General features: G+C 42.9%; 1 protein-coding gene, 1 long non-coding RNA gene and 1 pseudogene across 2 annotated transcripts; 2 read left to right on the forward strand and 1 right to left on the reverse strand.

Annotated features, from left to right (window-relative positions):
* Positions 1-27,431: 27,431 nt before the first annotated feature.
* On the forward strand, positions 27,432-192,271 carry LOC104577507 (tyrosine-protein kinase Fer-like). The gene is made up of 19 exons (XM_088526692.1): positions 27,432-27,546; positions 44,788-45,046; positions 48,276-48,449; positions 50,378-50,477; positions 81,642-81,825; positions 84,171-84,308; positions 85,043-85,162; positions 87,069-87,191; positions 95,445-95,634; positions 100,332-100,424; positions 128,072-128,275; positions 131,090-131,212; positions 163,400-163,456; positions 166,697-166,812; positions 168,353-168,447; positions 173,903-174,026; positions 186,924-187,078; positions 190,320-190,442; positions 191,776-192,271. The coding sequence occupies exons 2-19, from the start codon at positions 44,840-44,842 to the stop codon at positions 191,916-191,918; spliced, it is 2,469 nt and encodes an 822-aa protein (XP_088382818.1). The 5' UTR covers positions 27,432-27,546; positions 44,788-44,839; the 3' UTR covers positions 191,919-192,271.
* Positions 76,349-76,632, forward strand: LOC148594360 (uncharacterized). The gene is made up of 2 exons (XR_015913508.1): positions 76,349-76,473; positions 76,567-76,632. It is a non-coding gene; the product is annotated as an uncharacterized LOC148594360 (long non-coding RNA).
* Positions 184,404-185,689, reverse strand: LOC148594361 (endoplasmic reticulum lectin 1 pseudogene; annotated as a pseudogene).
* Positions 192,272-288,358: the final 96,087 nt, after the last annotated feature.

Below are 288,358 nucleotides of genomic sequence, written 5' to 3' on the forward strand. Positions count from 1 at the left end.
TATATTTCTTTTTTCATGATCATCTCAGAGAAAAAAAATCTATATAAGGGATTTCATCCCGCTTATCCACTTATCCTGCCTCCTGCAAAACAACGTGTTACAAAATTGTATTATATCTTAAAGTTCCATTCTTTGGCCTCTTTTTCTCGATCTTCCAGAGTGTATATAATGATTACAATACTCCACAAGTTGTTTCCAAGTTAGGGGTCTCACCCTACCTTTTCCCAATGTTTTAGAATATATCCCAGAGGAGATCTTTTTAAGATCCCTCCTTTCAGGGAAAATGAAATTATGCTGAAATGAAATTATGCTGACGCATTGTGGGTCTACCCTCCCCCCTTCCTTTTTTATAGCAATTACCGAATACAAAGTTCAGATGAGAACACCTGATACGGGAATACCTGATGCCATTCTGAATTTCAAGATGCCACAATCAACCAATCACTGAATACAAAATCCAGATGAGAATACCCGAAACCATTCCGAGTTTCAACACCACAGTTATTCAGCAGTATTGGTCTTAAGCCTTTTGCTGCAGCTACCTTGAAGCCCTGCCTTGAGGAGCTTTTGCTTTGTCTAACGGCAGGCACCCTTCGGGTGGGGCCCTGTTTTGGCCCCATTACCCAATTTCAGATGGTTTATTGAAGATACGGTGGTACTTATCTTCGTCTTCAACCAATGTTTGCTGTTTTGTCCGTACTCTCTCATGATGCACCAGCAATAGCAGCAAAAATTATGTCCTTGAGTACATTCTTGTCTGGGGCTTCTCGTAACAATACTATTCATGAACTTGAGTAATTGTTTTGAAGGCAGTCGGACTTATAGTCAGCAGACTGTTCGTGAAACCAGTGCAGCCAGAGTCGGGCCTATAGCTACCACAGTATTTGGTACCCCTATTAAGAGATGAGTCCAGTCGCCCCTAGTCCCTCCAGCTTCTGAGGATCGGCTGGAATGCTAGGGGATTCAGCTCTTGCCAAATTTGCCCCCCCCCCTTCAAACTGCAACAACTATATATATATAGTATATACACTGGTGTGTAGTATATATACTGGACTGCAAGAATTTAGAACAAGTCATACTGGCGCAAGTGCAGCAGAGGGCTACAGGATGGAGCACATGATGTACAAGGAGATGCTGAGAGAACTAGGTTTGTTCAACCTTAAGAAGAGAAGGCTAAGGGGAATTCTTATTGCTGTTTTTACCTACCTGATGGGAGCACATAGAGAAGACAGTCAGACTCTTCTTGGAGGTGCACAGTGATAACATGAGAGCAACAAACACAAGCTTCAACATAGGAAGTTCTTATTAGACATAAGGAAACCCTTTTCATCATGGTTGTGGTCAAATATTGCAACACAGTTAGAGAACATTCTTGTAGATGTTCAAAACTCTGCTTCAAGGCCCTGAACAACCCATTCTAACTTGGCCCTATTTTAAGCAGGAAATCAAATATTTAGTCATTTTGGTCACTGAGACAATTTTATTTACAAATAATATTGAAGGCTTGAAGTATATCTTCATCGGAAGCAATCTGGGATAGAGTGATGGTGATGTCACTTGTTGACAGGTGCCATTAGAATAGACATGCATAATATTGATGCTGTAACTTCTAAGGGCAAAATCTGAGGGGGAGAAGATGACCATAAGACCAGCAAACACAGAGCATGAAGAGTTTACATTTGAGCTATTGAGAGCTAACAGCATGCTAGGAACTTGAGAGTAGAACCAAAGGACTTAGTCCTCCTAAAATCAAGGAAACTGTGTCTCATACATTTCAGAAAAAGATTCTGAGTCAGTACAGGAAAGGGTATGAAATCCTACATAAAATCTGGAGTTTCCTCATTAAAATCAACATTTAATGCTTCATTAAAGAAGCTAATAACTGATTAGTCCAGGTTAGTGGAAAAAAGCACTCTTTTTGATAATTAATCAGCAATAGTTCTGGCAACAGTACAGCTACAAACATGATGAAAATCAAGAGACATTTCTAAAGACATGTTGCTATCTGCTTAAGATTTTATCTGTTGTTGATGCTTATGAGAAGAAGTAGTATAATTCTTTCTCTGTAGAAGCATCTTGGTTGCTCAGGTCATGTCTTAACCGTCTTGCCTGAGCTATGTGGTAGGTATGCTGTGACTGGCCTTGCAACTTGAAAATCCTGCTTTTGCCTTGCTGATCTGACTACTTGTCTTGATTTGACCTGCCTCATCACTAAAGACTTGTCTGGCAATCACTGGACTGGCTGACCCTGGTTACCATAACCAGTCTTGCTTGTCTCTTCTTGTTTTTTCATTGTGGGACTGTGCCCCTTGTCTGTGAAATTGTCCCTGCCTGCCTTGCTGTCACCCTTGGCTCCCCACTCTCCTCCTTTTGCAAAGCAGCATACTTTTGTTGCTCACTGAAAAACTACCAGGTAAGGCCAAAAGAAAGATCTCTATGTATCCAGCAGATTTCACACTAGAGTCTAATTTCATCTCCCAACTAGAAGCACTGTCCTGGAGCTACCTAGAAGATCTGATTGCTCACTGCCCTGCCCTTTAGATGGGTGTTTATACTAGTAAAGGCTGCATTCCACTGTCGCTTTCAGTAGCTGTAGAGATTTACTCAAGACCCAGGGCATCAAAGAACAAGACCCTAAGGAAATGGCTTTCCAACCTTCTGTAGAATTACTGCAGTAACAAGCATCATCTGATCTTTCCAGTCTAAAGCCTTCACACTATGAACAAAGCTTGCTTTCCTTTCATTGGATAATGTCACCTCATCTTCAGATATTTTCTAGAGAAAAGCAAACTGGAAAATGCACACTTAAAAAAAAATCCATATACTGCTGGCAAATCAGTTTTCCTATTGTGACTAAAAGGTGAGCAAGAGAGGGCCAGATACTGGCAGAGAGGGAAACTCAAGTTTCATAAGGAGTTAAACAGGATAGATTTAATAAAGGACTTATACTTCAAGCTGCATGGGGAGCCCTGGGATTTAAGGGCCCCTTACATTTACCAGAACTACTTCCTTATCTCAGCTGTGCTAACCTTGAGAAACTAGTGTCTGGGAAGCAGCTAGACATTGTTGGCAAAATGTAATATGCATGTCTGGCCCCAATGGGAATTTGGTCAGTGTGTAAAGAGCACATGCTGGGCCTGCTACCATATACTTGCCAGTCACTGACTCCTCATCAAATCTTCTGCAGGTGTTCTCATGACACCTATGAAGTAAAAGGGTAGCAAAATAGTGATATTCATAGAATCATTTGCTGAATTTGAAAGGGACCTCAGGACATCATCTAGTCCAACCTCAAAGTAGGAACCACGTTGAATTGAGACCAGATGCTCAGGGATTTGTCCAGTCAGGTCTTGAACATCTTCAAAGATGAAAATTCCACATCCTCATAGTGATTTTTTTTCCCTTCTATGCAGTCAGAGCCTTCCAATTCCCTCAGCCTCTCCTCATAGGGTGTTTGCTCCAGGCCTTTGACCATCTTGGTGGCCCTCACTGAACTTATTCCAGTTTATCAACATCCTTGTTGTACTAGGGGGGAGCAAAACTGGATGCAGTATTCTAGAGGAGGTCTAACAAGTGCTGAGAGGAATAAGTACTTCTCTCAATCTACTGGCTATGCTCCTGTTAATACAGCCCAGGATGCTACTGGCTGTAGAGGGATGGCTAGAGAGCCGCGTACATGGCTGCCCAGCAGGCCTGCTCAATTCCAGCCTTCAGGTTTCAGTGAAAGAACAAAGGGAGTGCTAACTAGGAGATAAGAAAGTAGACCAAGGTCAGAGGGAATAAAAGAGCTGTTGAACTAAAAGGATGAGCTAAACAAGTAAGGGGGGCTGTAAGGGTCTTAGTTAGATCATTGTCTACCAATTAGGAGCCTGTGTAATTACATCACTAATTGTTAAGAATCATATAAATGTACTGCATGAAAAGCTAATAAACGAAGTCAGTTCCAGCTTCTATGAAGTTGATGTCTGGCATTCCTGACCCGCTCCAAGCTGCAACAAGTGGCGCCCGAACAGGGACTGGTACAGGGACCTGGCACAACGGTGCGGGATTCCGGAGGACGACGTACGGGTGCAGCCGAGTGATCCGACCAAGAAGGGGACCGGAGCGGGTAAGCCGGCCGTGATTGCGCACACGGGAAGACGGCGTGGGGTAACGGTTAGAAGCAGAATTCCCAGTGCACGTGTACATGGAGCGAGAAGCTGCTGAACAACTGCTGCTGGACTTATTAGCAAAAAGGGAAGCAGCAGTGAGCACGAAGAAGCTGTATGAGTTGATTAAGTGGGCAAGGGAGAAAGGACATTTAAAGGAGCCACAATTTGTTTTTAGTATAACAGAGTGGTGTGAGATAGGGAACTCATTATGGGAAGCCACTCTGGAGGGCAACAAAGCTGCCAAAGAACTGGGTCAAACTTGGCGCGAGGTGGCGAATCAGCTCAAGTGTATGCAGGCTGAAAAGAAAATGGTAGCAGCCGCGACGCAGATGCTGCAAGGGGAGGAATCAACTCCTGAGGGATCGGCAGTGCAGAAGGGCCCCCTTGGACGAGGCGCCACTGCAGTCCCAAAGAGCACCGCCAAGGAGTTGATCGATAGCGTTCTCGGAGGTGGGTCGTCGCAACTTCAGCGTCCCTTGGAGTCATCACCTCCACCACCGGAACCTGCGCCAGCCGAATCGACCGCGACTCCCGAATCGCCACAGCAGCCATCGGCGCCATCACTCCCGGCAGGGGCAGCTGGAAATAGACCACAGGAGCAACCACCAGAGCGAAGCCGGGACCGACCCTCTGATAAGCTGTTCCGAGAAGCCTCTAGAGCGCTGGTTCAAGCCCAGGCAGATGGGCGAGCAACAGATGGGGGGTGGTCGGGGGCTTCCGGGGGGCTTTCGGGTCCGCGGGTTTCCTCTTTGCGTTGGTCTGGGGTTATCAGGGATGCAATTCTGGAGGGTCAATGGGAGCCGGCTATGAGGGTAGCGTGCCCGGTAACCTTTGAGCCGGATGGTCAAGGGGGGGCAGCGGGTAAATGGGATCCGTTTGACTGGAAAATTCTGAGTCAATTGAGGGATACGGTCGTGCGTTGGGGGATCAAAGGCGAGCCCTCCAGACAAATGCTATCCTACATTTTTAACAGCGATATGCTTCTTCCTAGTGACTGTCAACAAATCGCAAAATTAATCTTGACACCAGGTCAGTTACTGTTATGGGAAAGACAGTGGGCAGCTCACGCGGCACGGGAATGCGCTGTGCCGCGGGGGCAGGATGATCCGTTGTTTAATTTACGGCCCGAAACGGTCATCGGACAGGGAAACTTCGCGGATGTGGGGGTGCAGATGCAGTATCCTCCTATTCTTTTGAGGCTCGTGACACAGACCGCCTTATCAGCGTTTATGTCCTTACCAGAGGAAAAGAAGGGGCCGTCTTTTGTAAATGTTAAACAGGGTGTAAACGAGCCTTTTGGTGAGTTTGTGGATCGTCTGCTTAAGGCCTTAGAGGAAATGGACGCGTTAGATGAAAGAACTAGGAGGCTTATGGCACAGTCCTTAGCAGTCGAGAATGCTAATAAGCGAACTAGGGATGTGCTGGTGACATTGCCTCAGGGAGTGTCCCTTGAGGAAATGCTTGAAGAGATTGTTCGTCGGGGTGTGGGAAACCCAGGAGCATTCTTAGGGGCTCGGGTAGAGCAGGCACTGCTTGACTCAGCCGCTCAGCAGGCGCAGGCGACTCGAGTGTTAGCGGCGGCACTGCAACCCCTTGTGGGAAAGGGACAGAAGAAACGGCCGAGTGATGATGGCCCTAAGTGCTTTCGGTGTGGTCGTCGGGGACATATTCGGAAGAATTGTGATGAAGGGCGTGTTTGGTGCCCCCGATGTCAGAGAGACACTCATTCCCAAAAGGCGTGCCGATCAGCCCCTGGTACTGTTTGTTCGGGAAACGGGAATGTGAGCGCGAACCCTGCCCGCGCGAGGAGAACAATGGTGCAGGGGGGGAGCTCTGGCTGCCTGCCACAAGGGGAAGCCTGGGCATTGACCTGGCAGCCGCAGTAAGCATCTGTCTACAAGATGCCTCCCCCGTGCGAATCCCATCCCAGTTTAAGGGCTTACCTTGGTCAGGGAAAAGAAGTGGGGGGTTGATATTGGGACGATCTTCGGCGGGAATGTCTGGTATTTTTGTAATACCTGGGATTATTGATTCGGATTCGGAAGGAGTAATCAACCTGGTGTTATACACATTGACCCCACCAGTAACTATTGCTAAAGGTAGTAAATTGGCTCAATTAGTTCCTTTGCAGAATTTGTTAGGGGCTATTAATCCCCGGGCGGCTTCATTGCCGTCACGGAAGCAAAAAGGCTTTGGATCTACAGGAGGACAAGCCCTCTTAACTCTAAACATGAAACATCGGCCGTTAGTAAAGGTGCAAGTGAGTTTCCGGGGCCAAAACGTGTGCTGTCAAGGGTTAATGGACACTGGTGCAGATTGCACCATCATCTCAAGCGAGTGTTGGCCACGGCATTGGCCAAAAAGGATAGCAGCAGCGTGCATTGGAGGTGTAGGCGGGGTTCAACAAACAGAGGAAAGTGTTTACCCTGTACAGCTTACAATAGACCATCAAGTGGTCAGCACTCACGTGTCTATCCTGCCGTTGCCTGCTCCTATTCAAATGTTGATTGGCAGGGAGTGCATGGCCCAGCTAGGAGTGGTTCTCTCAACTGCGTCAGGACAGGGTTTTCCTTAGCGGCTACTGTCGAGCAGCCCATTGCTATCACCTGGATAACAGAAGACCCTATCTGGGTGGAGCAGTGGCCGCTAACGAAGGAGAGGCTGCAAATAGCGGAAGAGTTAGTAGAGGAACAGTTAAAGGCGGGTCATTTGGTGCCCTCCACTAGCCCATGGAATACACCGATCTTTGTTATCCCTAAGAAGTCAGGGAAGTGGAGGTTACTTCATGATCTTCGTGCAGTTAATCAACAGATGCAGGCAATGGGGGCTCTACAGCCCGGCCTGCCTTCTCCTTCTATGATCCCGGAAAATTGGTACTTGTTGATAATTGACTTAAAAGATTGTTTCTATACCATCCCGCTGCAAGCCCAGGACTCCGTCCGTTTTGCATTTACGCTACCCTCCATAAATAGGGCAGCACCTGCTAGGCGCTATCAGTGGGTAGTGTTACCCCAGGGAATGAAGAACAGTCCAATAATGTGCCAACTGTTTGTGGCTGCGGCCCTTCAGCCATTGCATACACAGTGGCCACACACATTGATCTATCATTATATGGATGATATCCTTTTTGCGCGAGCAGAACCTATTACGGTAAAGGAGGAGGAAGTAATTTCGAAGGCCCTTCGGGAGCGAGGGTTGCAAATCGCACCTGAAAAGGTACAACGTACTCAGCCTTGGAAGTACTTGGGCTGGCTTATATCGGAGGCTACCATTAGGCCACAGAAGGCAGAATTGAAGGTGAGCCTGCGCACGTTGTCTGATGTGCAAACCCTTATGGGGGATTTGCAATGGGTACGGTCTGTCCTAGGTATCACCAATGATGAGATTGCACCGTTAGTGCCCTTACTAAAAGGTACCGACCCAGCGACGCCAATCAACCTGACAGAGCAGCAACAACAGTGCCTTCAGAATCTCTCCCAGGTCTTGTCTCAGCGGTTAGCCCGCCGCCGGAGGTTGGACCTCGGTATAACCTTACTACTGTTAAAGGGGCCGACTAGTTACGCTGCTGTAATTAGTCAGCTCACAAAAGAAAAAGGGAGAGAGACGCAGGTATCGGTGCTAGAATGGGTATTCCCTGCAGTGCGCCCAAAAACAGCCCTTGCGACACCCTTTGAGATTCTGGGATCTCTAATTCGGAAAGGTAGGGATCGGGTTGTAGCGATCGCAGGTGAAGAGCCAAACATGATAGGTCTACCGATACAAAAGGAAGATTTAGAGTGGGCAATTAGGCACTCGACAGCTCTGCAGCTGGCGTTGTTGGATTTTTCAGGGGACATAATATCGCGCCCAGTGTCGGGGAAAATCGGTCATTTGTTAAACAATTATGATTGGGTCGAACGCCCTAGGCGATCCAAGCGACCATTGGCAAATGCGGTGACAGCTTTCACAGATGCAGGTAAAAAGTCGCGCTTGGCCGCAATTACCTGGCGGAATGGAGATCGGTGGGAGTCTCAGACTTTATCCGCGGAGAAGAAGGATTCCCTTCAAACCTTGGAATTGAAAGCAGTAGTTTGGGCCTTCACCAAGTGGGTGTCAGTACCCTTGAATGTGGTCACTGACTCCTTATACGTAGCAGGAGTGGTAGACCGAATAGAAGATGCCTTGATTAAGGCCATGGAAGATCAGCGATTGGGAAAGTTGTTTTTTCAACTAAGGAAGGCGATTATGATGAGGTCCGAGTCCTACTGCGTGATACATATCCGTAGCCATACATGGGAATTAGGCCTAGGGGAAGGGAACGCCCGAGCAGATAAGTTGGTGAGTGTAGCCCCTCGGATGGGACCATTCAGTCGGTTCGAGGCAGCAAGAGTGGGTCATGGAATGTTGCATGCTAATGCTAAGGGTTTGGCAAGACAGTTCGGGATATCCTTGGAAGATGCACGGGGAATTGTGCAGGCGTGCCCACAGTGTAGTCACCATGGTCCAGGATTGGGTATCGGGGTTAATCCGAGAGGATTGAGGGCCTTAGAGCTGTGGCAAATGGATGTCACGCATGTGTCGAGCTTTGGAAGACTGACATACGTCCATGTTTGTGTCGATACCTTTTCTAAAGTCATATGGGCAACGGCACAGCCTGGGGAAAAGGCCATACATGTAAAAAAACACTTGTTAGCATGCTTTGCAGTCTTGGGGGTACCTGAAAAGATTAAGACTGACAATGGCCCCGCGTATGTTAGTCAGACACTCCATCATTTCTGTGATACCTGGGGGGTGGAGCACAGTACGGGTATCCCACACTCCCCTACGGGACAAGCAGTCGTAGAACGAGCCCATCGAACCTTGAAAGAGTATCTGGGAAAGTTTGAGGACATTTCTGACCCAAAAGAGCGCCTTTCAGTTGTTCTCTTTGTGCTAAATCATCTGTGCATTTTTGGTGCAGAGGAAGTGCCACCTATTGTCAAGCACACGCAGTGTGTTCCTCCCGTGGAGACCAGAATGTGGGTACAGTTCCGAAACCCGAAAACTGGAATCTGGGAAGGTCCTGCTGAAGTGCTGTTCCTCGGCAGGGGTTACATGTGTGTTTCTACCCTTTCAGGTCCCCTGTGGGTGCCCAGCAGGTGGACGAAGGTAGCAGAGGGGCCAACGCCACCCACGCAAGATGAAGACATTTCTGGTGCTGATTCTCGTGGGCTTTAATGTCTGTGAGTGGGAGGCTTCGGTACTCCACCCACGGCTGTTCGACCCTCGGCAAAATATCTGGGTAACATTGGCCAGAGAGCTAAATACTACACAATTTTGTGCTAGCTTAGCGACACCCAGCACACCCTTTGTGACCTGTTTGGTAGGGGTCCCACTTAACGATAGCGAAGCAGTGGTTTTTGCGGCTCACTATGATGATAGTTGTAAGAACGCAAGTAGCAGCTGGTGTGACTATAAGAACATGTCTGTCGTGATGTCGCAGTTCGACCAGTGGGTTAACGGTCAGCTGGATATGGATAACCCCCCACAGGAGTTTGAGCTACTAGATCCTCTTAATGCTACTGCTTGCATTTTTTTAAACACTAGCACCACGGCAGTACCACTGCCTTATCCACTCCGCTTATCCAATAACACCACCCCTGTAAACCCGATTGGAAACAGGTTAAGTTGGGAAAACTGGTGCGCCGGGTCAGTCCCTGAGGTTAAAGGTAATGCTCTGCCTCGTAAACTTCCTCCCGGATATTTCCTTATATGTGGAAATCGAGCCTGGGCTGGCATTCCAGCCCAGCATATGGGAGGACCTTGCACAATCGGTCGCCTTAGTATGATATGGCCCCATGGGCCTCCTGGGAGCCGGAAAATAGCAGTTAGGCGACGAAGAAGTACAAAGGTTGCTATAAGCAGTGATTGCATTGATGATGTTGATTTATGGAATGATTGGGAGGTGATAGTGGCGTCTTTCTTCGGTCCTGGGGTGTCAGCCGCCCGAGCCCACCGGAATATTGAACATCTTGCATGCTGGGCAGTCAAGCAGGCAAACGCAACCAGTATGGTGCTTAGCGAATTGTCAGATGATTTAACCCAGGTACAACACGCTGTATTACAAAACCGTGCCGCTATTGATTTCCTGCTTCTTGCTCACGGACATGGGTGTCAGGACTTTGACGGCATGTGCTGTATGGACTTGAAGGATCATTCAGCGGCGATACATCAACAGCTCCACAACCTGACCAAGCATACAGAGAAAGTAACAAAGGCTGTGGGATTCTTCGGTCTAGATGGACTAACGGACTGGTTAGGAATTGGGGGATGGATAAAATCGTTGATGAAATCGTTGTTAATGTTGTTACTATGGGGACTGTTGTTTGTAATTGGCTTAATGATTGCTTGTACCTGTTTGCGCGCTTTAATGTCACGGTTATTAACTGCTTTTTCACGCAATCTGAATCTGACGCCTCAAGGCTGGCTTGCTTCCCGGGGTCACCTAATCTAAAGAAAAGGGGGGATTTGATTTCTCTTTTAAAGTGGGGGTTGAAGAATTGTAATGCTTTAGACGAGGATAGCAACCGCTAGTAGGGCTAGTATTTCTATTTGCTATGTTCCTCTTTATCATGTGTTTCATCCTATGTATATTGATGCTGACATGAGGTATGGTTGAAGGCTGGAAACTTGTACGATCCGTAGAATCATAAAACTGTTGTACAAAACAGAACCTAAGACCTTGAGAAAGAAGATGTTTGCCTGCCCGGGTTGAGAGATAAGGAGTGCGGAGGCAGCTGCCCAGCCAGGCTCAGAGCCGACCTCCTCCAAAAGCAGCTGAAGGCGGCTGCTCAACCGGGCTTGTAGCCAACTTAACTGCAAACATCCTCTAAATTAGTTTGAAGGTCAAACACCCGAGAGGGAGGAGATGAGAAAGGCAAGACCCTCAGACTGACGGTTGCGTCCACTTACTGGTATGCGCACCTGCACGACCAGGAGGGAAGGTTATGTGACTGAAGGTGGAGTTTGTCCACCCGCCCCGGTCTGCCTGCTGGCACGTACTGGCCCTACGTGACAGGATGCACCGGGCTTAAACAGATAAAGCAGAGCGTAAAGCGGGGGGGCGGTGAGACTCCTAACACTGAGACCCACGTTGTCTCTGCGGGGACGCCTGCCGAGTTGGGAGTCTGTCAGCAACCCTCTAATCTGCTAACTCAAGAGAATACTCAGTCTCAGTATCCTGCCGACGAGTGTTACCTCAAGAGTAATTATCTATGCTTGGTTTCTGAAATCGGATGGGTGACAGAGAAAATGGGAGAGGCCTTAGCTGGAAGCAACCTCACATACATCAGATGTAGCAGGCAAACAGCTGGTACCCTAGCGGTGGGAAGTGTGAGCCTGCAGAACATCATGAGAGGAAGAAGTGTCCTGTACTACTAAGCAGGCCTTGCTGGTACAAAAGAAAAAGGGGGAATTGTAGAGGGATGGCTAGAGAGCCGCGTACATGGCTGCCCAGCAGGCCTGCTCAATTCCAGCCTTCAGGTTTCAGTGAAAGAACAAAGGGAGTGCTAACTAGGAGATAAGAAAGTAGACCAAGGTCAGAGGGAATAAAAGAGCTGTTGAACTAAAAGGATGAGCTAAACAAGTAAGGGGGGCTGTAAGGGTCTGAGTTAGATCATTGTCTACCAATTAGGAGCCTGTGTAATTACATCACTAATTGTTAAGAATCATATAAATGTACTGCATGAAAAGCTAATAAACGAAGTCAGTTCCAGCTTCTATGAAGTTGATGTCTGGCATTCCTGACCCGCTCCAAGCTGCAACAACTGGCCTTTTTTGCTGCCAGGGTACACTGCTGGCTCATGTTCAGCTTGTTGTCTGCCAAGACCCTCCAGGCCCTTCTCGGCAGAGTTTCTCTCCAGAAAGTCTGAACTCAGTCTGTATTGTTGCCAGGGGTTCTTGCTTCCTAGGTGCAGGACTTGGCATTTGTCCTTGTTGAATTTTATAAGGTTCCTATTGGCCTATTCCTCCAGCCTGTCCAGGTCTCTCTGTATGGCAGTCATTTCTTAAAGCATATCAGTGGCACTCCCAAGGTTAGTGTTATCTTCAAATTTCATCAAGTGGATTCTGTCTCCTCCTCTGGGTTATTGATAAAGAAATTAAACAGGACAGGTCCAAGGATAGACCCCCTGAGAAACTCCACTTTTAACTGGCTTCCAGGTAGATGAGAAACCATTAATCACTACCCTTTGAGACCAATGATGCAGCCAGTTTTTCACCCATCAAGTAGTCTATCCATCCAGATTATAACATACCATATTGGATACAAAGATGCTGTGCGACACTGTGCTGAAAGCCTTGCTAAAGTCAAGGTAGACAACATCCATCATACCATCATATTGGCCAAGCATGAGTGCCCCTTGTTAAATCCATGCTGGCTATTCTCAGTCACCTTCTCCTCCTTCATGTGCCCAGAAATGTGGTCCAAGAGGTCAAGTTCCATGATTTCCCCAGGGACTGAAGTGAGGCTGACTGGCATGTAGTTCCCCTGATTGTTCCAGATCCTCTGGATCCTCTTTCTAGCTCTTTTTGAAGCTGGGTGCAACATCTTGCACAGGGGTGCAAGGAGCAGGGGGGGAGGAGTGGAAACCAACAGGCCTTAATGGAAGCAAAAGAGGATCCAACTTGATGTAAGGAGAAACTTTTTCACCATGAGGACATTCGAGTAGTGGGACAGGGGTCCAGAGAGGCTGTGCAGCCTTCTTCCTTGAAGGTTTTTAAGATCAGACTGGACAAAGCTCTAAGCAACCTGGTCTGATCTCAGAGCTGATCCTGCTTTGAGCAGGGGATTGGGCTAGAGACCTCCTGAAGTCCTTTCCAACTTGAATTATCCTGTGCTCCTTAAGCACAGGGGGATTAAACTTTAAGGGAATTAAACTTTAAAATATGGTTGTGTTTGAGGCAGAATTCAGCCATCAGAAGTGCAGAATATCCAATTAACAGGTAACAAAGAAGAATCTACGGACTTGGCCCAGAGAATGTTACCTGACAAAGTAAACAGGCTTGATCCTTGGCCTATTAGCTAGCAGATACATTTTCTAAGCCTTGCTCCCCTTTCTCAGCAGCTTCAAGTTTGAATAACCAACTTGCTTTGCACTGAAAGATGCAGAGTGAAGCTGCCTAGTGTCAGGGATTACAGCTGGTCTGTGGAATCCATGGCTCCCTTAGCAGAGAACATTAACCTTGAAAAGATTAGAGTGTATCTATGAGACAGAGTTCACATGGAGACAGCAGAAAGTTATTAACAAGTTTAAGGAGGTTTTGGCCATGGAGCAGAAACTGGCCAAGCTAAGAATCGTCCAATCATAACTCTGTTACTAGCTACTGTCCTTTGTAGTCCTCACCAATAAGCAGCAGCTACGACGAGGAGAGCTCCGTATAAATAATGTACTTGGAAAACAATAAAGCGTAGTTTGCGTTGCATCTACCCCAGTTGTTTGTGTTTTTGGCCGCCACGACTGAAACAACTGGTGACCCCGATGTGATAATAAGAAGTGGACCGCCTGGCAACTGGCGGTGGTGGCGGATCCCGGCGAAACTTGAGAGCAGCAGGGAAGCTGCCTGGTCCGGACCTGTGATTTGACTCCTTGTGAAGGTGAGCCGCGGGAATGGGATTGACACCTCTCGAAGGTGCGAACGGGACTGACACCTCTTGAAGGTGCGCCGCGGAGAGCAGAAATATAGAGATATGGGGCAAAATCCGACAAAGCAGGAAACCCTAGTCTTATCTATTTGGAAAGCTTTGCTTGTTCACAGAGGTATCACAGTTACTGACTATGCGTTACACTGAATGCTGTTTTGGTGCCGGGGGCACCGTCCCCCTCCTGTAGAGGCTGACACAGAGCAAATGGATGCTTTACAGTGCTCTACTGGTGCCCCCAGGCCATCAGACCGTAAAGATGATCTGAGTCATAAGTATCCCTCGCCCATTGAGCAGGCAAAGGTGTGGTGACAGTGGAGTCTCCTAATGAGCTCTCACCCCCTCTCTATAAAGCATCCGCGCAGCAGCTGGCTGAGTGGGAGGCTTTGAATAAATCTGCGTTCTCTGCTCCTCCTGAGGAGGAGGAGGAGGAGAAGGAAGATGATGAAGAGATTCCCAGTAAAGACCTTTACCACCATCCCTGACGTTACAGCCTGAGAAAGAGGTGGGGGAGGATGTGCCCCCGTTGCCAGAAGATCCAGACTGGGACTTGCAGGGTGCTGCCGGTTATACCGCATATCCTGGATAAATCCAGGAGGGGTAAGGATATCCAGCCTGGGGATTTGATCTGTCTTTTAAAGTGGGAGTTGGAGAACTGTAATGCTTTAAGTGAGGACAGAATCCGTTATTAGGGGTATTATTTCTATTTACTATGTTTGTCTGTATTATGTGTTGTACCCTTTGTATAATAATGCTGACATGAGGTATGGTTGAAACTGCTATGAAAATGTTATCTGTTCGGGTCCTTCGCTACAATAGATTGACCTCTACAGATCACAGGGTGGCATGTATAGGCGGTGGAAATTTGTATGATCTGTAGAGTCATAAAACTATTGTGCGAAATAGAATCCAGATCTTGAGAAAGAAGATATTTGCCCGCCTGGGCTGAGCGATAAGGAGCACGGAGGCAGCTGCTCAGCCAGGTTCACAGCCGACCTCCTCCAAAAGCAGTTGAAGGCGACTGCTCGACCGGGCTTGTAGCCAACTTAACTGCAAACATCCTCTAAACTAGTTTGAAGGTCACACACTGGAGAGGGAGGAAGATGAGAAAGGCAGGACCCTCAGACTGACAGCTAGGACCACTTACTGGTATGCGCACCTGTGCACCCAGGAGGGAAGGTTATGTGACTGAAGGTGGAGTTTGTCCGCCCCCTGGTCTGCCTGCTGGCACGTACTGGCCCTACGTGGCAGGATGCACCGGTCATAAAAAGACAGTGCGGAGAGAGCGGTGGGGCGAGGCTCCTAACATCGAGGCCTACATTGTCTCCGCGGGGACGCCCACCAAGTTGGGAGCCTGTCAGCAACCCTCTAATCCGCCAACTCAAGAGAATGTTCAGTCTCAGTATCCTGCCGGCAAGTATTACCTCAAGAGTAACTATCCGTACTTTGCTTCTTTAATGTGCTTTCTCCTAAATAGAGGCTCGCCATAGCCACCTTGTTTTGTGTGATTATTGCCAAATCCCAAGCCCATTTGCAACCTAATTGGCGACGAGGATGGGATTTGGCATTTGAAACAGTGGAACTCACTAGTGGAGTGCACAGCTGCGTGAGGTCGTGCCACTGGATAGAAACTGTGTTTGTGCTGTTTGTGTGTGTGGTCTTTAGATCTTTATTGTGTAAAGATATATCAGCAGAGAGGGCTGAATAAGCACAACAGGAAAGTGCAGAATTTGAAAGCGGGAAATCCAGGAATAACTCAGACTGTGGCGCCCCCACACCTACCCCTTCTGCCCACCCCCCTCCACTCCCCACCAGTGGAGGACTGGGAGCCGTACTCTGACTCGTATCCTTGTAAAGAGACTAGGGAAATACTTCAGCATGGGAAACAAGAATGAAGCGACGGCCAAGCTCCAGTGCGACTGGCACAGAAGGACCAGCAACGGTCCTTACAAATTGTAAAAGCCTCATTTGCTACTGGAGCGGAGGCCTCCTTAATATATGGAAGTCCTAAGCAATTTTTGGGGAGGAAACCAAATTGAAGCTGTGCAAACATAAATAGAAATGAAAATAGAGAATCTCCCAAAATGATTGTATTCAGTTATGATTATTCCTGTCGCTGAACATATAATTGGAATTGATATTTTAAAGGGACCAACTTTGAACCTTTCTGATGGTTTGTACCAATTTGGAACAAAGAACTATATTAGTACCCAGACAATTTTAGTCAGAAAAGTCAAAATGCCCCCTGTGCAGATTCATGCTGCAACTAAATTGATGGCCATGATGCAATACAAGATTCTGGGGGGCATGAAGACATTTTGCAGACAATTAAAGACCTAGTGGATGCAGGAGTTTTAAACCCACTACCACAGCTTGGAATAACCCTGTCTGGCCTGTCAAAAAGAGTGACAAGTCATGGAGAATGACTGTGGATTTCAGAGAATGATGTCTACTCCCTATCCCCCAGTAACCATTCTCAAAGGTACCTGTGTCACTCAACTTGTGCCTTTTTCGAGTTGTGTTCCTCACACAGAACTTAAGGAACGACGAGAAGGAGGCTTTGGCTCTACGGGTCCACCTCAAGTTTTCTGGTCGCAACCTGTATCAGTGCAGAGGCCACAAATGACGTGTACAGTCTCCAACAAAGGCTATTCACCATCAACATTGAAGATTACGGGTTCGTTGGACACTGGGGTTGATGTGACTATTATCTCTCAACATTCCCGGCCCTCTTCTTGACCCATTACGAACACTGGGATGGGTGTATGTAGGGAAATACTGTGCTGAGAGTCTGCACCACCCGCGCCTTGCTGATAATGTACAGGGGAGTGTTAGCGAATTGTCCTTGGCCGGCGGGGAATGAGGAGCTAACTGCTTCAGGTAAACAACTTGGCAGAACTGAGAAGAGCCTATGCAGTCGGGACCTAGCAACCCTCCTAGCAACCAGTCATAACTAGCCTGGAAATCCCTCAGATGCTTGTAGGTATAAATATACGCGTACTTCGGCTAATAAACGGAGCAAGACCTAACCTCATATTGAGTGTGTGTCTTGTATCTCGGCCTGGATTCTACTAGCCCGCGCGGGTCCCAACAGGTGTAGTAGGGCTGGGGGGATCCACTCAGGGGGACATCTCTTGTACCTGTGCTGATCACCAATCCTGACGGGCAAGCAGCAACGATCAAAACATACATAACCTCTGCATCCCTGAACTTGTGGGGAAGAAATTGTTTAGCACTATGAGGGGTTAGGATTACGACGGATTTTTGACGAGGGCCACTGCGTTGCAGGATGTTCGTCGACCCACACTTGCTTTAGCCTGGTTAACTGATAGGCCTGTGTGAGTGGATCAGTGGCCCCTAGCAGAGGAAAAGTTGCAAGCCCTGCAAGAATTGGTGTCAGAACAGCTTGTGACTGGGCACATTGAACCCTCTCACAGTCCTTGGAATACCGCTGTATTTGTGATTAAGAAGAAATCTGGCAAATGGCGACTTTTACATGACCTACGACAGGTAAATGCTGCCATGGCCACCATGGGAGCGTTACAGCCCGGCCTTCCTGCACCCTCAATGATCCCTATGGACTGGGATATTGTGGTAATAGACCTGAAGGACTGTTTCTTTACCATTCCATTAGCACCCCAGGATAGGGAAAAATTTGCTTTTACTGTATTACCTATAAACCATTCTGAACCAGCTAAAAGATATCAATGGAAGGTGTTACCTCAAGGTATGAAAAATTGGCCAACAATTTGCCAATGGTTTGTTGCTCAAGCTTTATCTCCTGTTCGGGAGCGATTCCCAGACTGTTATTGTTACCATTACATGGATGACATTTTGCTTGCAGCCCAGAAAAGGGAGCAGCTGAAAGATCTAGAAAAGGTAGCTAGACAATCCTTACAGCATTTGGCTTGGTCATAGCACCAAAGAAGGTGCAGAGGACTGAGCCCTGGAAATATTTAGGACTTACAGTCACTGCCCTGCGAGTGACGCCCCAACCCATCAAACTTAGTGTTAACGTTCAAACGCTTACTGATGTCCAAAAATTGATGGGGTCGTTGAATTGGATCAGACCTTGACAAGACTTGACTTTCCTTTACTGACCAGTGCCTGCTGTTTTTGGTACTTTTGGACTTATGGTCACAATACAACAGAGAACTGAACCCTACTTTATAGTACATATTTGCAGTCATACTACATTGCCTTTTTTTTTTTTTTTTTCTTTTTCGCTGAGGACAATGCTAGGGCTGATGCCCTTGTGTCTGCTGTGGCCTTGGGTCCACTCCCTAACAAAGACCAGCAGGCTTTATTATCTCATCGCTTTTTTTTCACCAGGGCAGCTTGGCGCTGAGTCGACAATTTAGCTTGACGCAATCCGCGGCACGATCTATAGTTGCTGCCTGCCCTGATTGTCAAGGACAGCAGACACCTGTTTTCTATGGAGTTAACCTGAGAGGCCTACAAGCGTTACAATTGTGGCAAACAGATGTCACCCATATCTCTGAATTTGGGCGGCTTCAGTTTGTCCATGTTTCTGTAGATAGATTTTCCCACGCTGCTTGTGCTACAGCCCAAGCAGGGGAGAAATCTTTACACGTAATTCACCATTTTCAGCGTGCCTTTGCAACTCTCGGTATTCCTCAAACAGTGAAAACTGACAATGGTCCTGCCTATGTTTCCAAAAAGGTGCAGAGTTTTCTAAATCAATGGGGTGTTCACCACATGACTGGGATTCCCCATTCCCCTACAGGCCAAGCCATCGTTGAACGCTTGCATGGCACTCTCAAGCGCCTCGTGCAAAAACAAAAAGGAGGAATGCAGGGGGAGTCCCCACAGGCAAGATTAGATAAAGCTGTATATGTGCTTAACTTACTTTCCTTCCCTAACAAGTCTATCATCCATTTTTTCGCATTTTTCCTCTTTGACTACAACAGAAAAGGTACCACAGCGACTATTGGTGCAAGTTCGTGATTTGGTTACTGGCCAGTGGTCTGGGCCACATGAGCTCATAACTTGGGGAAGGGGATATGCTTGTGTCTCCACAGAGAGTGGACCACAATGGGTTCCAGCATGGTGCGTGTGACCTGCGTTGCAGTCACTGCCCTCCTCATCCTCGGAAGTTATGGAAGAGGGGATTGGCCTCCAGCCCTTCCCCGAGGAACTGGCAGCAATGTCTGGATAACCCTAGCCAACACCATCAATCAAAGCACCATATGCCTGGCTACCAGCGATCCTTGAAATCCCTTTTCTATGTGTCTGGTGGGAGTTCCAGCGGAGAAAACTGATTGGTGGTGGGTATCTGCGCGAGCCGAATGCAAGGGCTTCAACTGCTGCATAATATGCTGGCAATGGATCAATGAGACCAGAGATCCAAACTGGGAGGGTAAAGACTACAGTTGGTTTAACTGACGGAGTATGCAAGTTGAAAGTGGATGATGGATGGGAGTGGTTAAATAAGTTGTTTGGCAACTGGGGTCTGTCTGGGTGGTTACTATCTCTAGTGAAAACAGGTTTGCTGATTTTGGCAATTATTGTAATTGTGTTATCAATGGTACCTTGTTTGATCGGTCTGCTGCAAAGGGCCCTGCAGCGAACTGTTAGTGCCATTTTTGTAGCACAAATACAAAAAGGGGGAATTGTCAGGGATTACAGCTGGTCTGTGGAATCCATGGCTCCCTTAGCAGAGAACGTTAACCTTGAAAAGATTAAAGTGTATCTATGAGACGGAGTTCACATGGAGACAGCAGAAAGTTATTAACAAGTTTAAGGAGGTTTTGGCCATGGAGCAGAAACTGGCCAAGCTAAGAATCGTCCAATCATAACTCCGTTACTAGCTACTGTCCTTTGTAGCCCTCACCAATAAGCAGCAGCCATGATGAGGAAAGCTCGGTATAAATAATGTACTTGGAAAACAATAAAGCGTAGTTTGCGTTGCATCTACCCCAGTTGTTTGTGTTTTTGGCCGCCACGACTGCAACACCCTGTCTTCTCTTCCTTGCCCTGCCTTGCCTTGTCCTATCCTGCCCTAGCTTGCCCTGCCCTTCCAAGCTTGTCCTTATCCTCCCTTTTCCTACCAAGCCCTGCCTTACCCTGCCCTGTCCTTCCCCGCTTTGCCTTGCCCTGTCCAGACCAGCCTTTGTCTGCCCTTCCTTGCTCTGCAATGCCTTGCTGCACCCAGCCCTGTCTTGCTGTATCCTGCCCTGTCTTGCCCTACCTTGCCTTGCATTGCTCTGCCCTGACCTGCCTTGCCACACCTGCCTCGTCCTGCCCTGACTTGACTTCCCCTGCATTGCCTTGCCATGCCATGCCTTGCCCTACACTTCCCTTGTCTTGCCCTACCCTTACTTGCCTTGCCTTGCCTTGCCCTGTCCTGTCCTGCCTTGCCTATCCCTGCCCTGCCCTGGCCCTCCCTATGGTTGCCCTGTCCTCATCTTGCCCAGCTTTGCCTTAACCTGCCTTTCCCTGACCTGACTTGCCTTACCCTCCATGCCTTGCCCTTCCTTCCCCATAACTTCCTTGCTGGTGTCTGCCCTGCCCTGCCTTTCCTTGCCTTGCCCTGCTTTGCCCTTCCCTAACTTGCCTGTCCTGCCTTATCCAGCCCTGCCCTGCATAGCTCTTGTCCTACCTTGTCCTGCCCTGCCCTGCCTGGACCTGCCCTGCCTGGGACTGCCTTCCCTTCTCTTCCTTGCCTTGCCCTGCCTTGTCTTGTCTTGCTTGCCCTGCTTTGCCCAGCTCTACCCTACTTTGCCCAGCTCTACCCTACTTTGCCCAGCCCTGCCTTTCCCTGCCCTGCTTTCCCCTGTCTTCTCATGCCTTGCCTTGCCTTAACCTGCCTTTCCCTGCCCTGTCTTGCCTTCCTCTTGCTATGAGAGGCGTCAGACAAGAATGCACTCAAGGAAATAATTTTCACAGCTGCTACTGGTACATCATGAAGGAGTACAGACAAAACAACAAACACCAGTTGAAACAAAGATAAGGATCACCATCTTATGGTTGGACTCAATGATCTTGAAGGTCTTTTCCAACCATAATGATTCTATGATATCTTCAAGGAACGAGATGAAATTGGGCAATGAGCCCAAATAGAGCTCCCCAAGCCAAAATGGGACCATATGTGAAAGTGAGCTACCAGATTTCATCAAAAGAACCCCGAAAGATGACCACCAGGGGTCCCAAAAGACCACCAGGGACCACTGAAAGGACAGAGGGTGCATAGAATCATAGAATCATAGAATCATAGAATGTTTAAGGTTGGAAGGGACCTCTAGAGGTCATGTAGTCCAATCCCCCTGCACACGCAGGGTCACCTAGAGCACGTGGCACAGGACTGCATCCAAGCGGGTTTTAAAGATCTCCAGAGAAGGAGACTCCACAACCTGTCTGGGCAGCCTGTGCCAGCGCTCTGTCACCCTCACTGTTAAAATTCTTTTCCTTGAGTTCCTCTGGAACTTTTGGTGCTACAGTTTGTGGCCATTACCTCTAGTTCTGTCAGTGGCCACCACTGAAAAGAGACCAACACCATCCTCTGCACTGCCTCCCTTGAGGTACTTATAGACACTGATTAGATCCCCTCTCAGCCTTCTCTTCTCCAGGCTGAACAGGCCCAGCTCTCTCAGCCTCTCCTTATACAGCAGATGTTCCAGGCCCCTGATCATCCTTGTAGCCCTGCGCTGGACTCTCTCCAGCAGCTCCACATCCGTCTTGTATTGTGGGGCCCAGAACTGGACACAATACTCCAGATGCGGCCTCACCAGGGCTGAGTAGAGGGGCAGGATCATCTCCCTCGACCTGCTGGAGACGCTCTTCTTAATGCACCCCAGGATCCCATTGGCCTTCTTGGCCACAAGAGCACACTGCTGCCTCATGGTCAACTTGTCGTCCACCATGACACCCAGGTCTTTCTCTGCAGAGCTGCTCTCCAGAAGATCAGTCCCCAGCCTGTACTGGTGTCTGGGGTTATTCCTCCCCAGGTGCAGAACCTTGCACTTGGCCTTGTTGAATTTCATGAGGTTTTTCACTGCCCAGTTGTCCAGTGTGTCCAGGTCCCTCTGGATGGCAGCGCAGCCCTCTGGGGTATCGGCTACTCCTCCCAGTTTCGTATCATCAGCAAACTTGCTGAGGGAGCACTCTGTGCCTTCATCCAGGTCATTGATGAATAAATTAAACAGGACTGGACCGAGGACTGACCCCTGGGGGACCCCACTAGCTACAGGCCTCCAACTAGATTCGGCACCACTGATCACCACCCTCTGAGCTCTGCCGTCCAGCCAATTCCTAATCCACCTCACTGTCCACTCATCTATCCCACACTTCTGGAGCTTGCCCAGGAGGATGTTGTGAGGGACGGTGTCAAAAGCCTTGGTGAAGCCAAGACAGACGACATCCACCGCTCTCCCCTCGTCTATTCAGCTGGTCATTCCATCATAGAAGGCTATCAGATTAGTCAAGCAAGATTTCCCTTTGGTGAATCCATGCTGACTACTCTTGAGCACCTTCTTGTCCTCCATGTGCCTGGAGACAACAGCCAGTATGAGCCGTTCCATCACTTTTCCGGGGAAGGAGGTGAGGCTGACTGACCTGTAGTTGCCTGGGTCCTCCTTCTTGCCTTTTTTGAAGACTGGCGTGACATTGGCCTTCTTCCAGTCCTCCAGCACCTCCCACGTTCTCGAGGATCTTTCAAAGATGATGGAGAGCGGCTTAGCTATGACCTCTGCCAGCTCCCGCAGCACTCTGGGGTGCATCCCATCAGGGCCCATGGATTTGTGGGTATCGAGTTTACTTAGGTGCTATCTGACCCAATCTTCCTCTACCCAGGGTGAGTCTTCCTCTCCACCAGCTTCTTCTCTTGTCTCTAGGGCCTGGGGCTCTAGAGGGCTGCCCTTGGTAAACACCGAAGCAAAGAAGGCATTCAGCATCTCTGCTTTTTCTGTGTTATTTGTAATCAGGGTGCCCATCTCGTCCTCCAGCGGACCCACGTTTTCCCTGATCTTCCTTTTGCTGATAATATATTTGAATAACTTTTTCTTGTTATTTTTAACGTCGCTTGCCAGATTGCGTTCCAACCGCGCCTTAGCTTTCCTTGTCACATCTCTGCATTCCCTGACTACATTCCTGTATTTCTCCCAGGGGGCCTGTCCTTTTTTCCACATTCTGTATACTGTCGCCTTCTGCTTGAGCATTGCCACAAGCTCCCTGCTCATCCACACAGGTCTCCTGCCCCCTCTGCCTGACTTCTTACACACAGGGATGCACTGTTGCTGGGCGTGGAGGAAGTGCCGCTTGAAAACTAACCAGCTCTCTTGGGCCTCCCTACCTTCTAGAGCTCTAGCCCATGGGATTCTTCTGAGGAGGTCTCTGAAGAGTCTAAAGTTGGCCCTCCTGAAGTCCATTGTTGCAAGGCTACTTACAGCCCTGCCACCTCCTCGTTGGATCCTGAACTCCACCAACTCATGGTCACTGCAGCCGAGGCTACCCCCCACCTTAACATCTCCTGCAAGTCCCTCTCAATTTGATAGCACGAGGTCCAGTAGCCCACCTCTCCTCGTCAGCTCCTCCACAACCTGCCTCAAAAAGTTATCGTCGACACTCTGCAGGAACCTCCAGGACTGTTTGTGCCTGGCTGTGTTGTCCTCCCAGTTGATGTCGGGGTAGTTGAAGTCCCCCATGAGAACAAGGGCCTGTGACTGTGAGGCAATATCCAGCTGACTATAGAAGGCCTCATCAACCTCCTCGTCCTGGTCAGGTGGCCTGTAGCAGACACTCACCACAGTGTCTCCCACATTAGCCTGCCCTTTAACCCTTACCCACAAGCTCTCAACTTGCTCATCCTCCACTCCCAGGTTGAGCTCCATGCATTCCAGTTGCTCTCTCACATAAAGAGCAACTCCACTACCTCGCCTTCCCAGCCTGTCCTTCCTAAAGAGCACATAGCCTTCCATGGCAGCGCTCCAGTCGTGTGAGCTATCACACCACGTCTCTGTGATTCCAATGAGATCATGTCGCTGGGACCACACACAGATCTCCAGTTCATCCTGCTTATTCCCCATGCTTCGCGCATTGGTGTACAGGCATTTCAGAGAAGTAACCGAGCCTGCAGGTTTCCCAGGAGGGGTGAAAGAGGACCCTCCGTGATCATTTCCTATCCTCACTTCTCCACTAGCATACTCCCGCTGGAGGCCATCTGACCTGGGCTGCATGGTACTGTTCACTGTGTCTGTGTGACACTCCCCTTCCCCCTTCTTGTCTAGTTTAAAGCCCTCCTAACCAGGTTGGCCAGCCTTTTGGCAGAGATGTGTGCCCCTCTTGCTGAGATGGATCCCATCATTCCCCAGTAGCTGGTCGTCATAAGAAAAGAGTCTCATGGTCATAGAAGCCAAAACCCTGTTGCCAAGCCCAGCGGCGCAGCCAGTTGTTAATCTGCCATATCCGCCTTCTCCTCCTTGAATCCATTCCTCTCGTTGACAGGATAGAGGAGAACACTACCTGGGCTCCCATACCTTTGATGGCCATCCCTAGGGCTCTGAAGTCTCGCTTGATATCCCTCAGTTTCCCCATGGCATCATTTGTGCCCACATGCAACTGTACGAGCGGGTAATAGTCAGACTCCTGAACAAGCCTTGGGAGCCTTTCTGTAACATCCTTTATTTGGGCCCCTGGCAGGCAACAGACCTCTCTGGATGAGGGGCCCGGTCTACATATTGGTGCCTCCGTGCCCCGTAGCGTGGAGTCACCCACGACGATCACCCGCCGCTTCTTCCGGGTGCTCCTTTTCTCCTTAGGGGGAGCAGCCTTGCAGCATAGACCAGACTGCCTCTCTGTAGACAGCCCCCTAGATGGACCTTGGTTCAAGGCCTCCTCTATCTGATCCCCACGTTCCAGGGCCTCATACCTGTAGGATGTGGTCACAGGTGGAGGTGTGGTGGGCCGTGGAAGGGATCTTCTGCCACCTCGAGTGGGGACCTGTTTCCAAAGGCATGCGTGTGAGGGTGGGGCATATTGTAATTAGTTCCAGGAAATAGAATGATTATATGTGATAATTCCAGGAAATTTAATGCATATGTATGTAACAAGGTGATATAAGCTTTGACTAACACAACTTACTGTATGTACAATATGTGGAGCGACCCCCTGTGTATTTAGCACTGCAATAAAGAGAATGCCTGCTTCTTAATGTTACATTGGCGTTAAGAGGTTTGTTCTCAATTTCAGTGACATCTTGCCTTGCCCTGCCCTGCCTTGCCTTGCCCTGCCTTGCCTTACCCTGCCCTGCCTTACCCTGCCTTTCTCTGCCCTGTCCAGCCCAGCCCTCTCATGCCTTGCCCTGACCTGCCTTATCTTGCCCTGACATTCCTTCCCTGACTTGCCTTGCCCTTCCCTGCCCTACCTTGCCTTGCTTTGCACTACCTTGATTGTGCTGCCTTGCTATGCCTATCCTTGCCCAGCACTGGCTTGCCCTAACTTTCCCTGTCCTGCCTTTCTGTCCCTGCCCTGACTTGCCTTGTTCTGCCTTGTCCTAGCTGACCTGGTCTTGCTGAGTGCTGCATTGCTGTACCCTGCCTTGCTTGTGCTGCCTTGCCCTGCCCTGTCCTGCCTTACTCTGCCCTGCCTTGTCTTGTGTTGTCTTGCTTTTCCCTTGTCTTGCCCTGCCTTGCAGTCCCTGACTTGCCCTACCTCCCCTTGCCCTGCCCTGCTTTGCCCTGTGCCACATTGCCCTGCCTTACACTGCCCTACATTCCCCTGCTCTGCATTCCCTTGCCTTCTGCTGTTCTGCTTTTGTCTTGCCCTGCCTTTCCATGCCCTGCCTTGCCCTGCCCTGCTCTAGCTTGCCCAGCCTTACCTTCCCCTGGCTTGATCTTGCCCTGCCCTGCCTTTCCAAGGCTTGCCGTGCCTTGCCCTGCCTTACCCTGCCCTTCCCTTCCTTGCCTTGCCCTGCCTTGACTTGCCCTCCATGCCCTGCCTGCCCTTGCCTTGACTTGACCTCCCTACCCTACCCTTGCCCTCCCTTGCTTGCTCTGAACTCCCTTGTCTTGCCCTGACTTGCCTTCCACTCCCTTGCCTTGGCCTCCCTTGCCTTGCCTGGACATGCCCTCCCTTGCCTTGTCTTGCCCTCCAATACTTTGTCCTGACTTGACTTGCCATGCTTTGCTCTCCCTTGCCATGCCCTCCTTGCTCTGCCTTGCATGTCCCTGCCTTGCCCTCCCTAGCCTTGCTTTCCCTTCCCCTGTCTTGCCTTCTCTAGCCTTGCATTCCCTTCCTCTTCCTTTTCTTGCCTTGTCCTGCCTTGCCATGCCTTAGTCTCTTGCCTTGCCCTCACTTGCCTAGCATTCATTGCCTTCCCTTGCCTTGCCTTCCCTTGCCCTCCCTTGCCTTATCCTCTCTTGCCTGGCCTGGCCTTCCTTGGCCCTCCCATGCCTTGCCTTGGCTTACCCTGCCCTCCCTTGCCCTGCCTTGGCTTGCCCTGCCCTCCCTTGCCCTCCCTTTTGTTCCGGATGGGCTCGGGATTCGGCAATAATCACGCCAGAACGAGGTGACTACATCAAGCATTTATTCAGGTGAAAGCACATAAAAGAAGCAAAGTATGGATAACTACTCACAAGGTGATACCTGCCGGCAGGATACTGGACCCGAACATCCTCTCGAGAGGAGAGACATCAGAGAGAGAGAGTTGCTGACCGGCTCTCGCGGAGACAGCATAGGCCTCAGAGTTAGGAGTTTCTCCTTCCCCCGCTCTCTCCGCACTGTCCTCTCTATGCCCGGTGCATCCTGGCACATAGGGTCACTACGACCTAGGAGGCAGGCTGGGGAGTGGACAAACTCCGCCTTTAGTTGCGCAACTGTCCCCCCTGGGTGTGCAGGCGCGCATACCAGTCGGGGGTCCCAGCCCTCAATTTGAGGGTTCTGCCTTCCTCCTCTTCTTCCTCATTTCCGGGTGTTTGACCTCCAAAGCTAGTTTGAAGGATGACTGTGGTTAAGTTGGCTACAAGCCCAGCCAAGCGGCCAGCTTCAACTGGTTTTCAGAGGGGGCTGCCTGTGAACCGGGCTGAGCAGCCACATCCCTGCTCCTTATCGCTCAGCCCAGGCAGGCAAACATCTTCTTTCTCAAGGTCTGGCCTCTGCTTCCCACAGGAGATTTTTATGACTCTACAGATCATAGAAATTTCCATCTCCAATACACCTTTCCTTTCCTAGCCCTCCCTTGCCTTGCCTTGATCTCCCATGCCTTGCCCTGCCCTTCATTGTCTTGCCCCTCCTTGCCGTGCCCTCCCATGCCTTGTCTTGCCCTACCTCGCCTACCCCTCCCTTGCCTTTTCTCACTTGCCCTCTGTTGCCTTGTTCTCCCATGCCTTGCCTTGCCTTGCCTTGCCCTGCCCTTCATTGCCTTGCCCCTTCTTGCTGTCCCTTTCCTCCCTTGCCTTGCTTTGACCTCCCTTGGGTTGCCCTACCCTCCCTGGCTTTCTATTGCTCTCCTTTGCCCTCCCTGGCCTTGCCCTGCCCCAACTCTCCTCCGCCTCGCCTCGCCTCGCTTTTGCCATTCGCGTCTCTGAGCTGTGGGGCGGTGCTGTTGTAGACGTTACAGGCTTCTCGTTCACTGGCTGCTAGACGCACACCGTCCGCAGGGGAGAATGAGCACACGGATTGGCTGGCAGGGAAAAGGGCCGTCAGCGCCGATTCGGTGGTGCGGCGCACGTGACGCTGGTGCGTCTGTGACGCTTGCCACGGCCGAGGGGTTTGGTTTGTCTGGTAGGTGTCGTGCGTGGTGCTTTCGGTGGGGTGGTTGTCACTCTACCTGTGGCTGGGCTAGGGTGGAGCTGGCGCCGCTCACGTTCCCCTGCTGAGGGAGCGGCAGTAGCTGATTGCCCTCGCGGCGGTGCAGGGAGCGATCGCGTCTCGGAGCTCGCCTCGCAACGGTGGCTCCGCCCCTCCGGGGGAGGCACTGTGGGCCGGAGCGGATCCCCCCCCCCAGGGACTCAAGTGGGGTCCGTGGCTTCGTGTTAGGTCAGAATGGGTCTCGGGCCGGGATATCTGGGCTTGGCGACCTCTCTGGGGGGTTGAGGTAGGCCTGTTCTCGCTGTGCCTGGCATTCTCTGTGTTGTTGGGCCTGATCGCTGCGGGCAATTGTGGGAGGGCCCCCTTCAACACTTGTGCCTAAAATAAATGGGAAGCAAGTCCCCGTTTTTACCGTGGTCGTGCTGTAATGTAGAGACATTGTTAACTTAGCATGTATTGGATCTGGAGGCTGTATAGATAAGGACTTTGTGATGTTACTCTACTGGCTTTCTTTCTTTCTGTCTTTCTTTCTGTCTTTCCTGGTTGTGGTTGCATATGTATTTAGTATTTGAGGGCAAAAGATATACAGATGTGTTGAAGATCCTTTTCCATATTGGATTATATTTATCTTTATTATTGTGCATACTGAATCATATATAATAGAAGTGTATTATCCAGAAAAGGTAACCGATATACTTTGCTCCATGTATGCACTAGCTTTAGGAACACTCAAGAAGGTGAAAAGTTCATACCTCTGAGCAGCTTATAATCAAAGCAAACTGCAATTAATAGATACCATAGGTTGATTTGCCATAATAATTTTTTTAGTAAAACAAATATATGTTGTATATTTTTCCTCTCGTGAATTCCTTCTTAACATATTTTAGGAGTTTTTCAGTATTATTATGCATTTGGAGTAGGCATTTGTGGGATGTTAACCCCCAAAGAGTTGAGCTTTGGGAATATTTCTTTGAAGCAAAGGATCAAGTCTTATATGTACACACTTCACTGAGCAAAAGCTGTGCTAATTATCAGCAAGCTTCTTCCCTGCTTTTCTACAGCTATAACTTCTTGTCACAGCTGAATCATTTAAAAGAGGGTGGTTCTTCAGTTGATACTTGAATTCTCAATATATAAAATGATCATAAAAAGCACTTTAATGAGACACTTCAAAGTGAAGAAGGGATGGGAGGATTTGAAAGTAGGATGATATAAAGGAAGATTAGAATAGGTAAGAGAAGGAAAATCAGAATTAGAATATTAGAATAGATAGATAAAAGAGGAAAAAGGTAACATTTGCTTCACTGGAATAAGAAGCTTTAATATGGATAGCAAGAGTAAGATGATGAGCTGCAATTAATATAGGATTTACAGTTTCTGTACTTTAAAATGCTCTAAATTCAGTTTAGTACTTTATAGGTTACAGATGAGAGGTGTTTTGCTAACATGAAGTAAACTTATCCCAGGCTGTTAAGCCTACCCCAGGCATAGTGGTCCCTCTCTTCCTGTCCATGTTGCCTTGTCCACTTGCTGCCACTCCAGGATGTTCTGGGAGCTGGGAACCAGCTCAGGGAAAGAAAGTATATTGCCTTGTTAGCCTCAAGGCAGAGAAAGCTGGCAGTCAGCCCCAGAATTGCTATGTACAAGGAGATGGGCTAGCTGCATGAGGTCATCAGTTCCTAGGGAGGAGTATTTTTCAGTGTGTGGGAAGTGAGTCTAGGGAAAGGAAAGGGGATTCTTTGGCTTGGGAGAGGGGGAGGAAGAGCAGCAAGAGAATACAGGGGAACTTAATCCCAGCAGAAAGTAAACTGCATATGTGCTTTTATCTTGAGATAAAAAATGGATTTGGAAAACTTAAGCTGAGAGGATTGTCAGGCAGGAAAAAATAGTCTTGAGAATTGTTGAGTGTTCACCTCTTTGTTAAATCCTTTTACTCCTTAATATATACAGCAGAAACTTGCAAAATATTTACATGCATAACATTGACATTAGGTCACTGCAGCATTTCTGCAGAAAGATTTATTCTGGAAACTTTTGTTAATAAGCAATGGAATTCTTAACTTTGTTTCCAGGGTTTGAGGAAAAGATAGTTAACTTCTGCTTTAAAAGCTAAATGTGTGTGGTGGTACCCAGTCTATAGCAAGTTTTGGAAGTAGTTCCTAGAAAGCGGTGAGGATGTTTCTAACTTTTTTTTGTTTATAATTTGGTTTTTTTTTGTTTGTTTTCAAGATTCTTCTCATATTGTAGAATCATATTTGAGGGGTTGACTTCAAATAAAAATTAATCCTTTGTAAAGGTTTAAATGCAAAGTTCAGATTAGTTGTAAATGCAGATAACCTGAGGCAGCAAGGTTTTTTTCAGTCTTCTGATGATAAAATAAATTCCCAGTAAATTAAGATTTAAGATTGTTGCTCATCTGAGTGCTCAAATTGTGCTTTATAAGGTGGTGGTTTTACTTTGGATCTGAAGTCATCACATGGTCTACAGTCACCAGTTTCCTTTGTGTTGCTACCTTTTTATGTAAGTGGGAGTGTGCCAAACTATTTGCAATCAATTTCTAACTTGTTTTCTCTCATCTGAACTTGTTGCTATCAAGCTTATTACTAGCTTGTTACTAACACATGTACCAGTGATACAGCAGTGCACGGGCACAGTTCTTCATACTCATAACTTGTGGTTCAATTATAGCTCTCTTGATGATTGTAATAGGTTGTCAGAATTCCTAATTCCTACTTTCCTAATTTTTTCAATTTTCCTATTTTTTTCAATTTCCTAATTGAAACCAATTAGTAAATGAGTGGAAAAAGGACCTTGTGTGTAACATCTAAGGGAGTTACTCTACATTTTTTAGTGAGCAGGACTAGGGAGTATAGGCAGGGGGATTGTGCAGTCAGCTGCACCCAATGCACAGCCCGGGGCGGGGGCACGAGCGGGGCGGCAGGGAGGGGAATGGGGAAAAGAAGAGGGCGTCCCTTGGTCGGGAAATTAGAATAAAAGGAGGCTGCGTCCTCCTGTAATTTGAGAGACCCCACAGGGGTATGCCTGGCAGACTCTCCCTTTATTTGAATAAAGTTTTAAGACTCCTCTGTCTCCTTTGTGGACATTCGGCTCTTGACAGAGATTTTCTGCACAATTGGGGTCTTGTCCAGGATACTTCCACCTTCCGGGGACGGCAGACGGCGATCGGGTTGACCACACGCCTCACTAAAGCTTTTGGTGATTGACTCCCTTCGACGGCAGCCGGCACTGGACGACTGATTGAGTTCCTGAGACTGTCCGGAGACAGATGAGCAGGGGATCAGGGGGATCTGCAGGTAAGACTGGGGGGCTGTCCTCAAGTAGTGGTGGAAAGGACTGGTGGAAAGGACTAGGTCCGATTGAAAGGACCCCTAGGTAGCGCCAAAGTCCGAGGGAAAGGACTGCTAGGTCTGATGGAAAGGACCACTGAAATCACACTGGTGAGTAATATGGTGACAACAGGAAGTAATGGTAAAGTAAGGGATGCCCAGAGTGGGCAGTAATAGTCAAAGGGCACCCAGGGTGGGCAGTAATGGTAACTCCTTATATGGTTGAGAGTCCCCTGTATACACAGGGTGAAATACTGCTATAACATTTTAGTTTCTTTCTTTTCTTTGCTTTTTTTCAGGGATAAGCAAGTTGCTATTTGCCAGCTGCTAATTACTAATTGGTTAGCTCATCCCTGTAACAATTGCGCCAGTTAATAGTGGATGCTGTTATCACAAAGATCTTGCACTGGTGAATAAGAGTCAACTAACTAAAGCCCCTCTGGATTATTTTACTGTCTCCTTTAATGAGCTAGCACAACAGTAAAATTTGGCATAGTTGACAAGATAAGAGGGGTCCAGCAGGATGTAGGGAAGCAAGGTGTAAAGTAACTGAGAGTGTGTGTGTGCGTGTGTATGGTCAAGGACTGACCCAGGCACTCATTGGCTACTGAGCTGCCCGCTGGAAAGGACTTTCTGTCCCAGCAGTTAAAGACTCAGTTAAAGCAGTTAAAGTGGAGTGCATGTGGTCCTTGACAGCCTGACTGACTGAGAAACACGTGTAAAATGTCTTTGGGCCAACTAATGAGAAGCCAGGGAGGCGGACTCTCCAGTCAAGGGACTGACTGGGCAGGGGACAACCAGAGTGATGAGTCCTCCACTGTCTATAGAATAGAAGAAGTCCAAGGTAAATTAAAGGATGGCAAAGGAAAGAGAGGAATGTGTGCCATTCTGGGAGCCAGCCTATTGGCAGGGTAACGGGCACAACCAGCACGCAAAAGGATTAAGGAGCAGTTAAGTGACAAAAGCTGGGAGTTAGATGCCAAAGTGCAGGAATGTAAATGTAAGGAAAAAGAGCTGGAGGTAGAAAGGGAGAAAAATCTTAAGTCCCAAGATAAACTAAAACTCATTATCTCATGAGGGAAACCTCCCCCTATAGCAGCACAAATTAGGAAACTGTTGGTGGAAGATTCTGAGGATTGGGACATGGATTTATGGGGTGATAGTGAAAATTCTGATTTGGATAGGAACCATCTATAAACTGGTCCCCATCCCCCTGTGCAGGTTTGACCTGTAGTGAAAAGAGAAACTGCGATGGGCTCTCAAGGGCATAATGCTTGCACCACCATTAGAACAACTTCCTATTCAGGGGATGAATTGAGGAAATTGCAAGATAAATATAGTAGGAAGCCCACAGAATCAGAAACCGAGTACCTGTGGTAAGTCTCCTTATCGGAAGGAGACTGAACAATGCTAGATACACCTAGAGGAATCTATGTAACAAAAGGGAGATGAGTAAAAGGGAAACAGGAATCTCAAGAAGGGGGAAAGAGAAAGGATAGGGAGGCATGGGATGTCCTCCAGTACCTTCCCCCCACCAAAATGTACCTTCCTATCAAAACCTCACCAAACCCCACCAAAAAAGTACCTTCCCATCAAAACCCATCAAGTGATCTGGAGGAGGAAGAAGACCCAGCAGGAGGTGCTGCTCCTGCCCCCTCTATATCTCCTGCTTCTAGTGACAGTGAAGAAGAGGAGGGACCAGACATTTTGTCCCCTTTAAAAAAAAGGGGGGGGGGGGGAGGGCAAAAGCCCCCAAAGTTCAACAGGTTCTATTGGGGGGGGGGGGAGGGTAAGGAGTGGGGTTGGATTTGTGAGTGTGCCCCTGACCACCCAAGACATAAGGGGATTAAAGAAAGAACTGCCCCCTTATTTAGATGATCCTATAGGAGTGGGGGGAAAAAAAGGTGGATGAGTATCTGGGAAAAGCAGGTTATGCTTGGAAGGAGTGGATTTTCCTTTTAGGAGTCCTATTTGGACACTAGTGTCACTGAAAACCGGGAGAAAATGTGCAAATATATTTTGTCAATACAGTGGAATGGAATACATGTTGTGCTGTTGCAATGTGCGCTGAACCATCTGCTAGTAATCTTACCATGTATAACCGTCTATTCTATAGGATACAGTTTCGATCAATCACCAGAAGTTAAAAAAAAAAAAAAAGTGGAAATTTATTAGAATTATGATGATTTAAAGTTACCTTTTTCCTATACACTTTTACTTTCAATTAAGCTCTGAAATACATTATGGTCATCTTCTGTTGACTACACATTAAGGGAGTGAATAGTTATAACAGAATGTAGTTTATAACCAAGGTTTTTTTTTTTTTTAAAGTCCACATATTTTCATTCCGAGAGCTAAAAAAAAAAAAAAAAAAAAGAGAGACACAATGTCTTAATATGGTCATCTAAAACTGATATATCAATTGAAGTTTAAAAGTATGTACTATTAAACATTCTTGTACCAGCATCAAGGAAAAGTACAAGAGACTTCACTTTTAGCAAATATTGAGATAAGACTGAAACATTTTAACTTAAGGAATAACCATTTTCCAAAGTGTTCTTAATTTTTTGGATTGCATTGTCCCATTTGCTTTCAGGGTCAAAAACAACAGTGTGAGAATTATTGCCACCATTTTATTTATCTGATATAAAGATCTTAACATATTAGAACAAATTTTGCAACTGAAAAATTGGAAAAGGTCTGTTAAGGTATTACATTCATGAAAGTTCTTAGCATAGGTTATGATATATATCAAGTGATTCTTTTTTTTTTTTTTTTACTGGTTTGCTTTAAGTGCATGTTCAGTACATTTAAGACTGCTGCACAAAGTCTGTTTCCTTTTGATTTAGACATTTGCATTTCTGCTTATGTATTTATCACTATTCCACTTAGATATTAAAACTAACAGCTATTTGCTGTACTGCTAAGGTCACACACAGTCTTTGTAATCCTGTAATTGGTGTCTGCTTTCCAAGTGAATCACAGCATGCACATGGGCTCTCATTGAAAATCACTACATACAATCACAACAACACATAATGCATATATACATTTTAGCATAGGTCAAAATTTTACTCACTGTTGCTTTACAGTGTGAAATTATCTTAAAAACAAAACAAAAGCATATGCTGCCCCATTATTCCCTCCCTGAAGCATAATGTACCAGGACAAATAAAACCAAAAGATTGTTGTGGATGCAGCTCTGAAGAGGGTTACCACTACATAAAAATGCATGCACATGTTTGAACCCTCTGATTTTTATTTTGGCACACCATAAAGCACATAAATTCAGGAATGACAAATTATACTAGCTTCTCAAGCTTCCAAGATCTCATACATTTAACGAGCCAACGCAAACACCTGATAGATATTGGTTAAGCATAAGAGAGAACTTGGTAACAATTGCTAGTATTGAGCAGGAAAAATACTTTATATCACACTGTCACACTCATATTAACCTAGAATTTTCTAAAGCCTTGGACATATGAGAAAAAAAAAGCTTAATATCCACTTCTATTTACTTAAAATCATTAAAACAGAGGCTAAAGATTTAGGGTAAATAAAGTTACTACTCATGATGTTGCTTGCTAATTTGATATTAGGCAATTTCATGACAGATGAACACAACAAATCATCTTACATAGCATTCAAGTGACAAAGATGGGTCTGGCTGCGGTTTTCTTTTTTTTTAACAAGATCTTTAGTGCCCTTGAATTTTTATATTACATGCTCTTAGAACATTATCAAGCCACAATCCCTTGTGAAAAGTCTGCAATTGACCATAATTATTAAGAACAATTTGGTATTATGTACACTAAAATAACACTTAAAAATGTATACTTGATAAACAGGAGCAGAAATTTAAAGACTCAGTCTTCAATAATGCAGAGTCTCAAACAACATTCAGAGCATGCCCTGCATTTTTCTTTACAAGCTCTTCCACATCCTGCCCATGTCAAACCAGCCTTCAAAATCCATACTTCTCACTCTTTGAACTCTCACATCACACACTTCCTACACAAAACTATGGTATTTACCTTCCAAGTTTTTCTTTATTCCATGCTTGCAGTGAGGTGCCACTGAGCACTCGGATAAGCATGCAGCAGAGTAGACACACCACATGATAGGTCAGTAAAATATTGCAGAGCAGTAGATACATGCAAACTGATGGGCTTAAGCTGGTTTCTTCAAATGAGCTGATAAATCATGCAAAGGACAAAGTTTGAGCTTTATACGAGTGGCTGCTTGGACTTCTTGCATTTATGTCTGTCTAATCCCGGTGGTACCCAAGTTTTTAGCTCTATCTAACCAGCTAAAATTCATGGTGACAACTGCTAAAATCACCATATAAACTCACTGTCGGTAAGCCTTTCCCCTATAAACCAGAAAAAGTTACTTTAAACTTCTGCAAAGAAATGTACCATATATTAATAAACTTCCCACATCTCTTAAAAATCATTGCAAACTATAGTAATACTGTATTCATTATAAGAAATTCATTTAAATATAAAAACATTCATTTCACTTCTTCCTCTATCTTTTACTATTTTTAAAAAATCAGAACTGTTGTAACCCTTTGCAATGATAAAGGTCTACGGGGAAGATCAAAATTTAAACAAGAAAATTAGAAAATAGCTATTAATTATTAGGTAATATTAGAGTGGTCTACATTACACATTTCAAAGCATCTTTCATAAAAATTCATAATGCCAGAAGAAAATATTGCCTTAAAACTTTGAAAAATGTACCTGACAATTAAATCAGATTGATTAAATCAAATTGACTGATTGATTAAATCAGATCAGAAAACAATTAAATCAGATTTTAGTATTACACCAAATTTGACAACTTCCACTCATTGAGTATCATTCTGTTGCTATTGCCTTCAAACTAGTCACTAAAGTTTATAAAAATACAAATATTTGGAAAAGAAACTGTGCAAATATATTTTCAGCTACAGAAGGTAGGAAATATTCTACTCTATATGTTGACAATGCTTCCACGTAAGTGTAGTGTATGAATCCTTTAGTTAAAAGATTCAGTAGAGATTACACTAGAAGAATGCAGATGGAACATCTATTACCTTTCAAAGTTCTAGAGAAGACTGTTTTTAAAGTAACTTACTATGGGCTACCAAAACATTCAAGTTGAATCTGGCTGACCTGACAATCATTCTTCCTGACAATTGTATGCAGACTGACTTTTTTTTCCCCTGAATGCAAAAGATGGGGATGGGGTGGGGAGCAGTTTTGAAGGAAAAACATCTGTATGGCAATCAATATTCTTAGTGATACTGCAGGCATTTTATAAAAAGCTCTAATAATTCTATCATTTCAAACAGATTTTGAAAGAAAGCATGAAGAATAACCCATGATAAAAAAATCTTTGTCCTACAATAATCTTTAGATAATTGTAAAATATAACGATAAATTATCTGAAATAAACTAGAAGATAAAAAGTTTTGAAAAATAGATTTTCATTTTTGTCATTAGCATTCTACAGAAAGATTTTTAGCAGTGTACAAAATTATCTATGGATATAATGCTCCACTTTATACATAATCCAAACTCAGTAGCTCAAGCCCAGACTCCAGTTCTATGGCATTACTGATGCATTTCTGTTTCCCACAATGGAGACAAGAAGCTGGCCACTATTTCCACATCTTCACCTTAGGTTCAGTGACTCACAACACATTCTGCTAAGAAAACAATCTTATTGCCAGTGACTGCAATTCCTACTTTAGCTCAAACAACGGCGGCCTGGACAGCGAAGGAAAATTTCATGAAATCTCAATGGGAATTCAACATATAATATCCTTGTACATCCCGTATCAAGGAAATTTGAGAGCTGGGACTCAAATTCAGAAGATCTTTTTTTTTTTTCAAATGAAGCAACTCAAAATACAGCGTAGACCATTCAGTCCATGAGCTTGTCACCGAAAACCGGGAATAAACCTCTTAACACCAATGGAGTATTAAGAAGCAGGCACTCACTTTATTGCAGCGCTGGATGCACGGGGGATAGCTCCACCTATCGTGCATGCCCTAAGGTGCGTTTGCTAAAACTTTCTATATTATCTACATATGCATTAAATTCTTGGAATGATCATACATAGTCCTTCTATTTCCTGGAACTAATTACAATCTACCCCACCCTCGTGCGCCCTCTGTCCCTTTCGTGGTCTCTGGTGGTCTTTCGAGACCCCTGGTGGTCGTCTTTCCCTGTCCATTCGATGACCTCTGGTAACTCACTTCCATATGTGGCCTCATTTTGGCTCAGAAGGCCCTTTTTGGTCCTACTGCCCAGTTTCAGCCGCTTCCTTGAAGATAAGTTGGTCCTTATCTTCGTCTTCAACCGGTATTTGCTGTTTTGTCTGTATTCTCTCATGATGTCCCAGTAACACCTGCTGTTTTGTCCATACTCTCTCATAATATGCTAGCAACAGTAGGGAAAATATGTCCTTGGTTGCATTCTCTTCTGAGGTTTCTCATAACACTAGGAAAAGAGGATGATCTTGCAAAAAGCTCATCAATTATGGGGGGACGAGCACCCACGGGTGGGCCAAAATGTGATAGACGCACCCACTGTGGAAGAGATGAGCGAATGCATCTCATCCAGCCGCTATACTAAATGTGGGGGATAAATTTGAGATGCATGAATTTCTTTTTGTCCGAAACTGTGATTGCAATCATAATTGCAAGATTTGATGGCTAAGTTGGGAATACAAATTAATATTGTAAGGGATAATAAGGAAGCTAACACTATTGTAACTTTGTGCAAAATGTCTGATAAAGCTTATACTAAATTGAACTCAGAAGTGTGGGCAGTTCCAGGAAAATGTGGAAAACTAGACATGGAACCTTTTCAAACTGCTTTAAAGCAACCAGGCCAGGTAGTCTTTAAATTAAAAAGCAGTATCCTATTTCATGAGAGGGAAGGAAAGGGTTACAACCTATTACCGAGTCCCTGCTGGGAGCAGGACTTTGAATGGGAACAAGAGGAGGGAGGAAAAAAAATCAAATGATAAAGATAAAACAACACTTGACGTGGATGGTCCTCCTGATAGAACAACAGTTGACGTGAATGGTCTTCCCACAAGGATACACCGAGGCACTGCACCAGTCCTATTTGGACAAGCCTTAGAGAAAATATTGAAGAAATTTATCCCTCCCCCAGGTGTTAGGTTATTGCAGTACATGGATGACTTGCTCCTATCAGGGGAGCAGGAGGGAGTGGTGGAGGAAACCGCTCTGAAATTGCTCAAGTTTTGGCGGGGCTCAAAAAGGGCTTAGGGTGTCTGTAAAGAAAGCACAAATGATGGAAAGAAGGGTCAAATATTTGGGGGCACATCTTGACTGGAGATTTACAATGTATTGACCCAGAAGGAATTCAGGGAATTTTAGAAGTACCGTCACCCAGGACGAAGAAAGAGCTATGACAATTCCTAGGGGAATGTGTGGCCACAATACTTTGTCTTGTAAAATCTCTCGGACAGAAAGCCCACCTGGCACAGATCCTGCCCTTAGATTTTGCAGTCCATAAAATCTAATCAGAAGATTGGGTCTTGGTGAAAGAGTGGAAAGAAGTACCACTGGTGGCAGGGTAGTGTGGACCATATCAGGTATTGCTGACCACAGAAACATTGTTCAAAACAGCTGAGCACAGATGGACTCATGATACTCAAGATTTCCAAGGCGCCAGAAATCTGGACTTATCAATTGGAGGAAAAGTACGGAAAGCCACGGCTAACACTCCATAGAAACATATCTGCATGTGATCAAAAGAACTGAGAATGACACCTCTGGTGGTGATATACACACTTCTGTACTGCTGGTCGGGAACAGGGCAGGAGATAGAGAACTGATTCCTGACCCTAGGGGAAGAAGTGGCCAGGGTCTTTAATCTCACTGAGTGTTGGGTCTGTGGGAGGCCAGGAGAGTCTGAAGACTGGCCATGGGTGGCCAGTCCGATTGAACTCAGGTGGTTGGTTAGTAACCTAAGTGAAGTCCATAACGGTACAGAATTTTGGACCAAAGAGGGAAATCCATGCTGAATTCGATATCCGCAAAAAGGGATTTATTGCCTAAACCAAACAAGGGAAAGGGGTGTATATATGGGGAAGAGTGCCTGTGAATGGACACTGTCTCCCAGATATGATTGTCTCTACCCAGGTTGTAAACCAATAAATTATGCCAAGTATCAAGGGAATTGGAACCAAACTCATGTAAAACTCACTGATGGATCCTGGGTAAGGTGTTCGTATTTTGATTCACAGAATCACAGAATGCTAAAGGTTGGAAGGGACCTCTAGAGGTCATCTAGTCCAACCTCCCTGCTCCAGCAGGGACAACTAGAGCACATGGCACAGGGTGGCATCCAGGTGGATTTTGAAGATCTCCAGAGAAGGAGACTCCACAACCTCTCTGGGCAGCCTGTTCCAGGGCTCTGTCACCCTCACAGTAAAGAAGTTCTTCCTCATATGGAGATTAAGCTTCCTATGTTTCAACTTACACCCATTACCCCTTCTCCTGTCATTGGCCACCACAGAGAAGAGCCTGGCCCCATCCTCCCTACAATCACTCCTCAGGTACTTGAACATGTTAATCAAATCTCCTCTCAGCCTTCTCTTCTCCAGACTGGACAGGCCCAGCTCGCTTAGTCTTTCCTCATACGACAAATTCTCCAGTCCCCTAATCATCTTTGTGGCTCTCCGCTGGACCCTCTCTAGAAGCTCAATGTCCTTCTTGTACTGGGGAGCCCAGAACTGCACAAAATACTCCAGATGCGGCCTCACCAGAGTTGAGTAGAGGAGCAGGATCGCCTCCCTCTACCTGCTGGCAACACTTCTCCTGATGCAGGCCAGGATCCCATTGGCCTTCTTGGCCACAAGGGCACATCGTTGACTCATGTTAACTTGTTGTCAACCAGGACTCCAAAATCCCTCTCCATGGAGCTGCTTTCCAGCAGGTCAACCCCTAATCTGTCCTGGTGCCTGAGGTTATTCCTCCCTCGGTGCAGGACCCTGCACTTGTCCTTGTTGAACCTCATGAGGTTCCTCTCTGCCTAAGTCTCCATCCTGTCTAGGGCTCTCTGAATGGCAGCACAGCCCTCAGGAGTGTCGGCCACTTCTCCCAGCTTTGTGTCATCTGCAAACTTGTTGAGGGTGCCCTCTGTGCCCTCGTCCAAGTCATTGATGAACAAGTTGAAGAGCACTGTCCCAGTACTGACCCCTGGGGGACACCACTGGCCACAGGCCTCCAACTAGACTCGGCCCCATTTATCATCACCCTCTGGGCTCTGCCATCCAGCCCGTCCTCAATCCACCTCACTGTCCACTCATCCAGTCCACACTTCCTAAGCTGTCCTATGAGGATGTGAGGATGTTATGGGAGACAGTGTCGAAAACTTTGCTAAAGTCAAGGTAGACAACAGCCACGGCTCTCCCATTGTCCATCCAGCCGGTCACCTCATCGTAGAAGGCTATCAGGTTCTTCAGACATGACTTCCCCTTGGTGAATCCATGCTGACTACTCCTGATCACCTTCTTTTCCTTGACATGCCTAGAGATGGTCTCTAGGATGAGCTGCTCCCTCACCTTTCCAGGGACGGAGGTGAGGCTGACCGGCCTGTAGTTTCCCATGTCCTCCCTCTTGCCCTTTTGGAAGACTGGAGTGACGTTGGCTTTCTTCCAGTCCTCCAGCACATCCCCCGCCCTCCATGACCTCTTGAAGATGATGGAGAGCAGCTGAGCAATGACCCCTGCCAATTCCCTCAGCATTCTTGAGTGTATCCCATCTGGGCCCATAGATTTATGGGTGTCCAGTTTGCCTAAATAATCCCTAACCCAGTCCTCCTCGACCAGCAGAAAGTCCTCCTCTCTCTTAGTTCTCTCTCTTGTCTCTGGGCTCAGTACATGGGGAGTGGCCTTAGCAGTAAAGACTGAAGCAAAGAAGGCATTTAGTACCTCTGCCTTCTCTGCATCCTGCGCCACCAAGGCACCCTCCCCATTCAGCAGGGGACTAACATTTTCCCTAGCCTTCCTCTTGCTGCTGTTGTATTTGTAGAAGCCCTTCCTGTTGCCCCTGATATCTCTCACTAACTCTAATTCCAGATGGGCCTTGGCCTTCCTCGTTGCATCCCTGCATTCTCTGACAATGTTCCTATATTCTTCCCATGCGGCCTGGCCCTTCTTCCACATTACGTACGTGCTCTTTTTCTCATTAAGTTTACTCAATAGCTCCTTGCCCATCCATGCAGGTCTGCTGCCCGCCTTGCTCGACTTCTTTCTTGTAGGAATGCACCAATCCTGAGCTTGGAGGAAGTGGTGCTTGAATAGTAGCCAACTCTCCTGGATCCCCTTTCCTTCTAGGACTCTGGCCCAGGGGATTCCTCCAAGGAGCTCCCTGAAGAGGTCAAAGTTAGCTCTCTCAAAGTCCAGGGTTGCAATCCAACTTCTTGCCCAGCTTCGTCCTCGCAGGATCGTGAATTCCATCATCTCGTGGCCACTGCAGCCAAGACTGCCCCCAACCTTCACATTTCCCGCTAGACCATCTCTGTTTGTTAGTATCGGGTCTAGCAGCGCCCCTCCCCTTTTTGGCTCATCTACCACCTGCATCGAGAAGTTATCTGCAATGTTCTACAGGAACCTCCTGGACTGTCTGCTCCTAGCTGTGTGATTATCCCAGCAGACATCAGGGTGGTTGAAGTCCCCCATAAGGATCAGGGCCTGTGATCGTGAGGCTTCTTGCAGCTGCCTGTAAAAGACCTCATCCACTTCCTCTCCCCGGTCAGGAGGCCTGTAGTAAACTCCCATGACCGTGTCGCCCTTGTTGGCCTGTCCTTTAATCCTCACCCGCAGGCTCTTGGCCCACGCTTCGTCCTCCCCTATGCTGAGCTCCACACATTCCAGTTGCTCTCTCACATAAAGAGCAACACCGCCACCTCACCCTCCTGGCCTGTCTTTCCTGAAAAGGCTAAAGCCATCCATGGCCACATTGCAGTCATGAGAGCTGTCCCACCATGTCTCAGTAATTGCAACGAGATCATGGCCCTGCAATTTCATGCGCATCTCCACTTCCCCTTGTTTATTCCCCATCCTGCGTGTGTTTACATAGAGGCATTTGAGTTGGACTCCCAATGTGCCTCTCTTTCTAGCTGGGGCAGCTGGAACTTGAACATGCGGTCCTTCAGAAGTTCTCTTGTTTTCCCATCTCGCCTTTTCAGGCTTCGGGTGCCCTACAGGCTATGGAGTAAGGCGGCTCCGATTTCCAGGGAGCTGTCTGCGTCAGGGTGTTTGCAGATCGGCGGTTGGAACTTAAGTCCTTTGACTGCCAAGCAGGTAACAGCATCAGTAAGAAATACGTAGCATGGAGATTTCGGTGGGCCTAGAACACCAAAATGGGACTAGGACCTGCTTCCGAAGTTTCTGGTCCAGTATCAACCAGTCAGAGTACAATTGTACCTGGCAGGTAGATGCAGGGGCATGGAGGTGCAAATACGGAAGAGGTACAGGATATATCGTGGTAGGGAGCCCTTTGAGGAGAGAAAATACTTTATATTATGATGCCCCAAAAGCTGGAGGTACCTGGAAGGGTCCCTTCCCAAATGGAACTTGGGCCCTGAAGGGTCCTTATTGGGTTTGTGGACAGTATGCGTACAGAAGATTACCTGCAAATTGGACAGGAATATGTTATGTAGGACACATTAGACCCTTGTTCATTTTTTTTGCCCCATGTTCAGGGAAACACTTTAGGGATTAAAATATATGATGATCTAATAAGGGAAAAGTGATCAATTGATACTAGCCTAACTGGAGGAAGTGGCCAAAAAAGGAGTAGGGATGAGTGGCCACCGGAGCGAATCATACAGTACTATGGACCGGCAACTTGGAACCCTCATGAAGCATTTTATGGAGCAAGAGAACCAATTTACAATTTAAACAGGATAATTAGATTACAGGCTGTTCTAGAAATTATAACCAATCAAACAGCCCAGGCTCTCGATCTTTTAGCAGATCAAGCTACACAGATGAGAAATGCCATTTTCCAGCACCAAATGGTCTTAGACTATTTGTTAGCAAAGGAAGGTGGAGTTTGTGGAAAGCTGAATTGAGTCCAATTGTTGCTTGCAAATAGATGACAATGGGAAAGTGGTAAAGCAAATAACAAAAGAAACAAGAAAACTGGCCCATGCACCAGTTCAAATGTGGAAAGGATGGGAGTGGGACATGTTTTCCTGGCTACCAGGAGGACCTTGGATTAAGAGAATGTTGTTTATCTTTCTCTGCGCATGGTGGTAGCCATACCCAATGATGTGGAAATGGCTATGAAGGGACAGAGGATGATGCCTCTACAAATAGTTCCAAAATCAAAGGTGAGTCAAGAAAAAAGGATCAAATTGGTGGTGGCAGAGGTTTGTAAAGACAAATATTAAGGAAAAAAAAAGGGGGGGTGGGGTTGGGGTCTGAGCAGAAAAAGGAGCCTGTCTCTTTACAAATAAAGGAGTTACTCCACATTCTTTAGCCAGCAGGACTGGGGAGTACAGGCAGGGAGGTCGTGCTGTGCGTATGAGATTGGGTGCAGCTGACCACACCTGGGGGAAAAACAGGAGAAGGGCAGAGAGTTCCTTATCAACAAATCACCACTCAGAGACGGGGAACATATCAAGGAGGAACATATGTTAGGCAGGCCAACAAGTCTGTAACTTCTGAGTAATTTGGCCAATGGGGAAAAGGACAGGGCCTACCTCGGTTGGGAAATTAGGATAAAAGGAGGCTGCATCCTCCTGTAATTTGAGAGACCCCACAGGGGTATGCCTGGCAGACTCTCCCTTTATTCGAATAAAGTTTTAAGACTCCTCTGTCTCCTTTGTGGACATTCGGCTCTTGACAGCGAGATTTTCCGCACACTATAGGAATAGGTTTTTGATGAACACACAGAAAATGAGTGTTCAGAACACTGTAAAAAACCTGTGAAAGTCTGTGGAAATTACTCACAGGCTCATCTGTTTTGTGATTTGGTTGCAGGTTTATTGGTATAAGAGGCAAGTGTTTTAAAACAAGTTCAGACATGTCTTTAAACTGAGGTTGTGCTATAGTATTTCATACAGATAGGCTTAAATATTTATTGAATATTTCTTATCTTGTTATCAAACGTCCATTTTGTGTAATGAGACTGTGCTGCCTTGGGGGAAAAGAGTATGATATTAAGAATTCTGTCATGATCTGACGGGGAGTAACATAAGGTTGCTTGGGGAAGCTCATTTGAGTTATTTTCACAGTATATTCAATATATTTTTAGTAGTTAGGAACAAAATAGCTAGTCATACTCCAGGTATAGATTTTCCAGATGGAGTTGCAGTGTCTCAGAGCTGATGGCTTTTCAGGACAGCATACATGGGGATCAAATATTTGGGGTCACTAGGAGTGAAGTGATGCAGTTGGGGGTTCTTGTCTGGCAATACTGTTACCTGTATTTATTGATTTGATTAAATATGTGGATGGGTCTCATATCTGTCTTAAGGGACTTCCATGTGTTCCCTCATAATTCCACTTTGAGTTGGGGAGATACTCTTACAATACTGTGCTACAGATGGGCAATTAAGGACACAAACTGTGATTAAGCTCTCAATACAAAGCAAAATGTAGGATTTAAAACCTCTCCAAGTCCTAGATTGTTATTCTAACCAGTGTATTGACCTTTCTTCCAATTTATGTCTAGGTGGTATAGGTACAGGTTGTGGTATATGTACAGATTGTGCTCGATCTTATGGTTATGTTACTTCAGAGCTTAGATGTTAATAGGTGCTCTTTGTAACACACTGAGTTTTTCTTTCTGCGTGTTTCTCATTAATTTTGTTCTGCTTTCAGATGTGGTAAAGAGGCTATCTTGTCATCTGTAAGGTATATAGTGCCTTAAAAAATGGGATTTGGAAGTAACCTGAAGTATTCTCATGATGCTTTATTAAAACTGCAAGATTGGGAACTGCGACTGCTTGAAAGAGTGAAGAAATTTATGGTTATGCGAGTAAAAAGTGATAAAGAGTATGCCTCTACTTTGCAGAATCTTTGTAATCAAGTAGATAAAGAGAGCACTTATCACCTGGATTATATCAGCAATGTGTCCAAGGTAAGAAGAAAATATTTTGATTTGGAATATCCTTAGAAATCAGTGTTCATATATATATATATATACACACACACACACTTTTTTTTTTTTTTTTTTTGCTTGGGTTTCTTGTCTGTTTTTTTATCAGTTACTTTTTTTTTTTTTTAATGAGCTACTGAAGTGTGTTGCAATAAATATTTCTCTCCTGGATGCTTTGCCAAGTGATTGTCTTGTATTCTGTCTATTTAAAGGAAAATGGTAACCAGTCCAGCTAAAAATAGTGTGTCTCTTGGATTGCTATTGATTTAGCTTCTTGAGACTTACTGTTGGAAGTGTTTAAAATGAGCTCCTTCTAGCCCCTTAGGCAAATAGGCAGAAGCTCCATTCTTGCTTTAGAGCACTAAAATAACCAAAATTCTGAATTGTGAACTTCAGTATTTTAGGTTGAGCCAGCTGCTTTTTTTGTTTGTTTGTTTGTTTTCCAAACATATAGCAAGCTTTTCTTTTAAATAGGGACTACTGTTTGTGTTATATAGAATTTGTGGCAGGAAAAAAAAAAGCCAAGAAATCAAGACAGAGCCTAGCGTTCCAACTGTTATTCACACCATAGTATGTGCTGTGAAAACAAAACATGAATTCAGGGTGTTTCTCATAATTGTAAGATATTTAAGCATAGTTTTATATCCAATGTAAAATAACTATCTTGACTTTTTATGAAGGTAAGGCTGTCCTCCTGCCGCCAAGTTATTAATCATTGGATTTAGAGCAAGTACAACAACGATAATGATGAAGTAAGCTTCCCTATTTAACTTGTTGGCTAGATTCACTCCTGACTAAAGAAAGTGATTCTGTTTTAATGGCTTATTCAATTCTTGGCCCTTTTGCTGTAGCAGTGGTTACAAGCCACTTCAGTCTGACATAAATCCTGATCTGCATTGCAGTTGGTAAGGTTAAGTTTTGGACAAAGCAATGTGTTTTTTTGTTTTGTTTTGTTTTTTCTTGGTCTTATGGAGTTGATACTTTAATTCTAGCCATAACTTATGAGGACGAATATGACTGGTGTTTTAGCAGCTCAGTAGATTTATACTGAGTTAAAGAGGCGGTGTGTATGAATCGAAAGCTGCACTGCTATACCTATGAGACATTTTTAAAAAAAGAAGTACAAGAGTATATCTCTAATCTTCTATGCTATTATTTTAAATATACTACAAGAGTGAACAGAGAGATGGTGTTTGGCGAAACGTGTCCTATTTTCTTAATGAATAGGCAGTAAACATGCTGGAAGGCACAGGGCAGCAACGAGTAGCATCAGAAAAGCAGAATTTTAAGTGCTTCCCATAAATGTTTTCTGTTTTGTAGGTCTAAAAAAATACCGTGAAAGGAAACAATATTTTATTCCATTGCTTTTGATATACTGTAGTGGTGTTTGTTTTCTGTGAAAGGAAATGCTTTGCATTTTCTGCTGTCTGTCCCTGCCCAGCTGCTTTTCTATATCTTGTATAAATCTCAATTTTTGAACACTTTCCCTGATTATAGTTTTTCACTTTTAACATTTGATATTTTAAAATGATAAAATATAATCATACAAACCACTGCAATCCTATTTAGCATTTTTTTTAAGTGTAGAAAGGGAGATGCTAAAGGGAGATGCTAGGAATGGGGGAGGTGCTTTTTAATTTTTTTTAAAGGAAAGTCTTTTTTTTTGGAAGGTATATGACTTATTTGAGTTCATTTTGGTGAATTGTGAACAAAGTATTTCTTTAGAATATCCATTCTCTTGAAGAATTCTTTTGCTCTGCTTTTCGGGGTTGATTGAAACACTATTTATCTTGTTAATAATAAATCAGCCTAAGATAAAATGCAGAACTCCTACGTTTTACCTCTAGGAGCTCTCTTGTGAACTAGTCTATAACCGAAAGACCTGCTTCTCTAACAGAGGTGTTTAATGTTGTTTTTCTCATATACAACTTTGCAATATGTCTGGAAAGGGTTCTGTAACGGAGAGATAAAATATCTTTCAGAAGTAGCCAGATAGATAGCTTTATGCCATGATGTTTTAGAATACTACTTCTCAAGCAATCTAAGATAGCTCTGTGCCAGTCCATGGAACTTCTGTGAACTAAAAGAAGTGTTAAAGATAGTTTCATGCATATTAACGGTCTTTCACTTCATTCTGTAAAATCTAGTCTGACTTTTATCATAGTCATGTAGTGATGGAAATGTGTATGTATGTTTAAAATGAGATATAAGAAACCCCAAAAGCTACAAAACAAATGATATCTCAGGCTTGATTCGAGGTGGATTTCTGTTTTTAGTAAGAGCAAGATTATGAAAATCAGTGCATCAGCTGCCTTTCCTAAATGACAAATAGCCTTTCTGAATTTTGAAATGTAGCATAGCAGTATGTTAGTGGGTTATCTCTAAGGAATCTATTAATGTTCCCATCAACTAAGTATGACAGGGTTATGAAGAGTATCAGATACTCTTATTTGATCTGAACTTTAATTTCAGGTCCATATCTGTTGGATGTAATTGGACGTTAATCTCTGTTTGCATTTCAGTTCATTCTTTAGGCAAGATTCAAAGACAGAATATATTTTGCTGTCCCAAAATCTGACTGACAGAATGGCCAGGGAAGTTAATAAAATTAGATATAGAAAGATGTGCAGTTACTGTGACAGCTGAGTTATTCCTTTTATCTTTTAGCCTATTGGTAACTTGTGCTTGACACTGGTGGACTGGAGACTTATGTTGTCAGTTAATATGGAGAAACTGATGAATGGTATTCTATTAAACAAGAAAAACTCAAATGCATATCACTGAGATTTATTTAAATAAATTTAAAGAAAGGTCATCTTGAACAGAGGAATTATGATTGGGAAAGGGTGTAAAGAACACAGGGATGTTATTGTCAAAGGTATTGAGACTGTCATCTAAAAGAGGTACAGATTTCAGGGGTGTTGAAGAGTATAGGAACAGTGCTGAAATATCACCATACAATATTATATTTTTGTCTCTGATACTTTTTTGTGAATAAGTTCAAGGGCTGGTTTTGCTGTAGTAGGTAGATTTTTATCTTAGATGATCTTGAGTGTATTCAAGTAAAAATATTTTATTGTTATTTTAAGCAGTAATGCATTTTCCCCAGTTCCTGTTCAGCATTTGGTTATTTGTAAACCAGAATAAGTAACTGCTTTTGTGTGTCGTTCTCTGTCTCCCCCGCCTTTTTTTTTTCTTTCTCTCTCTCCAGTCTTGGTTGCTCATGGTACAGCAAACGGAACAGTTGAGCAAAATAATGAAGACACATGCAGAGGATCTTAATTCTGGTCCTTTGCATAGACTTACAATGATGATCAAAGATAAGCAGCAAGCAAAGAAGAGTTATGTAGGTGTTCATCAACAAATTGAAGCAGAGATGTACAAGGTATTTTTTCATTTCTGCTTTATACACTTATTTTATTTTTGCATATTTACAAATATATTGAGGATGGTATTTCTTGGTTCTTCTGTGTGTGTTTGTGTTATGTCCAGGTGGTGATTTGTGGTATGTCAATTTATTTTTTTTAATTGATGTTGTTTTATTTTTAGTTATTTTCTCCACATTTTCTTTCCCCTGCTACCTGACAAGACAGAGATGCAAAACAGATAGCATTGAAAAATGCTCTTATTCGAGTAGAAAATGATTCCATGTGACACTCTGTATTCTGTATCTTTTTTTTTCCTTATCCCCCACTCTAGACATACTTGAAAACTGAGTGCTCTTGACAGTCCAGACTGTTTTTGGTGGGGCTGGGATTCTGGTCTGTGTTCTTAAATATATAATCTAAATATAAACAGAGAGTAAAATAAATATTAAGTCTGTGGACGGAGCTCTTCAGGGCCTTTTCTGTTACTTCTGGTGCTAGTGGTGGAATGAAAAATAATATCAGTTGTGCTGATGATAGAGTGCTGTGTTTAGGCAGTGAAGCAGACAGGAATCACAGTTTCATTTTTAGGTGCTCTGGAAAAAGATGGATTGCAACTGTCAAAAACCAGGTTGGTAGTGTGAAAACTCTACCGAGAGAAGGAAAGCAAGGTTTTTTCTTTATCCCAGTGACATTTCCGGGGTTGCTGGAAACATATTACAGCAAGATATTCTAGGGTCCTGCACCTGGGGAGGAATAACCCCAGGCACCAGTACAGATTAGGGGTTGACCTGCTGGAAAGCAGCTACATGGAGATGGATTTGGGAGTCCTGGTTGACAACAAGTTAACCATGAGGCAGGAATGTGCCCTCCTGGCCAAGAAGGCCAATGGGATCCTGGCCTGCATCAGGAGCAGTGTTGCCAGCAGGCAGAGGGAGGGGATCTTCCCCCTCTACTCAACTCTGGTGAGGCTGCACCTGGAGTACTGTGTGCAGTCCTGGGCTCCCCAGTACAAGAGGGATGTGGAGCTTCTAGAGAGAGTCCAGCGTAGAGCGACAAAGATGATTAAGGGACTGGAGCATCTCTCTTATGAGGAAAGACTAAGTGAGATGAGGCCTGTTTAGCCTAGAGAAGAGAAGATTGAGAGGAGATTTGATCAACATGTACAAATACCTGAAGGGAGAATGTAAAGAGGATGGGGCCAAACTCTTCTCGGTGGTGGCCAGTGACAGGACAAGGGGTCATGGGTGTAAATTAAAACACAGGAAGTTCCGTCTTCATATGAGGAAGAACTTCTTTCCTGTGAGGGTGACAGAGCCCTGGAACAGGCTGCCCAGCGAGGTTGTGGAGTCTCCTTCTCTGGAGATATTCAAAACCCTCCTGGATGCAACCCTGTGCCCCGTGCTCTAGGTGTCCCTGCTGGAGCAGGGGGGTTGAACTAGATGATCTCTAGAGAGCCCTTCCAACTGCAACGATTCTGTGAACATGGTTGGTGTTGAGGGGGAAATCCTAATTTATTTCAAATGAACATCTGAGTATTATAATAAAAATATCAAGGACTGATGACTAAAAGATTCCTGGGCAGGTTATGAAGAGAATATTAAACTAGTGCTAACTGCTTTTGTTAGATGCAGTAGTAAAGTATTATTATAAATGTAACAGTGTTTATGATAACCTGAATTTCCTAAACAAAATTGTCAGTATATTGCCCTCAACTAAAGCAAATGGGGATCCGTGTTTGTCTTCTATTTAATGTCATATATTTATGGATTTTTTTTTTGCTTTTATTATAGCATATAACAACCTCTTAAGATAAACTCAAGCCAATGGAAAAAGATAACATCCTTATTTTGGGAAACAAATCCTGTAATTCCATTTCACTAATATTGGGATGTTTTAAAATGTTGAAGATATTTTTAATAAATTTTATGTTTTTGCCTTCTTAAAGGTCACGACGACAGAACTGGAGAAACTAAAATCTAGCTATAGGCAAGTAATGAAAGAAGTGAATACTGCCAAAGAGAAGTATAAAGAAGCTGTGGCTAAAGGTATGACTTGTGTTAGTTTTACCTATTTCTTAATACCTTTTTCAAATGTTCTAAAACTCTTCCAGGGACACAAGATAATGTAAATATAAAGTATCTTAAATAAGATGGGCTAATTTTCATTGTGTTTACTTGGTGGTATTGTTTCATAAATGATAGGCCTTTTTTGAGGTAAATGGGAGCCTTTTTCTTTTAAGCTTTTCAATGATTTCTTCGGTAGGTATATTTGGAATGTAAAATTACTTACCTTAAATTACCTTAAAAATGGTAAGCAGGTAAGAATATAGATGAGACAGAGTTGCAGCTGCAGCCTATTTTCATCCTGTGATCTTTTGTGGTTGCAACTGCCATTCGTTCAGGTACTGCAGTGGCATCAACGTTAGTTCTTGGCATTTAGTAGACTGCATACGAATGTGTGTGGTGTTTTTTTTTTTTTTAAGCACATTTATCACAACCCTCTGAGCTCTGCCATCCAGTCAGTTCTCAATCCACCTCACTGTCTACTCATCTAACCCACACTTCCTCAGCTTCCCTATGAGAAGATTATGGGAGACAGTGTCAAAAGCCTTGCTGAAGTCAAGGTAGACAACATACACAGCTTTCCCCTCATCCGTCCAGACAGTCATCCAATCATAGAAGGCTATCACGTTGGTCAAACACGACTTCCCCTTGGTGAATCCATGCTGACTACTCCTGATCACCTTCTTTTCCTTCACATGCCTAGACATGGTCTCTAGGATGAGCTGCTCCATCACCTTTCCAGGGACAGAGGTGAGGCTGACCAGCCTGTAGTTTCTCAGGTCCTCCCTCTCGCCCTTTTGGAAGACTGGAGTGACGTTGGTTTCCTTCAGTCCCTCGGCACCTCCCCTGCTCTCCTTGACCTCCTGAAGATGATGGAGAGCGGCTGAGCAATAACTCCCGCCTGTTCCCTCAGCACTCTAGGGTGCATCCCATTGGGGCCCGTAGATTAATGGGCGTCCAGTTTGCCTAAATAATCTCTAACCCAATACTCCTTGACCATAGTAATTCTTCTTCCCTCCTGGAATCCCCTAGCTCTCTTTTACCTGTTACTTTAATTTGAAGATTTATCCCCAACTATCTACCTAACAAAGGAAAATAGGATCATAGAATCATAGAATCATAGAATTGTTAAGGTTGGAAAGGACCTCTAGAGATCATCTAGTCCAACCCCCTTGCACACGCAGGGTCACCTAGAGCATGTGGCACAGGATTGCATCCAAGCGGGTTTTGAAGATCTCCAGAGAAGGAGACTCCACAACCTCTCTTGGCAACCTGTTCCAGTGCTCTGTCACCCTCACAGTTAAGAATTTTTTTCTTAAGTTCCTGTGGAACTTTTGGTGCTTCAGTTTGTGGTCGTTTCCTCTTGTCCTATTGCTGGCCACCACGGAAAAGAGGCTGGCCCCATCCTCCTCACTCCCTCCTTTAAGGTATTTATATACACTGATCAGGTCCCCTCTCAGCCTTCTCTTCTCCAGGCTGAACAGGTCCAGCTCTCTCAGTCTTTTCTCATAGGGCAGATGTTCTAGGTCCCTGATCATCCTTGTAGCCCTGCGCTGGACTCTCTCCAGCAGTTCCACATCCCTCTTGTACTGTGGAGCCCAGAACTGGACACAATACTCCAGATGTGGCCTCACCAGGGCTGAGTAGAGGGGCAGGATCACCTCCTTCGACCTGCTGGAGACGCTCTTCTTAATGCATCCCCAGGATCCCATTGGCCTTCTTGGCCACGAGTGCACACTGCTGCCTCATGGTCAACTTGTCATCCACCATGACACCCAGGTCCTTCTCTGCAGAACTGCCCTCCAGAAGGTCAGTCCCCAGCCTTTACTGGTGTCTGGGGTTATTTCTCCCCAGATGCAGGACCTTGCATTTGGCCTTGTTGAATTTCATGAGGTTTTTCACCGCCCAGTTGTCCAGCTGAGGGAGCCTCTGTGCCTTCATCCAGGTCATTGATGAATAAATTGAACAGGACTGGACCGAGGACTGACCCCTGGGGGACACCGCTAACTACAGGCCTCCAACTAGACTGTGCACTGCTGATCACTACCCTCCGGCCTCTGCCATCCAGCCAGTTATTAACCCACCTCAGCATCCACTCGTCTAATCCACACTTCTGCAGCTTGCCCAGGAGGATGCTGTGAGGGACTGTGTCAAAAGCCTTGCTGAAATCCAGATATATGACATCCACCGCTTACCCCTCATCTACCCATCCGGTCATTCCATCATAGAAGGCTATCAGGTTAGTCAGGCAAGATTTCCCCTTGGTGAATCCATGCTGACTACTCTCGAGCACCTTCTTGTCCTCCATGTGCCTGGAGACAACGGCAAGTATGAGCTGTTCCATCACTTTTCCAGGGACGGAGGTGAGGCTCACTGGCCTGTAGTTGCCTGGGTCCTCCTTCTTGCCTTTTTTGAAGAGTGGCATGAGATTGACTTTCTTCCAGTCTTCCGGCACCTCCCCCGTTCTCCAGGACCTTTCAAAGATGATGGAGAGTGGCTTAGCAATAACATCTGCCAGCTCCCACAGCACTCTGGGGTGCATCCCATCAGGGCCCATGGATTTGTGGATGTCAAGTTTCCCTAGGTGCTCTCTGACCCAATCTTCCTCTACCCAGGGCAAGTCTTCTTCCCAGGCACCTTCTCTGGTTTCTAGGTTCTGGGATTCCAGAGGGCTGTCCTTGGTAAACACTGAAACAAAGAAGGCATTCAGTAGCTCTGCTTTTTCTGTGTCTTTCGTAACCAGGACACCTATGCTGTTCACCAGCGGACCCACATTTTGCCTAATCTTCCTTTGCCTTCCAATTACCGTTGATGTATTTGAAAAACCTCTTCTTCTTATTTTTAACACCTCTTGCCAGATTTAATTCCAATTGTGCCTTGACTTTCCTCGTCACATCCCTGCATTCCCTGACAACATTCCTGTATTCCTCCCAAGGAGCCTGTGCTTTTTTCCACTTTCTCTATAATGCCTTTTTCCGTTTGAGTTTTGCCAGCAGCTCCTTGCTCATCCACGCAGGCCTCCTGCCCCCTCTGCCTGACTTCTTACTCATAGGGATGCACTGCTCCTGAGCGTGGAGGAAGTGCTGCTTGAATACTGACCAGCTCTCTTGGGCCCCTCTTCCTTCTAGAGCCCTAGCCAATGGGATTCTTCCAAGGAGGTCTCTGAAGAGGCTAAAGCTGGCCCTCCTGAAGTCCATGGTTGCAAGGCTACTTACAGCCCTGCCTCCTCCTTGCTGGATCCTGACCTCAACTAGCTCATGGTCACTGCAGCCGAGGCTACCCCTCACCTTCACAGCTCCAACGAGTCTCTCTCTATTTGTTAGTACGAGGTCCAGGAGCCCACCTCTCCTCGTTGGCTCCTCCACAACCTGCGTCAAAAAGTTATCATCAATGCTCTGCAGAAACCTACAGGACTGTTTGCCTGGTTGTGTTGTCTTTCCAGTTGATGTCAGAGTGGTTGAAGTCTCCTATGAGAACCAGGGCCTGAGACTGTGAGGCTACTTCCAGCTGTCTGTAGAAGGCCTCATCAACTTCCTCGTCCTGATCAGGTGGCCTGTAGCAAATGCCTACCACAGTGTCTCCCACATTAGCCTGCCCTCTAATCCTTACCCACAAGCTCTCAACTTGCTCATCATTCACCCTCAGGTTGAGCTCCGTGCATTCCAGTTGCTCTCTGAAGAGTAACTCCACCACCTAATCTTCGCGGTCTGTCCTTCCTAAAAAGCCCATAGTCTTCCATGACAGCACTCCAGTCGTGTGAGCTGTCCCACCATGTCTCTGTGATTCCAATGAGATCATGACGCTGGGACCGCACACAGATCTCCAGTTCCTCCTGTTTATTCCCTATGCTACGTGCATTGGTGTACAGGCATTTCAGGGAAGTAATCGAGCCTGCAGGTTTCCCGGGAGGGGTGAAAGACGACCCTCTATAATCATCTCCTATACTCACTTCCCCACTACCATACTCCTGTTGGACCCCTTCTGGCTTTGGCTGCATGCCACTGATTGCCCTGTCCATGTAACACTCCCCGTCCCCCTTCATGCTTAGTTTAAAGCCCTCCTAACCAGGCTGGCCAACCTTTTGGCAAAGACACGTGTGCCCCTCTTGCTGAGGTGGTTCTCATCGTTCCCCACTAGCTGGTGGTCTTTAGAGTCCCATAGTCATAGAAACCAAAACCCTGTTGCCAAGACCAGCGACCAGATACCTAACATGAAAAATATAACAGGGTGTTGTGATCTCAACTGATCTTTTCATCCTTTCTTCTTGTTTTAGCTCTGGTGCTTGTTCTTCATTTGTTATGCACCAAACTTTCCTATTGTAATCAAAGAGCACTTTGGCTGTTCTGCAATTGCAATGTTTTTATGTGGTTCGGATAATTTGATTAATATTTGTTTAGATAGAAAATGAACAAAATCTCTTTTAAGGCGCCTCTCCTCTGGTTTTCCTTAACCTTCTCTCTTTTCTGCTTATATTTGTATCTGTTTTCTATTATTATATTTGATACTTAATTTTACTTTCCCTAACATCCTAGTGTAAATCTCTGTTAACAAACTCACACTCTCTGCAGATTTTTCTCCCAGGAATTGCAGAATTAAAAGTCCTATGCTTTCCTCATCCCCACAAGAGGCCATGTTGTGGTTTACAAATTTTAGTGTAGTTGTACTGGTGTAAATGAACACACTGCAGTTGTACATCAACTGTGCAGGTCAGCTGAGCTGCTGTATGTTTTGTATTCTCAGTTTTCAGAAAAAAATGGGCCTAACTTCTTGTTGCAGATAAGAAAGAACTCAAAACAGGATAAATCTCTGTTGATGAAGAGTTATCTGAAGAATGACTCCAAGTAATGCTTTTACTATTAATGCCCTGGGATAAACTGTAGTGTTTGGGAACATCTTCCAGGCCCAGTGACATATCAGAGCAGGGACAATATCTTGGCATACACTATATTTCGTTACCAGGGATCATGGTGTCAGCTGCCTTTTAGTAATCTAGTGTTATTTGCTTTTGTATTCTACATGGTTTATTTCTTAAAAAAAAATGAGTTTGGGTTTGAAACACCTTTTTTTGTGGTTGTCTTTTGTTTTCTGGTATCCTGTCTGTTCATATTCGTATCTATCCAAGATAAATTCACTGAGCTGTACATTTGAAGAGCAGTGCTTGGGTAAATATTTAATATTCTGTGGTATTTGGTAAATCTCTAGTTTTTGTGATCTGGACTAATTTTTCCCATTTGTAATACTGGATAGTGTACTGCCAGCAAATGTCTTACGTGCTTGGGTGATAAAGATAGTACATATCATTAGACTTCTTTATAGCACAAGTAATATCACTGGATATGGGTAGCTGATACTGAACCTTTTAAAGGTCATCTTAAGTTCAAAGCACAAATTACAATGGCTTCATATTATCTGTGAGCATCTAGCACTTTTGCAGATTAGACTCAAAGTACCAAATGACTTCTCAGAAATGAGGCATGTTCTATGAAAGAAATCCTGTATAAAAGCTTGGTTTGAATGACTTGCTATTTAATTCTAAAGCTATTAATGGAGATTAGGGTAGAATTCAGTTCTCCAAACCATTGTTCAACTTGAGACTGACAGTTCTCCTTTGATTTCCTTTTCCATTTAGGTCTGGTTTCTTGTCTAGGCCAGGCCAGTTTCACTTTTTAAAAATACTATTCTCGACAGACTTTTTTTTTTCTCCAAACTGAATATCTATTACAGTGTTTAGCCCCACTTGCCTGGAGCAGAAGGGGACAACCACTGAATAAAACAAAAAAAAAAACTTTGTTTTGTGCCCTTGGGCTACTTAGAGTATGCTCAATTACTTGTAGATTTGCACAGTGTCCATATGAGCTGGTCAACGTGAGATGCTGTGCAAGTGACGCAAAGTAACAATTCTGATATTTTGCTGTTTTGCAAGTGTAATGATTTGTTAATGATTATGAAATATGGCTTTTTTTTCTCTTGTGAGTGGAATAGTAAAGCCATCTACTGAGAGAATGAATTTACTAGAGTTGCTCTAATGAGACCTACTTCAGTAACTGTGAACCTGAACAGATTAATTCTAATAGTCTGTTCTGTTTTTAAACCACATGACTTGGAAGACTTTGTTAAAAAATACGTCCTGGGCCTGCACACCATGTTCCTTTGCAGAATTGGAGCAGTAATGCATGTTGGGTTCATTTCGAGCAATATATAAGAGAAAAACTGTTTTTAGATGGCCTTTGCATAATGAAATGGAAAGCCTTCTTGAAATCCTTCAGATGTTTGATATTGTGGAAAAATGGGTAAGCTTCTTGCAGAGCAAGCCAAAATGACAGTGTGTAAGCCTGCAGTGCTGACATTCCTGGTACTCAGTTAACAAGGTAAATACATAGAACATGACATGTTGACTTACGCTGCTGTAGGAAAACCTGTCGCTTTGACTTTCTGTGGAGTGTTTGTGACCAACTTGGGTGTGTTGTTTGCACTCAACACTGACGTGAGGCCGTGGAGTTGCTCTCAGTCCTTGCAGAACAGCACACACATTTCCGAGGGAATTTGCTATTAACTGCTGTAGCATGTTTGAATTAAGAAAATCTCATTTTTATTTTTGTTACTTTTATACTTTATTTTAACTACTGATATCCATTAACCAGATAAGAGTTAGTTCAGTAAAGTTAACTGAGAATATTGTCTTCAGTATTCTGTAAACTTGAAGTCTGTAAATATATACAAATAATTTTTCCCCATCAGAAAACTATTTGTTGCTTGTCATCATAAATCCATTAGATGAGGTCTGAAGAAAAAGTTTATTCTCTTCCTAGAAATGTGCTGAATGGAGGAGGAGGTGGGTGACTTTTTTTGAAGGAGCATGTTCGTGTTAGTCCCTTGTAAGAAATAAAGGGGTAAAAGATGCTGGAGATGAAAATTCAACATACTTTTTATTCTGTCCATTTTTGTGAATTTAGTTTTGTGAAACCCAGGTTAGTTAAGAGTACTGCACTTGCATTTTTTATTCGACAATTCAGGCTGGTCAATAAATTTTAGAGTTTGCTTCTTGAGACAGAACTAATAACCAAAACCATCTTAGTTTAACTGAAGTAGTTTGCATTAAAAAGTGCTTTGTAGATCAGTATTAGTATAAAGTCTCTTCTGGTCTTACTCATCTCATTCACATGTATAGGGAATATTTTCAGTAGAAAAACGTAATCAAATAGTATAAAAGAACTTTATTTTCCAGACACAATGAAATAATTCTCTGAGAAAATGTGCCTCCAGAATTGAAATAAATAAGGAAGTGACTATATGGGATAAACAAATGTAGAGACAGCAAAAAGTTCAGGAGCTACCTTTGTTATGAGAAATACTGAGAAAATATATATATATATCTGAAAAGATAGATGCAGTTTGGGGAAATTATTTGAAAGACTGCTTTCTTAAAACTGATAAACTTCTCATACGTGTCCGTATGCTTTGACACAGCTCTATAGTTCAGTGTGGGATAAAAGTTTCTAAAGAAAAACACAGGAAAAATAACCTTCTGCTCAAAACATTATCATACTCTCAAAATCTGTGTGGGAGGATATCTAAATAACGGAGGCTTCCCGGTAGAAGACGGATACGATGAGCCGGACTAAGACCAAGGCGAAAAGATCGTGGGAAAGTCACCAGCTGCAAGAACAGAGAAGTAGGAGAGGAAGAACCTGTAAACAAACTTATCAGTGCAGGAGAGAGGACTGTGTGCAGGCCAATCATGTAAACGTGTGCCCCGATATCTACAGCCAACCTAGTACAGTAGAAGACACATGGACAGTAGTATGTAACCAATCGCAATGTAAGCGTACGCGTGGCTAGATGACTTAACAGAAATGTAGTAGATAAATAGAGTGCTGTAACGCAAATAAAGCGATTTCTGTTAGACTCATATTGAAGCCTTCAGGAGTCGTGTCTGGCCTCCCGCAAATCTGTGTCTTTTCTCAAAGGAGGATTGTTGCTTCATTCAAAAAAAAAAAAAGATGGAGGGTCTGATAGTCTCCTAATATTGCTTTCAAATTTAAACTTTTCTGAAATCAAATGCCATGATGCCCTAGAAAGGTTTTAATAGAGAAAATTACCAAAAGTTTGATACCAGTCTCCTTGGCCTTTCTTGTGAACTAAGACAGGCTATCCAAATTGATGTGAAGAACCTTGGGCAGTAATTTAAAGAAAAAATATTGATTGCATACCTGAGGCAGATAATGATAAAATGATAATGGATAAGATGGGCTAAAAAAAATGCTAGAAATATTCCCAGAGGAAAACAATTTTAGTGCTTGTGTTCGATGGTCTGAAGTATGAAAGGAAAAGAGAGAGAAAAGTGTGTGTGTGTGAGGGTAACTGATCCTTTTCCTTGCAAATTGTGGTGGAACAGATCAGACTGAGGAGCTTGCGAGTGGAGTTTTGGCTGTTTTGCTCTGCAGTGTGCAGTAGGATAGAAATTACAAGATTTAGTTGAAACTGAATATAAACCTAACAGGAAGAAGTGTGAATAATTTGAGGAAAATGAAGAAAACTGCAAGGTCAAACAAAAATATGGTTCAATTAGTAATTGAACACTAAATTATGGCAAGTTTCAGAGAACCTGTTTATTGACACTGTAGGCAATCATCCCTTAAAACAGGGAATGCTGGAGAACAAACAACCTAAGAAAGAGTATCTAGGCTGAACACAGGCTACAATGTGGTGTGTGTGCGTGGTGTTTTTTTTTTTTTTAATGTCATAAGAACAATATTCCTGTATGAGTCCTACTTTCCCTTCCTGCTGTGCTACAATGGAGCTTCAAAAGTGTTTAGAAGCAAAGGGGAAGCCTGCTTTCAGGGGGCCCAGCAACTTTCCTTGTCCTTGCCCACTCTGGGCCTTTGCCCTGCCCTTGCCAAGCCACAGGACACCTTGGCACCAACCCCAGCCCATGGGCACCTGCCCAGCTTGGCCTCAACCCACCCCTATAGTGGAGCCTGATTTACCTCCCTGGGACTGCAGCTGCTCCAGCTGCCCCATTGTGGGCAGCTGGACAGGCCCAGGCTGCCAGGCCTGGCCCTGCCATGACTACTTGCGGCATGCTGACCTCCTGAAGTGCTGTGATGGGCTGGACTGATGAAGTGGTTTGGGTTAGCAGCTGCCCAAAGGTCATTGTTGTCAGTGGTTATCAGGAATGAAAACCCATGTGTGGACAGTCCTACTTTAGGGTTCAGGTAAAGCTTCTTCATACAGGCATCTGTATTCTGCATTTGTTAGGTGTTACTCAGCATTAGTTTAGTGTGGGCATTGCATAGATCTGTCTTCCTGTCAGTGCCATCATTAGTGGGCCTCTGCTGTAGTGCGAACTTGGTCTAGTCTTATAATACAAATGCTTCTAGTGTAGCTAGATACTTGCTTTGTTTCTTGCTTCAGCTTTTTAGAACCTTAATGTTTAAAGTTTTGTTAGGTTAATTGTTAACAAATTTCTTCTTTAAGCAAAAAAGTTATAAAGTCCTTCAGCCTTTTTTATGCATTAGCTATTTTAAGTCATTATGAATCTCTTTTGTCCTTCAACTATTACTTCTAATGTCTTTTTAGAGCTCTGCCTTTCTGTCTCTGTGTCTTTTAGTAGTTGTAGATTGATTGTACCCTAACCTCTCTGATTTTAATCATGATTATATAATATATGTAATCAGATCCAGAAATGACTTTCAGTTTCCATTTTCTATTCAACATCTCTTGTTATTTTACTAGTCATTAACAAATGCAGGAAGTAGTAATATTCCCCTTATTGTGGTGGCTGTTCCTCCTTTGCAGAATGCTTTGTCACCTGTATTATACAAACATTTATAGCCATATACTGGTGAGGGCCAGAAGAGCTCTTTCCAAGTGATCCTACAAAGAAACATCTGCAGCTCTTTGAAATCCATTGGGTATTTTGCTGACTATGGTTCACTACTTGTTTTTTACAGATTTGTTCAGAATTGCCTTCTATGTTCATGTGTGTAATCATTTTTCAGCATATCAGTAAGAATTAAATTTAAAATTTATACATTTCTAAGTTACTTCATCAAACTTGCTAATTTCATTTAGCAAAACTATTTGTATATTTGTTTATGGCAGTGCCAACAGATAAGTCAGTAGGTGTACTTCTTTGCTGTGACCAGTTCCTTTAAATACTATTACTTTGCTAATAGTTTGAAAACCAAGTTATCCTTTACTAACTGGTAGTAGTAGATATTCTGTATTCCAAAAGCATCTATTTTGATCCTGTGCTATACTTATCTTCTTTCTCCAGTATCAGAACAGCTAAATATTGTGTGGTCTAATTGTGGTGCTATTCTAGCTTTTATGTTTCTTTCCCCTCAGCATTTTTCATATTAGGTATGTCTCTGCTTTCTTTTAAACCTATATGGTTCATCGGACCCTATCGGAAGCTCTGATATGTAGAAGGGACCCTCTTCAAAGGGAAGTCTACTGCCTTCCTGGGGCACGGGTTAAGGATGTTAACTAACTGGAAACTTCCCAGCCTGGTTCAACTGTCAGACTATTACCAGTTGCTGGTCCTACATATGGGAAGAGAGGAAGTGGCAACGCATAGCCCAAGGGCAATCAAAAGGGACTTCAGGGCATTGGGTTGAATGATCAGGAACTCAGGCATGCAGGTCATCTTCTCCTACATTCTCCCCAGTGCTGACAGCAATATAGAAAGAAACAGGAAGGTACAGCCCATTAATACGTGGCTCCGTTGCTGGTGTCATCACCAAAACTTTGCGTTTTTGGGCAATAGAAAGCCTTACATGGCACCAGGCATGCTGGCATTGGATGGGATTCATCTTTCCCAAAGGGGGAAGAGGGTCCTTGGTCATGAGCTAGCAGGGCTCATTGAGAAGGCTTTAAAGTAGATTCGATGGGGGAAAGGGGAGGTATCATCAGGGAAGCTGGTGATAAGATGGTGGATGACCTGCCATGCCACTCACACCAGCCTAACTCCAGAGACAGAGAAGGATGCGTGAAGCCTGGAGAGGGAAAACGTTAAAACAGGAGAGCTACTGAAGGCCACATAGTCAAATTAGAGCTGCCCCAGCTAGAAAGAGAGGCACAGTGGGAGCCCAACTCAAATGCTTCTATGTAAACGCACACAGCATGGGGAATAAACAAGGGGAAGTGGAGATGTGTGTGCGATTGTAGGGCCTTGATCTCATTGCAATTACTGAGACATAGTGGGATAGCCCTCATGACTGGAATGTGGCTGTGGATGGCTGTTGCCTGACATTGGCAATCGACTCCGTCCGCCGAGGCGGCCAGGCACGTCCCACCCGTGCCTGGGCCAGAGAGCACAGACACCAATATGAGGATGCTGCAAATGGCGTTTAATATACGCAGGCTGGATCTTATAAAGGTAGCGAAGGCGGAAGCATGCCTATGTAGCCAATAAGCGTTGCTCTTTACCTAATATGGCATATGCCTTAGTTCCCTATTCTTCCCGTACATCGCGAGATCTTCCGAGCGCCGTACCCTACATCTCCCCCCCCCCATGTTAATCTAAATATCCTAAATATCACTACTTTGAACAAGCTGCTAATAGCGTACATTGTGACTGCCTTGTTTCTGTGAGCGTCGTAGCTGATGCAATACATAGTGGATTATACATGACAAAATAGGCATGCTGCAAAAGACACCAATCAATACCATAATGATAATCAACCCAAGCTTCCACAATCAATTCAATTGAGCCAGGATAGTAATCATGTCCAGATACTGTTGCCTATGTTCTCAAGCCATCTCCAGTTTCCTGGGTTACGTCTTATCATCTGTAGCAGATCTGATCCTACGTTTTGAATGTCCTCCGACCTCTTGTCGATCTTCTCGTAGTCTTTTGTGGTCAGGCAACAAAATGTTAGGTTTTTGAATGTTCTGGACCGGCCTGCCCCCACCTGGAGAATCTCGAAGATTACGTTGATGGCCTCGTGATGTGCTTTGAGTATCTTGTTGACATCCCTAAAACCTGCCGCTATCTGTTGAGACAACGTGCTTACTGCTTTATTCGTCCGCAACAAGTGACAGGTCGAGCTTTGAATTTTGTATAGCCCTGTTGATCCTAAAATCGGGCCGAGGCAAGTAATATTAGCATTCACCAGGACGAGGAATGGTGCCTCGCTCATATTACCCGGTAAAAAGACACCAGGTGACATGGGGGCAAAAATTTTACAAGGGTTGGGGGTATTTTGTCTGGTGGTAGGTATGCAGCAGCCAGCAAGCATAGCGCGCTAGAGCAGGAAACGTTTCAGGTGGGGAGAATTATAGTACCGTTCGTCCATCTTGTACCTGAGTGTCTAAACAAGTCTTCGGGTATAATCCACTCCCTGTTTCCTTCATCATTCCCGCAGCTAAATCTTCCCACACCTCTGCCTATATTTATTGTATTATAACTTTCACAGGTGGCAGAGGGGTCTGATGTAATCTTTCTCTCCCATTTCTGAGCCTTCTGAGTGACTATCTCTAGGTACCCCGTGAAATTCACATGATGGGAGCGGTATGTCACATTAACATATGACCCATATGGTGACCATGATTCCCCATACACTGTCCCACTAGGCAGTATTGTGAGATTTGCTGCTCTTTGTGCCATTAATTTGCATAAAGCGTTATCTGTTAGCGGAGCCGCAAAGCTTACAAAAGCAAAGCATGTTAGTGGATTGTGTGGAAGGAGCGTTTGTAGAAGAATTGTTTGAAAGCAGGAACTGAGAGGAAAACTAGGGCCTCACATAGCTCTGGCATTACAGAGGCCTGCTTGGGGCGCTACACAGTTGCCACTTCCAGGATGGTTGGTATGCACGGACTCTGCTCCTCCACGGTTCCCTGGGCAACGCAATCTGCCCTCCTCGCAGCTGCGAAAGGGATTAACGGAGGATGGAGCGGGATGAAAGCTCCACGGCCAAACTCTGTTGCACTCCCTTTGCTGGGCTGCTGATAAGCTGCACAGTGGCTGTCTAATGAGAGATATACGATAACAAGTCCGGTGCTGTGCCAGCAAAAGTGGCAAATGATGAACTTTGCTTAAACTTTGCTCATTGTAATGTGAAAACCGTACCTCCATCTCAGAAGTTACCCGCCTCCGAGGTACGACCACCCCTCACTGAGCGTGCGCTTTAGATTTTCGGTTGACTGTACCTTTAAATGAAAGCGAGAAACTTTTCCACCAATCAATAACAATATTAAGTATGACTTTAGTCACTCAAGCTCCACCTGAATGTAAAGAAAGTATAAAAGGTGAACTAAGGATGAAAAGTCTGGAGGGAAGAATTCATCGTAACTCCTGGGTCAGTCGAGAGGCTGAGCCCCCTTCCCTCCCCCTGTGCCGGGACGCTGCCCGAGGAGACTCGAGACTGGACGTCTTCTCCCATTTTCTGGGGTGAGTGATGATTGCATATTTGTACATCAGAGCTAGCTAAAAACCCCATGCTCTAGTAGAGAATTTCCTTTACTAACATCCGAAACCTGCTTTGTAAATGCTGCACTTGAATAAATCACACTGTTTGTGAACTCGACTATTTGTTTGCGGGGGGGCAATCGGACCTGCAGTTGACAGACTGTTCGTGAATCCGATACCTTTTTTGATACCTCCTTCCCCCCCCCCACCACCATTACCACTACGGCTTTCAAACTGCAACATTTTCAACACAGGTTGAGATCAGGACTTTCCCCTTTTTCCACGCCGGTGGGGAGGCAATAATGGGATGCGCCTCTCGCCCTCGCCCATTGTCGGGCCTAGGATTCTGTGTTTCCTGGTCGACTCCATACAACCTGTATCAGCAGGATAACGCAAAGAGACCCTTTCCTCGTCTTGCCATGTCGATCGTTTGTTTTGCTGTTCTCCAATATTTCCTTTTCAACCGGACAAGGTGCTTTCTTAGTAGGTCGGGGTCCAGTCGAATCCTCCATCACTGAGGTGTATGGGTTGTGGGGGTCGTCCCACCAGCCGTTCCTGTAGGGGTAAGCTCATAGTTGCCATGAGTTTTGAGGTTCGGTCTTATCCACCTTGCGGGTACCCATTTCACTACCTCCTGCTGTCTTACGGCCGCATAGCCCCTTCCCTGGGTTACCAAGTTCCACCCAGACTCCCATATCCCTTTCTCTGGGAACCTGACCAGAACTGGGGGCCCATCCTCTATAGCTGCGACCGCCCAATGCTTATCCACTGGTGCCTTGTTCTCATCTCCACGAATGAAATGATTCAGCGAATATAGCGCTCGCATCAAAATTTCTGGTTGCTTCATACTGGGAATTCTTTGGGTATGACCTTCCCCCTCCCCAAGGATCTTGATTTTTTGTTTGAGGGTTTGATTTGCTCTCTCTACAATTGCCTGTCCTTGGCTATTGTGAGGAATTCCGTGCTGCAGTTGAATTCCCCATTTGTCAGCCCAGTCTTGCGTAGATTGGGCTGTGAAGCAGGAGCCGTTATCTGTTTTGATTATTCGCGGAACGCCTAACCATGCTATAGCCGTTATCCAATGCTGGTGAGCTGCACGCGCAGTAACCCTCTGGTGTTGTGTGGCTATGATCAGTCCACTGCATGTATCCACTGTAACTGCTAACCAGGGTCGTGGTTGAATAAAGGGCATAATGTGAAGTCTGACTGCCAGATTTGATTTGCCTTTAGGCCACGGGGATTCACCCCAGCACCCCATAGAGTCGATCGTTGGCAATACGGGCAAGTGGCTACCACATCCCTGGCTGCTGCAAGGGGAATGTTGCAATGCTTTGCGAGGGCTCTCGCTCCTATGTGGAGGTGCTCGTGTATAGCACGAGCTTGTGTTATTGTCCATACACCCTTGGCTGCTGCATCAGCTTTATTGTTGCCTTCCTGATAATATCCCTGTATACTGGCATGACTTCTCACATGGACTATGGAGGCTGTGGTGCTGCGCTGTTGCAGCGCCTCCTCCAGCATGATGGCTATTGGCGTGCCCGCCCATACATTCTCCTGTGTGCACTGATATGATGTATTGAGTAGGCTATATGGATTCAGGTCTGTCCAGTTGCTTTGAGGAATGCCTAACACCAGTGCATCAATTGATCCGCTGTCCCACAAAGTCAACAACTCTTAATTTGGGTATAATTAACAATACGCCTAAGTAGCATAACATATCCATTAGTGTTAAAAGTAGCATCAGCTTCTATAATAGCGTTAAAAGTAATATTACCTCCTAAAAGCCACAATATACAGCTAATAATAACAGTAACACTTCTTCCTCCCATGTTGTTCTTCTGCAGGCTCACACTTTCCACAGCTAGGGTACCAGCTGCCTGCCTGCTACGTTTGATGTATGCGAGTTTGCTTCCAGCCAAGGTCTCACCCATTTTTGCTGGCACCCATCTGGTTCCAGTATCTGTAACGATACAAGCATACCCTTTTCCCCAGGTTATTAAGCCCAAGGGTCCCGTCCAGTTTCCCGTGTTCCAGTCTCTCAGCATCACCTTACTCGGACCCGACTTTACTTCTGTCAGGCCTCCCTTTAGCCCAGCCCTGTGTTTGACCATCAGAGGGACTAGGCTATCCTGGGGCAATCTCAAAATTTTAAAACATATTCTGCTCTTGCCAATTTTTTGTTTTTCGTAGCTGGCGTTTCAGCGTTTGGTTCATATGTTCCACTATGTCATGGTCCTCAGGATGTAATAGTATGGTGAAAAAACAATCTTTCAAATCGATTATTAAGATGTCCGAATCATTTTGAAAGGTTCTCAATTTCCATTTCTATTTATGTTTGCATAGCTTCAATTTGGTTTCCTCCCCAGAAATTGCTTGGGATTTCTGTATATTAAGAAGGCGCCCGCTCCAGTAGCATTGAGGCTTTTACAATTTGTAAGGACTGTTGCAGGTCCTTCCGTGTCAGTTGCACTGGAGCGTGGCCATCGCTTCATTCTTGTTTCCCATGCTGAAGTACTTCCCTAGTCTCTTTCCAAGGATACAAGTCAGAGTACGGCTCCCAGTCCTCCATCGGTGGGGTGGGTGGGCGGGGGACGCCGTAGTCTGAGTTATTCCTGACTTTCCCACTTTCAAATTCTGGACTTACTTGTTGTGCTTATTTAGCCTTCTCTGCTGATATATATATTACACAATAAAGATCTAAAAACCACAGATACAAACAGCACAAACACAATTTCCATCCAGTGGCACGACCTCACGTAGCTGTGCACTCCACTAGTGAGTTCCACTGTCTCAATTGCCTAATCCCATCCTCGCTGCCAATTAGGTTGCGAATGGGTTTGGGATTCGGCAATAATCACACAGAACAAAGTGGCTACGGCTATTCAGGTGAAAGCACGTTAAAGAAGCAAAGTATGCCTAATTACTCGTGAGGTAATACTTGTCGGCAGGACACTGAGACTGAACATTCTCTTGAGTTGGCAGATGAGAGGGTTGCTGACAGGCTCCCAACTCAGCGGGCGTCCCCGCAGAGACAACGTGGGTCTCAGTGTTAGGAGTCTCACCCCTCCCTTCTCTCTGCTCTGTCTTGTTTATGCCCGGTGCATCCTGCCACGTAGGGCCAGTACGTGCCAGCAGGCAGACCAGGGGGCGGACAAACTCCGCCTTCAGTCACATAACCTTCCCTCCTGGTCGCGCAGGTGCGCATGTCAGTAAATTGTCCCAGTCGTCAGTCTGAGGGTCCTGCCTTTCTCATCTCCCTCCCTCTCGGGTGTTTGACCTTCAAACTAATTTAGAGGATGTTTGCAGTTAAGTTGGCTACAAGCCCGGTCGAGCAGCCGCCTTCAGCTGCTTTTGGAGGAGGTCGGCTCTGAGCCTGACTGGGCAGCCGCCTCCGCACTCCTTATCGCTCAGCCTGGGCAGGCAAACATCTTCTTTCTCAGGGTCTTGGATCCTATTTTGCACAATAGTTTTATGACTCTACAGATCATACAAATTTCCACCTTTCAACCATACCTCGTGTCGGCATCAATATACAAAGGATACAACACATAATAGAGATGAACATAGCAAATAGAAATAATAGCCCTAATAACGGTTTCCGTCCTCACTTAAAGCATTACAATTCTTCAACCTCCACTTTTAAAGACAGATCAAATTCCTCTGCACCTCCCTCCTGGCTTTCATCAAGCCTTCAGCAACATAAGTTTCCTTGATCTCATTCGCCTTCTCTTCCCCAGCTCCCCTTTCTCCTTTTTTCAAGGCAATCTAACAAGCGGAAGCCGGGGCACAGACAGTGTAGGCGCCGCAGGTGCAGGCACAGAGGCAGGCACGGGCGGGGGGGTTAGCGATGGATCTCCAAACACCAGCGGTTTTCAGTGGCGTGGCGGTCCCGGTCCTGAAGTGCTTGCAAAGGCTGCCGTGGCTCCGATGGCCACTTTGCTTTTGGCTTTCACATCGGGTTTGAATACTAGGTGGTGTTCGGCTTTGAACCCATTCTCTCTGCACCAGATCGAAAGCTTGCAGAGGGTCTGTTCATCAGCCTCTGTCTGCACTCCCACTGCTTCGCTCTTCCCGAGCGCCTCCCGTGCTGCCCTCCAAGTCTCCCTCTCCTCCCTTGCTCTCTGGAGGACCTGCCGTATCACTCCCCATGTCTTTAGATCTTTCCCACTCCCTTTAGACATACCATATTCCGTTAACGCGGTGGTACATCTCTGCCAGTGCTGGGGGAATAAAACTTCCCCGGCACTGTTAACCGCCCCTTCTTCAAGGAGCCGCTCAATGCAGCTCTTAACTGCGTTCGATTTCATAGAAATCCCCCATTCACGAGCACACGATAATACGACCTTGACTATCCCTTCCATGATCCGCGGATCCCTCGACCGCCTACGGTCCGCCGCCTACGGTCCGCCGCCTCGGAGTATCACGTCGGGGTCACCACTTGTTGCCTGACATTGGCAATCGACTCCGTCCGCCGAGGCGGCCAGGCACGTCCCACCCGTGCCTGGGCCAGAGAGCACAGACACCAATATGAGGATGCTGCAAATGGCGTTTAATATACGCAGGCTGGATCTTATAAAGGTAGCGAAGGCGGAAGCATGCCTATGTAGCCAATAAGCGTTGCTCTTTACCTAATATGGCATATGCCTTAGTTCCCTATTCTTCCCGTACATCGCGAGATCTTCCGAGCGCCGTACCCTACAGATGGCTTTGTGCTTTTTAGGAAGGACAGACCAGAAAGGCAAGGTGGTGGAGTTGCCCTTTACTTGAGAGAGCAACTGGAATGTATGGAGCTCCGCCTAGGGAAAGAGGAAGTGCAAGTCAAGGACCTGTGTGTGAGGATTAAAGTGCAGATTAACAAACAGGGGTAGGGGTGACACTGACACTTCTTGACCAGGCAAGGGAAGTGGATGAGGCCTTCTACAGGCTGTTTTGCTAACTGATGGGCGGGGGGCGATGGAAAGAACCAGACACTACTGGAAAGAATGGTCTTATTTCACTATTAATATTAAGGCAATACAGAATGATACATTTAACACACACAAAAAAAGCTTACTACGCCCTCGATTTTAGCAACAGACAAAATAAGCAAGGTAATTCAACTAACCATTACTATACGAATAGTAATATTATAAATTAAATATAATAGAAAGAGAATAGTGATTAAGAAAAAAGATACATCACCAATTGCCTAAATACGTTACTGTTATCCAGATCTGCAGTTGCTGGGGAGCCCCTGTTGCAGCAAGGATTCGGAGAACCTTCCCAGTAATTGGGAGGTCTTATGTGGTATGTCCACCCGTAAGTGAGCGCTCCAAAGTTGTGGCAAAGAGGGTCTAACTTTTATAGAGCCAAATCAGCAAATCATGATAACTTGCATTTTCTTTGTGAGTGGTAGCATATGTTGCGGCATACTTCCGGGATATTGTTGTGGCATATCATCCAGGACTTGGACAGGGCCCAGGCCTTGGATGGGAGGGTTCTCTTCAAGGTCAAAAACACTTGCATGAGAGCCTACAAAAGTTACAGCTTAATAAGCCTCCGTGCACATTAGCATAAACAGTCCAGCAGGCCTACGTGCAAATTAGCGTGAGCAGTTCTACAGGTAAGTTTTGTGTACTTCTACAAAGGCAATGCTGTATTAATTTGTAAGTCAACCCCAACTCGGGCCTGTTGTTCAGGCCCTGGCAGTTCACAGGCAGCTGCAAAAAGCCTCCCAATCACAGGCCCTGGTCCTTATGGGGGACTTCAACCACCCCAATGTCTGCTAGGAAGACCACACAGCTAGGAACAGACGGTCCGGGAGGTTCCTACAGAACATTGCAGATGATAACTTCTCGATGCAGGTGGTTGATGAGCCAACAAGGGGAGGGGCGCTGCTAGACCTGATATTAACAAACAGAGATGGTCTGGTTGAAAATGTGAAGGTTGGGGGCAGCCTCGGCTGCAGTGACCATGAGATGATGGAATTCATGATCCTGCGAGGAGGAACTAACTTTGACCTCTTCAGGGAGCTCCTTGGAGGAATCCCCTGGGCCAGGGTCCTAGAAGGAAAGGAGGTCCAGGAGAGTTGGCTACTATTCAAGCACCACTTCCTCCAAGCTCAGGATGAGTGCATTCCTACAAGAAAGAAGTCAATCAAGGGGGGCAGGAGACCTGTGTGGATGGGCAAGGAGCTATTGAGTAAACTTAATGAGAAAAAGAGCACGTACGTAATGTGGAAGAAGGGCCAGGCCACATGCTGCTGAACAGGGTGGGTGCCTTGGTGACGGAGGATGCAGAGAAGGCAGAGGTACTAAATGCCCTTTTTCCCTTAGTCTTTACCACTAAGGCTAGTCCCCATGAACTACAGAGACCGGAGACTAGAGAGAAAGCCAGGAGAGAGGAAGACTTTCCGCTGATCGAGGAAGATTGGGTTAGAGATTATTTAGGCAAATTATACAGGCATAAATCTATGGGCCTGGATGGGTTGCACCCAATACTGCTGAGGGAACTGGTGGAGGTTATTGCTCAGCCACTCTCCATCATCTTTGAGAGGTCATGGAGAGCAGGGGAGGTGCTGGAGGACTGGAAGAAACCAATGTCACTCCAGTCTTCCAAAAGGGCAAGAGGGAGGACCCGGGAAACTACAGACTGGTCAGCCTCACCTCCATCCCTGGAAAGGTGATGGAGCAGCTCATCCTAGAGACCATCTCCAGGCATTTGAAGGAAAAGAAGGTGATCAGGAGTAGTCAGCATGGATTCACCAAGGGGAAGTTGTGTTTGCCCAACCTGACAGCCTTCTATGATGGGATGACTGGCTGGATGGATGAGGGGAGAGCCATGGATGTTGTCTACCTTGACTTCAGCAAGGCTTTCGTCTCCGTCTCCCATAACCTCCTCATAGGGAAGCTCAGGAAGTGTGGGTTAGTCTAGTTGGAGGCTTATGGCCAGTGGTGTCCCCCAGAGGTCAATACTGGGCCCAGTACTGTTCAACAATGACTTGGAGTGCACCCTCAGCAAGTTTGTGGAAGATGCCAAAGTGGGTGGAGTGGCCAACACTCCTGAGGGCTGTGCTGCCATTCAGAGAGACCTGGACAGGTTGGAGAATTGGGCAGAGAGGAACCTCATGAGGTTCAACACGGACAAGTGCAGGGTCCTGCATCTGGTGAGGAATAACCCCAGGCACCAGTACAGATTAGGGGTTGACCTGCTGGAGAGACTGGAGAGACTGGGAGTGGGGAGGAGAGAGGAGGGAGGGAGGAGAGAGGAGGGGGAGGAGAGGGAGAGGGAGGAGGAGAGAGGAGGGGGAGGAGAGAGGAGGGGAGGAGGGAGGAGTGAAGGGGGGGAGAGAGGAAGGGAAGGAGAGAGGAGCGAGGAAGGGGAGGAGCGAGGAGAGGAGGAGCGAGGAGAGGAGGAGAGAGCGGGAGGGAGGAGAGAGCAGGGGAGAAGAGAGAGCAGGGGAGAAGAGAGAGCAGGGGAGAAGAGCGGGGGGAGGAGAGAGATGGGAGGAGGGGCAGGAGAGCGGAGGAGGCGAGAGAGGGGAAGTGGGGGAGGAGAGAAGGGGAAGGAAAGAGGAGGCGGGAGGAGAGAGGGGGAGGAGAGAGGGGGAAGGCAGGGGGAAGAAGAGCAGGGGGAAGAACAGGAGACGGGGGGGGGAGGAGGGGGGAGGGGAGAGAGTGGGGAAGGAGGGAGGAGAGCAAGGGGAGGAGAGAGCAGGGGAGGAGAGAGGGGAGGAAGTGGAGGAGAGGTGGGGAGGAGAGAGAGGAGAAGAGGAGAGAGGGGAGGAAGTGGAGGAGAGGCGGGGAGGAGAGAGAGGAGGAGAGGAGAGAGGGGGAGAGGAGAGATGGGGAGAGCAGATGGGGGAGGAGGAGAGGAGAGAGGGGGAGAGGAGAGGAGAGAGGGAGAGAGGAGAGAGGGGGAGAGGAGAGGAGAGAGGGGGAGAGGAGAGCGAGGGGAGGAGGGAGCAGGGGAGGAGAGGGAGGAGAGAGCAGGGGAGGAGAGAGGGGAGGAGGGGGAGGAGAGGCAGGGAGGAGAGAGGGGGAGAGCAGATGGGGAGGAGGAGATGGGAGAGAAGAGAGGGGAAGAGGAGGAGAGATGGGGAGAGCAGATGGGGGAGGAGGAGAGGAGAGAGGGGGAGAGGAGTCGGTAGGGAGCAGAGAGCAAGAGAGGAGATGGAGAGGAGAAGGAGAGTGGTGGAGAGGAGAAGGGTGGGAGGAGAGAGGGGGAGAGGAGACATAGTGGGGGGAGAAGAGAGAGGAGGAGAGGAGACGTAGGGCGGGGAGGAGAGGGGGAGAGGCGATGGAGGAGACATGGGGGAGGAGAGATGGGGGAGAGGAGATGGAGAGGGGAGGAGACGAGGGGAGAGAGAAAAGACGGAAGGTGGGAGCAGGGAGGAGAGAGAAGAGATGGAGTTAGAGGAGAGAGGTGATGGAGAGGGAGGAGGAGGGGGGAAGAGAGAGAGGAGCCTGGGGAGGGGGGAGAGATGAGATGGAGACGGGGAGGACTGGAGAGGGAGGAGAGATGGAGGGGGAGACAGAGGGAGAGGGAGGGGGCAGGAGAGGAGATGGAGGGGAAGGAAGGGATAGATGGAGACAGAACGAGAAGGAGAGAGAAAGAGAGTTAGGGGGGAGGGAGGGAGAAAGACAGGAGATGGGGGGAAGAGGGAGACAGCTGGGGAGGGAGGGAGAGATAGAGAGAGGGAGACAGAGGGGAAGACGGGGAGGGAGGAAGAGAGACAGAGGCAAAGACAGATGGAGGGAGTTGGGGAGACAGATTTTAAGACAGGAAGGGGGAGACAGGGGGAGGGAGAGGGGGAGGGAGAGTAAAAGGTTGAGGGAGGGAGACAGGAGGAGGGAGGGAGAGAGAGAAGGGAAGCTGAGGAGGGAGAGAGGGAGACAGAGATGAAGACGGAGAGGGAGACAGAGGAATACCGGGGGAAGGATGGAGAGAGAGAGGGAAACAGAGGACAAGATGTGAGGGAGAGAGGGAGACAAAGAGTGTGGAGGCAGAGAGGGAGGGGGCGATGAAGACAGGGAGACAGAGGGAAAGATGAGAGGGAGAGAGGGATTGAGTGAGAGGGAGAGAGAAGGATAGAGGGAAAGAGAGGAAGGGAGGGCCAGAGGGGGAGGGATGGAGAGAGGAAGAGGAGAAGAGAGAGGGAGACAGAGGGGGAGGAAGGGAGACAGAAGGGGAGATGGGGAGAGAGAGAGGGATAGTGGGAGGGTGGGAAAGGGGGAGGGAGAGGAGGAGGGAGTGCAGAATAGAGGGAGGAAGATTGAGTGGGAGGGAAAGTCAGAGTGAGAGGGAGAGAGAGAGAAGGAGGGAGGGATTGAGAGGGAGACAGGAGAAGGAAGGGAGAGAAAGAGGGAGATGGGAAAGGAGGGAGAATGCAAGGCAGAGAGGGAGGGAGAGATGGAGGAATAGATGCAGATGGAGAGGGATAGAGGGAGATGGAGGGAGACAGATGGGGAGAGTGGAAAAGGAGGGATAGATGGAAAAGGGGGGGAGGGAGAGAGGGGGAAAGGGAGAGAGAAGAGGAGAGAGAGGGAAAGAGAAAGGGGAAGGGAGAGAGATGGAGCCATGGAGGGAGGGAGATAGAGACAGAGACACACAGAGAGGGAGTCAGAGACACATAAACACGAATAGAGAGACAGACGCACACAGAGACAGACACAGAGACAGTGAGGCATAGAGACAGAGTGAGAGAGACAGACACGGAAATACACAGACGCGGACAGAGAGAGTTACAGACACACACAGAGAGAGACATAAACGGAGAAAGGCACAGAGAGAGGGAGTAGAGAGAGACAGGTACATAAAGGCACAGTGGGGGACACACAGAGAACGGGGGGCACAGAGACGCACAGAGTGACAGAGAGAGACAGAGAGGCAGAGAGACACAGAGAGAGGGGCGCACACACAGAGTGAGAGACACAGGGAGAGACACATGGCGATGCACACTGAGTGATAGACAGAGATACACAGAGAGGCACACACAGACCCGCACGCAGAGTGGGGAGGCACACACAAAGATCAGGTGGGTGCGCAGAGAGAGACACAGAGAGAGAGTCTCACAAAGACATACACACAGAGAGATCGATAGAGAGGGACAGAGGCATGCACAGTGAGTGGGGAGTGCACAGAGAGACACACAGGCACGGAGAGAGACACAGGGAGAGAGAAACACACACAGAGATGCACAGAGAGTGTCAGAGAGAGACACACAGTGTGTGGGGGGGCACAGAGAGAAACATAGTGACACACATAGAGACCGGGGAGGGGGCATAAAGAGAGAGAGAGATACAGAGAGAGGCACAGAGATAGACACACACACACACACACAGAGACACACACAGAGCAGAGGGGCACACAGAGTGGGAAGGTACACAGAGAAAGGCACAGAGAAACACTCAGAGTACGGGGGGCACACAGAGACAGACAGACAGACATACAGAGACACGGAGAGACACAGGGAGAGAGAGGCACACACAGAGCAGGGGGCCACACAGAGATGCTCGGAATGGGGGAGCATAGAGACAGAGACACACACAGAGGCATGGAGAGACACAGGGAGAGAGAAACACAAGAGAGAGAGGCACACACAGAGGAGGGGGGCATAGAGAGAGACACACAGACCGGGGCGGGGGGCACAGAGAGAGAGGGAGACATGGAGAGAGGCAGACACAGACACGCACACAGAGTGAGGCACAGATAAACAAACACAGACATACAGAAAGAGATACACACAGGTACACAGAGATCGTGAGACACAGAGAGACTGAGAGAGACACAGACACAGAGAGAGACAGAAAGACGCACAGACACAGAGTAGGGGGCACAAATAGCAAGGGGGGCACACAGAGACACGCAGAGAGACAAACACACAGAGGGAGAGAGATAGGGATACACACACAGTGTGGGGCGGGGCACAGAGACAAACACACACACATAGAGACACACACAGAGTGGGGCGGAACATATAGAGAGCAGAGGAGGGTGCGCAGAGAGAGATATGGAGAGACATACACACACAGATCAACAGAGAAAGGGAGACACATACAGAGAGCCGGGGAGGGGGGCACAGAGAGAGACAGCGAGAGAGGCACACACATAGAGAGTGTGGGTCACACAGACACACAGAAAAATAGTGTGAGAGAGAGACAGACAGACAAAGTGGGGGGGCAGAGAAAGAGACACATAAAGAGACAGATAGAGAGACAGAGACACAAAAAACAGTGAGACACAGAGACTCAGAGAGAGAGCGACAGAGAGACAGACACACACACACAGAGCGGGGGAGCCCACAGAGAGAAGGGGGCCACACAGAGACAGACAGAGAGCAGGGGGCACAGAGAGAGAGAGGCAGCGAGAGACTAGAGAGACATACACAGAGAGATGCACAGAGAGATAGACACAGAGAGAGTGAGACACACACAGGGAGAGAGAGACACAGGAAGAGACACATATGGGGAGAGACACAGAGAGAGACACACACACACACAGAGAGACAGACATGGATAGAGAAACACAGAGAGAGACACACACAGTGGGGCAGTGCACAGAGAGAGATACCGAGAGAGAGAAACACAGGGAGAGGCGCATAGAGAGAGTGGGGGGCACACAAAGCGAGAGAGGCACACACACACACAGACACAAGAGAGAAAGAGTGACAGACAAACAGACACACACACACAGTGGGAGGGCACACACACAGAGCAGGGGACCACACAGAGACAGACAGAGACACACAGAGAGACACGGAGAGATAGACACAGAGATAGACACAGGGAGAGACACGGAGAGGGACGCACACAGAGACAGACAGACAGACACAGAGCAGGGGAGCACACATGGGGGGCAAAGAGAGAGAGAGAGAGAGAGACAGAGAGAGAGAGAGACAGAGACAGAGACATGCACACGGAATGAGAGATGCACACAGACCAGGGCGGGGCACGCTGAGCGAGACAGAGGAAGACAGACACACACACAGAGACAGAGAGAGAGACACACACAGAGGGTGAGACATGCACACAAAGCGGGGCAGGGCACAGACACACACACAAACACACACACACACAAAGACATGGTGAGATAGACACAGACACAGAAAGAGAGAGAGACACAGAAAGACACAGAGAGAGCAGGGTGGAGCAGACAAAGAGAGACAGACACAGAAAGAGTCACAGGCATACAGGCAGAGAGACAGAGAAACATACACAGACACAGCAGCGGCGGCACACAGAAAGCAAGGTGGCACAGAGAGAGACAGAGAGATAAATAGATACACACAGAGAGAGGGACAGAGAGAGAAGGACAGAGACAGAGACACAGAGAGTGCAGAGAGGTAGAGAGGGATGCACAGAGAGGCACAGAGAGAGGTGCACATACACAGAGGATGACACACACACAGATACAGAGTGGGGTGGCACACAGAGACACAGAAAGAGACACACAAGGAGAAACACACACACAGAGGGTGGACACACACAGAGGAAGGGAAGGACAAATATAGAAACACACAGAGGGAGAGACGCACAGAGGGCGCGCGCATGTGAGAGTGCAAGAGCCAGTGAGACACACACAGAGGCTCACATAGAGGGAGGGAGACACAGACACACACACAGGAGAGAGAAACACAGGGAGAAAGAACGACACAGACACACACACACACACACAGAGTCAGAGAGAGGGTGATGCACACATGCACACTTAGAGAGACATAGGAGACTTAGGGAGAGAGAGAGAGACAGAGACAGAGAAAGAAAAGAGAGAGACAGAGAAAGGGATAGAGAGACACACAGACATAGAGGTGTATATATATGCCATTGGATCACATACATAGCTGTTTATAAATCTGTTTATAAGCTGATGGCCTTCATCTAGGACTTTGGAAGGAGCTCAAATTCCAAGTTGCTGATCAACTTTCCAATGCATACCCATCACCGTGCCAGGAGCCTATTGGTTTGCCAAGGGGATGGAATTGTTACTGGGAGCAACTAGCAGGTGATTCTAACTTCTGCCCTTAATAAGACTGTACTGTCTACAATAAATATCATCGAGGCTCTGAATAAACATGGTCTCTTAGGAAAGAGTCAACATGGCTTTTGTAAAGACATGTATTATCTTGATGGAGCTCTTAAGATATCAATTAGCATGTGGAAAAAAAAAGTTTCCAGTGAGCAAAGCATATTTTATTTTCAAAGAGCCTTTCCTAAGGCCCTTTACCAAAGGCTGTCAGAGCAAAAAGTTTGCCATGGAATGGGAGGAGAAGTCCTTATACCTAGAAAGATGTTTAAAAGTTAGGAAGCAAATGGTAAGGTTTAATAGTCTTTTTTTTTCATAATGGGACAGACTCAGTAACCAACAGAATTATTGCTTGGTATGGATTTTATTCTACTTTTTTATCAGTGGCCTAATGAGGGAATCAATGACCTGATGAATTCAGAACTATTATTTACCCAATCTTGTGATGCTAGAACTAGGTGGCACTAGCTGAAACCAGCAGGAGGAGTGCGGGCAGAAATTTAACACCAAAAGCGGCCTGTCTCATCACAAAAGATCTGTGCACCCACTTACGAGGAATGTGGAACGGATAGAGGCAGGTCGTCCGAAAGGAAAAGGGAAGCGTGGTGCTCACAAAGGCTGTTGGACCGAGGCGGAGGTGGCCCAGCTGATTGAACTGGAGGGGAGATTCAAGAACCAGCGATTTATCAACAAGCTGATCACGGAGCATTTGCCAACGAAATCGTCGAAGCAGATCAGCGATAAGAGAAGGCAGCTGGCGGCAGCGACCAAGACATCATCGCCCGAGAAAAGGGTAACATCATCAACGAGTGGGGAGTCCTCCCCTGAAGTGGAAAAGGTGGAGGGTATCAAGAGAGAATATAGAAGGTGAATTGGAGAGTGGTTGTGCGCTGGGTACCTGCAGGACCAGACTTCATTCCAGAAGATCTTGGAAGATGTGGAGAGCAGCTCCGAGATTGTCACCGGTCCGCTGGAGGAACTGGCCTCCTTTGCGAAGGGGAAGCTCGCGGCAGCTAGAGTGCAATACCATCGTAAGCATCCAGCCGAGGCCGGACCTGCGCGAGAAGAGAAGAGGTGGATGAAGCGCAGGGCGGTTCGACGGGGCTCATACCTCAGGTTCCAGCGGCTTTTTGCCTTGGATCGCAGGAAGCTTGCTGGGATCATCCTCGACGATGTCGAGTCCATCAAGTGCCCCCTTCTGATGGAAGAAGTCGTTGACGTCTTCAGGAGAAGGTGGGAGGAGGTCGCCCCCTTTACCGGCTTGGGCTCATTCCGAAGTTTGAGGATGGCTGACAACGGCTCCTTCAGGCCCATGATCTCCGCCAAGGAGGTCATGAAGAATGTCGCGGAGATGTCTCGACGCTCCGCGCCGGGTCCCAACGGCCTCTCCCTGCGGGATCTGATGAGGATTGATCCCCAGGGCAGCCGCATGGCTGAATTGTTCAACCTGTGGCTGTTGGCAGGACGGGTCCCGGATCGAGTGAAGGCGGGCCGGACGGTCCTGATTCCGAAGTCGGCTGATCCCGGGAAGATCGGGAACAATGACAACTGGCGGCCCATCACCATCGGGTCCATTATTCTCAGAATGTTCTCTCGGATTTTGAGCGCTAGACTGCGGCGAGCATGCCCCATTAACAGAAGGCAAAGGGGGTTTATAGCAGCCCCTGGCTGCTCGGAAAATCTGAAGCTTCTCCAGGCGCTCATCAAGAGCGCAAAACGAGATCATAGGACCCTTGGAGTCGTGTTTGTCGATTTGGCTAAGGCCTTCGACTCCGTGAACCATCAACATATCTTCCAAGTCCTGGTCCAGAAGGGTGTCGATGGACATATTATTGACATCCTAAGAGACCTGTATACCAACGCTGGAACGTATCTGGAGTCAGGCTCCCAGCGATCGTTTTATTAAGATCCTCAGGGGAGTGAAACAGGGTGACCCGCTCTCTCCTATCCTGTTCAATCTCGCATTAGATCCTTTGCTGTGCCGCCTGGAAGAACGGGGCCTCGGTTATAAGTATGGAGACCAACATATATCATCGTTGGCATTCGCGGACGATCTTGCACTGCTCAGTGACTCTTGGGAGGGTATGCAGCGGAGTATTCGAGTGGTGGAGGAATTTTGTCAACGGACCGGGCTGCGGGTTCAAGCGCCGAAATGCCACGGGTTTTTGATTAGGCCAACTAAAGAGTCATATACCATCAATGACTGTGACCCGTGGACGATTGCAGATATGCAATTAGATATGATCGATCTGGGCAGTTCCGAGAAGTATCTTGGCCTTGGGATAGACCCATGGATTGGTCTATCGAGACCGGAACTGTCCGAGGTGCTGGCCCACTGGGTGAAGAACATCGGGGGTGCCCCTTTGAAACCACTCCAGAAGGTTGACATCTTGAGGAGCTACGCCCTGCCGAGGTTGCTGTTCATTGCAGATCACGCAGGCCTGAGTGCCACCAGTTTGCATTCCCTCGATCTTTCGATAAGATCTGCTGTCAAGGGCTGGTTACATCTACCGCCTAGTACGTGTGACGGTATTATTTACGTCAGCTACAAGTCTTCCCCGTCTGGCGAACCTAATCCCAAATGTACAGGCTCGCAGGTTGGTGCGGATCGCCCAATCGGAGGATGATGTCATCAGGAGGAGATACCAAGAGGGTATCTAGGAGGAGATCCGGAAAGTCTGGATCTCGGCTGGCGGGCAACCCGAGAAGGTTCCATTTGTGACGGGGGAGTTCCCAGTAATGGAGGCTCAGGCGGCCGACGAGGGCCTATCCGAGTGGGAGAGGCGAGCTCCACGGACCATCTATCCCATTCCCTGTAAGTGGAGGAAAAGAGAGATGGATAATTGGACCAATCTAAAATCACAAGGACGCGGGATTCGGAATTTTGAAAATGACCGAATCAGTAATGATTGGCTTCTGCACTATGGCCGCATTCCTCACCGCAAATTAATAACAGCTATCCAGTTGCGGGCCAATGTCTATCCCACACAGGAGTTTTTGGCCCGCGGTCTGGGCGAGGGTGCACCCAGGGGATGTAGACACTGTCCCACTGAGTGGGAATCTTGTTCCCACATAATTGGCTACTGCTCGGCTGTCCAGGAGGCCAGGATCAAAAGGCACAATGACATCTGTAGCGTGCTGGCTGAAGAGGCTAAAAAGCTGGGATGGAAGATATTTTTAGAACCCCATCTCAGAGATAACACCAATGAACTCTTTAAGCCGGATTTGGTTTTGGTGAAGGGATCCTGTGCGAAGGTAGTGGATGTGACCATCCACTATGAGAGTGGGTTAACAACCTTGAGTGACGCCGCGGCAGAAAAGGCTAGGAAGTATCAACATCTGGCGGGGGAGGTGCGGGCCCTAACATCGGCCACTACTGTAGACTTCCTGGGTTTCCCTATCGGCGCTAGAGGGAAGTGGTACGTTGGTAATAATGGACTCCTTTCCGACCTTGGGTTTTCCACTAGCCGTGTAGTGCAGATAGCGAGGGCCATTTCTAAAAAGGCTCTCCTATCGTCCGTTGACATTATACATATGTTTGCGTCTCGCGTTAGGCCCAAACGTCTGAGTAGGGGGTTTGGCATTTCTCATTGCCTGCTCCCGAAAGATATGGGTTCTGCGTCGCATGGTAGGCAGACCCATTCATCCGAGTAGGGGGCTTGGCAGTTCTGTTGCCTGTGCCCGAAAGGACGTGGGTCATCTGGTCTGTCTCCCTACACCTCTCTAGACTTGTAACATCTAGTCTGTCAACAAGATCAAAATTCTTCACACAGATGACCGAGCTTGCTCAGTCTTTCTGTCTCGCAGAATTTTGCTCTTGCTCTTCCTTGGCTGTGTCTTGGATGTGGGACTATTCCATCTCGTCCCAAATGCCGCGTCCAAATTATACCGGATTGGACAAAGCGGACGGCCCGCTTTATAAAAGGTGCCTTGTAAAATTGCAAGGTTCATTAAATACCCAATCTTGTGATGCTAGAACTAGGTGGCACTAGCTGAAACCAGCAGGAAACTGTTTTCAAACAAATAAAAGGAAAGCGCTGTACACAGTGGGCAGAACTACTGGAACTTGCTACCAGAGCAATTTGTGAGGGCAAACAAGTATCAAAAGGATCAAAACTGGGTTAGACATATTCATGGAAAACTGGTTCAGGGAATAAATATGGTTATATCCTCTAGCAACCCTTATCCATTGACAGCAGATGATGGGGAAAATGGGCCACAAATAGCATTCTGTCCACTTTCCCTAGAAGCGACTCCTGCTATCACTCTTAGAGACAGAGTGCTGGTCTAGATATATCATGGTTCTGACCTAGTAGGGCATTTAATTTCTTTGTAAAAATTTGCTTATTTGCTTTGAGGCAAATAAAAGATTAGCATTTGTGATAGTTATGTGTTTGAGGGTTTTTTTTTTAACTCTTCATAATTATATTATTTTTATACCTATAGATGTTTTTCATATGCTTTTCAATAAAAGAATTCTCACCTTTATGCTCAGAGAAAATACAGCAATTTTTTCTTACTTAGTCTTGAATAAGAACACCAGTTTAGTTTGTCTTACAAATGAGCTGAGAATAGTCAAAGTTTACCTTTTTTCAGACAAATAGCTTGGAAGGACTATTGAGGAAGAAGTGAAAACTTATAAATCTATTAGATTTATGTAATATCAAAATATTGATGTTTTTACACTTTTAAATCACCATATGTATTTTTATTTTCTTTCTTTCTCTCAGGAAAGGAGACTGAAAAAGCCAAAGATCGGTGTGATAAAGCCACTATGAAGCTTCATATGTTGCATAATCAATATGTGTTGGCACTGAAAGGAGCACAGTTACATCAGCACCAGTACTATGACACTACACTTCCCCTGCTACTTGATTCTCTACAGAAGATGCAAGAAGAAATGATTAAAGCCCTGTACGTAGTATTTTCTTTATTTTTCTAATTTGTACAATTTTATGTATATTCCAATTAATTTACTATTGTTAGAAAGTAATAAACTGTGCTTAAGTAGTTGTATATAAAGGAGCAATGAAAAAAGCTGTTTTTATCTTTCCATTGATAACAATTATCCATAGAAAAGTCTGTTCAAGTAAACACAGCTAGTCGTATTAAGGGGTTATGTATTCATTGTAGTGAGAGTCTGTCTTTACATGAAACTTTTAAAATTGTAGAGATTGTCTGCAGTGTTTATAGTTGAGCTCATGCTTTCTCCTTTTCTTCAGCTGAGATACTATGGAAGTTTGTTGTTTATCCATTTTTTTGTGAAATTTCATCAGTAGAAAATTTGGGTTTAACTGGCAATTACCTTTTTCTGAAAGATCATTAGTTACATCATTGATGAAAGTGTTCAAATTGATGATCTTGGAGAACTGTAAATGAGGACTTTATACTCTCTCTTCTGATTCTTAACCACCATACTGTCTCGTTCTCTTTCCTGAAGAGAGCAAGTAGATTTAGGAGACTGTTCCGTAGGTCCTGCTCTAGGGCATTCTGAGGACTGTGAGTCAAAAATATTGCTTTTAAGTGACTTATTCTTAAAGAAAACCAGTGTAAGTAAGTGCTTTATGTAAGTATCGTTCATATAGAGGTGAGGCACTCTAACTCATTTTCTGAAATCTGCATTCATCTTCAACACGGAGGAAGCGAGGGAGAGCTGGAGGCTTCATGCTATATCTGCTTAGGTGACAACATTAACTGTCTCATGAAGTATGATGTTACTCCCTTTGATTTTGATAAATTGGAAATCTAAATGAAATAGAATCGGCACAATCTTTTTATCTTAACAGCAAGAGACTCCAGTTAGTTTTGTGCTGTATTAGAACTGTGAGTTCTGATAATTCACTTAAGAATTTTATCACTGAACAAGAACCTATTGAACTAAAAAACAGCAAAAATATTTTTGTCACTAAATACATTGTTAGAAGGATCTGAATTTATTGGATAATTATTGCTGTCTGATAACTTTGGGCTTAATTCCACAAAAATAGGTGGTGATTTCACATATATAGGTGTTGTGGTCATCTTTCAGAAATACATCCATCCATAATAATTTTAATTTTGTAAAGTAAATACAAATAGTTCAGCAAACTTGAATTGTAGATTAATATTAATAATATCAATTTTGGTTTGGTGATAATTGACAGAGCTACTCTTGCTCTTAGATCTGGCATTGCAGTAGTTGACATTGGCTTGTCTCTTTCCCTCACACAGTTTGAATTGTTTTTTGAAGCTTTTTCAAACTTGTTCACAGTCAAGTCAAGATTTTATGACTTTTCTTTGTTTTCTCCTCAGAAAAAGTTTTGAAGAAACCCAAGAAAATAATGTTTATGTGCAATTAACATAATTTGAGATATTAGACAGTAAAAGTCTATCAATAGTTTTTGGGGTTTCTTTTCTGTGCACCTTCCTCTGGGTCAGTCATAATTCATCAGTATTTAAAAGAGCTCACCATGCTTTACATCTTAGCAAGTCAACAAATTTGTCACACAAAAAAAAATGAAATAGGAAATGATTAGAGGGGTCATTTGTGGAAAGCTAAAAGTTAAAGAGAATAGGATAGTATTCTGGGGAAGTAATCACTGAATACCAGTAAATTAGTAGTAGAATATCACTTATTTTTCTTGTATTATTGCCTAATCATTTACTTCTGCCCTCTGTTGGGGACAGGTCCTAAGGCTAGATGTTACGTGAACATCTTGCTTGATTTTGTTGCTTCTAGTAAATATATGCAAACTTGTGACATGCATATTCTTGTCCTAATGCCTAAATCATAACATTTAAGATGTGAAAGAGCATGGTTAAAACAATAGAGAAAAACAGATCTTAAAGAAAATGCACACTAACTATTTTCTGACTCATTTTGCCATATGTCAGAATATATTTATTTTGTCAGTCAAGGAAACATGAAAGTCTTTAGTCTAAAAGTGATGACTAGTGAGATAAGTCTTCTAGTTGTGGAAAAAAGGGTGTCATCAGTGAGATGTTTACATTCCTTTTCCCTACAGATCTATTTCACCTATGCTACATGTAGATGCTCTAAAATTTGCAGAAGGAGCATGATCATAAGAGATTTCTCCACTTATAGCCAATTTGTAAAGAAGAGGCTACAATTAATATTATTTCTTCAAGCAATATATGATCTTATTTTTTTAGCCAATTGAAACATGATAGTGTAGAAACAGCAAGTTGAAAGCTTGAAGCATATTCAATGCCATCTATGCCTTCAGTGTCATGTCATATAGATATTTTTTCCTCTCTAGAAAAGGGATCTTGGATGAATATAGCCAAATCACTAGTCTCGTAACAGAAGAGATTGTGAATGTCCATAAAGAGATCAAGGCCTCTGTTGAACAGATAGACCCTAACTCTGAATATAATGACTTCATAGAAACTCACAGGTATACATTTTCATTTTGATGTGCATGTTCATATTTCCTCTCAAGAAATGCTTGTGCTAAAATGCAACACTGCTAAAGTGGTCAAATTTGAATTTGTTTCCATTTGGTTACTTTAAAGTTGTTATTTGTAAAGCTTTATCTTAATTTGAAAAGCTGTTCCATTTTCATGTACAGAAATTCAGTTGAATATCAAGTTTTTAACCTGACTGTCTCTTTGACTGTCTCTTGAAAAACAAAATTCTAATTATGCTATTGCATGAAGAGTCATAACTGGTACTGGCAGCATACTATACATGATAACCCAGATTCAGTGTGGGGTAAGCTACTGTGGTTTTGGATGCATTTTGCATCCTGGGCTAAGCTAAATTTCTCTGCTATATATCTCTCCTTGCCTAAATTCTAGATAAAGTGAACTCTAGGTATCCCTGTATTAACTACAGTTATTGCAGAATAAGCAGTGCCTGAAGCAGAACAGAATATGCAGGTAATGCAAGAAAGTTTTTTATTTTAAAAATATATTGTATTTGCTATTTATTCAGCTGATATTGCATATTGGTACATAAGTGAATAGTCTAAGACTTCTTGCATTATCCATTGCTTTTAATGTGCAAATTGATAATTGCCACAAGCAGATATACAGGTGGCTCAGCAAAGAGTAGACCAGTGCAAATAGATTCCCTATTCTAGATAATAGATGTTGATTTTGCAAATGTAACTTTTATTTACTAAATTAGGTCATCAGGAGTTGTTGAACAAGAAATAGAGTTTGATATGTCTTTACTAGAAGAAAATGAAAACCTTCAAGCTAATGAGATCATGTGGAATAATCTAACAGCAGAAAGTTTACAAGTCACGTAAGCCTTTCTTCACAAATCTTTCATCCTTTGAAGTGCTATCATATATTATGACATATATTATGAGGTTCACTCAACTCATCCTGTACATGAATTCTTAGTTAGTTTATTGCAGATGGTCCTGTTTCTGAAATAATGTTTTCAGGCTGTAGACAGAAAACACTGTTTCTATTGTTCCTTTGCACAAAATACTTCTGCCCCAACAGCCAATTTGCCTGAACTTTTGATCTAGTTGATTCCCACAATGCCTCAAATCCATCATGAATCCTCCTTTGGAACTTAATATTCTCAAATGTATTTTCACACTCATTACTCTAGAAAAAAATACTGAAATCTATTGTTGAAGCCATTGAGTACACTGATGCAGTTAGTGATTTAAATTGCCAACCAGGAATTGTTCATTTAATACGTTTTACTTATTTTGCAGGTGTTTGGCTTCTGTTTTCTAAAATCTTATTCATTGTTATGACCTTTAAAGTGTGTTAATTTACTAATATAAATGCAGCTTTTATATTACATTTCATGTCACTTTAGACTATTCAAGGTGATAAACTCCCTCTCAACGTATTTTGATAATCTGTTCTGCAATTATCTTTTTATTAATTTCCCCAACCATACCATTATTCAGTTGTTATTGGGGAACAAATCTCCTGCTGAGGTTTAGTACATCTATATTATAATATTCTTGTTATCTTGTTAGACTCACTTTTTGCCATGAAATGGTCTAAGGCAGTGAATGGTGAGACTGCAACTATTAATTATACGTTTTTTATATTGATTATAAATTTGTACATTCAGAATTTTAATAGTAAATGATCTTTTTGTATCTGTAACATATTTCAATCAATGTTTGACTACTTATTTGACCCTTTTTCCTTAGAAAGTATAACTAATACAAATAAAAAAAACAGTGCTTTTTTTCTTCGAATTTTAGTTTGTCGTCTTAAACTATGTCCTTTCTTTCATTCATTTTTTTTTCTGAAAACCAAAAACAGTGTGGAGCATAAGTTTTGAGTGGGAATGGGAACAATGTACTCCTTTCCACACAATTAATGATTCTGTAAACTTCTACCATACCCTTATAAGGCATAATAAGTGTTTTTATATTCTATGCTCTGCTTTGTTTTTAACAAACCCTAGAGAATCATTGTTTTTTCTGATCACTGCTGAGTAGTGAGGCAGTGTTTTCTTGGAATCATCTATTGTAACCTCAAGATCTCATTTCTGAGTGGTAGCTATCAGCTTAAAGCCATTCACTATACAAATTTTTAGATTATCCTCCCCCTCCACACACCATGTATTTGTTTATTTTAACATACAAGTTAATCTTTACTTTGGATTTACCATTACCAAAGATTGAGAGCTTTTTAAAAGGAGTTAATAGTAGAGAAAAATATACAGATCACTTATATGAGTTAAAGCAACACTTTTTAGTATGAGACAAGTGTTGCTTTAATACCTAATGCAAAAGCTGTTGGTTTTGGTCTTAATATTTCCAGAGAAAATATATCACAACTACTGATTGTGCGTATTTATCTAATGTGTACTGCAATAGTGGGAAAGTTTTTGTTTTTCATACAGTTTTTGGTGAATTAGCAATATGTTAGGAAGATATTAAACTACATAGCATGCTCTTCTAGAGGATTTTTTCTTGATAGAAGAGCATGCAGGCAGTAGTTCATGTACGTATAAGCAATTAGTTATGTGTACTGTAATAACAAAGATTAATAACATAATATAAAGCAATGACTACAAAAAAGGCCATCAAGCTGTAAGTACATAATTTAATGTAATAACATAATTTAAAGACTAATTCTTTTTCATTTTAAGAAAAAGAATACAATGTTCCTAAATATGTACAGTTTGTGTATGCATCCCATTGATTTCTGATATGTATGTATCACAGTTTAAAAACGGTAATAGAAGAATTGATACAGACGCAGCAGACACTTTTGAGCAAAGAGGAACTTGTGCTGGAACTAGAGAAGAAAATAGAAGAATCTTCTAAAACTTGTGAAAAGAAGTCAGAGTAAGTATAACAAATATCAAAATAATTTGAGAGGTAATGCAGTTCCTAAGACTTAAATATGAAATAACCTTCACTAATCTTCTTTTGCTTTAGTGAAAAGTATTATCAATGCCAAAAAAGTTAGCTTCCCATTTCTTACATAACTCTTCCCTGCTCTAGATCCTAATACTTAGAGAGCTTTGATTCGCATTGTAACTTAAGCTTGGCAGAAGAAAACACAGTGTCTCTTCAAAATGGCTGTCCAGTTCCATGAAAAAAAAAAAAAGTGGAATTCTTGATAATTGGAGTATAAGAGACTGGTAAGAGCCAACAACAGTCTTTTTATGTGGGGATCTGCTATGAGACCACTTGCAGAGTTCTCCCTTCCCCAATAGTCCCCACATCTTGTCAAGCACTACAGTATGTCTGAAACATCTAGAACTGATACAGCCTTCAGGAGGATATGCTACAGCTGTTCTTTGGGAAAGGAAAACCTTGGGTCTTCTATAGGATTTTATTTATAGGGTAACAGTTTGAAATCTCTTGATGTGGGAATGTAGGTTTGAAAACTTTCTCACAAAAAGGTGAATTGAAATACTGAGCATTTTTTGTTTTATTATTTTAAATCAGTGATGTGAAATTAAAATGACTAAAATGTTAAGGTGAGATAGATATACTAGTAAACTCAGACTGCATTCTGTATGGTGCTTGGCTAATTGTGTTATAATATATACAAATGTAAATTTATACAAATGAAAAGGAGAGCTTACAGTAGTTGAAGGTGGTTTTTGCTCTGGTTTTTGAAGAATGTTGGAGGTAATAAGGGAAACATGAAAATGATATTGCAATCTCTGAATCTTTAAAGGGTGAAATGTTATATCGGAAGACTGTTGCATAGGTGAGACTGCTATTTGAATATGGGTTCCAGTTCTGATAGATCTTGAAAAATAAGAGGTGTTTCAGAGAAAAGCCATAATGCGTAGAAAGTGAGAAATAATTTATTTTAGCCCCTTGTGTAGTTGAATTTGTTGAGCTTAGTAAGCTGACTGCAGTCCAGAAATACACAGACCTTTCAGCCCAGAATATAAAGACAACAGGTATATCTAATCTGAAGCCAGACAAATTTATACTGGATTTAAGTTTAATAGTGAAGATAATTACCATTATAACAACTACATGGATTGAAGTGGATTCCTCATCACTGGAAATAATAATCTAAAAGTTTTTCCTCTCTATTTCTTCTTACTCAAAAGCGAGTTAGTCCAGGGAACCTAAGTGGTTATAAGCTCAGTCAAACTAGATAAAAATAATAGTTCTTTCTGTATTTAATAAAATACGATTTTGCAGTACATTGAAAAAAAAGGGAATGACTAAATAGGTGTTTGCTTTCATTATCTTGTAGCTTTAAGAATTTTCTAATATTTGGCTCATGCGTGTATGCTTTTGAAGTAATAACTCTATTGAAGACTTTTGTCATTATTTCTTACAGATAAAAAATAAACTTAATAATTCCTTCATTAACTGGATGGGTAAAGTGAAAATAAACAAGTTTCAGTCTTGAATATGCTTTATTTTCTGTAGCTTTCATGATTCAAATTATGTATTTTAAATGATGTGTGTTTCTGTAAAATGTTGCAGCTTGAAAGCCGTAGTGGTGGTGGGGGGAAAAGGAGATATCAAATCAGTATCGGATTCACAGTCTGTGGACTGTAGGTCCGATCGCCTTCCTAGGAGCGAATCAAGTTCCCAAATAGTGTGATCAACTATAAACTCGACTCTGGCAGTATCGGATTCACGAACAGTCTGTGGACCATAGGTCTGATTCCCGCCCCTGCCCCCCAAACAAGTAGTCGAGTTCACAAACAGTATGATTTATTCAAATGCAACATTTACAAAGCAGGTTTCTGATGTCAGTACAGAAAATCTTCTACTACAGCGTGGGGATTTTAGCTAGCTCTGATGTACAAATGTGCAATCATCACTCACTCCAGAAGATGGGAGAGGGCTCTTAACCTTGAGGAGTCTCCTCAGGCGGCGTTCCAGTCTGAGAGGAGGAAAGGGGGATCAGCCCATCGACTGATCCAGAAGTTACAATGGTTTCTTCCCCCCTCACCTCTCTTTCCTCCTGAGTTCACCTTTTATACTTTTCTTTACATTCAGGTGGAGCTTGAGTGTCTAGAGTCATACTTAATATTGTTATTGATTGGTGAAAAAGTTTCTCGCTTTCATTTAAAGGTACAGTCAATCGAAAATCTAGAGCGCATGCTCAGGGAGGAGTGGTCGTACCTCGGAGGTGGGTAACTTTTGGGATGGAGGTGTGGTTTTCACATTATAATGAGCAAAGTTCAAGCAAAGTTCATCTGAAAGGAGTGATTTGCTGTTGCAGCTTGGAGCGGGTCAGGAATGCCAGACAACAACTTCATAGAAGCTGGAACTGGCTTCGTCTATTAGCTTACATGCAGTACATTTATATGATTCTAACAGTTAGTGATGTAATTACACAGGCTCCTAATTGGTAGACAATGATCTAACTAAGACCCTTACAGCCCCCCTTACTTGTTTAGCTCATCCTTTTAGTTCAACAGCTCTTTTATTCCCTCTGACCTTGGTCTACTTCCTTATCTCCTAGTTAGCAGTCCCTTTGTTCTTTCACTGAAACCTGAAGGCTGGAATTGAGCAGGCCTGCTGGGCAGCCATGTCCGCGCCTCTCTAACCATTCCTCTACAATTCCCCCTTTTTCTTTAGATTAGGTGACCCCGGGAAGCAAGCCAGCCTTGAGGTGTCAGATTCGGATTGCGTGAAAAAGCAGTTAACAAACGTGACATTAAAGCGCGCAAACAGGTACAACCAATCATTAAGCTAATTATGAGCAACAGTCCCCATAGTAACAACATTAACAGCGATTTCATCAACGATTTTATCCATTCCCCAATTCCTAACCAGTCCGTTAGTCCGTCTAGACGGAAAAATCCCGCATCCTTTGTTACTTTCTCCGTATGCTTGGTCAAGTCGTGGAGTTGTCCATGTATCGCCGAGTTGTCGAGTGATCTTGCAAGTCCATGCAGCACATTCCGTCGAAGTCCTGACACCCATGTCCATGAGCAAGAAGCAGGAAATCAATAGTGGCACAGTTTTGCAGTACAGCGTGTTGTACCTGGGTTAAATCATCTGACAGCTCACTAAGCACAGTACTGGTTGCATTCGCTTGTTTCAAGGCCTAGCAGGCAAGGAGCTCAATATTTCAGTGTGCCCACGTGGCTGATACCCCAGGGACGAAGACCCCCAAGTGCTCCAGAGATCAACGCTATCCTCACATTCTGAGCTAAAAGAGTTCGCTGCTCTTTTTGATCACCTTAACAGGGTCTTGCTGTTCCCCGGAGGGCCGTGTGGCCAAATCATACCAAGGCGACCAAATGTGCAAGGCCCACCCATAGGCTGGGGCGGAATGCCAGCCCAAGCTCGGTTCCCACATATCAAAAACCACCCGGTGGGAACCTTCCTAAGCCGGATAGTTCCCGTATTGTGGGTAACATTTCCGTTACACCATTCCTTTTCCCCTCTTGCCTCCTCAAGGGTTTTTGCATACTCAACTTTGAGACCTTCCAGTTCAACCTCGTATCTACTGTTCTCATTTTCCATTTTCTTCAGTCTGTTTCTCTCCCCTTCTAGTTGAGCCTGGAGACGAGCATTTTCTTGCCTTAAAAGACTATTCTGGGATTCAGTAGAAGACATCTGAACTTTAGTAGAAAGAAGTTCTTCTGTTGCAGCCCGTTCTCTTTCGGCAGCTGCTGCCAAAAGGGCTTGAGATTCACCAAGTCTGTTAGAAAGATTCTTTTCCAATTTTTCCCACAAGGAGGTTTGCGCTCCCAGCGTGGCTTGCAAATTTTCTATCTGCCGAAGCAGTGGCCGTGTAGCAGATGTAACACTTTGGCTCGGTTCTTGGTTCCGACTCTCCTCTTCTTGCAGTCTCTGTTGTAGTTCACTGATTTCCTGATGTAAGTAGTCCTCTCTTCTTGCTACCTGTTGTTCTGCACGTTGCAGCGCTAGCCACAGGTCTGCCACCTGAATCGCCAAAGCTTCTTGTTGCTGCCATGCCTCATCCTGGCCTTCTCCAAAGTTAAACCAAGTTGTTCCTTTGCCTTCATTTCCCGACTTAGGGCTGCCTCTTGTGCCTCACTGTCCTTTGTGGCATTAGCTTTATGAAGATCTGCAAGTTCCTTGTAAGCACTGTCAAGTGCTGCCTGGACACTTCTGTTCCTTTCTTCAAGATCTTCCACCTCTGCCTGGAGCTTATTAAGATCCTTTTCTTGTCGCTCTACAACACTGTTCAGTTGTTTAAAGGAATACCTAACACCAGTGCATCAAATTGGTCTGCTGTCCCACAAAGCCAACAACTCTTAACTTGAGTATAATTAACAATATGCCTAAGAAGCATAACATATCCATTAGTGTTAAAAGTAGCATCAGCTTCTATATAATAGCATTAAAAGTAACGTTACCTCCTAACAGCCACAATATACAGCTAATAAGAACAGTAACACTTCTTCCTCCCATGTTGTTCTTCTGCAGGCTCACACTTTCCACAGCTAGGGTACCGGTTGCTTGCCTGCTACATCTGATGTATGCAAGTTTGCTTCCAGCCAAGGTTTCACCCATTTTGCTGGCACCCATCTGGTTCCAGCATCTGTAATGATACAAGCATACCCTTTTCCCCAGGTTATCAAGTCTAAAGGTCCCGTCCATTTTCCGGTGTTCCAGTCTCTCAGTATCACCTTACACGGACCCGACTTTACTTCTGTCAGGGCTCCCTTTAGCCCAGCCCTGTGTTTGACCATCAGAGGGACTAGGCTGTCCTGGGGTAATCTCAAAATTTTAAAACATATTCTGCTCTTGCCAATTTTTCTGCAGGCATAATTTCCCCCCCCTTTTTTTTTCTTTCTCTTTTCTCTTTTTTTTTCTTTCTCTTTTTTTTTCTTTCTCTTTTCTCTTTTTTTTTCTTTCTCTTTTTTTTCTTTCTCTTTTCTCTTTTTTTTTCTTTCTCTTTTCTTTTTTTTTCTTTCTCTTTTCTTTCTCTTTTCTTTTTTATTTTTCTTTTTTTTCTTTTTCTTTTTCTCTTTTCTCTTTTTTTCTCTTTTTTTCTTTTTCTTTTTCTCTTTCTTTTTTCTCTTTTTTTCTTTTTCTTTTTTCTCTTTCTTTTTTCTCTTTTTCTTTTTTTTCTCTTTTCCTTTTTTCTCTTTTTTTCTTTTTTTTTGTTTTTTCCTTTTTTTCTCTCTCTCTCTTTTTTTTTTTTTCTTAATATAGCTGGCATTTCAGCATTTGGTTCATACGTTGCACTATGTCATGGTCCTCAGGATGCAATAGTATGGTGAAAAAACAATCTTTCAAATCGATTATTAAGATGTCCTAATCATTTTGAAAGGTCCTCGATTTCCATTTCTGTTTATGTTTGCATAGCTTCAATTTGGTTTCCTCCCCAGAAATTGCTTGGGATTTCCATATATTAAGGAGGCCCCCACTCCAGTAGCATTGAGGCTTTTACAATTTGTAAGGACTGTTGCCGGTCCTTCCATGCCAGTTGCACTGGAGCTTGGCCGTCGCTTCATTCTTGTTTCCCATGCTAAAGTACTTCCCTAGTCTCTTTCCAAGGATACAAGTCAGAGTACGGCTCCCAATCCTCCACTGGTTGGGGGGCGGGGGGGTGCCATAGTCTGAGTTATTCCTGGCTTTCCCGCTTTCAAATTCTGCACTTTCCTGTTGTGCTTATTCAGCCCTCTCTGCTGATATATATATTACACAATAAAGATCTAAAGACCACACACACAAACAGCACAAACACAGTTTCTATCCAGTGGCACGACCTCACGTAGCTGTGCACTCCACTAGTGAGTTCCACTGTCTCAATTGCCTAATCCCATCCTCGTTGCCAATTAGGTTGCGAATGGGTTTTGGATTCGGCAATAATCACACAGAACAAAGTGGCTACGACTATTCAGGTGAAAGCATGTTAAAGAAGCAAAGTATGCCTAATTACTCATGAGGTAATACTTGTCGGCAGGACACTGAGACTGAACATTCTCTCGAGGTGGCAGATTAGAGGGTTGCTGACAGGCTCCTAACTCAGCGGGCGTCCCCGCAGAGACAACGTGGGCCTCAGTGTTAGGAGTCTCACCCCCCCTCTTTCTGCACTGTCTGTTTATGCCGGGTGCATCCTGCCACGTAGGGCCAGTACGTGCCAGCAGGCAGACCGGGGGGCGGACAAACCCGCCTTCAGTCACATAACCTTCCCTCCTGGTCACGCAGGTGCGCATACCAGTAAGTGGTCCCAGCCGTCAGTCCGAGGGTCCTGCCTTTCTCATCTCCCTCCCTCTCGAATGTTTTGACCTTCAAATTAGCTTAGAGGATGTTTGCCATTAAGTTGGCTACAAGCCCGGTCGAGCAGCCGCCTTCAGCTGCTTTCGGAGGAGGTCGGCTGTGAGCCTGGCTGGGCAGCCGCCTCCATGCTCCTTATCACTCAGCCTGGGCAGGCAAACATCTTCTTTCTCAAGGTCTTGGGTTCTGTTTTGTACAATAGTTTTATGACTCTACGGATCGTACCAATTTCCACCTTTCAACCATACCTCGTTTCAGCATCAATATACAAAGGATACAACACATAATAGGGATGAACATAGCAAACAGAAATAATAGCCCTAATAACGGTTTCTGTCCTCACTTAAAGCATTACAGTTCTTCAACCCCCACTTTAAAAGACGGATCAAATCCCCCTGCACCTCCCTCCTGGCTGTTGTCAAGCCCTCAGCAACATAAGTCTCCTTGATCTCATTCGCCTTTTCTTCCCTGGCCCCCCTTCTCCTTTTTTCAAGGTGATCTAACAAGTCCTGGACCCAGCCGGGCCGTTCTTAGGCACGACGGGGCGGGAGTCTGGGAGTGGGGGCACAGACAGTGCAGGCACCACAGGCACAGATGAGGACGCATGTAGGGGGGGGGGGTTGGCAATGGATCTCCAGACACCAGCGGTTTTCGGTGGCGTGGCGGTCCTGGTCCTGAAGTGCTTGCAAAGGCCCTTACAGGTACACTGCTCGCAGCTTCGGGAGGCTCACGATCCGGCGGTGGACCTGTGATGTCCTTTGGGCGACGGTGGGGCTCAGAACCCCCTCGCTTCAGCTTGGGTCTTTGCAAGTGTCCCTTGTCTCTAGCCCATTTATACAGCTCATACAGCTTCTTCATGCTCACTGCTGCCTCCCTCTTTGCTAATAAGTCCAGCAGCAATTGTACAGCAGCTTCTCGCTCCATTTTGTACGTACACCGGGGTCTCTGCTTCTAGCCCTTCCCTGACGACGTCTTTCCGTCCCGGGCCCCAGCTTCTTGCCCCCCAACGCCGTCTTTTCCGTGTGCGCAATCACGGCCGGCTTACCCGCTCCGGTCCCCTTCTTGGTTGGATCACTCGTCTGCACCCGTACGTCGTTCTCCGGAATCCCGCACCGTTGTGCCAGGTCCCTGTACTAGTCCCTGTTCGGAATCTTGTCCCTGTTCGGAATCTGGTCCCTGTTCGGGCGCCACTTGTTGCAGCTTGGAGCGGGTCAGGAATGCCAGACAACAACTTCATAGAAGCTGGAACTGGCTTCGTCTATTAGCTTACATGCAGTACATTTATATGATTCTAACAGTTAGTGATGTAATTACACAGGCTCCTAATTGGTAGACAATGATCTAACTAAGACCCTTACAGCCCCCCTTACTTGTTTAGCTCATCCTTTTAGTTCAACAGCTCTTTTATTCCCTCTGACCTTGGTCTATTTCCTTATCTCCTAGTTAGCAGTCCCTTTGTTCTTTCACTGAAACCTGAAGGCTGGAATTGAGCAGGCCTGCTGGGCAGCCATGTCCGCGCCTCTCTAACCATTCCTCTACAATTTGCCACCCTTGCTGGCTCAGCACCGGACATGTTATCGTATATCTCCCATTGGACAGCTACTGTGCGGCTTATCAGCAGCCCAGCACAGGGAGTGCAACAGAGTTTGGCCACAGTGTGTTCACTCTGCTCCATCCTCCGTTACTCCTCTTCGCAGCTGCGAGGAGGGCAGATTGTTTTGCCTAGGGAACCGTGGAGGAGCAGAGTCCATGTGTACCAACCATCCTGGAAGTGGCAACTGTGTATCACCCCAAGCAAGCTTTTGTAATTCCAAAACTTCTGTTAGGCCCTAGTTTTCCTCTCAGTTCCCGCTTTCAAACAATTCTTCCACAGTTTCTGAGTTATTTTGTTGTTTTTCTCTGCAGTATTGTACTTTTGCTGAGCCAAAAGCAAGCACTGGAAGAACTCAAGCAAACAGTTCAGCAATTAAGATGCTCTGAGGCAAAATTTGCAGCACAGAAAGAACTACTGGAACAAAAGGTTCAAGAGAATGATGGGAAAGAGCCACCACCTGTAGTTAATTATGAAGAAGATGCCAGATCAGTCACTTCTATGGTAAGCTTAATATTTATTTTACTAGATCATGCAATCTGGCTATTGTACTTTAGTACTGGGATCAGAGGCCTAAAATGTTCACACGGGGGGAGGGGAAGCTGTGTGTGAAGACCCGAGCCTGGGGGGGGGCGGATAAGTACACATTAGTGGATAGCAGTCCTCCGCAAAGTTGGCAAAGGTGGCAAAAGTGGAGGTCTTGAATCGCTTGGAGGGCGTGGGGGAGGTGGGGGCCGCGCTCGCTTCTATCCCTGTTTCTGATGTAACCACATATTCTTGCAATGCCTCACATACAATACACCACGAACGCAACAGTGATGATGCCGCGAAGTCCCCTCAGGTAGCCCAGTCCCACAAAATTGCACCAAAATTGTCCCAAGCCCCGGGATTGCATATTGTTGTCTCACTTAAAGCGTTACAATTGTCTAATCCCCATTTTAAAAGACAAATCAAATCCCCGGTTTGGATATCCTGAACTCTCCCGGACCTATCTAAAACATGCTGCACAGTCTGCAGCAACTTTTCCTGCTCCTTTGTCATGGATCCCCGCATCGTCCTCGATAGCTAGGCTCCCACTTCCTAGTGCCAGAGCTTCTGAGGCTCGCACTCTCGCCGTGCCAGAGCTTCCGAGGCCCGCAATTCCCAGTGCTGGAGGTTCCAAGGCTCGCACTCCTGAGTGCCAGAGCTTCTGAGGCTCGCACTCCCCCGTGGTTTAGAGCTTCATTATCGTTTATCAGTTGCAGCCGCGTAGATGTTGTCCTTCGTCTGTCCTGTCGAGTTTTCTCCACCGCATGATCTTCCCCGTTCGCCTATCTCGTTCCCTGTTCGGGCGCCATTTATGGGAATCATCGAAAGGAGCAGGGGCTTAAGGTTATTTTTAAGCAGAATTGAACATATGCTGCATTATCAGCTGTCCCTCTTGTTGCTAATCTTCTAGCTTTTGATTGCTACAGAAAACACTATTGTTTGCCTGACCCTCAGAAGCATTAATTCTGTTTTATCTTTGTCTTGGATGTCTCTACAGCTTCTTACTTCCTTGTTTTTCTGAAGAACATGTGGGGTTTTTTTTGTTGTTTTCTTTGTTTTAATATGTAGCCTCTCCTCTGGATTCATATGATTAAAGAGCTACATAATGTAGTTCAATTTGAGCAAAATCTTTTGCATTGTTGCTTTGTCTTGCTCAAGTTCATTGGAAAATACCATTGCAAATATGATTGTTATGGTCCGTCATTTTGACTGTGTCACACTTCTGGGTGTACTGTTTTTTCTTCATGCACACCAAGACCCAGAGAACCGTATTTTTGCCCAGCAAAGCAACAATATATCTGGAAAAGGGGAATTTTTTGTTTGTTTGTTTGGATTTTTTTTTGTCCACAGGACGCTAGCAATTGTAGTGGAAAGTCTGTGGTCTATGATGGGAGTCTCTCAAAATAGAGAGTACTTCATGTTGCACAAAACTCCCAAAAGTGACCAGATAAAATGCAGAAGCTCCGCTTTCTTTACGTCATATATAAAGATATACTTCAGTAAAATTAATAGGTAATTCTCAAGCAAAATAGGGAGTGCTTTACTTGCATTTTTCAGATGCCCTCAGTCCTAGACTTCTTTGTGGTTTATTATGCTTCTTTTTTCTCTCTGCATCTATTCAGAAGAGAAAAAAAGGAAAGGAAGAGTACTGAAGTGATTGCTTAGAGTGTCATCTCTTTAAAATTGCTGAGGTAATTCTTCAGAGCATCTAAGAAGAAAAAAATGAAAACTAAAAAGAGAAACATAGCTGAGATGCACAACTGAGAATAGTGTTTCAGAATTTCTTGTTTCTCAGTGGTAGAATGATAACAATCTTGCTTGTATAATGGGTTGCTTTGGAAAATATGACAGAGCACTCTGATGGTTATAGTAGTTGTTGTCAATCAGCTCCTCAAGAAATTAGTGATTTATGTTAATAAGCCCCTTCTCTATTGTTGAAAAAAAAAAAAAGCAACAGTGCCTTGCCTTTTGCCATTTGTCCAGTGGATAGAAAATTTGTGACCTAGTCTAAATAACAGTTCCAGGCATTGAGGAGACGCATTGTAATTCTTGTTTTAATCCTTCTAGAGGATGATTAGAAATATGGCTAGTCCTAAAAGTGAAATATCAATCAAATGTATTTTTAATAATTCCTTGCATGACTCACTGTCATGTCACAGGTACATTTTAAACACAGTCAATGAAATAGTTTTAAAATGCTCTCTAATGAGAGAATATATTTCCCCTATATCTAACTTCTTCTTGGTAAACTATAATTTATCCTCCAGCAATTCAAACTTTACATAAAATAATACAGACCTGGGATTAGTTTTCATTCTAATGAAAGAGATGTAGTATAAAATAAAGTAAATGGCAAATTGTGCTACCATCTTGCTAATACCTCTGAAATTAATTAATTTAAACTAGAATGAAACTAAATCAGTCAATATACGTTAGAAGCTGCATTTTGTATTCTAGGAAGAAAAACTGCATTGCCAGTCATAATGAAATTTGCTTCATGAGTACTGGAATTAATGAACTTTGTTTTCCTACAGATTTTTATCCTTTGTCAATACTGCAGTCTGTACTGCATCACTAATGCAGAACTCCCAACAAGTTTCCTTCATAGGTTTGTGGATCTAATAGCAGTGTGTGTTGCACTCGCTTCTGAAGCTTATGTCCTGCCTGCCTAGCCAGCATGGTTGTGCTGCTCAGTCAGGTGGCTCATGTTCATTGGAATGGGGATCGTGTGGATTATAATGAAATTTTCCTTTGGGGGACACAAAGTTTCTGCTGTTGGCTTACTTCAGAAATCTTAACCTAATATTCTTTTCACAATCTGCGGTAAATTTTGAAGGACTTGACTGATAGATAATTGACAGACAGCACTAATGCATATTTTGTTTTTCTTTGGAAATTAGATTACAAAAAACGCTCTGACTTAACTAATACAACAGTGCACATGAAATGTGGATGGGCACTTCTGGTTTGTGTTCTTATATTTGTTTAGGGAATGATTTATACTTAATGCACTTAGAAAAATCTCTCCTGATGTATATACTATTCAGTACCTCAGTGAAAAGTGATTTCCTGCAGGATCTAATGGCTCTTGCTAAGGCGGTCTGCAGCTGGGCAATGACAATAAAGTACAGGAAGAGATCACTGGTGCTGCTCTTCAAGTCTATTTGAATTGCCTTGAAAAAGCTTAATAAGTGTAAAGAAACTCAGTACAGGCTACAGTTGTGCATATCATATGTTTCATAATGCTTGCTGTGGAAATAAATTATTAGTCTTCATTCCTCTAAGACACAGATGATTTTGAATATTTTTGGAGGGAATGTGCTATGAAAATACTGACAAGTGTTTATGAATATATTACATACTGAGCAGAACCAAAGTTTATGGTTTAAATCTGTATTTTAATACTCATTCTTTTCAATGAGTCAGTAAGACCATCATTCTGTGATCCTTAGCAAGTCCTATGGCAAAGTCCAGTTCAGGTGTCCTAGTGGTAGTTAGATGAGCTGTGCATTAGCCAGAGTTCCTCTACCTTTTTCTTCTTCTATTGCATTGAAACTCTCTCTGTTGGAAAACTCGATCATTCCAAGCCTGACAAACATGCAACTAAAATTTGGCACGATGTCCACTTGTTATTAATTTTTTTTAAGTAGCCAATTTAATTCATCAATACTAAAAAAATCAAAATCAACTTTCCAATGAACTAAGGACACAGTGTGATATTATCAGAAAATTAGCTGACAAGCAATACTACTTGACTCTGAATAAAAATTTTATTATGGGTAAGCGGACACATGACTAACGTTAATTTCAGTAACCAATAACTGCCTATTAGCTTTTTGACTAAGAGCTGTTAAGAGCTGTTTCATTGTTGCAGTTTTACTGAATAGCCCTGTACTTACGGAATTTCAACACAGCGAATGAGTTCAGTCCCCATGGTTTATTGTAGTATCAGAAAGAAAGAGGATCCGATCAGTTGCACTGATTGATATTAATATTTACAAGTAATGTATTAAAGAAGAACAAATTCTCCATGTGAAGAACTTCTTTCCTATGAAGGTGACAGAGCCCTGGAACAGGCTGCCCAGAGAGGTTGTGGAGTCTCCTTCTCTGGAGATCTTCAAAATCCACCTGGATGCCACCCTGTGCCACATGTTCTAGGTGTCCCTGCTTGAGCAGGGGGGTTGGACTAGATGATCTCTAGAGGTCCTTTCCAGCTTCAACCATTCTGTAATTCTGTGAAATTAATAAACGGAGAAAACAGAAATTAGCGATAATGCAAGTGTGCACTTATGGACTTTAATATATATTTTATTATATGGTTTAAATCAATAACCTTTTCAAAAAGTATTACAAGTCGGTTGAGAAATAGATCTTCTACTTTAAGGTAACAAAAGCATTTCAGTTCTCTTATAGAGTTAACAGTAGTGATATTTAAAAATAATTGCAAAAATATTGGGGGAATTGCAGAACTTTTCAGCCTTACAATTAGTATACATTATCATAATACGACCGATGTTGACACAAGTTTGCTTTTTTGTATCAGTAGAGCATCAGTCCCCGTCTTAAACAAAATCCATGTGTCTACATTCCGTATCCTCTAAAAATTCACTTAACAGTGCTCGGGGTAAATCTATATTGATCTGTATTACAAGAGATATTACTTTTTCTCCTAGGATAAGAGAGAAAAAGTCTCGAGGTTTGACACTATTCGTCACTCAATAACTGGAATTATAAGATCTCCAAAATCCGTACTGGGCTCATCATCAGTGAGTAGTATCACAATGTCATGTTGTACTATATTATCTTATTTTTATACCTTAACTAGATTTTTTTTTCTGAAATAGAAAAAAAAGTACAGTTATGAAGTTTTGCTTTTGGTTAACATAGAAAAAGATTAAGATGATGTTATAAACTCTACTGTTTTGTTTTTTAGTGGGCATAATATTGTGGCATAATTGTATGTGAGAAAAACTAATTTATTACAATTAAAAAAAAAAGAAACTGTGTATTCTTTGCAGCTCCCAGATTGCTGTCCTTTTAAGGGTACTGTTTCTTGTGAGGTAGATTTACTAGTAATGCTATATATTATGTATATCTGTAATGGGTCAGATGGTCCCGCATGTTCTATTATCATTGTAATAATTATATTTATATGTTTACTATTGAATCACCAGCATAAGAACATTTTTATTATTCCTTTTACTACCACAAGAACTGGTGTTAAGTCATTAGATATTATATGTCTAGTTTCTATCCCCAATGGAGTTATTGAATATCTCTTCTAATTGACTTTTGTTCAGGTTCCCCAATTGATGAAGAATGTTTGTTGTTGCCCAAGTATGAACAACAGTTTATAAAACAAAAATACAAAAGGAAGAAAGCCTGTTTTGTATGACTCCGATTTACGTGTTTGTTTTCAAATACAGACTTAAAAGATTAGTTAAAATATTTGTTTATATACTTAGGGGAGTCACCATGTTTTTTAATATATCTTCCCATTAAAAAAAAAAAGCAAACTTGTCTGTCTTCCTGAAGTAGAAAAGGTGACTGTCCCACCCCCACCAAAAAAGATACTCCAGGTTGAGGAGTTTTTTTAAGTGTCTTTTGATTTGTGGTCTTGAACCTGAAATGTTGATTTAAAATAGCATTTCTGAGAAATTTTTAGAATAATAGGACTTCTGTTGCACCTGTCACTGTTAGGTTCTAGTCTATGTAGTCTAGCTAAACAATATCTAAGATGCGTGGGAGAGATTACATATACATGCATATACACACACATTGCATTATATAAAATATATATATATATAAATGTGAAGATTGTATAAAGTAATAAAGGAGAATAATAATAAATATGATAACAAGAGAAAATTAGGACAGGAACACTTTTCTTATGAGAATTGCGAAAGTTGCTTGACGTACTTAACATGCTAAAGGAAAAGTCCTGCTAAAATACTAAAACATCCCTGCAGAGAAATTAAATCTTCAGTTATTTATTTGTGCTATAAAATTTCTAGTTGATGTCAAATGGAACACCTTGTCTGTTTGGAAGTATTCGACAATTTGTTATGTTTAAAAATATGTCAAACATGAAAACATGTGGGGAAGAGAACAAAATTTAAACAATAGGCTCAAGATATAAAATACTGAAATATAAATATAAATTATGAAATCAGGGAAAGGCAGTGTCAGTATTGTAATTGTCTTTAATTAAAGTATCATTTAAAGAATCTGCTTCATTTTAATTTTTGTACAACTTCATATCACTCGTAACTCTATTGAAGCTTGTGTAAACTTGGGTATAAATATATGGTAGGTGGGTTTAGAGAAGCCTTAGAATATATTTGGGACAACTAAGATAAGAATTGGGTCTTGTGAGGCAGAAAATCAAATCTAAGTAACAAATGTAGTTTAGATTACCTGCATTAGAGTGACAGAGCCCTGGAACAGGCTACCCAGAGAAGTCGTGGAGTCTCCTCTGGAGATCTTCAAAACCCGCCTGGATGCCACCCTGTGCCATGTGCTCTGGGTGTCCCTGCTTGAGCAGGGGGGTTGGACTAGATGATCTCTAGAGGTCCCTTCCAAACTCAACCATTCTGTGATTCAGTGATTATTTAAATGATCTTCAAAGTCATTATATATGCATCAATCCCATGTGTGTCTGTTCTGATTTAGCAATTCATTACAGAATTCCAACATGCATGTAGGGATAAAATTAGTTTCATGAATTAGCACTTTGCTCTTAAAATGGTTAGCTGGTCAGCTATTTCCTGCTTGCAATTACAGAACCATGCAGATCGTTTCTTTCGGAGTTGGTACTTCAAACCTATTATTCATTAACAAAGTGTACTGTCTGATTATGGAAGGTGCATTATAAAGTAATAATAATACAGATAAAGCAATTTGTTAATTCTTTTAAGCACAGAAATGTAAAATAGAATCTGGAAGAAGTGTAGAAAAGGACTGTGGGAATCATCAAAAGGAGCAGGGGCTTAAGGTTTAGGACCAGAAGCCATAAGCCCTTTTATTGAGCATCAGACCAAACTTATATATTCTCCGAGTATGTGAGCATACACTGTCCGCGCGCTGTGCACGCGCTCCCTCCCCCTGCCTCTAGCCAATTCCTTGACTCTATTGCTATCTGGATCCAATCCTGCTAACGGACAACAGGTAACCAACCAGAGATCGGTGCGCCCGGCCTGTGTTTTAGGTTTCTCTGTCTGCTAATCTGTTATTCCTAACTTTCACAGTTTCTCACTCCTAACTTTCACCGTTCCCACAGCTTCCCACAGTTTCTCACGGTTTCTCAGTTCCCACAAAGGACCAATACTGATTCTTTTATAGAATGTAGTCTACATAAAAACATAATGTTAGTTACCTGGTTTCATACTATACATTTTAAACATATTGAAGCTTTTAATGTGAAAGGATATCTTAGGATAATAATACTATAGTATTATTAATAATATAATAATACTAAACAATACTGTAGTTACTTCATTCTGTTACCTAAAACCTACTTCAACAGGCTTGCCTAGGACACGTCATGGGACACAGTTGTGTGTTCAATTCATAATACAAATGGAGGCTTTGTTGAGAGATTTGCCACTCTGGCAGTGATCTTTATGAACTCTGTGATTAATAATTTTTAATGACATGCAGTCTCAATAAGGGCATCTTAGTCTAGCCATACAAATAAATCTGAAGTGGTCACTTGAACAAAATATATTTTCCAAATGCTTGTTAAAATTAATATGTGAATTTACAGGTTAAGATTCACTACCTCCCATTTATAACAGTACACCAGGTGCTTCTACTCTGTTATGGTGTAAATGCTAAGAAAAAAAAATAAAATGCCTCTTAGAATTGTGAATTGGTTTGGAATGGGATTTTTAAATTCTATGGAAATCATAGAATCATGGAAACATAGAATCATTATGGTTGCAAAAAACACTTCAAGATCATCGAGTCAAACCCTAAGCCCCTCAGCACCATTCCTGTTAAACCATGTCCCTAAGTGCTTCATCTACACACTTCTTGAACACTAGCAGAGACAGTGACTCCACCACTTCCCTGGGCAGCCTGTTCCAATGCTTCACCACTCTTTCCATGTAGAAATTGTTCCTAATATCTAGCATGAACGTCCCCTGGTACAACTTGAGGCCATTTCCTCTTGTCCTATTTTCGGTAGTTATTTTGGAGAAGAGATCAACCTGCGCCTCACTGCAACCTCCTTTCCGGGAGTTATAGAGAGCAATGAGGTCTCCCCTGAGCCTCCTCTTCTCCAGACTAAATAACCCCAGCTCCCTCAGCCGCTCCTCATAAGGTCTGTGCTCCAGACCCTTCACCAGCTTCGTTGCCCTTCTTTGGACATGCTCTAGTGCCTCCATGTCCTTCTTGTAGTGAGGGGCCCAAAACAGAACACAGTATTTGAAGTGCGACCTCATCAGCGCCGAGTACAGGGGGACGATCACTTCCCTGGTCCTGCTGGCTATACCGTTCCTGATACAAGCCAGGAGGCCATTGGCCTTCTTGGCCACCTGGGCATACTGCTGGCTCATGTTCAGCCAGCTGTCGACCAGCACCCCCAGATCATTTTCTGCTGCGCGGCTCTCCAGCTGCTCTGCCCCAAGCCTGTAGCGCTGCATGGGGTTGTTGTGACTGAAGTGCAGGAGCCGGCACTTGACCTTGTTGAACCTCATACAGTTGGCCTCAGCCCATCAATCCATAGAATCATAGAATGCTTAAGGTTGGAAGGGACCTCTAGAGGTCATCTAGTCCAACCCCCCTGCACACGCGGGGTCAACTAGAGCACGTGGCACAGGCCTGCATCCAAGCGGGTCTTGGAGATCTCCAGAGAAGGAGACTCCACAACCTCTCTGGGCAGCCTGTTCCAGCGCTCTGTCACCCTCACTGTTAAAAAATTTTTCCTTAAGTTCATGTGGAACTTTTGGTGCTTCAGTTTGTGGCCATTACCTCTAGTTCTGTCAGTGGCCACCAGTGAAAAGAGGCCAGCACCATCCTCCTCACTGCCTCCTTTGAGGTACTTGTAGACACTGATTAGATCCCCTCTCAGCCTTCTCTTCTCCAGGCTGAACAGGCCCAGCTCTCTCAGCCTCTCCTTATACAGCAGATGTTCCAGGCCCCTGATCATCCTCATAGCCCTGCGCTGGACTCTCTCCAGCAGCTCCACATCCCTCTTGTACTGTGGAGCCCAGAACTGGACACAATACTCCAGATGCGGCCTCACCAGGGCTGAGTAGAGGGGCAGGATCATCTCCCTCGACCTGCTGGAGACGCTCTTCTTAATGCACCCCAGGATCCCATTGGCCTTCTTGGCCACAAGAGCACACTGCTGCCTCATGGTCAACTTGTCGTCCACCATGACACCCAGGTCTTTCTCTGCAGAGCTGCTCTCCAGAAGGTCAGTCCTCAGCCTGTACTGGTGTCTGGGGTTATTCCTCCCCAGGTGCAGAACCTTGCATTTGGCCTTGTTGAATTTCATGAGGTTTTTCACCACCCAGTTGTCCAGTGTGTCCAGGTCCCTCTGGATGTCAGCGCAGCCCTCTGGGGTATCAGCTACTCCTCCCAGTTTCGTGTCATCAGCAAACTTGCTGAGGGAGCACTCTGTGCCTTCCTCCAGGTCATTGATGAATAAATTGAACAGGACTGGACTGAGGACTGACCCCTGGGGGACCCCACTAGCTACAGGCCTCCAACTAGACTCGACACCGCTGATCACCACCCTCTGAGCTCTGCCATCCAGCCAATTCCTAATCCACCTTGTTGCCGTTCTAACAGCGCAGCGACCCGGTTCAAAACCACCCCCAAGCCATTCGGTCCATTAACTAGTTGACACCAATGTGATGGACGACAAAATGGCTTTTATTGATGGGTAACAAGGTGTTATATAGCCAAGGTTTACAACGTCACATCCGTCTGCTTACATCATAAACTAACACTATTGGCTATTAGGGGCTCTATCTTTCCGTACAGCACGACATCTTCCGGCCGCCGGACCTAACTACCTGCAACATTTCCCCCCCCCCCCCATGCATAACAAAATTAGCTAAAATATAACTATCTTATTCTTACTTATTTTCTTATCTAATTCTAATTTTAATTACTTGTTCTTATTTTATTCTTACTTACTGTTATTATTACTACCTTATTTTTACTATACTATTCTTATTATTATATTATTCTATCCTTATAACAATGTTAAAATTATGTATCATAACTTTGGCATTAAAAAGCATAAGGCACAAAGAAGAAGGTATGGTGGATATCCACTGAGTGGATATATCTGTTCAAATATCTATTTGAAGGACTGGTGTGACTTTACTTGTCTTATAACTTCCGGAATTAAGATGACGCAAAGACATCGCAGACCTCTCTTGCGGAGGGTGTTTTGTTGTTTTCTGGATTCAGTCGGCGTGGAACTCACAGTCTCCGGTGGGATGTATGTCACTGGGGCGCACGGGTTACTTGGGGCGCCCGATGATCTGGTTCTGTGAACAGAAACTCACAATTTTCATTAGTTTTATTTTGAAGGTCTGGTTTAATAGACTTAAGCGGACACCACTTGACTCTGCCATCTTTCCTGACGGCGGCATACCCTCGCCCTGTTAGAACTAGTTTCCACCCTTGTTCCCATTCTCCCAGTTCATTTCTAATCATAACTGGTGGGCCTTCTTCTAGTGCTCGAGTGGCCCAGTGTTTTTGGGTGGGACTTTTCACTTCCTCCCCCCTGGGAAATTGATTTAGTGCTAACAAGGCAGTCGCTAGTAGACGTGTTTGGTCTCTTGTGGGAATGGCGTTGCTAAAGCCCTCTGCATTTGCTAATACCTCTAATTTAGACTTCAGAGTTTGGTTTGCTCGTTCTACTATGGCTTGTCCTGTGCTATTATATGGGATGCCATGTGTTAGGGTAATACCCCATCTCAGGGCAAATGCTTGGACTGATTTAGATACAAAATTTGGACCGTTGTCTGTTTTGATCTGATTAGGAACACCAAGCCACGCCATGGCTGTTAGCCAATGTTGAATGGTTGCTTTGGAGTCAGTTTTAAGGTGTTGAGTGGCTACGATCACTCCACTATATGTGTCTACAGTCACCGCTAGCCACGCTCGAGGTTTCAACAACTGGCAGAGTGTAAAATCTGTTTGCCACACTTCGGAAGGTTTAAGACCTCTGGGGTTTACCCCGCTAGACCACAGTGGTGCTTTCTGACAGTGGGGGCACGTAGCTATTATATGTTTCGCGTCAGTGATTGAAATCTCGCATCTTTTTGCCAACGCTTTGGCTCCGATATGGAGAGACTCATGTAGCTGTCGAGCGTCTCTTAGCGTCCATAGTCTTTTTGCAGCGGCGTCTGCTTTATTATTACCGATTTGGAAAAATCCTTTAATTGGGCTGTGGCTATTGACGTGGATGACTGATATGGTGCCCTTTCGAGAAAAAAGTGCTTCTTCCAGCATTAGGGCCGTCGTGGATGTTGACACGCCAGGCCCCAACATGGCCAAGCAAAGCTTGGCCACAAACATTGAATCAGTTACTATGTTGAGGTGTTCTGTTGGGAATAGCCCACACGCTAATACGACGGCCATCGCTTCTAACTGTTGGGCTGAAAGCGTGCGATCGATCACTTTAATGCAATGCCATTCTCCTCCCGATTGCCATACTGCCGCTGCTGTTGAAGTCGCTGAGGATGCGTCTGTAAAGACCGTTGGTCCTTGTTGGGGTCGGTCCATGATTTTCTGTGGGAGGTCCATGTTGACAATTGTCAGCATCTGGGTCCAGGGAGGTTTTGCGGCGTACCGGATTTCTCCACCAAATCCGACGAGAGCTACAGCCAGATATTCTGACATCGCTACTGATTGCGTTGGGAGCTGTTTGCGGAAGGGCAGGTATATCCTGGTAGGTTCGATGCCTAGGTGTCTTAAGGCGAGTTTTCTGCCTTTCATGATGAGATTGCCAAGACACTCGACTCCCGGAGAAAATGCACGTGACGGTTTTCCTAGGACTATCCATTGTATTGGCTGAGCTTTTTCAGGAGGGCCCTGCGCTAGTGCTCCTACCCCTCCTCCTTCCGTAAAGTGTACGTATAGATCAAGTGGTAAATTTGGGTTCCACCTGGCAAGCGTGCTGGATGATACTTGCCGTTCAATGAAGTCGAGAGAATCCATTGCCTCTGCTGTTAAAGTTTTTTGTTCCCATGGGCTCTTTCCTTTTAAAAGATCGTGCAGGGGGGTCATGATTTCAGGAGGGATTAGGACAATATTGCGGAGCCACTGTAAAGATCCGACTAACTGCTGCATATCATGGAGTGTTTTAATGTTTCGACGGATTTTTATTTTGGGGGGGGTTATATAAGAACTTGTGATCCCTACTCCCAAAAAACTTACACATGGTCCCTTTTTGATTTTCGCACTTGCAATTTCGAATCCGTTCGTTTTCAGGGTTTCTGAAACTACTAACAGCAATTGGTCCACTTGACTTCCTGATGGTGCAGCGATTAAAATATCGTCCATGTATTGAATAATAGTCACAGTCGGATTATTGCGTCGGACTGGTGCCAATGCCCGATCCACCGTAATCTGACAGATAGTGGGTGAATTGATCATTCCTTGAGGCAACACTTTCCACTGGAAACGTAGGTTGGGGCGCTGGCTGTTTGGAAACACAATAGAAAAAGCAAACCGCTCCCTGTCTTCCTCATGCAGAGGTATTGAGAAGAAACAGTCTTTGATATCAAGGACAGCACAGGGTTGTCCTTCCGGTATCATAGAGTTCATAGGCAATAACGTTTGAACAGGACCCATGGGTTGGATTCTCTTGTTGACTTCGCGTAGATCATGGAGGAGACGGAACTCTTTGCCATTTCGTTTGTGTATTACAAAAACTGGGGTGTTCCACGGGCTGGTGGAGGGTTCTATATGACCTCGCTGTAATTCGCGGTCGATTATCTCTAGAAGGGCATCCATTCGAGGCTTCGATAGGGGCCACTGCTCAACCCACACTGGGTCGGACGATTTCCACGTCAGTTTAATTGGTGGAAGTGGGTGTACGGCAGTGGCCCTTAGAGTAAATTTGTCACCCTGGCTTTTAATAGAGCCAGAGCGTCCCTTCCCAACAAAGGTGGGACTCCTGCCATAACATATGGAAAAAGGGTGATGGTTTTTTCAGGCCCCTTTTCTGTGTGAAGCGTGATTGCTACCGATTGAACACTTTTTCGAGCTCGGGTTAATCCGCCGACTCCACCCACCATGGGTGCGTCTTCCAATTTCCAACGTGAGGGCCAACTCGTCTCCGGAATAACTGTAACATCTGCGCCGGTATCAATTAAAAAGGGGATATTAATAGCGGTGTCGTTAAAAGCATTAGAGAGGGAACAAGTTCCCCACACTACCGGTGGGTGGTCACATCTCACTGCTAAGGCCACTCTGGGGTCTCATCCCCAAGTGGTGGTTCTTGTTCTTCCTGTGATAGGGGCTGATTTAGCTCGGCCGTCGGTTGGGCCATTAAGCTGGTCGCTCGAGGGGGTAGCGGGTTCAAGAATGCCTTGCTCCATCCAGGGTTGACATAGTTGGGCCGCCTCATGTTCTGAGTGGGAGAGAGCCGTGCACGGCCCAGGCGCCCTCTCCCCACCCCGTTTCCCTGGAATCTGGATCTGCATTCTCTAGCGAAATGTCCTTTCCTGCCGCAGATCCAACATGGCCCTCTGAGTCGATCTTGACATGCCATTGCGTTGGTTACTGCGGCGTGAACAGCCACCTGAATTGGGGTTAAATGCTCTTCCTTTGCAACATGCTTAATCATGTCTGCAACACTTGCCCCCATCCGTAATGATCGCAAGATTTCTTTGGTTGCCAAATTGCATTGTTGGCGTAAACATTCTGCTATGACCGGGCCTTTTGCCTCCGTAGGGAGGGATGAAGAGTCGACCGCTGCTTGGAGACGATCTACAAATTGTGTAAAGCTCTCACTTTCACTTTGTTTTATTGAGGACCATGGCGTTGATTTGGCGACAACTTTAATGGCTGTGCTAATGGCTTCTCTGGCCGCACGAGTAGTTACCATAACTTCATGGGGCCGCAGGCTGTGGGCCTGCGTCTGGGGGGTGATCATTGCTGGATCTGCACCCATTAACCGCAGCAGGTTGGAACCGTATAGCGGATGATCTGGTCCGGTTACTTGGGCCAAATACTTTATACAGTTGTCTTCCCATTCTTGTTTGAAAACGATCACTCCTGCTCCATCAAAGATCAGCCTAGAAATTTGCTTTATATCGAATGGGAGCATATCGTCCCCCCCGAAGATACCATCTATGAGGGTATCTACCATGGCAGAATTAATCCCTTTATCTGCAATTGCTTTAACAACCGCTTGTATGTCCTTAGATTTTATCGGCGAGTGGACCCTCTGTTCTCCTTCCATCCGAACCGGGAATGCTAGCTTGGCTGATGGGGCCCAGTCGGCACACGCGATCTTTATTTCCTTCCAGTCTGTGTAAGGCGATTCTTTCCCCCCCCGGTTTTTCTTTGAAATGACTGCTCGGGTCTGCTCTTCGCCCCTCACTCGGGCTTCTTCTGGACCCCTCCCTCGGGTCTGCTCTTCGCCCCTCACTCGGGCTTCTTCTGGACCCCTCCCTCGGGTCTGCTCTTCGCCCCTCACTCGGACTTGCTCTCGACCCCTCCCTCGGGTCTGCTCTCCGTCCCTCACTCGGACTTGCTCTCGACCCCTCCCTCGGGTCTGCTCTCCGCCCCTCCCTCCGGCTTGCTCTCGGCCCCTCCCTCGGGCCGCCCTCAGGTGTCCGGTCACTCCCATTGATTTCCGGCGCCTCGCTCGCGCCGGGGGCACCCTCGCCCCGCCCTTCCCCTTGTGGCTCGGCGCCATTTTGAGGGGCATAGGGTGGTGGCCTGGCCCAGACGTCATCATGCTCTGACTTCTTTTCAATGTTCCTAGCTTCCTCGGCTAGCTCGCTCCAAACAGATTTCGGCTGTTTCTGCTCCTCTGTAAGTGGGGGGGGGGGGTCGGGGATGGAGGGGATGTTTCACCCTCTTGCTGACCTTTAGGCTCAGTAGAATTGCCATCATCTGGGGGGTCCAAAGTCTGCGCAGTTGTCCCGATTCCCACTTTGGACGTGGCCAATAAACAGTCTTTTACTGCTACACAAGTCTCCTGCTCTTTCATAGCTTTCTGTAAGGCTTGTACAACTTTTCCCCACGCCTTAAGGTTTTTCCCACAACCTGAGAACATTGTCTCCTCAGCTAATGCCATAGTACATTTGTCCCACAGTTCAGGGTGGAGAATATCCACCGGCTGGTCTATAGCCTTAATTTTCAAAAGCCTTGTAACTGCAAGAGTAAAATCTTTTGGCTTACAATCAATCCCCCAGTACTTATGTAATTGCGATACGACCTTTATGAGGGCTTCCATCCTCCTTGTTGATTCGGTAGTGTCCCCTTCGCCGGGGTGGTCCACTTCCTCTGGCTGCTGCTCACGCTGCTCGCTCATCCAGGCGATGACGTTCCCGGGTTTCGGCACCACTTGTTGCCGTTCTAACGGCGCAGCGACCCGGTTCAAAACCGCCCCCAAGCCATTCGGTCCATTAACTAGTTGACACCAATGTGATGGACGACAAAATGGCTTTTATTGATGGGTAACAAGGTGTTATATAGCCAAGGTTTACAACGTCACATCCGTCTGCTTACATCATAAACTAACACTATTGGCTATTAGGGGCTCTATCTTTCCGTACAGCACGACATCTTCCGGCCGCCGGACCTAACTACCTGCAACACCACCTCACTGTGCACTCATCTATCCCACACTTTCAGAGCTTGCCCAGGAGGATGTTGTGAGGGACGGTGTCAAAAGCCTTGGTGAAGTCGAGATAGACGACATCCACCGCTCTCCCCTCATCTATCTAGCTGGTCATTCCATCATAGAAGGCTATCAGGTGATAGCTATCAGATAATTTTATAAATCCTTGAGTAGATTTAATAAGTATATAAACTGTGAGCAGCTACTGTTAATTACATTGGCAATATTGCAGAAGTGCATTCACAGTTCTAGGTAGAAACCTAGCAGTAAAATCTGTTGAAATTACAGTACACATGTAATTGAGAAATGAATTTAACACAATGTAGTCACTATTCAACTAATATTTGCAAACACTGATTTTTGTGCAATTTCTTTTTAAAATATTTGCATTTTCTTTACAATTTAAAATGAACCTTTTATACTATTAGATGGGACACTGATTTAAATAGGTGCTTTAATTTACTAATGTAGTGTGTGACTGTCTTTTCCCAACTGTATATAGCTATGTGTAAGGTAGAAATAGTAGGCAATATTAAAAAACAAACAATGTGTGTTTATTAAAGGTAGTAGTGTTATATGGATTAGATTTCACATACCTGAGATGTTTGTGACTTGTTTTCTTTTAATATTTAGCATGCCATTAATTTTGGTCCACAAAGCATGGTAGCTCAGTGAAATGATAATGAAGTGGTTGCATGTTTCTGTTTGTGGAATCGAGTTTTTTTTTTTTTGTTTTTTTTTTTCTTCCACTACATGAAGAGAAGAAAAATAATAAACAGATGAACTATTTATATAAACATCATATCCATTTATATAACAGATTTTTTTTTGGTAAAACACCTTAAGGTTATGCAGATGCTCAATGATCAGTAATGGAATATTCTTGATGCTGTTGCTCATGCTGGCATCGTCTTTTAAGTTAATTATTTCTTCAGCTATAAATCCATTTAGGTCTTTATCTAAATCCAGGTCATCTAAAAGACAAGTATTTAGCTATTTATCCTTCTTCCAAAATTCATTGTAAAGAGTTGTTTTGCATTTTTTTTCTTAAGACTGACAAAACTAGTATTGGCTTGTGTTGGGAGTGTGCATATTTACTTGCCCATGAAGTAGATTTTGCATTGTCACATATCAAAGTTTATGTTGTTAGTAAGAGTATGATGTAATAAACAGCTCTATGAAGCTGCATGTGTCTGTCTGAGGTATTTATATGGTGTCATCTAAATGCATAAAACAGTGCTAAAGTGATGGATTAATTATTTGGAAATTATTCTAAAACTACTTTTTATTTTCTTATTGTTATTGCTCTGTATTCCCAATTCTGCTTTCAGAAATCCATGAACTGGTACTCCTTTAATAGTGTGATTGACAAGCCAGTACTCCTACAGTCATTTTTCTCTTAGCTTCCTTTTTGTATCTGGTTTTAAGGCAAATGTTCTTAGAATTCTTGCTAAAAAACATTTAACCATATTGCACATTTTTCAAGTCAGTTACATGGATATTAAAAAAATAATTTACAGGCGTTGACTATTTGACTAAAGATGCTTTGTAAAATGTATTTTAGATGATGCACCATGGGGCCCTTAACCACATCCTATTGAGAGACACACCCACACTTTCGGGGGTCTTGTCTTACCACACTGTCTCTGGCTATGTGGAATCTTCACGTTGAAAGATGTGGGGGGACAGTTGGCTTCTGGGACATCCCATTGCAGCGGTAACAGAAAGTGGTAGAGATTGAGATTTTTTTTTTTTTCTTGCTGACTCAGAAAAAATGAAACCTTCCTGTACTTTGTAATATGTTGCCAAACAGCTCACTTGTTTATTGGTGGTTTTAAGGAGTTCTCTACTAACTTGTAGCTCATGGTATTTATATAAAACTAGTCTTGTTTAAGAGCACATAATAGAAAAAGGTAGGGGAGTCCTTTACATTTATTTGATTTATATTTATAACATATATAAAACTCATTTCTGCTAATCCAAGATTATTAAGTTTCTTGTCAATAGAAACGGGGCCAAAGTAAGTACATGGTCTATGCAGCTTTGGTATCCTAACCCTTTCTCTTATTTTTGTGTCACCAAAGGCAACACTGCCAGTAGCACTGCCCATAGACTTGGGGTATATTTGGAAGCTTATCTTTCCTTGCCTAAGTTATTGATCTCACATGACATCCAGATTGAGGCATTAAAGCATCAGGTCTCTGCTATAGCTAATTGGACTGTGCATGTGTTTGAAACATCAGTTCAACAACTACAGCAAACTGCAAAGATGACACTACAGAACAGGCTGGTGCTGGACATGCTATTACTAAAGAGACAAGTAGTGTGTGGAATCCTTAATAAGACCTTGGGGGAATGTTGTGTTACTATGGAAAAGGCCTCTTCCACAATTCCGGACACCTGGAAAGTAATAAGTCAAGTGTCACAGGAAGTCGAGGATGTAAAGATTGTGACAGCACCTTTTGACTTCTCCATAATTGACTGGAACCCAGTGTTTTGGGTCACCTGTGTGATACCGTTCTGAGTGTTGACACCACAGTTATCCAGCAGTATTGGTGTGACCTTAACCTTAATCCTTTGGTGGGACTTTAACCCACAGGATCCTGACTTTAACCTTAACCCTTTTGCTGCAGCTACCCTGAAGCTCTTCCCTGTGAAATGTTCACTGCTTCTGCTGGGCAAGCTTTTCGACCGAACCTAAGCCCTGTTCTGTGGAGCTTTCGCTTCGTCTAAGGGCAGGCACCCTTCAGGTGGGGATCTAACCCATCCATTGACCCTGTCCCTTCCCTTAGGTACGGACCTTAAGCCCAATCCTGCAAAGTTTTTGCCTTGTCTTATGGGCAGGCAACCTTTTTAAGGATCCTTTTATAAAGAAAGGAATGCCTTGACCTTCCCAGGGGTCTTGCTCAGAGCTCTTCAGTCCAGGGATCGGAGGTTCTCCCCAAGAATCCCTCGGTGCCGGCTGGAGGTCCTGTGATCCCACAGATCCGTCGAGGTTCAAAAGCAGTGTCCCACCTGGGTCGCCGGAAACTGTCACCGAAAAACGGGAATAAACCTTTTAACACCAATTTAGTATTAAGAAGCAGGCATTCACTTTATTGCAGCGCTGGATGCACGGGGTGTCGAGGGTCACTCTCGCACCAAGTGCCAGGGCCCTCCCCACAAGCCAGAGCAAACAACACCTCCACACAAAGTGAGGTCAACTCCACTCTGCTGTTGTCTGTAGCAGGGCTTTATACCGGTGCAGGTGGGCATGCGCTGAGGAGCAGCACTCATTGGCTACAGGCTCCCAGCTGATTGGTTCTCCTCCAGGTGTTCGGTTGCTAGGCATCGGTCCAGTTCTCCACAAACTCCACTTTCTTATATATTCTTACTAAGGCCCCAACATCTCCCCCTCTTTTTTCCAAAAAACAAAAATTAGCAATAAACATTGCAGCATTTACAAAAAACAAAGTAACATGGCTGTAATCCTCAGCATTTCCCCTCTTTTTACAAAAAACAAAAATTGGCAATATCATGCATCAAATATTACAAATAAAAACAAAGTAACATAGTTGCAAGCATAAATATAATCATTCCGGTCACACTTTTATGTTAGTGTTTCATTTTTAAATTCCCAAGACAAAGAAAAATGGTCGCAAAGGAATACACAATTTCATTTTGCTTACAACCACAGAAATTCTTCTTGGAAAGGTAATTGTGCTCTTCATTTCAGCAACAGGAGAAGGAAAAAATCTTGCCCTTTGGAGCTGGGGAGGATGGGGGTCCAAGTTAGTATGGTCAGACTGGATATGCTATCATTTTTAGTTTTCAACCGCTGGAAAGTTCTTCCAGTCACAGAGTCCGCTGCTCTTTTCAGTTCCACATCTTGAGGAAGCTGTCCCACGATCCTGTTGCCACTGCCATTCCATCATCAGTCACACCTAAGCAACTGACACAGTTATCATGACCGGCAAGGACACCTGCTCTATCAGCTTTCAGTGTATTCCAGACATTGCAGTTGAAGTCGTCATAACCAGCTAGGAGGAGACATAGCTGTCCCAGATTATAAGCTTGCCATCCTGGGAGGCACTGACTAGAAGCCTGGAATCAGTCCCCCAGTGCATTGCGTAAATTTTAGCCAAGTGTCCCCAGAGCGTTCTTCTAGTACGCATTTGAATTCTCCCCACGGGGTCAATGTTGGTCCTATTCCATTATTCCTAGCTGGAGTATTCCGGCAGCCAGCCTGCTTTGAACACTCTAATTTTTTCAAAGTAAACGCTTCCGGAGCTGTGATCTGAGTCAAGGTGGCGTTAGCACATGCTTTCCTAGCATCCCTGATTTGGTTTTTCAGTTGCTCGGCCTCCTGGCGTAACTGGTCAAGCTCACTCATTTTCCCGTGCTAAAGTTGCACTTCACTGCCACCTCTGAGAGGACCACAAATCTGCCCTTCCGTCCGCTGCTCATTACTCTGTCCGGTTCGTCCGCCCGCCCTGGCCTGCTCCCGGCGACACTGCAGCTTGCGGGGCGGGAGAAGGAGAAGAGGGTGGCGGGTGGGGGGGGGGGTGCATCGCTGGTTCTCAGCTCCTCCCCAGGGGACCAGTGCACATCAATTCTAATATGTGCACATCAGTCTCTAATCACTGTGGATTTTGCCACAGAGAGGTTGACTCCTGTGCTTCCGCGGGTTGCGGCGGAGAGTTCGTGGAGGCAGCCATTGTCTGGGGATACTTGTTTGCCGCATCCCTCAACGCGGCGGCTCCCATTTCCCTGTATTGGCGTGCTGTTCTTGCGGAACCGTGACCGGCACTCCGCTGCCTTATGCCCGAACCTCTGGCATCTGGCACAGGTCCCATTGAATCCTCTCGGGCCCATATCCTCCATCCTGAATCTGTTAGGACACTTCCTCCTCATGTGTCCTAATCGACCACATAGGAAACATGTCCCATGAAATCTCTTGTCTCCCTTTCTAGACATTCTTTCTCCTTTAATTGCTGCGGCCAAAGCCGCACTATGTATTCTTGCCTTCTGTTCTTCCTCCATCAATGGTGCTCGGGCACAGGTCTCTATCATTTGGACAATTGAAGCTCCTGGTGGCAAAGTAGCTAACAGTTGCTTGCAAGTTTGGTTTGCGTTTTGAACTGCTAGATCCTTTGCCAATATTGCTTTCATTTCCGCAGGCACATTAGGTGCCATATCCAAGGCTTCCTTCAGTCGATCAACAAAGTTGAAAAAAAGACTCATTCGGCTTTTGTATTATTTTGGTGTATGGCAACTGTGGCGTTCCTATTTGTGGTAGTGCAAGAAAAGCGGCTAGCGCTGCATTTTTTGATTGCTGTAGTATCCTGGGGTGGAGCGCTGCCTGGGCCTCGGTTGCCCGGTAACGCCCATTGCCCATCAGTTGATCAAGGGTGGCAACCCTTAATGGATCATCCATACTGCAATTTAGATTCTCCAATTGTTTTTCCTCTAATCTTTCCTGCCATTTTGCTAACCAAAGCATATAAGCAGTAGAGGAAAGCAGGAGCTCCATTATCGCTCTGCTATCCGCAGGTACCATATGGGAATATTTAAACAGAGCAGAGACCTGATTTCTCACCAACTTATTGTCGTGCCCATACTGCATTATTGTTTTTTGTATGCCTTGAACAAATTTCCAATCGAGAGGTTCCCACCTGGGGCCCTGGGCTCCCATTACTACAGGAGCTGCTAGTGGTGTTAATACAAATTCTCCTTGTAACTGAGCATTCTCTATGAGCCCTTTATACCGTGCTCCCGCATTAAATGTTGGATTAACAGGTGGCATTTCCTCATCATTACTTCCACCTGCAGTGGAAGTGGCTGGGAACTCCAGCAACAATCCTTCTTCAGCTGGGTCACTTCCTCCAGCTGCTTTCCTTTGAATCTTAGGAGCATCTTTTCATGCCTCCCACTGCTCTAATTGTTTGTCTACGTTTTCCAACCCTTCGACTATAGCCCTATGGGCAGCCTTATATGCTGCCTTCACATCTCTGGCCTTGGACCCACAGTCTAATCGCCGCATTTGTTCTAATAATTCTGTCATTCTCTCTGCCTGTCCCCGAAGTTCTTGTCGCATTTTTTGAACCACAGCATTATCATCATCCGATCCATCTGGGATCGGTACTTTAACTGGGTCCACTTCCATTTTGGGCGCTGTGGGGGTTGGTCGCTTTTCCCCCTCCCATTCGGGCGCTGTGGGGGGTGGTCGCTTCTCCCATTCGGGTGCTGTGGGGGGTGGTCGCTCCTCCCCCTCCCATGGGGGGAGATACTCATCCACTCCCCCCCATACTTCTCGTTCGGCCAAAGTTACCAGACATGCCTGTTTAGGTGAGGTTACCTTTCTCTTATTATCTATTTTCTTACACTGATTTGGCTCAGTATTGTTGGTACATTCAGAACTTTCAGACCCGTTTTCCTTTTCTTCTCCATGGAGCGCTTCCAAAAACGCAATAGCAACTAACCGCTCAAACATAGGCCATATTAGACGAAATGTCTTTGTGAGGCGCCACGCTTCCTCCGAGCCTAATTGTACACCGTCCCATAGTTCTCTTCCTACTCGCTCCCATGATTCAAATTTATATGCTTGGGAAGCTTCTTCTATGATTTTTCTCTTCTTACAAAATAGTAATAAATCAGTTAGCTCGGTTTTCGAGACCTCAATCTTAGTTTTTTGAGCAAGCCTTACGAAGCGTTCAACAGTATCATGTTCCATTGCTGTTGCAGCAACTTTCACTCTAGATGCGCCAATTCCCATTCTGACTCACCAGGTCGTGGTCACAATCCGCTTTTCTCCAGTAAGATCCCTCGCGTTCTCGCACGATCACGTCGGGGTCACCAGATGTCGAGGGCCACTCTCGCACCAAGTGCCAGGGCCCTCCCCACAAGCCAGAGCAAACAACACCTCCACACAAAGTGAGGTCAACTCCACTCTGCTGTTGTCTGTAGCAGGGCTTTATACCAGTGCAGGTGGGCATGCGCTGAGGAGCAGCACTCATTGGCTACAGGCTCCCAGCTGATTGGTTCTCCTCCAGGTGTTCGGTTGCTAGGCATCGGTCCAGTTCTCCACAAACTCCACTTTCTTATATATTCTTACTAAGGCCCCAACAACGGGGGATCGCTCTTCCTATTGTGCATGCTGTAAATTGTGTTAAGCAAAACTTAAATTTCTCTATTATCTACATATGCATTAAATTTCCCGGAACAATCATACATATTCATTCTATTTCCTGGAACTAACTACAATATACCCAACCCTCGCGTGCATGCACCCTCTGTCCCTTTGGTGGTCCCTCGTGGTCTTTCGAGACCCCTGGTGGTCATCTTTCAAGGTCCTTCCAATGAACTCTGGTATCTTACTTCCATATACGGTATCATTTTGACTCAGGGAGCCTTGTTTAGGCCCCACTGCCCAGTTTCAGCTGGTTCCTTGAAGATACGGTGGTCCTTATCTTTGTCTTCAACTAGTGTTTGCTGTTTTGTCCATACTCTCTCATGATGTACTAGCAACAGCAGTGAAAATTATGTCCTTGGGTGCATTCTTGTCTGGGGCGTCTCATAACAAGGTAACATAGGTAACATACATAAGAAGGTAACAAGTTATCCATGAGCCAGCAATGTGCCCTTATGTACAAGAAGGCCAATGGGATCCTGGCCAGCATCAGGAGGAGTGTTGCCACCAGGTCGAGGGAGGCGATCCTGCCCCTCTACTCAACTCTGGTGAGGCCGCATCTGGAGTATTGTGTGCAGTTCTGGGCTCCCCAGTACAAGAAGGACATTGAGCTTCTAGAGAGGGTGCAGCATAGAGCCACAAAGATGATTAAGGGACTGGAGCATTTGTCGTATGAGGAAAGACTAAGCGAGCTGGGCCTGTTCAGTCTGGAGAAGAGAAGGCTGAGAGGAGATTTGATTAACATGTTCAAGTACCTGAGGAGTGATTGTAGGGATGATGGGGCCAGGCTCTTCTCCGTGGTGGCCAGTGACAGGACAAGGGGTAACGGGTGTAAGTTGAAAGAGGAAGTTCCATCTCCATGTGAGGAAGAACTTCTCTACTGTGAGGGTGACAGAGCCCTGGAACAGGCTGCCCAGCGAGGTTGTGGAGTCTCCTTCTCTGGAGATCTTCAAAACCCGCCTGGATGCGACCCTGTGCCCCATGCTCTAGTTGTCCCTGCTGGAGCAGGGGGGTTGGACTAGATGATCTCTAGAGGTCCCTTCCAACGTTAATCATTCTGTGATTCTGTGATTCTGTGTGTCACTGAAATGTGCCTTGGCATCCTATCTCGAACTTTAGAGTTTAAACACAACCATTAGACTTTTTTGCAAGTAAGGAAAAAAAAAAAGAATCACTTGTGTGTCTCAATCTGCAGGATATTTATGTGAAGTTAGATTTCTGATGAGTCTGTTATTTTTATTTTAAGTTTGTGGTTACTGAAGATCACTAGGTGACATTTTTTGCATATACAGTTTGTCAGGGATTCACCAAGGCCCTTGTGGTAGCTGTGGACCATTTTCATAGCTGTTTTCTTACTTCAGCTAATAACTATTAAGGATTGAGGTTCTATAGCCATTTTGTGCAACACTTCATATTCAACAGTTCTTGTCCTCACATAAAAGCAACAGGAAGTTGTATTTATACCTGCGTCACCTGCTGAGTTTATTGTGAGGTGCACTGTAGTCAAGGTCTTGGTCCTTCAGCCACCTGCATCATAGTTTTATACCTCATGCCAAACTTAGACTAGAGGTTTTTCACCTGTGACTTCTTACTATTAGCACATATAGCTGTTTTTCATCATTTTTTTTTCTTCTGTTAAAGTTGCCCTATTTTGATGGCTCTATTGAACATACTTCAGTGGAGTTGACACTACCTATATTTATTAGTTTGGTGTTTGTTAGTGAAAATCTATCAATCCTCAAGTAATATTTATCCATTTGAAGAATTAGAATTTGACATTTTTAAAAGTTAAGCAAGTTCTTTACTGGTCATGTTGAATTACCATTCAACTGAGCAACGGCTAATTGTGGTAGTACACAGAATATTACAGAATATTGTCCTTTATTGATAGGTGCCAAAACCATTATCTGCCTTCATGCTTTTTGTGAAAAAACTAGGAGTATAAAAACTTCAGGATATGCCACTTCTTTTCTACAGTAACATCCATCTTGGGCAGAGAATTATTACCTGATATTTTATCAGAAATTATTCAAATAGAGATAAAATTTTCCAAATATCTATAATGTAACATGCCATCTGTATGTATTTAACTGAAACACATTTCTTCCATTACCTTGTCAAGTTTTCATTGCTATTTTTTTAACTTGAAGCACAAGTGGCAAGATCAAATGTATGTAATTCTACCAATTTAAAAATGTATTTTAAATTGAAGACTTAATCTCTTCAAATGATAGCTGTGCTGTTGATCTTGATTAGAATTCTAAGGCAAAAAAAAAAAAGTGTTATTGCATCTCTCTGTTCTCCTGTACTGTTTGGGTCATACATTTTGGAAAATATTTCAGCTGTGTGTATACAGTAATAACCAACAAGAGAAAACTAGCCTCTTTGCATCAAAAAAAACTTGTAACTATAAAGTTTAAATGATTTGTAGATGTACATGTACTTCCAACTAGTAAAACATGTGCTTTCATAGCTGTCTGACAAACTATAATGTTCAGATGTTTAAAGCGTAAAACTTCTTCACAGTTGGTTTACTTTACATGTTTTATGGTCTCTTAACTTTTTCTCTCTGATATATTTTGAGTTTTATGATGCTTTTAAATTTATGGTTATAAACTTGAAATTTAAAGTCACATTCGTAAAATCTCACGGATTGCTCATTCTGAGGTTATTAGCATGCAAGTAAAATGGAGGATTTATTTTTAACTCCCAAACCATAAACTCCTAGTTTCTAGGCTGAAAATTATATCTGGCTCAGGAATTCCCAGAGCCAAGGAGAGAATGTTTGGAAACTGAAGAACTCTTGCTGGGTAAATCACAGAACTTCATTCTCATTCCAGATGTCTTTAAGCCTTTTAAGGGCAAAAATCTTCTTTATTCTCCACACATTATCTGAATTGGAAGCCTTATCATGGAAGCTATTCTGATTGATAGCTTTTTCATCAGAGGAATCATATCTGCAAATCAAAAATGATGCATTCACTTTACATAAAGGACAGCATCTTGGGTTTTAATTGTTTTGCCAGATACCGTCTAATCTCTCTTTTTTATCTTTAAGTTAATTAAATGTATCACTTACAATAACTGCCAAAAAATCTCCCTTCTATTTTTTTTTCTTCAAGCTTCTGCAATTGGGCTTTTAACTCTTGCACTTTACTGAAATTATTTTCATCAAAATCTCTGATGACCAATTTCCTAGATGGATCTCAGAACTGGTATTTTCACACTCACCTTTCAGGTGCCACTGATCATGTAACTGATCATGTTCTTCTGATTGATTTTTTTTTCCTTTTACTTCTGAGTGTGCCCTCTCATTCTGTTGGAGGACCCTCTTCATGTTTCCTTATGAATTTCCTGTGAAAGTTTCTCTAATTTCACTTGCAAGTCCCCATTTACCTACTGTACCCATGCTGATGCTTCATAGCTGAACCATCATACAGGTCTTTATTTGAATAGAGTAATATTAAAGTATTGATATCATCTATATGTGCATGCCTGGCTAGTGGTGTTTGCTTTATTTTTAAGCAGAATTGAACATATGTTGCATTATCAGCTGTCCCTCTTGTTGCTAATCTTCTAGCTTTTGATTGCTACAGAAAACACTATTGTTTGCCTGACCCTCAGAAGCATTAATTCTGTTTTATCTTTGTCTTGGATGTCTCTACAGCTTCTTACTTCCTTGTTTTTCTGAAGAACATGTGGGGTTTTTTTTGTTGTTTTCTTTGTTTTAATATGTAGCCTCTCCTCTGGATTCATATGATTAAAGAGCTACATAATGTAGTTCAATTTGAGCAAAATCTTTTGCATTGTTGCTTTGTCTTGCTCAAGTTCATTGGAAAATACCATTGCAAATATGATTGTTATGGTCCGTCATTTTGACTGTGTCACACTTCTGGGTGTACTGTTTTTTCTTCATGCACACCAAGACCCAGAGAACCGTATTTTTGCCCAGCAAAGCAACAATATATCTGGAAAAGGGGAATTTTTTGTTTGTTTGTTTGGATTTTTTTTTGTCCACAGGACGCTAGCAATTGTAGTGGAAAGTCTGTGGTCTATGATGGGAGTCTCTCAAAATAGAGAGTACTTCATGTTGCACAAAACTCCCAAAAGTGACCAGATAAAATGCAGAAGCTCCGCTTTCTTTACGTCATATATAAAGATATACTTCAGTAAAATTAATAGGTAATTCTCAAGCAAAATAGGGAGTGCTTTACTTGCATTTTTCAGATGCCCTCAGTCCTAGACTTCTTTGTGGTTTATTATGCTTCTTTTTTCTCTCTGCATCTATTCAGAAGAGAAAAAAAGGAAAGGAAGAGTACTGAAGTGATTGCTTAGAGTGTCATCTCTTTAAAATTGCTGAGGTAATTCTTCAGAGCATCTAAGAAGAAAAAAATGAAAACTAAAAAGAGAAACATAGCTGAGATGCACAACTGAGAATAGTGTTTCAGAATTTCTTGTTTCTCAGTGGTAGAATGATAACAATCTTGCTTGTATAATGGGTTGCTTTGGAAAATATGACAGAGCACTCTGATGGTTATAGTAGTTGTTGTCAATCAGCTCCTCAAGAAATTAGTGATTTATGTTAATAAGCCCCTTCTCTATTGTTGAAAAAAAAAAAAAGCAACAGTGCCTTGCCTTTTGCCATTTGTCCAGTGGATAGAAAATTTGTGACCTAGTCTAAATAACAGTTCCAGGCATTGAGGAGACGCATTGTAATTCTTGTTTTAATCCTTCTAGAGGATGATTAGAAATATGGCTAGTCCTAAAAGTGAAATATCAATCAAATGTATTTTTAATAATTCCTTGCATGACTCACTGTCATGTCACAGGTACATTTTAAACACAGTCAATGAAATAGTTTTAAAATGCTCTCTAATGAGAGAATATATTTCCCCTATATCTAACTTCTTCTTGGTAAACTATAATTTATCCTCCAGCAATTCAAACTTTACATAAAATAATACAGACCTGGGATTAGTTTTCATTCTAATGAAAGAGATGTAGTATAAAATAAAGTAAATGGCAAATTGTGCTACCATCTTGCTAATACCTCTGAAATTAATTAATTTAAACTAGAATGAAACTAAATCAGTCAATATACGTTAGAAGCTGCATTTTGTATTCTAGGAAGAAAAACTGCATTGCCAGTCATAATGAAATTTGCTTCATGAGTACTGGAATTAATGAACTTTGTTTTCCTACAGATTTTTATCCTTTGTCAATACTGCAGTCTGTACTGCATCACTAATGCAGAACTCCCAACAAGTTTCCTTCATAGGTTTGTGGATCTAATAGCAGTGTGTGTTGCACTCGCTTCTGAAGCTTATGTCCTGCCTGCCTAGCCAGCATGGTTGTGCTGCTCAGTCAGGTGGCTCATGTTCATTGGAATGGGGATCGTGTGGATTATAATGAAATTTTCCTTTGGGGGACACAAAGTTTCTGCTGTTGGCTTACTTCAGAAATCTTAACCTAATATTCTTTTCACAATCTGCGGTAAATTTTGAAGGACTTGACTGATAGATAATTGACAGACAGCACTAATGCATATTTTGTTTTTCTTTGGAAATTAGATTACAAAAAACGCTCTGACTTAACTAATACAACAGTGCACATGAAATGTGGATGGGCACTTCTGGTTTGTGTTCTTATATTTGTTTAGGGAATGATTTATACTTAATGCACTTAGAAAAATCTCTCCTGATGTATATACTATTCAGTACCTCAGTGAAAAGTGATTTCCTGCAGGATCTAATGGCTCTTGCTAAGGCGGTCTGCAGCTGGGCAATGACAATAAAGTACAGGAAGAGATCACTGGTGCTGCTCTTCAAGTCTATTTGAATTGCCTTGAAAAAGCTTAATAAGTGTAAAGAAACTCAGTACAGGCTACAGTTGTGCATATCATATGTTTCATAATGCTTGCTGTGGAAATAAATTATTAGTCTTCATTCCTCTAAGACACAGATGATTTTGAATATTTTTGGAGGGAATGTGCTATGAAAATACTGACAAGTGTTTATGAATATATTACATACTGAGCAGAACCAAAGTTTATGGTTTAAATCTGTATTTTAATACTCATTCTTTTCAATGAGTCAGTAAGACCATCATTCTGTGATCCTTAGCAAGTCCTATGGCAAAGTCCAGTTCAGGTGTCCTAGTGGTAGTTAGATGAGCTGTGCATTAGCCAGAGTTCCTCTACCTTTTTCTTCTTCTATTGCATTGAAACTCTCTCTGTTGGAAAACTCGATCATTCCAAGCCTGACAAACATGCAACTAAAATTTGGCACGATGTCCACTTGTTATTAATTTTTTTTAAGTAGCCAATTTAATTCATCAATACTAAAAAAATCAAAATCAACTTTCCAATGAACTAAGGACACAGTGTGATATTATCAGAAAATTAGCTGACAAGCAATACTACTTGACTCTGAATAAAAATTTTATTATGGGTAAGCGGACACATGACTAACGTTAATTTCAGTAACCAATAACTGCCTATTAGCTTTTTGACTAAGAGCTGTTAAGAGCTGTTTCATTGTTGCAGTTTTACTGAATAGCCCTGTACTTACGGAATTTCAACACAGCGAATGAGTTCAGTCCCCATGGTTTATTGTAGTATCAGAAAGAAAGAGGATCCGATCAGTTGCACTGATTGATATTAATATTTACAAGTAATGTATTAAAGAAGAACAAATTCTCCATGTGAAGAACTTCTTTCCTATGAAGGTGACAGAGCCCTGGAACAGGCTGCCCAGAGAGGTTGTGGAGTCTCCTTCTCTGGAGATCTTCAAAATCCACCTGGATGCCACCCTGTGCCACATGTTCTAGGTGTCCCTGCTTGAGCAGGGGGGTTGGACTAGATGATCTCTAGAGGTCCTTTCCAGCTTCAACCATTCTGTAATTCTGTGAAATTAATAAACGGAGAAAACAGAAATTAGCGATAATGCAAGTGTGCACTTATGGACTTTAATATATATTTTATTATATGGTTTAAATCAATAACCTTTTCAAAAAGTATTACAAGTCGGTTGAGAAATAGATCTTCTACTTTAAGGTAACAAAAGCATTTCAGTTCTCTTATAGAGTTAACAGTAGTGATATTTAAAAATAATTGCAAAAATATTGGGGGAATTGCAGAACTTTTCAGCCTTACAATTAGTATACATTATCATAATACGACCGATGTTGACACAAGTTTGCTTTTTTGTATCAGTAGAGCATCAGTCCCTGTCTTAAACAAAATCCATGTGTCTACATTCCGTATCCTCTAAAAATTCACTTAACAGTGCTCGGGGTAAATCTATATTGATCTGTATTACAAGAGATTACAAGATCTGATTACAAGAGATTACAAGATCTGTATTACAAGAGAGTTGTCCAGTCTGTCCAGGTCCCTCTGGATGGCAGCGCAGCCCTCTGGGGTATCGGCTACTCCTCCTAGTTTCGTATCATCAGCAAACTTGCTGAGGGAGCACTTTGTGCCTTCATCCAGGTCATTGATGAATAAATTGAACAGGACTGGACTGAGGACTGACCCCTGGGGGACACCGCTAGCTACAGGCCTCCAACTAGACTCTGCACCGCTGATCACCACCCTCTGAGCTCTGCCATCCAGCCAGTTCCTAATCCACCTCACTGTGCACTCATCTATCCCACACTTCTGGAGCTTGCCCAGGAGGATGTTGTGAGGGACGGTGTCAAAAGCCTTGGTGAAGTCGAGATAGACGACATCCACCACTCTCCCCTCATCTATCCAGCCGGTCATTTCATCATAGACTATCAGATTAGTCAAGCAAGATTTCCCCTTGGTGAATCCATGCTGACTACTCTTGAGCACCTTCTTGTCCTCCATGTGCCTCTAGACAACGGCCAGTATGAGCTGGTCCATCACTTTTCCAGGGACGGGGGTGAGGCCAACTGACCTGTAGTTGCCTGGGTCCTCCTTCTTGCTTTTTTTGAAGACTGGCGTGGCATTGGCTTTCCAGCCTGTGCAGATCCCTCTGCAGAGCCTTCCTACCCTCAAGCAGATCACCTCTTCCTCCCAGCTTGGTGTCATCTGCAAACTTGCTGAGGGTACACTAAATCCCCTCATCCAGATCATCGATAAAGATATTAAAGAGGACCAGCCCCAAAACTGACCTCTGGGGAACACCCCTTGAGACCAATCACCAGCTGGATTTAACTCCATTCACCACCACTCTCTGGACCCAGCCATCCAGCCAGTTCTTCACCCAGCGAAGAGTACACCTGTCTAAGCCATGAGCTGCCAGCTTCTCCAGGAGAAGGCAGTGGGAGACTTGTGTCAAAGGCCTTCCTGAAGTCTAAGTAGGCCACGTCCACAGCCTTTCCCTCATCCACTAGGCGGGTCACCTGGTCATAGAAGGAGATCAGGTTGGTGAGGCAGGACCTGCCTTGCATGAACCCATGTTGGCTGGACCTGATCCCCTGGTTTTCCCGCACATGTTGTGTGATCACCCTCAAGATGATCTGCTCCAAAACTTTTCCCGATATCGAGGTCAGGCTGGCAGGCATGTGGCTCCCCAGATCCTCCACCCGACCCTACTTGTAGATGGGCATCACTTTGGCAAGTCTCCAGTTGTCTGGGACCTCCCCTGTTGTTGATCATCAGGACCGCTGATTGATGATGGAGAGCGGCTTGTCGAGCACTTCTGCCAGCTCCCTCAGCACCCTTGGGTGGATCCCATCTGGCCCCATAGACTTGTGGGTGTCCAGGTGGAGTAGCAGGTCACTGACTGTTTCCTCCTGAATTATGGGGGGTTTCTTCTGCTCTCCATAGGTGTCTTGCAGGTCTGGGGGCCAACTACCCCTTGAGGATAACTGATCTGAGTGTTAAAGACTGAGGCAAAGAAGGCATTAAGTACCTCAACCTTATCTTCATCCTTGGTGACAATGTTCCCAGTTGCACCCAATAAAGGATGGAGATTCTCTTTGGCCCTCTTCTTCTTGTTAATGTATTTGTAGAAACATTTTTTGTTGTCTTTTACAGCAGTGACCAGATTGAGTTTCATCTGAGCTTGCGCCTTTCTAATTTCCTCCCTACATACCCTAGCAACGTCCTTGTATTCTTCTCGAGCCAATGCAAATGTTTTAGAAAACTCTGTTTCTTATGTCTTATAAATTTCTCTACAGATAAAGAAATTCTTTTTTTTCTGAGTTGTTGTCATAGCATGTCAGCATATGTGGGAAAGGGTGATAGTTTGGTCAGTTTGGTTTACAAAAAAAAAGGAGGGAAATGGCCTCATGATCAGCATGCTTATTTTTGTTTATTGGTAGAAATATACACAATTATTGTTCTTTACTCTTTTTTTAATGTAACTCTGAAAGCTACATTAAAAAGCTAAGATGAGCTCTGAAAATATACTGTTCTGGTAACGTTTTCATTCATTATCTTTTCCAAGTTCTTTGATGTAATATCAACCACTGAGAAACCATTGACGGAGCAAGACTGGTATCATGGTGCAATTCCAAGAATAGAAGCTCAGGAGTTGTTAAAACAGCAAGGAGACTTCTTGGTGCGAGAGAGCCATGGGAAACCTGGTGAATATGTCCTTTCTGTGTTTTCAGATGGACAACGAAGGCACTTTATCATACAATATATTGATGTACGTCTCTGATATAGTAGTAAATATTCAATATAATGTTAGGAAGATTATATTTCAGCTAAACAATTTAGGATCTACATAATTTACTTTGACATTTGGCTTTAGCCTTTATATGAAATATGAACGCTGTTGGGATATATTTTAATTACTGCTGAAATCAGGGGAAAAGGTCATTTGAGGAATAAAAGATAAATATGAAGATAAATATGTGATTATTCTGCATCTTTTATCCTTTGTTGAAAAGCCAAAATGTTTCTGTAAATGTTTTGATTTGAGTTCCCTGCTGCTGTCAAGGAACATGCATTCTTTTTTAGCCTTGTGGATGACGTTTTTTTCAGCAGAACATAAATACTTGTGAATATTTTTATTTATATGTATTTTCTTTATACTTTCAGAATTTCTAATTCATTCAAAATACAACAGTGGACATAACATTGCTAGAAATGCCTCTAGCTATTGTCTCTGTGAATATAAGTACAAAACACCAGCAAAATATTCTCCATTTTGATTCAGTAATGCTGTAATTGTGACAAAACACACTTTAGCATATTGCAATAAAATCTGCCAAACTTCAGTCAAACTATACAGGCAAATGCAGTTTTGCAATCTTAACTATGTTTACAATGAGGGAATTTTCTAAATTCCCAGCTGATGCAGCTTTGTTAACGTGCAGCTGTATTTCATTTTAATGAGGGGAAGTGATATTGCTCCAACTTATGTGAAGTTGGAAGATTTCTATAGTATCGTTGATTATGGACACTTGTCCAGATTATTTTTTTTTTGTTAATTTTCATCTGAAGTTTTACCCTAGAAGTTAACCTTGACCTGAATTCAGCATTTATCATATCTTAAGTTTAAGGCTTTAATATATTTTGGTATATCAGAGTGTTGAATGAGAAAATAATAAGAATAAAACTACACATAGGTAGATATAGACATTCTAGCAAGATGCTTAGTGCTCAAAAAATGCAGACTGGACTTTGAAGCTTGTTGAAATAGAATTGTGGGATATTTTTTGATTTTTTCTTGTTGTTCTTTCGTTTTTTTAAGTATTACTATGAGGCTACCTTGTTAATCCTTAGTATACACTTTTCCAAGAAAAAATAGAAATAAAAATATTCCTGTAACTTCATTGTATTTTCATAGGAATTTTATTTGAAATGTAAGACTGATACTGTTTAATATTGCATAGATTGGACAGTCCAAACATTATCAGGTCGCTAGATTTGTCTGCTTGTACTTTTAAGAAAGAAAAAATTTATTAACCCTGAAAAGCAGTTAATAAGTGGTGGGACTTTTGTGGTCATATAGCAAGATGGACTGGATCAATTAACTTTATGATTGGGAAGTTTGCTGAGATTGAACTGTAAGAACTTGTTTCTCACACAGTTATTTCCCACAGTGTGGAATCTGCTTTCCATGACTGGTCAAATTATTACACTCTTCTATCACTGACAAGTTTTGTCTTTATTGATCCAAATTTTCTTCTGAATCAAGGACTGCAGAGTAGAAGTATGACATATACTTGTTTTTAACAGTGGTCCTTTAATTGCATAATATTTAATTACATAAATTTTATTGATATTTCTAAGCGCTAATCTCAGTAAAAGTATTTGTATGATAAATTATTTCATCCTTCAGCTTTAAGCATCAAATTTCGCTATCATTCAAAGCTAATCTGTTTTTCACTGCTGCCATTGAAGGCTATGCTGTTTTCAAAGAGTTGCTTGTTAAATGATCTTAATCATGGTCAGGGTCCTGTGTAAGTACGTAGAATAAAAGAATGTTGTCTGCCCCAAAGGTCTTGCATAAATGGCAGCAGATGGGTGTGAGATGGGGTCTGGTATGAGGAAATGATAAGCAGTACTGGTTATTGTGCTAGACAGTCTCTCAGGACATCATCACCCTAACCATGTTAAGGGTTTTCTGAATCATCAGAACATAAATTTGCAGGAAGTTATTTGAAAAGGCTAGTATCACTGGCCAAGCAAAGCTGAGTCAGTATTTAATTAGTGAATGAAGTTAGGGAGATAAACCCCAAGAAGTGTTAAGACTTGAAGGCTCTTGAGAAGGCACTTTTACAGTAGAGAACCAATAAGACAATAAAAATGTGATGCAACCAAGTGATAACATATTACAGGAAGTTGATGCCTTGATGCCTTAGTTGATTGCTAAAAAGCACAGAAGGCAGGAGGGGAAAGGGCGTTTTATCTTGTTCAAGTTCTCTTATAAATTATTTTTAGTCTCTCTACCACCATAGGCTTTCCTGACGTACACTCCTTATAAAGGCCAATCATGGGTCTTGTATCCATGCCAGGGATTTGTTAATTTTTACAAATGTTCTAAACATAGTAAGATCTGGCTAAGACGATGTTAATTATCTCTTGTTAATTAGAATGTCATTTTTTTACTATTATTATTTTTTGGTAATTTTTAATCTTATGTACTTTGGAAGGTTTTTTTTTTTTCCTATTTCATAATATTTTTATTTCACTCTGTCATTTAAGTATCACAGAATTTCCCACCTCTTGAATTGCAGGAACTTTTTTGTCTTCAAGAGTTTAACTCAAAAGTTATTTTATGTTGACTTAAATGAGAGATGCAGTAATGTTGCAAAATATTATCTTTTTGATCACCATTCTGTTTAATTCAGTAGAAGTTTTATTAATTTGATTAATACAGAGATTTAATTCTGTAAAAGTAAACTCTTTTTGTTTTGTTATTAGTGATGAAAGCTTGATAATGCACTTTTGCAGTTTCTTCTTTGAAATTTTACTTGTAAAGAAACAATTATTTCATTTTACCTCCATACAGAATCAGTATCGCTTTGAAGGAACTGGATTTCCAACTATTCCTCAGCTCATAGACCATCATTACACAACAAAGCAAGTAATTACTAAGAAATCTGGTGTCATTCTGCTGAATCCTGTTGTTAAGGTAATGCAAATATTCTACATATTCTATTAAGCTGAAAGTATTTTCATGTTTGTATTATTATGTTCATATAAATATGATCCTTGTGATGCCAAGTGGAAATATTATGCTATTAGGTCAATAGTTCAGCTACTGGAACTATCTCAGTTGCTGACTTTTGGACAGATGAGAGTGCAATTTTCTTAGTGTTTTTTTCTAGCATGAAAATTCTTGGAAGATTTTTTGTTGTTGTTCTTGTTTAATTTTTCTGTGACTCTCCATTCCTTTTCTGAACTTTTTCCGCCTGCTGTACTCTGCTCAGTTTATTCCTTCAAAATAACACTCCGTCTTAATTTGTATAATAAATAATTGCTGTCCTAAAAGAATGGCATTCAGAATCTCCCCAAACATCCTTCTACTTTTTTTCCCCTGCTTTTGGATTTCTCATTTGAACTCCACTGTTGACTAAGTAACTGAAATTCATGGTCTATAAAGCTGTAATGCAGAAATTTTCTGAAGGAAGAAGGTAATTTTTAAGTGGTAAAATTCTCATAAAGTTTGGAAGAGTTATCACTATTCACAGTTTCATCCGTACTTTATGTGTCGTATATAAGGCAATGCTACAGACAGGGAAACAGGTATCATCCCAGCAGCATCACTGCAAATCTGGAATTAAAAAAAATCTTTTAAATCAGTTAACCATTTCACAATGCCTGTCAGAAGAGAAACAACATGAAATTAAAGAATTAAAATATATTACGATTTAGAAAGCTTATCAGTTTCCTTGCGTTCTTTCCAATATTTTTTATTATTTGCTCAGTTTTATTCATAAACCAACTAATTGTGACTTAATCTTTCCATTTTAAGTATGAGTTAGGCATATATGGTTAATGGAATAGAAGACTGACAAGTTTCAAGCATAGGTAAGGCATCTTCTACTTTTTTTAAAAAAATAGCATAACAACAAATTCAGAGTTAAGTTTCATAAGCAAAACTCCTAGATCTTTTTCTATAATAATTCTAAAAAAAATAAACCATAAGTTCCGTTATTCTCAAAATTAACGTTTTATATATGCTTATCTCTACTTAATTTAATTAAAAAAAATAAAAAGCAGGAGTTAGTTTCTTCACACCTTTTAACACCTTATACCTATTCTCTATAAGGAATATAAATTCAATACATGTTTTTATGGACTTTTCCTAACTTTAGGTAAAGGTATGAGGACAACTCTGATCACATCAAAAGTGAAGGTTATATCTTCTAGGTAACTTTTAAAACTGTGAATGATATTCTCTTTTAGTTTAGTCTGCTTTGATTATAGAGATAGTAAAAATGTGAATGGTACATTGTGGTCTAGCTGTGAAGTGCATTTATTCTGCTTAGTTTTTAGGGAATTCCAGCATTTATTTAAGTTGATATGTAGGGGTTTTTTTTAGTATTTATAGATATTTTTTCTATTATATATAAATTTTAAATTTAAATAATGAGTATTTAGGTTATTGTATTTGTACATTGTACATTATATCATAGAATCATAGAATGCTTAAGGTTGGAAGGGACCTCTAGAGGTCATCTAGTCCAACCCCCCTGCACACGCAGGGTCACCTAGAGCACGTGGCACAGGCCTGCATCCAAGCAGGTTTTGAAGATCTCCAGAGAAGGAGACTCCACAACCTCTCTGGGCAGCCTGTTCCAGTGCTCTGTCACCCTCACTGTTAAGAAATTTTTCCTTAAGTTCATGTGGAACTTTTGGTGCTTCAGTTTGTGGCCATTTCCTCTAGTTCTGTCGGTGGCCACCAGTGAAAAGAGGCCAGCACCATCCTCCTCACTGCCTCCTTTGAGGTACTTGTAGACACTGATCAGATCCCCTCTCAGCCTTCTCTTCTCCAGGCTGAACAGGCCCAGCTCTCTCAGCCTCTCCTTATACAGCAGATGTTCCAGGCCCCTGATCATCCTCATAGCCCTGCGCTGGACTCTCTCCAGCAGCTCCACATCCCTCTTGTACTGTGGAGCCCAGAACTGGACACAATACTCCAGATGCGGCCTCACCAGGGCTGAGTAGAGGGGCAGGATCACCTCCCTCGACCTGCTGGAGACGCTCTTCTTAATGCACCCCAGGATCCCATTGGCCTTCTTGGCCACAAGAGCACACTGCTGCCTCATGGTCAATTTGTCATCCACCATGACACCCAGGTCTTTCTCTGCAGAGCTGCTCTCCAGAAGGTCAGTCCTCAGCCTGTGCTGGTGTCTGGGGTTATTCCTCCCCAGGTGCAGAACCTTGCACTTGGCCTTGTTGAATTGCATGAGGTTTTTCACCACCCAGTTGTCCAGTGTGTCCAGGTCCCTCTGGATGGCAGCGCAGCCCTCTGAGGTATCAGCTACTCCTCCCAGTTTGGTATCATCAGCAAACTTGCTGAGGGAGCACTCTGTGCCTTCCTCCAGGTCATTGATGAATAAATTGAACAGGACTGGACTGAGGACTGACCCCTGGGGGACCCCGCTGGCTACAGGCCTCCAACTAGACTCGACACCGCTGATCACCACCCTCTGAGCTCTGCCATCCAGCCAGTTCCTAATCCACCTCACTATCCACTCATCTATCCCACACTTCCGGAGCTTGCCCAGGTGGACGTTGTGAGGGACGGTGTCAAAAGCCTTGGTGAAGTTGAGATAGACGACATCCACCACTCTCCCCTCATCTATCCAGCCGGTCATTCCATCATAGAAGGCTATCAGGTTAGTCAAGCATGATTTCCCGTTCTCCAGGATCTTTCAAAGATGATGGAGAGCGGCTTAGCTATGACATCCGCCAGCTCACGCAGCACTCTGGGGTGCATCCCATCAGGGCCCATGGATTTGTGGGTATCGAGGTTCCTTAGATGCTCTCTGACCCAATCTTCCTCTACCGAGGGCAAGTCTTCCTCTCTCCAGGCATCTTCTCTTGTCCCTAGCGCCTGGGGCTCTAAAGGGCTGCCCTTGGTAAACACCGAAGCAAAGAAGGCATTCAGCATCTCTGCTTTTTCTGTGTTATTCATAACCAGGGTGCCCATCCCGTTCACCAGGGGAACATAACCTAATGTATTTAGGTTCATGGCTTACTGAGTACAGAAATGAGATTTTATTGAACATAGACTATTTCTTTAGATTCATTACTGAATATTTTGGAACTGTTAGGATTTTATTTTTCATGTGAGATTAATTGTATTTTGATATGAACTCTTGGTTAATTATAAGATTGTCATACTGCAAATGAAATCTTTTTATACCTCTGTGAATTCCTTTTGTAATACTGTATTTTTTAAATATTTAATGTTTTATCTGTCCCCTTTTTCTTTTCTGATTTTTGGAGAATGTATATATTGCAACAGTATTTAAGCACTTTTCAATGTGTAAAAGCCTTCGATAATAGTTCTATTTTAGCAAATGTAAAATGTCAGTATAGTATGGCTACTTAGTGCTAAAAGGGATTTATTCTTAGTTATTTTCTATTTCTTTAAGCAGAACAGGCCTGGAAAATATCATCTCTTCATTCTCTGCTGTTTACTTTGAATGTAGGGAGCTTCTATATTCTTGACATTTCTGTTCCATTTTGGTAACTTAAAAAGATAGGGTTTTATTTATGCATAGTTTTATGTAACCATGCATAACTAACTAATATTTTTGGAACAGTCCCAAATCACTTTCCTGATCATTTCTCCATTACTGTATTTCATCTCATGCCCTCTTAGTTATAAGTGCACATATGGGTTGTCTAAGATCCCTTGGTGATAACCAACAGAGGCATACACAGATATATGATTCTGTGTGTGGGATCTTTTCAGGTATCAAATCAATGCTGCTGTTAATGCACCAAAGCATATCATAATCACCTTGCAAAAGGATTGAGGGACATTTTTAAAACAGATTTTTTTTTGTTCTACTACTGGCAGTGTGTGCCAAGTCAGTGTTCTATTTCAGGCCCTAGCAGTTCAGTCAGGATCATGGGGAAGGCCAACAAAGCTGATATTCTGGTGGGAGTCTGCTATAGGCCACCCAACCAGGATGAAGAGACAGACGAGGCATTCTACAAGCAGCTGGCAGAAGTCTCACGATCGGCAGCCCTTGTTCTCATGAGGGACTTCAACCTACCAGATGTTTGTTGGAAATGCAGTACAGCAGATAGGAAACAATCTAGGAGGTTCGTGGAGTGCGTGGAAGATAACTTCCTATCAATCACAGCCATTAAGTGAGCCTACCAGGGGAGGAGCCCCTCTGGACCTGCTCTTTGCCAACGGAGAAGGACTGGTGGGAGATGTGGTGGTCGGAGACTGTCTTGGGCACAGTGACCATGAGATGATAGAGTTTTCAATTCTCAGTGAAGTCAGGAGGGGCGTCAGCAAAACTGCTACGTTGGACTTCCGAAGGGCAGACTTTGCACTTAAGACACTGATTGGGAGAGTCCCTTGGGTGACAGTCCTGAAGAGCAAAGGGGTCCAGGAAGGCTGGACTTTTTCTCCAGAAGGAAATCTTAAAAGCACAGGAGAAGGACTATGTGACTGTGTTGCAGCTTGGAGCGGGTCAGGAATGCCAGACATCAACTTCATAGAAGCTGGAACTGACTTCGTTTATTAGCTTTTCATGCAGTACATTTATATGATTCTTAACAATTAGTGATGTAATTACACAGGCTCCTAATTGGTAGACAATGATCTAACTCAGACCCTTACAGCCCCCCTTACTTGTTTAGCTCATCCTTTTAGTTCAACAGCTCTTTTATTCCCTCTGACCTTGGTCTACTTTCTTATCTCCTAGTTAGCACTCCCTTTGTTCTTTCACTGAAACCTGAAGGCTGGAATTGAGCAGGCCTGCTGGGCAGCCATGTACGCGGCTCTCTAGCCATCCCTCTACAATTCCCCCTTTTTCTTTTGTACCAGCAAGGCCTGCTTAGTAGTACAGGACACTTCTTCCTCTCATGATGTTCTGCAGGCTCACACTTCCCACCGCTAGGGTACCAGCTGTTTGCCTGCTACATCTGATGTATGTGAGGTTGCTTCCAGCTAAGGCCTCTCCCATTTTCTCTGTCACCCATCCGATTTCAGAAACCAAGCATAGATAATTACTCTTGAGGTAACACTCGTCGGCAGGATACTGAGACTGAGTATTCTCTTGAGTTAGCAGATTAGAGGGTTGCTGACAGACTCCCAACTCGGCAGGCGTCCCCGCAGAGACAACGTGGGTCTCAGTGTTAGGAGTCTCACCGCCCCCCCCCTTTACGCTCTGCTTTATCTGTTTAAGCCCGGTGCATCCTGTCACGTAGGGCCAGTACGTGCCAGCAGGCAGACCGGGGCGGGTGGACAAACTCCACCTTCAGTCACATAACCTTCCCTCCTGGTCGTGCAGGTGCGCATACCAGTAAGTGGACGCAACCGTCAGTCTGAGGGTCTTGCCTTTCTCATCTCCTCCCTCTCGGGTGTTTGACCTTCAAACTAATTTAGAGGATGTTTGCAGTTAAGTTGGCTACAAGCCCGGTTGAGCAGCCGCCTTCAGCTGCTTTTGGAGGAGGTCGGCTCTGAGCCTGGCTGGGCAGCCGCCTTCGCACTCCTTATCTCTCAACCCGGGCAGGCAAACATCTTCTTTCTCAAGGTCTTAGGTTCTGTTTTGTACAACAGTTTTATGATTCTACGGATCGTACAAGTTTCCAGCCTTCAACCATACCTCATGTCAGCATCAATATACATAGGATGAAACACATGATAAAGAGGAACATAGCAAATAGAAATACTAGCCCTACTAGCGGTTGTTATCCTCGTCTAAAGCATTACAATTCTTCAACCCCCACTTTAAAAGAGAAATCAAATCCCCCCTTTTCTTTAGATTAGGTGACCCCGGGAAGCAAGCCAGCCTTGAGGCGTCAGATTCGGATTGCGTGAAAAAGCAGTTAATAACCGTGACATTAAAGCGCGCAAACAGGTACAAGCAATCATTAAGCCAATTACAAACAACAGTCCCCATAGTAACAACATTAACAACGATTTCATCAACGATTTTATCCATCCCCCAATTCCTAACCAGTCCGTTAGTCCATCTAGACCGAAGAATCCCACAGCCTTTGTTACTTTCTCTGTATGCTTGGTCAGGTTGTGGAGCTGTTGATGTATCGCCGCTGAATGATCCTTCAAGTCCATACAGCACATGCCGTCAAAGTCCTGACACCCATGTCCGTGAGCAAGAAGCAGGAAATCAATAGCGGCACGGTTTTGTAATACAGCGTGTTGTACCTGGGTTAAATCATCTGACAATTCGCTAAGCACCATACTGGTTGCGTTTGCCTGCTTGACTGCCCAGCATGCAAGATGTTCAATATTCCGGTGGGCTCGGGCGGCTGACACCCCAGGACCGAAGAAAGAAGCCACTATCACCTCCCAATCATTCCATAAATCAACATCATCAATGCAATCACTGCTTATAGCAACCTTTGTACTTCTTCGTCGCCTAACTGCTATTTTCCGGCTCCCAGGAGGCCCGTGGGGCCATATCATACTAAGGCGACCGATTGTGCAAGGTCCTCCCATGGGCTGGGCTGGAATGCCAGCCCAGGCTCGATTTCCACATATAAGGAAATATCCGGGAGGAAGTTTACGAGGCAGAGCATTACCTTTAACCTCAGGGACTGACCCGGCGCACCAGTTTTCCCAACTTAACCTGTTTCCAATCGGGTTTACAGGGGTGGTGTTATTGGATAAGCGGAGTGGATAAGGCAGTGGTACTGCCGTGGTGCTAGTATTTAAAAAAATGCAAGCAGTAGCATTAAGAGGATCTAGTAGCTCAAACTCCTGTGGGGGGTTATCCATATCCAGCTGACCGTTAACCCACTGGTCGAACTGCGACATCACGACAGACATGTTCTTATAGTCACACCAGCTGCTACTTGCGTTCTTACAACTATCATCATAGTGAGCCGCAAAAACCACTGCTTCGCTATCGTTAAGTGGGACCCCTACCAAACAGGTCACAAAGGGTGTGCTGGGTGTCGCTAAGCTAGCACAAAATTGTGTAGTATTTAGCTCTCTGGCCAATGTTACCCAGATATTTTGCCGAGGGTCGAACAGCCGTGGGTGGAGTACCGAAGCCTCCCACTCACAGACATTAAGGCCCACGAGAATCAGCACCAGAAATGTCTTCATCTTGCGTGGGTGGCGTTGGCCCCTCTGCTACCTTCGTCCACCTGCTGGGCACCCACAGGGGACCTGAAATGGTAGAAACACACATGTAACCCCTGCCGAGGAACAGCACTTCAGCAGGACCTTCCCAGATTCCAGTTTTCGGGTTTCGGAACTGTACCCACATTCTGGTCTCCACGGGAGGAACACACTGCGTGTGCTTGACAATAGGTGGCACTTCCTCTGCACCAAAAATGCACAGATGATTTAGCACAAAGAGAACAACTGAAAGGCGCTCTTTTGGGTCAGAAATGTCCTCAAACTTTCCCAGATACTCTTTCAAGGTTCGATGGGCTCGTTCTACGACTGCTTGTCCCGTAGGGGAGTGTGGGATACCCGTACTGTGCTCCACCCCCCAGGTATCACAGAAATGATGGAGTGTCTGACTAACATACGCGGGGCCATTGTCAGTCTTAATCTTTTCAGGTACCCCCAAGACTGCAAAGCATGCTAACAAGTGTTTTTTTACATGTATGGCCTTTTCCCCAGGCTGTGCCGTTGCCCATATGACTTTAGAAAAGGTATCGACACAAACATGGACGTATGTCAGTCTTCCAAAGCTCGACACATGCGTGACATCCATTTGCCACAGCTCTAAGGCCCTCAATCCTCTCGGATTAACCCCGATACCCAATCCTGGACCATGGTGACTACACTGTGGGCACGCCTGCACAATTCCCCGTGCATCTTCCAAGGATATCCCGAACTGTCTTGCCAAACCCTTAGCATTAGCATGCAACATTCCATGACCCACTCTTGCTGCCTCGAACCGACTGAATGGTCCCATCCGAGGGGCTACACTCACCAACTTATCTGCTCGGGCGTTCCCTTCCCCTAGGCCTAATTCCCATGTATGGCTACGGATATGTATCACGCAGTAGGACTCGGACCTCATCATAATCGCCTTCCTTAGTTGAAAAAACAACTTTCCCAATCGCTGATCTTCCATGGCCTTAATCAAGGCATCTTCTATTCGGTCTACCACTCCTGCTACGTATAAGGAGTCAGTGACCACATTCAAGGGTACTGACACCCACTTGGTGAAGGCCCAAACTACTGCTTTCAATTCCAAGGTTTGAAGGGAATCCTTCTTCTCCGCGGATAAAGTCTGAGACTCCCACCGATCTCCATTCCGCCAGGTAATTGCGGCCAAGCGCGACTTTTTACCTGCATCTGTGAAAGCTGTCACCGCATTTGCCAATGGTCGCTTGGATCGCCTAGGGCGTTCGACCCAATCATAATTGTTTAACAAATGACCGATTTTCCCCGACACTGGGCGCGATATTATGTCCCCTGAAAAATCCAACAACGCCAGCTGCAGAGCTGTCGAGTGCCTAATTGCCCACTCTAAATCTTCCTTTTGTATCGGTAGACCTATCATGTTTGGCTCTTCACCTGCGATCGCTACAACCCGATCCCTACCTTTCCGAATTAGAGATCCCAGAATCTCAAAGGGTGTCGCAAGGGCTGTTTTTGGGCGCACTGCAGGGAATACCCATTCTAGCACCGATACCTGCGTCTCTCTCCCTTTTTCTTTTGTGAGCTGACTAATTACAGCAGCGTAACTAGTCGGCCCCTTTAACAGTAGTAAGGTTATACCGAGGTCCAACCTCCGGCGGCGGGCTAACCGCCGAGACAAGACCTGGGAGAGATTCTGAAGGCACTGTTGTTGCTGCTCTGTCAGGTTGATTGGCGTCGCTGGGTCGGTACCTTTTAGTAAGGGCACTAACGGTGCAATCTCATCATTGGTGATACCTAGGACAGACCGTACCCATTGCAAATCCCCCATAAGGGTTTGCACATCAGACAACATGCGCAGGCTCACCTTCAATTCTGCCTTCTGTGGCCTAATGGTAGCCTCTGATATAAGCCAGCCCAAGTACTTCCAAGGCTGAGTACGTTGTACCTTTTCAGGTGCGATTTGCAACCCTCGCTCCCGAAGGGCCTTCGAAATTACTTCCTCCTCCTTTACCGTAATAGGTTCTGCTCGCGCAAAAAGGATATCATCCATATAATGATAGATCAATGTGTGTGGCCACTGTGTATGCAATGGCTGAAGGGCCGCAGCCACAAACAGTTGGCACATTATCGGACTGTTCTTCATTCCCTGGGGTAACACTACCCACTGATAACGCCTAGCAGGTGCTGCCCTATTTATGGAGGGTAGCGTAAATGCAAAACGGACGGAGTCCTGGGCTTGCAGCGGGATGGTATAGAAACAATCTTTTAAGTCAATTATCAACAAGTACCAATTTTCCGGGATCATAGAAGGAGAAGGCAGGCCGGGCTGTAGAGCCCCCATTGCCTGCATCTGTTGATTAACTGCACGAAGATCATGAAGTAACCTCCACTTCCCTGACTTCTTAGGGATAACAAAGATCGGTGTATTCCATGGGCTACTTTCTTATCTCCTAGTTAGCACTCCCTTTGTTCTTTCACTGAAACCTGAAGGCTGGAATTGAGCAGGCCTGCTGGGCAGCCATGTATGCGGCTCTCTAGCCATCCCTCTACATGACTGTGCTATGGTCATTATTATAAGATGATTCTCACAGAATCTTCAGGAAAGTTTCAAAAGATTATCTGCTCCTGACACCATCAGAGAGATGTGTTTTTGGTCCCTTATTCGATGTTATCAGTTCTTCGGCCAGCTGGGCACCGCTGCAAATTTTAACGAAGCAAGACCAGCCCGCCAACGCAAGACTTCCCACTTCCCTATCTTTTCCTTGAGAACAGTACCCAAAGTTTCTCCCTCACTTTTCTGCTACATTGGCAGAGTTCATGCAATTCAGCAGTTTCAGTTATACAATAGCAATCAGGGTTATCCAAATGTTAATTTCTGTAATTGTATTTCTCCAAAGTGCTTTCACATTCTGTGGTCCAAAATTAAGGGTGGAGAAGTTTGAACAAGGACTAGATAAGGGAATGTTTATCATTGTCTTGCCAGAAGAGGGCTACAAGATTCCTTGTGTGGGGGAATAGTAGTGACATTAGCAATCTCAGGAGTTTTGGCCTCTCTCATTCTGATTAGGTTATGATTGGATAAGAGAATGTTAGAAGCAACTCTGTCAAAATGAGAATTTTTAGGATTTAGACTGATGGGCATTATGCTCTTTATCTACACATATCCACATTAAAGATTTTTATTTCCCATTTTTCTATCACTTCGTTTTATATCTTTCAGTCCCTTTTGTACATGCAATTCATTTATGGAGTAATAACATTCAGCAAGAGGAGAAATACTTTTTTTATATTCTGTTCATGATCAGAAACAAGCACACGTCCAAATCATGAAGTTTATTATTAGATAGAGGAAAAAAAAAAGACCTGACTTTTTTCTAGCTATTAACTTATGCTAATGTCAAAGAAATTCTCAAATAGTTTTGAGTATAACCAGAGCTATCTTTTAAACTCCTGGACAGTAAATCAACCCCAAAGCACATTGCATAATCTGTATATTTTCAAGCTACCAAACTGATATGCATCCATTCCTTTGTGTTATTAATTAATGTATTATTAGCAGTTGTGCCGAAATATTGACTGTTGACATAATTCAATGCAATTTGAGTAGAGTATTAGTGAGGCAGCATACTTTCAGTAAAAACCTTGTGCTTGTTACTGTTCACCTCGTGGTACTGCTCATATTATAGTTTATTAATTAAAATAATCATTTGAACAAGAGACACTTTGTTTCAATGGATATTTAACACATTACAAATTAGAAAATTGAGTTTGTTTCTTTTCTAATGCCAGAATTGTATGCTTTTATGAAGTAGGTGACATTTTCTCTTTGATACTTTTTCACTGAATTGGTGGGGATCAGAACAGTGTACAGGAGTGAAATCCTTTCACAAGTACCTAAGATACTAAGAAGAATTTTAATACCTGGGAAGCTCTAGCCTTTTTTATTTTAATATTTCTATTATTTAAGATGTTTTCTTCTTTAGCTTGACTAGTGCTATAGGACAGAGTGACCATCTACAGTTTGAGAGTTAAATTCACAGATGGACTTAGGGACCATAGATTGCGGTGTTTCACTACCACCATGAGCCCTGACCTGGGTTTCCAGCTTTCTTTTTCAGTGCATGAAGAGTCATAGATCTTAGGAGCTAACTACAGGCTTAGCCAGTGCTAAAGCTTATACACTTCTCTCTGCATAGAGTTTATAGTACTAAACCTATCCTGGAGCACTTGAACTTTTTTTTTTTCCTCTTTCAAAAACTAATCTCAAATGAGTTTGTTTTTTTGAGTGGAGGAATAGAATATGATAGTAAGGCCACCATTCTTTCTTTTCTATTTTATTTTCCTTTTAATCCAGAAGCTCAGTGATAACCCGTCCAAAAGTGAAGGCTATATTAAGGGGGAAGAGGATTGTATTTTGATATTTTTCTATTGAAAAAAATACTGGATTTAAGTCTTTAAGGTTTTCACAGTAAACCAGAGGGAGAGAGAAGGTAGGAGAGAGGTGCACAATAGAATAACTGATGCAGAATAGTCTAAGGAGAGAGAAATTAGATAGGAGAGATAAGTCTTGGTTTAAATTTCTGTTCTGTTGATTGTGTTACAGTATGTATCCTCTGCTAATCTTTCATGGATGGTCTGCCAAATTTTCCTGCTGTCAGAATCAATTACAGATCAACAAATGTTAGAGACTAAATGAGTAATGAAAAGTGAAAGGCCGCCTTCCCTGCTGGCACCACCTCAGAGCCGCCTCTGGCAAGGGGCTTGTCTCTGCCCACTAAGGGATGGAGTGCTGGGGCTGTCTTGTGCTGCCTGTACTTTCCTGCTTTGCGGCTTTTGCCGTGCCTTTGCTCATCCAGGAAAGGTCCCCTGGCGCGAGCGTCCACTCTGGAGCCCTTCCCTTTGAGGTCTGAGCTGAAAAGGCAGTTACATGGGTTTTTATGTGTGGAGGCTGACCAAGTGGCACACAGGGAGTTTGGGAGAATTACTAGAGGCACTCTCTGGGTCAATGTGCACTAAGCATGGCTTATAGATGCAACCATCTATGTGATCCTGTGGCCTTGAATATAAGTCCTAGAAATCTCAGTAGAAATGACTTTTCCCCTTCTTTCCTGTTCTCCCCCTCCCACCTGCCCCATTTAATTAATCTAAATCTAAAGGTGTGGAAAATGTAATGAGTAGCCACCTTCCTAGCAAAGTGCCCTGTGCAGTGTTTCTTCTGTACACCTCCCATTTTTAATGGTTCTCTTCATTCAGAAAGAAGTCAGTATAAGTCTCCACTTTCCTTATGAGGTGACAGCAGAAACCACTGGCTGTGTAGCCCCAAGGAAATCTCTCTGATGGAGATTAGTCAGATGTGTAATTGGTCTATACAAAATATATTTGAATAAAACTATGTAGTTAAATTGAAAAGTGAAATTTCTACTCTCTTGTAAAGGTTTTATTTTTGTATACATTACTACTGAAACCCTGTATTATACAATAAAATTACCTAGCACTTTGGCTAAAGCAAATCCTTCAGTTTTACCTGAGTACAAGATCTTCTCCAGCATGTCTTTGAGCACAACAAACGAGTTTGTGTCTTTACAAATAAGGGAGTCACCCCACATTCTTTGGCTGATGAGTGGGACAAAGGAGCATATGCAGGGGGGAAGACTGAGCGGAGCCATGAGTGAGTGGGACAAAGCAGCATATGCCAATAAGTGGATGCCTTTACAAATGAGGGAATTGCCCCACATTCTTTGGCAAGGGGGACAAAGGAGCCAGCTGACCTCAGGGGAGAACAGGAGGGAGACAAGGAGTTCAGTATTGGCGGCTGGGAAGTCGATAAATTCTGAGTACCTTGGCCAATGGGGAAAAGAAGAGGGTGTCCCTCCGTCGGGAAATCAGCATAAAAGGAGGCTGCATCCTCCAGCAATTTGAGAGACCCCACAGGGGTATGCCCCCGTGGACTCTCCCTTTATTTGAATAAAGTTTTAGGACTCCTTTGTGGACAATAGGTTCTTAACTATCTGATTTTCTGCACATCTTCATCAGCTACTTAGATATTGGTACAAACTGTGTTAGTCCATAATCCCAGTAATCACCCGCACACTCAACCTGGTGGATTAAAAAGCAAGCTTTTATTAGGCGGCTGGTGGCGGACCTCTTACAGTTGGCCCGAGATCCGTGCTGCTCTGGAAAGAGACCCGTGTTTATATAGACAGTCTTAACTTCCTTATCTGCCTATTGTGTCTTCATGGCATTCACAGTTGGTTCCTCTCTCACAATTCTCTTCTTGTTTTGCAAGCTTGGAATGTTCCTTTCACAATTCTTGCCTATTCTTATCTTAATCTTCCTCGTGGTTTTCAGGGAGGTTAACTCCTAGTTGCTGCTCGGTTAACCCTTTACAAGGTCCCACTTTTCGTTGGGTCCTTCATTCCCCACTGGCTGTTGACCCTACCTCAAACCTTTGAGGCGAGGCTAAACCCATCATTTTCCCTCAATGAAGCATAATGAGTCCTCATAACCATTATTTTCGCATCAGCAACAAGGTTGGTGACGTGGGTAGTGATGCACCTCATAAGGCAAGGTGCTACCAGCAACACAATTTCAACAATCACCAGAATTAGCAACCCTGTTTTTACCAGAGATAGTAACCACCCAGACAGACCCCAATTACCAAATAATTGATTCAACCATTCCCATCCATCATCTATCTGCAACTTGTGTACTCCATCTTCCAACATCTGAATGTTTCTGTGTATTGACTTGCTGTGATCAGCTAGATTCATGCAACACAGCCTATCAAAGTCCTGGCAACCATGTCCATGTGCTAAAAGCAAAAAAATCTATTGCCACTCTATTTTGTAAAGTAGCCTTGTGAATTGAATCAACATCAGCTAGAAGCCCTGCTAATGCAAGCGTTGTCGCGTTAGCCTGTTTCAGTAGGCAGCATCCAAGCTTTGCGAGTTTCACATGGGCAGCAGCAGCAGAAACCCCTGGGGTGAAGAAGGACGCAGCAATTATTTCCCCGGGGTTCCAGAATTGCACCTGGTCATCACATCCTTCCTGGAATTTATGAATGCTTCGCTGTTGTCGGTTTTACCTAGTATGATTCGAGATCATGGTTAAGTTAGGGGCTAATAGGGTCAGCCTCCCAATTGAGCACGGGCCTCCATGAGGTCGAGATGGAATCCAAGGCCATGCTTGATCTCCACAAATCAAGTACACTCCTCTCGGAAGTGTCTTTGGGGTAGAGCTATTAAAGTTAATCGTGAAATTGCTGCCTGTGTTATTACACCAATAGGACACGTTTTTATAGATGTGCCGATCGGGGATACATCCTGATAAGGCAGTGGTTGTGTTCCCATGTCCCTATGTTTTGGCTTTTGACCAGTATAATTGAACATGATGCACCAGTCCATCTGAATTGAACCAAGGAGATCCATCTCCTGAGGTTCCAGGTAGAGGTCACCAGTGCCATTCAACCAGATCCATTTCAGTTCTAGAACCATTCCGTGCCTCACAGCTCCTGAGCATCCCAAGTCCATGACGTCACATGTTGATTGTTGACTACAGTTAACCCATGAGTAATGATTACCTGGCCTATTTGGATTTCTGGTCTTATTAACCCATTGTTGGCATATAGTACAGCAATCGAAACCCTTGTATACAGCCCACACAGATACCCCCCACCAGTCATCTTTCTCTGCTGGAATTCCTACTAGACAAGTAGAAAAGGGGTTTCGAGGATCACTGGTGGCTAGACATATGGTGTTTTGATTGATAGCGTTGGCTAGGGTTACGCAGACATTGCCGTCAGTTCCTCGGGGAGGGGCTGGAATCCAGGCCCTTCCCCCACTTATTCCAAGGAAGAGGAGAACAGTGACTGCAACGTGGGTCGCACACACCGTGCCTGGACCCATCCTCGTTAAAATCACCCACACCTGCCCACTCACTCCCTTCATAGAGTGACCTTTAGGGGATTGTCAGGGCCCTTGGAAACAGTCCACTTATCTGTATCCTGATCAGTTTGTGGAGGAGCCGCTTTCACGTGGGAGTGATGGATCCACGCAGGTTTTCCAGCGACCTTTACTGCTGTTGGAGCACGTAGTATCACCTGGTACGGCCCCATCCACCGTGGTTCCAGCGATGCCGTCCAGAACCTTTTGACATACACCAAGTCCCCCGGTTGGTATGGGTGATCTGGCTCTTGTATAGGCTTCCAGCTCTCGTAGTGATCTCGTAAGCCTCGGTGTATCTGCTCTCGTACCTTTTGTAACGCCTGGAACAAAGGTAGGAACACTGGAGAGCTGTTAGTAATGCTCATGGTTTTTGGGAGCAAAGGCGGGGGTCTCCCATAGAGTATTTCATAGGGGTTAGCCCTATCTTGTATGGGGTGCACCATGCTCGTAAAAGCGCCATTGGGAGTAAATCGACCTAGTTAGCCCCTGTTTCAATATTCAATTTAGCAAGTGTTTCCTTTAAGGTACGGTTCATTCTTTCTACCTTTCCTGAGCTCAGGGGGTGGTAGATACACCTCAATTTCCAGGTGATTTCCAATGCTTTTGCTACTGAGTAGTCAAGGCTATGAATGCAGGGCCGTTGTCGGACCCTAAATGAGTAGGTAAACCAAACCGAGGAATTATTTCTTGCACGGGTTTCTTCGCAGTTATAGAGGCAGTTTTTGTTCTTGTTGGGAAGGCCTCTACCCATCCCGAATATGTGTCCACAAATACTAAGAGATACTTATACCCCTGCTTTCTGGGTTTTATCTCCATAAAGTCCAACTCCCAGTATACCCCTGGTGCATTCCCCACCTCCTTAGTCCCTTGACTGGGTGAGGATATCTTTGGGGTCACTTGGGCACAGGTAGTACATTGGGTAGAGATCCTCTCCAGCTTCTGACATAGATTCAGCATCCAGATATGAGGCCTTACTAGTTCAAATGTCTTCTTAGGAGAGAGATGCATGCTGGAGTGGAGGTTCTGCAGCCAGGTTTTGGCCATCTGTTCGGGCAGGCATAGTATTCCCCTGGGCAGATACCACCATCCTGCATCCCCTTCTTCTCCTTTTTTGTTCCTTCACATAATCTTTCTCAGTTTCAGTATATTTAGGGGACATCTCAGGCAGCTGGGTTTGAGGCATTAATGCCAATATTTGCATTGGCCCCACTGGCTGTTGGGCCACCTGTTTTGCTGTTCTATTGGCCAGAGTGTTGCCTTGTACCTGGGGGCTATTTCCCTTCTGGTGTGCTGGCCAATGAATGATCGCCACCATTCAGGGAGCCCATACAGCTTCCAGCAGGGCTAAAATTTCTTCTTTATTCTTTATTCCTTTTCCTTCAGAGGTTAACAGTCCCCTTTCCTTGTAGATTTGTCCATGAACATGGATGGTGGCGAAAGTGTACCTGCTCTCAGTGTAGATGTTCACTTCCTTTCCCTTTGCCCATCGAAATGCCTGGGTCAAGGCAATTAGTTCAGCCTTTTGTGCTGAGCTGCCACACGGCAAAGACTGGGCCCATATTACCTGACCATCTTGAGTTACCACCGCAGCCCTGGCATACCAGACTCCGTCCTTCACATAACTGCTGCCATCGGTGAATAGGGTTTCCTCCGGAGAGGTAAGCAGTACATTGGTTAAGTCTGGTCGGAGGCTGTGGAGTTCATAGAGAATTTCCGTGCAGTCGTGCTCAACTGGCTCAAGCTGTTCGTCCGGTAGTAAAGTTGCTGGGTTCAGGAAAGTGGTCCTCGAGAATCTTATCCTAGAGTCAAGTAGCTGGGCTTGATACTTTGCCAGTCTGTTGTTTGCCATCCATTGTAAAGTGCCTTCTCTTAGGAGGGTTTCGACCGTGTGGGGGGCTATAACAGTAAGTTCTTGTCCCATCCTAAGTTTATCTGCTTTCTTTACAAGTTCCACTGTGGTGGCCACTGCTCGCAGGCAGGGTGGCCACCCAGCTGCCACAGGGTCTAGTTTCTTAGATAGATAAGCTACTGGTCTTTTCCAAGGATCCAGGGTCTGAGTAATTACGCCTTTTGCCACTCCTGCCCTTTTGTGTATGTACAGACAAAAAGGTTTGGATATGTCAGGCAGGGCTAAGGCAGGTGCTTCTATAAGAGCTTGCTTAACTTGTTGAAACGCTTCTTCTTCTTGGGGACCCCATTTCAGTGGAGCGGCTTTCAGCTTATGGAGAAGGTCCCTCCCTATAAACATGTGAGTTAGGGTTTGCTTTCCTAAATCCACCGTTCGGGATGTGGTCCATTTATAGGTCTCAATCCGTCCAGTGGCACCCTGTACTCTAGTTGTCTCTTGGGACAGGGGGCCTAATGGTTCTTTAAGTACTAAGTGTGATGCTCCGGTGTCAATAAGGAACGGCACGGGTTGCCACCGAACCTTCAAAGTTACCCTGGGCTCTTGGGGCTGTCAGAGCCCCGGCCCCGTCAGTTGTTTTCTTCTTTCATAAATAGAATTTCTCACGAGTTTGGCGGTGCGTTTCGGTAAGGACACTCATTTTTCCAATGTCCTTTCTTTTTACAAATCGCGCGCTGGTCTCGGTCAAGAATGGATCATCTGGGGGGATTCTCCATATTATCCCTTCTTTCCCTTCCTTGGGGAAACTTCCTATCTAGATGATGACAGGGTGGAGTGGCTTGTAGAGCTGCCACTGTCTCTATTGTTGCCTTGGTGATTTTTTTTGCCAAGGCATCCTCAGGTGTATCCCGCCTATCAAATACCTTCTGAGCAATTTCTACTAGCTCGGTTCTAGTTTTTCCTGCAAACCCATCTTGTTTTTGTATCATTTTCCTTATGTCTGGGGTTGATTGTGACACAAAGGCCAGATTAATAGCTTTTTGGTTTGCAGGGTCCTCTGGATCGATAGGGGAATAAATTCGATATGCCTCTAACAGGCGTTCCGAGAATGCAGTTGGGGACTCAGAGGGTCCCTGTTTTACTTCTGCTACCTTTGATAAATCAGTGGACTTTCGTACCACCCTTTGAAGCCCTTGCAGCAAGTGTTGGCGATATAGTTTGGTGAATCTGCGCCCGTCTACCGTATGATAGTCCCACTCTGGTCGTTGGAGGGGCACACGTTCATCTTGAACATTCCTACAACCATGTTTGGTCAGATCTTCTATTCCAGATATTGACTCTCTAGATCCTCTTAGTATCCTTTCCCTTTCCTCTGTTGTGAATAGTGCATGGAGGAGTTGTTGACAATCATCCCACATGGGCTGATAGCTATACATCACAAATTTAAGAAGGAATATCATGCTGCCAGGGCCTTGTGAGAAAGGAGGGTTTTGTTGTTTCCAATTATACAAATCCGTGGTGGAGAAGGGCACGTACATATATGCGCTCCCACTTCCTCCAGGGGAAGTGCCTTAGCAGTAAAACTGGTACTGAGGAGCTAGTGGAGTCAGGAGAGATGGCTGCACCAGTTGCCACCGGGCCATAAGTTTGACCCCTTCTGGTGTGGGGTGGGGATAAAGGGTTGTCCTGGATAGGACCACCATGTTGATCCGGCACCACAGGGGGACTTCGTGGTTCTTGGGGGCTATAGGGTGGTAAAATTGGATCTTCAGGTGGCTCCTGGAGGACAGGAAATTTAGGTACAGGTAGTATGGATGAAGTGGGGGCCTTATTTTGTCCTAATTTTGTTGCCAGTATTTTACACTCATTTCCACATTTTGCCATGCATTGCTGCAACCACATAGGAGATTTTTTTAAGATATCGTTCCAGGGGACGATATACTGAACCTGATCAGGGTGGCCCGGCTCCCCCAGAATGATGAAGAACACCTTTCGAACTATCTCAGGATCAAACGACCCCTCAGGGGGCCATCCTACTCCAAATGTTGGCCATTCCATACTACAAAAACATCTTCAATTTATCGGATTTTATATTAAAGCCATAATTTAGGAGAATCCATCTCCTAAATTTTGGGTAGTTAGGAAACAATGAAGCGTTCCTTGGGGAATGGAAGATGTTTGTCCCATTCTGTCTGGTTTCAAGGGACAAATAAAGCAAACAAAACACAACAAATACAACACAGCAGACACGACACAATGAACAAAAGTCATGGAAAACCTATTATTCCCAATAACACGAACCTCGCGAAACCTGAACCTATTCCCAAGGCAACGCAGTGGCGTCCCAATGCGTGCCGGTGGCAGGGAGTTATTGTCTCGTCAGACCTCCCACAGTCCACCACACGAAAAATCGGGGCACCCTTTAACCTCCTGAATCTTACGATCCCTTACCTTGAGGTTTTTTTCAAGATCCAGGGACCTGGAACATCGTCAGGTAGAGCTCCCCCTGGACCTTGGAGTTCCCTGAAGCTTGCGAGGTGCCACCCGGTCGCCAAGGGAAGGCAGAATCCGGGGACCTGGAACGTCATCAGGTAGCACGCCCCCTGGAAGCGTTCCCCAGGTGAAGTCGGGCGGCCCTTCCCAACCAGGGAGGGCCTGGCGATTACGGAGATCCTGGATGAGCCCCCAAAATGTTAGTCCGTAATCCCAGTAATCACCCGCACACTCAACGGTTTTATTAGGCAGCTGGCGGCAGACCTCTTACAGTTGGCCCGGGATCCGTGCTGCTCTGGAAAGAGACCCGTGTTTATATAGACAGTCTTAACTTCCTTATCTGCCTATTGTGTCTTCATGGCATTCACAGTTGGTTCCTCTCTCACAATTCTCTTCTTGTTTTGCAAGCTTGGAATGTTCCTTTCACAATTCTTGCCTATTCTTATCTTAATCTTCCTCGTGGTTTTCAGCAGAAGCAGATAGCGAGGTTAACTCCTAGTCACTGCTCAGTTAACCCTTTACAAGGTCCCACTTTTTGTTGGGTCCTTCAACGGTACAATAGCTGTCTCTCCCCACACTATACAACAGTGATTTTTACTATTTGTGGAAGAGTAAATAAATGGATTCTTGTATTCATGTATTAGATCAGCTTGTTATGAGAAATCCCAGAAGAGAATGCACCCAAGGACATCTTTTCGCTGCTGTTGCTGGTATATTATGAGAGGATTGAGCTCCCAGAGGTAAGGCCTAACTATTGAGAAGAAATTTTAAGAAATTAGCAGCTACACTAAATGCAAAGTTGACTAATGAAGGATGGTTAGTGACCCCAACGAAACAAATTATTGTCCCTCAGCCAATAATGACCGAGATCGTGGAAAGGAAACACAGGGAAACTCATTGGGGAAGCGAGGCTATGATTTCTAGTTTAGCAAATTCAGTTGTCAGAGTGGGAATGACAGGAATTGTAAAATCTGTTACTGCAAAGTGCCCCCTATGCCTCAGAAATAACCCAATGAATAGAGAGAGGCCTCTCCCAGGAATTATGAAACAGGGTAATTCCCCTGGGGACTACCAGCAGATCGATCAGAGCTGCCAAGACAAAGAGGTTACAGGTATCTCTTGGTGATAATTGACACCCTTTCAGGATGGCCAGAAGCCTTTCCCTGTTGCACCAACAAAGCACGAGAGGTAATCAAGGTGTTATTGAAAGAAATCGTACCCAGGTTTGGTGTTCCAATAGGGATGAACTGTGACCGAGGTCCTCATTTTGTGGCTGATATAGTGCAACAAGTTGGGAAGGTTCTCAGGATTAAATAGGATCTACATACTCCTTGGAGACCTCGGTCAAGTGGGAAGGTGGAGAGGATGAATCAAACTCTTAAACTACACATTAGTAAAATATGTCAGGAAACTTCATTGAAGTGGCCACAGGCTTTACCATTAGCCCTCTTGAGAATCAGGATCCAACCCAATGCAAGAAATAAAATTAGTCCATATGAATTACTATATGGGAAGCCTTATCAGGCACCAGAACTCCCTGGAGAAATGCACGTAAAGGGTATTACAGACTTGCAGTTGTACTTAATGTCTTTAGGAGAGACTTTGGCAACTCTTCGGCGGCACATCGTCCTGACAGGACCCCTCACTCTCGATACTCCGATGCATCCTTATCAACCAGGAGATTTCGTCTACGTGAAAGCCTGGAGCTCAGAACCGCTGAAGGAGAAGTGGAAAGGACCTTTCCAAGTACTCTTGATAGCCCACACTGCAGTAAAGGCAGAGGGTATTGAACTGTGGGTTCATTACACAAGGATAAAAGCTGCCCCAGGATACCAGTGCGAACGTACTGAGGACCCCTTGCATATGATATTGCGAAGGATTAAAAACTGAACATCTAAGGAAGCTATGAGATCTCCAGAAAAGGGAACTGCCATATTGTTAGGTTTAATAACATTGACTGTATTATGGGGGATGGGGGGAAGACAGAATTGGGTTGAAGGGATTGCTAAATTTAAATCCAATTGCACAACAATAGTATGGAAAGATGTGAGCAGCGGGAATCATTCTACAATAATCATAAGAAGTAGAGACTTTAAGGGAGCATGAAGTGGATTTGAGATATGGTGGTCAGAGGAATCAGAGCTGGAATACTGTTGCCACACAGGATGGGGAAATCTTTCCCTTAATTTAGATGGAGGGATAGACAATAATAGCTCCTTTCCTTGAATGGGTGGCTGAACATGCAGGAGAACAGGAAGTTGGAACGCATAACCATACTGCTCATAGTGTGTCACAATTGCCAGAATGCATTTTTTTGAGGAAAGGTCCCATAACTTGGGCAAAGAGATTACAAGGAAATTGGAGATATATCTCCCCAGTTAATTGGTGTTTTAGATGGGGAGATACACATAGATATAATTATACCAAGCCAGGATGGAATTGCACTAGAGAGGTCACATGTAATATCACCCGAACCCAGTGTAAGAATGCGAGCCTGCCTTTTGCTGTTAGACAGGCTTTTAAGGTACAATATGTTTGTAAGAACGAAATACAAGGATGCGATAAATTCACCATTCCGACACCTGGGTACAGCGTGCGGGTCCTTGCAGATGGGCTATGGAGCACATGACTGTCATATGCTAATGTAAGTATCCCAGTAACTTTGGGATTGCTTACATTATGCCCAACTTGGAAAAGAACACCTATTAAGCCCCAGTATTGGGGAAAAATTAAAAGAGCCCTTGAGAATGAAGAAGAAGATTGGCAGGGACCCAGTACTTCTGCTAAAATTGGCTGGGGTCTACAAAATCTTTTAATGTCTGGGGTTATGGCTTTGGAAAACAGACTTCTGCTCAAAAATCTTACATGGCAAGTAGAAACATTAGCAAAAGCAACGGAGAAAGGCTTTTCACATCTTAACAAGCAGATCCAGGCAAATACAAGGATGACATCTTCAGAACCGCCTCACCCTGGACCTTTTACTAGCTAAAGAACATGGAGTCTGTGGGTATCTGAAGTTAAATTCAGATCACTGTTGCATTCATTATTCCTTATGTCACTGAGGACCTTAATAAGCAAATAGATCAGATTCAAAAGGTGGCTCGACAGGCCCAAGAACCTTAGAAAGGATATGGAAACAACATGGTTAAATAAACTTTTAGGGGAAATAGGAGAGATTTCTCTCAATGGATGGTTGTCATCTTTGCTACAGACTATTTCGATTTTAATAATTATTTATAATTATAACTTGCGTAATAGTTCAGTGTTGTCCAACACTTATGGTGTGCTGTTCTCGACAGTGTTGCAGGAGGAACCGAAGGTATTACCGGAACTATGCGGTCTAAGTGCAGTCTAAAAGTGAGACTCCCAAAGAGACCTTACTTTGGAAGTCTCAAAGTGGGGAAGCACTGTTATGAGAAACCCCAGAAGAGAATGCAACCAAGGACATATTTTCCCTACTGTTGCTAGTATATTATGAGAGAGTATGGACAAAACAGCAGGTGTTACTGGGACATCATGAGAGAATACAGACAAAACAGCAAATACCGGTTGAAGACGAAGATAAGGACCAACTTATCTTCAAGGAAGCGGCTGAAACTGGGCAGTAGGACCAAAAAGGGCCTTCTGAGCCAAAATGAGGCCACATATGGAAGTGAGTTACCAGAGGTCATCGAATGGACAGGGAAAGACGACCACCAGGGGTCTCGAAAGACCACCAGAGACCACGAAAGGGACAGAGGGCGCACGCGCACGAGGGTGGGGTAGATTGTAATTAGTTCCAGGAAATAGAAGGACTATGTATGATCATTCCAAGAATTTAATGCATATGTAGATAATATAGAAAGTTTTAGCAAATGCACCTTAGGGCATGCACGATAGGTGGAGCTATCCCCCGTGCATCCAGCGCTGCAATAAAGTGAGTGCCTGCTTCTTAATACTCCATTGGTGTTAAGAGGTTTATTCCCGGTTTTCGGTGACAAGCTCATGGACTGAATGGTCTACGCTGTATTTTGAGTTGCTTCATTTGAAAAAAAAAAGATCTTCTGAATTTGAGTCCCAGCTCTCAAATTTCCTTGATACGGGATGTACAAGGATATTATATGTTGAATTCCCATTGAGATTTCATGAAATTTTCCTTCGCGGTCCAGGCCGCCGTTGTTTGAGCTAAAGTAGGAATTGCAGTCACTGGCAATAAGATTGTTTTCTTAGCAGAATGTGTTGTGAGTCACTGAACCTAAGGTGAAGATGTGGAAATAGTGGCCAGCTTCTTGTCTCCATTGTGGGAAACAGAAATGCATCAGTAATGCCATAGAACTGGAGTCTGGGCTTGAGCTACTGAGTTTGGATTATGTATAAAGTGGAGCATTATATCCATAGATAATTTTGTACACTGCTAAAAATCTTTCTGTAGAATGCTAATGACAAAAATGAAAATCTATTTTTCAAAACTTTTTATCTTCTAGTTTATTTCAGATAATTTATCGTTATATTTTACAATTATCTAAAGATTATTGTAGGACAAAGATTTTTTTATCATGGGTTATTCTTCATGCTTTCTTTCAAAATCTGTTTGAAATGATAGAATTATTAGAGCTTTTTATAAAATGCCTGCAGTATCACTAAGAATATTGATTGCCATACAGATGTTTTTCCTTCAAAACTGCTCCCCACCCCATCCCCATCTTTTGCATTCAGGGGAAAAAAAAGTCAGTCTGCATACAATTGTCAGGAAGAATGATTGTCAGGTCAGCCAGATTCAACTTGAATGTTTTAGTAGCCCATAGTAAGTTACTTTAAAAACAGTCTTCTCTAGAACTTTGAAAGGTAATAGATGTTCCGTCTGCATTCTTCTAGTGTAATCTCTACTGAATCTTTTAACTAAAGGATTCATACACTACACTTACGTGGAAGCATTGTCAACATATAGAGTAGAATATTTCCTACCTTCTGTAGCTGAAAATATATTTGCACAGTTTCTTTTCCAAATATTTGTATTTTTATAAACTTTAGGGACTAGTTTGAAGGCAATAGCAACAGAATGATACTCAATGAGTGGAAGTTGTCAAATTTGGTGTAATACTATGTGTTGAAAATGTTGCAGTTTGAAAGCCGTAGTGGTAGTGGTGGTGGTGGTGGTGGGGAAGGAGATATCCGAGCAGTTTCTCGTACACATTCTTTGTTGTTTCCACCTATTAGTATATCATCTATATATTGATAAATGCATATTTCAGGGGGTTTCTTTACTGTGGCTAGAAGCTTTGCGAGCGCATTATGTGCAATAGTGGGTGAGTGTTTATATCCCTGTGGCAATCGATTAAAGGTGTATTGTACACCATCCCATGTAAATGCAAACTGTGGCTTGTCTTTATCATCTAAGGGTACAATAAAGAACATATCTTTGATATCTAGGGTGGCCATCCAGGGGTGTGCAGCTGACCGTATAGCCATGACAATCATCTCAGCTATGCTAGGGACTGCCGCTGTTAGTGGGCCGGTGTTATGATTAAGTTTTCGGTAATCAATTGTCATTCTCCACTTGCCATCCGGCTTCTTGACAGGCCACACCGGGGAGTTATACGGAGAATGTGTTCGGCCAATTATGCCTCGCTTTTCTAAGTCCACAATTACTTCAGTTATTCCCTTCTTTGCAGCTGCAGGCAAAGGGTACTGGGGAACATTGGTCACATGAGATGGGGGCAGGGCATGGGTTACTTCCAGCACTCCTACTGTTATGCTTTCCTGCTCCTTTCCTCCAAAATTCCAAACACTACCATTAGGCAGATACCATCGCTTTCCTCTAAGCACATCGTATCCTAGAATGTTCCCAGGGTGTGAACTTAGTACCACATCCACAGCTGTCATCCTCTTTTCCCCAGGCAACCATAATTGTGTCCTAGCAAGTGGGCATTTTTCTTTAGCACCTGTTACTCCACTAATTACAATATATTTTTGAGAGGGTTTAATTCCTAATGATTCTGCTTGCAACTTGTTCAGAACACTAATCTGTGCTCCAGTATCAATCAAAAATTCTAGACTAAGTTTTTTTGGACCAACAGGAATTGATATATAGGGTTCTTTGTTTTCAGACCATTGAAAAATATGTATCATGCGGGTTGGGCGGCCCAAATCCCAATCCGCATTGCTTAGTTTTTTGATCTCCTAAACTCTTCACTTAGAGGCGCAAAGGGATTGTTTGTTCTGTCAGAGGCGGGGGGAGAGGGGGAGTTCTTGTCTTGTCTGCTTGGAGGAGGAGATTCAGTTGCTCTGCGTTCCAGGATTTCAACCAATTTTCTGATGCACCTAGTGGATTGCCCCTGCAACATAGCGCGGGGCACTCCTAAAGCTAATGCTTGTCGCCATAAATCATTACGCAGAGGGCTGTTAATTTGATTTACTGATGCTGGCAGACCCTGAAAGGGTTCCAGTTCATGTTTCGGGTATGGTCGACCCTCCAATTTTCTTGTGTGAAATACCTTCCTACCTCTCCCTGATTGTTCTGATAGAGGCTCAAGGTCTGACCATGCCATCTCTCGTCCATAACTCACCATGTCATGTAACAGCTCTGCCCAAGTAGGAACGTGTGCAGGGGGGGCGTGAAGGTTCTGATCATTATGCTGTTGGGCCCGAATGACCCTTTCCTTTAAATTTTGCATATATATCTTTGCTGTGTCAGGCAGACCCTTAATAAGGGGCCTTAGGTGGACTGGGTCTACCGGAGCCATTAACGGAACATCAAAGCGTCCTCGGTCATACATTGCCTGAATACAAGCAGCTTTCTGCATTGCCTCTGATAAGCCAGACAGTCCCCTAACTTTGATTATTAGTGGCTCACCTCTTTCTCTGGGGTCTATTCCCCCTGCCCAGTAAGCAACTCGAGCAGTAATAGATCGATTATCATCTGGGAACCCCTCATCTAGAAACACTCCTGGTCCCCAGAAGCCTAAAGATTCTTCTCTGTCTAACAATATTCTGTCGCCACCTGAAAGGGAAACTCTCCACAAGTATTCAGTTTTGGTTTCCCCAGGCTTTCTTGAAAATTTAGTCTGCAGTTCTCCTAATTCTGAACCTGAATAAGGAGTAGTCCGAACTGTGGTGCGGGGATTCCGACCTCGGGGTCCTTCAGATGTTTCGGTCTTTATCAGCGGCTGAACAGCCACTAGTTCTGAGGATTCTTCTTGTATCTCTTTATCTGGATCTCCCCATATGTCCCCGTCCCAGTCCTCAGGCTCAGTGTTAGTAATTAACTTTCTGATTTGCCGCATATTAGGGGGTCGGGGTGCCTGCATCAGCATTGTTTCAATTTGCTGCTCCAGTAACTGGGTACGTCTCTTTTCCTTCTCTAATTCATACTGCAAATGTTGAATTTCTGAATTCTTACTTTGATAATCTAATTTCAATTTCTGAAATATTTTATAGTCCTTCTGCGCCTGAATTAAGCAACCGCCCAGAATAGCACAAATAACACCCTTGCCTTTGCCGTCCTTAAACTTAGCACGGCATTCCTCCATTCTTTGCAAAACCTTTTCAGGATCTGACCAATTATCTCTGGCCCAATCTTCCCCACCTTCTGAGGGACCACATTTCTGTCTCCGTAGGAATTCCTTTATCGACATCCTGCCGACTACGCCAATTTTGTGTTGAAAATGTTGCAGTTTGAAAGCCGTAGTGGTAGTGGTGGTGGTGGTGGTGGGGAAGGAGATATCAAAAAAAAAGTATCGGATTCACAAACAGTCTGTGGACTGTAGGTCCGATCGCCTTCCTAGGAGCAAATCGAGTTCCCAAATAGTGTGATCCACTATAAGCTCGACCCTGGCAGTATCGGATTCGCGAACAGTCCGTGGACCGTAGGTCCGATCGCCTTCCTAGGAGCGAATCGAGTTCCCAAATAGTGTAATCAACTATAAGCTCGACTCTGGCAGTATCGGATTCACGAACAGTCTGTCAACTGTAGGTCCGATCGCCTCCCCCCAAACAAGTAGTCGAGTTCACAAACAGTATGATTTATTCAAATGCAACATTTACAAAGCAGGTTTCGGATGTCAGTACAGGAAATTCTCTACTAGAGTGTGGGGTTTTTAGCTAGCTCTGATGTACAAATGTGCAATCATCACTCACCCCAGAAGATGGGAGAGGGCTCTCAGCCTCGAGTCTCCTCAGGCGGCATCCTGACGCAAGGGGAGGAAAGGGGGGATCAGCGCATCAACTGATCCAGAATTTATGATGGATTCTTCCCTCTCACTTCTTAGTCTCTTCAGGCAGCGTCCCAGCGCGAGGGGAGGGAAGGCGGCTCAGCCTGTCGACTGACCCAGGAGTTACGATGGTTTCTTCCCCTCCAGACTTTTCATCCTTAGTTCACCTTTTATACTTTTCTTTACATTCAGGTGGAGCTTGAGTGACTAGAGTCATAGTTAATATTGTTATTGATTGGTGAAAAAGTTTCTCGCTTTCATTTAAAGGTACAGTCAACCGAAAATCTAGAGCGCATGCTCAGTGAGGGGTGGTCGTACCTCGGAGGCGGGTAACTTTTGGGATGGAGGTAGGGTTTTCACATTATAATGAGCAAAGTTCAAGCAAAGTTCATCATTTGCCACCTTTGCTGGCTCAGTACCGGACTTGTTATCGTATATCTCTCATTAGACAGCCACTGTGCGGCTTATCAGCAGCCCAGCACAGGGAGTTCAACAGAGTTTGGCTGCGGAGCCTTCACCCCGCTCCATCCTCCGTTACTCCCTTTTGCAGCTGCGAGGAGGGCAGATTGCGTTGCCCAGGGAACCGTGGAGGAGCAGAGTCCGTGCGTACCAACCATCCTGGAAGTGGCAACTGTGTAGCACCCCAAGCAGGCCTCTGTAATGCCAGAGCTGTGTTAGGCCCTAGTTTTCCTCTCAGTTCCTGCTTTCAAATAATTCTTCCACAAACACTCCTTCCACATACTAAAATCTGATTTAATTGTTTTCTGACCTGATTTAATCAATCAGTCAATTTGATTTAATCAATCTGATTTAATTGTCAGGTACATTTTTCAAAGTTTTAAGGCAATATTTTCTTCTGGCATTATGAATTTTTATGAAAGATGCTTTGAAATGTGTAATGTAGACCACTCTAATATTACCTAATAATTAATAGCTATTTTCTAATTTTCTTGTTTAAATTTTGATCTTCCCCGTAGACCTTTATCATTGCAAAGGGTTACAACAGTTCTGATTTTTTAAAAATAGTAAAAGATAGAGGAAGAAGTGAAATGAATGTTTTTATATTTAAATGAATTTCTTATAATGAATACAGTATTACTATAGTTTGCAATGATTTTTAAGAGATGTGGGAAGTTTATTAATATATGGTACATTTCTTTGCAGAAGTTTAAAGTAACTTTTTCTGGTTTATAGGGGAAAGGCTTACCGACAGTGAGTTTATATGGTGATTTTAGCAGTTGTCACCATGAATTTTAGCTGGTTAGATAGAGCTAAAAACTTGGGTACCACCGGGATTAGACAGACATAAATGCAAGAAGTCCAAGCAGCCACTCGTATAAAGCTCAAACTTTGTCCTTTGCATGATTTATCAGCTCATTTGAAGAAACCAGCTTAAGCCCATCAGTTTGCATGTATCTACTGCTCTGCAATATTTTACTGACCTATCATGTGGTGTGTCTACTCTGCTGCATGCTTATCCGAGTGCTCAGTGGCACCTCACTGCAAGCATGGAATAAAGAAAAACTTGGAAGGTAAATACCATAGTTTTGTGTAGGAAGTGTGTGATGTGAGAGTTCAAAGAGTGAGAAGTATGGATTTTGAAGGCTGGTTTGACATGGGCAGGATGTGGAAGAGCTTGTAAAGAAAAATGCAGGGCATGCTCTGAATGTTGTTTGAGACTCTGCATTATTGAAGACTGAGTCTTTAAATTTCTGCTCCTGTTTATCAAGTATACATTTTTAAGTGTTATTTTAGTGTACATAATACCAAATTGTTCTTAATAATTATGGTCAATTGCAGACTTTTCACAAGGGATTGTGGCTTGATAATGTTCTAAGAGCATGTAATATAAAAATTCAAGGGCACTAAAGATCTTGTTAAAAAAAAAGAAAACCGCAGCCAGACCCATCTTTGTCACTTGAATGCTATGTAAGATGATTTGTTGTGTTCATCTGTCATGAAATTGCCTAATATCAAATTAGCAAGCAACATCATGAGTAGTAACTTTATTTACCCTAAATCTTTAGCCTCTGTTTTAATGATTTTAAGTAAATAGAAGTGGATATTAAGCTTTTTTTTTCTCATATGTCCAAGGCTTTAGAAAATTCTAGGTTAATATGAGTGTGACAGTGTGATATAAAGTATTTTTCCTGCTCAATACTAGCAATTGTTACCAAGTTCTCTCTTATGCTTAACCAATATCTATCAGGTGTTTGCGTTGGCTCGTTAAATGTATGAGATCTTGGAAGCTTGAGAAGCTAGTATAATTTGTCATTCCTGAATTTATGTGCTTTATGGTGTGCCAAAATAAAAATCAGAGGGTTCAAACATGTGCATGCATTTTTATGTAGTGGTAACCCTCTTCAGAGCTGCATCCACAACAATCTTTTGGTTTTATTTGTCCTGGTACATTATGCTTCAGGGAGGGAATAATGGGGCAGCATATGCTTTTGTTTTGTTTTTAAGATAATTTCACACTGTAAAGCAACAGTGAGTAAAATTTTGACCTATGCTAAAATGTATATATGCATTATGTGTTGTTGTGATTGTATGTAGTGATTTTCAATGAGAGCCCATGTGCATGCTGTGATTCACTTGGAAAGCAGACACCAATTACAGGATTACAAAGACTGTGTGTGACCTTAGCAGTACAGCAAATAGCTGTTAGTTTTAATATCTAAGTGGAATAGTGATAAATACATAAGCAGAAATGCAAATGTCTAAATCAAAAGGAAACAGACTTTGTGCAGCAGTCTTAAATGTACTGAACATGCACTTAAAGCAAACCAGTAAAAAAAAAAAAAAAGAATCACTTGATATATATCATAACCTATGCTAAGAACTTTCATGAATGTAATACCTTAACAGACCTTTTCCAATTTTTCAGTTGCAAAATTTGTTCTAATATGTTAAGATCTTTATATCAGATAAATAAAATGGTGGCAATAATTCTCACACTGTTGTTTTTGACCCTGAAAGCAAATGGGACAATGCAATCCAAAAAATTAAGAACACTTTGGAAAATGGTTATTCCTTAAGTTAAAATGTTTCAGTCTTATCTCAATATTTGCTAAAAGTGAAGTCTCTTGTACTTTTCCTTGATGCTGGTACAAGAATGTTTAATAGTACATACTTTTAAACTTCAATTGATATATCAGTTTTAGATGGCCATATTAAGACATTATGTCTCTCTTTTTTTTTTAGCTCTCGGAATGAAAATATGTGGGCTTTTAAAAAAAAACCTTGGTTATAAACTACATTCTGTTATAACTATTCACTCCCTTAATGTGTAGTCAACAGAAGATGACCATAATGTATTTCAGAGCTTAATTGAAAGTAAAAGTGTATAGGAAGAAGGTAACTTTAAATCATCATAATTCTAATAAATTTCCATTTTTTTTTAACTTCTGGTGATTGATCGAAACTGTATCCTATAGAATAGACGGTTATACATGGTAAGATTACTAGCAGATGGTTCAGCGCACATTGCAACAGCACAACATGTATTCCATTCCACTATATTGACATCCATACATTTTTCTCATAGAGTTCTGGTATCAGTTTTAATCTGGAAAAGTCCTAAAGACTTTGGGACTCTGAATCCTATAAATGAATGCTCTGTGATGTAATTTATTTTTGTTTAAGCACTGAAATTGATGCATTCTCAATAGAAATGGGGCCAAGTCATCCATTCTAATATCAGGGATGCTGCAAAGCAAACATGTTTGGTTTTCTGTGAGTTTAAGGTGAAATGATTTACTGAGTTGGCAGTACATTTGTTTTTTAATTAATAGAGAAAGCTTGAAAGATAATTAGGATCTTACCAGTAACATGATTGGTGGTAGTAGTGTTTGTGAGGTTGTTAGCATTTAAGGTGCTAACAGAATATTAAAAGTGAGAAACAATAAATAGTTGTTTCATTGTACGATATAGACTTGTAATATGCAACTATAGCATTTTAACATAAGTATTTATTAAATATGTCTATGTATCAAGAGGCTTATAATTGGTTTTGATGTGTCTGTAGGCTATTTGAGAATATTTGCAGTGTTGGTCATCAGCACTGAATGGATACTATAATTGGCATTTTTTATGTTTTCTTTTTTAAATAGTTTCCTATAATATATTAAACTACCACAAAAGATTTAAGAAATACAAATACATGTCTAGTTCATGTTAAGAAAAGTTGTTTCCTTTTTCAGTACACCTAGGAGAGAAATGTTTTTTTGATCTAGCAATATGCTATTTTGTATTCTAAAATGGAAGTGTTTGTATCTGATTTTGACTTAAGTACTTTTGGCAAGAGCTTTTGAGAGCTTTTGTGAAAAGTGCATACTGTGTTCTTTCTACATACATATTCTCATGTTGCAGGCTTAACCTTCTGATAGAAATTTGCTATATAGTGTATTTCAATATGGTATTGCGTAGTAAGATTTCTAAAGTCTGTTTTACAAACTCTGTAATTGTTAATTTCATTTCACTTCTTCAATTGTTTAACTTTTCTACTGGCTGGAATATATCTTAATGGATGTAGATACTGTCACAAACTCAAAATTTTTATTTCCTTTTCTTTCCATAGGATAAGAAATGGATTCTCAGTCATGAAGATGTCACACTGGGGGAATTACTAGGCAAAGTAAGTAATCAAGTGAGCAAAATAACATGTAATTAAGTATATATTAGTCATGAAGTCTATACATTTTCTTTCTCCTTATCTTTTAAATTACTCTGGTATGCAATTTCTATGCCAGTTCTTTTACTTCAATACAATCATAGCGTTATGCTTTAAGTAAATGCAAATCACATTTACAGGCAAATGATATGTTTGTTTTACTGCTGAAAGCTGCTATAGTGTGCATATTTTTCTCATTTGGAAGACCTAAGACCTGACCTGAAAGCTAGCTGTGTTGCTTTAAAGCAATAGGCAAATATTTTACTTTGTTGAATCTTACAAAAGAAAACAATTTTTGCAAAATAGGAAGTTTTAAATTAAAAGAAATGTAATGTAATAGGATGTTTTAACGAACACTTGCAAAAACAAATGCTCATTGCTTTTGTATGACTTACTGAATGATAGGTAACTTCACAATAGTTACATGTATTAAATTAATTCTTATGTGCTTTACTTCTGTTGCAGTTTGAAGTGGGGGGGAGATGACAAATATTGTGGTAGCTATAGACCTGACTCTGGCAGTGCCAGATTCATGAACAGTCTGTTGACTGTAGAGCCGATCACCTACCAAACAAGTCGTCGAGTTCACAAATAGCATGATTTATTCAAATGCAACATTTACAAAGCAGGTTTCAGATGTCAGTACAGAAAATTCTCTACTAGAGCGTGGGGTTTTTAGCTTGCTCTGATGTACAAATGTGCAATCATCACTCACCCCAGAGGATGGGAGAGGGCTCTCAACTTCGAGGAGTCTCCTCAGGCGGCGTCCCAACTCAAGAGGAGAAGGGGTTTCAGCCCATCGACTGATCCAGAAGTTATGATGGAATCTTCCCTCCTCCTTCTTTCCTCCTTAGTTCACCTTTTATATATATTTTTTTTACATTTAGGTGGAGCTTGAGTGACTCTAGTCCTACTTAATATTGTTATTGATTGGTGAAAAAGTCTCTTGCTTTCATTTAAGGGTATAGTCGAACGAAAATCTAGAGCGCATGCTCAGTGAGGAGTGGTCATACCTCGGAGGTGGGTAACTTTGGGATAGAGGTGTGTTTTGGCATTATAATGAGCTTATAATGAGCAAAGTTTAAGCAAAGTTCATCTGAAAGGAGTGATTTGCCACCCTTGCTGCCTCAGCACCAGACATGTTATCGTATATCTCCCATTGGACAGCCACTGTGCGGCTTATCAGCAGCCCCGCGCAGGGAGTGCAACAGAGTTTGGCCGTGGTGTGTTCACTCTGCTCCATCCTCCATTACTCCTCTTTGCAGCTGCGAGGAGGGCAGATTGTGCTGTCTAGGGAACCGTGGAGGAGCAGAGTCCGTGCGTACCAACCATCCTGGAAGTGGCAACTGTGTATCACCCCAAGCAAGCTTCTGTAATGCCATGACTTCTATTAGACCCTAGTTTTTCTATGATTTTCCCCTTTTCAAACAATTCTTCCATAACTTCATATCACAAAATCTGCCTAGTAGCTATAAGTCTTTATAATACTTCTACTCAGGTAATTGTTACCTTGTTACCCTACTACTAAAGGTACTTTACTACTAAAGCTACTTTCAGTAGCTTTGCACCTACCAACAAAGTTAGGGCAAATGCACCATTTAAAATTAAATATTGTCTGAAAATCTGCTTCCTGGGATAAAAGCTTTGTTTAAGTTGGCAAGTTTAAGATAACAAGAAGTATTTTATATATTTAGACAGAGCTACAGCTGCATAAAATGCTATACAGACACAGTGCCAGTTTCACATTTGTAACAGAAACTTCTCAAGAGGAGAAAAATAAAGATGATTCCAGCATAAGAAAATAAAGATTCAGACATCAAAAAGGCTTGTCTTCCAAAAAAAGACATATGAATTAAGCTTGATGAGTAAAAGTATTTAAAATGATTTTATGAATGTGTTCATGTTTTTGGTGCAAAACATTTTTTGCCCTCAATAAAGACAAATGGCTGCTTAGAAGCAATTATAAAAGCAAATCTAGTTAAGAATTTTTTAAAAAATAATGAACTGCATAATAATAATAATAAACTGCTATTTTAGAAATGATTTGGGATGACTACTGTAGAGTATATGTTGTATTTGCCAGCTGTATTGCTGTCTCATCCTTTGGCACTACAGTATTCGAGTGCATGATATAAAGAAATTTCCATCACTAAGGAAAGAAAGGAAGACATTTTCAGGAGTTTTTTTGCTATTTGTTGAACTCATGTGCAGCTCCAAATACTACCACATGGGAGAGGAACTTATGGAAATATACCTGATATACCCTTAAAATGGAATTGCTAGAATTCTTGGGGAAATGCAAAACTTCCTAACTAAAAGAATGAGATCTTCAATTTTTGGTTGTTTTCTTGTGAGTTTTTGTTTGACCCTAGTGTTTTGTTATATATTTCATAATATGCTTTTTCCTTCACTATCTCTCTTAATTCCTTTTCTGTTCTTACTTAAGTAGCAAATAAAACTATTCTGCTAATTATTTCAAACACCTCCTATGAAAAAAATTATAACTTACACTGGTGAAAAAAATCTTTAAAATGTGGTTATAAAAGGGAAATGCTTTCTAAACTAATGTCGAAATGTGCTTACTTGTCTTTATAGAACAGTGTTGAGCAGGTTAGCTTAAAGAAATGTATTGGGATGCTTAACCATTTTGGGGAAAAAAAAACACTTTTTTCAGTGCCTTTAATTTGCAATCAGATTTAAGGTTGAATATTGATTTTTTTTTTCTTACTTTCCTTTTTTTCCTTCCTTTTATGTGTGACTGTTTATGTGATTTTAAAATGTTCTGTCCTGGTTTCACAGAACATGTTTTTGTATCTTACAGACAGAAGCTGAGAAATACAACAGCTTGAAATGAAAGAGGGAGGGAGAAACAATAAGAAAGAAAGAAAATGCTATTTTCAGTATCAATTGACTTTAGAATTTACTAAGATGTTTTACAAAAAAAAATTACAACTGCACAATTTATGGATTTTTTTTCTCTCTCTTTCCAACAAGGTCAAATTAGAGTTCATATGTAATATTCATATAACAGATATATGATGTCTATGTGAACTAAGATCTAAGAGCCAAGACACTGGAAGAAGACTTCATGTGACTTCCTAAAAGCATTGTAAAATGCTTTCAAACATGAGATGTCTGCAATATTTTTCTGACTATTTGTGAAGGCTTTGTTTAATTAGAATTATTTTTTTCTCCTGATTTCAGGGCAATTTTGGTGAGGTATATAAAGGAACATTAAAGGATAAGATTCCTGTTGCCGTAAAAACTTGTAAAGAAGATCTTCCTCAGGAACTGAAAATAAAATTTCTGTCAGAAGCCAGGTAAGTCCCCTAAATTAAATTAAATATATATTTATTTTGAGTTGTTTCTTCAAGGCTTGTTTTTGAATGAACTTATAAAAACTGACCTTTACAAAGATTCAAATAAGCAATTCTTAAACGTTTCCTTTTTTTCTCTCTCTCTCAATACATACTACAGCTGTTTAGCCAGTAGCTAAAAATACATATTTTTAACATGTGAATGCCGCATAATCTGCACTTCCTTAAACCACCTCTTCAGCAAAGCAGGTTGCACTTATAAAAACATATTTTTCTTACTGTAATTGTCTCCATTTAGAACTTTGTCTGAAAAGCGCCATAAGAATTGAGATAAGGAGTCGTTACTTTAAATGTGATTATATCAGTCATAAATTCTACCTTCTCACATGCTTGACTAACAGTTCTTCAGATCTGGTCAGGTTATAATATACATCCCATTCGATAATTTTCCTTTTGGAAGAATCCATTTCAGAAGAGTGATTCTTTGCTGTTTCAGACAGCATATGATTGCATACCTTGTTTTTTGAATGACAATCATACCACAATATGTTAAGTATTTTGAATATAGGCTGATTATATGGGTATGCAAATAAATATATTATCTTGCATAAATACAAGATAAATTATTTAAATTATCTTGCTCTCTTCTTCTAATGGAACATAAAATATTTTCATTTTTACCAAAGAATAGTATGATCAATATGGAAAAGTATAAGACACTATATAAAGAACTGATATCAGCCATTATAGCTTTTGAATACTTTTGAATGGCTCATAAGTCAGTTGGCTACTGCAGCTTACCACTGAAGAAACACTGTAATACTGGGAAAAAAAATAAATGGATTATTTCTCACCAAGCAGGCTACTATTTTACTCTTGCTCAAAGGGAAAAGAAAAAAAGAAGCAGTGGTTTAAGTTATCAAATAATTGGAAAAAAAAAGACGTTATAATGTCTCTCTAGAATTCTTCTTAGTCTTTCATTACACTTATAAATCATTGCATGCTGGTTTAGGCTGCAAATGTGTTCTTGTTAAGCATTGAGTAAGAAGATGTAAATGTTTTTGTTTAGCTCTTCCAAATTAAAATTGCTGCTTCTGTATTGTTTTAAAACTTTATTGTGCTAAGTAATTTTGTGCATTAAAATATGAAGGAGTGTGATTTGAATGAACAGCACATGCTTTTTTTGACATAACTCTGCTGTTGGTTCGCCACTGAAATGCTATTTAATTGCAACAGTTCTTGAGAAATGCCAAACCTGTCAAGCAGTTTTTCAGTTCTTTTTTTGTGTAGACAAATGGTAGCTTTACAATCAAAATAATGTGGTGTTCAATCTTGATTTATAAGTGAATTGACATGCCTCTCAGTTTCAAACAGAATGGTAATGATTCATCTCTTACATTGTTTTTGTTTTGTCTTTTAACAATAGCATTAATGGCATGTTCCATTAAAATAACATTAAGGGTTTAATTTTTTTTCACATGATACTTAATTGGTTTCTACAATTAAGTTTATTAATATAATAAACCTAATGTATGCTTTGCAGAATACTCAAACAATATGATCATCCTAATATTGTGAAGCTTATAGGAGTTTGCACACAACGGCAACCTATTTATATTGTTATGGAACTTGTTCGAGGTAATTTTTTTTCCTTTTTTTTCACATCATATGTTAATATGTAGGGTTTCTGTTGTGTAAAAGGTATTAGTTTTCTCTTTGTTTTTATTTCCATTCTAATGACTGATCTCAAAATTCACCTGTTTGGAAATCTTTGTAGATCTTTGCTTCTACCAGTTTAAGAGTGGACTGAGCTATTCAAATCTCTTCTAAGTTTTTCTGTAGCTATTCAAAATGACAAAATTTGCTACAAGGTATCTCTACATTATCTTCATTTATTTCCTGAATACTTTCTGTAAAATAGGGTTATATTGTGAATACTATGATGCTTGTACTTAAAGAAGCTACATTATTGGGGAGTGCTTCAGTTTTAACAATTCAAATTTGGATTATCTTTGGTAATATTAATAGCAATTGATAGGTTTCTCTTTCTAATAAATAATTTCCTCTTTATAAGAATACATCGTTCATTGTTCAGTTTATCAGTTATTCTTCATTTGTTTTTGGAATTTGGGGTTCATGTTATTCCCCAACAGCTGCAGTTTCAAATTTTGGGGATGTTATCACCTTTGGGCAGTTCTGTTGCTCTGTTGATTCTCTCAGCAGCTGGAAAATGTGGTTTTGGTAGCCTGTAGTATTGCTTGATATGCACCAGCATATTGGTTTTATATATCACTAGTTTTGTCTTCTAAATTACACTGCAAGCTGTATTACAAACCATTTCATTCATGAATACTTAGTAAATAATGTTTATAATTCATTCTTGAATACTGGCTTTAGTACAAGTTCACTGATGAAATCTTTGACTTGCCTTTACTCAATTAGATTATATTAGATTATCATATTTGGCCATGTGAGTAACTTTATGAAAATGGAGACTTACAGCGTTGTCCTGAGACAGGCATACTCGGTAATCAGCTTATCCAGACATCTCTGCCATTAAATATAAATCCTGATCTTCTAACACATTATCATTTTTGTTCAGGGTTTTCAGAGGCTAGGAAACGCTGTAGGAACAGACTAATACAATTACAGAAGGAATTAGTGAAAGTCTTTCACCGTTTCCCATGCCAAAGCTATCCAAAAATATCTTTTCTTGCCTGGCTTTGCATTTGCAAGAAACTTATTAATTCTAATCCTATTTTGCTGGGCTGTATGTCCTCTGGCTTGCTGCCATGCTTGCATGCCCTCAATAACTTTGCACTAGGTTCAAGCCATCACACTTTTTTGTGCACTTTTGAGAGTTAAAACTTGGCCAGCACACCATAAGCTTGACCAAATCATCCAGAAGAAATAAGGATGTCAACTCTGAAGTTGACAGAGTAAAGCAAGACAAAACATTAACTTAATTAAGATCAGAAAAGCAGTGACTCTGATTTTACTAGTTTTCAGTTCTATAATAGAAAGTTGGATGAGATTATCTAAAATAATAATTATTAGTGCTTTGATCTGGTATTGAATGCTGTGTTTGAAGAAAAAATATTGGTGGGCTTGCTGACTTACACTCATTTCTCAGCTTTCTCAGCATGTGTTTTGTGTTACAGATCCTTATGCTTGGAGGTGTTTAAGTAGTTTAATTCTGATGTTATTTTTAAAAATTAAAAATTGAATGCTTTAGGTTAGAATTGTGTTCTGTAAGTGTGCAGCTGTGGAAATACGCAATTCATAAATCTGTATGGCCGTTTGTTTGTTTTTTCTCTGGAAAAAAAGATTAGAAACAGCTCCATAAAATGTGAATCCCCCTGTGATAAGTTTTGTGTCCCCGTGTCCTGTTTAATGTTTGTGATTTTCCTGCCCTGTTTTTTTTTGTTCGTTTATTTTTTCCAAATGCCTGTATACTCTATGGTGCTTACTGTGTCTTTAAAATTGCTTTGATGTGGATTTTGGTATTTCAGCAGTGGCTAAACCTGCTTTTCATTTCAGATTCAGATTTCGATTCAGTCTTACTTTGTTCAGGTGTTAAAAATGCTTTGGAAACTTAGCACTTCATGTAGGGAGGTGATTCGATCATTAACTCCCCCCCACCCCGTTGTCCCAAATGTAAATGGAATTGAGGCCTCTGGATAAAGTCATTGGCAAAGATATTCATCTGTTATGGGTAGAACCTTTAATTTTTGTGTTTACGGAACATAACAAGTCACATGCTTCCTAAAGAAAGGATCACATTGATAAAGAAAATTCAAGTCGGCATAGCAGTGATTAACTGAGAAAAAGAAATAAAGTAGCAGAGCATGATACAGAGATATAACCAAAGTGAAAAGCTAGATCAGAAATTATATATGTTAATGAAAAAAATGGCTTGCATTTCAGTTTCGCTTAAGATTGTTGATGGTAATTTTGAACTAACTTCTGTTGCCTCCCTGGGACCCGGGTAAGGGACATCACAAAAAAGTCTCCCAGGTCTTGTACGGCCCTCTGAGTATTACCTGCTATTACTCTTCCAGGTTGGCAGCGATTAAGTTGCTGAGAGAAGCCTGAAGTCCATCAAAAGAGACTTCAAGGCATTGGTGAGATCAGTTTAGGGAGCAGGAGTGCATGTGGTGTTCTCCGCTATCCCCTCAGTGTCAGAGGATGCTGTTAGGAACAGGAAAAGCCACTTGCTCAACACATGGCTAAGAGGTTGGTGTCAGCAGTCAAATTTTGTTTTTTTTTGACCATGGGGCAGTCTATACAGCACTGATCCTCCTGGCAACAGACTGAGTTCGCCTGTCTTGCAGGGGAAAAAGAATCTTTGTCCAGGAATCATGTCATGCTATCTGTCATTAAAGGAGACAGTAAAATAATCCATAGGAGCAGCGACCAATGGATTAGTTGCTTTTATTCACCAGCGCAAGATCTTTGTGATAACAACATCCATCATCAACTGGTGTATGTGTTATAGGAATTGTCTGATCAACTAGTAAACAGGAATTAGCACGACTAAGTGGAGTACATTAGGTATCCCAGAGAGAAGGAAAAGTGTCCAGTTTGGCATTGTGGCAGTCTTTAGTGACATAAGAGCATCCTGCCTCCACAGGATTTCCCACTTCCCTATCTTCCTGGTGGGGTGTTGCAGCTTGAAGTGGGGACAAATGTGGTAAGAGATGAATCCCCTTGCGTTCCAGCCAATCTTCAGAGGTTGAAGGGACAGGGGGCAGCTGGACTCGTCTCTTAATAAGGATGCCAAATACCGTGGTAGCTATAGGCCTGGCTCTAGCATCAACGGATTCACAAACAGTCTGTTGACTATAGGTCCAACTGCATTCAAAACAAGTCGTCGAGTTCACAAATAGCATGATTTATTCAAATGCAACATTTACAAAGCAGATTTCGGATGTCCATACAGGAAATTCTCTATGATAGTGTGGTGTTTTTAGCTAGCTCTGATGTACAAATGCGCAATTATCACTCACTCCGGAAGATGGGAGAGGGCTCTCAACCTCGAGGAGTCTCCTCAGGTGGCATCCCGATCTGAGGGGAGGAAAGGGGTTCAGCCCGTTGACTGATCCAGAAGTTATGATGGAATCTTCCCCCACTTCTCCCATCCTTAGTTCACCTTTTATACTTTTTTTTACATTTAGATGGAGCTTGAGTGACTCTAGTCGTACTTAATATTGTTATTGATTGGTGTAAAAGTCCTTCGCTTTCATTTAAAGGTATAGTCAATTGAAAATCTAGAGCGCATGCTCAGTGAGGAGTGGTCATACCTTGGAGGCGGTTAACTTTTCGGATGGATGCGTGTTTTGACATTATAATGAGTAAAAGTTCAAGCAAAGTCCATGGGAAGGGACTGATCTGCCACCATTGTTGGCCCAGCACCAGACATCTTATCATACTATGTGGCTTATCAGCTGCACGGCACCATCAGGTTGCCACCTCTGCAGGGAGTACAACAGTTTGGCCCTGGTGTCTCCATTCTGCTCCGCTCTTCATTTACTCCTATTAGCGTGTGCTAGGAGGGCAGATTGTGTTACCAAGGGAACCGTGGAGGAGTAGATTCTGTACATACGAACCATCCTGGAAGTGGCAACTGTGTCTCACCCCAAGCAAACCTCTGTAATGCTGTAACTTCTGTTAGGCCTTAGTTTTTCTCGAGTTTCCCTCTTCTCAAGAAATTTCCCACAATTCTCTGTTAGTTCTTACACAGTTTTAGCTGGGTTTTTTTTGGCTTTTTTGTTGTTTTTTTGCCTAAAAGGAGGTAGCTAACAATTCCTTTACCTGTAACTCAGATTTAGATTTGATGAACTGTATATTGGTTAAATGATGTGGTAGCTGGCAGTAGTGATCAACTGGCATAGACAGAGAGAGTGGCCAACAGGAGATCTAGTGCTATGCCTATAAGCATAAAATCATGGGAAAGAGATAATTAAATGCTATGACCACAAAATAAATATTATTGTTTCATAAATAGTTTCATCAGTAGATACCTGACAATAATGCTAATTACAAGTTGTAATAATTTTGGTGATTCTGGAAGAGTATCTATTTTCCTGTCTGTTTGCACTGCCTAGGGTGCATTTATATCTCTGTATCTTTGTTCTGTTTCATAAAACAAATGTGTTGAAACTGCAGCTGATATTTATATTTTTATCTGTAAATTTCCAAGAAATTTCCAAAAATGAAAATGTATAAAATTGGAAATTTCTAAAATTAGAAATTATCCAAATTTATAGAATTGCTATGTATTCAAGCCCATATAGTCTTACATCTTGTTGAGTTCCATTTCCAGTTTTTATGCCTGTTAGAAGTAAGTGATAGCTAAATATGTCTGTGTCAGAAGGTTACTTTCTTTCTCGTGTGTCAAACTGTGGTCATCTGCTTTTTCAGGACTTCCTGCAGTAAGTTGTTTGGAACTCTCAGCCTTCAGTATTGGAAAACATTGGTTGCTTCTTGATAGATTTTTTAGGATTGCTTGGCAGTTTTCTTGTAAGTTGTCTTGATTTTATGTTCCTGTACAAGCAGTGCCACAATTTGTCAACACTGGAAATAATTAAAACTTCTACATTAATATAGACATATAGGCATACTTGCTACAAGATGATTGCTATATACAGAACAGTGAGTGCTCAATATATAAACAAAATAATTCTAGTGAGATTTGAATGCAAATATTGCTTATTTGGTGGTGTGTGTGTGAATTGCTTGATAATGATTTTTAACTCTTTACTATAACCAGAATAATTCTGATATACATGGGAGAAATGGCACTTGCTTCAGTGGCACGGTCTGCTTCCTGACAGTTACCAAACCTGGTTGATAACCAGTCTGGTCAAAAGAAGCATGGTCATTACCTATTCTAGTAGCATGTATTTCAGGAAACCTAGGCAAAGCGGGTCCTGGTGAGAGGGCTTTCTTTCCTTTTTTTTGGCTAACCTCAGACTGATGGGGCAAAGAGAACCACTGATAAAACATTTTCCTCATTCTCATGTACTTAATGAGAGATAAATGCAAGTATTTTACCTGTCATGTCTCATTGTACAATTATCTGTTTCTCTAGGAGGAGATTTCCTGTCCTTTTTAAGAAAGAAGAAGGATGAGCTAAAAACTAAACAATTAGTGAAATTTTCATTAGATGCTGCTTCTGGTATGGCATATCTCGAATCTAAAAACTGTATACACAGGTAATGCATTTATTTTCAGTATTGTAATTATGATTACTTGAAATGCAGCAGGTTAAATGTATGGTGATGTTTAATATCAATGGGAATCATCCCTTCTATTTAAAATGGGCTACCTTTTTCCTTTTATTTTTTTTCCTTTTTATTTTTTTCTATGAGATCATCCCTAAGTTCTAAGGTACTCTATTCATTTAGGTAAAAGAAAGCACTACATTTTTTGGGTTGTACAGTGTGTTGCCATTAATATAATAATGATTTTTTTCACCAGCATAAAACATACAGTGACAACAAATCATAGTAAAAGGCAATCTCTGCAGCTTAAGTCTTTTCTGAAATTGAGAGGTACAGGTATAGGCAATATAGAAGTTCAGGTATGTTTGTAATGTATTAAAGGAAATTTACTGATATGTCAAATTGCAAAGGAATGGAGTATTTATACTAGAGAGTATGCATGCCAGTTTATCCTGGATTTCTGTGTGCTAAAACATTATTAGCTGCCTTGACTACTTTAATTGGGAGTGGTCAGGCCTTATACTTTTGGGGTACCTTATTTCACTTCTTCTGTTTTTATTTATTTATTTAAGTTTTTCCTTCTCCATCTTGACTCCCCTCTGGAGCTGCTTATACTTGGTCTGTATCAAAAGGAATGTAAATGTTTTTCAACTATTTTTTTCCTCAACATATCAAGTACACATCACAAAAAGGCTCCCAGGTCTTGTATGGCCCTCTGACTACTATCCATTATTGCTTTTCCAAGTTGGTGGCAATGAAGTTGCCAAGAGAAGACTGAAGTGTTGCAGTCAGCCTGGGGCCGGTGATGGGCAGTGTCTCCTCAGCAGATGGGGGAGCTGAGCAGGAGAGGCAGGAGCCGCAGCCATGCGGCCAGCACGTGACCAGGCAGCTCATTGGGTGGCCTTGCGCGTGGTCGGCGTGTGATCACCTACCTGATTGGCTGGTTGGGTTGCTGGGCTCCGCGTGATGCCCAGGCAGGGCAGGGGCTGCTCCGGGATCGGAAACTATATAAGCTGTGTTTAATCCTAAATAAAGGTCTTTGGCTCACCATCATAGAGACCCTGCTCCTCCATACGTCCGCACTGAAGTCCATCAAAAGGGACTTCAGGGCATTGGGGAGATCAGTTGCGGGAGCAGGAGCACAGGTGGTGTTCTCCTCTATCCCCTCAGTGTCAGGGAAGGATGCTGGGAGGAACAGGAAAAGCCACCTGTTTAACAGATGACTAAGAGTTTGGTGTCAGCCGTCAAATTTTGTTGGGTTTTTTTTTTTTTGACCATGGGGCAGTCTTTATAGCACCAGGCCTCCTGGAGACAGATGGGGTTCACCTGTCCTTCAGGGGAAAAAAAAATCCTTGCCCAGGAGTTGGCAGGGATCATTGAGAGGGCTTTAAACTAGGTATGAAGGGGGAGGGGGATAAAACTGGGATCACTAGGGATGAGACTAGGGGCAGCATGCCAGGGTTGGGGGAGAGCTCAGCAGCCCAGGTGAAGTGCATCTACACCAATGCACACAGCATGGGCAACAAACAGGAGGAGCTAGAGGCCACAGTGCTTCAGGAAAACTATGACATAGTGGCCATCACTGAAACGTGGTGGGATCACTGTCATGACTGGAGTGCTGCAATGGATGGCTACAGGGTCTTCAGAAGGGACAGACAAGGAAGGAAAGGAGGTGGGGTAGCACTGTGTGTTAGGGAGGGCTTCAATTGTATGGAGCTCCAAGTGGGTTATGGAAAAGCTGAGTGTTTATGGGTCAGGATCAGGGGGAAGGCCAACAAGGCTGATATCCTGGTGGGAGTCTGCTATAGGCTACCCAACCCAGATGAAGAGACAGATGAGGCATTCTACAGGCAGCTGGCAGAAGTCTCACGATCGGCAGCCCTTGTTCTCATGAGGGACTTCAACCTACCAGATGTTTGTTGGAAATGCACTACAGCAGATAGGAAACAATCTAGGAGGTTCGTGGAGTGCGTGGAAGATAACTTCCTATCTCAGCCATTAAGTGAGTCTACCAGGGGAGGAGTTCTGCTGAACCTGCTCTTTGCCAACGGAGAAAGACTGGTGGGAGATATGGTCGTTGGAGGCTGTCTTGGGCATAGTGACCATGAGATGATAGAGTTTACAATCCTCGGTGAAGTCAGGAGGAAACTCCTGAAAGGCAAAAGCTTGGAGGGAATTCAATGTGGCCACTGCTGTAAAAGACGACAAAAAATGTTTCTACAAATACATTAACAAGAAGAAGAGGGCCAAAGAGAATCTCCGTCCTTTATTGGATGCAACTGGGAGCATTGTCACCAAGGATGAGGATAAGGCTGAAGTGCATAATGCCTTCTTTGCCTCAGTCTTTAACACCCAGATCAGTTATCCTCAAGGGGTACTTGGCCCCCTGAGCTGGAAGACACCTATGGAGAGAGAAGAGATCCCCCCCATAATTCAGGAGGAAACAGTCAGTGACCTGCTACTCCACTTGGACACCCACAAGTCTATGGGGCCAGATGGGATCCACCCGAGGGTGCTGAGGGAGCTGGCAGAAGTGCTCGACAAGCCGCTCTCCATCATCGATCAGCGGTCCTGATCAACAGGGGAGGTCCCGGACGACTGGAGACTTGCCAATGTGATGCCCATCTACAAGAAGATTTGGAAGGAAGATCTGGAGAACTACAGACCTGCCAGCCTGACCTCGGTATCGGGAAAAGTTTTGGAGCAGATCATCTTGAGGGTGATCGCACAGCATGTGTGCAACAACCAGGAGATCAGGCCCAGCCAACATGGATTCATGAAAGGCAGGTCCTGCCTGACCAACTTGAGCTCCTTCTATGACCAGGTGACCCGGGAAAGGCTGTGGATATGGTCTACTTAGACTTCAGGAAGGCCTTTGACACAAGTCTCCCACTGCCTTCTTCTGGAGAAGCTGGCAGCTCATGGCTTAGACAGGTGTACTCTTTGCTGGGTGAAGAACTGGCTGGATGGTCGGGCCCAGAGAATGGTGGTGGAGTTAAATCCAGCTGGTGACCGGTCTCAAGCTGTGTTCCCTTCTTATTGTCCCTGATCTCTACTGCTAAATTTAATTCCAAATGTGCCTTGGCCTTCCTCATTGCATCACTGCATTCTCTGACAGTGTCCAAAGAAGGGCAACGAAGCTGGTGAAGGGTTTGGAGCACAGACCTTTGAGGAGCGGCTGAGGGAGCTGGGATTATTTAGCCTGGAGAAGAGCAGACTCAGGGGAGACCTTATCACTCTCCACAACTACCTGAAAAGAGGTTGTAGTGAGGCAGGGGTCAGTCTCTTCTCCAGAATAACTACAGATGGGACAAGAGGAAATGGCCTCAAGTTGTGCCAGGGGAGGTTCAGGTTAGATATTAGGAAAAATTTCTACATAGAAGGAGTGGTGAAACATTGAAACCGGCTGCCCAGGGAAGTGGTGGAGTCACCGTCCCTGGCAGTGTTCAAGAAATGTGTAGATGAGGCGCTTAGGGACATGGTTTAGCAGGCATAGTGTTGAAGGGTTTACGATTGGACTCGATGATCTGGAAGGTCTTTTCCAACTAAAATGATTCTATGATATCTGGAGATCTGGAGATCTTCAAAACCCGCTTGGATGCAGTCCTGTGCCACGTGCTCTAGGTGTCCCTGCGTATGCAGGGGGGTTGGACTAGATGATCTCTAGAGGTCCCTTCCAACCCTAAGCATTCTATGATTCTATTCTATGATTCTATACTCTGCTACTATGATATGGCTTAAATATGAGACACAAAACATGATAATAATTCCTTTCCAGAAAAACTATAAACAACAAGCCTTTATTTATGATATTGGTGGCTTGCCATTTGCTTTGTCGAACATTTGCAGCTAAACTCTGGACTTAGCTTGCATAATCAGCCCACATCATATTTTGTACAGTTCTAATTAAAGCTCTAATTGGTGATCTGAATGGCATTTCTTGTACTTTTTTTTTAAATCAAAAATGAAAGAAGCAGATTAAATGTATCCTTCTAATCAGAATAAGTACAAAAGCTAGTTATAAAATATTACATTATTATTGAATGATTTTACACACAGAACTATTTTTTGTGTTTGACTTCATGACTTCATTTAAGGAAAATTTAAGTAGCTACCTCATGCTGCTTCCAAAACTGGAATTCCAAATTCTGGACCACACATTAATTGAAAAACTTTTGTCAGCTCATGATATAGAAGTAATACTGAAACAAAAAAGCCCACACTCATTTAATAAAATTGTAGAATATTCCATATAGAAAATCCCAGAAAATTACTGTAAGCCACATTGAGAGAAAGAGGATTGAAGTCCCAGCACTCTGCCATAGTAGAATGTGTTTCAGATGGGTCTGTTTGTTAAGAAAATAATGGCAGCTATAATCAAAGCTATGAATAGCATTAGTCATTTTCAGTATTCTCATAAATGTTCAAGTATTTTATCATTTCTCTAGCTAATGGGTCAATGTTAGATCAGAAATGCTTGTTATGATCTCATGCGTTCATGAAAATAAAATCATGGGGAAAAGAAATAACTAAAAACCTCTATTTGAACTGCACTGTATAATGTCTTATCTGGTAATTATGATTACTGAAAAAGAGTACTGTATTCATTAAATGTTTATATGACACCTGTAAAACATAAATTATTTTCAAAAAAACTATTATTTTTGAAGAAGTGCTGTTGTCCTTCCCCTTTTGAAACTCTCAAAACATCTTTGCTCATCTAGTTTAATTAAGACTATTCTGCTTACTGCAGATGGGAGTATGGGCTCAGTTTGTCTTTGAAAGAAACACTGATGGTTAACAGTGAATAGGAACAACTATATTAATGCTACTTAGAGTGAACTGTTAAGACTCATTTACATTACCTCTCACTGCATCGAGTACTTTCTTTCAAATAACTTCATTATATCCATGATGATTTGTGGATGAACTGTATCATGATCGATAAGGCAATTTATGATAATGGATTTTTTTTCTCTAAATTATATTTTGGTGAGGATTTGTAATTGCTACTTAATTCTTAAGGATACATTTCAGAGAGAACATTTTTTGCAGCAATGTCTTATTGTATGAAGGTTTCATTGTTGTAAGTTTAGAAAGCTGAATAAAAATATGTCATGTAAGTCCGAAGCCGGGAAATAGAACACAAATCTCTTATTTTGTTGCTGTCATTGATCTGACAATGCATACAGCCTGGGTTACAGACACTGGGGTGAACATGAGGAAAAACATACAGAATCCTTACAAAAATATTTATTATTATCATATATTATCACAGAAGGTATCACAGAGATTAAGTGCTTTCCTTAAAGGCAGAAATTTCAGTAAACATATCCTGAAGAAAACTGCACTGCCCAAATGCAACCAAGAAGTCAAATAATAGCTTCAGGAACACTGCTTGCTTTTATGAAACATACAGGTTAATAAATCAAAATAAGCATTTCCAGTATTATTTCTACAATCTTATTTTCTGAGACCCTAAAGATTTTTCAGACCTTATGGCATCCTTATTATATTTATTAGTTGATTTTTCAACATCTGATTGTTCAGCAACAAAAATTTTGAATCAGGATAGCAAACAGCCAAATTTAGTGATTTCTGTAGTAATAATGCAATCACTGCATGATTACTTTTTAAAGTAACAGGCAAATTTGGCAAGTTGCCAAATGCTCACTTGCAGAGGGGGGAGTAGATCATCACATTTTAAAAGGTGCTTTACCAAATGGTAACTTGCATGATATTAGGGTTTTCATACTCATTAATGTTCTAGGTTGGTTCCATGTTTGAAATGAGGAGTTTGCATGGTTGTTCACAATTTCAGGGCAACCTGGGGAGCAGTTAGAGATGCAGTAGTGTTGAAATGCTGGCTATGTCTGCTGCAGAAGCACCGAACATTTATTGCTTGTTGGGTACTTTGAACCTGTTGCACACTAGTGAGCGCAACACTCTGGTGCTATGCTACAAATGTATTAAGAGTGACAGACTAACAGAGAAAAGTCAAACTGTCTGGTGCTTTGTAAGCAAGCTCATGGCTGTTTAATACTCGCAACCCCATTGGCATTTCAGCCCCGCTCCTTACTTAAGCACTGTAGGACATCTGTGTGACTGTAGAGTCTGGACAAGGAATATGGGAGCCCTTGTTCCCCACTTTGGGGTCAGGTAAGACAAAGATCCAATCTAGTCTTGGATACATTTAACATAACAAGGAAAATTAGCATCATGGGAAAAAAGAGATTCTTTTGAAAGAAGGATAAATTCTTTTTTCCTGTCGGAAAATTCATCAACTATAAGTTGTTTTAGGTTAAAAAGAGGTAAGAAGTTTAACTAGAGATGTATTTCTTTAATTTTGATTAAAACTTTAAAGGCTTTGATTACTGCTTTGGGTTAAGAAAGAATTTTGAATAATATATAATTAGATATGGTTTCTATTGTGTAGGTTGCAGCAAATAGAAATTATACTGCTTCCATGCTATACTTTTTGGGCAGTACTCCTTTGTTGTTTTAAAGATCTGTTCAGAACACTTATGTGTTTTTTTTAGCAATTTAGATGACTTATTTACCAGGACATACATTTGACTTGCAGATAATATGAAACTAAATACTGCTCAACAGCATATTAAAATGATTTTAATGCCATTGTTTAGTTGTAGCTGTGCTAGCTATACTTAGCCTTTATATTTTAAAGTTATTTTTAAATTTGGAATGGCTTTTTTAAATTGCCAATTGAATCACACTTTTGCTTAGTCTTTCAACAATTGGGCCAGTGTACCAAATAAGCTGCTCCTTATTTTGTCTTTATTCATGTGTGTTGTGATGTTTCAGTGAGTACAGGTAGAAAGGTTAAATTTAACAAGCTTGGAAGGGAGTATTTCACCTGCATTTTCATCTCTGCCAGGTTCTGGGGATCCCTAGCTTTTTGCTCTCTCTTTGTTCTGGTTAAGGAGCAGAAATGAATGGGCTGACATAAAAAACCTGCATGAATAGATGTTATTAAAGGAAAAAAAAAAAGAGTGGCTGAATACAGAAGTGGCTGAATACAGAAGTATACAATTATTTCATCTCTAATTAAATTGAGTTTGAAGAATTTTTTTGCATTTCTTTTTTACCACATGCTATTGTTTATTTTGTGTTTGGCCCATTTTCCTGTTAATTAGAAACACGTGGTTAGCATGGAGATATGATCATCTCAATTGGTTTGATAAGCATTTATGACTGATCTTCATTTCCAATATTTGATTGCATATGTTGAATATATTTGTACATAATTTGTTTTTAGTTTCCAAACCAATCTTATGGTAGTACAGGAGAGAAGCTGCAGCTACATGGTTCAGATACATAAAACATATACATATATATGTTTTCCCCTCTTCTTACCCACCATCTTCTTGTAATGAAAATAATAAAAATTATGATAAAACTCAATTGAAAAAAAATCATTAGAAGCAATTAGCTTTTGAATTGTCTCTTTTTTAACATTTGATAGTCAGTACAACAAGTATGGGGAGAGTTATATTCTGAGCAAAATTTTTAGAAAAAAGTGATATTTGCTAGCTATGTCTGCATGTCACATATATATGATTCTAGCAGAAATACTTTTTTTGGTTATTTAATTTACTTTTTTTATAGTATTTTGCATTCAATTTCACTCCTTTACTTTAGAAATAAATACTTTTCCTCTTGCTGAAAGGCTTTTTTTTAAAAAAAAAAAAGTCAGTGTATTTTTAGAAACAATTTAAACAAAATTCAAGACATATTATCAGGTGTGCGCTATAATAAAGTTGGAATCCTAAAAGGAATCAATTTATAAACATTCCCAATGACAGTCTTTCACTGACATTATCAGCAATAGCCTTCAACTATTCGTCTACTAGATGTAGTGTAAAGGTGCTATTGGATTTAAATTGATTATTTTCCATATACGTACCATATGTTTGAGAAGATATGAACAAACAGGAATCAAGTTATATTCCTTACTCACATTTTCCTTTCATTCAATGGATTTAATGTTCTGGCAGTCTGTCATATCCTGAATTATTGTAGATTAATTGTATTTGAGGGGGGATCATCATGTTCTGTGGTCTACTTCTTCCATGTTCACAGAATCACAGAATGGTTGAGGTTGGAAGGGTCAACCCGCCTGCTCCAGCAGGGACACCTAGAGCACATGGCACAGGGTGGCGTCCAGGCAGGTTTTGAAGATCTCCAGAGAAGAAGACTCCACAAGCTCTCTGGGCAGCCTGTTCCAGGGCTCTGTCACCCTTATAGTAAAGAAGTTCTTCCTCATATGGAGATGAAACCTCAACTTGTACCCATTGCCCCTTGTACTGTCACTGGCCACCACCAAGTTTGGCCTCATCCTCTTTACATTCTCCCCTCAGGTATTTGTACATGTTGATCAGATCCCCTCTCAATCTTCTCTTCTCTAGGCTAAACAGGCCCAGCTCGCTTAGTCTTTCCTCATAAGATAGATGCTCCAGTCCCTTAATCATCTTCATCGCTCTATGCTGGACCCGCTCCAGAAGTTCCACGTCCCTCTTGTACTGGGGAGCCCAGGACTGCACACAATACTCCAGGTGCAGCCTCACCAGAGCCAAGTAGAGGGAGCAGGATCACCTCCCTTGACCTGCTAGCAACACTCCTCTTGATGCAGGCCAGGATCCCATTTGCCTTCTTGGCCACAAGGCTACATTGCTGACTCATGGTTAACATGTTGTCAACCAGGACTCCCAAATCCCTCTCCGTGAAGCTGCTTTCCAGCAGGACAACCCCTAATCTGTACTAGTGCCTGGGGTTATTCCTCCCCAGGTGCAGGACCCTGCACTTGTCCTTCTTGAACCTCAGGGGGTTCCTCTCTGCCCAACTCTCCATCCTGTCTAGGTCTCTCTGAATGGCAGCACAGCCCTCGGGAGTGTCGGCCACTCCTCCCAGTTTGGTGTCATCTGCAAACTTGCTGAGGGTGCACTCTGTGCCCTCATCCAAGTCATTGATGAACAAGTTGAAGAGCACTGTTCCAGTACTGACCCTTGCGGGACACCGCTGGCCACAGGCCTCCAACTAGACTCGGCCCCATTTATCATCACCCTCTGGGCTCTGCCATGCAGCCAGTCCTCAATCTACTTCACAGTCCACTCATCCAGTCCACACTTCCTAAGCTGTCCTATGAGGATCTTAATGGAGACTGTGTTGTAAGCCTTGCTGAAGTCAAGGTAGACAACATCCATGGCTCTCCCATTGTCCATCCAGCCGGTCACCTCATCGTAGAAGGCTATCAGGTTCATCAGACACGACTTCCCCTTGGTGAATCCATGCTGACTACTCCTGATCACCTTCTTTTCCTTGACATGCCTAGAGATGGCCTCTAGGATGAGCTGCTCCATCAGCTTTCCAGGGACGGAGGTGAGGCTGACTGGCCTGTAGTTTCCTGGGTTGAAATAAGCCTTTTGAGCCTTACCTCTCCAGTTAAAATAGAATCAGAGTAGCATAATCGGGTTTGGATATTGGTCAAAATTGGATAAGGCATACAACCTAGCTCAACAAAAGTTACAAAGAGAAATTTGGCATGTACCTTATGCAGAGTTCTCAGTTAATCTGAAATAGGAAATGTATTTTGCTCCTACTTAACTCCTCTTCAAAATCAATGAATGCACAGTAAATGGGAGTGCTTGACTCCAATCCAAAACACTAAAGTTAATGGAGGTATTGTGGAATATTCAAGTACAGCAACTCATTTTTGCTATTTAAACTAAAAACAAACATTATAAATTTAGTTAAGAAAATATTTTGTCTGTGAATTGCTACTGGTGCTGCAGATTTAATTCTGTTATCTTACAGTTTTTCTCTCAAAAGACCCTAATTTATTACTGTTCAAAATTTTTGCTGTAGGGAATCTGTATTGCGGGCGTACTGAGGAGCAGGGTTTCTGTGATGGTGAGCCAAAGATCTTTATTTAGGGTTAAACACAACTTATATAGTTTCCGATCCCGGAGCCACCCTGCCCTGCCTGGGCAGCATGCAGAGCCCAGCAACCCAACCAACCAATCAGCGAGATGATCATGTGCTGACCACGCACAAGGCCATCCAATGAGCTGCCTGGTCACATGCTGGCCGAGTGGCTGCAGCTCCCGCCTCTCTTGCTCAGCCCCCTCATCTGCCGAGGAGACACGCCCCGTCAGCCCCAGGCTGACTACAACATATCCCCCTTTTTTGTTTTTTGCCATTATGGTTCCAGTGATGATAATGAAGAAAGGGAGGAGGAGGCCACCACTGGTGCCAGTCAGACCCATTGCGCAGGAATCCACTGTGGGCTTTGATCTGTGGAGACACAAGCATACCCTCGCCCCCATGTTATCAGTGGTACTGCTTTTCCCATCAGCCCGTCCCCAGGTCCCGTACCTCCACCATGACTTTACGAGGTTGGGTTGGTTCTTTTCTGCCAAAATGCTGCAGCATTGGCGGGGCCTTGTCCACTTTCCTTATTCTCATGGTAACATATTTGCACTTCCACCAACCAGCTCCCCGATGGAAGCAGTAGGAACCACTAAGAAACTCCTTTATAAGTTGGTCGTCAGTCAGTTTGGAGATATGGGTTGTTCCCACAGTCAATAGTCCGTAGTTTCCACCAGCAACTGTTTTATGGATGGAAGAAAATTTCTCTTGTTTTGTTGAATGCATTTCTTCCTCCTTAATTCTTCTAAAAGGCATCTTCATCAATTCTTGCTGTTTTTCCAGCTGTTCCAGGTTATGGGGTTTAAGTGGTGACCCTGGTAGTGGCTGTTAAAAGATGTCATTCACAGGGGAAGCCTTGAACCTGTATTTAGGATGGCTGCATAACACAGGTGTCAGTATAACCCCTTCATATTCACAAGTCGTGATTTCGGCTATGGAGAGGATCTCATGCTTAGCTTGTGGATGGCAGGTGTACATCACTGTGCTCGATCTGGGTGAGTTTTGTCTGAAGCTACAAGGTGTGCCATTTCCCATTTCTACAGGATAGTATGGTGTCATTTACTCTTCTATATTTTTGTAGGTATCTCTTTTGCACTCTTTTGGATTTTCCTTTTCTTCTTGATCTGGTTCTGACAGTGGGTTCTTTATCATCATTTTCCCAAGACAGAATTCTTGTTTATTTTCTGACCAGTTTCTTTCTCTTCTGAAAAAGGCGTTCCAACAATTCTCCTGGAGTAGGACCGTTGTCGTCCTTCTCTTCTTCCTCACTGCCACTGGAGATGAGCGGAAGGATATCCGCAGCAGTCATGACGATGTGGTTATACAGAGCCCCACTCGCGGGCAGGCTGAGCTCGGTGCCGGCTCGCCCTGAAGGGGGCGCTGCGGCGCGGCCCGCCCGCCGCCCATAGCAGGATCCCGCGGAGCAGCGCGGCCGCTACCGGCACTGGCTCGCGCCGCCCCGCCGCGGCGCCCGAGGGTGGCGCCGAGCCGAGCGAGCCGAGGTGGCCACAGAGCCGCTGCCACCGGGCCCTGCCGCCGGCCACGTCTGCCCTGTCCCGTAGTATCACCCCGACCTTATCCCACGTTGGCGGGTCGTACACTGTATGAGTACTTAGATGTAGTTCTTGCTCATGAACCTGTATCACGCGCTGTTTCAAATCAGCCGCCTCTCCCGCATTCTTCTGCTCCTGTGTCATGGAGTTCCCCATCGTTCTCGACTGCTTTACCTCCGCCTTGCAGGAGGCACTTGTGTGTGCACGGCTTCCTTTCAGCCTTTGTTCAGTCGAGCTATGCCCCGGTGTGACAAGTGGGTCTGTCGCCTATCTCTGTCCCTGTTCAAGCGCCATTTGCTGCACCTTGTGAAGGAACGGACTCAGTCCTTCTGTTCCTTCATTAGACATGAACCCGTAGTGCCCAGCCACTTACCTCTTTCCTTTCAGGAGGCTTTTAGTGCATGCACAAAGGACGCTTCCTTTCAGCATGATCATTACACTTCTTTTCAGCGTGAATCCCAGAGTTCAGCTGGGCGGTACAACCGGAGAGACAGCTAGTCTTGGAGGCCCACGCTGGGCACTATTTGTGGGCATATGGAGGAGCAGGGTCTCTGTGATGGTGAGCCAAAAACCTTTATTTAGGGTTAAACACAACTTATATAGTTTCCGATCCCGGAGCCGCCCTGCCCTGCCTGGGCAGCACGCAGAGCCCAGCAATCCAACTAACCAATCAGCGAGATGATCACACGCTGACCACACGTGAGGCCGTCCAATGAGCTGCCTGGTCACGTGCTGGCCGCGTGGCTGCAGCTCCCACCTCTCCTGCTCAGCTCCCCCATCTGCCGAGGAGACACTCCCCATCAACCCCAGGCTGACTACAACACTGTATTAGTCCTTTTATCAGATGTTAATAGAGGTTGCCTCATAATCTGAAATGCATCCTTGAGGTAGAGGGAGGGGAAGGAAGATTGTTGATTTTTCTGGGCTTATCCATGAGTAAGCCAAAATACTTTTTCCTGCACTGTTGAGTAGTTTTATATTTTTGATGCAACCTGCAATGCTAATAGAAATGAGATGAGGCCAGGTCTCTGGCTTCTCATTATATTTCACAATTAGAGGAATATGTTTTAAAATGCTTATCTCATTTGCATCAAATATGATTTCTTAATCTGTAGTTTTACTTCTGTGATCTCTTTGAGCTACATAGCCACAGCAGATTCTTGCCTTGCATCTGCATATTTCAGTGTTTAAAGGTAAACAGATTTGGTCTCTACAAACATTTCCTACATTGTGACCTAATCACTTTTACTGGTAAACTCAGCTATAGTAGAAAAGATGATTCAGACCTGCTGTGATAAAAGACCTTTTTCAGATTTGCATTCACATTTTAAATGACTTTTAATAATTTTGAATCTGTAAAAATTTGGGTGTTTTTCTTGTTTATATTTAGAGACCTGGCTGCAAGGAACTGCTTGGTGGGTGAAAGCAACATTTTGAAAATAAGTGATTTTGGGATGTCTCGTCAGGAAGATGATGGAGTATATTCATCTTCAGGCTTAAAGCAGATTCCCATCAAGTGGACTGCTCCAGAAGCTCTCAACTATGGTAAGAATAGTCCTTTTTCTTCTTCCCATGAAGATATACAGCATAAGATGTGGGAGAATTACACCATGAACAATATTTGAGCATGTGTTCTTCCTTGTGTCCAGATCAGAACAACAAATGTTTAAAATAGTTTAATATTTCAGCCTCATTTATGTATAAAATACTATTTTCTCTTAGAATAAAGTAGCGACATCAAAACTACTACTGATTTAACAATAAGATATCGCTTTAGTTACACTGCTGATATTGCAATTGACTACCTAGTCAGTCACCTACATCATAATCATTAGTAAAATGAATGTCAAGTTCTGCATAGTTATAGCAGTGATTATCCTAGCATTTTTCTTTGAAAATGTTAGGAAATTTGAATATTCTAGAACACTCATTTAGATAAACCACTGCATGAGGGAAAGATAAGGTCACTGATTTTTTTTTTTAACTGCAGCTTTTCTTAACCTGCATTTTTATATATTGCTATTATCACGGGGAAAAAATACATATTATTTCAGATTGAGGGAAGTGTCCATACTATGTGGGTAGTAGCTTCAGAGCAAAAATAGAAGCTGCCAGATTTTGCTTTTTAGTTGGTAGATGAAACTAGAGAAACAAAGTAAACTTTGAAGCAGCAGCATATTAAATGAATGTCATGTTTTGAATGCAGTTCTCTCAAGCAATTCTTTATTTCAGTTCTTTAAAAAATGCTTAAATGTTTATATTTCTTTAAAACAGCTTTTGTTTAAAACCATATGGAAATCATAGCATTTTGACTTATGATTGATGGAAAAAAGTCTTCTGTTCAATAGCACTTTTGCAGCAGTTAATACTTTTGCATAATAATGCCAACCTTTCCTTTCTGCAGAATATATCTTCTACTTTGGGTGTTTATTCCACTATAAAATGTTGCTTTAAATTTTTATTTTCTTTTTTTTTTTCAAAAATGCTTACAGTTTTTCTGATATATATAATAGAAATCCACTTCTTCACACCATATGCAGCCCAGTAGAAAAAGGCTTTTGTGACCCAACTTTATTTTGTACTTCTGGATCTTAGCTATTTTCCATATCTTTACAGGAAAGGAAACATTTTTACTCATTTGGTGATTCCTAAAATGCATCCATACCCAGCCAGCTTTTAGTGACCATCTGCAGTGTTTGGAAAATAACCCAAAACATTTGTTAACGGATTCAGCAGTCTAATGTTTAGTTTTAACCGTGCTTTGCAAGTTTTCTGGGTTATTTTTGATGGAACGTTTTTACATTCCCTTGAAATTGCAAGTAAAAATAACTGGTTTGTGTTTTACCATTCTAATTATACAATAATATAAGTATTACGGTAAATTGTGTGGGTAAGGTTCAAAGTAGTCAAGGATACCAGAATAAGGCAGAACTAAATGTGCAGTATCTCAAAACTAAATGACAACCACTGGGCATGTCAATTCTTAATGGCAAAATTTAAGGGTTGAAGAAAAATGAGAGACAGGGTCATTTGGCTATTACATGAATGATGCAGTGCTTAAAGTCAGGGTTTTTTTAAATCACTTTTGTATTTACTTTATATAACAAACTAATAGCAGTCACACACACACACAAAAAAAAATACTAAATACAAGTTAGGAATTCAAGAAACCGGATTAAGACAAATGGTTATGGAGCAGTGTCTGAAGTCATGATAACTGATTCCTGGATATCCCTGACTGGATGATAAGCTGCTTGAGCTACAGTGGGTACTGTTCATTGCCATTCCATGCCATTATTTTTATTTGGAACTATACGATTTCCATCGCTCCCAGCAAACAAAGAAACTGCTTTAAAAGAACTTGTAAAATTACATACTTAGGCCTAGTTATTGGGTACTTTTGCTTCCTATTCTCTGAAAATTAAAATACACATATTTAATGCATATGATTTTCCCATTCAACTTCTCAGTTCTTTGTAACATTAATAAATTATTGCATTTATTTGTTTATTTATTTGCTTATTTGCAATTTCTTTTAAACAAAACTCATCACTTTTTATCTTGTATCTACTGAATAACTTTAATGAGAAGTGCTAGGCACACAAACTAATGTAGCACAGATGGAAATGGTATTTAGTTTAAGAGCAAACTTTTTGATGTCAAAACTGTTGTCATAGCACCAACTGTCACTAATTTACATCTAGTTTTTGCTTTTCTCTAGCCTAAGTGAAGAATATTGGTCTTTCAGTGATTAGCTGAAAACCTCTTACAAACAAGAGGATTATAGGGCCATTCTGAAAATGCAGCAGAAGGAGGGGGAAAAAACAGAAGTAGGCTATTTTGGTTTGTTTAATGCTCAGCGATGAACAAACAATGCATTTGGAAGAACATGCATGTTTTTAAGATTAAAGACACTTACAGAATATAACAGAATGTAACAAAGAAATACAGCCATGAAAAGTGATAAAAGAAATACGGTAAATGGATTTTTAAGATAATGTTTTCATAGCTCCTGCTGCAAAGGACTAGGAGTTGTCACTTCAAGATACAGCATCCTTCTTAATGTGAATCCAGTTAGGGATAACAGAAGCATCTCCCCCAAGAGCTGTCCTTCAACCATAATATAAGGCTTTCATTCTGCAGAGAGTTTTGGAATTCAGTTATCTTAATTCTGCCATCTGTCTGAAGCATATTTAAATATAACAGAAACAGTAGGCCAGTTTTTTTTTTAACTGATTGTTCACATCATTCTTCAAGGTACAAATTAAACAACAGTTGAAACAGCTATAAAGTAGTTTTATTTTCAGAGAGTATCTTCTCAGAGTAATACGCCCAAGGCCCTCTTTGCAAAAGTATCTTCAGAATTGCAAGAAAGTATCTGCAGAATTGCAAGAAAGCAAGTGTAAACTAGTATACATTTTCCTGTCATTGTATATTAGAAGAAAAAAATATTTTTGGACAGCAAAAGTCAAAGAAATTCTTAACCTGCATGGAAAATAACCAACCTCATGAGATATTCTCAGCCATGTGCTACTTTCTGTAACAAGTCTGTCCAATAAATTGCAATAAATTGCAGAACTTTGTTAGCTTATTTTATTCTTAGGTTTGCCATTTGAAATGCATGAGACTCTAGTATCTGAAGAATGTTCATTAGGAATTTCAGCTTTCTTCTCTTTAAAGCCTGACAAAATAATACCTCTACAGAAAATGTGCCCATAATTATCTAAAACATGAATTATTCTTAGAAATATTCTGTAAGTTAAGTCTTTGGTTTCTCTCTCCTTAGGGAGATACTCATCTGAGAGTGACATATGGAGCTTTGGAATCCTTTTGTGGGAGACTTTCAGTTTAGGAGTGTGTCCGTACCCTGGAATGACCAACCAACAAGCACGAGAACAAGTGGAGAAAGGTAGTTATTTGCAGGAAGCAAAAGTGATGCTGTACAGGTCCATAGGGATGTTGGTATACACAGTATAAAAATACCAAAGAAATCACATCATAGGTTATCTAGCAACTTCAGCAAAAAAATTATTATTTAATTATTAGGTCTAGTCTTTTGGAAGGAGTGATGTGATTTATAGGCTTCTTGCAAGAAGGAAGATACTTACAAGTGACTTACTTAAAGGAGGAAAGTGTTAGAGCATGTTGGCTTTCGCCATTACAGACCTAAAAAGTGAGATGAAAAGGAGGGATTGATTGCTGTGCAAAGCAGAAGCTTGACCAAAATTAGTTAAGAAAATGCTAATGCAAGTGTAAATGTTCCCCAACTGCTAGGGAAAAAAATATATAATTCCATTTTCTTTTTTAAAGTATTTCAAAGAAATTTTTAACAATTATTGTGGAGATGGGCAAGCTGATTGAGTAGGGAATGTCACAGTTCTCTCTTACAAAATAGTCAGAGGGCTTTAAATAAAGTGGCAAATAACTGTGAACAGGATTTCAGGTCTTTGGTTTCTTTTCATTATCTTTAATGGCATTTTAAAACTGTTCCTCCTCTACATATTACTGTGTAATTCATAAACAAGTTCTAAGTTAGTAAAACTGCTAATGATAAAAAAAAAAGCTAGTTTGCTGATTTATATAAAATGTTATTGTTAATTCTAATCACTGCAGACAATCACTGAAATTTGAAGGCCAAAGCAAAATCTGTTTTTTTCTAGAGGAAAGTAGTGTTTATAAGAATGTGTCATACCATCTAAGTACTGATTCTGTATAAATCCAATGAAAAGGATAATCTCTTGGAATTGATACAGTTCAAAAATTTGTAAGTCCTCAGTTACTTATCTGTGGCTTCTGAATGATCAGCTGATAACTTAATTCAGTGATTGTTCATTCACCTGCTCTCCACAAAGTCAGAGACCTCCTTCAGTTGATTGCAGATGATTCATCGTAATGTTCATTATTGATTTCCTCAGTAGGAAAAAGAGGGAGACAGAACCAAAACTTTAGTGGGTCACTACACCCTCAGATTCAGGAAACAAATCTAAGCATGTTGCTGCCCTTAGTGATGATAGAAGCAAATGGGGAATTTACCATAGCCAACTTAAATGTTATTAGTAGCTTAGATTAGTTGACTAATTAGCCAGCTCGAATGGGTAATATATTGAAGACTTTGTTCATATTACAAGTCATGTAAAGTCTACCATCATTTTTTTATGCAATGATCTTGAACTTTCCTTATTTCCTTTTAGATTTGTCAATATGTATTATTTTTCAACACTAAATATTTTTCTCTTTACCAGGATACCGAATGTCATCACCACAAAAGTGTCCAGAAGAAATATATAAAATAATGCAGAGGTGCTGGGACTACAAACCTGAAAACCGCCCAAAATTCAGTGAGATTCAAAAAGAGTTGTCTTCCCTCAAAAAGAAAGTGACATAGTGATAAACTAGTGCAAAACTCAATCTGCAGGACTTTATTTTCCAGTGAAGTAATATTTTCCCCTCAAACACCATGTGTTTATACAACATTATTTGCAATATTCTTCTAGGGTTACTTTAAAATTAACTGTTTTTATATGCAAGTGTGCCACCTTGAATGATGTTTACACTTGCATTAAAGACATATGCTGCCAAATGCTATATATCCAGTCACAGTAATATTGTCATTTAGGATACATGTAAATAGAAAAGCACATACTATAGAATTAAGGGACTGTGGCTTCTATTTTACAGCAAGTAACTGCTAGTGACATTTTTAGAGGTTTTCTACTTTATACTGTGTTCTCATTCTGTTGTCCCTCTCCCAACGATCAAAATCAATGGCACTCTGATGTGGTGACTGTCTCGCATGTGATGGTGTTAAAACAGGTTTTGACAAGTATTTCAACTAAAAATTTTTTAATTCTTTCTGCAACTGAATAATATTTTCCATTTATACTTTGCTTTAAGGATGAAGATCAATTAAAATTCTGTAAACTAATGTATTTACTAAGCAGTGAAATACAGAATTTTCTTCTGTAGAAAATAGTTACATCTGCATTTCTTACCACATTACAGTAAATACTTCTGACTTTGGATATAATTTACTGAAACTACTGTTTGTTTGTTTTCTATGAAGCCACCAGAATTCAGTAATTTGTTTCCTTTGCAATGACCTATGTGTATTTAAGAAGCAAAAAGGCCAATATCAAGTCTCGACTATACATACATTTTTTGGAAATGCTTCAAATCATCTGCCCTCCAAAGAATAAGTAAAAGCAGTTAATGCACACATGTAGAAATGGCCAACAACAGGGAGATTTGCTAACGATTGCAGCATATAGTAGATAACCGATTATATTGATTTTAGAGAAGTAAAGAATGTGAATTGCTAGATTTACTTTTGATCCTGATTTTTTCTTACATTTTAATGATTTTCAGTATGTAGCTGGAGTCTACAAAAGCACAGGCAAACTGAAATACATTCCATACGCTGTGTCCAAAGAAAAAGGCTACTTCTCTATGCCATATGGCAGACTGAACAAGGCAAAATGGAAACATTAACCTTCTAACTTTTTTTAGTCATTACAATCAGTTTCAAAACACTGGGGAAAAGAGCTGTAAATGCCACCAGGAAGGAAAAAGCTTATATAAAATTAACATTCCTCCAAAGGGAATAAATACTCAGCAGAGGAGAAAAGTTAGTATGGTTCTTGGTCTTGTTTGCAACTGGGATTATTTTCTAGGGCCCTGCACAGAGACAGGAACACGTTACAACATCCTGGTCTGAGTTCCAGAATTAAGGTGCTTAAACTTTGTCTAAGACTTAGCTAAAACTTACCAGGTCAAGGGCTGTCAGTTGCTGCTGTAAGAAACAGGGGACTAAAAGCAAAGCAGCATCTGCAATGTTTATTCATAGAATCATAGAATCATAGAATGCTTAAGGTTGGAAGGGACCTCTAGAGGTCATCTAGTCCAACCCCCCTGCACACTCAGGGTCACCTAGAGCACGTGGCACAGGACTGCATCCAAGCGGGTTTTGAAGATCTCCAGAGAAGGAGACTCCACAACCTCTCTGGGCAGCCTGTTCCAGTGCTCTGTCACCCTCACTGTTAAGAAAATTTTCCTTAAGTTCCTCTGGAACTTTTGGTGCTTCAGTTTGTGACCATTACCTCTAGTTCTGTCAGTGGTCACCACTGAAAAGAGACCAGCACCATCCTCTGCACTCCCTCCCTTGAGGTACTTGTAGACACTGATTAGATCCCCTCTCAGCCTTCTCTTCTCCAGGCTGAACAGGCCCAGCTCCCTCAGCCTCTCCTCATAGGGCAGATGTTCCAGGCCCCTGATCATCCTCGTAGCCCTGCGCTGGACTCTCTCTTAGGGCTTATTAGCCCTATTTCACTGGGACAGAGTAACTGAGATATAAAAACGTCTATCGCAGGGGTCCTCAAACTTTTTAAACAGGGGGCCGGTTCACTGTCCCTCAGACGCTGCCGGGGGCCAGACTATAGTTTGGAAAAAAATGAACGAATTCCTATGCACAATTTCATTATCCTTTCCCTACTGTGAAATTATTAATCAAAAAAAAAAAATGCTTCCTGAGGTTAAATAGAGCAGCAAAAGCTCAGAAGCATTTGAAAATGCTCCCCCACCCAAGAGAATGTTCTCAGACATGTTACTTATTGTTAACAGACATGTTACTGTTATTGTCTCATCAATAAAAACTGTGCAAGAAATATGCATCAACCTCAGAAACCTATCCAGTTACTATAAGAGTAACTCCAATAAAAGAATATTATTTCTAATTAAAGGTCACTTTCTTGCACTAGAATTGCCCCACAATAGTTTTTCATCCTAAAAGCTAAGAAAAAAAATTAAAAGATAAAAATTGCAAGTTAAAAACAAGAATCCTTTCTCACATCACATTTTGAACACTGCCATTCAAGTACAGTTTCTTTTCTGAAATTGCTAAGGCGTTTGTGCTTTCCAACTGTACTCACTTTTCAGCATTGCATATTAGTGCATTATTAACACCCAACTTCACTTTCAGACCAAGGAAGATAAGAGCCTTCCAACTGAAAGATATAGCAATTTCTGACTAATAAATCTCACAATTCTTTAAAATCCCAAATTCAGTAAATACATTCATTATGTTTATTATGCTAAGTACCATATAGAACAGTTAATTATTGGCTTTTTGAGAACAGTGCAGGTTAGTACTAAGTATTAGTTGATTCTCAGTCACTGCTTTTCACCAAACATCTTATTAATCCTCAAGAAAGCATTGCCTTCCCTGTTTTTGTCAGCACTGTTATCAATACAATACCTCTTCTGCTTTATTGGTTTTTTAATCTTATAATTAGCATATCTTGTTGCTGTGTGATTCCCCGAACATATTTTATTCCTATTTGCTTGGTAGTTACTCAAGAAACTGGTTTGAAATCCCACATGGTATTTTCTTTTCTCTTGTTACCAAGACCAGAAAAAAACACCTCAGCCATGGGTCAACAAACAGAGGTCTTGATCCTCAGCTAACAGCTACTTTCCTGTTTGTAGGGGATATCTGAAATGGTTCATAAACTTAGCAGTCTGTATTATAAAAGACAACGCACACGCACAGAGATCCCAGCAGTTTCTAAGAGGGGGGGTTGTGGAAGAATTGTTTGTGGAAGAATTGTTTGAAAGCAGGAACCGAGAGGAAAACTAGGGCCTAACCGAAGTTTTGGAATTACAAAGCTTGCTTGGGGTGATACACAGTTGCCACTTCCAGGATGGCTGGTGCACACAGACTCTGCTCCTCCACAGTTCCCTAGGCACCACAATCTGCCCTCCTCACAGCTGCAAAGGGGAGTAATGGAGGATGGAGCGGAGTGAAGACACCGCGACCAAACTCTGTTGCACTCCCTGTGCTGGGCCGCTGATAAGCCGCACAGTGGCTGTCTAATGGGAGATATACGATAACATACCCAGTGCTGAGCCAGCAAAGGTGGCAAATCACTCCTTTCAGATGAACTTTGCTTGAACGTTGCTCATTATAATGTGAAAACCACACCTCCATCCCAAAAGTTACCCACCTCCGAGGTACGACCACTCCTCACTGAGCATGCGCTCTAGATTTTCGATTGACTGTACCTTTAAATGAAAGCAAGAAACTTTTTCACCAATCAAGAACAATATTAAGTATGACTCTAGACACTCAAGCTGCACCTGAATGTAAAGAAAAGTATAAAAAGGTGAACTAAGGATGAAAAGGGGGGAGGAAGAAACCATCCTAACTTCCGGATCAGTTGATGGGCTGAGCCCCCTTTCCTCCCCTTGCGCTGGGACGCTGCCTGAGGAGAATAAGGAGTGAGGAGGGAAGAATCCATCGTAACTCTTGGATCAGTTGACGGGCTGATCCCCCTTTCCTCCCCTCGGACTGGCGCGCTGCCCGAGGAGACTCGAGACTGAGAGCCCTCTCCCATCTTCTGGGGTGAGTGATGATTGCACATTTGTACATCAGAGCTAGCTAAAAACCCCACACTCTAGTAGAGAATTTCCTGTACTGACATCTGAAACCTGCTTTGTAAATGTTGCATTTGAATAGATCATACTGTTTGTGAACTCGACTACTTGTTTGGGGGGAGGCGATCGGACCTACAGTTGACGGACTGTTTGTGAATCCGATACTGCCAGAGTAGAGCTTATAGGTGATTACACTATTTGGGAACTCGATTCGCTCCTAGGAAGGTGATTGGACCTACAGTCCACGGACTGTTTGTGAATCCGATACTGATTTGATATCTCCTCCCCCTCCTCCCCGCCCCACTACGGCTTTCAAACTGCAACATTTCACAGGGGAAAAGATAGATGGATAACAGATGTGGAGGGGAAAAAAAAAAAGAAAAAACAACAACAATCACACCAAACAAAAGAGATTCAGTACGAAAACACACCACAGTGTAAGCATGGATGTGCTCTGTGCCTCCATCCTCACTGGCATTTTATCTCCTCCTAAGGCTAGATTTTACAGCTTGAGAATAATGACATTTAATTATCATTTTCAAGAATTAGAACATGAATTCTGTATTTTTCCTGCTCTTCTCTATATTTCACTAACATTGCACCACTTTATAAATCAAAATAAGACAAATTTTGAAACCAACATGCTTTTGCAGAAAATCCATTTTCTTATTTTTATAAGAAAGAATCAACAGTTTTCCAAGTTTCATTCATTTCTAGTCTCACATTGACACTGTTAAATTTGTCAAGTCAGAGTCATACTAAGGAGTTTTGCCAAGCTTCAGTAAATTCTTAATACTTTAAGGTGTTTCTCTGCAGAAATATACTAGATCGGGGGTGGAGGAGAAGGTGAGCATAGGAGTTAAGCTACACATTGCAGCTTCAAATCAACAGCTAATTCAAAAAACACACAACTTTTGTTTTCTAGAAACCATTTTTTTGTTGTTTGTCTATAAATAAACTAAATAAGCAAGAGAGACTTCTGTATTTCAGCCTTACTATTGATCTGATAAAATGGTAATGCTCAGAGAAATATATTTACTGTTCTCTCTAAGGGAATCCTGTCTCCACCAATATGCAAAAGTTACTCTAATGCCCCTTATTATGCTCTTATACATAAAATTCTAACTGGAATATATGTCCAAGTGTAGCATTTGGCCATTAATTCCAAGTTCTTTCAGTTTCAGGAAGTTGTATTTTAGAACACCAGCTATTTTAGAACACTACTGTTATAGACATAATTTAAGAAACACTTAAATTCGAAGTGTTAGAGGGTTATTTTGTGGGGTGTAGGTGAAGGACTAATTAGATTGCTAGCTAGACCCACTGTTATTTTGGAGGTCCATCATATTATAGGTATAATAGAGTAGTTCATTTGTAGATCTCAGATTATACAAGCAAACAAGCATTTCTAAGTCAGTAAATTCTACAGGGCACCTAATCTACAGGGCAACTAAGTAAGTTGATGGCTTAATAAATTTTAATAAACCAGTGTTTCAATTAAAACCTTTCATATATTTTGAACAACAGTTTTCCTTAAGACAAACTCTTTCTGCAACAGGAATGTTTATATTTTACTTGAATTCTACAGAAAAGTAGAACCGTACCTTCATTCCACTCTGTTTTTTTCAGTGAAAACTACTTGGTTCAAGAAGGCAATTCAGGTTCTTTCAGCCACTCTGACATGGAGCATAGATGCAGCAAGGATGCCACAGAAAAAGTCTTGCACTCTGTATGCCATCTTTTTATAATATGCTTATGCTTGCTACAAAAATCACCCCTTGAGATTGCAAGTGTGATGTATCCCCAGAGAGGCAAATACCTTATAACACCATAAGTTATAGTGCTTAAGGAGAAATAGTAACAATGTTTTTTTCTCTGTCACTATGCAGGCATAAATGACAGGAGTCTGCATTATCTTCCTTCCCTCCACCTTCTGCTTGGTCATGCCACAGATTCAGACTCTTCATTAGGCTGACCAACTAGAATGTATCTGTTCCCATTGATACTTTTATCATTACCTGTAACTGACAAATTAACTTATTTTTTTCCACTGAGCTTTCCACCAAATTTTTACTAAAATTCTAAAAACATGGAATAGGAAAAACTCAGCATTTAAGCTCATCACACAGGAGACAGATTCCTACAAAGAAAGCTTGAGGACTGAAAGACAAAACCAAACACCTATCCTTCACTTCTATTAAAAGATTGTGTAGTTATATGCATGTTTGAAAGACATCCAGAGGTGAAGTTGGAACTAGTAGTTGTAAAACTGCTATGTAATTTTCTTTTGTATAACTGTGGGCAACTGGAGAAGGAGGAGAAGCGTTGATGAAGGAAGGAAGGTTGGTTCACTGACTCACTATCATACACAGAGCTTTTCACTCAGGTAACCTAGAGTGAGGCATGGATACAGTTTGCAAAGATTTTTAGATTTTTTTTTTCCATTTTGTGCCGAAGTATATACCAGCAAGTTTAATATCAGGTAAAGCACCTTTTATACTCTTTGTTAATATATATATATATATATATATATTGTGAAGCAAAATGATAATACATAACACTGGAAATGGGTGCTTCTTCCCAAAAGTACACATTTAAAAAAAAAAAAAAAAAACCCAAACACCTATGTTTGTGAGTTTATCTGGCTTTTAAGCAAGTCTGAAATGATAACTCTATAATATATATATTGTCTGTCCTTTATCATTTTAAATAGATCTGCATTTTAGCTTTTATTTATTTGCCTTTTTATATATATTTTAAATCTATACATTTGATTTTAAGGTAACTTTTCCTAGGATGTTGCAAAACAGAATTTTAGTATTCTTGTAAGCTGCAGACCATATTTGAATAGCCCATTGTCTTTTCTGATGGACCAGTTACCACTAATGAGTCTGCATTCCCCTTTTTACTGTATTCTTCCAATAAATGTAAAATATTTGTATCAAGCTGTGTCAATTTTTTTATAGGATATATTTATTTACTCACTTCTGTAGTTAAGTGGAAGATCACCTCTAGTAACATTGCTCTTAAGAATGCTACAAAATATTCTGCATTTCACAAAGTAAAAAAAAAGGATTTCTGGAGTTAGCACCCTGTGTGGTCCCTGCTTGCTGTCTTGCTTCACTTGTGGCTACCTTTTATAATTCTTAACAGATTGAAAGAAAGAATAACTTAGTGGGCACAAAGGAAAAGACGCGTCAAAACAGGTTCAGAAGTTGGGGGCTAGAACCTTGCAAATTTGAGGATGTGCCACTGCATATGTCTTTTCTTCAAGCTACAAATGTGTTCAGAAGCCAAACAGTGAAAAACACACACACATATTCTGCCTCTTGAACAGCAGATTAAAATCCTCCCCATTTCTACAGTTATTTCCAGTTAATATAAAGGCAATAACCTAAAGATATATCCAATCTTTATACTGTTTCTTTTTACACATGCTACAATGCTGTTTATATTAAAAAAAAAAAAAAAAAAAAAAACTTACTGCTTAATTTTAAATACCAGTTTGGTCTTAAACCAGTTTAAAGCCACCTAATGCTTTTCTTTGAGTGAAATCAATCTCTGTGAGTAATTACTGCCTTTTTCACCATGCTTTGATAAAATTTATTTGATCTCCATAATCTCTTCTTAGTGTTACTCTGAAGATTGAGATACTAAAATTATGACTCAGGTAAAAAAAAAAAAAAAAAAAAAAACTATTATGCTTTAAAGAAATTTAAATGACATCTTTCTGGATCTCATGGCTAGTGCAGGGTATGAATATCCCAAAGGAAGAAGTTTTTCCACTGCCTTAGGCCTCCTGTAGAGAAACCTTGTTATAACAGCTAACAACAAGTGGAAAGAGAGGCTTTTATGTACTTCCACCTTTACACAGCACTAGGTAAAGACTGTGTTAAGGTACGACACTGGAATTTGCAAGATTACGTGCCTGACTGAAGAAGCAGTTAGCAAAGAGGCCAAGTTCTGGCACTGGCTCTTAGGTGGGTAGAGAAGCACATGACTGAAGGGCAGGAAAACAAACAAACAAACAAAATCAAACAAAAAACAATCAAAATAACAAAAACAAAACAAAACCCCCAAAACACACACCAAAAAATAAGAACAACAGACACCAAAAACAAATCAAAAACAAATCCAAAGCAAAAAAATAAAAAATAAAAAAATAAAAAGCACACAAAAAGCAAAAACCACAAAGAAAAAACAAACAAAAAAACCCAAAACAATAAAAAACAAGCAAAAAATGCAAACAAAGCAAAAGCAGACACCAAAACACACATTAAAAAAAAGACACAAAAGGAACAAAACACACAAACAAAAACACACCAAAAAGAAAAAAAGATAATTTATTTTAAAAAAACAAAAACAGAAAAAAGCAACAAAAAAGCACAAAAACACACACACAAAAACAGAAAAACACACACACAAAAAATGAAAAAAAACAAAAAGCACAAAAAATAACAAAAAAACTCAAAACTAACTCCAAAACAAAACACAAATCAAGAAAAAAATAAAAGAAAATAAAAAACACATAGAAAAATCCCAAACTCCACAAAATGCCTGCTGCCCGCCCTGCCCCCCCACCCACACAAAAAAAATAAAAAACAAATAAAACCAACAAAACCCACAATCCTCCCCCCTCCCCTCCACACACAGACTGCTCACGCTTGTAAGCTGTCTCAGGTAGTTTTCCCCACAGTCTCCTAAAAATCACAAATGAGTGTGTAAACCCAAAACTAATCCTGCAGCATGGGGTTATGCATAGCTCTGATAAATTTCTGCAGACATACTAAATTATTAATAAGAAAACAATTTAAGAGGTTCCTGCCAATACATCTTTTCATCTAAGTGATGACTGTACTCCAAATAATATTAACTTCTTGTTTGAAAAAACCTACCATTGCTAAACACTGAGCAGGACAGGATCGTCAAATCTTCCAATTTGAAGTTTTACAGCAGTTAATTAAGAATGAGGTAAAAAAAAAAAAAAAAGGCAGAGGAGCATTGAAAGTGATCAGGCCCTTTGTGCAATCCTATACTTTTGTATTGCTTACAAAAAGACTACAAGGACTTACAGTTTAAACCATGAAACTCCTAAATATGTTGCCGATATGATCTGAATTGGAACTGCACACTTTCACCTCAAAGGATGTAATACAGATAACCAAATAGAAAATGCAAGTCAGTTTATGTGCAGACTCCACTAAACCTGTGACCCAAAGCTCTCCAATATGGTTTCATCAGTAACCATCTCTTCCTCCATCCCTTTCTGCAAAGACTGTCACATTAGAAGCAGTGCTGCTGCTAAAGAATCTTCAGAAAGGCATTTGAACTAAAGAAATAGCACTGTATTGAGAATGCATACTAATCAGAAAGACTGCAAGCTGCAGGAGCTATGTTATTAGAAATTTAGAGCAAAATGTCCTAATACTCTTCAAACAGAAGCATGAGAAGAGAAACACTGAACCACTAACTAGCTTTTATCTTCAGAAGAACAGACTGACATTTGATCATGCTGTAATCAAAAGAAGCATGCATCTTGGCCACACATTTTAGATCCATTATATATTAGTGCTTTGCCAGTTTAAGCAAACATGAGATTGCATTAGCTACACCTGAAGAACATAGAAATATTTTTCTACTTCTCCCAAAAGATTGCCTTGCTAACTGTAATTCACTAAAGAGAAGGCACAAAAAAGGGAAAAGAGGGTAATCCAACTGCTTACATTTAGTCTGTGCAAGCAGTTGCTATGAAAGCCCATCCTGTAAACACCAGTACAGAACGGCCAAAGTCACTGTAGAGAGCAAACATGTATATTAAGGCCTACATTCAAATTTGACTTCTAAAGGACCTTGTTCATAAAATGTCACACCCAATAGGTCCAACAATCCTTTCCAATAATCCTGATATAGAACTAAAAAATAGTAATAATAAATAAAACTTGTGCTGTACAACTTCAGAAAAGCTAAAGTTCAGACAGTTTTACACCCATTTTTTGATATTATAGAGGGAACACAGATTACTGCATATTGTCTATAGTAGAATTATCACCATCAGTTTGTAAGGCATTATAAACTCTCCCATCCTGCAAGTAGTGGGGAGAAAGTATGAATAAAAAAATATACTGCACAGTACTCAGTACCGATGTAACTGACTACTAAGATTGTATTTCCTCAGACCATTCAGCATCCAGAGCACTGTCCAAAGGATACAGAGCACATGGTGGAAATATACAGTCAAATTTCCTCATTAAGAAATTTGCACTCATCATACAATTCAAACAATTATATGAGACCTAAGGTAAAAGCCTGCTAAAAAAAGTCTCATTTATTTCCATGTTTTAAACTAAGCGCTAGGAACAAGAAGCTGTAACACATCCCTCCTCAGCAGCCAAGTTTGCTGCTATGTAGCCTCATTTCCAAACCCTGCTGGGACAGAGGAAGTTTTTGACAAAAATATAGTGCCTGAAGTCAGGAAGCTTGGGGCCTGCCTGGAAAAAGTCTAGCTAAAAATGAGACCCTTAAGAGTAAAGTCCCATCTAACCCTGATGGTTATCTGCAATCTCTCCATCTATCCTCAGAAGTCCAATTTCAACGCTTAATCCTAACACTGACAGAAATAGGGGCTGGGAGCCTAGTCTGCCAGTGGAAGTGCTGCTGAAGCACTGGTGACAGTAGGAGCCTTTCTTACCTCTCTCATCTTCCTTCCAGCCTCAGTTTATCAGAGAAAGGTGACATGCATATCACAATCACAGAATGGCTGAGGGTGAGAGAGACCTCTAGAGATAATCTAGTCCAACCCTCCTGCTCAATCAGGGTCACCAAAAGCACATTGTTGAGGATCATGTCTAAACAGCTTTTTGGACATTATCATCTCCAAGGATGGAGACTGCACATGCAACTCAAAAACTGCAGGTCACAGCTGAGCAGGCAGAAGGACTCCCCTACACCTGTTATGAGTCACCAATGTCCCCAATACCGGCAGCTTCACTACTTAAAGGAAGTTACACAGATCTAGGCGAATACATACTCCCCTCCATCTCCTTTTTGCACTTCACTGGGTTGATGATGTAGTCTGACTGAAGCAAATGAATCTGAGATCCAATATTTTCTTACTTGAACTAAGCAGCTGATTTTCACAGGGAATTTTATTTAAAGTAGCTTAATTATCTATAATCTTTTGGAATAAAGATAGCCTTCACTCTCCAAGATGACTTGAACTGCTCTTGCTGGGGAGTTAACAACAGTTTATATGCTGGAAACGCATCTCCCTAAAACTTTCCAGAACAACCAAAATTTGACAAACATTAAGAATCAGAACAGAGACTGTATTTCTTTTAGTTATTATTAATATTCTTCAACCATAGGGATATCAAAGTCCCTGGCGACAATGTATGCAATTTAGATGCTCCCTAGAGATGGCTTTAGAGCATGTATAATCAATTTTATAAATAAGCAGCTGGCCTACACAGCAAGATGCACTCTGCAATTCACCAAAATGAATAATGATTTGCATATACACTGCATTAAGAACAGGATTGGCATTCATCTTAGAAACTGTTCAGAATAAGTCTCATTACTTTTACACAATAAAGAGAAACTAGTGTCTATCTGTTATTTAACGTGCTAAACTTCCAGACAGGGGTTTGGTCAAAGTAGTACCTAGACTCCAGACAGGAAAAAATGGCAGTCCTCGGACACTAGTCATAGCCAAGCATCAGAGTCAGAAGCAGCTTGTGAACTTTGAGCCTGTTCAAATCCTATGGAGCCTTCAGTGGTGACATCTGAGTAGGTCAGAGGTTGAAATTTTGTCTTTTACTGGCCCAACAAATTCATATTCTCAGCAAGACATGTGCATTGGTTTCATATATGAGACATTTTTGGCAATGGTGACATAGGTCGTGATGGCTATATTCAGCAGCAAAATTGCTGCAGTTTGAAGGGGGGGAGCAGATTTGGTAAGAGATGAATCCCCTTGTGTTCCAGCTGATCCTCAGAGGTTGGAGGGACAGGGGGCAGCTGGACTCGTCTCTTAATAGGGATGCCAAATACTGTGGTAGCTATAGGCCCGGCTCTAGCTGCATCAGATTCATGAACAGTCTGTCAACTATAGGTCCGACTGCATTCAAAACAATTAGTCGAATTTATGAACAGTAGGATTTATTCAAATGCAACATTTACAAAGCAGGTTTCGGGTGTCTGTACAGGAAATTCTCTACTACAGTGTGGGGTTCTTAGCAAGCTCTGATGTACAAATGTGCAATCATTACTCACCCCAGAAGATGGGAGAGGGCTCTTAACCTTGAGGAGTCTCCTCAGGCAGCGTCCTGACCCAAGGGGAGGAAAGAGTTTCAGCCCATTGACCGATCCAGAAGTTACGATGGAGTATTCTCCAACTTCTCCCCTCCTTAGTTCACCTTTTACACTTTTTTTTTACATTTAGATGGAGCTTGAGTGACTCTAGTCATACTTAATATTGTTATTGATTGGTGAAAAAGTCTTTCGCTTTCATTTAAAGGTATAGTCGATCGAAAATCTAGAGAGCCTGCTCAGTGAGGAGTGGTCGTACCTTGGAGGCGGTTAACTTTTGGGATGGAGGTGTGTGTTGGCATTATAATGAGGTTATAATGAGTAAACTTCAAGTAAATTCATCTGAAGGGACTGATTTGCCACCATTGCTGGCACTGGGCATCTCGCATATTTCCCATTTCACAGCTATTATGCAGCTTATCAGCTGCATGGCACCATCAGATCACCACCTCCACAAGGAGTACAGAGTTTGGCCGCAGTGTTTCCATTCTGCTCCACCCTTCGTTTACTCTTATTAGCATATGCTAGGAGGGCAAATTGTGTTGCTGAGGGAACCGTGGAGGAGTAGATTCTGTACATGCCAGTCATCCTGGAAGTGGCAACTGTGTCTCATCTAAGCAAGCCTCTGTAATGCTATAACTTCTATTAGGCCCTATTTTTTGTCTAATTTCCCCCCTTCTCAAGCAATTTTCCACAAACATAAGCTAGGAGAAAAATATATACCCGTGGGAGCATATAGAAATACCACTAGGTTTCAGGCTTGGTGTGTGCTGCAGGAATTCAGTACAAAGCCCCAAGCCTCATAACATTGCTGTGTCCCTTCACTTTTTAATGAGTTTAGCAAAACAGAGATAATATCTTCTCTGCATGGGATTGTGGGAAAATTGCTCGAAAAAGGGGAAATTAGAGTCATGAAAGATATATTTGACAAACTGCATCTGAACCATGCTGCCCAAGGGATTTACAGTTGATTTCTGTGTAAACATTATTCAATCGGGCATTTTTCTACTATGGGCTTGCTGTAAGCAGACAGAGCCAGGACAGACAAAGAGTCAAGGGATATTACAATTATCACTTTTCCTTCCTTCCTCTCCTCTCTTTTCCTCCCACTCCGTGCAGGTTGAATGATCCAGATATTGATCACATATAGTAGGTAATATAACCAAGACTTTGCCTTGCTATCTGTGAGCCAAGAGCACTGGTAAATACTGGAACTGAAAAGAATGGCAATTAAGTTTCATGGGGGTGGGGGTACTGCCATAGTGCAGCCTCACTTGGCTTTTGTTGTCTGGCAAGAATTTGTCACCCCCTTCCCAGCCCACAAACATAAGACTCAGGAAGGCCATAGGGAACAATACTTCTGGCATGTAACAGACCTCACTTGAATGTGCAGCTCTGTGTTACACAGCCATGTCTTGTTCCTAACAGCACTTTTTTACTGCCTATGCTAATCCACATCCCTGAAAATAACAGGTCAGTGCATTTTTTTTTTCATTTTACAGAGATAACAAGTACTTATGCAGCAAAGCTCAAAGTCATGATAGTTAGTTGACTGCCCATGGTCACTCAGCAAGCCTGGCAATAGCAGGAAAGTAACTCCTCTTCCCTGACCCTTATCCTCCTTTTTTGAAAGCTCAACAGTTTTCCTAAATTAGTCTTTTTCCAAACTGAGAATTGCTTTGGAAGTGCTAGTCACATTGACATTCCATCCTGTCTCTTCCAGTCTCCTGTTTCGAGTGCTTACACTGCCTCCTTGTTTGTCTTAGGGTTATGTTAAATACTTGATTACTGAGTAGAAACTATTATTCAGATCTTCAAATGTAACACTGCCTATTCTTCTTCCCAAAATGCAGGCATCACTTCTCACAGAAAGATTTCACTTTAATCTCCAAGTTTTGTTACTTCATACATTTTTTTTCCTGAAACTCCTTTTTCAGTCTCTGCTACAGTGCTCAAGTTCTGTGACAATTTATTATTTGTTTGAGAGAAATCCCACTCACACTGCTGTCATCTTACTCCATATCAATTTTTTAAAAAGGCATAGAGCAAATTATTAATAGTGGTGAACAATAGGCAACAGAGCTTCTCTATTATCCTCCTGTCCAAATACTAACATTTAGAATCAAACTCAGATGACTGGAATGTGGTTCAGTGACACTGAACATGGGTGGGGGGAAATGGGCACCAATATGAAATTAAAAACATCATCTACCTTATAGGTTCCTATTTTCTGCCTTACATGCTATATATGAACATTCATTTTACTAGGGGTATCTAATTAAACTGCAATCAAATTGGAGCAATGGTGCACACCAAATCCACACAATAGATGGCAGAGCCTTTACTTTGGTTTGCACTTGGGCAGTCTGGCCCAGAGACCTCCCCAGACTCCTACTAGGTGAAACGCCTGCCCAATATGGGAAAGTCCCACAGAAGCTCAGAGGTGCCTCATGGGCTGGCAAGGACCTTCAGCAGGGCTGACAAGGACTTGGAAGGGGAATGCCAGCTTGCAAAGCAGGTTGACGAGCTAGCTCTTTTAGAGCCATAATTAGCTAACACAAGTTAAAGCAAGGCCACACTGGATCAGAGAAATGAGTCTGCAACCTGCTCTCCAGAAGGCTTCCCTATTGCATTCATCATTCTCAATCTCACATCCCACAACCATTAATAAACTGCAGACACAGATTTTACAGATGTCCATCTTTAGCTGCAGTAAAATGGGGCTGCTAGATTAGTGAAACATTTACACACAAGAAACCTTAAACAGGAAGTTGTACAGTAAATGTCCTCTGGGTCTTTGTTTGTTTGTTTGTTTTAATTTCTTTCACAAAGATCAGAGTTTAACCTGAGGAATGAGGAAGGTACTTCATTTGAATTTCTTATTCAACTCAGTTTCAGAGATGCATTAAAAGAAAGAGGAGACATAGCCACAAGTCTGTTGCTGCTTTTGCAACAAAAAAAAAAAAACAGTATGAACTAGTTTAAATATGTAGCAATTTCCTCTCCAGGAGAACATTTGTTCTGAAGCACTGCAAGCTCAAGATGTCTCTCTTCCACAAATTGCTATTAAAGTTGAATTGTTTTGAAATTTAGGATAGGTTATACAAAAAGAGTAACATCAAGGAATCAAAAGGATTGAGGATAGGTCTATGCAGCATATTCTAACAAAGCTAGCTTAGATAAAATGGATGCCATTAGCACAGAGTACTAACCAGACTGCTTCTCATCTAATATATTAGAAACTAAGGTGTCTTACCTAGGACACTCTGCATTGGGTACCATTAGTACACCATATCCAATTAGTACCAGTCATATCCAATAATTATTTAGGGCTCATTTGCATTTGAAATCTGTTTTGAATCAGGCAGAGCTGGTTTGCATCCATTATACACAGAACAAAACTTAGTGATGTGGCCTCTCGAGCAAGCTGTTAAAACCACATCAAGAATGAGTTTATGCTGTGGGATAAGTCTAATTGCAACAGAGTGAATGTATGAGCACAGCCTTCCAAAGGAGCTGTTGCCTATTTGCTAGAGCCTTTTCCAGTGCTCCTAGATTTATCTGGTGCTATTCTAGACTAAATACTCATCCCCCTGTTTAAATGCTGCTACAAGTCAGTTAATGAAGAACCCAGTGTACTTGGGTCTCAACATTGTCTATTCTGCATGAGGAATTATACTTCACTGCAGCCCTTTTCTGAGGGCTGAAGGCCTTCCTTGAGAGAGCACTTGGTGAGCAACATGCCACAGTATGATATTCACTACCAGCTTAAATGACAAGGATGGATGGAGGAGATACGCCCAAAACATTAGCTGTTCCTAGAGCAGGATACTGTTTTTGTAACTGAAGTGTGTTTAAGTACAAGAGCACCTCCAGCAAACCCTGCAAGATCAGCTACTAGGAGAATTGGGATTTTATTTTGCTTAAATTGTGGGATTTCTACTATCACGTTTAGTAAATTCAATTTCAGAAATCCTCCAGTCATGATTATTAGCCTTACAAACCTTAAAACAGATGGTCATGGAAACCCAGAACTCCCTCCCAAACAACATCTGTAGGACATTCATTGTATATATTGTTACCACAAGAACAAAATAACACAGTGAGCTTCTCCCAGTGTCTTGGATTGTCCCTTGCTGTTGCTGGAATTGGCTTTGCTATGGGAAAAAGCTCAGGTACAATCCTTCTTCCTCCCATCCACATGGACATGTGTTCGGCAGCAAATGCACCAGCAAGTTCAGCTCTAACACCTTCCTCCAAGGCTTCCTATCCTGATCAAGGCCTCCTCCCCTCTCAGTATAATACTAATACAATATATACACGTGCCAACATGTACAGGAGAAAAAAAAAGACCACCAATGTATTTTACAGGCTTGAATCGCAAGCTATAAAGGCAATATGAGCATTGAAATAACTTCATAATTCCAGTTAGGCACTTTAAAAAAGATTTTCAGGGATTCCCTATCCCTTTTCCTTGCCTCCCCCAATTTTTACCTGGTGACCAGAGATCTATTTATTTAGCCAGCTATACCATGCTGATCCATATGCCTTAAAACAATATTTTAAAGAAATGCCAGAGGCCGACTTTGGCACAGACCCTTTGTGTCAGTGTGTGTTATGCTTAGACAGGTACCAAAAAGCCAAAACTTTCCATTTCAATCAGGAAAAAAAGTTACCAATACCATTTTGAAGCAATACCTTGCACAAAAATATTTTGCCTCAGCTCTATCCAAAAGACCTGAGATCTCGCACAGTCAAAATGAAGTGGATTTACAGTTCCAAGACTCAAAAGGCTCTATTGAGAAAATAGCATTAAAACACAAAATGACACCTAAAACACAGTAAATGTGTTCTCTTTTATCTCTCCTCTTATGATACTGCTCCCATGGATTATGTATTAAGATTTTCTCTGCATTTTTAGAAACTGTTTATAGTATTTAGTGTATTCATTACAAAAATTGTCATGTTAATTGTGTAAATTGCACAAAATTAATGCTTAGAACAAGTCACCTATAAATTACTAAGCAACATACATCCAAACTGTTTCCAAAAACACAATGGCTTGCATAACTTGAGACAAGTCCTTATATATCGTAGGCCGATATTAAAACATTTGAGAATTTTTAATCACAACAGGAAAAAAAGGTTGAGTAAAGAAAAATTGATACTTGCATGATAAATGAAGGCATTCCATAACATATATTTTTAAAGAACAACCAGAGGTAGGGAACCATATCAAACCATATAAAATAGGTGTTCTGTGTTTAAAAATAGCACTACCACAATAAAAGGAACAACAGTGTCCTAAGTGAACAACCCGAACAGATTCTTCAAAAACACCTGGAAAACAATGGTTGGATAGAGGACATGTTCATCAGGACTCAGACAACTTCTACACAGATACATATAACTATTGCAGACCAAATGTTTGCTTCAAATTGAGCTTTTAGTCTCATCTAAACGGCTAATCCATGTCAAGGTTGGTGAATTGACAGCACTGAATTTCATAAATAAAAAACTTGAGCTGTGCCTTTCAGCACCAGGTGCCTAGCTTGTAGGAAACAATACTATAACATTACAAACAGTTTTCTGATAAAATGTATTATTTATACTACATTATCATCAAAAATGGAGGAAAAAAAGGAAAAAGTAGTTTTAAAACAGTTTATAAGGGAAGGAGGAAGAAGTGCTACTTCAGAACATCTGAGGCTGAATCGAAAACCATTTACTTTTTAATATAAAACAACCTCATACAAAGAGATTGGACTCTTTATAATCCAAAAGGCCATTTTGTGCCTCTGTATGAAATTGTTCTTTGAAAGCTAAAGTCTCTAAAATTTTATTATTTCAACTGTCTTTTATGTTCACCATTCACAAAAAAAGAAACAGGGAAATTGTCCAACAGGTATAAACAAACAAACCAAACCAACAACAACAACAAAAAAAACCCAAACAACAAAAAGAGAATCTTTAAGAGGTTATACAGGATTAAAGTAACTCTGCTCTAGGTATATTAAGGCTGACAAAGGTACCTCAGAGAAAAATATCTGGTCCATGATATGTAAAACACTTGGACTAGTTCTATTCAAATGTTAGAATAGCATTTTCTTCCAGAGGTGATTAGGAAAAAAGTAATTTGCTTTGAAGACGAAATAAGAAGAATTCTACAATAATTATTTAGTTGGTTAGGGCATATCAACTATTTCAGGAATCTACTTCTTCAAACAAAATTAAACAGCCTAAGATATTTACTACTTTAATTTGCCTTCATGTTGAGTTTCATTTTATGAAACCATCTGAAATGAAGTTTGCACATATTAACTTATGTGGCTATTCTCTCTTCCCTTTTACACCATTTTCTATGCAATTCCCATTCCCAAGCATCTCAGTTTGCAATTATATGGCACAAAACAAAAATATGTACGTACACATAAACTTATCTTTCTGAACATCGTCCAGTTCTAATCCTCCACATTCTCCACTGAGTTGGTGCCCAATCCTCTCTTGGCTGGTGAAAGATGGTCTAAAACCGATATAAGCATGTCTTCCATATCTTCTACCTGTAATAGTCTGATAGCCTCCTGATCGTTTTGGCCAGGCAGGTTTGCCAGCTTCTTGACCCATTGCTACATGAGATGATAAGGACAAAACTCTTGTATCAGACAACAAACTCTTTACAATTCCCCTCCCTCCAACAATTTGATATATTTTCTTAAAAAAAACAAGGAATTTCCCAATTCTCTTCAGTAAGGTTTTGAGATTCACTAATGCACAATTACTAAGAATTTGAAGTGCTTTGGGCTTATATGCTAGGAATGTACATAATAATTGAAACTTTCCTCTATACTAATTAATAATGACAACCAGTGATCTTGTCATCTTCATCCTAATATGTTTTTAGTAAGTAACAATAAGTTTTTTTTAAATAAAATATTCATATGATTTAACATGGATGCCACACAGCCATTCTTTTTTGAATGTGATACCCTTCTGCACATGGGTCTGACATACCACATGCAGCTGCTTGCAATAAACTTTTGACACATTTTAATGGGAAAGCCTCAGGGTAATGCAATGCAAGTCAGCTGGCCCTAGCTAGCTTATCTCTGTGAGAGAAGTACAATTAATCAAATGTTCTCAAACAGAAGTCCCAAGGACCAATGTTTTATTCTTTACCTTTGGGAACATGGGTTTTGCCATACAAGGTAATAACTCATGTATTGCTCCAAATATTTTAACAGCATCCCATGTTAATGGTTCTTAATGCTTTTATCAAGAAAACATCAGGTAAAAAATACAGGAAAATCTGAAAAACAGTGTGGAAAGCTGTCAACACTGTAATGAAAAAATATTCTAGTCCAGTGTTAATGTCCACTATAAATAAGCTAATATAAGAGTTCATGCCCAGAGGCTGTTGCTGGTGCAAATACAATTACAAGTTCAGTATTTCAAATGTTCTGTGGCTTTTCTGTGTTCCTCTAAATCAATTTAAACTTTACTAGATATGGAATTAACATAGTAGCTTTATTGATCTTGAAATTCACTTAAGGGTGACAAGAACAACCTAAAGCCAAGGCAAGTGGAGTTTGCAACTATCAACCCAAAGCTTTCTGAATTTCAGAAAAATGAAAGGAAACCTTATTTTTCCTGGCTGTTAAACTCATCTTTTCACTAGCAAATATTTGTATACAAAGATGCCACTGATCAGCAGTTTCTTTACGCAACTTTCAAAAACACCTCCATTAGTAAAGCTAGTAATTATAATACATGGACTATCAAGAAAGGCACAATCACATATGTGCCAAATCTGTAAGAGTTTAAGTTCTCTTTTGAAAACTAGCATCACTGATATACAGGAAACTAACTTTGTTGCTTCCTGTCTAACACAAGCCAACACAAACCATTAAAAAAAAAAAAAAGCAATTTTGAAAGTGTTTGCTAGAAATCTGCATTTTAGTGGGAGTTCTACAGGGAAAGTCTCAATACCTTCTGCCTCATCTTCCTTATGGAAAAAATGTTTCCGTAAGCAAGTCTCAAAACCCTTAAATGTACAAAGGGTACTCAGAATGGGGTGAGAAACAAATATATTGCCTCTTTTCTCTACACCAGAACATGGAATAAAGAAGCATGAACATTGGAATCAGAATTAGTGGAAATGTAGTACCACAGAAAGAACACAGGCTTCCAGGAAAAATAATTTTTTTTTTTTAAAAAAAAAACCTTTTTGGCATGATATAGTTTTGTTTGGTAAAAAAATGTGTAAAATAAATAACTGCAAAAGAGTCTAAAACATTATTGTTTTATTCCCAGGTGAATTGACAGCAGTAAAGACATTTGCTGTGTTTAAAAGTATAAAACCAAAAACACAAACAAAAAAAAAACCCACACAACACCTTTTCAAGATTTACAACTCAATTACATAAAACTGCAATATTCAAGTAGAAAGCAAGTAATCTTTTATCTAATATTGCCAGATTCACTTCTGTGATCATTAGACAAATTACAATAAACTATTTGTTAAATATATGCCACCTTATATCTCATCGCATTATCTGAATTATTCTAAATCTCCCCTAAAATGTGTAGTTCCAGTCATCTCTCATTTCTATCACTCTTCCCACACAGAGAATCTCTGCAAGCATATCCTGGTTCCACGAACCGTGTAAGAGTACAAACATCCTTCACTATCTGTGATTTGGTTATATTGTCTCTTTTCACAGACTTGGGGCACAACTCGATAGAACTTTTGCAAAAATAAAATAAAATAATTAGGTATCAGGGGCTTCTTCTCTCATGCACTTTGATATCATTTACATATAAACTTCATTTAATATCTTCTCACATATTTGTCCATCCCTACCCAGTCCACATCAATGACAGAAGCTAAAATGAGAAATTCACCTTCAATGTTGGGAATATAGGGGAGCAATTTGGACAATCAATTTTGTCACACAGTTAATATTCTTACTATATCAACCAATAAGTCATGTTTTTTTTTCGAGCAAGCTCTGATAACTCTTAATTTTTCACTGTTATCACATGGTTTATTAGCAGACTGCCAGAGACAGCTGACAAATAAAGCTGACAATAAAGCAACTACATCCAAACAACTCTCAGAGCAGAATCCAACAGTTCAGATTAGTAAATCAGCACAGCAATAGAGAAAGTTGCCCTCAAAGATGCTGATATAACTGGTTGAAACAAAACAAAAAAGGTCAGAATATAATTCCTTATCCTTAATTTTAGTTAAATTAAGAAAATGGATGCATACTAACTACAGAGACAGCTTGTTATACAGTACAATTGTGGAGAGTAGCATAGAAGACGTGTGAGGGGGCAGGCAGGACAACCTTTTATACCTCACAGGTTCAAGTCTGTAAATAATTATTATTCATATTACAGGCTAGATTTTGAAAACACTCAAGGGTCACATGTAGATACTAATTAATGAAATTAATGAACAAGAGATTGGCAAAGATCTCTTGATCTCAAAAAAAAAAAAAAAAACCTGAAACGTTCTCACTACTTTTATTAAGATCTTGCCTTTTTTGCAAGAGCTGAAATACTAAAAGTCTTCCCTTATACTTTTAGCATATTTTTTTCAGTTTAAGCAAAAGACAACCGAGTTTCATAACTTCCACTGGAAAAAAAATATTCCATAACCCTGGCCATAACCCTGGAAACCTCACAGGAAGCATTTTCTGTCAAGTATTCTGATTGATATCACATGGCCCTGTGCCACATGCTCTAGGTGACCCTGCGTGTGTAGGGGGGTTGGACTAGATAATCTCTGGAGGTCCTTTCCAACCTTAACGATTCTATGATTCTACGATTTACTTGCATCTTATTTTCACCCTATTTTGTCCAGTTTAGCTTCTTGTTATCATTCACACATATAGTCACCTCCTAGGGATGCTATATATCTAATGGGGGAGGGAGGTAGAGTGGGAGAGAGAGAGAGTAAGAAATGGCAACCCTATACAACGAAAAGGGAAGAAGCAGGGCAGAGTTTTCAATCCAAATTCATGCCTCAGTGGAAGGTGCCCAGGAGGTACTGTCCTACAAAACCAGCCCCTCTCTTATTCAGTTTCTTCATTTCCCAACTCAGGGGCTCTTCTCTATTAGAACTCTAAGTATTTAATCAGAGGAAGAGCAGAACAAGCTTGTATAGCACCAGTCATCCCATATCTTATTGCTGAAGAGCCCTTTCACTGAGAATTAAATGGAAAAAGCAACTAAGAATCCAGATATGCTAAAATTAGAGCCTGCACTCTATAATCACTAAACTATATGGCTTCACTTAATTTACTATATGGCTTCACCTAATTTCTCTTATTGCATCTCACCCATTGCCTCCACCAACTCAACAGCTTATTTCCATTATTCTTTGTTTGCTGTAGCTTCCAGCTTTTCAAGGCATGTAAGAGCATTGACCAAAGACTAAATAATTTGTTTAGGCTATATCATGTCACATAGATCTGCAGTAAGGAAAATAGAGAATATAAATCCTAGAATATAAATTCTAGAATTCTACTTCAGAGGTATAACTTCCTTCCCACTGGCCTTTAATATTTACCTTCCCCTTACTGACATCATTAAAAAACAGTACAAAAACCTGTATCTTTTATTTATAAAGAACTGCACAAAAATGTAGAACTGTTAAAGATATTCAAACATGTTTTCAGCTCAATTTTGGATTGCTTGATGTCAGCTACATGTTCAGAACACAAAGCACATCTGCAAATTGGTGACCACGCAATACCGAGAAACATATTCTATGTCTATTTTGTTTTTAGGGAAAAAAAATGGCTCCATTAATAATTGGGAAGACACTGAGAGACTCTTCTTTTTCCTGGAAGTAATTCTGAAAGCCTCCAAGAACAGATGAATTAAACAGAAATTTGAATTAGCATGGAGAACTTCCAGCTTTGTAAGCACCAGTGCTCAGGAATTTGGAAAGATTCCCTATTTCCCTTAACAGGAAAAAGGCGCAAAAGAAAAGTATTACAATAATTTAAGACAACATACCTTTGCCATCGTTTCCTTCCTCCCCCCACTATGGGTGGATTAACACCAACATTCTTGATATGGTTTGTTATGTTCACAAACTTCAAACTATATACTCTGGCATATTTGCATGAAGAACAATGAATATTCAGTTAAAACTTACTTTCATTAACTGGAATTTACCTAAACCTTGAAGAACCATGCTATAAGGAAATTAAATATTTTTCTAAGGAATCTGATTTATTGATTTGAAAGTTTCTTCTTCAAAGCCTTTGGTTGAACAGTGAATTTAGATTGCTCACTAGGTTATTTGAGAGCCAAATATTGGTTCTTTCCATAAGCAGTATCATCTCAGATGTACATTAAATCCATGAAGCATATGCCATTTATTATTTTTAGGCTTTAATTATTGTCTTTTTGTTAACATTTGTTGCAGATAGTTAGGGAACGGCGGCCAGAAGATATCGTGCTGTACGGAAAGATAGGGCCCCTAATAGCCAATAGTGTTTAGTCTATGGTGTAAGCAGACGGATGTGACGTTGTAAACCTAGCTATATAACACCTTGTTACCCATCAATAAAGGCCATTTGCCGTCCACCACATTGGTGTCAACTAGCTGATGGCCCGAGTGGCTTGGGGGTGGTCGCCGTGCCGTCCCTGAACCAGGTCGCTGCAGCCATTTGAACTGCAACAAGTGGTGCCGAAACCCGGGAACGTCATCGCCTGGATGAGCGAGCAGCGTGAGCAGCAGCCAGAGCAAGTGGACCACCCCGGCGAAGGGGACACTACCGAATCAACAAGGAGGATGGAAGCCCTCATAAAGGTCGTATCGCAATTACATAAGTACTGGGGGATTGATTGTAAGCCAAAAGATTTTACTCTTGCAGTTACAAGGCTTTTGAAAATTAAGGCTATAGACCAGCCGGTGGATATTCTCCACCCTGAACTGTGGGACAAATGTACTAAGGCATTAGCTGAGGAGACAATGTTCTCAGGTTGTGGGAAAAACCTTAAGGCTTGGGGAAAAGTTGTACAAGCCTTACAGAAAGCTATGAAAGAGCAGGAGACCTGGGTAGCAGTAAAAGACTGTTTATTGGCCACGTCCAAAGTGGGAATCGGGACAACTGCGCAGACTTTGGACCCCCCAGATGATGGCAATTCTGCTGAGCCTAAAGGTCAGCAAGAGGGTGAAACATCCCCTCCATCCCCGAACCCCGCCCCGCTTACAGAGGAGCAGAAACAGCCGAAATCTGTTTGGAGCGAGCTAGCCGAGGAAGCTAGGAACATTGAAAAGAAGTCAGAGCATGATGACGTCTGGGCCAGGCCACCACCCTATGCTCCTCAATATGGCGCCGAGCCACAAGGGGAAAGGCGGGGCGAGGGTGCCCCCGGCACGAGTGAGGCGCCGGAAACCAATGGGAGTGACCGGACACCTGAGGGCGGCCCGAGGGAGGGGCCGAGAGGAAGCCCGAGGGAGGGGCGAAGAGAAGACCCGAGGGAGGGGTCGAGAAGAAGTCCGAGTGAGGGGCGGAGAGAAGACCCGAGGGAGGGGTCGAGAGCAAGCCCGAGGGAGGGGCGAAGAGAAGACCCGAGGGAGGGGTCGAGAAGAAGTCCGAGTGAGGGGCGGAGAGAAGACCCGAGGGAGGGGTCAAGAGCAAGCCCGAGGGAGGGGCGAAGAGCAAGCCCGAGGGAGGGGCGAAGAGAAGACCCGAGGGAGGGGTCGAGAAGAAGTCCAAGTGAGGGGCGGAGAGAAGACCCGAGGGAGGGGCGGAGAGAAGACCCGAGGGAGGGGCGAGGAGCGAGCCCGAGGGAGGGGCGGAGAGGAGGTCCGAGTGAGGGGCGGAGAGGAGGTCCGAGTGAGGGGCGAAGAGAAGACCTGAGGGAGGGGTCGAGAAGAAGTCCGAGGGAGGGGCGAAGAGAAGACCCGAGGGAGGGGTCGAGAAGAAGTCCGAGTGAGGGGCGGAGAGAAGACCTGAGGGAGGGGTCGAGAGCAAGCCCGAGGGAGGGGCGAGGAGTGAGCCCGAGGGAGGGGCGGAGAGGAGGTCCGAGCGAGGGACCTGGAGCGAGCCCGAGGGAGGGGCGGAGAGAAGGCCCGAGGGAGGGGCCGAGAACCGATCAGAGCGGACATTTCAAAAAACGCCGAAGCCCAACGAAAAAGTACCGGAGCCCGGAAGTGACCAGTCAGTCGAGTTCCGACTCCGGATCAGACACTAGTCAGGACGAGTGGCTCACAACCGATTCAAACTTAAGGAAGGAGAAAAAGAAGGTAAACATCCGAATTAAAGAAAAACCGGCGGGAGCATTCATGATTAAGCATGTTGCAAAGGAAGAGCATCTGACCCCAATTCAGGTGGCTGTTACCTTCAAAATAAAACTAATGAAAATTGTGAGTTTCTGTTCACAGGACCGGATCATCGGACACCCCCGTAACCCGTACACCCCGGTGACAAGCGTCCCGCCCGAGCCTGTGAGTTCCACGCTGACCGAATCCAGAAAACAACAAAACAGCCTCCGCAAGAGGGGGCCGCGATGCCTTTGCGTTATCTTAATTTTGCAGCTTGTCACTATAGGACAGGTAGAGTCACACCAGCCCTTTAAATGGGGTACTTGAACAGATCGAACAATCTCGAGCAATTAGTACAAAAATAACTACAGGGCCACCAGTTTTCAGTGCCATGCCTTGCCAACTAGCACCCATTGAACCCTGTTCCAAACGCAGCTGGTACAAAAATTTGTTCACCGGTTCGCCGTGGTTAACCACCCTGATATCCACCTTGATAGGGCCGATCACAATGATCATGATGACGCTAATCTTTGGACCCTGTATATTGAATAAGCTCATGCCGTTTGTCAAGAATCGGCTAGAGAAGGTTAACATCATGTTAGTAGAACACCAACAACTGCTTTAAGAATATATCCACTCAGTATTACCCCCAAGTTATCCCAAGGTACACCCTATTCCTACACCCCGGTATTACCTGTCATCCCCTACCTTCTACGCGCCTTCTTCTTTGTGCCTTATGTTTTATGTCAAGTTTATGATATGTAATTTTAAGATTGGTATAACTATAAGAATAGAATAAGATAGTAATAAGAATAAGATAGTTGTATTTTAGCTAGTTTTGTTATGCATAGGGAGGGGGGAAGTTGTTGCAGATAGTTAGGGAACGGCGGCCGGAAGATATCGTGCTGTACGGAAAGATAGGGCCCCTAATAGCCAATAGTGTTTAGTCTATGGTGTAAGCAGACGGATGTGACGTTGTAAACCTAGCTATATAACACCTTGTTACCCATCAATAAAGGCCATTTGCCGTCCACCACATTGGTGTCAACTAGCTGATGGCCCGAGTGGCTTGGGGGTGGTCGCCGTGCCGTCCCTGAACCAGGTCGCTGCAGCCATTTGAACTGCAACAACATTCCAGGTTATTCTGCAGTCTTCTTTAAGCATATGAAAGCTTAAAGTCAATGTTTTTTTTTTACTAGAGTTCCCCATCTGCTCCAGGCTGAAAGTAGTTTGTAACCCAAGTTCAATAAACTGGCAGGCTGGCCTCCCATTGAATTCTCTTTAAGTAAAAATAGCCCCCTTTTTGGTTTACCTCCCAGATTACAGAAACTGACTGTTTCATTATGACTGAAACACCAGCTGGTTGCATCTTAGAGCAAATTGACTAATCTAGGTCTCTGGAATCTCAATAACTCTAACTACCCTTGAAGCATACATAAATCATGCATTTTCCTCTGAGGGCCTAGCTTCAAAAGCACTGTATAGACAATTTAAGATATCTGAATGTCTTTGTGGAGAAACAAGATGCTTGTCCACTTAAACTACAAAGATAATTCTGTATTTAACATCATCTAGAGACCTAATAAAAATACTAATCATGCCACATTTATACTTTATGAACTTGAAAAACATTGTTGGGCTCTCCACACTTAAAGTCACTCCAAACTAAATTCATAATTTAAAATTATACATGCACATATTAGGTGTCAGTATATTTATATTTATCACATGCTACTGATCTGATCCTATCAATTTCGAAATAGCTGTTGTCACTAAGGCATTAACTCTGAAGTAATGATACCAAATGGTCATATGCCCTTGCACATATCCCCCTTCCCAGCCTCTCAGTCCTGTATCCTAGAGTAATGGCATACTATCTGCCTTTCAGCTCCAACAGTGGGAAGGTGAAGAAGTTAAAAATCAGACTGTGCTTGTCCCTCTCCCTCCAACCGAGCTGGAAACCACAGCTTCAGCATAGTCAGACAGCTGGAAACAAGGGGAAAGAAGGCAGTGGTTTTCTATTTCTGGGGCTGAGGGTGAGGCGAGGGATTTGGTTTCAGTACACCTTCCCATTGCCATTTTGATCATGAGCCGAAGTCCCAGTCTCCAAAGAATATCAAATTCGAGATGAGTAGTGAAAGATTGCTGTTTGGGAAGAGAGAGGGAGAGGTGAAAGCAAAATGAGATCTCCAAAAAGATCCCATTTCCCAGAAATTTAACAGCATTCTAACACTTAGTCATAGTGTTTGAAGCCATATATATTTATTTCCTCACTAGTTGTGCCTTAAAATTAATAGTTAACAGTCAACACTTTAGAGGATAGAAATTCTAATATGCTGCTTCAGGCAAGAGAAAAACAAGTTTCCTATTCCATCAGAAGTATGGAGATAAATTTGAAGCAGGCTTGTTGTTTCTATTTTTTCTTATTCGTGAATTCAATTTGTCTTACATAGTTCATGGCTATAAACATACTGAAATGACAGACTCTATATTAACTTAGCAGATACCCTTGGATCTGTCTGAAAAGTTAATAAACACATAAAAACAAAAATACTATTAACAAACAAACAAAGCTTTCCTCTCCACACACATACATGTTAACTCAGAAGTCCTTCATCCCCAAAACCAAGATCTCTAGAAAATATTCTGATATGAATCTGAATCTCTTTCCAAATGCCAGAAAATAGGGTACAAACACCATTGGAATGTTTAAACTGATAGCAGCTTCCTTTCGCTTCAATGCTAAGCACAGTTTCCATTTTTGATGTATGTAGGCATTTCTCCCACAGTTTTGCAGTTCTGTGTGCATTTTGTGCCATAAACATAAAATTTTAGCTCTAATAAAGAAGGGAAAAGAGAGAAAAAAAAAGGAAAAAAAAAGAAAACCCTGAAATATTTCAATCTATTAAAGCACAAATATAACAAGCTAAATTTTCATTTATTAGTGCATTTCTCAATGGGCAGGTCAGAAAGGGGTAAGACCATTAATATTTTGTGCATTGTTTACATATCCTAATCTCAATTAATGACTTACTATAATCAGCATATATAGTCACATATATATATATATGTCCCAATCATGAGAGATTTTACCAAAGACTTCAAAGGGAACAGGTGCTGGCACTATACAAGTGACTGTCAGTTCAAGTATATACAGGAAAGAACTTAAACACTTACCTTGAATGAACAAAAACATGCAGAGCAATTAATATTTAATATTAATATGTACATCCTTAAGAAAAGGAGAAACAAATTTCCTTCAAGCCCAGAACATCTTACAAGTTGAGCCCAGGCAGCATCACTCATGTAGAGGTATCTGATCAGGTGAGTTGGACAAGCCACCACCTTGACAGTCCCTTTGTATCCTTGAACATCCCTCTACAGTTCAAGATCCCACAGGGTTCCTTCTTCTTCATTGAGTCTCCTCTCACCAACATCGTTTCAGAAGAAACACCTATGCTGCTGTTCGCCACCTGCCCAATTCAGCCAAAGAGCCAGGGTAGGCAGGCCTGCTCTGACACAGCTTCAGCTGTGGTTACAACAGTGGGCAGTCAAGCTGTAAACTGGACGGAGTGAATTTATTCAGCTTTACCAAATCACCTTCTTTAAGGGGCTATTCTTATGTTCGTTTTCTAAACATAGATCAGCTCAAGGGATAGCTGCATTAGCACAACCAAAGCAGTAGAACAGAGCCAAAAGCCAGAGGCTATGCAAGCTCTGCTGACAAAGTCCCTGCATCCCTGAACCATGGACTCGTTCTTCACTGAGCACTGACCTGTAATTTTTCTGGTGCTGATTTTTCATCATCCTACTATCACTTAACTACTCCAACCTCATATTAAGCTTCTGAATTATTTCTGCACTGACTTAATTCAATTTTAGCCTTTTTTAGTCTTTTCTTCCCAGCTTTCTTTCACAAAACTGAAAAATCTCAGTTCAAGGGAGATGGAAGATTAAAAAAATGAAGTACTAAAAGTCTTTAATGTATTGCATATAAGCCATATGTATTAACCAATTTAAAACAAGACCCATCCACCCTCCCCATCAAAAAACAAGCCTTACAGCTTTAAAAATAAAAAGCCTAAAATAATTTTGCCAGTGGCCCTTGCAGTGATGTTTTCTGTTAATACAGAACACTAAGAGTTGACAATCATCAACCAAAACTTTATATCTTTCTCCTTTTCCAAGAACAGAATTTTTCAGTCTAAATATTTGTATTAAATTAAGAGCATGAAAGTAGCAAGTTTTAATCAACTGCTTTTTAATAGACATTCAGAAGTTTTGTCCTTACTTTCAGTATACAAGTGTATCTTTTACTATCTCCCTCCCATTCAGATTATATTACTCTACAAAGCAGAGGGGGATCTTTGTTTGCTCTTTGCCTATTCATATTCTGATTTTCACTTTCAATTCCAACTACTTTCTAGAGGATGATACATGTCTTTTTAAAACCTGTTTAAAACCTGTTTCTGTGTAATTCATTATTATCACTCTCCTCTTAACACATTAACCCCCCAAAAACGTAACTAACCCTCAAGCCCAATAAAACAGTATATTTTTAAGATCTCTTATATTTCCTGAAGAACAGTGAAAACTCATTGCTTTAAAAAACCTTTTTCCGTTCGTAAATATTACTCTCAATATAGAATAAAAGGGTAACAAGGGCCCCATCTCTGATCCAACTGACAGACCAGAGGGCATACCTATCACATTTAATGACAGTCACTGAGTCTCCAATAATTTTAAAGCTTAAGAACAGAAAACAAAGTAATTTTAACATATCCATGAAGAAAATGAGACAATTCCCAAAAGAGACATGCAAGATATTATTACAGGTAGAAATAAACAACTGAGCAAATTACCAAAGGGGGGATAATGGGCTATGGTTGCTATGCAGAAGGGCAGTTTAAGATTATAAATGGATCATAAACTGAACACAAGTCTATACTTCCAGGTGGCTTTTGAATATCTCCAGAGAAGGAGACTCCACAACCTCTCTGGGAAATCTGTGCCAGTGCTCTGTCACCCTCACAGTAAAGAAGTTCTTCCACAAATTCAGGAACTTCCTGTGCTTCAGTCTGTGGCTGTTGCCTCTTGTCCTGTTGGTGACAACCACTGAAGAATCTGGCCCCATCCTACCTTAAGGTATTTATGCACATTGATAAGATCCCTTTCAGTCTTCTCTTCTCCAGGCTGAACAGGCCCAGCTCCCTCAGCCTTTCCTCATATGAGAGACGTTCCAGACCTGTAAAAAAATCTTTTTAGCGCTACGCTGGACTCCCTCCAGTAGCTCCATGTAGCTCTTGTACTGGGAAGCCCAGAACTGGGCACAGCACTACAGCTGTGGCCTCACCAGGGCTGAGCAGAGAGGCAGGATCACCTCCCTCAACCTGCTGGCAACACTCCTCCTAAGGGACTACAGGATACCATTCGCCTTCTTGGCCACGAGGGCACATTGTTGGCTCATGGTTAACTTGTCATCCACCATGACATCCAGGTCCTTCTCTGCAGAGTTGCTCTCCAGAAGATCAACCCCCAGCCTGTACTAATGCATGGGGTTATTCCTCTGTAGGTGCAGGACCCTGCACTTGCCTTTGTTGAACCTCATGAGGTTCCTCTCCGCCCAACTCTCTAGCATGTCCAGGTCCCTCTGAATGGCAGCACAGCCCTCCGGTGTATCATCAGTCATGCCTCTCAGCTTTGTATCATCAACAAACTTGCCAAGAGTGTTTTCAGTGCCTACATCCAGGTCACTGATAAATACACTGAACAGGATTGGACACAATACTGACCCCAGGGGACACCGCTAGCTTAAAATTGTAACAGCCCAACCAGGCCAGCATATAAAAATGAGAGAGAGATATTATCAAATGAATCAATGCAGAAAGCAAATGAACAAGTTGAACAGCACTGGGCCCAGTGCTGACCCCTGCGGGACACCACTGGCCACAGGCCTCCCACTAGCCTCAGCACAATTTATCACGACCCTCTGAGCTCTGCCATCCAGTCAGTTCTCAATCCACCCCACTGTCCACTCATCTAACCCACGCTTCCTGAGCTTGCCTATGAGGATGTCATAGGATACAGTGTCAAAAGCCTCCCTGAAGTCAAGGTAGACAATGTCCATTGCTCTTGTCTCAACTACTCAGCCAGCACTCTTGGGTGCATCCCATCCAGGCCCATGGATTTGTGGGTGTCAAGTTTGCCTAAGTGATCTCTAACCCAATCTTTCTCAACCAAGGACAAGTCTTCCTTTCTCCAAGCCTCCTCTCTTGTCTCCAGGGTCTGGGATTCCTGAGGGCTGGCCTTAGTAAGGACTGAAACAAATAAAACATTCAGTAACTCTGCTTTTTCTGTGTCTTTTGTAACCAGGGCACCCACTGCCCATTCAGCAGCAGACCCACATTTTCCCTAGTCTTACTTTTGATATTGATGTATTTGAAGATGCCCTTCTTGTTGTCCTTGACAACCCTTGCCAGATTTCATTCCAAATGTGCCTTAGCCTTCCTCGTCGCATCCCTACGTACTCTGACATCATTCCTATATCCCTCCCAAGTGGCCTGCCCCCTTTCCACATTCTGTATACTTCCTTCTTCTGTTTGAGTTTTGCCAGGAGCTCCTTTTTATCCACACAGGTCTCCTACCCCCTCTACCTGGCTTCTTACTCATAGGGATGCACCGATCTTGAGCTTGGACTAAGTGATGCTTGAATACTAACCAACTCTCTTGGAACCCTCTTCCTTCTAGGGCCCTAGCCCATGGGATTCCTCCAAGCAGGTCTCCGAAGAGGCCAAAGTCTGCTCTCTAGACTTTGGTTGTGATCCTACTTATCGCCCTGTTTCCTCCTCGCTGGATCCTGAACTTCACCAACTCATGATCACTGCAGTCAAGGCTACATTCAGCCTTCACATCTCCAAACAGTCCTTCTTATTTGTTATCACCAGAAGCTTAGTGGCAAATTAGTGAAAAACTTATCTTCCTAGACCTCTCAAAAACTCCAAGGGGAATTTTGTATGTCAATGAAGTCAAGAGCGGTATCTCAATTTTTTGAAAGACCAGAGATTTTTCTTGTGATTTCATATACAACTGCCTTATAAGACTATTGATATTCCATGCTCTTCAAAGGAAGAAGTAGAGGAAAAGTAAGAATTCATGAAAGAAGAAAAAAATAAAAGGTCTAGACAATCAGCAAGAAGTAGCAAAGCAGAATCCATACTGATCAGCCAGTATGCTGGCTGAGTCAGGGCTTGGACTCATTCTAACTGTGGAGCAGGCATTTGTTAGGGAAGCATTGTCCAAGTTGTGGGTCAGATTACACTTTAAAAAGGTTGTTGTCTAGGCTATAGTCTTTTTGGAGAAGATGATTTCAGCAGCACAGGCTGCTCTGATAAAGTACTGCATCTTCCTGTACATGTGCATGGTGAGGTAGTCAGAACGCCAGGTACTTCCATCATGATCTCTAAATGTGAGAAGATAGTCAGAAATACCTTTCTTCTTATGCATAAGTGCAGCCAGCACCTATAGACTGGAGCTATTCACAGGGAAAATGCACAAATCTGGTCCTTGGAGCTCTTATGACTGTACCAGCCTGTAAAAGATGTTCTTTCTATCTACTCAGAGCTTTGTAAGGGACAGTAACATCCAATCAAAGGAGAAACTTGTGGTATTTCTGGGGAATAGCAAATGACCTGAGATTTGAGGGATCATGTAATAGATCGTATATAAGAATTGCCTCTCCCTTCTTTTTGTAATCCATCAAGATGAAATATTAACAGTACTCAACTGTGCAATTAAAAGGATTCAAAAATGGCTCTTGTACTATTTTTAAGTATTTAAGTATTAACTATTTTAATTCCTATTATACTGTGGAGATGAATCTGCATGGAATTTGTATGCGCTGCAATCTTAGTTTTAGGAAAGAGCAAGGACAAATAGTTAGGAAGTTTTGTGACAATGGAGAATCCCCAAATGCAGGCTGGTGTACAGTGAAAATGGTCCACTACAAAGAGCTGAAGGTCAGCTACAGTAGTTACTCTAATTAAAAAATGAAAACTAAGTAAACCAGAAGCCTGTGGACTTGATTGCAGTTATTTGGAAGGTAATAGAAACAATGAAGTTTAAAGACCCAACATAGAAAAAGCTACAGTCCTCAATAGGAATATATTAATGAAGATTTTGAATGGAATCTTATTCTCTGATGATGTAATAGTTCACATAGGCACATCTGTTCATGTACCACTAGGCTCCAATTTATTAATGAACATTCATTACAAAATCCCGAAGGGGAAAAAAAGATGTCTCACAGTTGCACTTGAATCCTGCTGATTTAGTGAAAAAAGTTTATCTATATTTCATTAAAATATTTGATTCTATACTTAAGAATAGAATCATTTTCAACAAATACCTGAATACAACACAGAAAGGGAGAACAAAATGAATTAAAATGTAAATAACTGAAATGGCATACAATAAAAGATAAGTCTACAGTATCTTTGGAGGGCAACTTGAAAGTTGACCACCATACCAGAGTTGCAGTTCATGCAGACAGCAAAGCTGTGATAATTATCTGAATATATCTGAAAAGCACCTTTGAGGGCAAGCTTGACTCTAAACCTATTGAACATGATAACTTCCAGGCATGTTCATACAGTCTGTCCAAAGGCTAGACTTCAAGCATCTGTGTGAATAGGAGGCAAATGACAGGCAGAACACACATAGATACACACACAGTGTGTCCATAAAATGAAGTAAACTGTTCAGGATTGGAAGAAACAATAAGCTTGAATTATTTGCTCTAAATTGTTCCTTCTGATTGATAATCAATAATATCTAAATCTTATAAAACTTATTAATCAAACTTAGAGAACTTTATAGTAGAGGCCATTATGAGCATGGTGACATGGGGAGAAATTGAAGCTGAAGAGAAGGCAACAGAGTTGCTGGAGGCCACTGAACAGGCTGGCAGTAAAGCTCTGCTGAAAGCAGCCTTGTCCCAGATCCACCTCCTGTACTACAGCCACAGGGAAGACAGCAAAATACAGACATACCCTAAGAGGTCTCTGGATTAGGCTCCATACACTCACTGACAGAAAGAAAACAGTGGGAATGCATTGATAAATAATATCCAAAAATAAATAAGACTTCACAGAAATAATTTGGCAAGCCATATGCTAACCCAGAAGGAATACTTTTGCAAATCCATTTTCACTAGTACAGAAAAAAAAAGAGAAAAAAATACAAAAAGTTTAAAAAGACAGCAGGTTTCCCTTCAGACAGGGAACAATTGCGATGTATTTAAACGAGTTTCTTCAGTCAGTTAGACAATTGGAGAAAAAAAAAAAAGAGGCACTTGCTGACATGAAGGAGCAAAGGAACTTTTTAGCTTATTAGCAAGGGGAAAGTAGTGACATCATTAGTACTTGGAGGAAAGGGGAGAGAGAAGTCTTCCATATCGAGGCCGTTGAGTAATTAGCTGGTGATCGCTTGTGGGAAAAATTCTATGCAGCATAAAAACAATGCTTCTACTGAGTTAGTGATTTTCAGTCCAATAAAATCATAATACTTTATTTACTAGGCTACATCAACCTACTGGGTTCAGCACACTGTTATATTTGAGTGTCCCAGGATAGAAGCAAATTCCAGCAGGATTTTATTTTCAACTTGTGAGAAATAAATTACCTCTTAATTTCTCCTTACCAAAGTAGATTATCACTCCACAATCAGTGAGCTGTTTTCTGCACTTAACAGGCAAACAGCTTTTCCCATACCCACCTCTTTATTTCCTTTGTACCCACTGTCCTAGTTCAGATGATAGAAAATTTTCAACAAACAACCCCACTGATTTTGTTTCAGAGCCATCACTGGAATCTGATCTACTCCTTATTCAGCAAAGCAGTAAGAGGACTGAATTCTTTACATAGTTGTTTCCTCAGTAAATGATATCTGTGCTCTCATGACTGTGGATGACACTTAAAGAAATATATTATCATCATAATCACCAACATTTGTTAGTACATTTTGGGTTTACTGTCCCTGACAGCTGTCCACACACACAAAAAAGCCTTAGTTCAGTGACAATTTCTCTTATTTAGTGTTTTTTTTCCCACCATTTTCAAACTGCAAGATTTTCTAATTCTCTCTTATGCTCTTTTGAGTGGGGAGTGATATGTGTAGCTCTTTCTTACTTTTATTGCCTCCATTGCTCATATCATTACTTAAACAATCTGTAAAGCAAACTTTAAATGACTTTTCTTTTTTGCAGGAGGATAGATAATATGATAAGTAAATAAAACTTCCTGTATAATTAAAAGAAGTTGGAATGAAACTGTTACCAATAATTCTGCATTCAAATCTTGTTTCCACAAAAGTTCATTTTTTGGCAATGCACTAGAACAAAATGGTTTGCAACAGGCACTATAAAATGTAATCAAAAGTTCCATATATGCCTACATTAGGGGCTTAATTCTTTGGAAAATGCTATAGTTATTCCAAATAAAAAATCATGTTTTAAAGGTGCTTCAATTAATAATTGTTCAGTGCTGATTATTTGAAAATTTGTATTATATTTAAGAAGACTTAAGAAGTAACAAATATTGGTTTAAGAGAAACAGAGAGTAATTCAGACAGAATGTTATGGCAATCCTCATTATAAGATAGCTGTTTGCTGGTCTGAAATCACACGTCACCACTGACTATGTATAAGCTGATTTTTCAATTGTGATTAAATAAGTACACCTACTCCTATGATGGTTACTAGTGCCCCTCCACAGCTTCTAATAGTGCTACTACTAAAAATACAGGATAGAGAAGCACATTTTCATTTAAGCAAATAATTGTCTATTTTCTATCAATGTGCTTCTACCATACTGAAAATTTAACCAAAAGGAATAGCGGAGATAATTGATTCCATCACAATTTGAGCTCCTATTAACCTCTGAGCTTTAATTGTATGTATTCGTTCAGCAAATAGCAGGAATCCTTTATTTGAAATATTGACTTCTGAGAATCTGAAGGCAAGAATATTATATGTTATTATGAATGGAAAACTATTCTGTCCATTGCAATGAACTGATTATAAATAGCCTTATTTTAAATAAGATAATTTTCACACAAAAGGTGAATCCGGGAAGTATGCTCTTTGTGTTATTCCTGCTGTCAGTAGAATCTAACAAGGGGGAATTTAAAATCAGAAAGTAGATAATGAAAGAATTAGTTAAAATTATGTTATTTAAATAAGAAATAAGCATAGTTCTCTTCTGTATGCAGAAAGCAGTGGCACACAAGGACATAAAAAATAGCCATAATGGATCAGACTCAAGGCCCATCTAGACCATTATCTGACCTCCAACATAGTCCAAAAGCAAACAGCTAGAGAGGAGTATAAGGATAGAGCGGTACAGTGATATTTGCCCTGAAGTCTCTCTCTGTCTCAGGAATCCACAAAGCCAAAACTATTGGAGGACGAGGCAGCTGTGGGACCCTGCACGTCCCTAGCACAGAGCTAGGGCTACCTGTGCTCAAGGCCAGTGCTGCTGCGCTACCTGACTCCCACCGCTGAGACAGAGTGGTGCGAGAAAGAGCCATGAGAAGGGAGACGTCTAGAAAACTACTGGTTTGAAAAAAGCGTATTCCGAAAAGGTAATACTGGTCAAGGCCTTAGAAAATCAGCTACCAGCTAAGACAGAGAAAACAATCATTTTGCAGAATAGACAGTAGAATGAGAAAAACATATTATTTCTGTTATTGTAGGCATGCAATTGCATGATGTTTTCCATGTATATGAATAAAATAATAAAGGTAAAGCATATTATGCATTTGGAACAGCCATTGAGGTCTTGCAGAAATATTGAGAAGCAGATTACATCCACCACTGTAGTGGATGTTCAGGTGCTTCTGTAAAATTAACTTTATATATAAACATAAATCAGTTGAACTGCCAGATGGTTAATGAAGGCCAGCCAAACAACTTCTATAATTCACAGTAATGAATATGGTATTGAGTCTGCACTATAAACTGAACAGCTGAGTGATACATAGTGCATACTTGAAGTTACAAAGCATTTGGAGTGCTTGATATTAACAAAAAAAATTGCATTTCCACAAAGAACAATTGGGATTATAAGTGCTAGATTTGGTTAATTTGAATTCTTGTTCAATTTATTCATCAATGACGTGGATGAAGGCACAGAGTGCTCCCTCAGCAAGTTTGCTGATGATACGAAACTGGGAGGAATAGCTGATACCCCAGAAGGCTGCGCTGCCATCCAGAGGGACCTGGACAGACTGGACAACTGGGCGGTGAAAAACCTCATGAAGTCCAACAAAGGCAAGTGCAAAGTCCTGCACCTGGGGAGGAATAACCCCATGCATCAGTACAGGCTGGGGGTTGATCCTCTGGAGAGCAGCTCTGCAGAGAAGGACCTGGGTGTCATGGTGGACAACAAGTTGACCATGAGGCAGCAGTGTGCCCTCGTGGCCAAGAAGGCCAATGGGATCCTGGGGTGCATTAAGAAGAGTGTCTCCAGCAGGTCGAGGGAGGTGATCCTGCCCCTCCACTCAGCCCTGGTGAGGCCACATCTAGAGTATTGTGTCCAGTTCTGGGCTCCCCAGTACAAGAGGGATGTGGAGCTGCTGGAGAGAGTCCAGCGCAGGGCTATGAGGATGATCAGGGGCCTGGAACATCTGCCCTATGAGGAGAGGGTGAGGGAGCTGGGCCTGTTCAGCCTGGAAAGGAGAAGGCTGAGAGGGGATCTAATCAGTGTCTATAAATACCTTAAAGGAGGGAGTGAGGAGGATGGTGCTGGCCTCTTTTCAGTGGTGGCCAGTGAAAGGACAAGAGGAAACGGCCACAAACTGAAACACCCAAAGTTCCACAGGAACTTAAGAAAAAAATTCTTAACAGTGAGGGTGATAGAGCACTGGTCTTGGTTGCCAAGAGAGGTTGTGGAATCTCCTTCTCTGGAGATCTTCAAAACCCGCTTCGACGCAATCCTATGTAACATGCTCTGGGTGACCATGTGTGTGCAGGGGGGTTGGACTAGATGATCTCCAAAGGTCCCTTCCAACCTTAACGATTCTCTTATACTATGAATGAAAGGTTCCTCAAAGATTGTTACAAATATTGTACATAAATATAATCTTCATTAATGGAAAACAACTAGAATTAAAATGGAGAGAAATTTAAACATGAAATCAGTTCCACTAATGCTTTCAGCAAAGAACAGCTTATCCAGTCCACCATTTTCTGTTTTCAGTGGCCTTACTTGTGGCAACATAAACTCTGGTTGCTTATTTGGGGCTTCATTATGAAACTTAGTTTTGCTACAACCGTGTTAATTGCACATTTAAAACTTATATGTGATAATGAATAGATGTAATGATCCTTTTGGATGTGCAGTTTTGAGGTGATGCTTTGAGATTAGTCCTATAATTAAACAAACTGTTCCCTCTGTGGATTCTGTATAGTCATAGTTTTTAAAAAATTGAAGGGTAGAATTTTTTCTTCCGATATTGACAGGAATCAGTTTGGATGCCAGGTCATGGCTGAAATACTGAGGAGGTGACAAGGTAAAAGGCTGTGCTAAGACACAGCTAGAGGGTAAGAAAAGCTATGTCCCAGGCATTTACCTGAAAGCTGATGACTCATGAGAGTGGTTCCATTTCTTTCATTCACAGATGGTCTCCAGTGGGAACTTCATGCTCTTCAGCTGTGAAAATGCTGTTGCCCTTCCTCAGACAGACACTTCTGTCTTCAGACCATACCTGAACAGGTGCTTTTATCTTTGCAGAAGCTGCCTTCATCTTGGCCCTTTATTTCGGATACCTTTTTAGCCTTCCAAACATTCATTTTATCATGATTTTAAGCTCAGGCCCTTGTTTTCTGCCTGAGCTTTGCACGATTGGGCATGCATCTTGCCTGTCCAGACCTGACCCATGGACTTATGTCTTGCCTTTCCTTCAGAGTAACCTCCATCGTTAGCAATGAAGCAATAAAACAAAAACTTGCTCTTTCTTTCCTCGTTGTCATTAGTATGTTAACATCGCTCTTACAAATACTCACTTCTTCATTTTCTGTCTAGCTGGTCATGCTAGACTCTCCTCTAACAAGAGAGAAATCACAAGGTGCTGTTGCCTGACATTGGCAATCGACTCCGTCCGCCGAGGCGGCCAGGCATGTCCAACCCGTGCCCGGGCCAGAGAGCACAGACACCAATATGAGGATGCTGCAAATGGCGTTTAATATACGCAGGCTGGATCTTATAAAGGTAGCAAAGGCGGAAGCATGCCTATATAGCCAATAAGCGTTGCTCTTTACCTAATATGGCATATGCCTTAGTTCCCTATTCTTCCCATACATCGCGAGATCTTCCGAGCGCCGTACCCTACAGGTGCTGGCATCTACATCTGTCTACATAAATATGTTAATAGCCCTAGGCCTAGCTGATTTGCACTGCTACAGGTTTTAACCCCATTATTTTAAAAGCATTTGCTCCTAGAATAGCTCAAAAAAGTTTGAATTTGATAAAAAATATGGACTGCAGAAATGGGGACTAAAGTATAAAATTTCTACTGGATTTGGTGACCTATTTATCATTGATTGAATTTATAATTTTCTCTCAAAGTTCTTGCCCTACATCTTCTAGGTCTCTCTTCTTTTGAGAGAGCTCAATATTCCTTTTGGATTTCATTTAAATAAGTGCAGCAGGGTGCAAGAGATTTTTTTCAGCCTTATTTATATCTCAGCCTAAGCTTAGACCCCTAGACATACTTCCATTGTTTTAAAGAAGTATCAAATTAAAACATTGAAACTATAGATTTTGTGCAATACATTTGGTTCAGTCTTACCATTCTTCCATTTCCTTCTCCCCTTTCATTATGATTATTAGGCAATTCGGGACCTCATTTTTCTCTTTGCCTCATTAATCCTTTTTATATGTATGTATATATCCTATTTCAGTCATTTCTGTACATTATTCTGTGCTGTTTGTTTTTTTTTCTGCACAGCATGCCCTCTGCCTTCCATTACCCAGTTTGTGAAGTTTCTCTGGATTCCTTGCTGGATGGTGGTTGCTTTGTTTTTTCTCAGCATTTCTTCATGATTCATTTCATTCTGTCTTTTGATTTTGTTTTTCAGGTTTGGCAATATTTTAGATGTATAATATTGCAAAATGTTTGGAATTCTACTTTAAAAATAATGACTAGCCATTAAGATATTAATCGATTTACTTTTAATCAAGATGTACCAAGGAAATTTTTAATGTTAGTGACGGGCAAGTAAAGAGTTAACAAATGAAACTGCCGAATTGCATGAACTCTGCCAACGTGGCAGAAAAGCAATGGAAAAACTTTGGGTACTGTCCCCAACAAAAAGATAAGGAAGTCTTGTGGAGGCAGGGCGGTCTCGCTTTGCTAAAATTTGCAAACAACAGCCAACTAGCTAAAGAACTGATATGCTTGCAAAACACCCAATAAGTGACCAAAACCAATCTCACTTACAGTGCAAAGAGCAGATAATCTTCTGGAATTCACCTGAAGATTCTGGAAAGATCACCTTATGAGGATGACCATAGCACAGTCACATACTCCTTACCTAAGGATATAAAGGACAGAGTCTAGCAGTGAACGACACCTGACCAACTCCTCCGGCTGGACCATGAAGATCTGTCCCCTCCCCTTACCTGGGACGCTGGGCTAAGGTAACTCCTTGCATGGTTGAGAGTCACCTGCACATTCAGGGTGCAGAAACACTATAGCATTTTATTTTATTTTATTATTTCTTCTGGGACAAGCAGTGTATCCCACTTAGTTGCGCTAATTGCTAGTTGCTAATTGATAACTGATAAGCCCTTCCCTATAACGACTGTGCCAGTCAATGGTGTATGTTGTTATCACAAAGATTTTGCACTGGTGAATAAAATCAACTAACTAAAGTCCAATGGTTGTTGCCTCTCTGGATTATTTTACTGTCTCCTTTAATGAGCTAGTGCAACAATTAGTAATACCAATTCGATCATCATTTAATGAATAAATTATTCATGATTTAATGAATAAATTATTCATCAATGACCTGGATGAAGGCACAGAGTGCTCCCTCAGCAAGTTTGCTCATGATACGAAACTGGGAGAAGTAGCCGATACCCCAGAGAGCTGCGCTGCCATCCAGAGAGACCTGGACAGACTGGACAATTGGGCGGTGAAATACTTCATGAAATTCAACAAGGCCAAGTGCAAGGTCCTGCACCTGGGGAGGAATAACCCCAGACACCAGTACAGCAGTGTGCCCTCGTGGCCAAGAAGGCCAATGGGATCCTGGGGTGCATTAAGAAGAGTGTCTCCAGCAGGTCGAGGGAGGTGATCCTGCCCCTCCACTCAGCCCTGGTGAGGCCACATCTGGAGTATTGTGTCCAGTTCTGGGCTCCCCAGTACAAGAGGTGTAGAGAAATGCTGTGCTGAGAATCTGCACTGTGCTGGGAATCTGCACCACCTGTGCCTTGCTGATAATGTACTGGGGAGTGTTAGTGAGTTGTCCTTGGCCGGCTGGGAATGGGGAGCTATGTGGGAAAGAGTAGTTAGCCGTTTCGGGTAAACAACTTTGCAGAGCTGGGAAAGAGCCTATGCGGCCGGGACATAGCAACCTCCCTAGCAACCAATCGTAGCTAACCTGGATATCCCTCAGATGCTTGTAGGTATAAATATACGTGCACTTCCGCTAATAAACGGAGCAAGATCTAAACTCATATTGGGATTGTGTCTTGTAATCCGGCTCGGCTCCCGTAAAGGCCTGTGCAGTTGTCCTGCGCCTGGTTCCAACATCTGGCACCCGAACAGGGACCCAACGGCGGGGTTGTCGGGACCTGACGGCAGGAAGGTGCTGCGGGCAGGCCAGAGATCCTGGGTCGCCACGGCTTGACGGAGGATCGCGGAATATCCTGGGTCGCTGCGGCTTGACGGAGGATTGTGGAGCTGGGAAGTGGCGTCCGGTGTGAGGTACCCACACCGCCGGGACCAGGTGCTGGGCACGGGGTCCAGGGGTGGGGGCGGTTGAGCCGCCGGGGACCCTCCGCGAAGACCGCCTTAACCATGGACTGGGAGGCGGCAACACAGCTGTTATCACAGATTCTCACTAAGTGAGAGGCGGCTGTGAGTATGAAAAAACTCCATGAGTTGTTAAAATGGGCCAGAGAACAGGGCCACTTTTCAGATCCTGCCACTTTATTTAGTGTTACAGAGTGGCGGGAGATCGGGGATTCGTTATGGGAATCCACGATCAGCGAAAGCAAATCCGCTAAAGAGATGGGATCCACCTGGAAAGAAATTAAGAACCATCTCCGCCAGATGACTGCTGAGAAGAAGGTGGCCATGGCGGCTTCGGAAATTTTGGGAGCGGAATCTGAGGTTTCACCATTTGGTGGGGGAATGAATGTTACTCCAAGGGGCGTTGTCGCCAGATCCCGAAAGACTGCGGCTGAAATTGCCGAAGAGGCTGGCCTTGGCTCCGAGCCAGGTGGAGCTGACGCTTATCGAGAAGCTTCTGCTCCTCCGGAGGAGGCAGGCTCACCGGCGGGAGCTAAGGGAGGGGCCGGGGCAGCGAGAATGCCGGCAAAAGGCTCGTGAAAATTAGAAAATAGCAACAGTGAGAATACATCTGATGATGAGGGCATGGAATTGCTGAAAGCGGCAAACCGGCAGGGTAGAGAGAGACCATCTGATAGAGCGCTGAGGAAGGCAATTAAAGAACTGCAGAGTCTAGGTCTCGGGGGCCGAACCATGGGGGATGTTCGAGTTACCTCTGGTGAGGGTATTACGGTACGGCCTGCGAGCGGCGGCAGATGGACGGGAGTGATTAAGGATGCCATCCTGGAAGGCGAGTGGGAGGCTGCATCAGCTATAGCGTGTCCGGTAATACTCCAGCAGCAGGCAGATGGTAATGTAGAGGCTAGGTGGAAGGCTTTTGATTGGAAGATATTGCAACAATTACGACAGACGGTTACAAACTATGGCTTGCATTCGGAACCAGCAAAGCAGATGTTACAGTTTCTGTTCAGTTCTGAGCTTGTCCTTCCCGCAGACTGCAGCCAGGTTGCCCGATTGCTGCTCTCTCCAGCGCAGTTTATTTTATGGGAACGAGAGTGGGAGAGGCAGGCTCAGAGGGTGTGCGATCGACCTCGGGTAGCCAGAGACCCTATGGACGGCGTCCGCGTAGAGATGATTTGTGGCAAGGGGCACTTTTCCAACCAGATGGTACAATTAACCTATAACGTGGCCTTGCTTAACGCGGCCGCAGAGACAGCCCTAGCCGCCTTGCTTGCATTGCCTGCTGAGAAAAAATCCCCCTCCTTTACTACGATCAAGCAAGGAGGCACAGAGTCATTCACGGCTTTTGTGGATCGGTTGGTGCAAGCTCTGGAACAAGCGCCCGAGTTATCAGATGAACTGCGTAAACAGATGCTGCGAATGCTAGCGTTCGAGAACGCGAGCCCGAAATGTAAGAACATGATATTAAACCTGCCACGTGATGCCCCTATTGAAATAATGCTTGAGGAAGTCTCCAAAAGAGAAAGAAATGGCCCGGCGGCATTCCTCGCGGAGGCGCTGCAGGCTCAGTCTGAACTATTAGAGCGAGCATTTCAGTCACAGACTCAGGTCCTTGCGGCGACACTGCGGCCTCTCTCCGAGACGCAGCGGGGCCCACCCCCTAGAAGGCCCGGGAGATGTTATAGGTGTGGCCAAAAAGGGCACATGAGACGACAGTGCCCACGGGGGCAAGTGTGGTGTCCGAGCTGCCGATCGGACTCACATGCGCCGGAGGAATGTCCCCATTCGGGAAACGGCAACCTGAGCGCGTCACGGAGCCGCGCAAAGAAAATAGTAGCTCCTGCCCCAGCCTCCGCGGCGATTCCGGTTTGTGACCAGCCACTTGCGGCAGCTTAGGGGTCGACTTGGCAACCGCAATAGATGTAACCCTTATAGACTGTAATCCGGTCCGCATTCCAACAACTATGCGGGGGCCCCTCCACCCCTCCAAGAAAAATCTAGGCACTTTACTAATTGGTCGCTCCTCTGCTGGAATGCGAGGGATTATGGTCTGTCCTGGTGTGATTGCTGCAGACTCCACCGGGACTATCGAAATTGTGGCTTACACCCACTCACCTCCGGTGTTTATACCCAAGAGTAGTAAGATAGCTCAGTTGGTACCCTTGAGCAATCTCATGTCTGGCTTTGCCCCCTCTGCTGACGATCGACCAGAAAGGGGGGAGGACGGATTCGGCTCTACAGGAGGATTGGTGTGCTTAACCTTGAATATGCGAAAAAGACCAACGTTGCAAGTAACCATGACCTGCCAGGGGCAACAGATCACCTTTGATGACCTATTCCACACGGGAGCCCGACGTGATGATAATCTCCCGGAGGCTCTGGCCGAGCAGCTGGCCATTACGACCTGCTATAGGGAGTGTTGATGGCATTGGAGGTGTGGCAACAGCATATGAAAGCAGGGTACCCGTCACCTTGACCACCGACGGGAAGACAATAACATCACGGGTAACAATCCTTGCCTTGCCTTTCGGTGTAAATGCCCTGATTGGTCGTGAGTGCATGTCCCAGCTGGGGGTGGTTTTGACTACCACCGATTCGGTTTTCTCGCAGGGACCGCTGTCAGGCAGCCATTAAAAATCACTTGGAAAACAGCCCACTCGGTTTGGGTCGAGCAGTGGCCGCTAAGCGCAGAAAGGCTGCAAATCGCGCATCAGCTGGTGAAAGAACAATTAGATGCTGGCCATTTGAAATCCTCCACTAGCCCCTGGAATACCCCGATTTTTGTTATTCCAAAAAAGTCTGGCAAATTTCGCCTGCTACACGATCTGAGAAAGGTGAATGAGCAGATGGAACCTATGGGTGCGCTGCAGCCGGGGATTCCATCCCCTGCCATGTTACCCCAAGGGTGGGATTTGTTGATTGTGGATTTAAAAGACTGTTTCTATACTATTCCCTTACATCCGGAGGATTCCTCGAGGTTCGCCTTCATGCTACCTTCGGTGAACCGTGCGGAGCCGGCACAGTGCTTCCAATGGGTCGTCCTGCCTCAAGGCATGCGAAACAGCCCCACCATGTGTCAGATGTTTGTAGCTGCTACCTTACAGCCTCTCCGACAACAATGGCCTGATACCATCATCTACCACTATGTGGACGACATCCTGTTTGCCCGAAAGACTCGATTCACGACAGAGGATGAGGAAGCGATTGCCAACACACCCAGCAGCTCCGGTCTGGTCATCGCTCCGGAAAAGGTACAGCATACTAGCCCTTGGAAATACCTTGGCTGGGTTATTACAGAATCCACAGTCGCTCCTCAAAAGGTTACCTTACATGTGAATTTACGTACATTAACTGATGTGCAGACCCTAATGGGAGATCTACAATGGGTGCGTTCATTGCTGGGTATTTCTAATGAGGACCTTGAGCCACTACGTCCTTTGCTCAAAGGTACAGATGCTGGGAAGCCGATTTCGCTCACGCCAGCGCAGCAAGCCTGTGTTGAACGATTAGGGGAGTTAGTAGCTACGCGCTTATGCCCGTGGTATCTTCCAGGATTGCCTTTGCGCCTTCTCATTCTTTCACGGGAGAATTCCCTCACGGCGGTAGTCATGCAGTGGCAAAAGAAAAAAGGGGGAGAAGACTACCTTGCAGTTTTAGAATGGATTTTCTCCTCAGTTCAACCGTGCAAGAGTGTGACCCCTCGGTTGGAAGCAGTGGCTCACATGATCCGCCGTGGGAGAATTCGGGTGCTGGCAATCTCGGGGGGTGAGCCGGCGGCGATCCACCTTCCCCTGCAGGCGGCAGATTTGGAATGGGCCCTGTGGCACTCCACTGCGCTGCAGCTAGCGCTCCTGGAGTTCCCTGGGGAGGTGACTTCGGAAAGGCCTGCAGGAAAGCTTGGCCACTTCCTTACCAGCTATTCGTGGGTGGAAAGATCAAAGTGTGTAGAAAGACCTCTGTGTGATGGCCTCACGGTATTCACGGATGCAGGGAAATCTTCCAGAAGGGCGGCCATCACCTGGAAGGAGAAAGACCTATGGAAAGCCCACACCCTACAAGCGGTAGAAGGTGACTCGTTGCAGACTTTAGAATTGGCAGCTGTCGCATGGGCGCTGATGCACTGGAAGGACACCCCGTTGAATATTGTATCGGACTCCCTGTACGTCCTCGGAGGAGTACAGCGAATTGAGGATGCTCTTTTGAAAGAAACTTCTAACCAGCGATTGTTCCAGCTGTTTCTACAAATCAAAAGAGCTGTGAGGTGGCGTTCGACAGCATTCTGTATCATCCACGTCCGGAGTCATCAATGGACACTAGGTTTGGGGGAGGGTAACGATCGGGCTGACCGGTTAGTGAGCTTGGTGCGCGAGCATGGGCCACTGAGTTGTTTTGAAATCACCCATATTGCTCATGAACAGTTCCACACTAATGCCAAAGGCCTGATCCGGATGTATGGTATAAGTATGTCCAATGCCCGCGGAATTGTGCAGGCCTGTCCCCAATGTAGTCATCACGGGCCAGGTCTGGGCATTGGTGTGAATCCCAGGGGCCTGAAGGCATTAGAGATATGGCAGATGGATGTCACACATGTTCCGGAGTTTGCTCGACTTAAGTATGTGCATGTGTCTATTGATACTTACTCGCATGTAATATGGGCAACCGCTCAGCCTGGGGAAAGAGCCCTTCATGTGAAAAAACATCTAACCGCTTGCTTTGCAGTATTAGGAGTCCCAGAAGTGATTAAGACAGACAGTGGTCCGGCATATGCCGGTGACAGTGTTCGTCAGTTTTGCGAAAAATGGGGTATTAAGCATGTCAGGGGAATTCCAAATTCACCCACTGGCCAAGCCATGGTAGAACAGGCTAATCGCACCTTAAAAGATTACCTGATGAAATTTAAGGAAATGACAGACCCAAAAGAACGGTTGTCCTATACACTGTTTGTATTAAACCATCTTTGTGTGTTTGGAGATGACACAGAACCCCCCATGTGGGTGCACACGCAGCGGGTCCGTAGTCAAAAGATACAAGAATCATCTATGAGCGTGCACTACCGGCACCCTCGGACCGGGTTATGGGAGGGTCCAGCAGAAGTTGTATTCAATGGTCGAGGGCATATGTGTGTTTCTACACCCACAGGTCCACTATGGGTTCCCAGCAGATGGACTCGCCCTGCGAAAGGACCCACGGATACGAGGGAGCGTCCTGTTGAAAGGGACATGCAGGACAGTGGTGGGCAGCAGCGTTGCTGATGTTCTGGGTGCTGGGCTCTGGAACGGAAGGGGCTCCAGGGTACTATCCACGGTTGTTTGATCCTCGACAGAACATCTGGGTGACCTTAGCTCGAGAGCTAAATACCACGCGCTTCTGCGCTAGTCTGGCCACCCCTAGTACCCCCTTTGTAACATGTCTAGTTGGGGTACCTGTGAATGAGACCACGTGGAAGTATTTCTGGAATGCAGTAAAGGCAATGCCATCGTTTGGGAATCCCCAAACTTTGAAAAGATTGACAGCACTCGAGAACTTGGCAACGGGAATCAACCGTTTCAATCTTTGGAGCCACAACCTGCCTGCAGGGCCTGAACCACAGGAGATAGAGTTACTAGATTCTCTTAATGCTTCTGTTTGCCTTTATATTAATGCATCGCAAAAGGGTTGCGCTTCGGGTTATAGTAATAATTGTCGCAGTAGCTCTCAGGCGCCCACCTGGTTGTACCCAATCGGCAACGGGAGTCATTGGAATAAATGGTGTGGTAAGATGTCCCACAATTCCTCACATCCGGGATCCAGCCCTGTAACCCCTCGGACGTTGCCTGCAGGATATTTTCTCATATGCGGCAACCGGGCTTGGTCCGGAATTCCATCAAAGCCCATAGGGGGTCCATGTACAGTAGGCCAAGTAAGTATGGCTTTGCCCTGGGTCCATCCTAACAGCACCAGGGTCAAAAGAAGAACTCGACGAATGGCGCGTAGCATAACCCAGACGGAGGACTGTAATGACAACGTCCGTCTCTGGCCCAAGTGGGAAGTAATTTTGACATCCTTCTTTGTACTGGGGGCGGCAGCGGCACGAGCTCACAAAATCTTGGACACCCTATCCTGCTGGGTGGTTAAACAAGCAAATGTCACCAGTCATGTCCTCTCTAATCTTGCACTAGATTTATCACAGATGCAACACGCGGTGCTACAAAACAGAGCGGCCATCGACTTCCTGCTGCTAGCCCATGGGCACGGATGTGAAGACTTTGAAGGAATGTGCTGTATGGATCTGCAAGACCACTCTAAGGCAATCCACCAGCAAATCCAACAGCTGATGGAACACACCCAGAAGATACAGAAAGATGTGGGCTTCTTTGGACTGGATGGGTTTACTGGTCTATTGGGTATTGGTGGGTGGCTGAAATCCTTGCTTAAAACAGGTTTAATGCTTTTGATTATTATACTTTTAATCCTAGGTTTAGCCACCTGCGCCTTTGCATGCTTAAGGCGAATGCTATCCTCCCTTACTCATAACGCCTGGTTAATGCAGAAGAAAAAAGGAGGACTTATAGAGGAATGGCTTGGAGATCGAGGACACCTTACGGTTCCAGGCGGTTGGTAAAACCTCGGCGATGAAATGATCGAGAGTCCCTGAACTGCCCATCAGCAGATCAATAGAGAACGGGCGCTGCTCAGCAGGACGTTGGACTCCTTGACTGGAAAAACCTTGCAGACCAACACGGACTTGGGGATGGGTGCATGTATTAGTAAATCGCGGCTAATATTACTAGTTGTTTTATTGTTTATGCCTTGTAGTTTTTGGCTGTGCTTTTGCATGTATTAGACATAAGGTATTCTGCTTTTGCATGTATTAGACATAAGGTATTCTCACTTACCAGCAAGGCTTGATTAGTGCAAAAGAAAAAAGGGGGAATTGTAGAGAAATGCTGTGCTGAGAATCTGCACTGTGCTGGGAATCTGCACTGTGCTGAGAATCTGCACCACCTGCGTCTTGCTGATAATGTACTGGGGAGTGTTAGTGAGTTGTCCTTGGCCGGCTGGGAATGGGGAGCTATGTGGGAAAGAGTAGTTAGCCGTTTCGGGTAAACAACTTTGCAGAGCTGGGAAAGAGCCTATGCGGCCGGGACATAGCAACCTCCCTAGCAACCAATCGTAGCTAACCTGGATATCCCTCAGATGCTTGTAGGTATAAATATATGTGCACTTCTGCTAATAAACGGAGCAAGATCTAAACTCATATTGGGATCGTGTCTTGTAATCCGGCTCGGCTCCCGTAAAGGCCTGTGCAGTTGTCCTGCGCCTGGTTCCAACAAAGAGGGATGTGGAGCTGCTGGAGAGAGTCCAGCGCAGGGCTATGAGGATGATCGGGGGCCTGGAACATCTGCCCTATGAGGAGAGGCTGAGGGAGCTGGGCCTGTTCAGCCTGGAGAAGAGAAGGCTGAGAGGGGATCTAATCAGTGTCTATAAGTACCTCAAGGGAGGCAGTGAGGAGGATGGTGCTGGCCTCTTTTCACTGGTGGCCACTGACAGAACTAGAGGAAATGGCCACAAACTGAAGCACCAGAAGTTCCACATGAACTTAAGGAAAAATTTCTTAACAGTGAAGGTGACAGAGCACTGGAACAGGTTGCCCAGAGAGGGTGTGGATTCTCCTTCTCTGGAGATCTTCAAAACCTGCTTGGACGCAGTCCTGTGCCACATGCTCTAGGTGACCTTGCATGTGCAGGGGAGTTGGACTAGATGATCTCTAGAGGTCCAATCCAAACTTAAGCATTGTATGATTCTATGAAGAGGATACAGTCCATCAACACGTGGCTCCGTGGCTGGTGTAATCACCACAACTTTAGGTTTTTTTCAGCAATAGGAAGGCTTACATGACACCAGGCATGCTGGCACCAAATGGGATTCATCTTTCCCAAAGTAGGAAGAGGGTCCTTGGTCATGAGCTAGCAGGGCTCATTGAAAAGGCTTTAAACTAGATTTGAGCGGGGAGGGGGATATCATCAGGGAAGCAGATGATAAGGTAGGGGATCGCATGCCATGCCATTCACATCAGCCTAACTCCAGAGCCAGCAAAAGATGCCCGAAGCCTGAGGAGGGAACACAGCAAAATATGAGAACTACTGAAGGTCCACATAGTCGAGTTAGTATTGCCCCCGCTAGAAAGAGAGGCACACTGGGATCCCAACTCAAATGCTTTCATGTAAATACACACAGCATGGGGAATAAACAAGGGGAAATGCAGATGCCTGTGCGATTGCAGGTCCATGATCTCATTGCAATTATTGAGACATGGTGGGATAGTCCTCATGACTGGAATGTGGCCGTGGATGGCTTTGTGCTTTTTAGGAAGGACGGGCCAGGAAGGCCAGGTGGTGGAGTTGCCCTTTACTTGAGAGAGCAACTGGAATGTGTGGAGCTCCACCTAGAGGAGGACGAAGCATGAGTCGAGAGCCTGTGGGTGAGGAGTAAAGGGCAGGACAACAGGGGTGACACTGTGGTGGATGTTTACTATAGGCCTCCTGACCAGGGAGAGGAAGTGGATGATGCCTTCTATAGGCAGCTGGAAAAAGCCTCACGATCCCAGGCCCTGGTCCTTATGGGGGACTTGAACCACCCCAGTGTCTGCTAGGAAGACCACACAGCTAGGAATAAACAGTCAAGGAGGTTCCTGCAGAACGTTGCAGATAGATAACTTCTTGATACAGGTGGTAGGTGAGCCAACGAGGAGAGGGGCACTGCTAGACCTGGCGCTACCAGACAGACATGGTCTATTTGGAAATGTGAAGGTGACTTCAAGAGGACTAACTTTGACCTCTTCAGGGAGCTCCTTGGAGGAATCCCCTGGGCCAGGGCCCTGGAAGGAAAGAGGGCCCAGGAGAGTTGGCTAATATTCAAGCACTACTTCGTCCAAGCTCAGGATGGGTGCATTCCTACAAGAAAGAAGTCAAGCAAGGGAGGCAGGAGACGTGTGGATAGGCAAGGAGCTCTTGGGAAAACTGAAACAGAAAGAGAGAGGCTGCATAATGAGGATGGAAGAAGGGCCAGGCCACATGGGGACAATATAGGAACATTGTTAGAGAATGAAGGGATGCATTGAGGAAGGACAAGGCCTGTTTGGAATAAGAGTTAGCGAGAGATGTCAGGGACAACAGGAAGGGCTTTTATAAATACATCAGCAGCAAGAGGAGGACTTGGGAAAACGTGGGCCTGCTGCTGAATGGGGTCGGTGCCTTGGTGACAGAGGATACAGAAAAGGCATTGTTACTAAATGCCTTTGCTTCAGTCTTCATTGTTACTAAATGTCTTTGCTTCATACTGCTAAGGCTATCCCCCATGAACTACAGAGTCTGGAGACAAGAGAGAAGATTTGGAGAAAGGGGGTCAACAAGAGTTGGCTTATATTCAAGCACCACTTCCTACAAAGTCAGGATGGGTTCATTCCTACAAGAAAGAAGTCAAGCAAGGTAAGCAGGAGACCTGTGAGGTTGGACAAGGAGCTCTTGGGAAAACTTAAAGAGAACAAGAAAGTATACATGATGTGGAAGAAGGCCCGGAACACTTGGGAGGAATATAGGAACACTGTCAGAGAATGCAGGGATGAGGCAAGGAAGGCCAAGCCCCATTTGCAAATAAATTTAGTTAGAGATTTTAGGGACAACAGGAAGAGCTTCTATAAATATATCAGCAGCAAGAGGAAGACTAGGGAAAATGTGGGCCCTCTGCTGAACAGGGTGGATGCTTTGGTGATGGAGGATGCAAAGAAGGCAGAGTTACTAAAGAGGTAATGGCCACAAACTGAAACACCAGAAGTTCCACAGGAACTTAAGAAAAAAAATTTTAACAGTGAGGGTGACAGAGCACTGGAACAGGCTGCCCAGAGAGGTTGTGGAGTCTCCTTCTCTGGAGATCTTCAAAACCTGCTTGGATGCAGTCCTGTGCCACGTGCTCTAGGTGACCCTGCGTGTGCAGGGGGGTTGGACTAGATGACCTCTAGAGGTCCCTTCCAACCCTAAGCATTCTATGATTCTATGATTCTAAATGCCTCCTTTGCTTCTGTCTTTACTGCTAGGGCCAGTCCCCATGAACTACAGAGCCTGGAGACAAGAGAAAAAACCAGGAGAGAGGAAGGCTTTCCGCTGGTCTTGGAGGATTGGGTTACGGATTATTTAGGCAAACTGGACACCCGTAAATCTATCGGCCTGGATGGGATGCACCCAATAGTGCTGAGGGAACTGGTGGGGGTTATTGCTCAGTTGCTCTCCATCATCTTTGAGAAGTTGTGGAGAGAAGGGGAGGTGCTGGAGGACTGGAAGAAAGTCAACGTCACTCCAGTCTTCCAAAAGGGCAAGAGGGAGGAGCTGGGAAACTACAGGCACATCAAGTTCACCTCTGTCCCTGGAATGATGATGGAGCAGCTCATCCTAGAGACCATCTCTAGGCATGTGAAGCAAAATAAGGCTGTGGTGCCATTCAGAGGGATCTAGACAGGTTGGAGAGGTGGGCAGAGAGGAACCTCATGAGGTTCAACAAGGCCAAGTGCAAGGTCCTGGGGAGGAATAACCCCAGGCACCAGTACAGATTCAGGGCTGATCTGCTGGAAAGCAGCTCCATGGAGAGGGATTTGGGACTTCTGGTGGACAAAAAGTCAACCATGAAGCAGCAGTGTGCCCTTGTGGCCAAGAAGGCCAATGGGATCCTGCCCTCCATCAGGAGGAGTGTTGCCAGCAGGTTGAGGGAGGCGATCCTCCCCCTCTACTCAGCTCTGGTGAGGCCACACCTGGAGCATTGCGTCCAGTTCTGGGCTCCCCAGTACAAGAGGGACATGGAGCTTCTAGAGAGGGTTCAGCGTAGAGCAAGAAAGATGATTAAGTGGCTGGAACATCTATCTTATGAGGAAAGACTAAGCGAGCTGGGCCTGTTTAGCCTTGCGAAGAGAAGAGTGAGAGGGCATCTTATCAATATGTACAAATGCCTGAGGGGAGGATGTAGGGAGGATGGGGCCAAACTCTTCTCAGTGGTGGCCAGTGACATGACAAGGGGTAATGGGTATAAATTGAAACACAGTTAAGTTCCATCTCCATATGAGGAAGAACTTCTTTACTATGAGGGTGACAGCACTGTAACAGGCTGCCCAGAGAGCTTGTGGAGTCTCCTTCTTTGGAGATCTTCCAAACCTGCCTGGATGCGACCCTGTGCCACGTGCTCTAGGTGTCCCTGCTTGAGCAGGGGGGTCGGACTAGATGATCTCTAGAGATCCCTTCCAACCTCAACCATTCTGTGATTCTGTGATTGAGACAAGGTGTTAGAAACAATCGTATCTTATGGACTAAAATGGTATATGGTTCATAACTTGAAACAGAGACAATTAAAGAGAGCTTGATGGTAATTAAGACTGTACTTTTGCAATTTTGCATATTTACTTTCAGCTCTTTCCAGTTCTTTTGAAAACACGTGAAGAACACGGTGTAAAATGTTGCAGTTTGAAAGCCGTAGTGGTGGTTCGGGGGGTGGGGGGAAGGAGATATCAAATCAGTATCAGATTCACAGTCTGTGGACCGTAGGTCCGATCGCCTTCCTAGGAGCGAATCGAGCTCCCAAATAGTGTGATCAACTATAAGCTCGACTCTGGCAGTATCGGATTCACGAAGTCTGTCAACTGTACGTCTGATCACCTCCCCCCAAACAAGTAGTCGAGTTCACAAACAGTATGATTTATTCAAATGCAACATTTACAAAGCAGGTTTCAGATGTCAGTACAGGAAATTCTCTACTAGAGTGTGGGTTTTTTAGCTAGTTCTGATGTACAAATGTGCAATCATCACTCACCCCAAAAGATGGGAGAGGGGTTTCAGTCCTGAGTCTCCTCAGGCGGCGTCCCAACCAGAGGGGAGGAAAGGGGGTTCAGCCCGTTTACTGACCCAAGAGTTACGATGGATTCTTCCCCCCTCCTTTTCATCCTTAGTTCACCTTTTATACTTTTCTTCACATTCAGGTGGAGCTTGAGTGACTATAGTCATACTTAATATTGTTATTGGTTGGTGAAGAAGTTTCTCACTTTCATTTAAAGGTACAGTCAATTGAAAATCTAGAGCGCATGCCCAGTGAGGAGTGGTCATACCTCGGAGGCGGGTAACTTTTGGGGTGGAGGTGTGTTTTGACATTATAATGAGCGTATAATGAGCAAAGTTCAAGCAAAGTTCATCCGAAAGGAGTGATTTGCCACCCTTGCTGGCTCAGCACCAGACATGTTATCGTATATCTCCCATTAGACAGCTACTGTGCAGCTTATCAGCGGCCCAGCACAGGGAGTGCAACAGAGTTCATCCGCGGTGTGTTCACTCTGCTCCATCCTCCGTTACAACTCTTTGCAGCTGTGAGGAGGGCAGATTGTGTTGCCAAGGAACCATGGGGGAGCAGAGTCCATGCATACCAGACCATCCTATAATGGCAACTGTGTATCACCCCAAGCAAGCTTCTGTAATGCCAAAACTTTTGTTAGGCCCTAGTTTTTCTCTAAGCTTCCCCTTTTTCAGGCCATTCTTCCACACATGGGTCAAAATCACATTTCGTAAATATGGTCAAAGACTAGATATGAGAAGAAAACATTGGATCTAAGACCTTAGTTATTCATTTGAAACTGCGTGATTTGTAGCACATGGGTTTGTTGTCTAACCGGTGTAAATGACTTGATCTTTCAAAGGTCAGTATATAGCTTGATCTAGTAAAAGGAAGGAATTTTTCTAGCATGCTCATCATAATTTCCAAGTAACTCCTGATTCTTCAAGCTATACATTTGGTACTGAGATAAAAATATCCACCATGCTCAGCAATTATTATTGTTTCTATTGTCCCTCATAGGAGTTCTAGTTATGAACTTTGCTATGCATTAGATACACCTGTGTAAACTGCAAATGTTCTATTAAATCATATTTAACTGTATACTTTTCAGTGATGAGGAAGGTCTGAAGATAACTAATTTGTTTACCAAATAAGAAATGCTACTGCAATGCTGCTAGTGTTCTGTGTCTCAGAGTGAAGTTACGCAAGAGAGATGAGATGATTTAGCAGTCTGAGGGGAGGAGGTCATGCTGTCTCCCCCTCCTCCTGCCCCTTCTTCCCATGTCCATACTCCTGCCCAGAGGCTCTCCCTCCCTATTTTGCTCTGACTCTGGCCCCTCCCCTCAATATTCTATTCAATTCACTGGCCCTACAGGAGAGTATTCATGTGGTTAAGATTGTTTTCTGTTGTTTTACGTAACCAAATTGGCATAACACAGGGTGGATGAGTGCCAGAGCTGGCACAAGGTAGGAGCAAGGGAAGGAAGAATGCAACCAAAATCAGGGTGGGGAAGAGTTGGATGTGGAAAATTATTCCATAGCCTCAGGCCATACTGGATAACCGCACTCTCAGTCTATTCTCCAGTTTTGTATGCACCAAAGAAATGGGATGTTGTACAATATCAGAGAATACATGACAATATTACACCTCCTGATAAAAAAGTAATCTTTTTTAGCATAATGGTCTTAAGTATTAGTGCTTATGCTAGGCTGTTTACATAACATTTAAAGTAAAACAAAATGTTTAATCTATTTCTACTAATGTGTCAAAGAAATGTCTGTCCTTACAATCTCTTAGCCATTCATCCAAGAAAGCATTTTAATATTGTCTAACTTTGATTATTTTTAGATATGACCAACTCCTCTAGCTGGACCATGACGCAAGTATCCCTCCCCTCCCCTTAACCTGGGATGCTGGGCTAAGGTAACTCCTCAAGAGGTTGAAAGTCCCCTGTACATTCAGAGTTTTGGAAACGCTAGCATTTTCAACTCCTTGCAAGGTTGAAGGCCCCTGTACACTCAGGGTAAAGTAACACTATAGCATTTTATTTTATTGCATTTTATTTTATTTTTATTTTCCTTCTCTCTGGGACACGTACTGTACTCCACTTAGTTGCACTAATTGCTAATTCCTGTTTATTAATTGATCATCAGATTCCTATAACAATCATGCCAGTCAATGGTGGATGTTGTTATCACAAAGATCTTGCACTGGTGAATAAAATCAACTAACTAAAGCCCATTGATTGTTGCCCCTCTGGATTATTTTAGTCTCCTTTAACGAGCTAGTGTGACAGTAGGTTAGTACTTCTTAATTTAATTGGACGAGTGTCAAGAATTTAAATAAATAAAAATGAAAGTTTAGTTACATTAGGACAGATCCTTCAAGTGTTTGTAGGACTGGGCAAAGGGATAAAAACCTTTTATTTTATAACCTGGCCAAAACAAAAATATTATATGTGATTAATTCTTTTAAGCGATCTGAATTTAAACCCTGCTGTATTTCTATTAATCAAGAAAAGAAAAGAAGTCTTTTTATTTGTTTCTGTGGTTGATGGAAGGCATCTTAGAATGTTTTATTCAAAGGCAGTGAAATATGACAAAAATAGTCAAGGAAGAAAATAAATTATTCTTTGGCAAAATAGAACAACAAAAAGAAATGCATTGTTTAAAAAACAAACAAAAAAAGTTTCTCTTTGTTATATTTGTGTTATAAGATAGTTATGTGATCAGGCTGCTCTGTCCTCCCTTCCGTTCCATGGGAATTTCCATTTGTTTGGGCAATGCAGAAATAATTTACTTATAGATATAGCTCTCTCATGGCTATAAAACATACTGACTAGTATAGACAACATGCATTGAAAATAGATTTAAAAATACAGTATAAAAAGTCCAAGTAGGTCCTGTTTTCTAACTGATGTTACCTGTTTCTCAGATTCATCAGGCAGCCCTAATAGAAAAAGCTATGGCAAAAGACACATGACTGGACTAGGGTCTCCTTCTGTGTTCTAGGACAGCATGTGATACAATATCCTAAGGCTTCTCTTTCCTCTGTATTCTAGCATTGATATAATGTATAGCATAGCACCACCAAATCTGTCAGAGTACTTTTACAAAATTCAAAGAAATCCTGCTGTTTCCATTCTTTTCAGTGCCACTTTTCTTTCTTAACAGGTCTTGCTGCCAGTAACATGAATGCTGTGTTGATCAGTGGGACTATCTCATGTATATTGAGAAAGCAAGAGGAGCTTTTCTATTTGTAGAATGACACCATCAGGAAAGACAATAAGCATTTTCAGAGCAAGATTTAACTATCACCTGACTCAGTGCGGGTTGTGGTATGTGCCTTTTGAAGACAGAGGAATGGCTAGAGATGGCTTATAGGACAGTTATTATAGAAAATATCCCCAATGCTAGTGCTGCATGATTGCATTTAGTAACATTTGTGAGGCCCAGGGGACATTCTAGTGTCAAAGCTGATGATAGGATGTTCAATTTGCCTGCTAACTTAATGTATTCTGAGATATGCCAATATGCTGCTATGGGGCCAACATAAGCTTAGAAAGGATAGTTTGACAGAATGCAATAACCTTACAGTGTGAAAAGGGGCAATTGCTTTGGAAAACTTTGGAAAACAGAAATTACATTAGATTTTTTTCAAGCTAGAATTTTCTGGAAAATAGCATTAAAATAGACAAACATGTGACATTTTCAGAATATGCAGAAAATGTAAAAAGATCATAACAAAGGTGTAGGCTGTCACATAAATTTGTCTGACTGCACTGAAATAAGGACTGGAGGTAAGGGCTGTAGTCACAAAAGCCTAAGGTCAAGAATCAAAAGCCAAACTAAAGGCAAGGCAGGAGCATGCTCAGCACTCCAGTTAACTGCCAGTAATCCTGGAAGTTGAAACTGCAAGACAGGTCCTGAGATAGATAGCTTGAAAGACAGCCATTAAAAAAGTTAGAGGCAGATCAGTGCAGGAGACATGACTAATCAACTGGGAGGCCAGATGGGAACCCCAGCCAAAGGACTGCTGCATTTATGGTCCAGGTGCAAAGTAATAGAGTAATGGAGCAACTGTGGAACCGCCCCAGATACCCAACAGTTGTGTTGGATTAATAGCCAACCTTCAGTTCCTGTACAGTTTGGTCAGATTATCAAGGTGTAAGAGACTGACTTCTGTGAGATTGCTGTCTGCTGTTTGATAGTCCAAGCTGAGCATAATTGCAAGTGACAGTAAGTTTATTCATAGCACTTCTAACTCTGCCAGAGTTAGATGATAAGTATACCTCTTCTAGGAAGACTGGAAACCTGATGAAGGGTTTTATATAACCCTGGACAGAAGTAATTTTTATCTGTATTGTCAAGTGGCTGTGCTGTGTGGCCTGCTGATATTTTGATCAATAGTGCACTCTTGACATTTAAGTCTGTTGCTCTGAAAGATGCCAGATCTCTTTGGGTATCCTGGATCTATCTTTCCTACTCAGTTTTACAATATAATATACAATAAAAACTTAGCAAACGTCTGCAAAAAATAACTCATTTTTGACTACTATCAAGTATCATGTTATAATGAAAAATCAATGTCCAAATTCAAACAAGAAAGCACATACCACTATCATTTTGAGATTTGGAGAAAATAAGATGTCTATATTCATGAAACGACCACTTCTGCATCACATCTACAAAAATTTCCTTTTTATGATATCCAGTATTTAACTCTTGCTCTCAACAGCATTTGCATTTACAGCTTTAACTCTGCCTTCCATAGGCACTACTGTAAGGACATGTCTCAGTTCAGATCAGATCACTCTCCATTAATATTGATAGGAAGGAACCAGGGTTCAAATGTAATATATCAAAGATGAATGCATAAAAAGTATACTTCATTCTGCTTTTTATATCAGACATCCTTTTGCTCTTTACTCTTGGTAAGTCTTTTACCTTTCCTTTCTCCTTCAGAGGTATTAACCTGATCTTGCTATACCTTTGGGCTTCTTACCTTCCATTCCTGCAAAAAATGCACACCATTGCTTGTACAATTTTCTCCTACATATATTAAGGAAATAAATAGAAACTTTTCTCTAAACCATGAAACAGCACAAAAGTGAGGTGGAACAGGCATAATTCCCAGAAAACTGTGCTGGGAGTTAGCAGACAGGCTTTCAAACATGTTTTGTCCCAGGAAGCACAATTAAAACACTGGATCAAAGAAGTTACTGGTACAGGAATAGCTGTATTGATAGCTTGTTGGTGGGGAACTGTTCATACAAGGATACTGTTCTTTGTCCACTTAGGCATTGCATAAGTGAAAATATGTTAACAGAACTCTCATTTGAGGAACAGGTTTATTTTCACTGATAAAGGCATGAGTATAATTTGGAGGACTGAATGCATATAGACAGACTGTGCTAAAAGAAGACAAGGTTTGATGATCAATCTTTGTAGTAATAACCAGGTTGACGTCAACACTTTGATGAGAAATATTATTTGGATTCTATAATCTTTGATGAGGTTTGGAGCAAGTGGTCAATTGTGATGGGTAAATAGATTTTGTTTTCCTTTTGCCATAGACAAGCTGTAAGATTACATTTTAAAAATAATTCACTGTAGAAATGTAACATAGATGTGACGTTTAGTCTTAGGGATTCATACTGCCAACTAAGATGTGGAAAAGTAGAAGAATAATAACAATAGGCTACCAATAATCACCTTATCTATTCAGACTTCATTTTTCAACCTGTTAATATTCCCTAAAAGATCACCCTTCTGCTTAGCTTGTTATTATCTACACAAAAAATAATTGCTAAGCTATTCTAAACCATATTTTAAACATTTCTAATTTCCACAAAGTTATTGCAGCATGCATCCTTTTGTTGACCATATCTTTGCTAACATTTGCAATCTATCTTTAAATTGTTAAAAGAATAGTACATGCATAATGTGGGTAATGAGTATCATGACGTCTACTTTCTTTGTCTAGATTTTGAGTTACATCAAAGCTCTCCAGGTCATTTCCATTAAAAACAGAAATCAAGAATAGACTAGGATAGAATCTAGTATTTGTATTTATTTACAAGGAAGTTGGGAAGAATCAAACAATTGAAAATTGCTTTAGTTGCAGCTCTATTCCGTCTGCTGGAAAATCTGTCTCAAAAGTTTTTTCTGTTGTTTTATTTTTTCTCTTTGGGTTAAAAGAGTAATATCTTGGTGGCTGTTTATTCACTTGGCTACTAGAAAGAGCCACAGCAAGGCAGGATGAGGCTCTGTATAGTCTAATCTATGCTACTTAAGGCTGTGTTTTGGGTGGTACTTATTGTTCAGCTAATTTTCTTTTTTTTTGTAAAAATAACTTAATATCTTATTTAGTCACCAAATTAAAAGTGATTGCACCATGCACCAAATTCCATTAAAATTTAATCTAGGTCATGACAACAGCAGTAATCCAATTTCAAAATTTTTCTCTTTTATTGACACATCACTCAATACAGTGTCAGAAAAATAGTGTTCCTAAGATTTGTTAATTTGTTGCTTTTTATTAGAAGTTGAACAGCTTCAGAACTAATATTGTATATATCTTTTTAGACACCTGGACTATACACAAGGGCAGGAAGTAGCCTTTCAACTTCTAGGTGAAAAGAGAAATAATCTGTTCCTATTACTTCGAACAGAATTTTCTCTTTTTAAAAAAATGTATTTTATTTAATTCTTTCCATTTCAAAAATCAAGCTGTTTTAAGATAGGTTCTCTAGTTTCACTGAGTTTCACTAAGTTCTATGCTTATATGGTAGTTAGGCAGAAGACTTAAACTATGCATACTTAAATCCTGTGTGATCAGAACAATCCTGTTATTCATTGTGATATTCAACTTTCTCAACTTATTTTGGAAGCTTTCCAGTGTATTTTCTCCCTTTGAAAGAAATAATATAACTCCAGAAATATCTTGCTGTATTCAGCCATTACAAGTGTTTGAAATAATATTCACATTGTTTCCTTCATTGGGCCTGGAGAAGTTGGTCTCAAAAGTGCCTACAGAGCATCTCAGCTTTGGAGAGGTAGGATGTACCAGAAGTAAAGAATTGCTGATAGCTTTTAACTGGTCATCATCTTATGTAGTAACTCAACAAATACAGAACCCAGTAATAATAGTATTGCATATTTTATTCTTTCATGCAATTCAGACTTACCCAAAATTCAGATCACTGCCTGAAGTGCTTTTCAATGGAAGGTGCTGTTTAATATTCAGCTTAAGCCAATATAAATGTGTCTCATTCCTGTAGTCTCCCTTATGCAATCAAAGGGACAGTCAGATTCAGGAACCTATCTGGATGACTTTTTTTTTTCTTTTTTTTTTTTCTTTTTTCTTTTTTCCTTAGATCTCTCTTTGCTGTCTTGATCAGTTGCCTGAATGTCTGACCATGCACTGTGGAGGTCCGCCCCAAGGACAGCAGTACAGGATGTCTTGTTAGCAGAGAATTAACCTCAAGGATGGCAGTACAGAATGTTTTATCAACAGATAAGGAACAAAGCAAGAAAAAGAAGAAAACTGCAACCACACAGCTGGCGCATGATCAAGAAGCTGATTGGATAATCTTGACGTAATTCTTTAGACTATTGGCTTATTTAGCAACCACACTTTGTGTGCTTTTTGCAAGGAATTATATCTGGGATAGTACAGTATATAAGTTGTATCTGTTGCTTAATAAAGGGTCTTTGGTACATTACACTGGAGTTCATTTCATCATACGCTGCAATGCACCATCATGATCTGTAGTACTTCAGTACAAGGCAGGTGGTCAGAATTCAGGAATGGAACAAACAGTAAGATTGATTCTGTTAGCACCAGTGCAGACTTAGGTAACCTTAAATCATACCCTTAAAGACTTAACTTCCCACTCTGAATTAGGTATATTTCACCCTGTTGAAATTCTGTAAAAATGGAGAGACTCGTCCTTAAATATCAGTTAAAATATTGGTTGGCATTAGCATTGATAGATATAAAATACACAGAAAGAAAGCAGGAAGTATCCTAAAAGCCAGGAAAAGAGAATTGTTTTGTCAAAAAACATATCATCTCATCAAAGATTTGCTGCCTCAGCTTAACTGTGAAAGCAATTCTGGAATAAGGCTATGCTTTTTCCGCTAAGAAACTTTTTTGGAGACGGCATCACTAACAACTCACCTGTGATGACAGTAAAAAGAGAGGTTCTTCCTTCTAAGTGAAAAGAACTTCAAATCCACTAGTTCATTATCATACAAGATTCACTGGTGACCTTTGTCAAAAATTTATGAAAAGATTTAGTAAATGTCACAAAAATAACTGAAAGCTTATTGCTATATTATTTAGTATAGTGGCAGTTTGTTTATGGTTTTTAAAAATGGAAACTAATGTCACGATTTTTAACTACAGAAAAGTTTTCAAATATTTACTTTTTAATGTAGTATTGATAGTTGAAGTAGCACTTTAAATCTACTTCAAATTCTAACAAAGATCTTGATTTAGAACCACAAAGTGAAATTCCAAAATTACCTCCACATGCTATGTACCACAAAGTACTCAGATTACTAAACTAATAATCTATCTGCTGTATAATTCATACTTAATAGAGCATACAAAGAAAAGAATAAATAAGTTAATGATATTTTGTCATTATTATTTACTAAATTATATAACTTTCATCAGGTAAGGGCAACTGTGTCCACTGTCTCAGTGTCAATGAATTTCAACAATAGAAAAGGAGTCTTTAATTTATAAGACACACAAAAACTATATATTAAATAAAAAGGAATAGTTACAATATAACATGAAACACCAAAATAGTCCATGGGCCTCTAACTCAGCCTCAGTGTTCTTGACATAAAGTTTAAAAGCCTAAGTGTGAACATTCTTTCAATGATTATCTGTAATTCTACCAAAAATCAACAATCCATTTCAAAGTATTCTTGTGAAAGCTCATAAGTGTTATGACACTTGTTGAAGGTACAGTTTCTCTCTGTTCTGCACTTTTGGGGCATATAGTTAAAATCTTTCTTATCTAGTTGACACATATCAAGATAAAACCTCATCCAAAGGGCAGCATGGGTTTTCTAGGTGTCCTGAAAATGCAGCAAGCATGAACTGCTAAAACCATTACGCCAAACAAAATCTTCTAAAACCTTTCTGATCTGAAGTCCTCTTTGCCAGACTTCACTGAGCAATGTCTTCAAGATCATTATTGGTTTTCCCATCTCAACAGACAGATTAATGTGTTGAGCAAGGTTCTCATAAAAATTTTTTAATTCATCTTTTCATCATGGAAGGGTTCTGAGTCCATATCTAATCATCCCAAATTTTCTGTCTTTAAGAAGTCCCATCTGTTGTAGAGGCCCAAATTTTTGTAGAGATATTATACCTGATCTATATATGCATGCTAACATACTCCTGTAATTTCTGCCATTGCCTTCTAACAATAAAATGTAGACCGTTATGAAACACAAAATTAAATAATAAATTCCTTAAAAAATATTTCCCTTTTGAAAATTGGATCTTAGTCCTAATAATTATGGTGACAAAGATCCATACCTTCAGCATGTAGAATCATAGATTCATAGAATGCTTAAGGTTGGAAGGGACCTCTAGAGATCATCTAGTCCAACTCCCCTGCACACGCAAGGTCACCTAGAGCATGTGGCACAGGACTGCGTCCAAGCGTGTTTTGAAGATCTCCAGAGAAGGAGAATCCACACCCTCTCTGGGCAACCTGTTCCAGTGCTCTGTCACCTTCACTGTTAAGAAATTTTTCCTTAAGTTCATGTGGAACTTTTGGTGCTTCAGTTTGTGGCCATTTCCTCTAGTTCTGTCGGTGGCCACCAGTGAAAAGAGACCAGCACCATCCTCTTCACTCCCTCCCTTGAGGTACTTGTAGACACTGATCAGATCTCCTCTCAGCCTTCTCTTCTCCACGCTGAACAGGCCCAGCTCCCTCAGCCTCTCCTCAGAGGGCAGATGTTTCAGGCCCCTGATCATCCTTGTAGCCCTGCACTGGACTCTTTCCAGTAGATCCACATCCCTCTTGTACTGTGGAGCCCAGAACTGGACACAGTACTGCAGATGTGGCCTCACCAGGGCTGAGTAGAGGGGCAGGATCACCTCCCTCGACCTGCTGGAGACACTCTTCTTAATGCACCCCAGGATCCCATTGGCCTTCTTGGCCACAAGGGCACACTGCTGCCTCATGGTCAACTTGTTGTCCACCATGACACCCAGGTCCTTCTCTGCAGAGCTGCTCTCCAGAAGGTCAGTCCCCAGCCTGTACTGGTGTCTGCAGTTATTCCTTCTTCCCCGGTGCAGGGCCTTGCACTTGACCTCGTTTAATTTCATAAGGTATCTCATCGCCCAGTTGTCCAGTCTGTCCAGGTCCCTCTGGATGGTAGCGCAGCCCTGTGAAATGTTGCAGGTTGAAAGCTTTAGTGGTAGTGATGGTGGGGGGGAAGGAGATATCAAATCAATATGGGATTCACAAACAGTCTGTGGACCGTAGGTCCGATCGCCTTCCTAGGAGCGAAACGAGTTCCCAAATAGTGTAATCACCTATAAGCTCAACTCTGGCAGTATCGGATTCACAAACAGTCTGTCAACTGTAGGTCCGATCGCCTCCCCCCAAACAAGTAGTCGAGTTCACAAACAGTATGATTTATTCAAATGCAACATTTACAAAGCAGATCAGTACAGGAAATTCTCTACTAGAGTGTGGGTTTTTTAGCTAGTTCTGATGTACAAATGTGCAATCATCACTCGCCCCAGAAGATGGGAGAGGGCTCTCACTCTCAAGTCTCCTCAGGTGGCGTGCCAGTCCGAGGGGAGGAAAGGGGGATCAGCCCGTCAACTAATCCAAGAGTTACGATGGATTCTTCCCTCCTCCTTATTCTCCTCAGGTGGCATCCCAACCTGAGGGGAGAGAAGGGGGCTCAGGCTGTCGACTGACCCAGGAGTTAGGACGGTTTCTTCCCCCCTACCTTTTCATCCTTAGTTCACCTTTTATACTTTTCTTTACATTCAGGTGGAGCTTGAGTGGCTAGAGTCATACTTAATATTGTTATTGATTCGTGAAAAAGTTTCTCGCTTTCATTTAAAGGTACAGTCAATCGAAAATCTAGAGCACATGCTCGGTGAGGAGTGGTCGTACCTCGGAGGCGGGTAACTTTTGGAATGGAGGTGTGGTTTTCACATTATAATGAGCAAAGTTCAAGCAAAGTTCATCTGAAAGGAGTGATTTGCCACCCTTGCTGGCTCAGCACTGGGCATGTTATCATATATCTTCCATTAGACAGCTACTGTGTGGCTTATCAGCGGCCCAGCACAGGGAGTGCAACAGAGGTTGGCCACGGTATCTTCACTCCACTCCATCCTCCATTACTCCCCTTTGCAGTTGCGAGGAGGGCAGGTTGTGTTGCCCAGGGAACTGTGGAGGAGCAGAGTTCGTGCGTAGGAACCATCCTGGAAGTGGCAACTGTGTATCACCCCAAGCAAACTTTTGTAATGCCATAACTTCTGTTAGGCCCTAGTTTTCCTCTCAGTTCCTGCTTTCAAACAATTTTTCCACAAACAATTCTTCCACAAGCCCTCTGGGGTATCAGCTACTCCTCCCAGCTTCATATCATCAGCACACTTCCCGAGGGAGCACTCTGTGCCTTCATCTGGGTCACTGATGAATAAATTGAACAGGACTGGACTGAGGACTGACCCCTGGGGGACTTCGCTAACTACAGGCCTCCAACTAAACTCTGCACCACTGAGCACCACCCTCCAGCCAGTTGTTAATCCACCTCAGCGTCCACTCATTATGTGTTGTATCCCTTGTATAATGATGCTGACACAAGGTATGGTTGAAACTGCTATGAAAACGTTCGAATCCTTCACTACAATAGATTGACCTCTACAGATCACGAGGTGGCATGTATAGGAGGTGGAAATTTGTATGATCTGTAGAGTCATAAAACTATTGTGCAAAATAGAATCCAGACCTTGAGAAAGATGTCTGCCCGCCTGGACTGAGCGATGAGGAGCATGGAGGCAGCTGCTCAGCCAGGTTCACAGCCAACCTCCTCTAAAAAAACTATTTGAAGGTGACTGTTCGACCGGACTTCTAGCCAGCTTAATAGCAGGTATCCTTTAAACTAGTTTGAAGGTCAAACACCCGAGAGGGAGGAAGAAGATGAGGAAGGCAGGACCCTCAGACTGAGGGCTGGGACCCCCTACTAGTATGCGCGCCTATGCACCCAGGGAGGAAAGTTATGTGACAGAAAAGCGTAGTTTGTCTGCCCTCCGGCTTGCCTCCTGGCACGTACTGGCCCTAAGTGACAGGATGCACCGGGGAATTTAAAAAAAAAAAACAGTGCAGAGAAAGGCGGGGGAGCGAGACTCCTAACACTGAGGCCTACATTATCTCTGCAGGGAAGCCCGCTGAGTTAGGAGCCTGTCAGCAACCCTCTAATCCACCAACTCCAGAGAATGTTCAGTCTCAGTATGCTGCTGGCAACTATTACCTCAAGAGTACTGTACTTGGCTTCTTTAATGTGATTTCACCTGAATAAAGGATCACGGAAGGGACCTACTTTTGTGTGATTACTACTGAATCCTAAGCCCATCCACAACATAATTGGCGACGAGGATGGGATTTGGCAATTGAAACAGTGGAACTCACTAGTGGAGTGCACAGCTACGTGAGGTCGTGCCACTGGCTAGAAACTGTGTTCGTGCTGTTTGTGTCTGTGGTCTTTATGTCTTTATTATGTAATATATATAAGCAGAGAGGGCTGAATAAGCACAATGAGAAAGTGCAGAATTTGAAAGCAGGAAAGCCATGAACAACTCAGACTGTGTCCTGCCCCCTCCCCCCTCCAGTGGATCAGATGTTCCGGAGGAGAAGCAGGACTGGGAGCCGTACTCTGACTTGTATACTTGAAAAGAGATTAGGAAAATAGTTTAGCATAGGAAACAAGAATAAAGTGACAGCCAAGCTCCAGTGCAATGACCATGGAAGGACTGGCGTTAAAAAAAAAAAAAAAAAAAAAAAAACAGTGCTCACAAACTAAAAGTCTCAATTGCTACTGGAGCGGAGGCCTCAGTATATAGAAATCCCAAGAAATTCAAAGGACAACCTGTAATTATTACTTGTTTGGCAGGGGGAGAAACAAATTGAAGCTGTGCAAACACAAATAGAAATGACAATAGGGAACCTCCCAAAAAGATTGTATTCAGTTATGATTATTCCTGTCCCTGAATATATAATTGGAATTGATATTTTAAAGGGACTGACCTTGAATCTTTCTGATAGTTTGTACCAATTGGGAACAAAGAACTATATTAGTGCCCGGACAATTTTAGTCAGAAAAGTCAAAATGTCCCCTGTGCAGATTCCTGCCGCAACTAAATTGACGGCCATGAAACAATACAAGATTCTGGGGCGGGGGGGAGGGGTATGAAGACATTTCACAGACAATTAAAGACCTAGTGGATGCAGGAGTTTTAAAACCCACTACCACAGCTTGGAATAACCCTGTTTGGCTTGTCAAAAAGTGTGACGAGTCATGGGGAATGACTGTGGATTTCAGAGAATTAAATTAACACACCCAACCTCTTGCAACAGGTGTACCAGATATTGTCACCTTGATAGAAAAAAATCCAGAAGCATTCCGGAACTTGGTATGCAGTACCTGATTTGGCTAAATCTTTCTTTACCAGACCCATTGCTGAGTAGCATTGGGATCAGTTTGCCTTTACTTGGCAGGGACGACAATATACATTCACCAGGTTGCCCCAGGGATGGTTGCACAATCCAACCATCTGTCATCGAACAGGGGAACAAAATGACATGTTCCTCGCTCTTAGTTGCACCCAGACCCAGACGTGGGTGCAGAGTGTCCTTGCAGGTATATTGAGAGATGGAGACAGCAGAGACCTCCCCACTGAGTTCCGAAAAATCATGGGGGACGCGGCCACGGAGAAAGAACAAGTGTGGTGGAGACCTGTGAACTTCACCCATGACCAGTTCCTCAGTGCAGTCATTGCCTACGTACTGACCATGGCGGATGTCACCGTTGAGAAGGTTTACCCCATTGAAGCCCTGGGAATTAACACCAACGAATCTGTGCTCTACCTGCCCTTCCCCACCCCGCCCCGACCACCCAATATGGGCAGGAGTGTCTGATAAAAATGACAATTGGTAGATCTAGAAGCCTGTATTTTAGACCGTGGGCTGGGGTTCATTTGCGAAGATGATGCCCTTAAGGTGAGCGATGTTTGCTTTGATACCAAGGAGGGTGCATGCCATTTTGGGATCAATCCGCAGAGTAATAATAAAACCACATTAGCTTATGTAGGGAAAGGATGTGTGTGTTTTAGAACATGTAAATATGTGCTAAGTAATGAAAATTATAACCAGACTGTGTTTAATGACTCTAAAACGTGTGCTCACAATGTAGTTTTTACTAGAGGCTATGATTTTGTGTATGTTACCCATATTTAATGAGAATCTGTGTGTGTGTCACCATAATAGCAGCTTGCTACTGCATGAGACAAGTGAGCCACTACTTTGATGACCAGATGAAAAGTCTAAGCGCCTCCTACCATAGTCAAGGGCAAGACTGGGTTGGCCTCTGTGTTTGCCACCAAGAAGAACCTCGAGCTCCGCTATTGGCTGCAACCCATTAGGCATTGAGCGGTGGGGACACATGCCATGCCAGACCTTGATGTGAGTGATGGCTACCTCTCTCTCTGAGGGCCATCTAGGAGGCAAACGTAGGCCAAGCGGCCTAATGTTGACATGAGTAACTTGTGATTGAACATCTCACCCCCAAATCATCATAAGAAGATGCTGCTCTTGGGTGATTTAGGACACCTTAAGGAGAGCAGAAAGGGCCTAAGGAAAGCCAAGGACTGTCTCTGGAAGGAAATAGGAAGGAATTTAACACCATCTTGATCATGAAACCCAAGCAAGAAAATGGGAACACGTCCCTGCAATTAAATGTTATTAGCGAGAATAACTAGATGCATTAAAAAAAAAAAAAGGAGTAAAAAATCATACAAAGTGCGTTGTTGAATGTTTAGCCATGGTATACGATTTTGTCTTGCAGAACCTGCACAGCTGAATCTACCTGTTAAACACCACGGCTCCTTCAGAAAACGATATTATCCATGACACCTAGTCTGAAAAATCAACTTTTGTGAATGGACTTTATCTTTGTTTTTAGACTGTTGGACCTTCAGTTATCCTCCTTATGATTGTTATTCCTTGTTTAGTTCCTTGTGGTGTACAATTAATTAAGAGTGCAAGACAGGGAATGCGGGTGGCAGTCATGTCTGAAGAAATGGATCAACCAACAATATATGCCACACTTGTGGAACAGCCGTGGTTCACCTGTGAGTCAAAGGGCTAGGGGCTGAACCCCAGGCCCAAGAAAGAGTTGACTTACAGCTGAATACGGCTCTGCCTTTATAGAAGTACACAGAACTTGCCTGTAAATTGCTTATGCTAACTCGCGCATAGGCCTTCCAGACTGCTTCCTTTTTCGCGCCAGGGGTTGCTGCTGCAGCCGCCCATAAGCTGGCTTGCTAAACAAAATAACGCTTAATATTTTTCCATGCTTGTTACAGCTAATGCAATTCATCATTAAACACGCTCTGAAGCAAGTATTGCTAGTGCAAATGCAAAACAAAAAACGGGGGGGGGGGGGGGGGGGGATGTGGGAGAAGATGCTGAAACGGCCAGTCTATTAATCCTGACTCTGTGTAGGCCCTGGTCCAGCGAGCAAGGCCTGATAACCAAGTAGCCATGGGAGTAGACACGAAAAACTAAATGACCTTTTGCTTAGTCATGTCAACGCAAGTTGCAAGGTTTCTAATTATTGAATTGCTAGTGTGTCTGCTTTGCTTCTTGTTATGTGTTCGATGATTGATTGATTGATCATGTAAAAATAGCTATGGCAGTACAGTAGTTAAATAAAGAAGGGGGAGATGTGGAGGCCTGCTTCAAGGACAGTAGTACAGGATGCCTCGTTAGTAGATAACCAACCTCAAGGACAGCAGTGCAGGTGTTCTTCAGCAAACAAGGAGAAAAAGCAACTGTACGGCTGCTGTGGGACTGAGAAGCTGATTGGATAGTCTCAGTGTAAGCCTTTACATTATTGGTTTATTCAGTAACTGTGCTTCGCATGCGTATAGGGAAATAAGGTATTGTATCTGGGACAGTACGGTATATAAGTTTTACCTGAAGCTCAATAAAATGCTTCTGGTTCTAAACCTTGAGCCCCTGCTCTTCAATGCTTCCACAGTCACCTGTGTTTCCCATTTAACCAAACATCTGACAAACGAAGAATCAGTTTTCCTCAACAGCAAATGAAAGGAAAGTGGGAAAGTGTTTGTTAGTTGCTCTCTATAGGTTGGTTAGTTAGTGAACTAACCTCAAAAACCAGTACGCATTCTCACCAGTATGTTTTCCTTTACTGTTCTCACTCTACTAGAAACCATATGTTTCTATGGGTCTATAGAACGCTTAGTATATTTTGATGTGTCCTTATAGTTAAGGAAGTGAACTTACTTACATTTAGAGAGCTTGCTTTGAGATTTCAGTCTCAACTCCACCAGAAATAGTGTTTTAGATTTTACTGGAAGGCTGAAAATTTTAAGTTTAATTGGAAGTATCTTCAAGAGGGGAATTAAAGTTGCTTACATGTGCACCTCTGCAAACACATTGTTCTGTAAAAGGGGTATAGGACCCTGTGCAAAGAGGGCCATGTAATTTGCTTCTGTGAACATAGCTTGCTACTTATGCTGAGTCACCATGCTCTTGCTTTATGCTATCTGCTTCTGTGAACATAGCTTGCTACTTATGCTGAGTCACCCTGCTCTTGCTGCAACCATGAGATATCAGCCGTGAAGAAGTGGTAACTGCAAATAACGTATGAAGGAGTTGCAGCTGTCTATAAAAACACGAACTTTTCCCAAGACGGCGCGGATCTCAGGCAAACTGTAAGAGGTCCGCCGCCGGCCGGCTAATAAAAGCTTGCTTTTCAACCCACCAGGTTGAGTGTGTAGGTGATTATTGAGATTACGGACTAACAGGGGGCTTGCTAAAAGAACATTAACTGAGTAGATGTCCCTTATCTCTCCACAAAGTGAGTAGAATTTGACCTCTTCTAACCAGTCAGTCCACCATGGAGCAGACAGAGCTGAACTGCTCCCCAAGGGAGAAGGAGCCAAGAAGTGAATGTGACCACAACACAGGCAGTACCCTCGCCAACCAGGGAACAGTCCTGCAGCACCTGAACATAGCAGCCAGAGCAGAGAACTAGTAAGGCAGACCATCAACAGCACCAGACAGTGAACTAATCAATCAAATCCATCCAGCAATACCAAGTCAGGAGCAGCAGAAGAAAGAGGAAAAGAAGAACAATTATTCCAAACCTAAAAAAAAAAAAAATCCCAACAGTTCTATGAGGGGACACTAACAATGTAATCCCTCAATTACATATAAAGAAGCATGCTTTCAGCATGTTATTCTCTACATCATTTTCCTAAGGTATAAGACTGCTAAGATTTGTACCAAAGTTTTCCAACCTGAGGAGTTCGAATCATAGAATCATTATAGAATCATAGAATCATAAAATTATTATGGTTGGAAAAGGCCTTCAAGATCATCAAGTCCAACCATAAGCCCTTCAACACCATGCCTGCTAAACCATGTCCCTAACTGCCTCATCTACACATTTCTTGAACACTTCCAGGGACAGTGACTCCACCACTTCCCTGGGCAACCTGTTCCAATGCTTGACTACTCTTTCCATGTAGAAATTTTTCCTAATATCTAACCTGAACCTCCCCTGGTGGAACTTGAGGCCATTTCCTCTTGTCCTATTTTTGGTAGTTATTTTGGAGAAGAGATTGACCTCTGTCGCACTACAACCTCCTTTCAGGGAGTTGTAGAGAGCGATATCTCCCCTACGCCTCCTCTTCTCCAGACTAAATAACCCCAGCTCCCTTAGCCGCTCCTCATAAGGTCTGTGCTCCAGCCCCTTCACCAACTTTGTTGCCCTTCTTTGGACACGTTCCAGCACCTCAATATATTTCCTGTAGTGAGGGGCCCAAAACTATTCGAGGTGGTCACTGACCATTTCCTCCTGAATTATGGGTGGTTTCTTCTGCTCTCCATATGTGTCTTCAAGCTCAGGGGGTCAAGTACCTTGAGGATAACTGATCTAGGTGTTAAAGACTGAGGTAAAGAACCACAGAATCACAGAATCACAGAATGGTTGAAGTTGGAAGGGACCTCTAGAGATCATCTAGTCCAATCCTCCTGCTCAAGCAGGCACACCTAGAGCACGTGGCACAGAGTCGCATTCAGGCAGGTTTGGAAGATCTCCAGAGAAGGAGTCTCCAGAACTTCTCTGTCCAATGCTCTGTCACTCTCACAGTAAGGAAGTTCTTCCTCATATGCAGATGAAAGTTCCTGTGTTTCAACTTGTACCTATTACCCCTTGTCCTGTCACGGGCCACCACCAAGAAGAGTTTGGCCCCATCCTCTTACATTCTCCCCTCAGGTATTTGTACATGTTGATCATGTACATGTTGATCATGCCTTAGGTGTGAGCAGGTGGATGACCTGCTCAGCCTGGTGGCGGAGCTAAAGGAGGAGGTAGAACGACTGAGGGCCATCAGGGAATGCGAAAGGGAAATCGACTGGTGGAGCTGCATCCTGCAGTCTTCCCAGGAAAGCTACCCTGAGAACTCCCCAATTCAGTCAGAAAGTCCAGTGCCCTCTTGCCCTAGGGTAGAGGGGGTGGACTTAACAGTATCCAGGGACGACCAACAATGGAAACGGGTCCCCACTCGAGGTGGCAGAAGATCCCCTCCACAGCCCACCTCACCTCCACCGGTGACCACGTTCAACAGGTACGAGGCCCTGGAACATGTGAATCAGATAGAGGAGGCCTTGAACCAAGGCCCGTCTAAGGGGATCTCTACAGAGGGGCAGTCTAATCCATGCAGCAAGGCTGCTCCCCCTAAAGTGAAAAGGAGCACCCGGAAGAAGCGGCGGGTGATCGTCGTGGGTGACTCCACGCTGCAGGGCACGGAGGCACCGATATGTAGACCGGACCCCTCATCCAGAGAGGTCTGCTGCTTGCCAGGGGCCAAAATAAAGGATGTCACAGAAAGGCTCCCAAGAATTGTTCATGAGTCTGACTATTATCCTCTACTATTGATTCATGTGGGTTCTAATGATGCCATGGGGAAAATGAGGGACGTCAAGCAAGACATCAGAGCCCTAGGGATGGCCATCAAAGGTACAGGTGCCCAGGTGGTGTTCTCCTCCATTCTGCCAACGAGGGGAATGGACTCAAGGAGGAGAAGGCGGATATGGCAGCTTAACAACTGGCTGCGCCGCTGGGCCTGGCAACAGGGTTTTGGTTTCTATGACCATGGGTCTCTGTTTGATGACCAACAGCTAGTGGGGAATGATGGGACTCATCTTAGCAAGAGGGGCACACGTCTCTTTGCAAAAAGGCTGGCCAACCTGGTTAGGAGGGCTTTAAACTAGGCAAGAAGGGGGAAGGGGAGTGGCACACTGACACGGCAAGCAGTACTGCACAGCCCAGGTCAGATGGCGTCCAGCGGGAGTATGGTAGTGGAGAAGTGAGGATAGGAAATGATCCTGGAGTGTCCTCTTTCACCCCTCCTGGGAAACCTGTGGCCTCTGTTGCTTCCCTGAAATGCCTGTATACCAATGCGCGAAGCATGGGGAATAAGCAGGATGAACTGGAGATCTGTGTGCGGTCCCAGCGTCATGATCTCATTGGAATCACAGAGACGTGGTGGGATAGCTCGCACGACTGGAGCGCTGCCATGGAAGGCTATGTGCTCTTTAGGAAGGACAGGCTGGGAAGGCGAGGTGGTGGAGTTGCTCTTTATGTGAGAGAGCAACTGGAATGCATGGAGCTCAACCTGGGAGTGGAGGATGAGCGAGTTGAGAGCTTGTGGGTAAGGATTAGAGGGCAGGCTAATGTGGGAGACACTGTGGTGGGTGTCTGCTACAGGCCACCTGACCAAGACGAGGAGGTTGATGAGGCCTTCTATAGGCAGCTGGATGTTGCCTCACAGTCACAGGCCCTGGTTCTCATGGGGAACTTCAACTACCCCGACATCAACTGGGAGGACAACACAGCCAGGCACAAACAGTGCTGGAGGTTCCTGCAGAGCGTCGATGATAACTTTTTGACGCAGGTTGTGGAGGAGCCGACGAGGAGAGGTGGGCTCCTGGACCTCGTGCTATCAAATAGGGAGGGCCTAGTAGGAGATGTTAAGGTGGGGGGTAGCCTCGGCTGCAGTGACCATGAGTTGGTGGAGTTCAGGATTCAACGAGGAGGAGGCAGGGCTGTAAGTAGCCTTGCGACGATGGACTTCAGGAGGGCCAACTTTAGCCTCTACAGGGACCTCCTCAGAAGAATCCCATGGGCTAGTGCTCTAGAAGGAAGGGGTGCCCAAGAGAGCTGGTTAGTTTTCAAGCGGCACTTCCTCCACGTCCAGCAACAGTGCATCCCTGTGTGTAGGAAGGCAGGCAGAGGGGGCAGGCGACCTGCGTGGATGAGCCGGGAGCTTGTGGCAATGCTCAAGCAGAAGGCAGCGGTATACAGAATGTGGAAAAAAGGGCAGGCCCCCTGGGAGAAATACAGGAACGTAGTCAGGGAGTGCAGAGATGCGACAAGGAAAGCTAAGGCACGTCTGGAAGGCAAGCTGGCAAGGGACGTTAAAAATAACAAAAAAAATTTCTTCAAATACATTAACAGCAAAAGGAAGATCAGGGAAAACGTGGGTCCGCTGGAGGACGGGATGGGCACCTTGGTTACAAATAACACAGAAAAAGCAGAGTTGCTGAATGCCTTCTTTGCTTCGGTGTTTACCAAGGGCAGCCCTTTAGAGCCCCAGGCCCTAGAGACAAGAGAAGAAGCTGGTGGAGAGGAAGACTTGCCCTGGGTAGAGGAAGATTGGGTCAGAGAGCACCTAAGGAACCTCGATACCCACAAATCCATGGGCCCTGATGGCATGCACCCCAGAGTGCTGCGGGAGCTGGCAGATGCCATAGCTAAGCCGCTCTCCATCATCTTTGAAAGATCCTGGAGAACGGGGGAGGTGCCGGAAGACTGGAAGAAGGCCAATGTCACGCCAGTCTTCAAAAAAGGCAAGAAGGAGGACCCAGGCAACTACAGGGCAGTCAGCCTCACCTCCGTCCCCGGAAAAGTGATGGAACGGCTCATACTGGCCGTTGTCTCCAGGCACATGGAGGACAAGAAGGTGCTCAAGAGTAGTCAGCATGGATTCACCAAGGGGAAATCTTGCCTGACTAACCTGATAGCCTTCTATGATGAAATGACCGGCTGGATAGACGAGGGGAGAGCGGTGGATGTCGTCTATCTCGACTTCACCAAGGCTTTTGACACCGTCCCTCACAACATCCTCCTGGGCAAGCTCCGGAAGTGTGGGATAGATGAGTGGACAGTGAGTTGGATTAGGAACTGGCTGGATGGCAGGGCCCAGAGAGTGGTGATCAGCGGTGCAGAGTCTAGTTGGAGGCCTGTGGCTAGTGGGGTCCCCCAGGGGTCAGTCCTTGGTCCAGTCCTGTTCAATTTATTCATCAATGACCTGGATGAAGGCACAGAGTGCTCCCTCAGCAAGTTTGCTGATGACACGAAACTGGGAGGAGTAGCCGATACCCCAGAGGGCTGTGCTGCCATCCAGAGGGACCTGGACAGACTGGACAACTGGGCGGTGAAAAACCTCATGCAATTGAACAAGGCCAAGTGCAAGGTCCTGCACCTGGGGAGGAATAACCCCAGACACCAGTACAGGCTGGGGACCGACCTTGTGGAGAGCAGCTCTGCGGAGAAAGACCTGGGTGTCATGGTGGATGATAAGTTGACCATGAGGCAGCAGTGTGCCCTCGTGGCCAAGAAGGCCAATGGAATCCTGGGCTGCATTAAGAAGAGCATCTCTAGCAGGTCGAGGGAGGTGATCCTGCCCCTCTACTCAGCCCTGGTGAGGCCGCATCTGGAGTACTGTGTCCACTTCTGGGCTCCACAGTACAAGAGGGATGTGGAGCTGCTGGAGAGAGTCCAGCGCAGGGCTACAAGGATGATCAGGGGCCTGGAACATCTGCCCTATGAGGAGAGGCTGAGGGAGCTGGGCCTGTTCAGCCTGGAGAAGAGAAGGCTGAGAGGGGATCTAATCAGTGTATATAAATACCTCAAGGGAGGGAGTGCAGAGGACGGGGATGGTCTCTTTTCAGTGGTGGCCACTGATAGGACTAGAGGAAATGGCCGGAAACTGAAACACCAAAAATTCCATAGGAACTTAAGGAAAAATTTCTTAACAGTGAGGGTGACAGAGCACTGGAACAGGCTGCCCAGAGAGGTTGTAGAGTCTCCTTCTCTGGAGATCTTCAAAACCCGCTTGGATGCAGTCCTGTGCCACCTGCTCTAGGTGTCCCTGCGTATGCAGGGGGGTTGGACTAGATGATCTCTAGAGGTCCCTTCCAACCCTAAGCATTCTATGATTCTATGATTCTATGATTTTATGATTCTATGATCAGATCCCCTCTCAATCTTCTCTTCTCAAGGCTAAACAGGCCCAGCTCACTTACTCTTTCCTCATAAGATAGTTGCTCCAGTCCCTTAATCATCTTTTTGGCCCTACACTGCCCCCGCCCCTAGAATTTCCACATTCCTCTTATACTGGGGAGCACAGAAGTGCACACAATACTCCAGCTGCGGCCTCACTGGAGCCGAGTAGAGGGGAAGGATCACCTCCCTCTGCCTGCTGGCAACACTCCTCCTGATGCAGGCCAGGATCCCATTGGCCTTCTTGACCACAAGGACACATTGCTGACTCAACTTGTTCATCAATGACTTGGATAAGGGGACAAAAGTCTTCCTCTCTGCAGATTTTCTCTTTTTGGTCTGAGCTCTGTAGTTCATGGGGACTAGCCTTAGTAGTAAAGACTGAAGCAAAGAAGGCATTTAGTCACCTCTGCCTTCTCTGCATCCTCCGTCACCCAAGGCACCCTCCCCATTCAGCAGGGGACTAACATTTTCCCTAGTCTTCCTCTTGCTGCTGATATATTTGTAGAAGCCTTTCCTGTTGTCCCTGGCATCTCTCGCTAACTCTAATTCCAAATCGGCCTTGGCCTCCCTTGTTGCTTCCCTGCATTCTCTGACAATGTTCCTATATTCTTCCCATGTGGCCTGGCCCTTCTTCCACATTATGTATGCCCTCTTTTTCTCATTGAGTTTACTGAACAGCTCCTTGCCCATCCACACAGGTCTCCTGCCCGCCTTGCTCGACTTCTTTCTTGTAGGAATGCACCGATCCTGAGCTTGGAGAAAGTGGTGTTTGAATATGAGCCAACTCTCCTGGACTCCCTTTCCTTTTAGGACCCTGGCCCAGGGGATTCCTCCAAGGAGCTCCCTGAAGAAGTCAAAGAAGGTATTAAGTATCTCAGCCTTATCCTCATCCTTGCTGGCAATGTCCCCCCATGCATCCAATGAAGGATGGAGATTGTCCTTGGCCCTCCTCCTCTTTTTAATGTATTTGTAGAAGCATTTTTTGTTATCTTTTACAGCGGTGCCCAGACTGAGTTCCATCCGAGCTTTTGCCTTTCTAATGTCTTTCTAATTTCCTCTCTACGTACCCCAGCGACATCCTTGTACTCTTCCCAAGTTGCCTGCCCCTTCTTCTAAAGGTGGTAAACCCTCTTCTTTTCTCCAAGTCTCAGCATTAGTTCCCTATTCAGGCAGGCTGGTCTCTTTCCCTGCCAGCTCATCTTTTGGCACACGGGGACAGCCTGCTCCTGCACCTTCAAGATCTCTTCTAGAGAAAAGTTCAGCCTTTCTGGACTCCTTTGCTCTTCAGGACTGTCTCCCAGGGGACTCTCCCAACCAATGTCCTAAACAGTCCAGAGTCTGCTCTCCGCAAGTCCAACATAGTGGTTTTGCTGACACCCCTCCTGACTTCACCGAGAATTGAAAACTATGATTTTGTGGTCACTATGCCCAAGACGGCCTCCAACCACCACATCTCCCACCAGTCCTTCTTTGTTGGCAAAGAGCAGGTCCATCGGGGCTCCTCCCCTCATAGGCTCATTTACCAGCTGTGATTATAGGAAGTTATCTTCCACGCACTCCACGAACCTCCTAGATTGTTTCCTCTCTGCCTTATTGTATTCCCAACAAACATCTGGTAGGTTGAAGTCCCCCACAAGAACAAGGGTTGCCAATCATGAGACTTCTGACAGCTGTCTGTAGAATGCCTCATCTGTCTCTTCATCTGGGTTGGGTGGCCTATAGCAGACTCCCACCAGGATATCAGCCTTGTTGGCCTTCCCCCTGATCCTGACCCATAAATACTCAGCTTTTCCATCACCCGCTTGGAGCTCCATGCAATCGAAGTCCTCCTTAACACACAGTGCTACCCCACCTCCTTTCCTTCCTTGCCTGTCCCTTCTGAAGGGCCTGTAGCTATTCATTGCAGTATTCCAGTTATGACAGTGGTCCCACCACGTTTCAGTGATAGTCACTATGTCATAGTTTTCCTGACGCACCGTGGCCTCTAGCACCTCCTGTTTGTTGCCCATGCTGTGTGCATTGTTGTAGATGCACTTCAGCTGGGTTACTGAACTCTCCCCCAGCCCCTTGCATGCTGCCCCTAGGCTCATTCCTAGCCATCCCAGTTAAAAAAACGGGGGTGAATAGTACAATGTAGAACCATCTTGGCTCCTTATCCCCCTGCTTTTGGCCTTCCTGCTATGTGGTTCATTGAGCAACTCTCCCATTAGCTTCAGTGGCTGCAAGAGCATGACTTTGATGTCAGGCAGCATCTCCACAGAGTTGCCTGGAAATCATTGCATATCAATAAAGAGTTGCCCTGGAAACAAATGCTTTGACCCAGGTAGACTTTACCCCTGAATTTCCTGGATCCTATTACTGAAATTGGAAGCTGTTCCTGAAGCAGCTCCCTATTTCCTTCTATCCTCTTGTCATGTGCATGGGACATCATCCATCTCTCCCAGATGAGCTAAGGTGGGGAGTGGGGAGGCTTATTTTACCTTTTAATCCAGTACACTATCTCCTATGGTCTCAACCAACACTGTGGTGAGGCATGATCTTTGCTGGAAAGATGAAGAGAAACCTGACTGATCCTGAAATCCTTTCCTGCTCTCCAGGACATGAATATGGCATGAGAAAGCAGCCAGGAGCAAAGAACTACAAGTTCTGTCCAGACTTTTTTTTTTCCCTCCACCTAGTCCTGCCTGGTTGAGGAGATAACAGGGCCTTTGTTTACAGACTGATATACTATTGACTCAACAATGCCAACACCAATAAAGGTGTAGATTGTCTTCATTCCTCTTAATGGACTGTTAATTCATGAGGGTAAATCAGGATCATGGAGTTGTCAGAATGACTCCTTATTGCTGGTCACCACACCTGGTAAGTTGCACTAATATTGCCATGGTGCATGGACCTTGTCACCTCTCCGCACTTCTGCTCTTAGGGCTTGCAGTGGGCAGGTTATGTGCTCTGACCAGGATGCTACTCGCAGCTGTGGGGCTATCTCCTCTCCTTAACCATAAGGAAGTTCTCCTTAAGGAAGTTATGGACTTCCTTAACTCTCCGTAAGGAAGTTATGGATTAATTTACCCATGTTGAAAAAAAAATCCTCACAATATCCACGAGGCAGTTTTTAGCTTCTGTCTTCCTGCCGTGATTTTCTGTTCCTTCTAAAACTTCCTCTTGAGAGAAAGCGCCTTACAAAACTTGACTGTGTGTTAAAGGGGAGCTAATGGGCAGTTCACAACTGTATTTGATTCCCTGAAAAGTTTCCCTTTTGCCTCTCTCCCTGAGGTGGGAGAGCTAGAGAAGGAAAGAGCTGACTCCTCCTTGTGTATTCCCTCCAAGACCCCTATGCTTTCTGCAACGGATACCTAGGCAGTTCCTTGCATGAAGGACGGAAGGAGATCTACCACAGAAACCTGGAGGTGGGATTTAAGTAGTGAGGGGAAGCAGGGAGAGAGAGTGAGCAGGGAAACATTTTCAGACTACCTCCATTAAGATTTTTTTTCTCCTAGCCTTGATGCCAGGTTCTCAAAAGAGCCTTCATTTTGAAATGAGATTGTTATTTCCCTGGAGGGTAGCTTGATAGAACTCGGATGTTTTAGATTTGTGGTTGTGATTATTATTATTATTATTATTAAAAATGTAATATTAAAAGACAAAGAGGCAAACTATCTGCCTTGGTGTTTATGGCACGTCAATGATTGCAAAGGGCAGGCACTCTGTTCCTGCGAGGAAGATGATTTATAGAAAATTGCAAGCAGAACACACATACGTTTTGACAGCTATAAACACAGTCCCTGCCTTTTCCTTAAAGGTTTTTTTTTTTTATCAGCTTTTTAGGAGGTGTCTGCTTAATTTTATCTGCATGAAACTAGTAGTCTTGGTAGCAATCCCCCGTTATGATCCCTCCCCCCGCCCCTGCCGGGTTTTCCTAATGAATGATTTTCTAAATCTAAAAGTGCTCCTGCCTCAGAAATTATTCTTCCTCCTGTTTCTTACAGCCCTTTGTTAAAAAGAGAGGGGAAGGGCGGAAAGGGGAGGGAGGGATAAGAACTCCTGTTTAGTTCTTAACTTATACGATTCAAAGAAAGATTTAATGGGAGAGATCCTTTTTATGTGCTTTGTACTGGTGACAGTTTTAAGGATAGACAGATGAGGGTCTATATGGGTCTAATATTTAACTGTGACATGATACAAGGTGGATGATTGATTTTTATTATTTAATTGTTGTTGGCTTTTCTGCATTTGGTCTTTAACTGAGCTGAGATTATTTTAAGAATAAAGTTCTAAATACCCGCTATGACCAATAAAATCTGGACTCCTTTAAGAAGATTGTCTCAACTCCACCACTCCAATAAAACTTCCTCAGACCAGGAGAGGGATCTTCCCCTTCACCTGGTCAGGTCAGAAGTTTTATGGTTCTAGTTTCTCTTCCATCCATGTACATTGCAGTGCTTAAGGGCTCAAAAAATCCCAGTGATATTCCAGTATCAGTCATGCCCTTGTTCTCAAATTGATTTTTGCCTCACTCTCACATATTGTTTTTGTGATTATGCACATAACTCCTAATCTCCCTCCTCTCACACACACTCTGCATTTGCTAGATGTAAAGGTGGAAAGATTCTGACTTAGTGCTGCAGAAGGAAAGTGTATGTGCGGGGGGGAGGGGGAAGATGTGCAAAAGAGGTATCTTGGGGGCAGCTTCATCTTTACTTTTTTATCTTCATCACAATGACAGCATTTCATTATGAGCTTTGATTGTTACTTTCCACGGTTTTAAATAATCAGTCACAAAAGTGCAGAAAACTGGGTTTGGAAAGCCTGGAAGTTATTTAAAAATGATTACTTATTTTGAAGCCAAAGCATTTCATAACTCTAGGAAATAATTTTGGTGCTTGGTAGTAGTCTTTGCTTCTACATACTTATGAGAATAAAAATAGATGACACTGTCTTTATTTCTGGGAGAAGACTTCAAAATACATGTCAGGAATGGACAGTTTGAGTTTCTTTTCACTACATTGAATATAAGTTGGAAGGGGGATTTAAAAACAGCCATGTGATAGATCTGGTTTGTACTTTCCAACCTCCATCACCATTTATGTATTTTACCCTGCTCAAGGAAGATCAGCTTCTAGATGGATGTGTCTGAGGGATCACCTCAGGCACAAATCTACATACAGAAACTGGGTTTTGTCATGGCTGTAAGGGAGCTATGACCCAACAGAAAGCTCAATCTGAGCAGCAACCCCAGCATCATAGGGAGGTTTGGGAAGGCAGCAGCTTAGAAGGGGAAGCTTTTCAGATTCCGCCCCCCCCCCTTCTCCTCCTCCCTGGTCTGAGTGACTCAGTGCCCCAAAACTTCACTTTTTGTTACCACTTTCCTCTTCTTAATCTCCTTCATCTTCAACACCTCCTCCTCCATCACTACCATCTTCTCTTCCATCTGTTTTGCCTCCCAGAGCTCTTCCTTGTTTTCCTTCTTTCCTCCTCCTCTCCTATGTCCGTCCCTCCTCCTTTTTATTCTTGCTTTTTCCTCGTCTGTTTTCTTTTTATTTTTCCTCCTCTTCCCCTACATGTTGCTATTGGAAAGGATTCTTACATCCGCTGGCGCTCTTGTGTTTTTTGTGGTAGAAGAGAAGATTGTCTTTTTTTCTCACTTTCCCTCTGGTTGCTCATTATTCAGATTGAGACACAGAATGAGACACGTATATCTCAGGTCATCTGCAGCAAACCAGTGAAAGGAGGAGGGGGGAGCAAGGAAAGATGGCGATCCTCCATTGCTGAGGCCGGGCAAGGAACACATGAGACTTACAAAGCAACTTCCACAACAATAACAGAAGAGCTAGGCAGAGAGGAGGAGGTGACAGCAGCAGCGTCAGGACACTCCTGTAAGTTATCTTAATTAAAATCTATCTTCATTTTGGCATGGGAGAGAATTCCTCAATCGTGTGTGTGTATATATATGCATGCCGCTTTTTCCACCATTTTTCTCTGAAATTCATTCATTTGGCTAGAGGAGGAAAGAGGAAGAAAAGGAAAAAAAAAAGTGGCAGGTTTTGGTTGAGAGAGGTTTCTTGCATGGAGGAGGAGGTGCTGGTGGTGGGAGGAGGAAGCAGGCAGTTAATTAAAATTTTGTTCTTGCATTAAAGGAGAGGATATGGAGAAAAAATGATATCAGCAGAGCTTGTGGGTGGGGGTGCTCACATGTGTGTGCACACAAGGTCTGGATGGTGCTGTGCATGTGGATTTGGATCAGAGACATAGAGGAGAGAAAAGCCCTGTGCTGGCACAACTCAGGCAATCGGATGACCTTCTTTCTGTCTTTGTCGTGCCCCCCCCTCCCCCCCTTCTGCAAAGTTGGTCCCTCAGATATTTCGTGTGTGTGCGTGTGTCCAGCTCTCCTGAGGTTGGGGTCTCTGATTATGTCTCGTGTGTGTGTGTGGGGGGGGTGCTTGTGCTTTCCGAAGGACATTGTTTGGAGGAACACAGTGTTTGCCTGAAGAGCAGAAGCCATTATACATGGCTTTGCTCTCTTCATGAAAGGGAAGCAAAGAAAGGAAGAGTAAGGATCGCACTTCTTGCTCAGTTCCACGAGGTCTCTGTCTTTAAATCAGACAAGGAAGGAGTTTTCTCTCATTCCTTTCTCCACCAGTCCTGGCAGCTTTCTCTCTTCCTCCCTCTCTCCCCCCTTCCCTTCCCTTCCCTTCCCTTCCCTTCCCTTCCCTTCCCTTCCCTTCCCTTCCCCCTTCCCTTCCCTTTCTTTATTTCCCTGTCCTCCATTTGCAAGCTGTCTCCTTTGGTTCCAGTTTAGGCTCTACAACACAAAGCTGCTCTCCCATATGTGCGTGCAGTCTACAGGCTCTTTAAGTCTTCTGGAATACACTCCCTCTTCCTTTTTTTTTTTCCCACTCTTTTTAGCATTGTGGTTTCTATGCTACAAATAGATCATCCTGGAGCTTCCTATAGCTATGATCTGATAACATTTCCTCCTCCCCCTGAGGGGGGGGGGTTATATTTGTTTTTCTAATGTTTACAAAGGGAAAGATGCTCAAGTTTAAGTGCTTTCTACTGCTCCTTGTGTGTGTATGTCTCATAAAACTGCTTGCATGTCTAAGAGGAAGTGGCTAGTTTGTCAAGAGTCCTGAGATCTGAGTCAGGTAAGCCATATCATGTCCTCTAGCTCCACGAGAAAATGGAGGAGAGAGCAAGCAGGCTTCCAGCAGACAAATAGGAAAGTGCTCTAACATTATGGATGTCTCTGCAATTTTTTTTTTCTTCCATGCTTTGAGGGCAATTCCTTCCCCCCCCCCCCCGCCCAAGTTTTCTTCACTTGTTTTTAATGTTATAATGGCTCTTCTCTCTGACTAAATGCTATCAGGAAATGAGAATTGGAGGGAATACTCTTTCACATTAAAAAAAAAAAAAGTGTTTCTCTAAATTATGTTTTCATGTTGAGGTCACTGCTCTAGATATATATCTTTGGTTAAAATTCATAGCATTTAAGGTGTTGATCAACTGGCTAAAGAAATAGCATAGGTCTGTGCAATATATATAATAATTGAAGGAAAGTGCATATAGCCTGAGGCTGCTCAGATGCTTTCAGAGAACATCATGAAATATCATTCTCTCTGTATGGTAATGATGATCTGATTTTTGGCATATTAATTTCTAACGTTCAAGAGCATTCCTTCTTCTCGATGTATTTCAATGTGGATTTTTTTTTTCACTCACTATGTTGCAAATTTATAATACCAGAAAGCTTTTAGGAGACTGCTCAGAGTGCCATAAAATGCATAATTCCTTCTGCTTGGAGGTTGGGGAAACCACCAACTTTCATGACTCTTGCTACTATCTATTGTATACTAGATGCAGTTCCTCAAAATTTCAGATTAAATGCTTTAGTGTCTGAGCATCTTAGAGATGTGTTGCTGAATTTGAAGCAACAAATCCATGAACTTTGCAGTTAGATATTAATTTTTTGATTCAAAACAATGATTTTCAATTGCTTTTAATTTGTGGACATTCAGAAACTTCCCACAGTGCTAGTCCTTTTAAAACATTTGCATTCATATCTTATTCTGTAGTACATGAACTTGATTTTCCTATTTACCCTTTTTAGGCCCATTAGAAATAGTCCAAAGATCACCACCTAAAAAACACTACTTTAAACAGTGGATTTCCTTATATCATAGAATCACAGAATGCTTAGGGTTGGAAGGGACCTCTAGAGATCGTCTAGTCCAACGCCCCTGCTCAAGTGGGGACGCCTAGAGCACGTGGCACAGAATGGCATTCAGGTGGGTTTTGAAGATCTCCAGAGAAGGAGACTCCACGACCTCTCTGGGCACCCTGTTCCAGGGCTCTGTCACCCTCACAGTAGAGTTCTTCTTCCTCATATGGAGGTGGAAGTTCCTGTGTTTCAACTTACACCTGTTACCCCTCGTCCTGTCACCGGCCACCACGGAGAAGAGCCTGGTCGCATCCTCCCTACAGTCACCCCTCAGGTACTTGAACATTTTAACCAAATCTCCTCTCAGCCTTCTTTTCTCGAGACTAAACAGGCCCCACTCGCTTAGTCTTTCCTCATATGAAAAATGCTCCAGTCCCTTAATCATCTTTGTGGCTATTTGCTGCACTCAGTCCAGCAGGTCCAGGTCCATGTCTTTCTTGTAGAGGGGAGCTCAGAACTGCACGCAATACTCCAGGATCACCTCCCTTGACCTGCTGGCAACCCTCCTTCTGATGCAGGCCAGGATCCCATTTGCCTTCTTGGCCATGAGGGCACATTGCTGACTCATGGTTAACTTGTTCTCAACCAGGACTCCCAAATCCCTCTCCACAGAGCTGCTTTCCAGCAGGTCAACCCCTAATCTGTACTAGTGTCAGGGGTTATTCCTCCCCAGGTGCAGGACCCTGCACTTACCTTTGTTGAACCTCATGAGGTTCCTCTCTGCCCAACTCTCCATCCTGTCTAGGGCTCTCTGAATGGCAGCACAGCCCTCGGGAGTGTCGGCCACTCCTCCCAGTTTGGTGCCATCTGCAAATTTGCTGAGGGGGCAGTCTGTGCCCTTGTCCAAGTCATTGATGAACAAGTTGAACAGCACTGGTTCTAGTACTGACCCCTGTGGGACACCACTGGCCGCAGGCCTCCAACCAGACTCGGCCCCATTTATCACCACCCTCTGGGCTCTGCCATCCAGCCAGTCCTCAATCCACTTCACAGTCCAATCATCCAGTCCTCACTTCCTAAGCTTTCCTATGCGGATGTTAAGGGAGACAGTGTCAAAAGCCTTGCTGAAGTCAAGGTAGACAACATCCATGGCTCTCCCATTGTCCATCCAGCCGGTCACCTCATCGTAGAAGGCTATCATCAGGTTCGTCAGACACGACTTCCCCTTGGTGAATCCGTGCTGACTACTCCTGATGACCTTCTTTTCCTTGACATGCCTAGAGATGGTCTCTAGGATGAGCTGCTCCATCACCTTTCCAGGGACAGAGGTGAGGCTGACTGGCCTGTAGTTTCCGGGGTCCTCCCTCTTGACTTTTTTGAAGACTGGAGTGACGTTGGCTTTCTTCCAGTCCTCCGGTACCTCCTCCACTCTCCATGACCTCTCAAAGATGATGGAGAGCGGCTGAGCAATGACCCCTGCCAGTTCCCTCAGCACCCTTGGGTGCATCCCATCTGGGCCCGTAGATTTATGGGTGTCCAGTTTGCCTAAATAATCCCTAACCCAATCCTCCTTGACCAGCGGAAAGTCCTCCTCTCTCTTGGCCCTCTCTCTTGTCTCCAGGCTCAGTACATGGGGACTGGCCCTAGCAGTAAAGACAGAAGCAAAGAAGGCATTTAGTACCTCTGCCTTCTCTGCATCCTCTGCCAACAAGGCACCCTCCCCATTCAGCAGCAGGCTAACATTTTCCCTAGTCTTCCTCTTGCTGCTGTTGTATTTGTAGAAGCCCTTCCTTTTGCCCCTGACATCTCTTGCTAACTCTATTTCCAAACGGGCCTTGGCCTTCCTCGTTGCATCCCTGCATTCTCTGACAATGTTCCTATATTGTTCCCATACGGCCTGGCCCTTCTTCCACATTATGTACATGCTCTTTTCCTCATTGAGTTTACCCAACAGCTCCTTGCCCATCCACACAGGTCTCCTGCCCGCCTTGCTCGACTTCTTTCTTATAGGAATACACTCATCCTGAGCTTGGAGGAAGTGGTGCTTGAATATTAGCCAACTCTCCTGGATCCCCTTTCCTTCTAGGACCCTGGCCCAAGGGATTCCTCCAAGGAGCTCCCTGAAGAGGTCAAAGTTAGCTCTCTTGAAGTCCAGGGTTGAAATCCGACTTCTTGCCCAGCTTCCTCCTCGCAGGATCGTGAATTCCAACATCTCATGGTCACTGCAACCAAGACTATCACATTTCCTGCTAGACCATCTCTGTTGGTTAGTATCAGGTCTAGCAGCGCCCCTCCCCTTTTTGGCTCATCAACCACCTGCATCAAGAAGTTATCATCTGCCATGTTCTGCAGGAACCTCCCAGACTGTCTGCTCCTAGCTGTGTGATTATCCCAGCAGACATCAGGGTGGTTGAAGTCCCCCATAAGGACTAGGGCCTGTGATTGTGAGGCTTCTTGCAGCTGCCTGTAGAAGGCCTCATCTATTTCCTCTCCCTGGTCAGGAGGCCTGTAGTAAACTCCCACGACAGTGTCACCCCTGCTGTCCTGCCCTTTAATCCTCACCCACAGGCTTTCAACCCGCGCTCCATCCTCCCCTACGCTGAGCTCCATGGTATATGTTCTTATTATATGCTTCATGTTATATGTTCTTATTAGACTTGTAATTAATTATATTGTTGAAAAATGTGAGATTTAAAAGGTTACACTTAACATTTATTTTTTCCACCAATTTGAAATAATATTTTGTTATATGGGAGAAAATTAAAATATGCATGGGTGGTTAGGATATGAAGAATATGAGTACATAATTGGATGATGAAAGGAGAGTTACTGCAAGCAGAAGTATGGACAAGTTGAATTTTAGGCTTACAATGGCAATTTGAAGTACTACAATTTTATTATTGCGCAAGCTAGAGTTTGAGGAAGGTTAGTTAACAAAAAAAAAAAAAGGTGATGCTTTAAATTTAGAACTCCAAGAAACAAGGGTAAATATTCCTTTCCTGTGATTTTTTTTATTATTACTTACAAATAACATGTAGGGTTACAATATTATTTGAGATTGTTCTAATCCACTGCATGTTTCACTGTGTTGTTGCAGATAGCTTTTCAAATAAGCAAAAAACTGCTTCATAGTATGAAACCATGGGAGAAAAAGACTAAAATTGGTGAAACTGGTGAATAGTTATGTAATAGTCATTAACTAGCTTTTTGCTATTATGGAAGCATTGCTAACAAAACCCACAGACAAAAATATAACTGTGTAACTATAAAAAAAACACAACTCCAAACACTGATATATTGAAAAGAGTGACTTGAAGTGTTATTGTAGAGGAAGGAGATCCTCTTGACAAATCAGGAAAATTCTACCAAGACTGTTAAGTTATAACATGTTTGTGTGTCCTATTATTTTGTTCTTCCAAGTGTTGTTTTGTACTTATAGTGCATAGCAGGAAGTCATAGAAACAATATTTTCATGGAAGTTACTCTCTGTTGGGCTGAAATAATCCACTTTATAAACTTGTTCCATATGGAAACTCTATTCTCCTAGTGAGAGAATTGAATGATTTGCTTAACAATTAAAGGATATGATCAAGTACGAACTTCTAATTTGTGGGTGTAGTAAGAATTCTTGACTCCATCAATCTAAACACCTGCTTTCTTTTCAGACAGTTGCTTCCTTCTTGAATACTGAATAATCAAGCAGTCTGCGTGATTGTTTTTTCTTAAATGGAGATTTTCAGGTGCTAGTGAAATATAATATGCATCCATAGGACTTTTGAACAGGAGTCAGCAAAATGTTAACTGAGGACCGAATGAGGAGAACTCCACCTTATTCTTCAAAGAATGAAAGTATTTTTGAAGAAAAAATGGGATAAGAATGAAGACTCCCATCCTTTAACCTCTTGGAGAAAGGAACTCAAATTCTGTAATCAAAGATGTGCTGGAAAAGGTGGTATGATGAAAATCTTCAACTGCTGGCAGACACAGTTAACATTGTAAACAGTTGAACATCAGCATGCTGACTGTTGAAAATAGAATGATTCAGAACTAGGAAAACAGAATGTTATGCATGCCAGTGCTGAAAGAAGAAAAGGGGGAGGGAGATGGTTATTATAAGTTGAGCTATCTTGCTAGTTCTAGTGAAAAAGCTTTAAAAGAATGAATTTAGTCTTCATTTATGTTCTGAGCTTTGTAAACATTATTCTGCCTGTTAAGCTTGTGTTTGAGAAGTTGAATAACACATGAATAATAATACATGAATAAATAAAAAGTCAACTGTGATTATTTTGAGTTTTGTACTATTTTCTTCTTTTAACTTTGGAAGCAATACCAAAGACTCCAAGTCTGCTGCTGATCTCTCAAGTTTTATGTAACTACCCCAGATGTTGCAGTGCTAACTCAACTCTGAAGGGGTTTGAAAGAGGGAATTTGAGATGGAGAAAGGGGAATCTTTATTTTCAATGTAATCTATTTGAAACACCCAGGCTTATATGTGACTTTATCAGGAGTTCTTTGTTGTTGGAATAGTTGCTTGTTCAACTTCAGGCAGTATCTAATTATTGTAATATTCTTAAAATATTGTTATCTAATAACTAATTGAAGATTTTTTTTCTTTAAATAATGTTTGGAAAATAACTTTCCCCCACACAATGGGAAGTTGGGATTGCTTTGTAGTCATTTCTGATTTGCAGTGGTTAACTGAATGTCAGTCCTAGATACAGGAATAAAAGCCATGGTTTCTGTTTTGATCTGGAAACCTCTTGATTCCTGAGTAGTTTTTGTGATGTAATCATGGATAGTTGGGTCTCTAGAATAAATATAATAAGTGATTGGCTAGGGCTAAAAGTTGATTTTGTGAACAGGCCCTTCAGGGAAGGCAAACAGTTTAGGTCTATCTGTTGCTTTAAAAATATATATGAGAAATCTCGGGATGCATAGTTATTGTTCTTGAGTGAGGAGTCAAATACATTCCCCCCTTTTTTCTCTCTCCCCCCCACTTTTTTCTCCCCCCCCCCCCCCCGCCTTTTTTCTCTCCCCCTTTATTAATTTATAATTAATAATGATTAGTGATTAATAGTGATTAATAATGCAAAGAACAATACAAAGCAACAGAAAAGTGGTTATCTTTACTTCCCCTTTTCTTGCTGACAGGAGCAGTGCTTGACAGTGATTAGGAGAAACAAGCAGGTCGGTTTTGGGCCACACACCAAAAGTTGTGCCACCCACCCTTCAGGCTGAGATGGATGAGGTTTATGAGGCAGAGAGCACCTTCCAGATTGATCTTTACTGGTTGGTGGACTGCTTCAAGCTGTTGCTCGTTGCTTGGTGTAACAAGTTGCTGGGCAAATATTCTCATATAAGTTTAGTTCTTTTTATGCCAATTATGCTTTTTTTTTTTTTTTTTGTAGTACCTGCCTAATTGTGCTCTAACAAAAAATAGATCCCTAACAACTACAGAGCAACATAACAAAGATCAACCTGTGAGCCTCTTGGATTGTCCTAACTGTTCAAGTGATGCCAGCTGAGGAGTCCAAGTCACTGGGGAAAACTGGATAAAACCAATGCTCTCATATTTGTGTGAAAACATTTGAAAACCTAGCCCTGCAGAGAATAGTAGCTTTAGGTTGAGGAAACCTCATCCAACAATTGTATGCTCACAGCAAACTGAGCAGTGAATTTGGAATTCAGCCCTGCTTTGGAAGCACTTCAGGATAGTGGTAGCCATGAAGAATAGATTTTTATGATTACATTTTATATGGATGGTCCTATTTTTTTTTTTTGAAGGCAGTAAAACTGTAACCTATACAGGACTCTTCTTACACTTATGGGATTTTTTTGTGTGCCAGTGCATATGGTTTATTAAACAAATTGTCATTGACACTGATAAGATCATTAAGAAAGGTTTTTATGAGGTCAGACTTCAGATACCATTGTTTATTCTTGTTACCATAGTATATTTGGCAGATAAAGATAGGGGCTGAAGTCCATATCCTGCAAAAGCTTATTCTTGTGAATAGTCCCTGTGATTTGATTTTGAATTTCACTGCAATTGCTCATGTGAATAAACATTCAGAGGATCAGATCCTTAGCTACATGGATTAATTATCCTGAAGTTTTCAGTGAGGCATTTGGAAATGACATTTTAAATATGAGATATCTTTGCTCTTTTAACACCTACCACTATGGTACATGAGCTGCTCATTTGTGTTTGTGAGGGCATGGTTGTAGTTCATTTGTCAGAGCTAATGAGTACTATTGAACTAGATGATAGTTCTTTCACTTCCATTCACATACTTATTTTCATTCTCACTCTTTGCATTTTGATTGGGGGAGTATGTATGTAATAAATACTTTGTTAGACTTCAGTTAGTGCTGATGTGTCCCTGAGGTGTATCATAGAGTTTGAAAGAGTTATAGTGAGAATGTTCTATGTGTTGTGCTGCCTATAGATGATGTTCATTTATTTTGGAGCCCTATCACCTAAGCTTTTGATGTGTGTGAGTCTGTGTTTTTTTTTTTTTTCCCAAAGGTTTGTTTGAATGGTAATAGATAATGATGTGGTAATTGTTAAAGATGTAGTTGCTTTGGATTAGGGAAAATGCAGTCTAGGCCCATTTATGATGAGAAGACTGTGAATTTGCATGTGTGTACGTAATACAAGTTGCTATCCATGTGGTTCACCCTGCTACTGTACTTCATCTGGCAGAAGATTTAAATTTTTACTCCAGAAAGTCTTGTTCTCTGTTGGTGTAAAGCAGTGTTTCCAGTTATCTTTGTCATTTTCATTTTAGCAACTCACTGTTGGAGATAAACCAGATGTACTGCTGTAAACTGCCCCTGGATTTTGATAGAATTTAATAAAATAAAGTTTAATGGCTTGATCTGAAAGGGAGAACAGGCTATCTAGTTAACAGAAGGTGCAATGCTGAGAAAAACATATTCTGGGTTGGTTTGTGGCAATGTGTCCAGTAGCACAATTTCAATGTTTAATACACAGAGCAATCAGATCTGCAGTGGCAACTGCTGTGTGGATCACTAACTCCTCCATGTAAAACAGTCTTACAGTTAAGCTCGCTACAACAAAGCAGGTGTTCTCACTACAGGGAAGGTTTTGCTTTTGCTTTCCGGTTTCATTTGTTCCAGCAGTTTGAATGTGAAATGTTTATTTCTAGAAATGTTGAAATATTTTGCTTTCATAGTCCAGAAAGAAGCTGGTAGCTCTTTTGTTCTAAATAAGTGATTTTCACTTAAAACATTGACCTAAATTTAAAAGGGGGAGGGAGCTAAAGCAAAGATTTCTATGAGCTAAGGAGTTAAGCCTTTCAGGAGTATTTCCTTTCAAGGCAATTCTTTCAATTTCAAGGCAATTTTCCTTTCAAACTAATTTCTGGCCAATAAGGCTTTAGAAGTGAGTGCATACATAGAGCAGTTCTGCATATATTAAAGAAGTGGTGCATGTTTCCACAACATGCTTTACACATATAGAGCAGCATGTGGAGATTAATAAGAGAAAACAAACAAAATGATGAATATTAAAGACAGGAAAACATGTTGTGAATCTTATAGAGAGATGCAGTAGAATAGTCTCGTAGAGATAACTTTGTGGGTATTGCTCTGGCCTGAGAGATTGACAGACCGTGGTTCTGCTCCCACCTGTATTATTTACTCACTATGTGACCTTGGGTAAGCTTCCTGTTGGATTGCTTAGATGGGACATTTCATATTATTTATATTGGTTTTTATTTGGGAAATAAAAGTATGTTTCAAACTAATAAGTAAAGAAATACAAAATCATTTTGTGAATATTTTTCTAGATTTGATGGACAGTCATATTATTCCGCTGAAGTCATGTTCCCCCTTCAGAGGTTTCACTGGCAATTGTTTCATGCATTGCACTGTTTAGAGGCAAATATTTAGACAAATTAAAAACTAATAGACTGTAACTCTAAATGTTGCCTTTAAAGCAGTCAAAGCATTTGCTGACGGAGATTTCATCATTCACTAGACTTTGCTAAGGTTTTCTGGGTTGAAGATTTTTATATATACATTACTACAGGTTTCTACGTATGAAGGGAAGAACCTGACAAAACTATTTCATTTTTAGTTCTGTTCCAGGAAGATGGGCCAATTCTCAACTCTCATACATTGGAGAATTTCCTGTCTGGTAGTCTAGAAACTGCCAAAAGCAGGGCATAGAGACCAGAAAGTACACTGTTGTCCTTGGGCCAAATAAACAAACAAACAAACAAAAAAAAAAAATAACTTCCCCTGAAATAGAAATAATTCTAAAAGATCAACAACCATAAAAATTAAAAAAGTTTAAAGCTAGATATAGTAGCTAGATATAGTTCCTAAGGGAAGAAAAAAAAAAAAAAAAAGCTCAGCCCACTTTTCCCCACTCACCAGCAGTAGCTTTGTTAACTGCAAAAGCTTAGAGGCAAAATATAAAAAGTGAGTGTTGGTCAACTAAGTTTAAACATGACAAGAGCAGGGAAATGCAAAGGCTTGATGATGTAATTTGCTAACACTTGAATGTTGTGAGAAAAAGAGGAGGAGGAGAATGTTACATGTTATATATTTTTAGACCCATATACTTTATTCACACTTCCCTTGTATAACAGCTTTGTATATGTGATTCTCTGTGCTGCGTGTGGAGCTTTAGTTAGTGACTGAAGCACTTGGTATGAAATATTTGTGAGGAAATATTTGATGAGATTAGATTTGGTATAGAGCACACACATTGAAACTACAGCAAAATACAGGAAAAATTGAAGGTGGTAGATAAAGTTTAATCTCCAACCTGAGCAAGTACTTTATGACAGAATGAAGTTCTGAAGAACCTATGGGTTGTGTTTTCTGGTTTATATGGTTTTATTTACTAAGAAAAAGGAGGCTGTGTGAAAACAGCTGTTTCATAAGTAGTGTGTATTAAGGCAAGAGAGGGGGAAGAGTGTGGAGGCTCGTTCAAAGACAATAGTACCTTGTTAGCAGATAGTTAACAGCGAGGATGTCAGTCTTCTCAGCAGATGGGGGACAGAGCCAAAAAAAAGAGGACTGCAAAACACCTCCCCCTGCCCTGTGTGAGGAATGTCTTGTCAGAAGAAAAGAAACAAAGCCAGGACAACCGCACAGGTGGCAAGATGCTGATTGGTTGTAAGCTTTGCAACACTTGTGTTAAGAAAGTATAAAAAGAGGTTGGTTTGAAAATAAAGTTGTCTCACTCTGCACCTCAGACTGAGTCTGTTTCTTCACAAGGTGCAACAGAAGGGAACAGTCAAGCTATCTTTTGTAGCCTTTTGAGAGCTAACAGCAGTATCAGTAGATTTGGTACACTGCTGTTAGTATGGGAAAATGAGCTATTTACCAGACCTATTGCTTTGAATATTCATATAACCTGACAGTGGCTAACCTGTGTCTCTTCAGTTGCAGATAGCTTACAAGCATTCCAGGTGCAAGTTCTAGGCAAAGGTATGTCATCTAAGAGGTGGAGGTGCTAGCGTGGGGGCTGCTAGTCCAGCCAAATTCCTAATTGTTGGAAGCAAGCTGGCAGTATCTCTAAAGGCAGCTGTTGATGATCAGCGTGGGGGTAGTGCATCAGAGAAATAGTGAGACCTCTTGGGAGCTGTTAGTTACTCCTGATTGGGATTCCTCTTGCCTACTGCAGTGCTCGCGTCAGAGCAATGAGTTCAGCTCTTTGTGGCGAACTACCATGTGGCAACAATTGGGCCCATATTGCTCAGCCTTCTTGTGTTACAACTGTGGCCCCTGCATACCGGACTCTGTCTTTTATGTAACTGCTGCCATCTGTCTGGTGCCACCCTGTACCCTAGTTGTCTCTTGGGACAGGGGGCCTAATGGTTCTATAAGTACTAAGTGTGATGCTCCGGTTTCAATAAGGAACGACACAGGTTGCCCCTGAACCTTCAAAGTTACCCTGGGCTCTTGGGGCTGTCAGAGCCCCGGCCCCATCAGCCGTTTTCTTTTTTTCATAAATAGAATTTCTCATGAGTTTGGTGGTGCATTTTGGTAAGGACACTCATTTTTCCAATGTCCTTTCTTTTTACAAATCGCCCACTGATCTCGGTTAAGAATGGATCGTCTGGGGAGGGGGGCGGTTCCCCATATTATCCCTTCTTTCCCTTCCTTGGGGAAACTTCCTATCTAGAGGATGACGGGGTGGAGTGGCTTGTAGAGCTGCCACTGTTGCTATTGTTGCCTTGGTGATTTTTTTTTTCTGAGCAATTTCTACTAGTACTTTTTTTTTTTTTTTTTCTCCTGCAAACCCATCTTGTTTTTGTATCTTTTTTCTTATGTCTGGGGTTGGTTGAGACCCAAAGATCAGATTTATAGCTTTTTGGTTTGCAGAGTCCTCTGGATCAATAGGGGTATAAATTCGATATGCCTCTAGCAGGCATTCTAAGAATGCAGTTGGGATTTCAGAGGATCCCTGTTTAACTTCTGCTACTTTTGACAAATTTGTAGGTTTTCTGGCTGGTAGGTTTTTTTGAAGCCCTTGTATCAGAAACTGCCGATACAACTCAGTGGACCTTCGCCCGTCCACTGTATGGTAATCCCACTCCGGCCGTTGGAGGGGCACGCATTCATCTTGAACGTTTCTACGACCATGTTCGGTCAGGTCTTCTATACCTGGTATCGATTCTCTAGCTCCTCTTAATATTTTCTCCCTCTCTTTCAATGTAAATAGAGCATGGCGGAGCTGCTGACAATCATCCCATGTGGGTTGATAACTATACTTTACAAATTTAAGAAGGGATATCATGCTCCCATGATCTTTTGAGAAGGGAGGGTTTTGTTGCTTCCAGTTATACAGGTCCGTGGTGAAGAAGGGCGCGCTCCCACTTCCTCCAGGGACCTGCCTTAGCGGTAAAACTGATACCAGGGAGCTGGTAGAGTCAGAAGAGATGGCTGCACCAGTTCCCACCGGGCCATAAGTTTGACCCCTTCTGGTGTGGGTGGGGATAAAGGGTCGTCCTGGACAGGATCACCATGTTGATCTGGCACCACAGTGGGACTTCATGCTTCTTGGGGGCTATAGGGTGGTAAAATCGGATCTTCGAGTGGCTCCTGGAGGACAGGGAATTTTGGCGTGGAT

This window comes from Tinamus guttatus, unplaced genomic scaffold (assembly GCF_059628265.1).
Source record: "Tinamus guttatus ecotype Peru unplaced genomic scaffold, ASM5962826v1 Tinamus_guttatus_pri_ptg000252l, whole genome shotgun sequence".
NCBI classification, from domain to species: Eukaryota; Metazoa; Chordata; class Aves; order Tinamiformes; family Tinamidae; genus Tinamus; species Tinamus guttatus.

Coding starts and splice junctions, on each gene's coding strand:
- LOC104577507 (XM_088526692.1), top strand. CDS start 44,840: ATGGGATTTGGAAGTAACCTGAAGTATTCTCATGATGCTTTATTAAAA. Junction 84,309..85,042: donor GACTTCATAGAAACTCACAG/GTATACATTTTC, acceptor TTACTAAATTAG/GTCATCAGGAGTTGTTGAAC. Junction 131,213..163,399: donor TGCTGAATCCTGTTGTTAAG/GTAATGCAAATA, acceptor TTCTTTCCATAG/GATAAGAAATGGATTCTCAG.